Here is a 277,292-nt window from a genome sequence, read left to right on the forward strand (position 1 = left end):
TGAATTGAATTGAATTGAATTGAATTGAATTGAATTGAATTGAATTGAATATATTTTCGCTGCAACACAGCAGGATAACCCCTTACAAAAAGAAAAATAGATTTCTCTAATACAATGGGGAACCTAGAAGAAAATGAAAAATTATTACAGAACTAAAGAAAAAATGAATAAACGATTATCATATCATAATATTAATAGTGACACAAAATAATGAATATAAGAAATATTTTTACTTTTATTTTATGAAATTTCTTTGAGTAGTTTTATCTATAAAGTTCTACCTGTTACACAACCCACCCCCTCCCACCCTGGGGAAACACACAAAGTTCATGCACACACAATTACGCACACACACACACATACACACACACACACAAAGATTATTCGTCTTCAGCTTTGTATTTGTCTAAATAGAATTTTGTAGCTAAAGATTTTAGTTCATCAGTATCAAGGTTGTGAAAATCAGTGTCAGGATGATTTATTAGTAACTCATTCCATTGTTTTGACGAAAGACGAGAGAAAGAGTTAAGTCCAAAATTTGTGGTTTTGACCGTTGAAAATTTTAGTAGTTTAATAGCTTTGCTCCTGGTGCCAGTTTTGTGATCAATTTCATCAAAATTAAGTGTTGATAGGACATCAGATGGAAGATTACCCTGGAGATATTTTTGAATAAATAAGATATTCATTACTTTCACCTGATCAAAGATTTTGAGTAATTTAAGCTCAGCAAACAGGGGAGTGGCAGAAGTTCTTGGTTCACTAAAGGTCATGAGTCTTAGTGCAGTGTTTTGAAGAGTAAGAATTCTATGTGTGACAGTATTGTCACACAGTCCCCAGAGTTGACTAGCATAGCGAACATGAGAAGCAAAAATTGCATGATAAATGTTTAGAAGGATGTTAATTGGAACATAGTGACGAAGTTTGGATATTGCCCCATTTGCCCTTCTCAATGTAGCAGCAACGAAAGAAGTATGAACCTTCCAGTTTAGATGATTGTCAAGGTGAACACCCAAATACTTCACACTCTTACTTGGTGATAGAATTTTCCCGCAAAGCTTAATTCTTGGAATACAGTCCATCTGTCTCCAAGGGGAACGAAAAATAACAAACTCAGTTTTGCTAGCATTCAAAGAAATTTTGTTGGCATTAAGCCAGCTGACTAAAACTCTGAGATCAGCATTAACCCTCCCACAAAGACTCCATACAGTTTTTGAAAAATTTAGTAAATGAGTATCATCAGCAAAATGATATGTTTCAGAGGTTCTTATACAGCGGTGAAGATCGTTTATATACAACAAGAACAGCAGAGGACCCAAGACTGAACCCTGAGGAACTCCATGATTAATAGATTTTAAAAGGGAATTTGAGCCTGCAAGAGAAACATACTGGGAGCGGTTAGTGAGGTAAGATCGGAACCAGTCATTAACAATGCCTCTGACTCCGTAGTGATCAAGTTTTTCAAGTAAGATTTCGTGATCAACTGTGTCGAAAGCCTTTTGTAGATCGACAAATACACCACAGGCAAACCCACCATTATCAAGATAGTTTCGGATACGTTCGACAATATTAATTAGTGTATGCTCAGTAGAGTGAGCCTTACGAAAACCAAATTGTCGAGAGTAGATTTGATTATGGTTTTCAAGAAAATCAGAGAGACGTGAATACATCACTTTCTCAAAAAAATTTTCAATGTTAGATAAAAGTGAAATTGGCCTATAATTAGAGACTTCAAGGGGAGAACCTTTGTGTTTGAAGACAGGCACAACTTTAGATATTTCGAGAGTAGAGGGAAAAATACCACTGAGAAAGGAGTAGTTTATCAGCGCCGATATTGGCACAAAAATATCAAGTCTTAAAATTTTAAGGATTTTAATAGGAATACTATGAGGACCACTTGCTTTATTTATTGAGAAAGAGCCAATCACCTTCGCAATTTCTTGATAAGTGGTTGGTGCTAAGAAGATGGAATGCAGATTTGGATCTTTCATGAAACTGCTGAAGTGATTGTAAGAAGGCGGCATTTTTTCACAAATAGAATCAGCTATAGTAGTGAAAAAATCATTGAAGGAATTGGCTACTTTCTCAGGATCTGATGTCAAGGAGTCACCTGTGATGATTGAAATGGGTGATTCTGAGTTAGCCCTTGTTGAGATTATATCGCGAACACCAGACCAGACCTTTTCAGACTTTTCTAGAGTTTTTAGAATGGAAATCAAAATATCTGATGTAGTGGTTTTTTTTACTACGCCTAGTCAAAGTGACTATCATATTTCGATATCTACGATATAATTCATAGAGTCGATCTTTGGACTCCTTAGTTTTAGCCTTAGCGTGTTTTGTTTGGTAGTGGTCACGTTTTTTGATTGACTTCAAAATTCCTGGCGTTATCCATGGTTTTGTTTTTGATCTAACTTGACGTTTGGTAAGTTTGACTGTGGGTAGATGTCTCTCTACAAGTACTTTCATTTTGTCGTTAAAAATATTGAAACAGGAGTCTGGATTATGACCAAATCTCAAAAAAAGGGTGTCCCAATCAACTTCAAGAAAATCCAGAATAAATTCTTCTCGGTTGAAACAAGACCAGTCTTGCTGAAAAAAAGTATTATCTTCACCGGGAAACTTACCTTCAAATGATGGAAAGAGACAAAACTGGGGGAGATGATCTGATATGGAAAAGCATATGTTGCCAGATACAGTTCCATTATCAGATGGGCTAGAGTCCTCAGTTATTCTTGTTGGTAAAAGGATCTGTGGAAGTATAAGATTAGAATCGAGGATATCCATGAAGGACATTATTTCTGAATCATCCTCGCATTTTAAAAGATTAAGATTGAAGTCTCCAAGAAGGAGGAGTTGCTTTTTCTCAGAAGAAATTTTACTAATCAGAGGTTTTAGAAAATCTTGATTGAAGCCAACCATTTTTGGATGGCGATATAGTACCAACAATGATATTGGTACTGTTTGGTAGGATAATTTCAGCAAAGCATGATTCAAGAAGATGACTTCTGAAAAAATAGAGGTCTCTTACCATTAAAGTGAAAGTATTGTATTGACTTGCCAAATATCATTACAGGAGCTTGAACTGCGAGAAGACTCAGACACGCACGTGTACCCTCCAGCCTTGCATGCAACCGAAACAAAAAAATTTCCCGCCACTTGGTCTACCATCTTGGTTCGAAAGATTGCCGCCAAAAGGATCTTGCTCCACAACATAGCCTAAAAGATTTACGCGGCGGGCAATCAAACCCTTCGTGTCGAGTAAGTATAGGCTTCGGGCTCGCTGGAATCGAAGTATAAGAAAGCTGCGCGAATACCATTCTTATAAGAAAGCCTGTAATTAAGAAAAAAAGAATAATTAATACGAAAGAGATGTTTTGGTATTTGTTTCCAATAGTATAGGATTGTCATTAGAGTTATATACAAAATTGCTCCTAAAGTTAATTATAATCATAAAACATTCAAATAAATATAAACCAAATATTTTGTCTTTAGTAAATGTCTTTTGAACAGCCCTTGCCAAATTTATTAGTCCCTTTGTAAGCAGTAGACTATCACTATCACAGGGAGAGATTTGGTTGAATTTCAGTATAACGCTTTACCTTGACTGACTGATAATTTGAAATAGAAAGTTGGATTCAAAAAAGAAATTTTGAATAAGTGTAAATTTAGTCTAGAGCTGTCAACAATAAAATAAAATGTTAATGGACAAGAAAAAAGATATTATTTTCATCATTGCAATGCCATTTCTCGACGTATGCTATATGGCAGAATGTAACTTGAGAGTTCATTTCTTGAAAAATGTTTCAATGCTGACATTCGACTAATCTCTTTTAGATCAAGAACTTTCTTTCTCTGACCAATATAATGCATTGAAATATCAAGAGAATTTGAAGATCCTGTCTTTGTCCTGATAACCTCTTTTAAATTCCAGTTCAAGAATATGGTTTGTTGCTCCGGCATCACACTTTTGATAGAATTTGTCTTGTATAAACATTTATCTGTTGCCAAGTCTGTGATTGTAGATGTTATAGTTTTATCAGCTTCCTGTTTGGTATAAAGCATCACCTTATTCCCAAACGGTATCATTAGCTTGGCTTCAATTGTATCAGAACTGCATTCAATTTGGTGTAACACTTTTATGAAACCATCTTCTTTTAGTTGAAAAAACTTGACCATAATTGAAGGTTTGGTTGTTGTGTAAATGAAAATTTTATTTTGGTAATGTTGGATTTGATCCATTGTTAGATTATCTTCAAAGATTGTTCCAGTTAGTTTATATGTCTGATTTACAATTCCACTCAAAAAGTTTACATCTGTGATAACTTTGCAACCCTCACTGGAGTCACCAGAAATTAGTATCGAGTCATCGGTGAGATCAAGATAGAATTTCAAATTATCTTTCTGTGTTATTTTCATTTGGTTTGTCAAGAAAGAGGTGCCAGCCAGTGATGATGTTGGGCTTATAATTTTGGTGATTCCTGTGTTAAGCTTCATGAGTCGATGTGATATTCCTTGTTCAGAAATTTCTATCAAATCGAAATTCCACGTCTTTGACACAAGAGTAAAGATACCAAGATATGATTTGCCGTCATTATTGAACAATAGTTGATACTGTATCTTGTTAACACCTTGTTGGAAATTCAATACCAAATCTCCGGATTTATTATTATCAAAAACAATTCTTTTGGATATAGTGCAATCATCAATATTACATTTAAAGATGTTAATCTGAAAGTTCTGGTTAATGATTTTAGGCTCTGTAACAAAGATACAGGAATTGGTGTTTGGATCATAAAATGTCTTTCTACGTTTGTCGACCATTTGAGCCTCTTGGTGGAAAACAATTTCTGATGTTTTTAGCGAATGGTCTTCTTCGTTCATATACAGGAACCAGACTTTGGCATCACTCTGGCAATAATTGCAATATTCTAAGTTGCTGCAATAATGCATATAACCAAGTTTCTCGTTTTTGTTTTCAAACATATAAAAGTACTTGCCAGTAACGTCATATCCTTGTTGCTTCTGACAATTGATGTTGCCAAATTGTTGTTCTATAATATCCTTTGGACATCCTTTAGAAATGAAATCGGAAAGTGTTTTTGCCATAATTTTTTATGTTAGATTTTACAACTGAAAAAAAATATATTTAAGTTTCAAGATTAGAAAACAATGAACAAACTCTTTCGACCGTAGTCGGTCAAGTGCGTGTCACTTAATTATTTAATCATCCCCCTGGAGTAAGATGAAACAGAAACACATAGACGATTTTACGAAAAAGGTTATCTAACATTATAAACATTTACTAATCTCAAAAGTGCTTATTAAGCAAGCATTACTCAGCATTTAATATATGAAACATGTACTTGGTAGTTCAAAACGTAAGATTTCATATATTTCATTCAAATCAGCAGTGGGTGTTATCTAGTAAGAAAACATGGGAGAAATTGAACTAAGAAATGTCAATACATTTATAGGCCTACGCTTTTTCTTGTTTTTGTTTTGTTTTGTTTTTTCATTTAAAAGTTTTTGAATTAGAATTTCTGCTTTGACGCAGATATACCCCCTATTAGCCATAAATAAGAATTCTGTGGCAAGAGCAGAGACCGGTTACCTTATTACACAGCACTACGCTGCAATTAACGCAAATGGGAAAAATGTAATTAAAAACGTTTGAAACCAACCGGGAGGTCATATTGAAAATAGCAAAGTAATCTGTGTTTTTTTTTTGTGCTGTATGCATTTGTTTTAATTTCCGAAAACTCATAATGAAGGGAGTACTTTTTCCCACTAGATTGAAAATAACTGGTTTCCAGTTTGCTCAAACTTCTAACAAAAGTAGCTTGCAATATGTTTTCATTAATGTATGGACTTATGGCGTTATCGAAATCATATAAAACCAATTGGGACTGGATAAAACTGTAGTTTTTCAAATGTTTTATTACCTTCATGCCTACCCAGCTGGCACACAAAGTTTGTTCAACGTTTTTCTAACATTCGCCACGTCCATATAACGTTAGATAAACGTTGAAACAACGTTGTGTACCAGCTGGGTTACCTAAAGACTGGTGAAAGTCAAAAATTGGCGAATTTATGTGATCCATCAACCCATAGATATTAATTTTTGTCATTTCAGTGGGAATCGCTATCTAAATCAGCAAGCAACTTATAACACCCTCGATAATAAAGTCAACTTCTTCTAATTCGAGCAAATTATTAAGTTGATTCAGTTCAGTTGATTTTTTAAGTTCTGTCGAACAAAATCCCCTCAAATTTTAGTATGTTCAATCTATTCATGATATTATACCACCCTGAAAATCTTTTGCCAAAAGAAGATCGCTATCAAAAGTTAGAAGCTGAAAACCCACTTTCCCTAACCCCTCGCAGGCAAAAACACGTTCGTTTATCTCCCAAACAATCATATACACAACGGTGGAGCGCACATTTTCCCGGGCCATTTCTGAGAAGTTTGAATTACGGGAAAGGTGTATTCTTAGGTTGAGAGTCTAACCATAGAGGTAATAAAGACATATTTTTATTACGTCCATGGGTATGGTCTAACTAATAGGGACTACCTGTTACTAGAATTTACTCGATAAATAGTTTGAGCGCTTTTTCTACCTATATATATAGTAAGCGCGGTGGCAGGGGACAGAGCCTCCCCAATTTTAAACAGATGTTGAAAACCAAGGGACGCCAATATACTCGTTCTTTTGCTTCCCACAGGCAGCCGAGAAATTATAAATATTTAGCTTCTCTAATCTCGATCAATCCACCATGCTACTTATTTCCATATCTGATCTACTGAGCATTGTATACCTCTATCAAAAGATTGTTCCAACCAATGACCAATTACACCAACATCGTGTTCCTTTATATCCATCTTATGTTCCTTGGAAGACGACTAATCAACATTTTATTGACGTCAGTTGTCAGACGTTACATTCAAATCTCACTCGAAAGTTATATGACATAATCTAAAACGTCATTCCTTCTTTCTAACTGAGGTAATGTTCTTGTAAAACAAGTTACTTTCTTTCCGAAGATAAAAATTAATGCAACTTTTTTTTTTTGACGTCAGTCTTGCATTCAAATCTAGTTGAAAGGTTATATCAGTTATTATTTCTGAGCGATATGGTTTTCTTATAAAGAAAGATACTTTTACCAAACCAGAAATTTTTGATGACTAAACTTCGCGTTTTTTTATAAGAATATCAAAACTTTTTGAAGCCAATGTGGATGTTCTAAACTTTTTGAGTTTTAAGCCTGGAAGCATTCCAGTAAGTTTAGCATTATCTTATTTTACCATTTTGTGAGTATTTTTGTCCATTTCCCCTAGAAATCGGGTGTTCTAGAGTTCACTAAGCCTAAAAATGTTGGTAACTTGTTGTTAATATTTTGATCACCGAAGTCTTATGTTTTTATATAATTTGTTCTTAAAAAATTTCTGTTTAGTACATAGCTTAAAAACGTCATTTCTTTTGAGAGATACAAATTCCTTATAAAAAAAGTTACTGTGTGTCCAAACCAGAAATTGTCGATGACGAAACTGTCATACCATCGATCACGCAAAGACATACTTAAAATTAATCTTGTTTACATCCAAATTTTTTTGGTTGGAAAAAGGGTGATATCTTTAATTGTTAATCCATTAAAATACTTGGTCGCAACAGAAAGTTGTTTTCAGTTTATTGAACTATTGCGTATACGTTTTGAGTGGTTTTTTCTATCACAATTCGCTGATTTTACTTAATAAATGTTGATACAAGTTTCTTTCTCCCGGCAGGAGGAGTACTGCCCTTGCCGATCGACGAGGTTCAAATAATGGACCCTATGTGAGACTTGTTTTTTGTAAAATTTGTCAAAATCTTCAAAAAAAGTGACCCTGAATAGGACTAAATTCCCAAATACTCTGTAAATTCCCCAATTTTTTCCCAAAATTCTCCCTTAAAAAAATACCCTAAAAAATAAATAGTTTTTTTATTTTGGTGTGACACTAAGTGGTACTGGTGAAGACGAAAATGGGTACTCTGAACAGTGGCACATCGCCGTACCCGTTTTTTCCCAAGTACCCACCCGGGTCCATTCTAGAGTATGTGTATCCATAATGTCGTAATCAAAATCAAATTATCAAAATTCGTTCATAAAGCACTCTAAGGATTCATTAAAAGCAACTTTCCCAACTGGCACACAACGTTGTTTCAACGTTCATCTAACGTTATTTGGACGTTATGAACATTAGATAAACGTTGAAACAACGTTGTGTGCCAGTTGGGTTGGGTCGTGACCAAGTGCCTATCAATAATTTTAAAGGGGTGAAGCCCGAGGGAGGGGGCACTGACCTTGACGGCCGACGGGGACGTGCTGCTGTAGTTTAAAAAGTGGACTCTGTGAGATATGAACGTTTGGTAAATTTGGAACCCTGTCGGAACGAAAAATCCAAAAAAATCTTCCCATTTTAACCCTGAAAAGCGGCAAAACGACGAAAGATTGCAAAATTTTCTAATTCCAGGCCTGAAAATTGTCCAAAATAATCAAAAGTCGACCCTGTCAGATGAATACCTCGAAATATAGTAAATCTGGAATCTTGACAGATACCTTCAGAGCCGGCCTCATAAGGCCGTACCGATTTAACTAGGGGTACTAGGGTTGGCGAATAAGGGGTATGTGTGGACGGGACCTCCGAAAACCGACCCTTAGAGAGACTAATTTTCTTCCATTTTTGAAAAAAGTCCTAACCCTTAGTGAGACTTTTTTACAATTTTTTCTCTCGAAAACAAAAAATATTCCTAAAAATCGTGTTTTTTTCCGAGAGAGACTAATTCGAAACTCTCCGATTTTTCCGACCCTTAGCGAGACTTTGAAAGGTGAAAACACTGGCCCTTACCATTCGTACATACCCAGCACCCATTTTTGCCTAAATGCTCCCCCCCCCCAGGTCTGGGAGTCAATGAAAGGGTTTCTTTTCTAAGGAAACTCGTTTTACAGATATTTACAAGTCTCAGAAAAATTGTTAAAAACTAGATTCATGCAATGTACTTCAACTACGAGTATTAGCAATTTTATGTATTTACACTTTTAAGGATTGTGGAGTGATTGAAGTGAAGAAGGTAAAGTTTTATTTTTCTCCAACAGCTTTCAAAATTTTTTGTGGAAAATGTCTTAATTACTTTGCCCTGATTGGTGTCCAGGAATAACTTGGAAAAGAACAATAGAGAATTGAAAATAATTACATTCCTCTCAGAGCCCAACTTTGAGTGATTCTTACATTTTCACAGAATATAAATCATTTAAGTTTTGTTGGGTTTAAACAACTCTTCGCGGAATTAATCCGCACTCACTCATTCAGCCAGTATTGGCTCGATGGCTACTTATCGATGATGGTTATGCAATGATTGGGTTAAGCAAGTAGTAAAGGTCATTTTCGTTTACACCGTCAACTATCTTCCCACTGCGATCGATTAGGGCTGTCCTAGGGGACGCCTCACCGTTTACATTGTATTACAGGCTGAATGAACACGTATTAATCAACCCCCCAGCTGGCACGCAACGTTGTTTCAACGTTGTTCTAACGTTATATGGACGTTGTGAACGTTAAATAAACGTTGAAACAACGTTGTATGCCAGCTGGGCCTAATGGTTTTTAAACCGCTAGTTTTTGAATATTTGTCTTTTTTTACTCTTTTCTGTTACGTCCAGCTGTTATGCATTTATCAATCAAACCTTTTGCTGAAGCCATCATCAATTATTTCAATTCTAGGCTTAGACATAACCCATTGCATCACGAATCTTTTGCTCGAAATCCTTCCAAAGTAGATAAAAATTGGGAAAATAGGAAGTATAGTGATCTTTGAATCAGATTAGTTACGCGTTTTTTTAATGAGAGCATCAAAAAGTTTTGGAGACTTTAGATGTTCTTAACTTTTTAGTTTTATGTCAAAAAATGCTCATTACTTATGTTCTTAATATTTTTGCCATAGAAGCCTTATATTCTTATATACACGCTTTTTATAAGAACAAACTATATGAGAACATAAGACTTCGATGGCCAAAATATTGAGAACAAGTTAAGAACTTTTTAAGGCTTTGTCAAAATAAGAGCTTTAAACTCAAAAAACTAAGAAGATCCTAAGGCTTCAAAAATGTTGAATGTTCTTATAAAAAAAATGTGTAGTTTTTTCTGATAAAGAAATATGTAAATGGACATTATTGAGACGTTGCTCAAGATGAAAAAATGCTGCGAATCTAGATAGTCCCTTTTGTGTACGAAAGTAACTGGCATCCGTTTGACGAAAACTGATTAGATCAAGTATTTTTTCATAAGAACATCCAAAATTTTTGAAGCCTTCAGATGTTCTTAACTTTTTGAGTTGTGAGCCTAAAAATGTTCTTGACATGTTCTTATTTTCCCCATTTTTTATGTATTTTTGTCCATTCTTCTTTCAAATTGGCTGTTTTTGAGTCCGCAAAATTAAAATGTTCTTACCTTATTCTTAACATTTTGCCATCGAAGCCTTATGTTTTTATTTTGGTCTTATAAAAGAAAACTGATTAGATTAAGTATTTCTATTGCAAAGTGAATCCATTATCGTTAATTAGCAAAAACTGCGAAGTTTATTCGAAACTTGCAATCAATTCACTTTCGTTTCACGTCTGACTTTCATTAAAAAAAGAAAAGTTCATTAAAAATTTTGTTTTGACTAATTTTGATATTTGTTATGTTACTGCTGCTTATATGCTTTTGATTAGAAGAATGTTCTCATTATATTTTGATGTTTTTTTTTTACCAAATCTGTAGATGATGTACTGAGTAATTTTTGGATCCGTTTTTGATTCTATTTTATCCGGGACATAAATATAGAAACACATGCTTGTAAACCCCCTCCCCCCCTTATACAAAATTGGGGGAAGAGGTTCAGGTCACTGGCAAGCTCTTTTAGTCAACATTGTACTAGGGGGAGGGGACAGAGGAAAAATACATTTTTGAGGAGCAGTTTCACTCTTTTTGTCCTCGATTGTCTGAATCGATAAAATAAGTCAAAATAAGGGGTATAAAAAACAATCAAAAATAGGCAGTAATTTTTGTTTTTATTTATGATGCTTCATTGCCTGTTTGTCATTTAAGGGTTCTGACCATGGTGATTTTTTAAATATTTACCACGGACAAAATTGAAGAGCTTATTTTCGGCGAAGAAAAAACATTTTGAAAATTTTTTTGCAGGTAGATGGTGTATCTGTTAACGAACTAAAAATAGGTTTTCGGAAAATTTTCTAAAAGCTTATTTGTCTCAAGATCTTGAAAATAGTGCTTTTTGACCAATTTTTCATTCCAATTTTTCATAGAAAAACAGCTATTACTTTTGATGCATTAATTTAGAAAATTTTTCCGAAAAATTTAAAACAGTTCAAATCTTTGCGGACAGTTTGAAAAAACTTACCCATTAAAACTTAGCACTTTTTATAAAAGAAGGTAATGCAACATATTATTAACGTCTTTTTAAAGTTCATAGCGTCATTTTTGCAATTAAATTCTTAATTACTCTTAAGGGATTTGATTAAAAAGCAATTTATAAAGGGAATTCTTTGTTAAAAGTGTTAAAGAACCTATAAAAACATAACTTTTATGTTCAAATACTAAAATAAATTTTTCGACCATGGTCAGAGCCCTTAAAGGGGCATTAAAGTATTAAAATGTAAACATTGCGCGAACCACGTGTCATTAACAAGAACAATTAAAATCACGTGTCCAAAAAAAACTTGTAAAACAATTGAACAATCAAAATTAGTCATATTTGGTTTTATTTTTTATTTTGACATGTGACATTTGTTTTGATTTTGTATCCGCTGCATACAGTTTGTTTACAAATTTCGCAAGTACTGTTATGTCCCTTTAAGCGATTTGTATTTTAATATCAGAGAAGGAAGCACATGCCTACTTTATCAATTTAGATACTGGACAAAGCTAAAGATTTTTCGACCCTTGGCTTACAAGCATCTAGGTAGACAGCAGAACCTTGGTGGTGTAGTCATAGTTACGCAGCAAACAGACTGTTCTCTTTTATCCTGGCTTGAGTAAAGATGACGCACGTTGAATAAACGTTGATACAAGTTGCTTTCTTTGAAAATGATACCCTAAGTTAACTAGGGCTGACTAACGAGGGTGACACTGGATCTCTCAGTCCTTCTATTAGTAGTTTTTTCAACTAAACCGGCTAAGATTTGTTAGAGTTGCTATTCAATGGGTTGAATTTTTTAGATTTTTTTCTGATGAATGAAGTAAATCATAAGACCAACTAACCTTCTAATTCCTATTTTTTCATTTATTAGGTATGAAAAAATATTCAAATCATAATGAAAAATTATTTATATTAATAGCAGTATTACATTTAATTTCACTCATCTATAGCTCGAGTGATGTATCATGCCCAGTTAAATTTCAAATAAACTGCTGTTTGTTTACACGTACGAGTAAATTAGGGATCCAACATCATTTAAAAACAGATTGCCGGCACTATGAACCATTTGTGAGTGGATCAGCGACAGTCATTTCAACCGAGAATGAATATGATCTAGAATATTATAAGATTAAAACTCATAAATCTAAACATTTGATGCGACTGAGATGGGTGCGTTTTAAATTATCAGGATCAACGCCGAAATGTTTTCAAGATTCAGTTTATATACAAATTGGGTAAGTGTAGTTTATATACAATGTAGTATAAGCCCCAAGGGCTAGAATTGAATCACCTTGGTAGGATTTGAAGGCAACAAAATCCTACCAAAGTTGATTGGCCTTGAGCGGTCCACCTGGTTTTTACACGAATGACAGATTGAAACTAGAATTTAGGGCTAAATTTCAAAAAAAATATTACTCGAAAACAAAAAAATTACTAGATTCAATCCGTCGTCAAAAATACGCGGTGCATATTTCAAGGCTTCACTTTTTCTTGCCTGAGAAAAGTTAGAGATTCGCGTCTAGCCCTCCGGGCTTATACTTCATTGTTTATATAGCAAGCAACATCTTACTCAGAAGCTCTTTTAATTTATATCATCTAGAATTTGAATGAATATCATCAAAAATACCCGGAAACCTGACCGAATCGAGCCACAACCTTGAGACCAGATTTGTGTAGTCCACGAAATAACGTCAATTTTCTTGAGTTACGCTTGGAAATCGACTATATATCCACTTAAAAGTCCTTTATATCGTTTTTCCAGAGCTTTCGATTGGTATAAGTGGTTTTGGGTTTTATTGACTTTGAAATTTCGTCAAATTTTAGGGGTTAAGGGGTTTTGTGTGTGACGTCAGTTTTTGGGTCCTAAAAGATTTTTCTACAATCATGGTTAAAATCTACCTTATCGGCCAAACCTTAATTTTAGTCACCTCGTCAAAATTTAGTCACTAAGGGCCGACTAATTATTAAGACCGACTAAAATTTTTGGCCATTTTTAAATTTACAAGCAGATGGAAAATAGGAGAAAGCTTAAAATACTGAAAAATAAGGAAAACTTAATTATAAACTTTTATTTTTGGCCCAAATTTTTAGTCGGCCCAAATTTTAGTTGGCCCAAATTTTTAGTCGGCCCTAATTTTAGTCACCAAGCCAGAATTTAGTCACTTAGGGCCGACTAAGTTTTGGCCGATAGGGTATTGAGAATTTAGCTTATTTCCTCGTTTTTCGAAACTTGGAGTTCGGGCGAGAAAGTCGATTTTGGGCCATCTCTTAAATTTAATCGTATTTTTCAATTTGGCACGGGCTTATATACTTCTAGGCTATAATCGGAGCTTTATTGGACCATTTTCGAACTTTTGGATTCTCAGATCCTAAGGTCCTAATGCTTAAGTCTAGCGTTAAAACTCTACCCATCCAACCTAACTTAGAGCACTTCAAAATCATTTGTGGCTTTAAAAATTCTTTGGAATTTCCCCTTTTTTTTTAAATATTACGACCATGATTGTAAGTCTTAGCAGAAAACCCACTACTCTTTAAATACTTCATTCTTTAAAATTTAACAGAATTGATTGCGTTGCATAAAAGATGTAACGGGTCCTAAAGGTTTGCTCCCTACTAAAAGCCGTAGTGATGATACCTCAATGTCTATGTGAAATATAATGTGATCCAACAACAAACCTATCTTTGCTCTCTTACGCCAGATTAATTTTCCTTAGGCATGTGCATAGGCGGTTTTAGACCATGTCGAACATATCAGAGGAGGAGATTTGTAATTGTGATTTCATTGTTTTTTAATAACAAGCGTTGCACTCCTTCGCATGTTTCCGACGTACTTGTTCTATTGGCTTAAATCCGCCAGTGTTGATGGGGGATGGACGACAGACGAATGTTGGCAGGGCAAGCCTTTAAGGGGCCAAATGTCCTGTCACGAACATCTAGAAAGATGTTTATTTTTTTCTACCGATCCATTTTAGAAGCTATTTATATAATCTTTAAATGGCTTATTAGATAGGAGCAAATCAAGTTGTATTGATTTTATCATTATCATTGACAGGTGTTTTTGGTCGAAGATATATGGACCATTTTGTGGGAACACTTTACCTCATGATATTTACGCTCCAGATGGTTGTATCATACTTATTGTCCGCAATGGTAAAACATATAACAGCCAGATTAGATTCATTTCTGATGACATCAGCTTTTCAGATATGGGGAAAAACAAATCACCTTATTGTAGATATAGGTAAAACGGGATTTGTTTAATAATATTTTACAACCTAACTACAGTTTACTACTTTTGGGGGTGTCGCAACCCGTAACGTAAGAGTATGATCTCGGGTTCCTTAGGCAAAAGGAATATAGGGGATGCACAATAGATTTTTAAAGCCCGAGGGGCTAGAAGGCGTGATTCGGCTGAAAAGTGCGCCGTGGTTAGGTAGGAAATCCTACCTAGGTCACGTGACATTACAATAGAATTTCAGCGCTCGACCAATTAGAAGCTTCGCGGATTTTCGAAAAAAAAAGCAACAATGTCTTTTTTGATATTCAATTTGTTTTTTGCCTGTGATGGCTTAAAGCACGAAATCTAGCCCGTCGGCCTTTCCTGTGGGATGCACCACTGGACACAGTGACTTTTATGGGTCATTTACATGGTCAAAAGGAATCATGTCTAATCAGAATCACTTTTTAAGTATGATGAAATTCAGTATGTTTTCATTCATAGGTTTTACGCTGCAGATAGTGGAACAATCTCAACACCAAGATGGCCTCTTGTAATTGAGCAAAAACAATTGAATTGTATTTGGATAATCAAAACAACACCTGATAAAGTCATTCATATCAATTTCATGCATTATGACTTAGATTCCAAAGGAACACGTATCCAGATAACTGGTAAGACAAAATAATGTCTGTCAAAGGAATGAATGTCGATACTTTACTGTTATTGAGTCCTTAAAGCCTCAAAATGTTCTTAACTTGTTCTTAACATTTTGGCCGTCGAAGCCTTATGTTCTTATATAGCTTGTTATTATAAAAAAAAAGTGTAATCAAATTTCAGAAAACATTAAAACTTTTCCCACAACATATGACAACAATCAAATGACCAATGAAAACAAATCAAAATCCTAAAAAGCATAAAAAACAAAACAAATCAAATTTCACTAGAGACACATTACTAGAACAATTAAAAACAAATTTAGCGAATAGGAACCCATACTTTTTTGGGTGCAGTTAGGGAAAATGAGTGTCGGGGATGTAAATCCCATAATGGTCCTTCTTTCACACCATTGAAGGTCCCTCAAATCGGTAAGAGAACCGTAATCAAGCAATTCAGTCTCTGACAAGAGTTTGAAAATTGCGTAAATTGATTCCCTTAAAAAATCAGTCATTCTTAAAATTTTGACCTAAATTTGATAACTCTGGCTGAAGTTTAGTGATAATAGGCCAAAATTAGACACATTCTTTTAAAACTCAGTCTCTCTAAGGGTTGATTTTTTTCGAGCACTTACTCGGACCTCCCTAGCCTGTTAGACGAAAACCGCTTTTTTATCGCGTTTTAACAGATAAAAAACTTGGTTTGTGGGAAGGTACTGGCTAGGACCTCCCGTACTGGCTTTTTAAAACTCTGACGTAAATAAAGAATGTGGAAATGGATTTAAAAAATGTACAATAATTTTTAGGTAGAAGATCAAAAGTGAAATCATTGTTTTCAAAGACATTACGTGAAGGTGATATCCATTTCCAAAGTGTTCGTAGTGAATATTCGTTCAACACTGAAAACTACGAAGTTCAAATTGAATTCACTTTTACCAAATATTACGACGATCGTGGATTTATATTGGGATGGACAACATCTCCGTTATCCAAGGAGCAGCAAGCGCAAGTGGAAGCGGAAGGTAAGAAGCGTATTTCCAATTTTTGGCCTAGACGATGTTATCGTCCATTATAGTGATAGTAAAGGCGCGAAAATATGGCGGTGTGGCATTATGGCGGTATACGGAAATAAAAATCGGCGGGAGAGTTTCGAAGAAGACTGGCAAACTCTACCGACTGTAAACTCTTCTCGGCAAAAAGCCCGTTTGCGAATTTTCTTCGGCTTTGGGCTTATTTCTTAGATAGTGATTTGTCTTAGACTATAGGCCCAGCATTGGGCCTTGTCACAGATTTCTGTAAATCCCGAAGGGCTAGATGGAGTGCTTTGAGCTTTTCCAACAACAACAAAATATTGCAAAAATATTGTTTATTGTTTTCCAAAACCCGCGAAGCTTCTGATTGGTTAAGTGCTAAAATTCCATTGTAATGTCACGTGATCTAGATAAGATTTCCTTTCAAAGTGCAGCACTCTTTTTAGCAAAAGTACTCTATCTACAATCATCCACTAAATATTTGAGACAAAGGGGAGTTCCCGGTGTAATTTTGAACACCACAATTGGTTTTTAAGCGCCTTAAACTACAGTTGGAAAGTAGAGTTTTAACTCTGAGTTTTAGTATGAGACTTATAAGACTTTGCTCGAATGAGGCTTGGAATATAGCCTAGAAGCCACCAAACCCCTCTAAAATCGAAATATTCAATGGAAGAAAGTAGAAGTGCTAAAATAGCAATTCTCGCCCGAACTTTAAATTCTGAAAAACGTTAAAATACACTAAAACCTCAGTTTTGTTGGCCTCTCATTAGCATATCGCTGTCTGTGGTGATGTATATCCGTTTTCGAAGAAACAGCGCTTTGTCAATTCATTTTGGAAGAAACGGCGCTTTGAAGCTCAATCAAATAAAGCTCACTCATACCCAGCTGGCACACAACGTTGTTTCAACGTTCTTCTAACGTTAAATGGACGTTATGAACGTTAGATAAACGTTGAGACAACGTTGTGTGCCAGCTGGCACCAGATCTTTTCATTCAAATACCAGAATTTAGGCCCGGTGGAACAAGCATAAAAGTGGGGAGAAAATCTCATTTGGCTGAAGACTCAAAATGAGATAAATTCCTGGCGATTTGAGAAAAAATCTCATTTGCTCAAAAGTAGGGGAGGATGAAGTCTCCCCAGTGTCCCTGCAATTGATAAGGTTTAAGAAAAGGCACTTTAAGAGGGCGGTGCTCGTTTCAAGTTCTAGGCAATGATCACGACATAGTAATCGTTAAAGTCCCGGGGGGGGGGGGTACTTAGGCAAATGGAAGGTACGGTAGGGTTGAATGAACCATAACAAAAGGATTGTATACTTCTCAATTGGAGCAGCGCCTAGCCCCTTTACAACTTCTGTGATATTTACTTTTTTTGTAGAGTCTTTAAACAACTGCTACTAAAAAGTTTATTTTTTCTTAGAATCTTCAAGCAATAAAAACATTCGAATTACACTGCCCATCGTTGCATCAATATTACTCATTGCAGTCATATGTATCATCATAAAATACCGCCAACGCAAAAGGAATTCTGCCATCATTGTAGCAAGAAACACTCGAAATGGAGTGACCAATACTCAGTATGCCAATGATGGTACAGATGATTCTGGAAGAACAGTGATTGGGAGGCCGATGAATAATGAGGACCAAAGAATCGACTCAGGATTAGAAATGACAGCAGTGACAAATGACCCTTTCGGTAAGTCTACGATAGGGCATATGTGCATTTTCATATGTCAACATACGAGACCAATCAAAATATAATAGCCGCATTCTTTTTCACCGTTCAACACAACATACGAAACCAAAATGTTAGTGTCGCCGAGGGGTTTCCAGTTTGAATCTTATTTCCTTCCCATGTTTCACTAAGTTTCCGAGCTCGCTGGTCTTGTATCTTCCAAAAACAAGCTAAAAGTCGGTTTATTAAAAGTCCAAGCTTAATTGGAAATCTACGTAAAATATCGACTCTTTCTATCTTGAACAACTCAAGCTTCGTCTTCTAAGTATGGTAGTTCATTCCCAAAGGAATATCTTAAGTGATAAAAACCCTTCCATTGAAATTGATTGTAGTTTTCATCAAGGGTTATGATTATGTACTAAGTTATCAGTTCAAGGCGAGGTAGGGATAACGGATAGCCTATATTATAACCTGGTAACAGCTGGTCATAATTTTCTTACGGGCACGGTAAACCTCTGAAAGCACTTGAGAATTAACCATCTGAGGAAAATAGTCCTCCCGCGGAAAATTCTACAACGAGAATCTTGTTGTGCGCCGAAAAGTCAAAAAATAAATTTTCCCTGATACGGTGCCCTATTCATAAACACAATCACGCAACTTTGTTGTCATTCCCAATCCTTTTAGTTGAACGCATTCCTTACAATTTTGAGATTGCATATTCGTCTGATTGTGTGTTTTCACACATCCCTTTAGACCTTTAGAGCTTTAGCGTGGTGGGCAGAAAACGATCATAATCTGATCTCAAGCTATTATGACGTAGCTTATATTTTAGAAATAATGTATGACCTAATGCTTGAATATTCCTTAATTATAAGTTTTCTTTGAAACATTTTTATCTGTACATAGTCTGGCTGGCAAAGAGAAGAAGTAACGTGGCAAAATATAAAGGCGTCGTTAAGTAAAAAATATTAGTATTATCAAACCAAATATCCTGCTACTTGGAAAATGAGCTTGGAAAATCAGCCAGTTTTCTTAATCGACATTATTAACCGGCTATCCCGGAAAAAACAGCGAAGAACACTCGGAATAGTTAGTGAAATCTAAGTTCGGAAAACACCCGAAATTTTTGCCGAAAATAAGGTCCTCAAAGTTGAAATACTTGTCTCCGCAAATGTCTTCGTTTTGTTCTTGATCGAACTATGTTTCAATGCAATTCTTTAATTTTCAGATTCTGGAATAGTTTACCTAACAGAAAATGTATAAAATGCCATAGTTTTGTAAGTTACATCAGTCAGAAAAACACACTTTATACACGAGAATTATGAAAAAAATTACTATGGTCAGAGCCCTTAAATTCTTATTTCCAATCATTTGTTTGATTTCTCGTTAACTTTTCTTACATTCTTAAATTTTTCAGATTGCCCACCAAGTTATACTAGCGCTTTAGCACCTCCAGAACCTCCACCTTCATATGAAACTGTCCTTGCTGAATCAGCAATTCCCAAGCCAAATTGAACGGGACATGATTCAATTTATCAAGAAAGAAGACTACACGTTTTTTTATAAGAACAAACTATATAAGAACATAAGGCTTCGCTGGCCAAAATGTTAAAAACAAGTTAAGAACATTTTAAGGCTTTGTAGACTCAAAAAACACCCGTTTTCTTAGGAAAATGGATAAAAATGGCCACAAAATGGTGAAAATAAGAACATTTGAAGAACATTTTTAGGCTTGAAACCCAAAAAGTTAACAACATCCCAAGGCTTCAAAAATGTTGGATGTTCTTATAAAAAAACGTGTACACGATGATATTGTTCTTTGAAATATAAATTTCTTTTATACATTACGTTTTTTTATAAATTAGAATCTACTTTTTATCTTATCAAATATATATATAATGTTTATAAGTTGAATCAGTCAGAGTCTCCTATTTTCATGTCAGAGGGCTTCAATAAATTCACCCCTGTCTCACAGCCCCACTGGAATTCTTTTTCCTCAGTGGGGATAAAAGTTCCTATTGAAATCCCGATGGGGATAGAAATTCTATTGTTCCAAGGTTAAAAAATCCAGTCGGGATGGTTTTGGAGTACAATTTTTAAACATTGAGTTTCGAATAGGGATGAAATCAAAGTAATTTTTCTAGTGAGGCTGAAATTCAAGAGTATTTTCGTACCGGAGGTGAAATTTTCTCCAAATTTTCCAGTGGGGCTCCCAGTGGTTCTGTCCCAGAGGAATATTCCACTCATAGTCATTATTCATACAATCTTGGTCATGATATTTGAGAAAAATTTCCACGAAATCTTATAGTCACAAACAATTTGGAAGCGCTCTAAATTAGGTTGGAAGGGTAGAGTTTTAACGCTGGAATTAACACTTACAACTTTATGATCTGAGGATCCAAAAGCTCAAAAATAGTCCAATAGGACTCAGAATATAGCCTGGAAGTCTATAAACCCCTCTCGAATCAAAGTATTCGATTAAACCTAACAAATAGCCCAAAAGCGACTTTCTCGCCCGAACTTTAAATTTCTAAAAACGCCAAAATTATCAATATATTTTGACCCGAATTGTACCTCGGCAGATAGCAACAACGTTTATATAACGTTCGTATAACGTTCATAGTGTGACCAAGTAACGTTTTCAGTGTCCATATATGACGTTAGGTAAACAAACATCAAAACAACGTCTGCTGACTGATGATAACATTCTGATGAAAAATATCCCTCTTGTCTGTTTCAACCTCTTTGTCACCATTCATCGCAAGAATTATTCTCCATCAATAAGATTTGCTTCAAAACTCTAAAACTATAATATACATTCTAGAAAAGAAACTGGCTCCATTCACCGATTACGTTTGAGGGATAGTATTTTATCGATTTGTTTAGCAAGTTTTACACTCGTAGCTTGTATCTGTTTATTGATTTTCTTTGACTCTCCACGTAGACCCATTTTTAACAACATCATACATATTTTTGCACGACCAACTATCTTTGTGTTGAATTGTTGAGTACAGAGTTCTTTAATTTTATCCAGATGAACGATCGGAGATGCTTCTGTAGGAATAAAATGAGAAAGAATTTATTATGTAACCCTGCCTGAATACCTCTCTACTCTATCCAGGGCCCACGCCACTGGGCTGTACCCCGAGCCCCCAATTTTTCGCAAAGTAAAAACTTTTGGTTGCGTCTCTTTAGGCCCTTTAGACTCATTCATTGCCCCCCCCCCACTTTTAAACTTATGGCGTTGGCCATGTTATCCCGTTATGGTATTCAATCAACCTGCATCACAGCCCCGGTGAACCTTTTTCCCTACAGCGGGGACAACAATTTCTATTGAAATGTCAATGGAGATGAAAATTCTATTGTTCCATGGTTAAAACTTCAGTGGTGATGGCTTTGGAGTGCAATTTATAAACATGGAACTTTGAATGGGGATGAATTCAAAGTCAATTTTTCAGCGGCGCTGGGACCCCAGCGGGCCTGTGACACAGGGGTGTAATATTGTTTTGATATGCTGAAAGAGAGGTGGTATCCAATATTTCTTTTGATATGCTGAAACAGAGTTGGTATTTAAAATGATAGAACTCCCCCAACTTTTTTGTTGTTAACATTGAACAAAAACTTCCTTGCATTGAAAGATCGGCGATTTTTTACCTCTTTTAGTCATAAAAAGATTTGCCTCGATATCCTATCCTTCTTTTTCGAACTAATAACATGCGGTCAGAGATAAAACGTTAAAAAGGCTCTTATGTTTATGTAAAATCTGTAAGTAGTTGGCCCTAGGGATCTCACTGTTTTTACTTATATTTTGATAACGTGTTGGACTTTATTAGTTACAAATTTACTTGATTTGTAATTACGTTATCCCAACATGAAAGAAAAGGATAGGTTGCGTCATATGAAAGATGCTGCGGATCCTAAAGGTTAGCTTCCTTATGAAATGAGAAGACAGCATGGAGAAATATTGAAGAAAATACACGTGTTTAATTGAAAGGGGGAGGTCTTATTGTGTAAAGTCGGCAATGAGAATGTCTAATCGAGTTGTATCTATTTAAAGGACAAATGAATCACGAATCTTATTATCGAATGATTAATTATCTTAATTCCTACCTTTCATAAACTGATAATTATCCCATTTTGAAACCTTCCAAAAAAGGCCAATATTTTGACAAAATAGAATGTATAAGGAAATATTAAAACCCATTGATTCTAGATGCCAGCTCAATGGCATAAAAGAACTTTAAATTCTTCAGGTCGTCAAAAAAATTGAATGAATTTGACTCTTACACCCTTTACAAGAATAATTTTAGAATAATTTTGAGGCTCAAACCCTTAGAAACTAGCCTGCCTTAGAAGGGTGCAAAAAAAGGATAATGTAATTATATTTTCAGTCAGTCCAGAAATTTTTCCCAAAGATTAAGATCTGATTTTACCTTGACAACGCAATTATGAATTTACGTTTATGGTCTATTAGTAATTATCTTGTTTTGGTGGAAAAATATTTTGGAATGTCTAAAATGATTAATTTAATCGAAAATTAAGTGTAAGTGCAATTGAAGTGGAACTTTTAAATTACTTGATAAACCAACCGCCGCGTGTTTTGTTAAGTGTTTTCGACTACTTTTTGGCATATCTTTAAAAGTAAATAAGGGGAGTTTCTTTATGACCTTATCGGTAAAAAAATCGCCGCCAAAAAACTAACGAAAAAATACACGCTTTGTTTATATAAGAACTATTTTATAAGAGCACAAGGCTGAAATTTGTCCCAAATCTAAACAAGGAATTAGGAACATTGTGAGCCTCGATTTCAAAAATTACTTGACATTACTGATTTTAAGTTTTTTAAGTCGAGAAACAATGAAGTATTAAGAACATCGTAAGAACATCGTAAGAACATCATTTAATCCTGAAGATTTCAAAAAGATTAAGAATAGGTCAACCTGGAACAAAAATTTATTGGTTCCGGGGAGGGGTACTTAAGTGCCGCGTATGTGCGAGCCATAAGGGTACCTTTTTCACACCCTCGAAAGTCTCTCAAAGGTCTCTCTAAGGGTCCCAAAAACGCCTATTTTTCCTCTCTCTAAGGGTTGATTTTCGATTTTTGGCTCGGACATACCCGCCGTCACCTCGTAACCTTGTACCCCCTGGGATTGGTTCTTATAAAAAAAATTAAACGTCCATATAACGTTAGGTGAGCGTTAAAACCAATCTGTATGCAATAACTAGGTGTAGTCTTACCTGTTTCGCGCACTTCAAAGAAAGATGCGAGAATTATCACATTAACCAAAATCCAACAGATTAATTTCATTTTATCGTAGTTGTATCTTCAATGCTCTAATATGTTTTCATCGTTTCAATTCGTTATTGGTAATCTTCAGAATGTTGTTGTTCTATACGTTTTTTATTTTTCGTCTAAAAATTCAAGTACATTAAAAATGCATTAAATCGTATTTTCCGATAAAAGGTTCCTTTATTATAGCGAAGTCTCTAAACTCGAACCTCTATTCATGATATGCACCATTGCAATGTCTTCCACGAACCCAACATCTGATTGGTTGAAAGTGACGTATTGACTGATTTTACGTCACTTACGACCAATCAGCTGTTAGGTCCGTGATGTAATTTCAAAGGTCATTGCGATGGTGTATATCATGAATAAAACCTCTATACTCAAACAAAATTGATGGTCATTTTAGTTGATAAAGCCTTATAAATCTGTTTCTATAACTCGAAATTTTCATAACGCGAAACAAATTTACGCTCCTTGGGTGGGCTTTTGAGTTACGGAGAATCTGCTTTACTCCCACCATAAGTAATTACTTACACGTATAAGTAAGTCTGCGACCGCAGCCGGAGGCGACCAATGAGGAGCCTTTTTCGATAGCTATCTGCCCGAAGGTAGGGGAGGGCGCCACTCTTTCTCCCTGGATTGCTCCACTTACCCTTGATCCTTCTCTTATTGCTGACCACCTAGCGGAGAGGCATCAAGTACCATTTTAGAAATCCTTGGTGTGACACGGCTGAAGGTTGAACCCACATCCTAGCGCACTGTAGCTGGGTGCTCTACCACTGCACTACGGTCGCTCATCATTACTTGAAATTTTTATGTGCTTGTTACATAACATGTATTTCTGATTGGTTCGAATTTATCAAGTACAGTAAGTTGTAAAGCAAGTAACATAGGAATAAAATCACGAGAACTTTTTCGGGTAATTATATGCATAATCTTGCAACCCATGTATTCAAATATCATACACAGTGTAGAATGAAGTTTTGCACTATTGGTAGAAACAGCTATAGTTGCCAGAAAAAAATGAAATTCTATTAGAAAAGTTTATCAATGAACAATCCAAGTACGATATAAACAAATGTACGTCTTCTTGCTAAACCCAGGTGAAAGCCCTTACCAAACTTCTATCAACGAAGTTCAGAAATGTAAAATCCAAATAACTGCGATAACCAGGTTATCCTTTTTGAAAATTCCGAACTCCAAAATTGGATAAAGATTTACGTGGGTGGCTAAACAAGTAAACATATTGTTTAAACATCTATTATGTTGACATTTCTATACTAAACCAATAATTGTAAAAAATATCAAAATTAAGATTTGAAGTCACGAGAAAGTATTTCTTTCTGGTGTAAAACATGAAGATATCAACGACGTGGACATGTTCTGTTTAAAAGACGTTTAAAATTTACCAGTTATCAGTAATATCAATCTAAAGACGTGAGACTGTCAAAAGCCACGTCACCGAGAGCGATTAAAGGAACACTATCCTGCGAAAAATTGGTTTTAAAATCAGATTCAAGAATGTCAGTCAATGATTTTTAAATCATAAATATTCTCCTTTAAGAAATCCCTACCAAAACATGTAAGCTGTAAAATTCGTCTAAGAAGACCTGTCTAATGATCAAAAATATTACAAATTGATTCGGTAAACAAAAAAGAGCAGACAATAGGTTGTGGTTTTGTGTGCATGTCTTAAATAGTTTTTTATAAGGAATGTAAATCAGCCTGGAAAAACGCATCAGCTTAGCAAACATTTGTTCAGCAAGTTGTTTTGTGGTGTGACACTTTTTATTCGAAACCTCTGTCATCAAACTGAACATGAAAGCAACACTATGACCTTACGTACCAAGTATATTCTTTTCAATGAAACTTTAGGTAGGTCAACAATTCCCATCTCTAAAAGTTTGTTTAGCAAGAATCTGCTAAGCGAACATGGTTTTTGAGGCCAATTGGTATCCCTTAAACAAAACAAATCAAAATGATACTGGCAGACTAGAGTAGACAAAGACACAATGACTTTAAGAACCCTTCATAAGTATAGCATAGGTAACAATCAAAATTCCTTTTCAAGGGCCTAAAGCAAATATCGAGGTCTCTTGATAGCACAAACATTCACCAAAGAAGTTCTAAAGTTTTATATTTCCGTTTATTAAATGGCTATTTACTTAGTAGATTAATGAGACTACTAAACATAATGAAAAGTAGCCTAGACACCCACATCATAGTGTAAAAAAAACATTAGAATATCGTCAATAACGTTCTTGAACCAATAAACAAAACCTTCTAAACAAAATATTGGTATCGAGATGTTTTTCTCGCGATGTTTGCACCCATTTCCCATAAGGGAAGCAGTTAAACTTTTTAAGACTCATATACTGTAGTTCTTTATTATAGTGAAATATAATTTCAATGTCAGGTATGTGGTAAGGTTTTACCGAAAGATGTTTAAGTTTAAGGGCTGTGAGTGACATCGGTGAATTTTTCATATTTGTAAAAAATATTTTTTCATATTCATTTCTTTTCTTCATTTTTTAATATTCAAAAAAAATGTTTTATCTTTAAGATCTTTCAAATTGATGTCAATTATAATTAATGCGAAACTGATGCCATATAATTGAAACGAAAAATCACGTGCTTTACTATCATTCCCAGCTGCTTAGTTTACTTTCTTAACCCTTTAATTTGGAGGTTCTTGGATCTCTCGTTGACCAAAAATGGTTAAAAAACAGTCAAAATCTTTAAAAAAGCGGATTTTTATCAAATTTTTGCATTTTCTTTTTACTTTTTGCTTAAAATCTCGCTAGAAAGACCACTGACCTTTATATATCCATGGACCAAGTTACTCAATCCTACAAGTTACTCGGCCGCCTACCAAAAATCTTTGATTGGAGATTTTTTGAAATTGATACCCTAATGGCGGCACTACTCAATAGTGGTGAAAATGCATCGAGAGCGCTAGATTTACTTTTCCTCGAATACTTTTGATGATGTAGCGCCGTTAGACGTTAATTTTTAACATTGCAATAGCTTCTTCTCGGGTACCAATTCCAAAAAAACTCCGATCAAAGATGGCAGATATAGCTTGGTCCAGAGATATATAAAGGTTAGTGAGAAAGACTCACTTTTGAATTTTTCTTTTTGCTTGGCCATAAAGTACAATCCAATTCCTACGAGTTAGACAAAAAATAACGATTTCCAACTTAAACCCATGTCCAATATACTCGACATTGGCATTTAAAGAGTTAAAAGACTTTGATAACCCACGCATAGAAAACCAAAAGAAACTTAAAAAATTAAACATGCTCTGGGTAATGCTATGATACTCTTTTTTTCCCTCAAGATGCATTTTCTTCAATCCAGACACATACACATGAACATGCTTGCCAAGAATGCGCTTCCGAAACTTCTTTACATCAAAACAACTTAATCTTCATTTAATTGCAATTGTTGAAAAACTATTTTAATATTTCCTTAATTGTATGTATGACATGACCCTCCGTAAGATGGAGAACAACCTTTTCAACCTTTGAACCACATAAACAATATTTCAAGTTTTGTTGCCCCATCAAGACCCGTATTAGAAACCAGTGCTTTTTAATTATTTCTTTCCATACCGATCCAAAAGTTCCTTCAACAATCAAATCCTTTTTCTGAGCACTGATTGGTTCATTTAGGTCAATTACATCATAATTTGAGTTTCAACCAATCATATCGATTTGGCTGTTATGGGAAGTTTTAGATTGTTATGGGTAAGTACGTTCAATAGAAAAGGTTAAAAAGGGACCTATATATACATCAAACCACACAAGTGGTTTTTGAAAATTGTTTCCAATTTGTATCCAGTTCTTTTTTGACCTCTCCTCTGGTTTGATTTTTAGGTATTGTTTCTTGAGTGTTTTCGAAAGGATTATTGCAAGGAAAAATAGAGAATGAGAAAGTAAAAGTCAAGGAAATTTATGAATGCCCCTGTCTCGCAGCCCCGGACGAACTTTTCCCACAGCAGGGACAAAAATTTCTATTGAAATCCCAATTTTTAAATTGGGTTAAAAAAAGTAAATTTCTCAGTAGGGCTGAAATTTTTGGGTAATTTTTCCACTGGGAATGAAATTTTTGCCAAATCTTTCAGTGGGCATAGAGTCCTAGCGGGTCTGTGACATCATGAACATATAAACGGCTGAACATCCGTCATCTCCTTTGTATTTTTGTAGAAAACACTGCTAGCTTACTTTCCGCCTCGTTGAAAACATAAAATGAAACAATAAATTTTGATGATATACCTCTTGGGAATACTTTCACAACAACGTCAAAATTTCTACAAAAGTCTCTGTTGTTCTACTCTTCTCAAGTCTTTTATCTACATCAAAATAAAGATAACAGAGGCAAAATCATCGTCAGCTTCTCAAAACTCCGACTGTAATATGTCATGATGTTCTTATGACAAGGGCTCTCAACTCTTGCATATTATTCTTTTCAAGTCACAAAAAACATTATCGAGGTGACAAAAGTGATTCAAAAGTATACACGCAGTTGAAATTCTGCGTTTTAATTCTTGATATGCGTAAGTCATTTTTCTAGCGGAAACACCCTAAAAAAGCCGGGATTTGACCTCTCTCTGTTACTAAAAATAGAAACACAGAGGTCAAAAACCGGCTTTTTTGGGTGCTTCCGTTAAAAAATATGACGTCATCTCGACTTACGCATATCAAGAATATGTTACAAAATGTTGATAAAATATATTGCAAACATAAAAGTTTCAGAATAATTATTTTATGAATTACGAGTAATGTTCAACCTCTTTCAATCCTTTTATTTAAGTACCAACGAAGCTTTTTTTTTTTTTTTTTCCAGAGGGTGGAACATGCGAAACATTTCGACATAAAAACGATATTTGTATAAAAATATTTTCAACTCAATGCAAATTCATCAAGAAAATAAAATAAATTAGAATTAAATTTAAATCCAATTGCTCTTCCATCCATCAATAGTCAAGACAATAAAAAAATATTTAGAGATCAAAACACATTTTCGAGCGTAGCCGACAATTGCCGCGCGGGCATTTTTTTGTCCGTTTTACCACCCTTAAACCGTCACAGTCTTTTTTCACACAGATAAACAATAGAAAAAGGTGTAAAAAAAGGATTTGATCGAGTTTAGGGGATGATTAAATAATAAAGTAGCACACGCTTGACCACGCGACTACGGTCGAAAAGGTGTATTTGTCCTTGAAAAAACCGTTTTACTATCCTGTTACTAGCCAGCTGGCACACAGCGTTGTTTCAACGTTTTTCTAACGCTCACAACGTCCATATAACGTTAGAAAAACGTTGAAACAACGTTGTGTGCCAGCTTGGGATTGGGCATTTAAAATTGGGAATAAATGATCTACGTGATCGTGATTAATGTATACACACCATATTTCAAATATAGTCTAAAGTATATCTACTTCTGACTAACCTGATAACAGCTTATCATAATTTTCTTACGGGCACGGTAAACCTCTGAAGGCCCTTGAATATTAACCATCTGAGGGAAATAGTCCTCCTGCAGAAAATTCTACAACAAGAATCATGTTATGCGCCGGAAAGAGAAGACTAGATTTTTCTGATACGGCACCCTATTCATAAACACAATCACGCAACTTTTTTGTCATTCCCACTCCTTTTAGATGAACGCGATCCTTACGATTTTGAGATAGCATATTCGTCAGATTGTTATGTTTTCATTCATCCCTTTAGAGCTTCAGCGTGGTGGGCAGAAAGTAATCACAATCAATCTGATTTCAGGTTACTTCTGACAGAATCTTGTTCCTGATAAGTTCTGAGTCCAGTGAAGTAGATTAGGAGCACTTGATGGGGCTGGATGGGGTTGCCATTTCGAATGAAAAAAATACTAAAAATCTAGTAAATAAAAAACCCGAAAGCCCCCGAGTATACTTGAGTATAATGGTGTCGGGTATGTCTGAGCCATAATGGTTCCTTTTATAAATCTTCGAAAGTCTCTCAAAGGGGTACAAATAACGATAAATTAGTAATTGATTCTGTTCTATGAAAGGGACTGAAAAGTCTCTCAAAGGGTAGTAAAAACGTCAAAATTCAGTGTCGAGTCTATTTTGGAACTTAGGCTCAAAACATACCTGTCACCTCACAAACCTAGTACCCTCCCTCAGAGTAAGGTTGGTATGAGATTAAAGACTTACCCAGCTGGCACATAGCGTCGTTTCAACGTTCACCTAATGTTCACATCGTCCATATAACGTTAGATGAACGTTGTGACAACGTTGGGTAAATAAAAGGGATGATAAAATTTGGAATTCAAAGTCCAGAATTTTCTTAAAATTTTCATCAGAGCATTAATCTTTTTTGTGGTGTATCATAAAACATTAAGGAAGACAGAAGCAGATTTCAAAATTGACGTTCAAAGCAATATGACTTCCTAATCAGTTTTGTTATTCAATATACTTGAAGATTAATTTCTCATACCAAACCCCTTGAGCCACGTCTTTTTTTATAGGAATACATTTATTGCCCCCGCAGGAGCGTAGCGACGAGGAGGCACTCATAGTTTCACGCATAGATATTGGACTGGAATCTCAAAATTTTGCGAATTGTTTTGTTGTCGCGTAAGCATTTCCGTAGTTAGCCTATTCCGTAAATGTTCGGTTACTGCTCGGTTTTCCCTAGACTAGCGGGCCTGTGGTCTTTAGCCTGCAAACCTTTTGTTGTTTACATACGGCAGACGCCGCGGGCCTTTTACCGTGCTTTTAGCCGGGGATTTTATTTCTTTTTATCCGCTAATAAAGAATTTTCTCTTTTGAATGTTACAGGAATCTGGAAGTTTTAAAACTCAACTTTACTCAGTCTCAGACATTCTCCTGCAGTCAAAACGCATTAACTTTTGACTTTGGGATTAAACTGGAATACATACTTGCAAACTTAATAGTGAATTTGCTGACAGTCAAATTATACAATCTGTCTCCTGTCTTAGACATTTAGATTGATTCATTTTTCGACCCAAACAGTAGAACAATGATTGAATATGGACAAAAGTGATTATTGTTGGTGGTTGAATTGCCAACGAAATTCCACTGTAACTAAATTTATTCAACAATCGTCATTCAACATACTCTACTCCCAACAAGAATGCTTAAAAATCCTGTGTTATGGTACTTCGACAGTAAGTACAAATATTTTTTTCTTTGTGTACTTTTATAAGACTTGGTTTTATTAATCTTTTATGTTTAACCTGTGTTCTTGTTGATACTTAGGCAGTCATCGAAAAAATGCTCTGTTCGCGTCGCAACTGGTGTTAAAAATGCATGCAGGCGGACGGGCGGTCAAAAAAATTCCCGGGTTTTTTTAAATCACGTCAGTAATTCAGGGGCGGGTGGTGACGCGAGCAAAACAATTTTTCAATGGCCGTCAGAGCAATTGAGAAAAAAGCTATACTTTGAAAGAACAAATTGGTTTTCCCAGATTTTTTTCCGCATCTCCGCACCGGAAAATCAGCAGAAAATATGATGCGGGCGGGTGATGCGAATAGAACAATTTTTCGACGACCGCCTTACCAACCGCCTTACCAGGCACTATTTGGGAAATTATTATCAAAGATTGAAAGAAACTTTTGTGAACTAGTTTTGAGGAAATTTCAGTACACTCACCATATATCATCTAATTTCATGTTTCTTATTTTCCCTTTAAGCTTTTTATGAATGAGGATTCGTTTACCTTGACAACGCAATATTACCTCGTTACTGCTACTATTACCACGTTACGTCATGATTTTCCATCCTTCTACACGATATTGCTGTTACAACTGCAAGATAACTGGCATATCTTTTTAATGTAAACAATTTTGTCCATGAGATCCCTTATCATGCCGTTGGAAAAAGTCCTGAATGTACGCTATTTCCTGTTAATACCTGCTTCCTGCTCATCAATATTGCGTCATTACTGATACTTTTACCATGTTACGTCCTATCATCTTCCATCCTTTACACGACGCTGTTACAGCTTCTAGATTAATGGTAAATCCATTTAATGTAAACAATTTTGGATCACGATATCCTTTGTTAAACCGTTGGAAAAACTCCTAAGTACGTTGTTACCTGTCAATTCTTGGTTCCTGCTCGTTATGTTTCTGGCTCATAGCATTTCTTATGCTTCAGCATTTCTTATGCTGTTTTGTTCTACTATGTTTCATTTATATTTCAAATTGGTTGAAATAAATATAGTTGCGTGTCTTTTGACTGGTTTAGTATCTATGTAACTGTCTGTAATTGATTCTACCTGGACACTTTTCCTAATGAATGTTTTAAGATTCGTATTTTATTCTTTGTAAAAAGTAATTCACATTTTTAGAAAAAAAATATGTTTCATTTATGTTAGCTTATTCATTGATATCTCAAAGAAAATGCTGTTGAGAAGAATCATTCTAACTATTCCAAATCATTTCCAAACTTTTGCTATAATTATAAAGCACTAAAAAGCCTTAATTAGCATTAATTAGTTTTTACAAGCATTTGTACTAGCGGGTGGCAGTTAGTGAAAGCTATGGCTAGTAAGGAAATTGAGGCTGAAGATGGTCCAAAAAATAAGAAATTGTTAAGGAGCCGCTAAGGCTGAGAATAAGAAAACAAGTTAAGAAACAGAGAGTTAAACTTCAACTTCAGCTTGCATTTACAAAAGCTTAAATAAAAATATGACAAAATATTGACAAAAGAATATTCACTAAATGTTTTTTTGCATGTTAGTCCATTGGTATACTTATACATAAGTTAAGCAAATGCAATCTTAGCATCTAAGTAAATAAGGAACTCGATAAGTAACTTGATAAGAAAACAAGATCATTTCTGAACAAATTAGGTAGAGTAATATTTTATATCGTTGGATACTGTCTTCGTTCGGGACACACAGTAACAATGTATTTTGTTCGATATTACCATGAACATATAAACGACTGGACATCCATCTCCTTTGTATTTCTGTAGGAAGCACTGCTAGCTCCGTTGCCGCCTCGTTAAAAACATATAATGAAACAATAGATTTTGATGATATACCTCTTATGCTAACAACGTCAAAACTTCGACAAAAGTCTTTGTTGTTCTACTCTTCTCAAGTCTCTCATCTAGAGAGGCAAATCATCGTCAACTTAGCAAAACTTCGACTAATATTTTTAAATTTTGACTCAAAAGTATGAAATAATTTTAGAGAGTATAGTATCAAAATTATTCCCTTGAGAACGGACTGAGTCCGAAACATGTCGGGAAAAATCAAAATATAATAGCCGCATTCTTTTTCACCGTCCAACATAGTATCAAAATTATGATATTCTTATGACACAGGCTCTCAACTTTGGCATACTATTTTTTGCAAGTCATAACAATTATTGAAGTGACAAAATTGATTCAAAAATATACACGCAGTTGAATTTATGCATCTCAGAGTTGAAAAATATTGATAAAATATATTATGCAAAGTTATGAAAAATTTGAGAATAATTCTTTTGTAGATTACGAGTAATCTTCAAGCTTTATCCATTCTTTTACCTAAGAAATTCAAAGAAATCAAATTGTGACGGAATATTGTCGGATTTTTTATACCAGTTTTGAAAAACAGTTGGCAACGAAGCTCGCTCTAAAGATACAATCGAAGATAGACGTCCAGTCGTTTCTATGTTCATGATATTACCGATAATGTTGTTTTCTCAAAAAAGTAACGCTGCATATTTTACTTGCTCAATTAAAAGACCGAGAAAATCTCATTCCAATTCTTCCATTTTTTCAAAAGCTCAGCATCCTTTTCAGCCAGAAATAAACAAATTTTTAAAATTGTTTACATAAATGACACGCAAATCATCCTCAGTACATGTACACGTATTCCAATGTTTCAAGAAGCAGACATTCAAAGCAATTTCTTTCAAGATTTTACTCCTGTATCCTTCGTAATACTTAAGACGTAGCGATTAATACTATTTCAAAAGGGAATATCCAGACAACGACATTAGAACCCAGACCCCATACCTCTGAATACAATCCAAGAATATCTCAAATGTAAACTGGTGATTAAATGTCATGGTGATTAATTAGGTTCCCATTATCATTAGAATCAAAAGATCTCCTTCTACTTTGATCCCAGCTTTCAGGTGTTTAAAAAGAGCAATTTAAAGTTTTTAAATGTACGTGACCTTCAAGTAGAATCTTAATTCTCTGCGCATGTCACTGCAAAGGTCACAGGTTTCAGTGAGAGAATCTGTCCAGATTAGTGGACCACGTTGATCTTTGTCTTCCAGACAAAGTGTGTGTAGTTTTGATTGAGGAACAGATTCAAAATCTTGGTACACTGAAAGGATAGAGCTTTGAAAAAGCTTTCCAACGGTATCAAACATTAAGGGTTTAGCTACAGTATCCCTAAAGTTTGAGATAATTCGATTCAAAGTTAAAGCATTGAAAAATCTTTTTTAGCGTTAATATTTTGCTTAATCGTAACCCTATACATAGACTAGTATATCAAGAGTACGGTGTTAGAAAATATACGCCTGGGCTGAAGGGCGTGATTTCCCTACAGGTGAAGTTAACAGTCAAGTCGCAGAGGAACTTTACCGACTATGACCTCTACTTTTGACTCTACTAATTACATTTCACTGCCTATATTGAAAATAAAATTTGAAAGGAATGAAATGAACTTTAAGAACACCTCATAGCGAGATACCCTAAAAATTTTATGGATGAGAGCGGTTTTTACGACACTGTAATTATTGTATTTGTTTTATCAAAAGAAAATGAATATGTCATAAACGTCTGCACTCCCTCATAAATTTTGCAGGGTATCTCGCTCATTGAGTTTCAAGCCCGAAGGGCTAGAGGTCAATCTCTTTGGTAGGATTTGAAGCCAACAAATCCTATCAAAGTTGCGCGGCCTTGAGCGACCCGTCTGGTTTTTACACAAATGACAGACTGAAACTAAAATTTACCGCTTAATTTCGAAAAATATATCACTCAAAAAAAAAGGAATTGCTAGATTCAATCTGTCATCAAAAATACGGCGCATATTTTAAGGCTTCAATTTTTCTTGCCTGAGAAAGGTTAGAGATTGACCTCTAGCCCTTCGGGCTTGAAACTCAATGATCTCGCTACGCCTATATCAATCTTTTCAAAAAAAAATCGAAAAATTTATATCTAAATAATATTTATTTCTTGATATCTATGATGACATAGTATTTTAGATAATGGCACTTACTAAACTAATTAGACCTACTTATCATTCCCACATATGTTGTAATTAATATGAAGAGAAGCAGGAAAATCGATTTTGTGGCAGCGACTTAGTACCCAGACTGCTTTAAGCTAACATCTGACTTTAAATGAGTATAAGCCTTTTCGACCGTAGCCGCCAATTACTGCGCGGGCATTTTCTTGTCTGCTTCATCCCACTAAAGCCGTCCTAGTCCTTTTTTCGCACCTATAGATAAGAAAAAATGTGTCAAAAAAGGTTTGGATCGAGTTTAATGGGATAAAAGTGGCACACACCTGACCGTGTGCGACTACGATCGAAAAGGTGTATTCTTTGAAAGGATAAACACAGGCATGTTTCTTTTTATAAGAATATCCAAAAAATTTTAAGTCTAGATAATTCTTAATTTTTTGAGTCTTAAGCTTAAAAGTGTTCTTAAAATGTTCTTATCCTCACCACTCTGTGAGTATTTTGTGTGGTTTCCTAAGTTATTTGGTGTTTTAGAGTCCGTGGAGCCTTAAAATGTTCTTAACCTCTGAAATTACGAAATTTTCTCAAATTTTGGTGTTTTTGCAACGCTATCTGGGACTCGTAGGGGTTAAAAAAGGTACCATGACCAGCGGCGCATCCCTGTAACCCATTTTGCCCTAATACCCCCTCCCCCGGGGTTAACCTGTTCTTAATATTTTGGTCATCGAAGCATCATGTTATGCTCTATATAGTTTGTTCTAACGCGTGTAAAACATGAGCCCCGGGGGGGGGGGCAGTGGGTTTACCAACTGACGGTATGTGCGGCAATTTCTCTTAAATTTGCTGAAATTTCCACCCATACAGTGCATTTATCAAAAGTCTACCCTTACAGTGCATTTATCAAAAGTCCACAATTACAGTGCATTTTTGAAAAACATACCCTTAACCGCTGCACATACCTGTCGGTCAATTTACCTGACTGCCCCCCCCCCCCCCGGGACATGAGGTTACCAAAAATCAATAGTTTAGAAAAATGTCTGCGGAATGCGAAAGTGATTAATAGTCAGATTTTAAGAAACAGAGGACCGGAAAATATTTCAACGTTAATCTGATACCGTACAAATGTTGTGTTCGCAATTTGGAAATTGTTTAACGCCAATCTGACAGACAGATATCAAAATTATGGATCAAATCTGAGAAAAAGACCTCCCCAAATTCCAATCTCCATCATATGATGTTGTATTACGTACCAAAATTATTTAGGGAAATAAAAAAATTGAGAATTGAGCTCTTTTAGAGTTTTATTAGATTGTTTGGTGTTATTGCAATCTTGATTAACATCTTTTGACGACTTTCGATTTTGCTTACATCATGTTTGATGTTTGTCAAGAGAAAATTGGTTGCAATTTACCTGTCTAATTGATGGGTCATTTTTGACGGATTATAAAACCAAGAAAATCAAATTGATCGCCAGTGACGTAATTTTCTAATTTCCTCAAGTTATTTGATCAATGTTAGATCTTCCCTTTTAATGGGATGAGCTGGAGTTTTTACAAGATACTTCACTAATTGGTCATTTGAAGTGATAGAGATGACGCGTTCTTTAGAAAAAGTAACAAAATTGTTTCATTACTGGTTAACGACCAACCAAATCAAATAAGTGCTTGTAAAAACTCCATCTTGTCCCCTTTTAATACCGCCCTTTTGAATGAATTTAGGCCTATTCTGCACAATAAATAGACTGCTTGAGGTATTGGATTTCCTGTTAGGTTAGTTCGCTAGCCAAATCTGAAGGAAAATTTGAATGCTTTACCTAAAAAAATTCAACCTTTCTATTTAATAATAGTCGTACGTGTCTGAAGTCTTTTTCGCAACGTTTTTGATTTCGCCAGCGATTTTAGCTCTCACTGGAATTTTATTAGGGGGTAGGTATCATTAAAAAACAACAGTTATCTTTCTGCTTTCTTAAAAAACAATAGTTAAATCCCCCTGTTGAAAATCATTAGCACGTCACGAAATTAATAGCAAAACGGAGAAATAACAGCATCACTAAATAGGTGTGCTGATTAGGTGGAGGTATGTTTCAGTGAACTTAAAGTGCAAAGAGGCAAGTGCATTATTAAACATTTTTTATTTCTTGCTTAATCGGAGCAAAGATTTATTATACACACTGGATAAACGACTCATAAAACGGTGGAGAACGATCATTGCATTTCAATTGTTTCAGAAACTATTGATGTTCTAGCTTTGTCCGCAAAGGACAACTGTCATGGCGACTCGAAGATGTCTATGATTTTTAAAAATATTTATCAGTTTTCTTTTTAAAAAGTTCTCTAGCTCTTTTTTTTGTACATTTGCAGAAAGAAAGTTTTAAAGTAAGGCTAGCATACCAAGCTGGACACACTTGTGAAATCCGGTATGAAAAAATTATCATTAGACAAAAAATTCAGACAAAATGCTTATGTGACACGAAATTTTCAATTGGAAATATCTTTCTAAAACTATTCCCAGAAGAGCTGAAATTAACATACATTAGACTTGGGTGTCTTGGCTCTACTGTGATATGAAAATCTTTTGAAGGCACGTGGTGGCAAGTTGTTTTTTTTTAGGTTGAAGTTCGAAAACTTCCGGTGTCAACATTCAATTTCTTAAGGGCTAATTAGACCACACAATATATTTACAAACAATATTTGAAGATATCGTTTTGGACCGTAATGTACTAAGTAAATAACAGGTGATTTAATATAAAAAGGAATTTTCTTTCTTCCTGTACAAACAATCCCCCTATATTGTTGAAAAATTGAAAATCAAGCTGACAATATATTTCGGACGCCTTCTCAATATATTCCCGGCATTCAGCAATATATCATCAATATATTGCCTGACAATATATTGTGTAGTGTATGTAGTCCTTTATACACCAAAATTATTTTTACTGATCTGTATTCGCAGACGAAACTGAATTAAATCTTTTGTCGGCCAGCCGGATCAGTTACCTCACCATGCTGTCCCAAACGGGCTGCTTTCTAAGGCCTAAAGCTTTCTATACTATAGATTTTTGTGAGAAATAATCATATATCTTGAATCAGGAGGCTTCGAAGTACCTCTTCTTACCAAATAATGAAGTTTCTAGAGCTAGGATAAATAGTAACGGAAAAATCGACCAGAAATGACGTCAAAACACAACTTTTACGTCATTTTTCTCGAGTTATGTTGGGAAATCGACTATATCCACTTAAACGTCCTCTATATCGTTTTTGGAGAGTTTTCGGTTGGTATAAAGTGGTTTTAGGTTTCGTCAAATTTTTTGGGTTAGGGGTTTGCCTATGACGTCAGTTTTTGAGTTATAGCAAATTTTCCTAAGGCCTTAGGAATCTTTCGAAGAGATGCCACGGGTCTGCACCCTACTAGAAAAATTATTTTTTCTTCTGAAATATCTTTCAACGGTTTCTCGCACTAAACTTTTTTTTAAACCATTTCATAAAACCTTGTTCAATTTATGACGAATTAACAATCAACGTCTCCAGTCAAAATTTAGCGTAAATTGTAGTAATGTAATCGAAATTATCGCTGTTTTTAAATATGACGTCATTTAACTTGTCTTTTTGTCGTGTTTTTTCGACGTATTTCCTAACGTAAAAATCAGTTTTTAGCCGATATCTTGAGATTGGCTTAATTTAAATTTTCGGCCCAGCACTTTCCGAAATCCTCTCCTTAATACGCTTCTTTTGAGCTATATAAGAAAGTTAAGGAACAATGAGAAGCGGTGCGCGTCACGCAAAATATGTTTTGAACTTGCCTTAACTCACCTGAGAAGTTTTGCATTGACCGTTTTGAAAATGAAATCAGCTGGTATCTCCATACCTCCTTGTCTTTGAAGTGTCTTTGAAACAAAAACAAGAGCCGCAAAGATGCGGATAAATATTTCCTTTACAAATGATAAAACATTTATTGATGTCCTCAAAAGATTTCAAAGTGCTTTATCTCAGATAACATCAAGCAACACAAGTCCCCAAGAATTTCAAAATGTTTATGTAATTGCCAGTATTTGCAGGATTATTCCTAAGATGACAAAGGTTCAAACCTACAGATTTATTACGGAGTATATCCAAGCTGAACTCGACTGAGAATAACAATGCAGTAACCAAATTGGCTAGACAACCTTTAATTTTCGTTACTCTTGGGTAAGTAATAGCCGCCCTCCGCTAATTAATTTTTCGAAGATTTTCCACCCAGGACATTTATTCCAGCCCCCCCCCCGCTTATAATTTTGGGAAAAGTTTTGAAAGTTCCCTTTTTTTGTCCAATTCTGCTGTATTAGCCTCCTTTTAAAAAATTCCCACCCAGGACATTTTATTCCAACCCCCCCCCACCCCCGCTTATCCAATCCCCCCTGCTATTAGGTACCCGGGAGTAGGTGGACTTTAGTTGGGTTTTAGTATTATACTAGCCGTCACCCGGCGTCGCAACCCCTGAGTAGTGTTGTGTTATTCAAATGTCAAAGGCCTTGGATAGTGTAATTATGTTTTATTTTAAGTGCTTATTGCCAGAAATATTAGCCAAAAAGGGGGAAAATAAATGAAAGAATGACAAAAAGGAAAAAAGTTGTCATGCCAGGCCAGGAAATCACTTGAAAAAATTGTCAATGGACACCAAAGTTTTCTTCATTTTTTAAATGCATATATATCGCCGTGTCAATTCAAGACAGCCTTAAGTCCATTTTTTCCTTTGAGCTTAATTGCTTTAAGGTTGAGATGTTGGACTTAAGGCTCACATTTCAGTCAATGCTTCATAAAAATAAAATTGCACTAAAATTAGGACTAAGCTGTTTGTGGTTGATATATTATGGAACATTCTAAATTCTTATTTTTTTTGAATTGCAAAATACACCTCTTTCCCATTAGAATTCTGTGGACTTAAGGCTGTTTGGAAAGCGTGCATGCTGAAATAGGGGGTTATGGTCTTAAGTCAATTTTCGAAAAAATGGACTTAAGTCTGTCTTGAATTGACATGGCGATATGTGGAAAAAAATTTCAACTTTTAAACGCACATTGAAGAAAATATATATTCATAACAAATGTTTTCCATCTTTTAAATGCACGTGTAAGAAATCTCCAAATTTATAAAGTTTTCCACGTTTTCAACGCGCATTGAAGAAAATAAATTCATAACAAAAGTTTTCCATCCTTAAAATGCACATGTAAGAAATCTCCAAATTTATAACAAAAGTTTCAACCTTTTGCCTTTAAAACGCACGTGGTAAAAAATCTACAAATTCACAACCAAGTTTTCACGTTTTAAGGCACGGGGAAGAAAAACTCCAAACACCAACAGTTTCCACGTTAAACGCATGGGGAAAATCTCCACGTACACGTTCAAGACAATGAATTCCAATTGTTTAATTCCTATTCAATACAATCAAAATTTTAAGAGTTAACATTCTTCATATTGGCCAAGGTGTTCCGGTTATATTATATATCAGCTTAAAAAGTTTGAAATTACAGTTCTGTGAACCGCAACAGAACTTTCCCTAACTGCCACTAGTTAATTCATTTTTGTAGATAAAAACACCAAGGGAAATTCAATCATTAACCAGTCAATTTTGCTCCATGTTTAAATTTTTAGCTCAAAGCTAGCTATAAATCATAGTTCATCACCAACCATCGCCATCTGACCATTGCGCATTGGGTGGTGCATACCATAAAAGTGAGTTCAAACTATTTTGATGTTGCAAGTATTTTTTTTCAGGTATAACATGGTCAGATTTATCCACAATCACTTTAGGTAAATATACAGGCAAAATTGAAGTTAGCTTGTTGTGAAAGTTGACAAAATGTCCTGTTTTTCCAAGACCATCAAGATACTGTAAGAGATTGTATCTTGTATCTCAAACATCAAATCCAGACAATCGTACAAAAAAACATGATCCAATTCAACTCATGAAAGCATAAAAACCAAAGAAAAATAGCGAAAGAGCAACATTTCTCCCAACATTTGTTGTCTATTTTTTGCCTCCATCTTTGTTATGACTGTTAAATAGCAGTATGGTCCGATCAACAATACGCTTTCGGACCGGGCGACGTTTTCCGACCGGCAAGGAGAATAGACCACCGTACGCATATTTCGTACGACGTGTCTTGAAAAAATGAAGTCTTCCGCCTCGAAAAAAGAACATTCTACTGTTTTTACCGCCGGAGCTTGATTTAAAAAGAGACTCATGTACAAACTCACGAAATTGACCAAAACCGAGCGTTAGACTTGGAGAAGGAGAAGGAGAAGAAAAATTACCGTTTTAACAAATATTTCCTTCTGGAAAGGAAATATTTAAAAATTCGTTTATTTTTACTATTCGTACTATAATTAGAGGAAAATTTGACCTTTATCGTACTAAATTAGAGGAAAATCAGAAATTCGTGATCATGGACTCGTACTAATAATTAGAGTTAGATAAATTATTCATTTTGCCAAAATAATTAATTCGTACTAATTAGAGGACGGATTAAATTAGAAGAATGACGGTATTAATCAGACGAATAGTATAATGACGATGACTGACTAGTCAAAGTGCTTTGATGATGAAAAACAAATCAATTTCTTTAGTTTTATAATAAACTGTTTAAAATTCCTGAACAACAGAATGGTGTGTGGTATTAGGGAGTTTTAAGGGCGTACTGTTGAGTTCCCAGTACCAGCTCTGACTATCGAAGATATTTCAGAAAATACACGCCTCTGTCTTACAGCCCCGGTGGAGCTTCTTTTTTTTTATATTGTTTGATTTTGAAAAAAATGCCTGTTTTGCATATGAGAGAGGTCAATATGGAATAGATGGTCACATATAATACCAACAAAGTCAAGGAACGAGTCCTACGTAGAGGGGTCCGTTTTTTTCTATTTTACTATAAAGTCTTATTATTTACGGCCATTGGTGAGCATTTAATTGGGTAAAATTTGTAAGGGAAATTTTCAAAACGGAATGTGAAAAAAAGGTAATTAAACTTTCAAAACGACATAAAATATTTCCCGGCGAAGTTTCCCCTTAATGTTAATTTCATTCCTAATGCCAAAAAATTTGTATATTTGACACCTCCTTAATTTTCTAAAAATCGTTATTTTGGCAGTAAAAAGAAATAGGTATATCTCAGTCACTTCAAATGACGTGTGTAGTAAAGAATGACGCACAGAAGAGAGTGAGTGACCTTTCCCATTTCCAAGTACGTGTGACTGTGTTTATTGAGACGATTTATTATTGAAGATTTTATTCTTGTCTGTGAACAAAATCTATAACTTTAAATTTCGGAATCCTTAAGACCTTTCTAAAACATACCAGTTAGTAAAAAATAAGCGCTACGGAAATTTAAACAGTTCAGGTTCATTTTTGAAGATTTTTGAAAATCATTTATTACCAGTTATTTCACAGTTGAGCTTTCATGACTAACTGCGCTTTTATAAAGGTATCTAGACAAAATTTTGGACCAATAGGAAGAGGATATTGGACCTGATATGAAATATTGTATATGCTTCATTGCCTGATACTGTTAAATGGCTATTTCAGAAGTTGTTTGTGTGAGGGCCTGTACAGGTAGTAGAAGAAAGTTTAGAGTATGTCAGAAGTGTTGTAAAAAATGTTTTGCGTATCGGCGCGACCCCTATACCTTATAACCCATAACTACTTCTCCGAGGTTATAAATCGTTAAAGGTATGGTGATTAGCAGATGGATGGAGGGTCGTGGTTTTACTTGCGTGTTAAGTGAGTAAGATTGTTTTTATATTTTGGATGCAAAATAAGTTTTCAAGACGTGTTGATGCTTGTCGACAAATCTTTGTTTACTTTGGAAAGATTTTGTCGATGCTATGGGGATTAAAAGAATTATATTTCGATACAGTTATATTTTTAGTATCATTCAACACATAACGAAAACATCATTTGGGTTTTATTGCTTGTCTTCAAAGCAAAGTATGTAGCAGGTCTCAGATATGTTGGATGTTTCTACAAAAAAGTATCGTCTTTGAGATTCTTGTGATTTGTAGTGAGAATTTTTTTCTTAGTCATTAAAGATAATATGGAGAAACTATATATATACAATCGGTATGGAAGATTTAATTACTGGTAAAATTTTCTTTAGAGGTTTTATTTTTTACATAAGTGTTCCCGTTTCATATCAGACACATATTTCATATTAGGACAGTGTCTACCTATTGTTTTATTATGCTGATATAAGCAAAAAAAATATTTTTCTTTTCCTCTTTATGACCAAATCTTGCTCCATATCCTTGTCAATCCAATGTGAAAAAGCTTGTGAATTAAAAAAAACTTGATGAGTAAGCAAACGATATCGACTCTTATTTACAAACAAAACTTTAATGGATTGGGGATTCTGAATTCTATTGTTTTCTGATTTCTTCACGTGCAGATTGAAATTTAACGATTTGAGATGTTCTTTACAAACATCCCCTTCTCACAGACCGACCGACTGGGACCTCTTATCAATGTCGTCCCCGGTAGAAAATCATACTCCAATTATTTTTGTTCACACTGAAAATAATCAAATAAACTAATCCTCACTGCAAAATATTGTCCTATTATTCTATCCCCACTGAAATTTCTAACTTGAAAACGGTGGGATTCAAATCCCCGGTCATAGGAAACATGGGAAATTTTCGCCCCGTCGTCATTTTTCCGAGAAAAATTATCTAATAATCTGATTAGATTATCAGGTACAAAACTTCAATTTTAAGTATCAACAGCTCATGTATTTTATTTGAGTGGCTTTATTTTTGGTGCTATAATATGGGGCATTTTAGACAGATTAAAAGTTGAAAATTGAAAAACTTTCCGCCGGCGCAAACCATGGTTGCGCCTCCTTCGTTCAAAACACCTTAACATTTCAAATTACAAAAAACAAATTCCAAGTTTCTTGACTCAAAGATTCCGGGCGTTACTTTCAACCATACTGCTTTTATACAGTTTAATATTTTCACTTAATAATGGAGGGCGCAAATAAGGACAAAAAATACCAGGGGCGCCAATTTCATAGTTTGCACCCCCAGAAAATAAACCCAGGTTGCTACTGGGGAAAATAAGCCGTATTTTTTTCCAAATCTTACAGAAGCTCAGAGAAAACCACTTGATGATTCTTGTCTTAACCCTATTAGCCCCAAGCTTTTTTGACTTTTGTATCCCCAGGGGGGGGTAGAATCTACCACCCTCGATTATTTTCGATCTAGAAGAGCTATGGCCATGAAATTTGGTACAGATGTTTTCCGTCATGATACAATTTTCCAGGAAGAAAAAAAAATTTGATTACGTCATTCAAAAACTGATGACGTCATCACAAAATTTCCAACTGTCGGAAAAAAGCCAAAATAATGGTTTACAAAAATGTCTATTACAGTCGAACCAATAAAGATATTTCAGTTCTGTTTGAAGATTCTGAAAGATAAAAGACTGTTCTTTAACATAATTGCCGGTTTTGCATATTCCATGAAGAGTTTTTCTTAAAATCTATGCTGAAGATGAGTAAAATTTTGAAAATTTGATGACGTCATAAATGATGACGTCATCATTTTCAAAATTTTCTTTTGATTTTTTGAATTTGTATTATCAATGCCTATCACGTGTCAAAATTTGAAAATGATTGAATAAATAGTTTAGAAGTTATCAGCCCTTTAAAATTTTGAGTTTTAAGCGATTTAAGCTGGGTTTTATGTCATGTTTCACAATAAAGTCATAAAACCTGATCTGGACAACCTATGACCCTAAAATTTTGCACAAGTACTCTTAATAAGATTTTATTAAAAGTCAGAAAGTTTCAAGTCGTTTGAAAAGTTTTTCTCCGAGATATAAACAAAAGAACTCCAGCGTGGTAGATTCTACCCCCCCCTGGGGCTAATAGGGTTAACCCTGTTATAGTTTAACTTAACAGTAGTAGTTCTAGTAGGGGGGGGGGGGGTGCGAAAAAATATTGGGCCTTTTGAGGGGGGGTTCGAAAAATTTTTCCAGGTTAGGGTAGGGGGTGCGAATTTTTTTTTGGATTTTTCAAAATATCCTCGACCCCCCTCTAGTAGATACTTTATAACCGCTCCCAAAAAAACACGTTCATTAATGGTTTAAATTATGTTTGAATTCAAAAAGTTCACAAGTTTGCTATTCTCTGTTTCTCTTCTTTATAAGAGTATGGAAAAAGATGACTTTACTTTATATACTAAACGTAGAATTTTTTCTATTTATATATGAAACGTGGAGAGGCAAGAAACAAACTGTTCGATCCCAGTCCCTCAAATCCTCCCCTCTCCTAGACTAGAGGTGTTTGTAATCCGAATAATACAGTATAGGTTTTATATGATATACCTTATCGGTCTTTTTTACACCATCCCTTATTGGCGTTATTTTTGGGCTCGTGGCGCGCGTAATAAGGGCCAGTGTTAAAAGGATCAAAACTTTGCAATATTTACCTAAAAGAGGCGTTAATTTTTTTTTTCAATTTAAAGGATTTTAGGCATGATTAAAGGGTGAAAACTATATATTTTTTTACTCTATATCCAAAACTTCACAAAAATCAATGAACTTCAATGGAATTTTCAACACTTTAATACTGAAAGATGATTAATACTTTGAAGCCTGAATAATTTTTACAAGTTTTGGTGTTATTCACGGCCTTAATTGGCATAAGCCCAAAATTAGGATGTGGTGGAATAAGGGCTGGCGTAAAAGGGACCGGCGTTAAATGAGGGCTGGCCTAAAGAGGGCCGATAAGGTAATACGATAATAGACGATATCGGCTTTCCGAATTCTCCCCGAATGATTACCCATGATGCATTGCGCAAAAAATTCAACAATATTGACTTACTGATTTTTTTTGTGCAATGCATCATGGGTAATCATTCGGGGAGAATTTTGTTAAGCCGATATCGTCTATTATTAGTGTACAGGATAATACAGTTTGTATCAATTATTAGACTATAATAGACTATAAATAATGTTTTACAGTCTATTTTACTATAAACCCCAATCTATTCTCCACATGTTAGACTATCCCCAATCATTTGACCGACCCTTCGCTTTTACGATATTTTTTCTGTAATATGACACAAAAGTGATTGAAATGTTTTTGATAATCACACAAACTAAGCAATAAGAATCGTTATCAATGTTGATAGATATCATTTAAGGCCTTTCGAAACACCCCCTTTTTTGGTCTAGACGATCCAGCTTTTTCGTACGTGAGTAAATCTTCTATTTCTAGTAAAAAAAATCATGTGGTGTAATGTTTTCTACATTCTTGGAAAACAAACTCTCCGATTAGCTTGTTAAGACATGACGAGTCTCAAAGAATTATTTGAATCTCGATTTGAATGCATCAAAAACCAAACTCGCTGCCAATCCCTTAGTTCACCTTTTTATGAATTTATGATTCTGATTGCACTCACAAAAATGTGGTTTAAGTGACTCCGGAGTAGGAGATTAACGAGGAACCTATTTTTCATAGAGGTTTATTTATAGAGCTCTCTTAAACTGGCACACAACGTTGTTTCAGCCTTGGTTTCAGCGTTTATTCAACGTTCAATATCTATATAACCTCGCATATAACTTTTGATTAACGTTGAAATAACGTTGTGCGTCAGCTGCCTATGCTATTGGGAATCGAGACAAGAATGGTGATGTTAAAAACAAAAATATCACGTGATCTGGAACTGAAAGACAAGAATTCATGATATTCATGACGTAATGTTTTCTACGGAAAGACCCCAGTTTTTGCCAGTAGTGACAAATTTTATACGATCTTTGTCAAGCATAAATTTACTACTACTGGCTAAAACCGGAATATTTCCGTAGTTCTGTTGTGCAAGAGTATTAACCGATAAAATATTCTTATAAATAAAATAATCAGAAATAACTTTTTGATATGACTCAACTAACTAATATTAAATTCAAGAAACAGACGGATTCTCCCCATGAATAAAGAATGAAGAGGGAAAAAACAAGGGGAAAGATAAAAATTTAAGAAGAAGATGAAGAAATAATTCTATTGAAAATCTTGTGAATGAATTGTCTGAATTGTTTTTTTTTGACATAAAGTTCTTTTTACACCTCCTAGTTTATGGAGAAAGAGTATTAGACCCCACACCCTTCTTGCATTACGAAAGGTGAAAATTTTAGGAAAGAAAACGAAGAGTCCTAGCCCCACCTACTCTGGTACTTTTATGAAAATTTCCGGCAAAATGTACATGAGTGTGCCTAATAGCTTACCCAATGAAACTTGCAACACTTTTTGATAAGCGGTGTTGTTTGGTGTTTGTTATCGTTTGTTTTTTTTCAATGAGTTTTTTAATTTTAATTTTTATTGGAGTGTATCAAACATAAAATAAAGACCTATGCTATAACGCTATATTTCACTTGTGGGAAAGAATAATGTTGGAAACATTTTCCCCTATACTATGCCAGAAGCAGCCACCGACCTAAAATTTGCAAATATCTGTTCTGATTTGCCAGCTGGAAGGATTTCCACGAAATTAAGAACAGTTCCTCGTTTTCCAGACGAGAAATTTTTACTTCAGAACAGTTATATTTTTCCAGCTAGGAGGTAAAAAAACTTTCAGAACAGATACGAAATTACCAGGTGATTGGTTTTACGCGAGTTAACTGTTCTTATCTACCAGGGCTGACAAAATCTTATAAGAACAGATCGCTAAATTCCAGCTTGACATTGAAGGACTTTTAAGAACAGAAACTTAATTTCCAGCTAACAGTTCGAACAGATCCACAATTTCCAGATGTTTTGTAGAACAGATTGAGAATTTTCAGCTGCCACTCCAGGCAACCACATTCAGGATTTTTTTTAAATTCCCTCAGAACAGATAGGAAATTCTTAGACACGTTATTTATAAATATAAGATATCAGACTATTTTCTCATAAGAACAGATCATATTTTTCCAGCTGGTCCCAATCTCCAGTAGAACAGATCATATTTTTCCAGCTGGTCCCAATCTTCAGTAGAACAGACCATATTTTTCCAGCTGGTCCCAATCTTCAGTAGAACAGACCACTTTTTTCCAGCAGACTTTTTTTCTTTAGTTCGGTAAGAACAGACCGCCATATCCAGCTGGAACGTGCCTTCAGAACAGATATTTTGAAGTCCTCCTTCGGTGGATGCTTTCGCTATGCCTATGTGACAAAAAATAGCGCGCTTTTCTCCCCCCGGGGCTTTTCGCTCGATCGATTTTCTCAATACCGCCCGCCTTTTTCATCGTGTACGCCCTTCCTCAGATGGCGGCAGAAAAGAGAAATCGAAAACTAACTTGAAGTGTAAATAGGGTCTTATTTATTGTAAGCACTTTTCTATCAATGGCGCGATATGATGTCAGAGAAAGATTAGAACTCGTTGGTGGTGTGGCTTTACTATGACAATGTTTGTCAATTTTTTATTATTTCTGATGATTGAAGTACTTTTTTAACTAATGTTGTAACTGTTTTATTAAGTAATTTTTGATTTCCCTCGTAGAAATCATCGGCTCGAGTCGCATAAAACTAACACCAGAAAAAAATAGTAAACAACAAAGATGGCTGCCATCAGCACACATTTCATGAAAAGTTCCTGTCTATACCTGCTAATTTTAATGCTTATGCTTCGAATAACATACCAACAAGTTCTTCCAGATATTCTTTGGGATCCAAAGAATCCAATGTAAGTATTTCATCCTATCAAAGACACTTGTGGGTCGCTCGTCGTTTGGGCCTTGCCCACCTTTTGAGACTTTCGTGTTATTTATATATGTTATAAAAGTGGAGAAACTCATTCTCAGTTCAGTCATTTAAATTCAGTTCAGAGATGTGTCCAGGCCAGTCTGCAAATAATAAGCAGTTGATAATTTTTCATTGGCCTAACTGCTTCATTCACTATAAAACTAGCAGAAAAGAAAAGAGGAGAGTTAGAGATGTGGTGTGCGTGCACCATAATTCGATCCCTGATTTTGGATTTCAGTTTATCCAGGAAATAACAAAAGAAAAAATTGTATGCGAGAAGTGGTGGAGGGAAAGTAACTTTATGGACTATTATTATAGGCCTTTTGTACAAACCTATATATAAGTAGGGTGGTCAGAGGAAATTTCAAACTTACTTGCAGAATACCAAACCAAGTTTAATGGAAAGCCATAACCATCAGAAGAAAAATGAGGGGTCACTTACCTTCCAATTCTTTAAAGTTCCAAAAATATTCCATTTTGAAGTTCAATTTTTCAAGCATTTTCGTGCACGCATCGCCAGCCATTTTTGTACCATCATTACGGCACCAAAAGCGAAAGTGTTTTATGAAAAATTCCGCGTGGGAGGTTTAGTGCGAGTTTTATTTTCCGTAGATGTAGCTGAATCGAGTCGGAAACGGGGGTAATTACACCGTAATCTTTCCCTTAGCGCTTGCCACCGGAAACAGTTTGATCCTTACTTTTTTCACATTTGGAAAGAAAAAACATTGTTCTTTCTAAAAAATTTATGTTTGATAAAAAAATTTGATTTTTTCAATGAAAAAAACGCATATTAAGTAAATGATTTGACTTCCTGAAAAATATAAGTTGCTCCAACCAACAAACATGGTATATACGTCTCAAAAGCTGAACTATTGCGGGGGACGATGCAAAAAACTCCAGGTCAATAGCTGTTTCGGGTGGCTAGCGCTTTGGATTTTAGAACCCCCAGATAAAAAATTTTGCCGTGCCGCGAACAAGAAGTTTGAAAAAACTCACCCGTGAGTACTCATTTTCAAATTTTGAAGCAACATGAAGACATGATGTGCTGATTTTTTCTGCAAAAGAAAGCTGAATAAATTCTCTACACTTTGGAAAAATACTTATGTTAAAAGAGGTTTCCTTCCTTGAGAAATGTAAGCTTGAATATTTTTTTTGAAAATCTATGTTTTGTTACTGCCGCACGCGTAAGGCCCGACCTCCCTACTATAAGGGGTCACTCACAAATTGATTTTAGGTTAGAAAAACTTAAGTTGAAGTTTTAATACAGGCTGACCACTGACCCAAAACTGACTGAAAATGTAAAAAAAACTGAATGAATAAAGTGTTCAAGATATTCAACCCTGATATTGATATTCAATCGCTGTTTTGCCAGCCATTTTTACTGTTGCACAATTTATATTTGAAAATAACAGAGATAACTTTCTCACAGAATTCCCTGAATTAATTGTCTGCCTAGTATTATTATAGTGGCAGAAAAAAACTGGCAATCTGTAAAAATTCAAGGGCCATGCAGGCCGTCAATCAGAGTGAGAGAACCTGAGACATCAGGTTGTTTGTTTTGGTTTTCAAAAAAGCCAAAGTGATCAAAAAGAAACATGGCAAAGTAACATTTGACATAGAATGAGCCTCTTAGGTTTATTGTTAAATTAGAATCAAGTCTTTTGTCGTATCTTTAAATATATTTTTATTAAGTAGGAGGAAAGAACAGAATTTAGATTCTTGCAAAAAATTTTCTGGATCAAAAAAGAACATCAATAACCATTAACCCACCCACCGACTAAAGTCAATTGTTTTTTTTTTTTGAGACATAATGCTGAGTACATTCACATTCAAAAGCTCCAATCAAATCTCTACTGACTCCAACACCAAAACAATGATAATAAAGTATCAAAAATTAGAATTTTTATTGGTATCCTGTTGCTAAGATTTTTTATTAATGTTTCTGGAGTTATTACATAGTGTATTTGCTACAAAATATCTTTTATTACAACACTGCACAAGTCAATTTGGAAAGAGGTTCATTTCCTGATAGTAATACAATATGAAAAAATAATTATTTTGTGTAATTAAGGCTTGGCTCGACTTGGCTTGGCTGTGGATACTGTTTAATGCGAAACAAGAAGTGCATTAACCCACCCTATATTTTTTTTTATATATTAAAGTTTCAATGAAGATTTATGCACAAAGGAGTCAAGAAGAATATATGCGAAATCAGATGACCAACTCAGTATATTGTGTGGCAACCCAAGCTTATCTAATTCATTTCAAGACTCACTTCGTAGGGGAAGGAGCATGCAACATAAATACTTTTACAACATATACATAACAGACAGTCTAGATGTGCACAATGCTCGAGATGGAAACCGTGCTGACTTAATGTATGTTTGTGATGCGAAATTGACCAGCTCGAGTAACCAAGATTATGTCGTTAAAAAGTCTGTAAACCGCTTAAGCAGTATTTTACCTTTCCCCATTGGCAATTTTCAAGGATTTCAAGAGGGGAAAAAGTATTGGCTTTTCAGTAAGTGTTTTTTTGTTTTAAAGTGTATGTAAATGTTTTAATTTAAAAATATTCTTGAGTTTTTTTCAATTTTTACTAGGATATTTCCTTTCTCTGAATGCACAGTTTATTCTCTCTTGAAGAATGCACTGCTCAAGTTTCTGGAAAAGATTTCTCTTTTTGTGCATAATAACATGCTACGGTTTGCTATATGATGTGCTCTTGAAACTGTTTGGAAACATAATTTGATTTTTTCATTAAAAACGTCGAAAATTGATAAACCTTTAGATTTCACTAGACCATCACTCCTTTTCATTTTCTAGCTACTTCAAATGGAAGTGAAGCAAGTCTAAAGACAAAGATTGGTCCAAAAGACTCTATGAGCATTGAATTGCACATGCTGAAACAAAATGAATGCTCTGATAATGACATTTCTACCCAAGATTTCAAATGCAAACTGAGGAAACGTGTGAATTGTAAGTCACTTTTATTATTAGCCCCATAATTTTTTTCAGGACTTGAAATCATTCTTGTATATTTTAACGCACTGTATAATTTTTCATTTTTGGCAATAAGAGGAATTGAATCGAAAAGCTTTTTTATGAACTCTATTACAATAAACTATCAAAAGGTCAATTTCTGATTACTTATTAAAATTGTCATTTTCTATAAAATTCTTAACAAACTTTTTGAAATCTTACTTGGGCAAAGCTCATTCTGAAAGATCAAACGATTATCTCAGTCAACCCGTCAAAAACCTTTTGGTTTTAATGTTAATTAAGATGCTTTCCTAAAGATGTCATGACAAGTCTTCATTCTCAAATTCTATTATACTATTTCGATTTCTTCGGTATATAAGTTCTTTTTGACTTTTTATTTTACTTTCAGTATGTTTTCAGAAGAAGTCTGAAACTAACAAGGCCATCATAATGAGTGAAGATCCAGCCCCCAGATCTGGTAGTCCAAACAACAACAACCAGGACAACGATCCAGCTCAAGCCCAACGTGCTGCTGGAAAACCAAAGTCTGATGACATCAGCACAATGTTCCAAAAACCAGTTTTCCTTGTTGCTGTTCTGTTGGCTTTATTAGTCGGTGTACTTCTTGGTTTATTTTTTGGTTTCAAGAGAACACAATGTCAACAGCAACAGAAACAAGGTATTTTTTTTTCTTTGAGGAAATAAGCCCTCGCGTACAAGTTTCCAACCCTCAATCAGTGAGTCTAAATGACTTGAAAGATGGTCCTGTTATCCTCTGCTTTATACGATAAGAGAGTGGTATTAAGGGTAAGCGGGGTAACCCAAATCACGACCAAAGGGAAGGTACTCTACAGCACCCTCCCTCCCTTATCGAGAACCTATAGAAGGGTAAGCAACTTTAACTTACTGCTGTAAAAAGTACCTTTACAACTTTGAATATTTTGACCCTTTATTTGATGTTTTTACTAGTGCATATTGTTGCATTTCGTCACTCCCCGTCTTTTCCTGCGTGATTTTGTGAAAAATTCATACTGCCTACCACTACCATGCAAAGAAAAGTGGAACTTTTGTTTTCATGGAAAAAGTTAAATAGGTAACGATTATATTTTCATATTTGATTAGACATGGAAGAAATCGAAGATGGTGAATCACCAAGCCCAAAAACAAGTAAGTGCTGAAATGATTTTTGTGAGTGTAATGTACTAGTTGACATGATACTGGTTAAAAATTACATAAACGAGATTTCAAAAGTTCAACATTCTTTGTCTTGAAATATTTTTATTCAACGTAAATTTCAAACTGGTTGCATTCACTGACCTCTATAAACCCTTGACCGAACCACATCTGCGATTTTTGATCGAAGTTTTTTTTGTACCCGCAAAATATCCACTGTGGTACTAAAACTTTGCCTAGCGTTTAACGGCTCTATACTATATCACAAGTATTGAAGGAAAAGTAAATCTAGCGCTCTCGATGCATTACACCGCTATTTGGTAGTGCTACCATTAGGGCACTTTAATAAAAAATCGGTTCCAGAGATTTTGCTTGGCCGGGATTGAGAAAACTGTTTATTATAAAGCTCAGTGGTTACAGGACCAAGGTCATACTTGAAAATGGAAAGGCCTTTAACAGTTATGTAGCTGAAATTAGATTTTAAACAGGCGTTGATTAATTTAGAATTTTGAATCATTTAGAGGATCTCAAGTAGTTTTTCGTCTATTTGTTGAGGGGCTGGAAGATTTTGATTGTAAAGTTGTTTATCAAGGAAACCAGTTAAAAAGGAAATCAAAATTATTGTTATCTGGAAAAGGAGGAAATTTAAACGATCTAGAATGGCTTTCCTTTTTGATATGTATCTTGTTGTCATGATTTATCTTTAAAGAAAATAATATCAAAACAAGGATGAAAGTATGCATTTATTTATGAGGTCAGTTTTTTTGAGGTGTGCTTGCCTTTTTCTCCTCGCTTTTTTAAAATCTAAATACATATATAGGCGGCAATGGTTTAAAAGAGTCATTTTGTCAAGGAATTTCCTTCCCATTTGGGGCATTTTATTATTTTCTAATACGCTTCTTTTAATGAGTTGTATAGACTAGTAATAATTGAGTAATTACCATTTTTTTAAAGCCGTTTTAATCACTTAATTACCGCCTTCAATGTCGAATTATTTGTTCATTAAGACCCTGTCTACATTGCGGATGAATTCTTTGTTTTGTTTCTGATCCTAACCGCGCTTTTTTTCTAATTTCATCGCTGTCTTTTAGTTTTATAATAGCATATCAAACCGCTAATATCAATTACAAGTGGTTACAATGAATAAATACAATCTTGTTTTTTATAAGAAAACGAGGCTTAGATTTATGACCAAAACCTACAAACATATAACAAGAACAATCTTAGACAGAATCGAGTGTCTTAGTATCATAGTATCTTATCTACACGTGTTCTTTTTATAAGAACATCCAAAATTTTTGAAGCCTTCCGATGTTCTTAACTTTTTGGATTTTAAGTCTAAAAATGTTCTTATAACATGTTCTTATGCTCACTATTTTAGAGCAATTTTTGACTATTTTCCTAAGAAATCGGGTGTTTTAGAGTCCGCAAAGCCTTTAAATGTTCTTAACATGTGCTTAAGATCTTGGCCATCGAAGCCTTATGTTCTTATATAGTTTATTCTTAAAAAATGTGAATATCTCAAAGAATTTCTTCAACACGAAAAAGACGTTAAAAAAATAAGGACACCTAAGGCTCAGTAATGGTTTCTGTCAGCTAGAAATTAGAAACTGTAGGAAGATACCTAATACGCAGTTATTATTAAACTATGGGTAGTACGAGTGACATCTAGTATTCGATTAACGTTTTTCAGCCTATTTTCCGTGACCTTTTTATTTCCATTGAGAAAATTTGTCAGATCATATTGATTTTTAATGCGTATGTCACGGAATCTTTATGTCACGGAACTGCAGACTATCTTTTTGTGTATGTGACAAACAATGATAGATTAAATTTTTCTTTTACCTATATTATCAAGTCAAATTTAAAAACCAGTACTTTCTCTGTGGTGGAGTTAAAAAGCTGTAACTTTTGATAAGATTCGAGATAGATTTAGTATAACGAACCCCTAAAAACCAGGATAGTCTTAAAAAACCTAATTCGATTTGCAAAAAGACTTTGTTTTCCTTTGTCCTTTGTTTCTACGGAAATTATTTCATTGAAATAAATCTATAGACAATTTCCAAGCTGAAGCATGACAAAACTTACACAATTTTGTAACCCCGCCCTGGCCTTTTTCTTACTTTCAATACTAATAATAAACTCTTTTTTTTCAGAGAAAAATGGCTTCTTCAAAGGTCACAAAATCGGCCGCCAATGTTCAACCAATTCTCAAGCGCCAATGCTGCACAAAAATAGTATGTAGTTTAGTATACGAGTAATAATATAATATACCTTATCGAACCTTGTACGACGGCCCTTATTAAGCCAGCGACGTAAAAATAACGCTATAAAGCGCTGGCATAAAAAGGGTCCATATAGTAGGTGATAGTGTAGTGCGAGATCTGTCATGGGATAATGTTAATTTTATAAACTAACTATACTTTTCATTGTCATACTATTCTTAAAATCTTTCATCTTGCTGCATGCTAGACTCAACCTTTTTTGGCTAATTTTTTATTCGAAAATAGCCAAGCGATTTATGTGGGTGTGGTATAGTGCAAGGGAGGTAGAGCCTCACCAAAAACTACGAAAAGAAAGACTTGAAGGAAAAATTACCTTTTTACAAGGGAAGGATAACAATTTAAAGATTATCACAAATATCTACAAAAAATTGCAGTGAAAAATACTTTGTTTTCCAAAAGTCTTTTAGTTTCAAAATGACGTGAAATTATTAAAGTAATAGAGGTAGGCATGTTTGGCGATATTAGTATGAAAAAATCTATCTTTTTGAAGGCAAAAAATTGAGGAACTTTTTTCCAAGAAGAGGAATTTTGATAAGCGGAGTGGTTATTGGAAGGTGGGTATGACATTTCGAAACAATCACTGTCTTCAAGGGCATGAACAATGGTACTCTCTTGATACCAAAAGCACTTTTAACTTGAACATTTTCTGTCAAAATTCAAAGGTCTCTTAATGAAGAATTTTCAATAAAATTTAAGGACCACTTTAAAAGATTTCATTAACAGTCAAAAATTTAGTTTAGAGTAAAGTGTAATTTTTTAAGGAAATGCACGTCTTGAAAATCTGGAAAGCAATTGGAAGAAGTTTAAATAATTTCCTAATTTTTTGGCCTCGAAAAAGCCTTACTATATACACAGTGTTACAGACCCATTGGGGTCCCACTGGAAAATTTGACAAAGATTTCGTCCCCGGTGGGGAAATTCCCTGAAATTTCTTCCCACTGGGAGATTGACTTTGATTTCATCCCCACTCGAAATTAAAGGTTTAAAAATTACACTCCAAATCATTCCCATTGGGATTTTAACAGGAATTTTTTATCCCCACTGAGGAAAAAGGTTCCACCGGGGCTGTTGTGAGACGGGGTGTCATAAGGTTTAGGTCATTAGTCAACTCTGATTTTTTTTTGCCTTTGTATGCAAGTGATTTGATTTCATGTATCAAACATAAATTTCAGCCTAATAAGAAAGACGGGAGTCAAGGTCTCACAGAACTATCTGTTCAGATCCAAAATATCACTAAGATTTGATGTTTTGTTTTCTGTGTCAATTTCATTCGGATCTGTCAATTGCGAACCTATTTCCGTCAAACATAAATATTATTTTAGCGCCTGATCCAAATATGATCCTTTTCGTGCGTGTGATCTTTTAATCAAAACCAAAATTCAATATTGTTGTTTTGAAAAATAAATTGTTTGATTTTTGCGCAATATTTTCACACAACGACCCTGTTTCTGAAGTTTAGACTTTAAGTCAAAGAAATAAATATGCGTCCCCGATTGAATGTTCCAGATGTAGAGGGATAATTGCTTACTAACCCTAGGCTGTGCGAATCCCTGAAATAGTTTTTTGTTATAATGGATGCGACTCTTAAAGAATTTTGCTATAAGTAAGTTTTTTGTGGTGTGACACTTTTTGTCACCAAAAATGAGTAAATAAGCAAATTTATGACCTTATGTACCATAATATCCTTCCTTGTGGAAGTTTCATCTCAAATAGCTTGCTCGGTCATAAATTGTCAAGCGAACGTGATTTTTGAGGCCCATTGACATGCCTCTGTAACAAAAAAAATCAAAGGGATACTGGCAGCCTAGCCTTTGACAGGTCCCCCTTTCCTGTTTTGATGTTTTTTGTAGCGTTTTAGAGCTGATTCAGCTCGGGTTAAATGTAATACAGATTTTGAAATTGTCCATTAATTTTGGGCTCTTGAATGGGACATAAAAGAAAATAGGTGAAGTTTTTAGGGTAACTTCCCCTCGATGATCTCTTCGTTTTTGTTACAGTAATTGGCCACAAAGTGGGATATATGTTCTATTTATATATAAAATTTTAGAGCAAAAGCACCCCTTTAACCAAAATCTTTCAATCAAACCAAAGAATGTAAGCCTCCAGTAAATTCTACATCATATTCACAAATGAAACTTTATCTATTTGTCAGGTAACGAGGCTTCTATGGAAGTATGAGGTATACTCGATATGCAGCTAGAGACACCATAAATGGTCTGGTCTACAAACGCTGTTCGGAGGAGTCCCACAGATCACTACAGACTCTGGTGTGGTATTCCATCATCGCGTCATGATGTCAACGTTGCTTCTCTATCCAACAGACTCCCAAGACAAGGAAAAATAAATAACATTCTTTAATGGGTTCGAATGTTTGGGGAAGGAGTGAAGAATAGTACCCTGGTTGGTACTCTCGAGTTATTGCAATCTGCAAATTATTGATTTCTTCTGACATATTTGGTTGATATTTAAAATGGAACTTTTTGCTTGTATATCAAGAGTAAATATGGCAGCTAAATGAAAGAATCATAGCTGAAAAACCTTGTTTTGTCCTACATGGATTGTTGTTGTGTTATTTGGTAATCGTACCAACCCATAAGATTGTCCAGTGATCTTTTATCGATTTGATGTGCTGAGATCTTGAAATTCGTTTTATTTGAGGCATCTCTATCGATTACTTTCATATTCAATTTTTAGTTTATATTTGTTTATGATTTTGACTATGAAAGACCCATACATGGGAGGGGTTGGACGAAAATTTCCAGAGGGTAATCCGAGAAAAGTTTCTAAGGGGTAGAACACCGATTTTAGTTCGTCCACCCTCACTTTAAGGTATGAAAAGAATCTTTTCAAGGGTATTTTTGCAAATACAAACATTTTCAATAATTCTTTTTGACTTTAAAAGGTTCGTCCACCCCCATGTATATGGTTTTTTAATGGAATAACTAATAAATGGATTTGTCTCAAAAAAGATTTTTCTTTCTTTAGAAATTCGAAACAAATAAGTTTTAAGTGAACACCCATTCTTATGCATTTCACCGTACAATTGTCAATGATTATAAATATTTTAAAATAATCAATGTTTAAAATGAAAAGTATATTTTTTAAAGTAGTTAATTAGGTTATTAGAATTATTTTTTAAAAGTACCATAAGTGTTGGACACACTAGCGGTCTTTTTTCTGGTAGGTTAGCGATATAAAGTGTTAATATAGCCTTGAATTGTGAATATATAAAGGTGGGATTTCATCAGATTAACTCTGTGGGGTTGGGGGGTTAATATGGAACTCGCGTGCGTTTTTGGAAATATGAAAGATGACTTTAACTGTACTGTAAGAACTTGAAATGAATATTTAAACCATCGACTGGCGAAATTCGCCTTTTATTCGGCTTGAACAAGTGCTTGCGTTTTCTAAATATTCATGTTTTAAGAATCTTAACACTGGAGTTCAAGAGATGTTAATTGGGGATTACAAATTATTATATCTGTTATCAATTCTCTAAAATATAATTGATATTTTGTTAATATTATGGCTTGTATATATTATGCTAAGTAATTATTCAGTATTTTTCTTCTTTTTTTTGTTTAAATTACCTTCTTCTGTGTGGCCAAAGTTCTGATTTTTTCGCTAAAATATAAATTGTTTGATCATCTGTTTTGACAAGGCTCTATTTGAGAGCTAAAAGCCTTAAAGACGTATAGTACCTTGAAGTGTTTTTAAAAAATTGACAGACGATTTTCCTGTATTTCAAAAATTATCCTTACAAGTTATATAAGTTGTATTTGAAATTTGCGAATATTTTTTGTGTGTATATTATTAAAAGTTGTAAATAGATCAGGAATTGTACGACATTATGTACCTCAAAATATGGTATGAAATCGTTCAAATGTTTCAGACTTTAAATTATTTCTTGATTGGTTTGAAAATTTTGGTGACTCAGACAATGACATTTTAAGGGAACTTAATTAGCTAGGCTGATTTTTGTATTTTATGTATTTTCTATCACATTGCCATTACATAATCCATAACCAACTGATAATTTAGACCAATAAAGAATGAAAGCAAGTCCGAGAAAATTCATCATTTGCTTTGAGTATCTTGGCTTGATGAATTTTCTCGGACATTACATCTCGTAATCAAGTTGAATTTTCCTTCAAAAATACAACCGTTTTCTAAAAATATAACAAATTTTTATTAAAAAAAAGAATACAACAAATGTAAGAAATATTCTCCTTCCAAAATACAGAAAAGAGTTTTCTTTAAAAAAGTCATTCTTCCTAAAAATACATGAATCGTTTTCGCTCAAGAATACACAACTTTCCTTCGTAAATACTATCTTATCTTACCTATCTTAAAATAATAGATAAAATAACAGTAGGGGCTATTTCTTTCAAAGAGTAGAAACATTTCATTAAGAAATACATGAAGTTGTTTTTTTCAAACTAACATGAACATTTTCCTTGAAAAATACATCAAATTTTGTTTTCAAACTAACATGAATATTTTCCTTGAAAAATACATGAAATTGGTTCTTTCAAACTTACGTGAACATTTTCCTTGAAAAATACATGAAATTTTTTTTGCAAACTAACATGAACATTTTCCTTGAAAAATACATGAAATTGTTTTTTTCAAACTTTCATGAACATTTTCCTTGCAAAAATACATGAAATTTCAAACTTGCATGAACATTTTCCTTGAAAAATACATGAAATTGTTTTTTTCAAACTTACATGAACATTTTCCTTGAAAAATACATTTAAAATATTTCTTGCCCATACATGGTATGGGCATTGAAAAGTGTTTCTTCGAAGAATCAATTTTTCTTCGAAAAGTTGTTGCAAAAATTGTTTCTGTCAAAGATGCTAGACTGAGAACCAAAACCATAGGTACAAGGACACATATACAACTCAAAACAGCTCTTACTTCTTGCAAATTAAAACCAAGAAAAGCATGCATATTTTAACCAAAATATGATTTGTCCATGCTTTAAACCAACTTTATCGAGTGCTCATTCAATAAGCTCCGACACTTTAGCCGATATCTTACCACACGACGCTTCGTTCCTAGCGCATACTCCAGCATTGTCACCCTTGCGAGCCAATTATCGATTCTGAAATTTATATCCCCCGTCAACACGTCTATCAGAATCATCGATAGCCTAGAGGGATCACATAAGCCCTGTGTTAGAAGGTGACAATATTACAATGTGAATTGTCACATTTATGAATTTATTAGGCTATGGGTAATGGATATAGGACTTTGTGTTTATTAATTCTAAGTACAAATAAGTTTTCGGAAATGAAATTTAGACTCAGGATTATCTTATCCCTGTAGCTTTTTTTTTCAAATAAAAAAGTTTGTATCGACCTTTATTCAAGTATATCACTATTATGTCTGGATAGCACAACCAGTTAGAACGCTTCTTAAAGAAAAGATTGTAATTGCGATGGCACGCCAGGGTTCAATGCCACTCAGATTACTATGAACTCTAAATTTAAATATGACAGAGTCTCTTTAACTCGAACAAATTTTCTCCTTCCTTCATCAGCTAACAAGGCTTAATTAACTATACTCCATATTACTCGAAGTTTCCTTAATTCGAACAAATACTTGTTCCTTGTGCGGGTTCGAGTTATGGAGACTCCACAATCGACTTTGACTCTGGATTATACCGAGCTGAAAAGATCCCATACACTATTCGCACATCCATTGTGAAAGGCTAAGTAGCGCGGTAGGTTAGATTGACTCGTTGACTACTAACGTGGTTGAATTACCAAGAATGAAATGAAAGGTTCGAAACCTACTCAGGTTTCAGTAAATGATGAGTACGGAATATACCTGCTGCACATTATCATGGTTGGATATTTGACGTGCGAGCATATATAAAAAGTTTGTGGATATGAATGCGCATGCGTAAGAAAAAACCGCTTGCAGTTAATACCTCAAAATATAAAAGCATAATGGAATGCGGAGGGTTGGTCGGTCGGGGTGGTGGTGTCCTATAGTAACTCAATAATATATCCAAGTTACTTAAAGAATTGAAGTTTTTTAGTCTGTCTCATTGAAATAGAGTGATTTTTGTTGAAGATTCTCATTTTTATATTGAAATTTCATATTTTAAGAGTGTCATGAAAAAGAGTGTCCGGGACATAGCGCATCGATGCCTTAGAGAGTATCTAAGAAAAGCACACGATCATGCCTCGTCCTAGTCTCCCTAAGGTGGGTTTCGAGCAAGGCAATTTATGATACACCGGTCGTCAGCGGTACTGATTATGCACGTATATATAATCAAGCAGCTATACTGAGAGCTTTGGAGTATCGCAAGTGCACAAGCTACGAGCAAACAAGTTCTCAAACGAAACAAGGTGCCATAACATTCCCAGGAACCGGCTACCGCATGTTAAACCATGAAATTAACCATAGTTAGACGCTTACAGACTGATATGAACTGCAGCGCGAAAACCTCTACTTTCCTGGGAACGGGCCTTGTCGCGTTTTGCTTTGTCTTATGTTACTTGCGACAGTCTGATAATGATGTCTTCATCGGCCAATTTCTCTGCGCTATATTATTACTTGTGGTTAAACTCCTTTTTCTAAACGCTATTAATAGTTTGTTAACCTGATAACAGATGTTCATAATTTTCTTACGCGCACGGTAAACCTCTAAAGGCGCTTGAAAATTATACATCTGAGGAAAATAGTCCTCCCGCGGAAAATTCTACAACAAGAATCTTGTTGTGCGCCGGAAAAATAAAAACTGATACGGCGCCCTATTCATAAACACAATCGCGCAACTTTGTTGTCATTCCCAGTCCTTTTAGACGAACGCGGTCCTTACGATTTCGAGTTTGCATATTCGCCAGATTGTTTGTTTTCACACATCCCTTTAGAGCTTCAGCGTGGTGTGCAGAAAACATTCACAATCTGATCTCAGGTTATAGCTTGTCGGCTAAGCATAAACTACTACAGAAGTGATTTTTACACAGGTTTCCGAGTTATTAGCATTACTTATTGGTATAAGTTCAATAAGAACTATCGTGTGAAACAGCAGAATATTTACATGCATTTCTTAGCAAAATGAAAATAGTATTTTCAAAGGCTGCAAATTATTTTTCTATAGGAAATACAACGAGAACATTTAAACACTACGATTTATTTTCCTTAAAAAATACGAAAGATACATAATTAAGATATAAAGATAAGCATAAATTTTTCTTTGAGAATGCAAAAAATTATGATTTATTATTTTTCCTTGTATAGTTGCATAATAGTAATACAAAGATTTCGATTTTCCTTAAAAATTACAAACATGACATACATATATAATTTTCCTTAAAAAATACAAAGCTTAAATATTTATAATAAAGTGTCAAATCTAAAAACAAACTCCTTTGATTCTAAAATAAGATGCACTTTTCCAAAATGAAATATTCATGATATCCTTTATTTACCATGAAATGTCCAGATTCGCAAAATATCCTAAAGGGTTCTTGCGAAAAAAAGCTCTTCCCAGGTGGTAGTAAACGTTGTTTTAACGTACATTTAACGTCATATTTAAGATGTTATGAAAGTTAGATCGACGTTAGATTGACGTGTTGTTTGACTGTTTGTGTCAGCGAGCCGGGATCTCTTATATTTTATTCATGGATTTATTTTCATCTTTTCTTTCTCATAAATATTTGAAATGTTTTTGTGCATACCATACCGAGACTGTTCCCAGGGTAAAGTCCCATACATTCCCCTGGTGGACGAATCCCATTAGCCTTGCTATGGGGAAACATACTTCCACAAGCATTGTACCAAAACCCTCCTTGTCTATTTAATGCACAGAATGCACCTGCTTTATCTTTGCCCACTTCATGTGCTGAAAATTGCATACTATCTGATATTGCTAGTGTATTAGTGCCTTCTCTGAAATCACCAATACTTAATCGATAGAAATCTGCTTCGTCAGATACACTAAATTGACCATACCAACCATGATATGTGGTGGGAGTATCTCTAGCATCAGTTAAATAATAAAGTTCGTATTCTCCTGATTTGGTAAGCTGATGGAGGTTTTCGTTACCAAGATAATAGTCTTCGGGTGGTTTCCCGAAGCCTTCTTTATATTTTTCGAAAAAACGAACAAACGTTTTTACCCCGTCCATACGGTAGGTGAAAGCCATTCATCCTCCCCCTTGAAAATCCAATTACAAAAGACATTGGTTTTCGCTATTTGCGAAGTTACAGCCTCAAAGAAAATCTACCTACACATTTAATGTTCGAATTAAGTAAATAATTTGTCTAGAAAAGAACAAAAACTTTTTATGAATTAAATAACAAAAGCTTCGATTCACAAAATTAAAAATACATAACTTAAAGATAAGGATAAATAACTTTTATAATAATTTAAGAAACTGTTTTCGAATTAGGGAAGATTCGAATCATAATTGTTACATTAGCGAAAGAAGAAAATCGAGTCACATTCTGATCTTTGCTACCCCTTTTTATCATTTCATAAAAACACATCAGTAACACCTCTGAAAGCTCCAATGCTTAGCAATCTCCTTTGAATCTCCTTCGACACACAATCTAATTTTGCTGACCATACAATGCCAAGTCTATTCTTATTGGTAGAGCTATTTTGAATTTTTTTTTCACATACTGAAAATGCCGAATCTCAATCGATATCAATCTGATCCGTCAGATACAGTAAGATACAGTAAGTTGGCAATACCAATAGTGAGGTAGTTCATTGATTAAGGTATAGCTGTTGTTTTACCTGAGACACATACTTCAAGTATGCAGCTTAGTCATTTTGTTGAGATGTTCGTTCGTTAAGATGAAAGTCTGTTTTACATTTCCTCAACAATAATAACAACTCGATATACATTCGCTCGCTATCTGGATAAGGCCGTGTCTCAATAACATTCTGCCGATTGATAGTGTGACAATTTCGATCACAGACTTTCACCACAATAGACTGTGTTCAATTTAAATCCCAAGCACATCCAGGCAGGGTGTTAGGGAAATATGGTGATAGACTCTCTACCTTCACTCAAATAATAACAATGTTTAGAAATTTCTCCTCAAAAAGATTTGAAAATTTTTACAACAAACTTTTAGACCATCTTGAGCTGGTTGAAGTCCAATACATAATGCAGGTTTGTGGAGGTTGCCAAATTTACTATGAGGGTATACACGGCCACAATTAACGTACCAGAATCCACCTTTTTTCATACTAGCGCAATTCCTATCGTTGTTACCATCCTTGTCTACATCTTTGGCAGTAAACTGTTTGCCATTGCCTGTAAAAAACACATCAGTACCTTCTCTGAAATCACCAATACTTAATCGATAGAAATCTGCTTCGTCAGATACACTAAATTGACCATACCAACCATGATATGTGGTGGGAGTATCTCTAGCATCAGTTAAATAATAAAGTTCGTATTCTCCTGATTTGGTAAGCTGATGAAGGTTTTCGTTACCAAGATAATAATCTTCGGGTGCTCTTCCGAATCCGTTTTTGTATTTGTCAAATTTTGTGTCCCACCAACCGCCACCGTGAATTCGGTAAGTGAAAGCCATCCATCCTCCCCCTTGAAAATCCATATTACAGAAGACATCACGCTCACCTTTGCCAAGAAGATTGACTGAATAGAAACCAGAAGCTTTTGAACCACGATCGTAAACATCTTGGCAATCTCGAATATCTGTGAACAATTTTGAACCTGTAGAAGTTTGAAAATCACCTGTTACTTTTGTTGTTGTGGTGTTATAAAAACTACATTTGATTGGATTGATGTTTGATGTAGGTTCGATGAGAAACGATGCACATTTGATCATGTAATGACATTTCGAGATGCAATGTTGCTCGAATTTGACATGTGTTGAGCTGAAGGGGAGTTTACTTGGGGCTAAATTCTCTACAACTAGTTCGTATCGAACTGCTGCTATATGCACAAGCTGCGTTTCAAAAAGCAGAACGCAGGCAACAAACATTTCTTGAGTTTTCATCATTTTTACCAACAAGCAATCACCTTCGAATAAAACTTTTTGAATTTTGATCAGTTTCAACCTAAAACTTATGTCACTCAAAATATTGGGTAATCAGAAATTTTCAATGCACAAATTTTTTTATTAGAACAATTTTTATTAGAAAATGATGCTGAAAAACGAATGGGTGAATCTCAAGAAGAGTAACATAACTCAGCTGACACACAGCGTTGTTTCAACGTTTATCAAATGTTCATAAAGTCCATATAACGTTAGATGAACGTTGAGACAACGTTGTGTGCTAGCTGGAAAGCATAAACTACCCAAATTTTGACCTTGAATAAAAAACACCGGTCTGTTAGCGACTTAAAATGATACAAGCTGAGCCTCGACAAAGAAAAGTTTACTAAGTGCTTACGAGTGCTTACAAAAAGTGTACCTGACTTGAAATCATCACCCTATTGAAGATTTTGGATCAAAACACTTTCCATATATCCATTAAAATTTGATAAATAAATATCTCGATTTGGCATGCCTAAATCAATCGCTTTCCAAATCTAATGGCAAAAGGACATTTGAATTGAAAGTAACGTCAAAACATCTATGGGGCTTCCATATCTGTCAAATGTCATTCCTATTGTTCAAACTTATGGAGAATCTCAAACAAAAATAAATAAATTTTATTATTAGATTCTATATTTGAGCTGTTTTTTGACAATGCCAGAGCTCGCCTTGAGACTGTTCAGTATTTAATAAAATCATTGGTCATGAAAATTTATTTTATAAAAATGTACATCTTACGAACAGGGGTACTCCATTGACTCCATTTAAGATTAAAGCAGTCCTCTCATTTTCATTTGTAATGAAAAAATTCATTGGAAAGATAATTTTGAGTGAATGTATCGTTGAAATTTCGAAAATAAAGACGAAAAAAGAGAAAAATTTAAAGGCTTTCTGAAATTTTCAATGTAGTGAAAAATTTAAACTTCTCTAATTTTAAATTTTTTAAAGCTTTTAAATGGTATGATCTTTTGTTATGGGCTTTTTTCAGATCAAGAATCACATAATCACATGTTTTAAATTACAAAAGATAGGCAAAATGAAGTTTTTTTTAATACCTCAAAATATCGACTCAATACCTTAAAATTTATATTTTTTTTGAAAAATATTTTATCATTAAAAGAAACTTTTTTATAATTTATTTACAATTTTTATAAAAATAAGACAAACCCGTAAAACAAAAAATTTAACAATGCTATGTATAAAATAAAAGTACAAAATAATTTGAGAGGGATACTAAAAAAAACACTTTTAAATATACAGGCCCTTATTTTATAAGAACAATTTATACGAAAACGAGGCTGAAAATTGGCCAAAACCTAAAAACTAATTTAAAGAAATCTGACCCTCAAATTTCAAAAATTATTGATTTTATCAGACTTTAAACCTATTTTAAGTTTTCAAGTAAAGAAACTAAGCGTATTAAGAACATTGTAAGAATAATAAAATCCAGGCCTAAAGATTAAGAACAACTCAGCTCAGGCCAATATTTACTGGTACTTATAAAAAAAAAGCGTGTATTCATTTTTTTGGTATAGTTCTGGTTCAGACCTAAGCTACGTCATATCTTCCTTTGTTTCGAGTGTAAAACTCCTACTCCTACAAGAGTAAGACCTAAAAGCCTGGAGCTTGTATATTGTGTAGACTAGTTCAGACCCTCAAGCTCTGTATAATGTTCGAAAAATAATGACTTTGAAAAAACGAAGGGTAGAAAGATTTTGAACAAGTTTTCGTAGAGAAGGATGACACCAATAGAATGAAAAAGTTTTACATCTACAATGTGGCAATTTCTTGAAGAATCCCTCCCCCCTAATATCAGTGTTGATGTGAGCTTTTTCTGAGCTTGGTGGCAGTCTTTCAACCAATCGACATTGATACTAGGGGGGGGGAATTCTTGCCACAATACTTAGTCACAGGTAGCAAAATTTTAGAAAAAGAAAAAACAAATAAAACTTGTTGAAAATATAATATGAAAAAGGGGGATGTTATAAAAACAATTTTATTTTACAATACAATGGTAATATTAACAGTTATAAAGAAATAGGGAGTGTCTGTCAGTGACAAATATTCCCTGGTTATAAATAGAAGTGAATTGTGGAGCAAGATACCGGAAAATTTTCATGATGTCTCTTTTTGATTGTATTGTATTGTATTTTTCGACCAATGCGAAAGGACAATCATCAACACAGTCGAGTCTCCGTAACTCGAACACGAAGGGGTGGGGTTGGTTAGTGATCGGTTTATAGAGTGTTCAAGAGAAGATTTGAGCTATTGGAGTTCGAGCTAAGGAGAGTTGACTGTGAAAATTCAATATTTGTCGACGTCGCAGCATTCGAAAAGCAACGCCAATCATTGTCATAATGTTGAAACAACATCATGTTGCAACTGCCATTATTAATGAGTTCTGGTTTGAAATTTCCCCTCCTCGTGTATTTTGGGTAGGATTATTAATCGTGGTTTCAGTTAGAACCAACTGTTTTTATCTCTCTGTTTAATTTTGCATGTGGCATGTATTTCTTTCATAATTGCCTTTTGAAAATATGTTACCGATTGGGAATCGATTTTCTCTTCATGAATCTTACCAAAGCTATCCACAAACTACCACATGGATACATTTTGCATTTTCAGAACACAACATGATTGTTGAATTTCACAGGCTAAAATAAATGATTATTTTTAACTATGCTTTCGCCTCTTGCTAGCCCGTAAATCTTTTTCATCTGGATAACGTAAATTCACTTTCGTTACCATTCGGATCCATTTTATATGTTTATCAATTTTAGTAAACATGTCATAACTGGTCATATGTTTTTTACATGTATTCAAATCTTTATGTCCCCAACTCAAAATACCACCCAAATACCATTTCCTCTTATTAGGGTCAAAAGTTACTAGGGCACTTCCGGCAAGAATTTTACACCGGTCATTCGTACCGACGGTAGCTTCCGTACACATAAGTTCAGTAGGGACTATATGTTTTCGTCCGTTTGATGATCCCCAGACGTCGCGTTGTATATTACTGTGCGTTGCTTGAACGTATTTTTGACACGTAGCTTGATCGACGACTTTGACGCAACGGTCGGTTAAATGACGGTCACCGTTACTATACCAACCAATCGTGGCGACGTTTGTGACGTTATTAAATATATGACGATATCTGAAAAGAACAGAGATATAATTGCTATAAAACTGTAAGCTTTCTGTAAGCCTTTAACTGCCCGTCGCTTTTTTTTAGGTTCGATTTATTTGCTGAGGTAAAAAATAAAGGTTCAACCTATTTGCCGATGTCGGCAAACGCTGACATAGACAAAAAGTAGCGATTTTCACTTCATTTCTGAATAATATGGAGTATCAGCCAAGGACTATAATTTTAAGTTGAACATTGTAGAATAGTTATTTTTCAACATAGAAAAGTTTGTAACTATTCATTTTTTCATTTCAAACCACTTAATATAAAAATCTTATAAATTTCGGGCAAATAGGTCGAAATTTCACATGTCAGCAAATCCCGACAATGGCAAGGAAATCAAAAATGCTCATGTCGGCATATGCCGACATAGGCACGGAAAGGGGTAAGAAGAAAGAGCAGCTTACACTATAGCAATACATTGCCAAAGATTAAATTGTCGAGTATAATGGATATAGAGAAAAAACTCTTTGTGTCGATTAGGGTCGATCTAGATACGATGATCAAAGGTAAATCTTTCTACAAACTTTTTTAATCAAGGTATACTCACTTTTTCCCAAAAGGTAAGCATACAGGTTGAACATAAATGAAATCTGTTTTGACAGGTCGATCCATTTGCACTAACACGATATCACTATGTAAGCCGTAATCATATTTACGGCGAAAAACAATCTTTTTGATCTATGGTAAAAAAACATGAATGCTTTACTTGCTTACTGATCAATCCATACATTATTGAATCTTGTCAGTGTAGGTGCTCCATCATATGATTATAGAATAATGAGATTTAAATTTTACACAAATGACTATATTAAGTAAGAGTTTTATCTAGTTTTACTGAGCCCGGAATTTCACCGGCCAAAGACACAAAAAATTTTCCGTATCAACGGCCTGAGAACATTTTAATGATATTAACTCGGTGATTTTGCCAAAAGTTTGCACAGAAGGCTTCGAATTCGCCGGATTTAATTTGTCTGTCTGTCGACATACACCAAAAACAATAAATACAATAAACAATTAAGCTTACCCTTCTAATCGCAGTTTCTTGATGAGGTTTATCCCATTCAAAGTTACCAAGAATAATTTCCAAATATCCTTTTTGACCATGTCTCTCTTTGGTGAACGCTACGCAGTTAGCAACTAAGAAGGAAAATGGAAATAATATGTGTTCACCACAAGTATTTAACGAAGCTTTTTTGCTGCAAGAATTCGTCTCTCAAAAATTGCAAAGATTCCAGTCAACCGTGCTTAAAAGATCGAAAAACTAAACTCTTGTCAAAAATATCTGATCAATTCGCTACTAAATCATGGTTATGCGTTGCAGCAATATAAGAGATACTTTGGGAAAATATGTAGTATGATTGGACCAATCAAATCGAAAATCAAATTTCCCATTTAATCCAAATGCTAAATTCAAAACTTAGATCGCTTAAATTTATACCTGTTATAAACCACTCCTGATTAATTAAAACACCAGAGCAAATAATTTTTGGACTCGATCCAGGCTTCTTTTCAACAATAGCCACCATCCATGGTTGAGAATTCTTTCGTGTTATAGTTCGATGTTTCCCGGCAGAACATTTCTCGATTGTCGGATGTCGACGAAACGCCATACCACACGCTGTGGAATAAATAGAATGCTATTTTTTAAGTCGGATAAAAACATTACTGTAATTGTAAGAAAAAATTCTCGCTGATCTCACCCAGCTGGCACATGACGTTGTTTTAACGTTCATTTAACGTTATATGAACGTTGTGTGCCAGTTGGGTAAGAGCGATTCTCATAGTTCATATAGTTCCCTTTAGCGTATCTCTAAAAAAAATAATCGCAAAAATCAATTACCATTAGGGTACCATATTTAAAAAAACTACGATTGAAGATTTTGACTAGCCGGTATTGAAAAACTGCTTCCAGAGTCAATGATTACACCCCCTTCTCACAGACCAAATGGAACTCCTTCCCACTGGAAAAGTTGGGCAAAAAACCGTCCCTGGTGGAAAATTATTTTTGTCCCCACTGAAAATAATCAAATAAACCAATCCTCACTGCAAAATATTATGCTATTTTCCCATCCATACTGAATTATCTCACTTAAAAACAAAAGAATTGACATCCCAAGCCAAAATCCTACCGAGTCCGTGAGAAGGGGGTGTGTAAAGCTCTTTAGAAAAAGTTGATAGACGCACTTTTCAAACAATAAGTATCTGTGTTAGACCATGTTCTGTTTCTTTGGCAAACCATTGTATCTGAACCAATTCTTTCGTAGAACAAAGAACAAATGACTTTGACCGTTACATTAACGTGATGTATTATGTTACTGTTGGAGGCGATTGTCGTCTTGTAGTTTCGGTTCCGTGGGAATGGACAAATAATTTCTGGAAATATTGGAGAAATAATTGATTTATTTAGAAAATGATGTTACATACTGTGAAATAAAGAGAATAACAAAGTGCTCAAGAAAATTCGAAACAATATCGAGAGCAAATTATCAAGAAATAAAGAACTAAAGATTGCACCAGCATAAAATAATGTGTAGTAATAGTAAGCTTTGTTTAGTAATTAAAGCTTTGCCGCATTTAATTAACGTTTTATAACTTTAAACAACACATAAGGAGTATAGCCAAAAAGCCAATAATTCCCAAAAACGCGAAATTTAATCACGCTAAATATAATTCGATTTAAAGTGAACATATTGCTGCCAAAAACGAGATAGTCAAGAGCTTTCTACGAAATTAGTACTCACGGTTACAACGGCCCGTTTTCCCGGTCCATGTTCCATCAGCTTGGCACGTACGTTCTGCAGTACCATCGATGTATTCAAAGCCCGGTTCACACGTAAAACGTAACGTTTCTTTAAACGTGAAATTCTTTGAGCCCGTCATGACCCCAAATTCCGGTGGAATCAATTCTGTACATTTCTTTGCTAAAAGAAAAGAGAAATATTTATTTCACGTTTGCCAGAAGGACGAAAATATTAGACAATCGCCAGAGAACAACCAGTAAAAAGAAGAAATATGTAAAATATAATTAAGATCTAAATACTAGCTGATCATCCTATCCTCCTGTGAGATCCAGAACTTCAAACAGATTAGAGCAAAAAGCAAATCTTTAACAATGCAAAGATTCTCTGCTCTAAAACTCCTTTACAGAGTTCAACAGTGTTTTTTATAGACTTTCTCTAGCGAAAAGAGCTTAGGAAGTATACTATAGAGAACTGCGATTCAGACTATGTTTTTTTACAAAATGTTCTAAAAGCAAAAAGTAGCCTATCAGAGGTCAATCAATCGGAGTGGTTGCAAGATAGAAAGAAAAAGTATGATAGATGCGATAGTACAAAAGCAGACTATAGTCTAATAAGGGTCTACGAAATACAAGAGTAACATACGTTCTAACCAATATTTTGCTTGGAATCCTTTGGCTTGTTGTGAATTATCACTTTTGAATTCAACAATCAACCAATTAGACATTGACCGGTATGGTGCTGGTGGTTGTTTTCCGCAAAACGGTCCTTTTTTAGAATGTTCATCTTGGATTTCCAGTTTATCGAACGGGCATAAAGAATCATGATGGTCTTCTATGTGGAACTGAAACATAAAGCCGTGAATTTAATTTTAGGACTCTATGAAAGATTATGATAACATACAAATATGTAGGCTATATACAAAATAAAGTTTCCTTTATTTTTTTTTTCTGAAAAGAAAATTCTTTCTTCAATAAGCATACTACAAAAATTAATAACCCGTTTTACATGCCAGGGTGGTGATCTGCAAAGAAAAATTAAGAGGTTTCCGGAACTCTCATTTGAAAAAATATGCCCTATTTTATAATCGCTAGAAAAATGCGCGAGATATCGTCATATTCCGAGATTTTCTGTAACAGCGGATCCAAGTGGGTTCAAAATGAAAGAGATCATTTCTTCTAGCTATAATCCTTATAAAAATGAAGACTCATCTGTCATAAATTTGAACCCCTCCCCTTAGCTTCCTTACCACTCTTCACTGGCGGATTTAAAGCAATAGAGCGGATGAGCTAGAGTTTTTACAAGATGCTTAACTGATTGGTTATTTTTAAACAATAGGGATGACGCGTTCTTTAGAAAAAGTAATAAAATCGTTTGTCTCAACATTTAACGACCAACAGAGTCATCAAAGAACTTGTAAAAACTCCAGCTTGACCCCAATAGAGCAAGTACGTCGAAGGAGAGCAACGTTTGTTAAAGACAATGAAATTACAATTACAAATCTCCTCCTCTGATAAATTCGACGTGGTCTAAAACGTGCTTTTTCTTTGCAAACTATCGAGTAATGTGAAGTGAAATATCCAAGAAGTGTTGAGTTAAGACGTAGAAAAACTTACATCGATGAACTGTAAATTGATATAATATCCATTGGTGGTATGAATTGACCAATCACAATCTGCTTCTGGTGGGTAATCCAGGGGGTATTCGGGTGATTTGATGATACCACGCATTTGATCTAAGTGAATACCTGAACATTTGACTGAAAATATAAGAGAAAAATAAAAATTCAAAAGATACGATAGACGCTTCAACTTATGATTACCATCACTCAAAGATTTCATTGAAAATGATAATCGAGTTAAAATTTGTCAAAGTTATGAGGCCATTTAAGTGACGCGTATAAATAAATAAATAAATAAGAAAATCTAAGCACGGAAGACGATTCAATTTATAATTAACAACACCCCTGTCCCACAGCCCCGGTGAAAATTGTGGCCGAATCTTCCATCGGGGCGGGGTTTAATTGGATAAAAACTGTCAGTCCTAACTACTCAGGTGAGTTAAGGAAAGTCTAAAACATATTTTGCGTGACGCCGACCGCTTCCCATTGTTCCTTAACTCTCGCATATAGCTCAGCAGAAGCGTTTTAACGAGAAGGTTATTGAAAGTGCTGGGTCAAAAATTTAAATTTATCGGCAATAAACTGATTTTGACGTTATGAAATTCGTCGAAAAAATACGTCATCGGTAAGATTCAAATGACGTCATTTATGGAAAACGGCGATAACTTCAAATCTATTAATGCAATCAATACCTGAGTAAGTGATTCTAACCCGAAAGCCAAAATAATGCGGCGGCACAACAACGAGGTTTGATAGCGCTGCGAAACTATGCAAAATCCCACACACCTCCGAATGGGGCGGGTTTCACATCCCCTGAAAATCTTAAACAGAAACAGGTATACCTACCTATACACGTTTTCTTATCGGGACCCAATTGGTATCCAATCTTACACGAGCAATAATATCCACCAATGAAATTATGACAAAAATGATTACATCCGCCATTATTAAATAAACATTCGTCCATGTCTATTGCAGCGAAATGAGCCTCGAATCCATGTACTTCTACCTAGTAAGAAGATTGAGGTATTTGTACTGATCACAACACAGATTTTAATACTGCACCCAGGCTGTTTTGAAATGTACAGGACATCCCCGACTTTCAGGTAGACAGCTATTAAAATAAAGAGAGCCTTCAAAGTTGATTGCAGTTGCAAATTTACGTTTTGAAAAGTTTCCTACCTCTGGTTCGGCTTTACCTTTTGATTTTCGTCTTTTATTTCGGTAAAATGGAAAAGATATTTTTATTGCCAATAATCAGCCTAAAACATCAAAAACAAACAAAGAGCTTACCTCATTTGAAAAATCTGTGTGGAAATTCACTTGAATGTTGGAATCATAAATGAACAAAGGGTCACGTGGTGCTGCTAAAGATTTGATCTCGTTGCGTTGACCACAAAACTTCCCAAACGTTCCATTCTAAAAAAGAGAGAGGGTTATGAAAATATTGATGATTTGCTTTTTTGATACGTTCTAAACTACATAAAGGTGCCCAAAAACTAGAGGCTGCTAATTCATCGGATTATAGTACCCTTTACCCTTTCAGCATCTTGGGGAGGGCCGAGGCCCACTTAAAATCTCAAGATTAACAAGTGCTACGACCTTGAAATTTTGATCAGTTGTAGACCTATCCCATTAGTATTTGTTACATTGCAGGCTGGTCTGTAAAACGCCACCTGTCGGAACTATAGACCGGTCCGTATTTTACCCAAAATGCTCACTTTCAGCATAACCACTGGTTTGATTTCGCTGAAATTTGGTTCTCTTTGCGTCATGCATCGTTTTGACCTCAAAACCACGTTTGCACGTGACAGTTCCGTTTCGTTCCGAAACGAAATGAAGCCATTCTATTGGCTAGAAGTGACGTAAAACTTGAATGTAACCAATAGAATGGCTTCATTTTGTTTCGGAGCGGAACGGAATTGTAACATCTGAACATGATTCAAAACTATTATTGTTGTGGCCTTAAAGGGCTCCAATACGTACCTTGCTCTTTACAGTGACGTAATCATATTCACACTTTTCTCCCCATTCCAATTCAAATTGGGTGAAATTTAACATCAGATGATAGCCGAGTGGTACCGAAATGTTCCATTTGCATTGACAATTGTTCGGATATGCTTTTGGGTATTTTGGGGATGAAAATTGTCCGTGTAGTTGGGATGTGATGATCTTGTCTTTGCAATTACCTAAATTGAAGAAGAAGACTTTGATTTTACAACCTGTGTATTCGAAACGTCTTTGTCGGCTGTCTAGATGGGGACATTAATGAATAAAATTTAAATGTATCCTATCATTTTGAATAAACACACATTCGAATAAACGCACATTCGAATAAACACCCCTTTCAAATAAACACTTTCTTTTGATAAAGGTATCCCCTCTAGGTGAGGGTACCTTTAAGGGAGAATCAAAAAAAGGGAAAACTTGGATATGTGTGTTAATAATTGTGTTGTTTCAGTTCTCAAACTAATTTTGACTCGTTTCTATATCTCTAAAATTAAAATTGAAATTATTATTGCACATCCAATAAATGATATAAAATAATATTGAAATATCGAATAAATGCCCCTCTTAAAGGGACATAAAAGTACTGACGAAATTTGTAAACAAACCGTATACAGCGGGATACAAAATCAAAACAAATATGGCTGATTTTGATTGTTTCAATTGTTTTACAAGTCTTTTTGGGACACTTGATTTTAATTGTTCTCTTTAATGACACGTGGTTCGCACAATGTTTACATTTTATTAATTTTATGTCCCTTTAAATCACAAAAAAATTAAAAAACTCCCCAGGGATTATATTGGTGAATTTATGTATTTGCACTTCTGAGGAGAGCGGAATGACTGAAGCGATTTGGATAACCTGCAGTTTTGACCAACAAAATCGAAAAAGTGCTTGTTTACCGTCGACCCCGGTTGACCAGGATTCAGGCAAATCGGAAGGTGACGCATACAAAAACTCGCTATTAATACCGAGTTTATGTATGTGTATTTTTCAGCGACGGAGACGGTAAGGTTCTAATTTGACTAGATCATGACCAGCTGAGGACGACGGTAAATCAGCACTTTTACCGTCCTCAATTTTGCGGGTCAGAACTGCAGGTCATTCCAAATCGCTTCAGTCACTTTACCGTCCTCAAAAGCGCAAATACATAACCTCACCATTAATAACAATACGGTGACGGTATGTCAAAAGACAATGTCAATATTCAAAATTTAAACAAAAATTAAAAAATCAAGGAGTCTGTAACAATAATATCATTTATTAATATCATAGTGATAAGTATGAAAAGAATTGAGAAAAAAATGGATCTGATTGGTTCAAAAATTCATGAAAATTGAAGAAATTATTGATTGAATCGAAGGAGTAATCAGAGTAATCTAGAAAATAAATTTCGTAAATATCTTTATGAAAATAATATTAGTAAACAGGGAAGGAGAGAACGTGTTTTTTATGACAATGCTGTGTTTGATCATTCTTTCATATTTGTTGGACAGCCAAGTTATAATAGCAGCTCGATATGAGTTGGCTTTTATGAACTTAAAGCCAAGTAAACTCCCCTACAGCTCAACAGATGTCAAATTCGAACAACATTGTATCTCGAAATGTCATTATATGATCAAATGTGCATCGTTTCTCATCGAACTTACATCAAACATAAATCCAATCAAATGTAGTTTTTATAACACCACAACAACAAAAGTAACAGGTGATTTTCAAACTTCTACAGATTCAAAATTGTTCACAGATATTCGAGATTGTCAAGATGTTTACGATCGTGGTTCAAAAGCTTCTGGTTTCTATTCAGTCAATCTTCTTGGCAAAGGTGAGCGTGATGTCTTCTGTAATATGGATTTTCAAGGGGGAGGATGGATGGCTTTCACTTACCGAATTCGCGGTGGCGTTTGGTGGGACACAAAATTTGACAAATACAAAAACGGATTCGGAAGAGCACCCAAAGATTATTATCTTGGTAACGAAAACCTTCATCAGCTTACCAAATCAGGAGAATACGAACTTTATTATTTAACTGATGCTAGAGATACTCCCACCATATATCATGGTTGGTATGGTCAATTTATTGTATCTGACGAAGCAGATTTCTATCGATTAAGCATTGGTGATTTCAGAGAAGGTACTGATGTGTTTTTTACAGGTAATGGCAAACAGTTTACTGCCAAAGATGTAGACAAGGATGGTAACAACGATGGGAATTGCGCTATTATCAAAAAAGGTGGATTCTGGTACGCTAATTGTGGCCGTGTACAACCTCATAGTAAATTTGGCAACCTCCATGAACCTGCACTATGTATTGGACTTAAACCAGTTCAAGATGGTCCGAAAGTTTGTTGTAAAAATTTTCAAATCTTTTTGAGAAGAAATTTCTAAACATTGTTATTATTTGAGTGAAGGTAGAGAGTCTATCACCATATTTCCCTAACACCCTGCCTGGATGTGCTTGGAATTCGAACACAGTCTATTGTGATGCAAGTCTGCAATCAAAACCTTCACACTACCAATCGACAGAATATTCGTGAGATATGGCCTTATCCAGATGGCGAGTGAATGTATATCGAGTTGTTATTATTGTTGAGGAAATGTAAAACAGACTTTCATCTTAACGAACGAACATCTCAACAAAATGAATGACCAAGCTGCATACTTGAAATATGTGTCTCAGTTAAAACAATAGCTATACCTTAATCAATGAACTACCTCACTATTGGTATTCCCAACTTACTGTATCTTACTGTATCTGACGGATCAGATTGATATCGATTGAGATTCGGCAATTTCAGTATGTGAAAAATATTTTCAAAATAGCTCTACCAATAAAAATAAACTAATAAGCACAAAACCATGAAATACAACATAAGAATAGACTTGGCACTGTATGGTCAGCAAAATTAGATTGTGTGTCAAAAGAGCTTCAAAGGAGATTGCTAAGCATTGGAGCTTTCAGAGGTGTTACTGATGTGTTTTTATGAAATGGTAAAAAGGGGTAGCAAAGATCAGAATGTAACTCCATTTTCTTCTTTCGCTAATGTAACAATTATGATTCGAATCTTCCCTAATTCGAAAACAGTTTCTTAAATTATTATAAAAATTATTTGGCTTCATCTTTAAGTTATGTATTTTTAATTTTGTGAATCAAAGCTTTTGTTATTTAATTCGTAAAAAGTTTTTGTTCTTTTTCAGACAAATTATTTACTTAATTCGAACATTAAATGTGTAGGTAGATTTTCTTTGAGGCCGTAACTTCGCAAATAGCCCACGAAAACCCACGTCATAGCTTATAGACAAAGTACGTCTAATGACGTTGATTTCTGATAACAAGGATATTTCTAGGAAGACTTTATGATACCGTATCGGTTCTTTTTACACCGGCCCTTATTGGCCTTATTTTTAGGCTCTTGGCATAATAAGGGCCGGCGTTAAAAAGGCCGAAATGAAAGGGCCAAAATTTTGCAAATTTTACTTACAAGTAGCGTTAATTTTTTACTATTTTTCTCAATTTAAAGGATTTTGGATATATGATTCGAAAATAAAAAATTATCCATTGTTATACTCCATATCTAAAACTTCGCAAAAATCAGTGATTTTCAATGGAATTTTCAACAGTTTACTACTGAAAAATGATATTTTAATGTAAATTGAAGCATAAAAAGCCATTCTAACATATTTTGGCGTTATTTACAGCCCTAATTGGCGTAAGCCCAAAATCAAGCTGTGGCGTAAAAGGGGCCGGCGTTAAATTAGGAAAGGTGTAAAAAGGGCCGATAAGGTACATAAAGATCTTGAGAAAGGAAGGAACTAGACTAGACTGACTAGAGATTGGTATAAGGACTCCTTACACTACAGCAAACCCAGCTGGCACACAACGTTGTTTCAACGTTAACCTAACGTTAAATGGACGTTGTGAACGTTAGATAAACGTTGAAACAACGTTGTGTGCCAGCTGGGATATATTTTCCACGAATATAGTTCTGAGATGCATAAGTGTAAGCAAGTGCCCCATCAACCATACAGATTTTGACGGCCGACTGGGACGTGCCGCTAGAGTTTGACAAGTGGACCCTGTCAGATATGAATGTTTGGTAAATTTGGGACCCTGTCAGAACGAAAAATCGAAAAACTTTCCGATTTTCACGCTGAAAAGTTGCAAAAATGACTAAAAGTAGACGAAAAATTGAAAGATTTTCTAATTTCCACCCTGAAAATTGTCAACAAAACCAGAAGTCGACCCTGTCAGATACAAATCTTGAAAAATAGTAAGTTTTTGGAACCTGTCAGATCTCTCCAGAGCCTAAATAGGGACCCTGACCAGCGGCACGTCCCCGTACCAAATTTTGCCTAAGTTCCCCCGGGCAATCGTGAGATATTAAAAAATGTAATGTTGCTCGAAATTAATTATAGGCACGATTTACACTTACTTTATTGATGTGCAAATAAATATATCAATAAGTATTGCTGCAGGTTAAGTATGCTTTAGAAATAAATGCTATGACAGTACATAAAGAAATTATATTAAATTTCATACCTTTCGTTTGGCTAGACATGACCAAAGTGAACATTGCCAAGATTAAGAGGATCCAAACCAAAATGACATGATTTAACATCATTTTTGTAAACTTTGATAAAGGTTGAGTTGTTCTATAAAATTCTGCGATTCAGCGAAAGAGATTCAATAGAATAGCGATCGTCAAATCTTCACTTGAAAATCTCAGCTGAATTTCAATTTATGTAAAAGATCTACCACGCGCGTGCCAGTTAGATTTTATTGATCAATTTTCCACTAAACTATTGATCCATCAACATTCAATGATGTCCTCCTTGTTATTCAAATTCAAGACAAAGTATTGTAAATGTAGAAATTGTCAATTTTTTGACACGTTTTGACCTTTTCTTTATTTTGGTAATATCCAGTCAAAATCCAAATAAAGATCTTTCACTCATAAACGTGTGAGGTATTTTTATTTGGACGATTGTTGTCTGGAAGCCTCTTTCTCAATTCATAATCCAATTTCAGAGGAGACGTTTAAGGTTAAGATTCTCATATAATAACCGTCTTCTTTGGCGATTTTTGAGATGAGTTTGTGTTAATGTTTGTGTTTATCTTTGTTTTCTTTGTCTTCTATTTTTTGTTGTTGTTGTTGTGTTTGTATTGCTAAGGTAAAAAGAAAATGAAATGATTAGATGTCTTTTTTCAGCCTGATTTAAAATATCAAACTCACGCGGGAAGTAAACGTTGGAATCATTAATAATTTAATTTCACAATTTGAGGATTTGAGCTATTTCACGTTCAATTGAAACTATGTAACCAAGCATGCTAACAAAATTCCATCACCCAGTCGAGTATCCCCTACAAAACAGGTTGCTCACCCTTGCTCGCCCTTGCAAGGTCGTATTGGTTTTACACGGAAGGGTTCTTCAATTTTGGCAGCCTATTTTTGTGACTTTGACCTCTTAAAATTGTAGGTAAGTTATAATATTTCTAAAATCTTTTTTACACTGCAATAATTTCTACTTTTCTTGTGGTAGAGCAAAAAAAAAACTCCCCGACAGCATATCATGACTATCTAGTCAGACTCAAAACAGGTTGAAGCTATATATCGCAACACTATGGAACATTGACTATTACGTTTTTTTTCATCATGTCAATCCAGCATAAAGTTAACTGTACAGACACTGATTCTCTGGCTGGCATTACTTCTACCTTTCGATGGTGAAGCTAGTCAGACTCAAAGATATCGCTTCTGACAGCTATTATTCTCTCTCCTTTAATAAATCAATTAGAATTGAAATAATTCAGTGACCTAAAGTTTGTCAACAAAGCTCTCTCTCTCTCCTTGAACACAAGCAAACAAATCACTACACTCTAGAAACACACATACACGTTTTTTTTTTTTATAAGAACAAACTATATAAGAACATAAGGCTTCGAGGCCCAAAAATCTAAGAACATTCTAAGAACATACTAAGGCTTTGGAGACTTAAAAACATGCAATTTCTTAAGAAATTACATCAAAATGCTCAAAAAATGCTGAAAATAAGAACATTTTAAGAACATTTTTAGGCATCAAATCCAAAAAACTAAGAACATCCGAAGGCTTCGAAAATTTTTGATGTTCTTATAAAAAAAACGTGTAGTATCTTTTATCAAACAAAGGTGTATAGTGTTAAATTTCACAGATCAAATCTCTCTCACTCTCTCTCTTAACAGAGTATAGTAAAATGTAGTAGAGTATAAAAATAAATTGACCCTTCATTCAAGTTTTAGTTTGACAATGTCACACTTAGCCAAGTCACAGAGAGTGTACTATGAAAATATAACAACTTACACTCGAAATCTACGAGAATTTACTGTTGTGATCTGTGATCTATTACTTTTAGTTTTTTCAGGCTTGCATATCTCTGTTTATCTCCGTTCTACAGTGTGCTCCAGTAAAAAAAGTAATTTTCCACTTTTCCAAAGAGCTCTTTACATCAAATACCTAGAGATATTTTCGTCACTTTCCCCCGACCAAAATTTCAAATTCGTCGCTTTTCCCCGAAAATTTAGATTTTAATTTTGGTTGGGGTTTAGAAAATCGGGTCAAAGTTATGGTCGGGTGATAAAATATAGGGGGGGGGGGAAATTTCATCACCCCCTCAAAATTTTCGTCACTTTCCCCCGACATTTTTTCCCTGATAAGGTATATTGTTCATTAATAAATTGTTAAATATTATTCGAATAAGAAATAATTGTAAATGCTTCAAAAATGAATGTGTTTTGATGATCAAACATTTACACTGAACTGTAAATATTCCAACAATACTAAACAGACAATGATATACAGTGTGTCCCTCTAAAATCCTCATTATTCATGCCAAATTTTATGACTTGTACAGTATACGAGCCCAGTTTAGATAATGAGTTTTGAGGATTTTACTTTAAGTAAAAATTTGTCCATTTTTTGGGATACACTGTATTATGAAGCTTTAAAGTTTTTATTCTATTTTCTTCTTAAACTTATAAAAAAAAGTTAGTAGTAACAATCTTACCACTACGCAGCAAACCAACGATCTATCAACCCTCATAATCAATCAAGGATGATTCAAATTCAAATACAAATTTGATTTGAATTGAGAGGGGAGGATAAAAGAAGAGGATAGAGTATGTAATTCTAAACCCTTGTTTATTTAATTTAGCAATAAACAGAACATTAAAAAAACGTTTTTATACACACTCAACCAATCACAATAAAAAAAATCATAAAATTTTGGCACCTAGAACGTACTGTTTCGATCTCTACTCTCATAACAGTAGCGTGGTGATGTTTTCTGGGGGGGGCGCCGAAACGAAATGGGCGCCAAGATGTTATTCATATTACTAATTTTGACTCCCCTTTTCTTATTCACTCCACAAACAGCAGTTCTTTAGCCTTTAGAAAGAAGAAATACCCATTAATATTCGGCGCTCGCTTCCATCGCGTATCTTTTAGAACAAAAACTTTCCTTTCCTAAATAAGTATAAATACATAATTGAGATGAGATGAAAATAAAATCATTATAATTCTTTTAATTAACAATACAGTGTGTCTTGAAAAAAACGTGGCAGATTTTATTAAAAGAAAAATCTTTAAAACCCACTTTAAAAACCACTTCAGGCCCGGCTGACGCAGGGAGACTGGGGAGACTTCAGCCTCCACACTTTTTAATGAATGAGATTTCTTTTTCTCGAATTCCTATCGAATTTTGAACCTTCAGTCTCCCCACTTTTACGGTTGTTGCGGCGGGCCTGGTTTTTAACAAAATGAAAATAATTTCTTTGTCCAAATCAATTATTAATCAACTTCCAAAGTAGTGCTGTAGTCTAAAATAAGACTTAAGACTAGTGACTGCCAAACATCACAGCATCAATATTAATAAAAGAAACTGTCAATATCGTCACAGAAAAAGCAAATCTTTTGTCAATAATTTTGAAATGCCTCATTGCCAATTCATATGTTCTTAAGTTTAAGTTTTACATCAACTCTAATCTAAGTATATTTAATTGCCAAATACCTCTTTGTATACATCTAAAACAGCTTTGACATTCAAGCAAGGATATTGACTTTTCGAAACGAACAGAAATCATCCTATTGGTCGGAAACGAGGCAAGTTCCTAAATTAACCAATAGAATAGCTTCATTTTATTTCCAAACCCCCCTGACTGTATCTATTACTTCTCTAAATCCAAACTTAGTTTCGCACATTGACCTTTACAGTAAATAACCCTGGACCAAGTTTCTCTATCTCGGTCAAGCAAAATCTTTGATCGGAGTTTTTTTGAAAAATTCTTAATAGCGGTGTAAATACATTGAGAGCACTAGATCTACTTTTCCTTGGATACTTTTGATGATGTAGCGCCGTTTGCAGTTAATTTTTATCAACCCACCGGGTACCTTTTTCAAAAAACTCAGATCAAAGATGGCAGATATAGCTTTGCCCAGCGTTTATAAAGGTCAGTGGTTTCGTGTCTTTCCCAAAATCGACCATCTTAACGGCTTCATTTTGTTTCAAAACTATCTGATACTATTTTTTTGAAATCTAAACTTTAGTTCCACATCATTAGAATCTACTTCTTTCTTCAACGCCACATACAGTAGAAAATGAATGAATAAGCGCTTACGATTTCTTTCATCATATTAAAATAACAAGACATAGGTCTGAGAAGAGAGTTAAAAAAGGAAAGAAGAAAATTTGTATCAATCGAATGACATCACTCGGTAAGTCAGACTATCAAAATTTTAAGCCCACTCCTTTCAAATTAGTAATGTTGTGAACATATATCTCGAAGGGAGACTTTTCTATGGATAGTTTATTTCTGCCCTATAAATTAGAATCAAGTTAAGGTTCAACTTCTCACCAATTCAAGTAGAAAAAAGTTTCGAAACTTTCTACCGTTTGAAGCAGATCGTTCAGTTCCTGCTACACTCTCGCTCCACAGGCCCGGCGGAAGCGGGGAGGCTGGGGAGACTTCAGCCTCCCCACTTTTGAGCAAAATATACTTTTTTCTCCAATTCATGGCTAATTCTTTCTCATTTACATCCCACTTTTATGGTTGTTCCACCAGGCCTGCTCCATACATGGCAATCAGCATTTTCCATTAAAGCCAAGGTAAGGGCGGTATATGTTATCAATACATTCGTAAGTGTTGTTTGAATATTTAAAGTAACGTTTCAATGGTTAAATTTTTTAATTTTACACTTCAAACATCCACCAATAAAATATTGTTACATTTACGTAATTCTTTTACAATATATCGGTGATGTCCAAGTAGCCCTTAAATAAGGAGAAGGCTTATTTTTACACAGCTGACGCTCTCTAATTCGATTTTCAAGGGGAATCTTATTTTCATCGAATAAGGGAGCGTTTCAAATAGTAGAACGTCAAATTAGAGAGCGTCAATTGTATTGTTTTCACGAAAAAAAAGGTACCATCAAAATATTTGACGGAAGAGACGCACATCATTTCTTTCATCAAATTTTTTTTTAAATTGACAATCCGTCGGTCATCAAATTGACATACTGAAGGAAAACAACAATGAACAAACGCCTACTCGCGGGAAAATTCCGTTTGGATTTCAATATTTGCATTTGTATACAGAATAAATATAAGTAAATCTAGACGGTTTTATATTGTAAAGCATACAGTGTTATTTGAACCTTAAAAGTGCGATTGAGATTTACTGCGAATAACCACTCGAATAACTGAAAAAGCAACGTCAAAACAACGTTATACGCCAGCTGAATGGAATGTTGTATTCCCGGCAAATATTTTGACATAAAAGTCCCGTCTACTGGCTTTGACATCTCTCACACAATCATAAAAGTCAATTTTTCCTGTTTTCTTCCGATGACGTCATTCCTTTGATAATTTCCCCTAGCCTCTCCCTAGAATGTTGTTACGTCAAATCTAAGTTGACTACGTATCGTCCGATAAAGCTGATTAAAAGATGTCAAAATTTAGCGACCGATTTAAAAAGTATTCGTAGCCGAAAATAGTTCAAATAAAGCCTCTGCGTATCTGGCTTTTTCAAAATAAGTTCTATTTCACCATAGGAAACCAGATTTAAAATATCTCGATTAAGAATGCGGAAAAAATCATTTATGACATTATATATCCGCTATGTGACTTCCAAAGGTTTCGTACTAACAATTCTCTTTCTTTCAACCTTGAGGGCGCTTTACATACCCTTACTTTACAAACCCATTTTTCAACATCAACATAATCTAAAATCTAAATCTCTGAGTTAAAAAAAGCTTCTTTAACTCTCAGCTACGGATTTGGGGTTTGAACAATACAAATATGAGGGGGAGAAAGTACCTACTTCGCAACATCAAGAAAGAACGACAAATTTCCAAAAGAACGACAAATTTCACCATCCACAAGCCCGACCGAAAGCGACTGTACAACCCCTACGTATTCATTACTCTTTGTTTATCACGGAATTAACTACATATGGTGTAAATTACGCATGCGTACACCTTCTCTATGTGATATACAACAAATTATTAACTGTAACTGATAAAATGAATACACAAGTAACGATTACGTGGGAAATTGTTAAACTTCACAAGTGTTTAGAGCAGTACAAAAAATCCACTATATGTACTCTAAAGACCGTTAGAACATTTATCAGATAACCAATTATCCATTAATCTTTCACAAGAATCTTCTCAAATTTGACCAAATTCCTTCCCCAACTGAAGTTCATCTCACTAATAGGCCTTTTCAGAAATTACGTCAAGCACATCACTTGCCTCGTTTTCAAATAATTACCATGGTGATTATGTCCGTTGAGACATGAAATGATTTTTTTATGAATGGAAAAGTAGTTGTAATAAAATCCACTGGGAGTTAATCACCATGGCAATAATTCCAAAACGAGGCAAACGATGTTCGTAACGTAATTTATGAAAAGGTTAAGTTCAGTTTAAAGTTCATTTCACTTATAGAAAAAATTGTAAACTTTCAAAAGTTCCAGGTAGTATAAACATTACAAACTTCAAAATATCACCTCAGACTTGTTTTCAGCTTCTTGAAGTATGATAAATTGTTATAAGCTGGTGGAATCACAGAGCTTAAAAACGCGAGAAAAACTGAAACTCACGTGACTTGAGGTTCTCTCGCAGGACAGACCGCAGGAAGGTAAAAAAACAAAAAAACGCCATAAAAGTGTGTTCCAGGATTCCTTAAAATACACGTTTTTTTTTATAAGAACGTCAAAAATTTTCGAAGCCTTCGGATGTTCTTAGTTTTTTGGATTTGAAGTCTAAAAATGTTCTTAAAATGTTCTTATTTTCAGCATTTTTTGAGCATTTTGATGAAATTTCTTAAGAAATTGCATGTTTTTAAGTCTCCTGTTTTTAAGTATGTTCTTAGAATGTTCTTAAATTTTTGGGCCTCGAAGCCTTATGTTCTTATATAGTTTGTTCTTATAAAAAAAAAACGTGTACCTAAGACCAATGACCTCCCATGACCAGTGAAAGCGTTCGACTTTTGGAGAGTCAATGTCTTTTTTAAGGGACTTAAACAAAATAAAACCAAATTTTTTGGAGTAAAAAAATATATATAAACAACCCTATCAAAATACTTTTAAAAAGTTTACGCGTCACGTCATACTAGTAGTACCGTTAAGTTGTTAAAACCTTTTAAGTAGATTAGAGTAGATTAAAAAAGCTATCTTTACGAAATCTGTTGATTTTGTCAAACCTAAGGAGCGCTAATCCAAATAAAAGTGTAAAAATAACTTCGGAAGGAATTTTCGTTAATTTTGGGAAACTGGCATGGGTCGACGGTAATCGGCCATTTACACATTTTTCACACACGCAACACAAACATTTTAGAGCATTTTAAATGTTCCTCCCACAAATTCTTTAATATTAGACTCGCAAATATCTATATAACGATTATAATCCAAAACATGAGATAAAAACCGTTAACAAAATATACTAATACGCTAATCTCTTAACACCAAACTACTGGTTGGTAACCTTATTTCAGGTTTGTCTTCGAAAGAATAAGTTTCAATGGTTAGAATAGTAATAGTAAAAGTAAAAGTACAAGAACATAAGGCAAAAAATCACTAGGCTTTGCAGAAATTTTTACTAAAATGCTTTCAAAATGCTGAAAATAAGAACATGTTAAGAACATTTTTAGACTTAAAACTCAAAAAGTTAAGAACACTCGAAGGCTCCAAACAATTTTGATGCTCTTGTGTGTATCTCAAAAGAAAAGAAATTAAGAACAGTCAAGCCTCGATAAAAATTTACCGGTTTATCAAATAGAGTAGTGTACCTCCTTTCATTACAAAATATACACTTTCTCTAGTGGACCAGTCAGTCAGCTACACAATTTTTCCTCTCAATTTACACAACTGACCGAATAGTGATGTTCCAAATGAAAATATAACTTACTCCAAAAGTTGGAAAAAATGACGCAATCAAATTAACAAATTTCGTGAAAAAAAAAATCACATCAACGATAGAGTGTCTAAATAACACAAATTTGGAAGAATTTTGCTTAGAAAAAGCACTCCATTCTAGAGGTCTGGCTTTAAAAATCGTACGATTGATGATGTCATGCTAGTTAGTTTTGTCGCTTCATTTTTATTCTCCCATTGAATAGAACTTTTCATTAAATTTTGATTGATTGCAACTATTAGAGTAATCTAAAGTAATGAGTCATAAACCACGAGAAAAAACCTCCCGTCCTTTAACTGATTTCCTTTCTAATTATGTGGACGATGTATCATATTTTGAACCGTTATTAACTAACATTGAGTTTAAGGCCCAAAAGAGGGAAGAGTCATTGAGTTTCAAACCCAAAGGGCTATAGGAGAGACTCCTGGATGGGAAATGAAACCACTTATCTCCCATCCAGAACGCCCGCGCGTAGCTTTTACACAAATGCCGGATTGAAACTAAAATCTATGGCCAGATTTCAAAAAATGTAGTCCTCCAAAACAAAGGAACCGCTAGATACAATCCGTTGTATTGATTACAGCGCGTTCTACGCGCGTTTTTTTGTGGGAAATAAGCAGCTTCAATTTCTCTTGCCTAAGAAGGGTTAAAGTTTCACCTCTAGACCTTCGGGCTTAAAACGCAATGGCAATTAGCCTGGAAATCAAAATAAATTATCTTTTTATTTTATTATTTCTTCTATTTACAACTTGGTCTACCTACACGCTTGAAAGCCCACCTTTGGCATTTTTTAAACTCGCACAATATTTGAATTGACAAAGTACGTAAGCGCTGTCTTCTAATATTGTAATGCAAATAGGAAGACCAGGCGATAAACCAGAAACATGAAAAGTAAGAAAGAAATTTACAACCTGGACATCCAGACAAGACTTGAATGTTTAACCTTTCTCAAACAAGAAAAGGGAGGCTTTACGATTTGCGTCGCTTTTGAGATGACGGATTGAGTGTAGCGCTTTCTTCGTTTTCACAAGGTACATTTTTCGAAACCAGGCGATAGAGTTTATTTTCAATCCGGCGTCAATGAAAACTTCGCAGGTCATGCGCGTTAGGGTTAGGGTTAGATGGGAAATAAGTTCATTTCCTATTCAATACATGCATAGGTTGCTTACGTCAGAGATAGGGGAAAACAGAGGGCTATGGTTTAATAAGGATTAATTCAATATATTTATTGGGACTCGACTGTTCTTAATTGTCAAATTCTAAAAAGCATTAATAACCCTATTAGCCCCAGGGGGGGGGTAGAATCTACCACGCTGGAGTTCTTTTGTTTATATCTCGGAGAAAAATTTTTCAAACGACTTGAAACTTTCTGATTTTTAATAAAATCTTATTAAGAGTACTTGTACAAAATTTTAGGGTCATAGGTTGTCCAGATCAGGTTTTATGACTTTATTGTGAAACATGACATAAAACCCAGCTAAAATCCTTAAAACTCAAAATTTTAAAGTGCTGATAACTTACTATTTATTCAATCATTTTCAAATTTTGACACGTGATAGGCATTGATAATACAAATTTAGAAAATCTAAAGAAAATTTTTGAAAATGATATTTTGAAAATTTTACTCATCTTCAGCATAGATTAAAAAAAAAAAATCTTCATGATAATTGCAAAACCGGCAATTATGTTAAAGAACAGTCTTTTACCTTTCAGAATCTTCAAACAGAATCGAAATATCTTTATTGGTTCGACTGTAATAGACATTTTTGTAAACCATATATTTGGGCTTTTTTCCGACAGGTGGAAATTTTGTGATGACGTCATCAGTTTTTGAATGACGTCATCAATTTTTTTTTTTCCTGGAAAATTGTATCATGATGGAGAACATATGTACCAAATTTCATGGCCATTAGCTCTTCTAGATCGAAAATAATCGAGGGTGGTAGATTCTACCCCCCCCCCCCCCCTGGGGATACAAAAGTCAAAAAAGCTTGGGGCTAATAGGTTAAACATCTAAAGATTACCTCTGAACATAAAATGGTCGACATTCTTAGTGTCGAAAAAGCACAAAATAGTAAAAAAATATTTTAATTTTGAACCAGTATAATCGAGGGACATGGATTGACCTTTTTTATTTTCCCGAGAAAAATTCCATTACTGTATTGCTACAACTGACTCTGTAACGAAAGATTAGGTGTAGAGTTGAACAGAAATGGGGTTCTCAATTGGGTGAAATCAATTCGAGGAACTAGAGTCCATACCTCCTTAGAGGCGTAATTTAAAAAAGTCCCATCACATCACCACGCAAACCGCTTGGGGGCCTCCTAAAGCCCTTCCTTACCCAAGGTTATAGCTTCGCAATGAATGTTGCCTCTCTTGTGAACACATAAGCACACTGTCCTCCCTCTTTACGTACTAAGCTCTTGAAACTTAATCATCTTAAATTTGATTCCTTTTTTTTTGGAATCCCTATTGTTTCATAAAAACGTGCAAACTTGACCTAGAACTTATTTGAACGAAATTTTTAACACACTGTTGTTAAATATTTCATTAGATTTCCATATGTACTATCTATTTCAACTCGCGTGAGGTCGGCAAATCATGAAAAATCACAGCAAAAATTAAAAACTATTCTTACACTCACACTACACTGAATTATCTTGAATTTGAAAGAATAGCAAAAGGGCTCAAAAACAAGAACAATTTAAGAGCAACGCTACATTGAACCTTGAATTACTGAATTTTGAGAATCAAGTGTCAAATTATCATAAAATCTTTTCATAATATCTTATCTCAATTTTGTCAACAAATAAGACACATAATAAAGACAATCTTTGCCTCAAAGTGCCAAATAATAAGAACTGCCGAGCCTCGACAAAAGACTGGATATTACTACAATAAAAGTGAACTCGTGTAACGGTACGGAAATCCACAATCCAATTCTCACATATGTCTTTCCATTTAAATACATTCGACTCTCTCTAATTCGATATTCATCGGACCAAAAATTTTCTTCGAAACCACTTCCCAGCTGAGGGGACCAATATATAGTTCGAATTAAAGAGAGATCCGGATAATAGAAGTTCGAATTAGAGAGAGTTGACTGACATTTATAGTCTTAAAGAACTACGAGTCAAAACTGCCTGTTAAAGGTAATTTTGCTATAATAAAAATGAAACAATCTTTTCATAGAGATTGACCTGCGAAATATATTGCTATAAAATAAAAAATAAAAAATAAATAAATAAATAAAATCTATCCTGCATTTTAAGCTTTAGATAAAAAAATCTTATCCCGTTTAGTCACAAGACTTATGATGTCATAGTTTAGAACTCATATCCGTTGATAATAACCTGTTAAAACTAACTCCTCGTTTTAAAGGGACCGTTCTTTTTCGCAACTCGTTTCCTAAAGGGACAATCAGTAATCCTCATTGCAGACACTATCGCAATACATTTTTTTTTATAATAACATAATTTTTGAAACACACTTCGCTTTCTCTATTGCACTATTCTTATCAGTGGTGCACTTAGTCTTTAGTTGACTACAGAACACAACATTTTTAACATTTATAACATTATTGTACGTATATTTAAAATCAAAGAAAATGCTTCTTTGAAACCTATTCTGATGTACTAAAACTTTTCGAATTTCAAGCCCTTAAAATGTTCTCATGTTCTTAATTTCACCTTTTTGTAAGTATCTTTGTGTAATTTCCTAATGAAGCGGGTGCTTTAGAATCCATATAGTATAAAGGTGTTCTCATGAAGTTTGTTCTTATAAAAAAGGTGTATTGTAAATTTAACATTACTGAGCTTTGCCAAATAATGACAGATTAAGCAATAATCTAGCCTTCATCGCAATGGGCGACCGGGCTCAATTTCAAAGTCTTTCTTTTCAGATTCGATGAAAATTATAAATTGATTCTCAAAATCGTCGTTTTACATGCCAACTTTTGGAGAAATAATATGATAATATCGTGGAAGAAATCTCCCAAAACACAATACGCCATAAAACAATGTTAACTAATATCAAAAGTTATACGGTGTGTCCCAAAAGCTTGTATGTACACAGACACAGTACCTACGGCTGCTTTCAAAATTCATTAACGTAGAATGTCTACTGTCATTGTTTTTTCTCATTTGAGATTTTTCAAACCGACTGCTCCGATGGAGTTGTTGATGAGAGAGGGGAGACGACGAGAGAAGTGTTGCTATTTATAAATAATAATTCATCGAAGAGGTCTCCGTACGGGAATGTTTTTATCAAACAGACAATGCGCACAGGGTGTACTACGAAGCGATAAACGTGAGATACGCCCTGCTACAGAGTACCCCAAAGGGGACAAATTTTTATAAAAAGTAAAATCCTCATAACTCATCACTGTATCTAAACTGGGCTTAAAACAATTGAAATAAGATTACAATTCTCTGTTAAATCAATAGATACTAAATTCCCAAGATGATTGAAAAGGTTTTGGAGTTTGAAATATTAAGTATACAAGTCATAAAATTTGGCATAAATAATGAGAATTTTACTTTATATAAAAATGTATCCACTTTTTTCGGTACACACTGTATTTCAACTTCCACTTTCCCACCAGTCACAAGAAAGACCCACGGAATGCCAAAATTTGATATCACAACCCCCTTTAAATCAGAAACCATCTACTGTCAACTCTCTAATTCAAACCTCCGTAAAATTCAAATCTTTCTGTGATTCAAACTGAAACATTGGTTCTCTCAACTGGAAAGTGGTGCAAAATTTCTCCTACAATTCGAATCCTTTTCTAATTCGAAGAAATATCTCTTGAATATCGAACTAGAAAGAGCCTACTATGCTATAGTAGTTCCATGTTGATTTATACATTAGACTTTAAAACATTTCCGTAATTTTTCTACTTCTTACTACGTACGATTTGATGAGAAAAATGTCATTGACAAAAAACAACTATCTAAAACGTATGTTTAACTTGAAACGTGAAAGAATAATATTGAAATTTTATTCAAAGCAAAATGGAGGCGTTAAGAAAAATATTAACTCTAAAAATATTACATAAAAATCTACTACAACCACTGTAGATCATTCATAAAATTCTCAATGTCATTCTCTACCCTTTACTAAGTCTACAATCATGGTCGAAATATATTGAGATTTTAGTGTTTCAGAATTTAATGTTCGGGCGAGAATTGCTATCTTAGCACTTCCACTTTCTTTCATTGAGTATTTCGATTTTGGAGGGGTTCGGTGGATTAGGCAAATTTGTGGCCGATTCGCTAATTTTTTAGCTCGTGAAATAGCATCTCCCGAAATAAAAAATTAACCCGGTTAAAGTAGGGCGTCAAAAGCCGCCAATCCTGTTTTACAAGATTTGCCCGCCCTGTCAGGGCCGGCGAAACCGGGGGGGCTAGGGGGGCTGTAGCCCCCCACTTTTTTGCAAAAAAAAAAAAGAGTGAGAGAGAGAAAGAGAGGGTGAGAAAAAAGACTTGGCTACGTTCAACAATGAAGCCAAAACGGTTAAACAATCTTTCTTTGCTCCATATCCATATAAAAATCTAACGGATAAACTTGATTTAGATGAGGTTGGTAGAGATTTGTGTGGACTCGAGAGCGTCATTTTAATTGCTTAGGAAAATTTTAATTTTTATTACTGTATACTTACTGTTAAAACTCTCAATCTACTTTTACTTATGAATTTTGAACATGTAAACGTCCGCTTTATTTACTTAAAGGGGCTTAAAGGGTTTCATTTTGTTATTATATAGTAGTATATTCTTTGGTGATTATCAGTATAGTCGAACGTGCGCAACGCACTGGGCTCAACTTCAGTGCCTTCAAACTATTGATAGGCCCAATTGTAGAACCCCAGATATTCACCCAAGGAACAAGTGTGCAAAATTTCAGCCAAATCGAACAATTTTTGAAGTCTCCAGGCTGCCCTAAAGTTTTAGCCTCGTTTTGGCGAAATCTCGTCCCCGGGCCCCAAAAATCAAAACTTTTGAAAAATAAAAGAAACACGTCCTCAGATAATCACCCAAGGAACAAATGTGCCAAATTTCAGCCAAATCCGACCATTTTTGAAGTCTCCAGGCTGCCCCAAAGTTTTAGCCTCGTTTTGGAGAAAAACTCGTCCTTAGGCCCCAAAAATCAAAATTTTCAAAAAATGAAAAAAACATTCCCAGATATTCACCCAAGGAACAAGTGTGCCAAATTTCAGCCAAATCCGACCATTTTTGAAGTCTCCAGGCTGCCCCAAAGTTTTAGCCTCGTTTTGGAGAAAAACTCGTCCCCAGGTCCCAAAAATCAAAATTTTCAAATAAATGAAAAAAATATCCCCAGATATTCACCCAAGGAACAAGTGTGCCAAATTTCAGCCGAATCCGACCATTTTTGAAGTCTCCAGGCTGTCCCAAAGTTTTAGCCTCGTTTTGACGAAAAACTCGCCCTTAGGCCCCAAAAATCAAACTTTTCAAAAAATGAAAAAAATACCCCCAGATATTCACCCAAGGAACAAGTGTGCCAAATTTCAGCCAAATCCGACCATTTTTGAAGTCTCAAGGCTGCCCCAAAGTTTTAGCCTCGTTTTGACGAAAAACTCGCCCCTAGGCCCCAAAAATCAAACTTTTCAAAAAATGAAAAAAACACCCCAGATATTCACCCAAGGAACAAGTGTGCCAAATTTCAGCCAAATCCAAGCATTTTTGAAGTCTCCAGGCTGCCCTAAAGTTTTTGTGACAGACAGACACACACACAGACAGACAGACATTGTCAGATTGTAGCTCAACTGAAGTTGAGAATAAAAAAACGCCTAACTTTTTTGATTTTTTCATTCCAATAACTTCACAAAAATTAAATTTAGACCACTTCTAGGCCAAATTTCAAAAATTTTCCGGCCCGTCGGCCCCAACCATGGTGGGACCTCCTTAGTCACTATATCATTTAGCCCCCTCACTTTTAAAACCAATTCGCCGGCCCTGTGTAATGAACCAGTTTTGACCTTATCATCGGGCAGCCCTAAGTCGATCCACTACTTTGACGGTTTCAAAACCCCTCACATACCAACATCTGAAATCAAATAGGTGTTATTTTGAGCAAATCAACATTTCTGTCAAGCACATGTCAATCAAAATTTCAATCACTTTCAAACAGTACAACTTTTGACAATTGACATGCACATGTTTGAATTAACACGAAAGTTCAAGAATTTAAATGATATTTAGCTTTAGGATTAGATTCTTCAACTTTCAAAGGTAGCTATGGACGTACTATCACTTTCCCGTGCCGCACAACTGGTGGGATACTAACAAATTCTCAACTCTGCAGGTGTTTTTGCAAAATCCTAGATATACGTTTTTTTATAAGAACGAGCTATATAAGAACATAAGGCTTCGATGGCCAAAATCTTAAGAACAAGTTAAGAACATTCTGAGGCTTTGCGGACTCTAAAACACCCAATTTCTTAGGAGAATGGATCAAAATACTCACAAAATGGTGAAATTAAGAACATTTTTAGGCTTAAAATCCAAAAAATTAAGAACATCCAAAAGCTTCAAAAATTTTGGATGTTCTTATAAAAAAACGTGTAGTAGGATAGCTCTCTACTGAACAAATTTGATCAAAAGATTGTCCTTGGTTAGGACAACACCCTGTTGAGAAATTGAATTCCAATCAGAAAACTTGCTGATATTACCCTATTGGGAAAGGAACTAGAATTTTGAATATCGCCACTATATCATTGAGCTGTTGTAAGCCATGAAAATCAAAATTCTAAGAAGCTTCTCCAACGACCAATGGGTATTAAACTATATTTTATCCCTCTAATCTATATTAATTGGCAAAAAAAGTTCAACATGGTCACAAAGAGAGTGGAAATATACTAGAGTCTTCTGACTGAACTAAACTGCGCCTTCTTTTTTATGACAGTCAAGTAGACTAGAGGATATCGCCATATCTTGAATCTTTTTTACTTTCATTTGATATGTAATAGTTATCAGACAGTTGCGAGTACAATACAAGAAATATTTTACGAGTGCCGAGATTTTTTTGCATAATATTTTCCGAGCCTTCAGGCGAGGAAAATAGTTAAAAAAATTCGGAAAGAGTAAAATATTTCTGTATTGTACGAGCTTGCGTCTGATAACTAGTTTATCGGTGATCTACAAAATGCACTTTCTTGTTGGAAAAAAGCGCAGGGCACTCTTGTAGAAAAGTGACGTTAGATTGCTGCTACCGCTACAATGCAACAACATCTTTTCGTCAATTTATATTTTTACATGTAAAATACAAGATATATTGTACTCTTTTTAACCAATCAGATTGGAGATATTTTTTGGATCGCCGATAAATGAAAACAGCAAAACATTAAAATATATTTCAAAACCTCATTAAAATGTATGAAAATTTAGCAAAAAACACTCAAGTACCTCCAAATTCGGAAAATAATTAGTTAGGATTTTTTGCCCGCGAAAAAAACAACAAAAGAGACTTGATCTAGTGGTATTGCTTTGCTGCGTACTCAAGCGAAAACATAGAATGAGTCTACCATATTACACTGGGTCATTTATCTGTTAGTGTGTGCCAACAGCATATCATGATCTCGGATCTTTACCGAAACAACCGGCCAAAACGCACATTTGATGGCCCTTGACCAAAGAACTAATGATGTTAAGGAATTTCGAATTGCGCAACTTTTGCTTTTTGCGTGTCGCGAATTTGACACCCAGGAATTTTGACGAGTGTGATCATTAAAATCTTTTACAATCATTTCGCATGGCTATGTATTTATTGCATACTGCTAAAATCTCATGCTATACTTTGTCCAAATAAGAATGATTGACTGCTTTCATCGATTGATTTTTTTATTCGCGAGTAGTAGAGAACCACGCAATTCTTATTTTCGGACAAACTAACCTTCCCACCAACGTAAACCTGCATGATGGGCACAAGCAAACCTCCCCACACAGACCCACGTATGGTTTAACACATTAACAAATGATTGGCTCGTTCTTTACCTCTATCTGACTCCTACAAACTACAGTACTATATTTAATTACAAAATACAAAAATTTATTTTTCGAAAAAGTCAAATTGGATATGAAAACGTCATAAATTAATTGTGAAATGATAAAATATTAATTCCACAATTTATTTAATCGTCTATCAGGAGATTGGGGACGGCATTTTTATTGCAGTGTAAGTAGCACTTTAGGTAAACCCAAAAAAACCAAGTGATATGACTATTATAAACTGCCATCGTTAGTTTTTTAAGCGGGTTTAAAACTATGAGACTACCAAGAGGTCACGTGTCACGTGTCCTACTCCATATAAGTAAGTAGACACTTTGCTAAATTTGGAATTCAATCAAAAATTTCAAGTGCAAATTGAATCCAGCACACTTTTACTTGAAGAGATCTTTCTTCCATATACTAATTATTTAAAGGATCTCACTGTAGGAAAGATTTATAATAATCCTGCAGTTTCAACATTTGATAAATAGGTTTAGTAAAACACGCAACGCTTACTCCCCTGATTCATATTTAGTCTTAGAAAATTAGCTCAAAAAAGGCACTCAAGGTAAATGACTTACCAGACGTGCGGCAGGGTTGTTTTTCAAGGTTCAGCTAGTGCACCGTAAGGGTATGTTTTGATCAGTGCTGCACTGGAAGGGTATGTTTTTACCTGTGCTGTAAGGGTAGCAAATTACCTTGTTCTTATGAAATTTTCAAATGAAATGAATTCTTCCTTCGTAAGGAAGGAAATTAAACTAAACTATTCAATAGCGTGCTGCTCGTGCTCTTGTACATGTATATATTTCCTATCTGTATGTCTCTAAAATTACCTTTTCAAAAGGGAGGTATTGAGCCGAACGTATGGTCGTTTTCAGAACGAGTGCCCTCCCCCCTGGAAAAGGCCCTAACCTTGAAATAAATCAATATTTCTGAAATTTGACACAGAACTTGTCTTTATGAGTCAACGAAGCAACAAAACAGTTCGCAGTTGAATGGAGTTCAAGTTTGGACCCTGTTTGAGGTATTTTATTATTAATCTACTTTTCATGTTCCGAGAAGAAGAGTTTTTTTCAGAATCTTATTTGCTGAAGTTTGATCTGGAAATTAATGTCGAATAGAACACCCGTATCAGACTCGCTGGGACCGTAGCCCCACTGGAAAATTTGGCAAAGATTTCGTCCCCAGTAGGAAATACCCTGGAATTTCAGGCCCGCTAGGAAATTGACTTAGATTTTATCCCCACTCGAAATTAAATGTTTAAAAATTGCACTCCAAAACCATTCCCACTGGATTAACAATAGAATTCTATTCCCATTGGGTTTTCAATAGGAATTTTTATCCCAACTGAGGAGTTCAACCGGCGCTGTGAGACAGGGGTGTAAAAGAAAAAAAAATACTTAACTGATTCAAGATTGCTAAATTCTTTAAAAAAATGATCAGCCATTTCATACACCACGTTACACACACAGAAATCACTAGCTAGAGAGTGTGTACGTTAGCGTAAAAAAAAAACACTTCGAAAATCATTCAACTGACACTTCAACACACAAAACACTTATAAGTGCTCCTTTTGTACTCTATGAATAAGGGATAACAATACCTTCACTTCTACAAAAAGGGTATAGTTACAAGAACACCAGAAATGCATTTATTTCAGTATATTGTCGCCAGCATTTACACAATCCTTATGGCCGGCATGTTATGATTCAAACAATAAAGTCTAGAAAAGTTTATCGAAAGTTGTTAGGTATCTGTAGTATAGAATAGAAAAAAGATTTTATTTCTCTTTTCACCAGAAGTAACAAGTAAAATCTTGAATAAGATTTAACCTTGACAACCTTCCATCATTTTTTTAGAGATTTTACAATTCTTACAATAAAAGGATCCTTTTATAAAAACGCGATAAAGTAATTGTATATAAACAATAAACACACACTTGACAATAAACTTTATCATTGAAATTTAAACGCATCTCCATTGATACTCAGTGAAATTCGACACCAGTCCTCTAGGAAAACTAGACACCGATACCAAGGGTGACGGATTCACGTCTTTTGTAAGAACATTCAAGTTTTTGAAGCCTACGGATGTTCTTAACTTTTTGAGTTTCAAGCCTAAAAATGTTCTTAACATGTTCTTAATTTCACCATTTTGTGAGTATTTTTGCTAATTTTCCTAAGAAATTGGGTGTTTTAGAGTCCATAAAACCTTAAAATGTTCTTAGCTTGTTCTTAACAATTAGCCTTATGTTCTTATATAGTTTGTTCTTATAAAAAAACGTGTATCCCTTTTGTCACCAACATTTATTCCACCACAAGTGCACAAATAGCTCCTAAGATCGTCACCTGGGGGAATTAGCTACATGGACGATTTTCGTGTTTTTTTTTGGACATATACAATTTCTGGTCAGAAGGCGAGCATGCACCACTCGATTGCATCCCTCCCCGCATTTGATCAAAATATTTTTCAAAATCAACTCTCTACGCCAAAAGTGCTCGATGAAAGCTTTGAGCTGTTTAACATTGGAAAAATTATTAAGAAAAAAGCCTAGTGTATATGAGCGTCCTTATGAACGAAAATCTCCAGCCAAAGAGAACTTTTCGAGGAACTATTTGCATCAGAATACTCTCGGGTACCGGCGGGGGGTTTGGAATAAGCGGAGGGGGGGGGGGTTGGAATAAAAATGTCCTGGGTGGAAAATTTTCGAAAAGGAAGCTAATACAGCAGACTTAGGGCAAAAGAGGGAGCTTTCAAAATCATTTTCCCAAAAATCAATAATTGGGGGGGGGAGGGGGTTGGAATAAGAATGTCCTGGGTGGAAAATTTTCGAAAAATTAATTAGCGGTCCCCCGGCTATTAGGTAGCCCAGAGTACCACATTATAACAACCACATCATCCTTCTCCACTACAGCTTAGACACATGGCGAGGTAAACAAGCAACACAACATTAAGACTGTCAAAATTGATTGATTGATACCCTTCTTCGAAAGATCCGACCCCTTTCAGTTCATAAATGGAAAGTGTTAATGTGCTTTGACGTCAATGGAATGGTATACTTGATAGGAATCAGTTTACAATGGTGAATTTTTTCGAATTCGATTCCATCTTTATATAAACACTACTGCATTGTGATTTGAATGACTTTGGTTGCCAAAATTGCCAATCGAAAAGTCTACTAACGTCGTTTTTTATAGGTTTTCCATTTTCGCATTAAGATTCTTGTCACTTTTCCGCAATCTTTCCACTATTTTTCCCGGGATAACCGGCATTAGATTAGAAAGGGTTTGTTTCTAATGCTACGGAAAATCTTGTGTTTACTCACGAAACTGCCTAACTTTCCGAAGCTCATTTTTCAACTACCCGAAGTCCTGGTATTTTTCCGGGATCAGGTCGGGTTAGCGTGAGGCATGGCCACGAACTGAATTGATATTTTCACTGTTCAGTTGGTAGCCAGGAATTGAATATGATAAAAATACAGACCGACAACTGCTCCTCCTACTTTCACTGTTCAGTTCCTGGCCAAGATTCCACCCATGATCAGTTCAGCTCGTAGCCAGAACCCCACCCAAGATCAGTTCATTTCGTAGCCAGAACCCCACCTATGATCAGTTCAGTTCGTAGCCAGAACCCCACCCATGATCAGTTCAGTTCGTAGCCAGAACCCCACACAGGAGCAGTTCAGCTCGTAGCCAGAACCCCACCCCTGATCAGTTCAGTTCGTAGCCAGAACCCCACACAGGAGCAGTTCAGCTCGTAGCCAGAACCCCACCCAAGATCAGTTCAGTTCGTAGCCAGAACCCCACCCATGATCAGTTCAGTTCGTAGCCAGAACTCCACCCATGATCAGTTCAGCTCGTAGCCAGAACCTCAACTGAGATCAGTTCAGCTCGTAGCCAGAACCCCACCCATGATCAGTTCAGCTCGTAGCCAGGACGCTACCCAATATCAGTTCAGCTCGTGCCAGGACGCTACCCAAGATCAGTTCAGCTCGTGCCAGATCCCCGCCCATGATCAGTTCAGTTCGTAGCCAGAACCCCAACCAAGATCAGTTCAGTTCGTAGCCAGAACCCCACCCATGATCAGTTCAGTTCGTAGCCACAACTTCACCCATGATCAGTTCAGCTCCTAACCAGGGTGCTACCCAAGATCAGTTCAGCTCGTAGCCAGTACCTCAACTGAGATCAGTTCAGCTCGTAGCCAGAACCCCACCCATGATCAGTTAAGTTCGTAGCCACAACTCCACCCATGATCAGTTCAGTTCGTAGCCACAACTCCACCCATGTTCAGTTCAGCTCGTAGCCACAACTCCACCCAAGATCATTTCAACCCCACACAGGATCAGTTCAGCTCGTAGCCAGTACCTCAACTGAGATCAGTTCAGCTCGTAGCCAGAACCCCACCCATGATCAGTTAAGTTCGTAGCCACAACTCCACCCATGATCAGTTCAGTTCGTAGCCACAACTCCACCCATGTTCAGTTCAGCTCGTAGCCACAACTCCACCCAAGATCATTTCAACCCCACACAGGATCAGTTCAATTCGCAGCAAGAACCCCACACAGGACCAGTCCAGTTCGTAACCAGGTCCCACCCATGATCAGTTCAGCTCGTAGCCAGAACCCACCCATGATCATTTCAGCTCGTAGCGAGTGCGCTACCCAAGATCAGTTCAGCTCGTGGCCAGAACCTACCCATGATCAGTTCAGCTCGTAGCCAGAACCTCAACTTAGATCAGTTCAGCTCGTAGCAAGAACCCTACCCAAGATCAATTAATTTTGTCGTCAGTAAGCCACCCATCATCAGTTCACTTTGTAGCCAGGACCTCACCCAAGATCAGTTCATTTCATAGCCAGAACTCTGTCTATGATCATTGCAGTTTGTGACTAGGAAAGACCCCACCCATGATCAGTTCAGTGTGTGGCAGGGTTTCAAACCATGATAATTTGCATTCGTGAACCAGAACAAAATTCTTAATTTTTGACTTCGTAATAAAAGCCAGGACCCATATCCCCTTTCCTCAGGTCGGGTTGGCGTGAGGCACGGGTACAAACTGTACTTGTGAATAAAGTCACACGTATACATTGTACCCAAAACTATTTTTATTGATCGAATTCACTAGTATAGTTTATACCCGCTTCAAATATATTTTACACCCGTGATCAAATATACTTTGTACCCGTGATCTAGTATACTTTATACCCGTGATCAAATATACTTTATACCCATGATCTAGTATACTTTGTACCCTTGATCAAATATACTTTACACCCGTATTCATGTATACTTTACACCCCTGGTCAGGTATACATTGTACCCGTGACTGAAACAGATTTGTTTAATTTTGTATTAAATTTCTCTGATCTTCACATTCGCCGGACCCTTTAGAGCAAAGCGTGGTCCTTGTAGAATGGACTATCTGTTATGAAATAATTTTGGATTAAAGTTAACGCCAAATGAATAGTTTAGATTCAAGCAAAGGGAATGTAAATTGAGACAAGGAAAATTTTGAGAACCTGATTGCTTTTATTTTTAATAGTCTTTATAAAAATGAACGATAAAAAGATGTTCGATTGTATAATCATCATTAGGGCTACATACACTACACAATATATTGTCAGGCAATATATTGATGATATATTGCTGAATGTCGGCAATATATTGAAAAGGTGTCCGCAATATATTGTCAGCTCGATTTGCAATATTCCAACAATAAAGGGGGATTGTTTACAGAAAGAAAATTCCTTTTTATAATAGAGTACCTGTTGTTTACTTCGTACATTACGGTCCGCAAACCATATTGTCGAATATTGTTCGTCAATATATTGTGTAGTCTAAGTAGCCCTTAAAGTCTGTCTCGAAATAATTTGCAGCTGGAGAAAAAAATGGCTGTAACTTTTGATAGAATTCGAATCAAGTTGCGATTTTGTGCTCGTTAAAAAGATATTCGTGAGTGGAACATTATCAAGTAAAAAAATTGAGAAAAAAAAGGAAAATGAAAATGAAAAATGAAGAAGAAAAAAATCAACTTTTTGTAGAAATGTGGTATAATTACCATTTTCACAGGAGTGACTCTTCAATCTTAGATCATCATCAATGTGAAAAAATTTTTCAAAAATTTCATTCAATCAAAAGATATGAAACAAAGTTTATTGCTGGTTGATCGACAAAAGGCTGTTTTTTTGTCGTTTTTTACCAGTTTTTACTAATTTAACGAAAGTCAAATAACTATTTGGTTGAATATTACATAAAGATTAAAGCACATATGGTTCATTTTGGTCCATCATTGTGGATAATAGATATTGACTGCAGTTATGATGTTATCAAATGGTCGATCCAGTCCATACCAATCTCTTAAAAAGAAAATATACCTATGTTAGATAAAGAAAGTGTCTTTTGCTAAAAAGAAGCCTTAGATTTACGTTCTTAGATTGTAAAAAAACATGCAAGATTATCATGAAAGTGAAAAATAACGGAAACATAAGCTCGATTCGAGTTTAGCTTTTAAGTTTTGTATAGTTATGGTAGTTATAATAAGTTATATTAAGTGCTTTCATACCTCCACATGAAAATATTGTAGTTCGATTCCTTTCATTGCTTTCAATTTAAGCTTGAAGCGATTCCAATATGATTCAATATGCTAATGAAAGAAAAAGAAACATTATTGCATAAGTTATATTTTGTAGGAGGAGCCCCCCCCCCTGCGGCACCCCTTATCACGCCATCAAGCAAAATTTTTTCTCTATCACGCATCACGAAAATCGCTGGAGTTTTGTCATCACGCAAAAAATAGCGAAAAATAGCCCAAATCACGCATCACGCCAAAATCTTGATCACGCCGACAAAAATCTCTAATCACGCTATCACGTAAGAAAAAATCCCCAATCACGCCATCACGCAAACCGCTGGGGGCCTCTAGCAGAGCAAGAAAAGAACTAGGAAACCTTGTTAGTATTGGTAAGTTACAGAGAAATATGTCTTCGAAAACTAAAAGACCTTTCCTTTCGGAAGCAGATCGTAATATTGTACATTGAAATAATTTTACAAATAATGACCATTGAAAATATAATTGGGTAAGCAAGTTATAACAGGAAAACGAAAAGAAAGTAGATATATACACCCTCTTTAGAGCTATTAGACTTACCTGCGTGTGAGCACCTGTAACAGGGTCAACAAAATGATACGTATGATTCACGGTGTTGTGCTGAATGCAGTTTGGCACAAACTGTTGTAAACGATTGTAGGCGCGCCATTCATCACTATGAATAACACTGTTAGGATTTAAAACTCGATTAATGATACCAACCAAAGTCGGACGGTTTCTCCTATTGACGATTTCCATATATCCTTTTGCTGGAGTAAATCTTGTATCTACTAGCCCAAAAACCCAAACTGGTTGTGCCCGTCTTCCTCGACCTCCCTGTAAAAAAAAGCTAAAGCTACTCACTAACCATTCTCCTAAATCAAAGAGCGATTTAAAATATGCATCACATTCTATGCCTCTTTTTAGAACATTGAGGTAGTAAATTTGAATTAGCAAATAGTAAATGAGATCATCAAGAGCTTTCTAAAATCTAGGAAACGTATTTATAGTACAGTTGAATCCCGATAAGTAGTAGCTTAACTGGGCCGAGAAAAAGGTGGTACTACTTAGCTGAGTACTACTTATCCGTGGTACTACTTATCGGGATTCAACTGTATTTATAATCCAGCTAAAATCAACATACTCTTTGAGCATGTTGGAATTGACTTTCGTCAATCTGTACAACAAAGTTTATATCACCACCACCAAGAGTAATTGGGTTTCTTTGCAGCTCCCGAGTGCATATTCCTCTTAATTTCTGAAACATTTTGATCACATGCTCTTTTAGGATACCGACTATATTTGTAGTTTTGGTCATTGATATCTTACTCGCCCACAGATAAATAACAAAGAATAGATCTGGCAGCGAAACTCTTGTCCGAACCCCCCCTTAGGAAATTTATTTGAAATTTTAGACCCACCTTAAGGTGAGGACGTATGAGGTCTTGAATTTTAATAACTCCGCCAACTTTATTTATAATTACTACCATCCCATAAAACCTTCCAAGTATCGAAAGCTGAAAGAAAAATGACTCACCATCGATATCCATCACAGCATCCGTCGTTTCGTTCCAATCGCATTGGTAATTGACAACCAGGGCAAGCTTTAATAACATTGATAAGTCCTTGCCCTTGTAAGAAGTGTATCATGGACTATGAGCCCCGATAATCAGCCGGATTCTTTTCATACTGTAATATTGTCTTATTCTAAAGGCGTGATTTTTTTCGGGGATACGGTAATTTTCAGATCGGATCTTTGCTGTGATGGGTCTTCATTTTTGTCAAAGACTTTCTTCAAATCAAATAAAAGGTAAATAACGATCAACGTGCAAAAATTTGTTTAGAAGACAAGGCATTTTTCACGGTCTTTTTTTATCACTTCGCAAGAATATTCTACTTTAGAAATCTAGACATCCAAATGAGAGCCCCCTCCCAGCGGACCTAAAATTCGCGCCATAACGCCAATTTTCTTTCAGATTTCACGCCGTCACGCTTGAAAAATTCCATTTCACGATCACGCCAATTCTTTTACCATTTCGCGCCTCCATGCCTGTAAAATTTCTTTCATTCCAGTCCTGACTACGAACTGAACTTATCATGGGTGGGGTCCTGTACGGTCTGACTTGATCTAGGTTGGGGTTCTGGCTACGAACTGAACTGATCCTGTGTGGGGTTCTGGCTACGAAATGAACTGATCATGGGTGGGGTTCTGGCTACGAGCTGAACTGATCTTGTGTGCGGTTCAGGCTACGTACTGAACTGATCATGGGTGGGGTTGTGGCTACGAACTGAACTGATCTTGGGTGGGGTTCTGGCTACGAGCTGAACTGATCCTGTGTGGGGTTCTGGCTACGAACTGAACTGATCATGGGTGGGGTTCTGGCTACGAACCGAACTAATCTTGGATGGGGTTCTGGCTACGAACTGAACTGATCCTGTGTGGGGTTCTGGCTACGAACTAAACTGATCATGGGTGGGGTTCTGACTACGAACTGAACTGATCATGGGTGGGTTTCTGGCTACGAACTGAACTGATCTTGGGTGGGGTTCTGGCTACGAACTGAACTGATCATGGGTGGGGTTCTGGCTACGAACTGAACTGATCCTGTGAGGGGTTCTGGCTACGAACTGAACTGATCATGGGTGGGGTTCTGGCTACGAACTGAACTGATCCTGTGAGGGGTTCTGGCTACGAAATGAACTGATCCTGTGTGGGGTTCTGACTACGAAATGAACTGATCATGGGTGGGGTTCTGGCTACGAGCTGAACTGATCCTGTGTGGGGTTCAGGCTACGTACTGAACTGATCATGGGTGGAGCTGTGGCTACGAACTGAACTGATCTTGGGTGGGGTTCTGGCTACGAGCTGAACTGATCCTGTGTGGGGTTCTGGCTACGAACTGAACTGATCATGGGTGGGTTTCTGGCTACGAGCTGAACTGATCCTGTGAGGGGTTCTGGCCACGAAATGAACTGATCATGGGTGGGTTCTGGCTACGAGCTGAACTGATCTTGTGTGGGGTCCAGGCTACGTACTGAACTGATCATGGGTGGGGTTGTGGCTACGAACTGAACTGATCTTGGGTGGGGTTCTGGCTACGAGCTGAACTGATCCTGTGTGGGGTTCTGGCTACGAACTGAACTGATCATGGGTGGGGTTCTGGCTACGAACTGAACTGATCCTGTGTGGGGTTCTGGCTACGAACTGAACTGATCATGGGTGGGGTTCTGGCTACGAACTGAACTGATCTTAGGTGGGGTTCTGGCTACGAGCTGAACTGATCATGGGTGGAATCCTGGCCAGAAACTGAACAGTGAAAGTAGGAGGAGCAGTTCTCGGTCTGTATTTTTATCATATTCGATTCCTGGCTACCAACTGAACAGTGAAAATATCAGTTCAGTTCGTGGCCATGCCTCACGCTAACCCGACCTGATCCTTTTTCCGCTAGTAAAGTGGTAAAGGAATCTTAGTGCGGAAATGGGAAACTTATAAAAAAACTCATTTCTTTACGCTTGGGTTATTTTACTGTGAGCATCACATCCCCTCCTCACAGACCCACTGGGAGCCCTTCGCACAGGGAACATTGGCCAAAATATCGTTGGAAAATACCGGTGGAAAATTATACACTAATTTTTGTCCCTGCTGAAAATGATCAGATCAGCAAATCCTCACTGCAAAATATTGTGCTATTTTTTCCATCCCCACTGAATTTTCAGGGTAGAAAACAATGGAATTAAAATCCCCAGCCATAACAAAAAGATGGGAAGAAAAATCCTTAATAAAACTGGCTAATAAAATCCCACCGGGTCTGTGAGAAGGGGCTGTAACATCACACGTTGGCTTTCTCTAAAATGCAACATGTGAGGACGAATTTTTACAATTATCACACATATCTCAATCACTTTACCAATCATAAAGAATCAAAGATGGAGAGCACATCTATAGTTTATAAAGTATTACTATATATCCATTTTTTTCTTCATTACTACACATCCATTATTCACTTATGGCTTTTTGATAAACTGGACGGCGGGAAACCCTGCATTATATGGTAGTTCTCAAATCTTGAGCTTTGCTAAGATGGACTGTAAAACAGTAGTTTTGGACCCTTTTAGGGGCGTTTTATAAGTAAGTCTGAGACCGCAGTCGGAGGCGACCCAAAAGCTCCTCTTCGATAGCTGTCTACCCGAAGGTAGGATTAGGAGAGGGCGCCACTCTTTCTCCCTGGATTTCTCCACTTACCCTTGATCCTTTTCTTAATTACTGAGCATCAAGCAGAGAGGCATCGAGTACCATCTTGAGAATCTTTGGTATGACCCGACTGGGGGATGAAACCACAACCTTCACTACGGTAGCGTTTTATGATGGCGTCGACTTTCAGTATAAAAGCCCGTAGAGAATATTTTTAAAAATAAATTGGATTATTTATCTGAATGAACTTAAAAGAAAACAATGAAAAATAGGATCTTTTTCAAAACTTCGTCAAAACTACCTCTAAAATAATACGAATCGGCCCAAAAAATACGCTGAATTACCAAGAGACGTCAGCAGCTACCCACGTTTTCAAACCAGGCTTTAAACATGCGCATTGAAACGTATTAATTTAAAAAAGGTACGTTTTATTTTATAGGGATTTGATATTTAGATCACGAGATTTTTGTGTTTTAAGATCAAAGGTTTTGCTGAGCCAGCACATTTTACGATATTTTTGGGTCTAATTAGAAGTTTTTGAAAAATACGATATCTAGGATTATCTATATTCCATCCTATCTAAACATTTGAGCAAAGATTAATGAAGACATCATCTAATAAAAAAGTGGGATGGGTCTATTTGTGTGTTAAAAATATTTTTGACAAATTAAGTACCCCTTTGACTTAAGTAAGGTTTTATTTTGTTTGTTTTTCGCGAGCTCTATTGGACATTTTGCCAACCCCCTTTCTTGAGAATGTTGACATATTTTATGTTCGATGGGTGATGGGTGACACATTCTTGCATACTGGTAGGGGTTGTTTACACGCTATCTCGTTAGAAAGAATCAGAAGCTTCTCTTAACTTATCCAAAAAATTATTACTACATATCCATTTTTTTCTTCATTACTACACATCCATTATTCACTTATGGCTTTTTGATAAACTGGACGGCGGGAAACCCTGCATTATATGGTAGTTCTCAAATCTTGAGCTTTGCTAAGATGGACTGTAAAACAGTAGCTTTGGACCCTTTTAAGGGCGTTTTATAAGTAAGTCTTTTTGATAAACTGGACGGCGGGAAACCCTGCATTATATGGTAGTTCTCAAATCTTGAGCTTTGCTAAGATGGACTGTAAAACAGTAGTTTTGGACCCTTTTAGGGGCGTTTTATAAGTAAGTCTGAGACCGCAGTCGGAGGCGACCCAAAAGCTCCTCTTCGATAGCTGTCTACCCGAAGGTAGGAGAGGGCGCCACTCTTTCTCCCTGGATTTCTCCACATACCCTTGATCCTTCTCTTAATTACTGAGCATCAAGCAGAGAGGCATCGAGTACCATCTTGAGAATCTTTGGTATAAACCCGACTAGGGGATGAACCCACAACCTTCACTACGGTAGCGTTTTATGATGGCGTCGACTTTCAGTATAAAAGCCTGCAGAGAATATTTTTAAAAATAAATTGGATTATTTATCTGAATGAACTTAAAAGAAAACAATGAAAAATAGGATCTTTTTCAAAACTTCGTCAAAACTACCTCTAAAATAATGCGAATCGGCCCAAAAAGTACGCTGAATTACCAAGAGACGTCAGCAGTTACCTACGTTTTCAAACCCGGCTTTAAACATGGGCATTGAAACGTATTAATTTAAAAAAGGTACGTTTTATTTTATAGGGATTTGATATTTAGATCACGAGATTTTTGTGTTTTAAGATCAAAGGTTTTGCTGAGCCAGCACATTTTACGATATTTTTGGGTCTAATTAGAAGTTTTTGAAAAATACGATATCTAGGATTATCTATATTCCATCCTATCTAAGCATTTGAGCAAAGATTAATGAAGACATCATCTAACAAAAAAGTGGGATGGATCTATTTTGTGTGTTAAAAATATTTTTGACAAATTAAGTACCTCTTTAGCTTAAGTAAGGTCGTATTTTGTTTGTTTTTCGCGAGCTCTATTGGACATTTTGCCAACCCCCTTTCTTGAGAATGTTGACACATTTTATGTTCGATGGGTGATGGGTAACACACTCTTGCATAGTGGTAGGGGTTGTTTACACGCTATCTCGTTAGAAAGAATCAGAAGCTTCTAGCTCTTAACTTATCCAAAAAATATTGAGAGTCCGTAGTTTATTAAACATTGGGCGGAGAGGGGGGGGCTTAAAATTTAGAAAAAGACATAATAAACGTTTTTGGCCGAATAAAAATATCTTCAATTTTATCTCGTTCAATTTTATCTTGTTCAATTTTATCTTCTTCATTTTTTTTTTTTTTCAAATTTCCTTGTAATGATACAAAGCTTAAACCAAGCCATTTAAAATTATCTTTTCAACTCGAGGTATATTTTACAGTTATTTGAATAAGTACGAACTGTCAATTATTTTGACACCCCCTTCTCACAGACCTGGTAAGGTTTTTTTTCAGCCAGTGGGGATAAAAATACCAGACTGAAACTCGATGGGGATTGATATTCCCATATTTTTTATGGCTGGGGATTTCAATTCTTTTGTTATCAAGTCAGAAAATTCAGTGGGATGGGAAAAAAGCATCATATTTTGCATTGAGGATTAGTTTATTAGGAGATTATTTTCAGTGGGGACGAAATCGTAGGATAATTTTCCACCGGGGACGATATTTTGGACAATTTTCACAGTGGGAAGGGTCCCCAGTTGGCCTATGTGAAGGGGGTGTATTTTGGAACAGACATTATAGTATTATACAGCTCTCTTAAAACTTAGATAAAGTAAGAATGAACATATTATTTTGTTACAAAATATCCGAAAATGCTAATTGGCAACGAATTGAAATAGGTACCTTAAAAATATTGCTGATTTGTAACTTTTCAAAATAAAGAATTCAGAAGTAGCTTAGTTCTTATATAAAAAGTAAAAGATTTTATTGGAATTTTTGGTATTTTTCACTTTCGTAATACTAGATCCTCAGATTAATAGATACTTGAAAAATCCCCTAGAACATGAATCTTCATGACCAAGCCACCACATCAACGCACATGGCAGCGTCTCAATAATTTTATTCTTAATTTGGACCCGTTTAGTACTGGGAACTAAATGTATGTATTTTAAGTTTTTTATGATCGTTTAAAACTTAAGATGTTTAAAAAAATACTAAGACGACCTTTTTTACGAGTGAGCGAGAGGGACGGAAAATAAACGAGTTTAAATTCAATGCAGGGTGCATTACTTTTAAAATCCTAAAAACTTTGGATATATAGATAGATGGATATGAGCCTTCCGAATGCATTCGGGATGGGTCCTACTTCCGAAGGAGTTGGAATCACGGTGCTGACAGACACTGCGACTTGACAGACGCGAGCTGCCAAGCAATGGCGTAAAAACTTCGGAACTTTAATTTTCTTACAACAAAAAGCCTTATAAGAAAGACAATGGTTTATCAACAGGGTCCTCATTAAGGAGAGACTTAGTTGAAGTATGTTTATTTTTACAACTACAAACTGTGGTTTACCGCAAAAAGAATATTTTTGCGATGACAACGGATAGGATCGATCGTACGTACTTAAACTTCAAATATACAGTTAACGTTCCTCAATTAGACGTTCTACTATTCGATATGCTCCATTACTTATTTATTATTGGATAATATCAAAAAGTTACCGTCAACAGATACTTTCATAAACGACATTCTACGATTCAATACGCTCCCTTATTCGATGAAAATCCAATCCCATTGAAATCAAATTAGAGAGCATCAACTGTATTTAAATTTCAAATAAAAGATTTTAAAAGTGAAAATATGAACTGTTCTTACTCACCAATACACTTCAAATGTGCAAAGAGTCTCAAGCATAACATAGCCAGAGCGGCAATACATTTTGAAATTTCCAATTTCTAATTTTCTGTTTACAGACAGTTCAAAGTGGGATTCTAATTGTCAACTTGTATTCGATAGCAAAATTTTCATCAATACTGAAATACCGGCCAGAACGTTACAGTACAATCGAATAACTTGAAAAAACCCTTGCGATGAAAGTATTTCAAAAACTAAAGTTCTTTCTCTGCTACCGCTTGATTTTAGACTCATTTAATTATTAGACAATTGGACAGCTTATAATTTACAATCCCAGCCCCATTGTAGTTAATATCCAAGAGATGAAAAATTATAGTACCAAAACAGGGTGCAATCACATTAAAAAGGATAATTACCTGGATATTTTCAGTTGCTTAAATCTGTGGTTAGATCGGCTTGATTTGGATGTTTGAAACCATAGCATCTAATTGGCTATTCAAAACAAAAGAAAGAATATTCAGTGATTCTAAGTCTGTATAAAGTATGTGGATATTTTCTCATCATTTTTCAGCAAAAATTAAATGCTAGCAAAAAAAGCTATATTCACCATTAGATAACCTGAGATAAGATTGTGATTGTTTTATGCACACCACGCTGAAGCTCTAAAGGGATGTGTGAAAACAAACAATCTGACGAATATACGAGCTCAAAATCGTAAGGACCGCGTTCGTCTAAAAGGACTAGACATGACAACAAAGTTGCGTGATTGTGTTTATGAATAGGGCGCCGTATCAGTTTTTGACTTTCCGGCGCACAACAAGATTCTTGTTGTAGAATTTTCCGCAAGAGGACTATTTTCCTCAGAGGTTTACCGTGCGCATAAGAAAATTATGAACAGCTGTTATCAGGTTACCATTGGAAAGATATACACATTCGAGACAGATAGTATAGAAATCAATACACAAGTTGCAAAATTAAAAATAGTCCGAAGACAAATCACGCTTTTACTCGAAATTTTTATGCGCTTGTTACATGACCTTCATTTGTTGTTTGTAATTTATCAGCACTAATAAAGTTATTAACTGTAAGTTGTAAAACAAGTAATATGGGAATGAAATCACGTACTCTCGGGTACCTAATAGCCGGGGGGTTTGGAATAAGCGGGGGGGGGGGGGGTTGGAAAAAATCTCAAAACTTAATAAGCGGGGGGGTTGGAATAAAAATGTCCTGGGCGGAAAACTTTTGAAAAGGAGGCTAATACAGCAGAATTAGGACAAAAGAAGGAACTTTCAAAAACATTTTCCCAAAAATTAATAAGCGGGGGGGTTGGAATAAGAATGTCCTGGGTGGAAAATTTTTCGAAAAATTAATTAGCGGGGGGGGACGGCTATTAGGTACCCGACAGTAAATTCTTTCGAGTAATCACATGTTTTGACTGCATTGATATAATTTTGCAACTCGTATTTGTATGTTTCTAGTAGAGTAAATCTCAAGTAAATCTCAGCCAGCCATTTAAATATGGTGACAAACATCAAACAAATTTAACCATAGGCGTAGCGAGATACCATGCAAAATTTATGGGTGAGAGCGGTTTTTACAACACTGTAATTATTGGCTTTGTTTTATCAAAAAGATAATGAATATGTCATAAACGTCTGCACTCCCTCGTGAATTTTGCAGGGTATCTCGCTAAGCCTATGAGTATAACGTCTAATTGAGTCAACATATTTTAGGAGCGATAGTTAAGTAGTCAAGTTGTCAATACCTCAAACCAGAGATTCACCTGTTCCAAGCCGAGTCAGAGACCCCGTAAAAACAATCGAAAGACTGTCTAAAAGTCCTAGATAAGTGGACCATCCACGTAAAACATGACTTTACTATTCTAAAACCTTAGAACTTACCGAAAACAAAACTTATTATTGCGGAAAGAAAATAGCCATTAATGGCTATTATAAGCTAACACGGAATTTTTCTCGACTTTCAGAGTTTCAGTACGTCAAAAGAGTATTTCTGTACCGGGTGCCAAATATCACGAATCTGACTATTCACATGTGTGAGTAAGGAAGTGTAAGTTCTATTTTCGTTCAATATTGTCTTTTATTTATGGATACATCCAAGTTTTCCTTTATGATTCAGACCGTTATCAGAGCTATATGCCAAATATCTTTTCATCCGACAAAAAATTATTTAGCTTTTTCAGGAAATAATAGTCTTGTCACAAATCAGTCGCTGTATGATAGAGGTAGCATTTGTACCATTTATGGAAATCTTTTCGCGATGGCGCCTTTATGATGTCTCCCAGATTAATATTGCGGAATCCTGTTTGAATACTTTCATAGTATGAAAGCTTTCTGCTTACTCTAACAATTAGAATAGGCAGGGAAGAAAGTCGGCCGTCTAAACTAGAGCTATCATTTCCACTGTAGACTAAATTTTGGGCAAATTTTCCAGTGGCAGTGTGACACAAGCGTGTCTAAATAGAATCATGATCTGTCCTCACAGTGTAATATTCATTCATTGCAATATTCACGGTGAGGAAAAAATATATTACGTATGAGAAAAAGTAAAAGTAAAATTGACTGAGTAAATAATTTCTTTGGCAAACAGAGGCGCAATGTTTTCTGTTTCAAAAATAGTAAAATCAATAGAGAAGGACTACGTGACTGAAATATAATCCATCTTTTCCATATGGTATACGAAACGTTGTTTTAAAATTCATATAGAGTTATACTATAACTCGCGCAATCGCGGACTTTTCGAAATTCTAGAAATTAGATTTCTTGCATTGTATACAATGTAGGTTTGCTACTTCGGATACTCCCATTTTCAAGAAATTTTTGGTTGATTCACGAAATTTAGTAGTAGTAGTAGTAGTAGTAGTAGTAAGTAAGTATATTCATCTATGGTGGCTGTCGGCGGAGTGGGGAGTGAGGGAGTCTATCCCCTTTTCTATTTGCGATAGACCTGGAAGATCGAATGCTGAGGTGGAGCGCCACACCTACTCTCAGCTCCCAGTAACTTACCGCCTAGATTAGATTACCCTCTCTAAGCTACTCATCCGCTGAGTTGGCGGTGGCCGGGGATCGAACCCACAATCCTTGGATTGTAAGGCAAATGCTCTACCGACTGAGCTACTCGGCCTCCGAAATTTAATCCAAGCGAAATTTTTTATAACGCTGATAGGGACTCGAATATCTATTGATTGAGTAAAAAATTGAATTATATTTCAGTTATCTTAAGGCCTCCACTTGCGCGCGCTGCGATCGCACTTTGCTTGGAAAAAAAGATTACGTCATAAAAAAGTAGCGCGCGCTCGAAAAAAAAAGTTGAATACATTTCAACTTTTTTCAACCATTACTCTAGCCTATCTCTATCCCAACACGCGATTTTTTGATCACTCTGTTGGTCTATCACTTGTTACTACTTTCGCGTCTACGATGGATACGGTGTCGAGGAAAAAGCCGTGGTCGTCTGGTACAGGCTACCATTACGTCAGATCGTGTGGAAGCTTTGCTCAAAAAAGGTGCGATCGAAGCGCGAGCAAGTGGAGACCGGACTTTAAACTGAGTGATCAAGTGAGTACCAAGGATCTTGTATTGACTGCTCTAATCTAATAAAATCGCAAAAGCGACACACGACTTTTCCGAAAATTTATTCCCATGTATCAAACCATCATCAAGTTCTTTGTTAAGTGCTTAACCTATTCACGGGTAATCAAAAGTCTCTCAAATGTCCAAAAAAATGACAAGCCTTCCCACATCTGTAACGGGATGATTGAGCTAGAGGTCTTAAAACTTATGAGAGAGCATACATATCCTTAAGTATTTTTCTCATTCATAAAAGATTTGTACTATTGCAACTTTAGAGCCCCTCCAAGATCTCACGAAATATTTAATACCCCTGTGTTACAGGCCCGGTGGCTAAAATTTCGGACTCCCAGATCCCAGCTAAAAATGCTATCCCCACGAAAAATTACACTTATTCGAGGAACAAAACAAAAATTCTTACAGTATAATAATAAAAAGGAGAAAAAGTTTAGTATAGTAAAAGAATTATTTACAGAATGTGAAATTTAGAAAAAATTATAATTGAATTAGAAAAAAGAAAACACTAACATTAACTTTTAACAAAACACCAAAAATCCCACCTAAGAAATTAATCCCCACCTCAACTTGTTTCTCCCACCTAAAACCTGAAAATTTCCAGAACACCACTATTCTGGGGGGTGCACACTATGGTCCCCAATGGGAAAAACAATACAATTTCAGCCCCTCTGGCATTTGACTTTGTTTTCAAATCCATTTGAAAATTCATTGGAAAAAATTCATCTCCACTGCGGGAAGAAGTTTCACGGGGGCTGTGAGACATGGGTTTTATTTAATACCTTTTAAGTCAGAGACGACCCAAAAGCTTGTCTTTCGATGGCCATCTACTCGAAGAAAAGGCAAAGGCACCACTCTTTCTCTATGGATTGCTCAAGTTAGCCTTGATTGTTCAATTAATTACTGAGCATCGAATACTCAACCTTTATGCTATATCGAGTCCTCGCACTTAGTCACATTTATGAAAGCATGTCAACAATGCCAATCAAAAAAGAGCTAGTATTAGTAGCCATCAAAATGTTATAGAGGATGATGACCTTTTAACATACTTTTCACTACATTTTCACTAAATGAAGGCTGGTTGATTGAAACGATGACATTTTCTGTCAATCTTTTAATATTCACAAATCAAACACATACTTGTGAAGATCCATTATTTAATGAGTTGATAAAAAATGTGCTGGTTAACTTTAATTAGCTATCAATCTTAAAATGTTCTAATCTCAAAGCTTTCAAAATTATCCTACTTTTAAATATCACATTGAGACTTGGCCCTTCCAGAGGGGGTTAGCGACAGCTCGCGGGTTCCATTTTTTAACAATAGTTTTGCACAATCTGATTTTGGTGCAATTTGGCGGACTTTATTTTGGCGATTTAATAAAATTAATTTTGGCGAACGACCCAATATTTTAGCTGAAAAAAGAGGAAGCGTTTTTAGGAGAAATAGAGACTAAATTGAAAGACAATTAAAATTGGCGAGAGAATTCATTTTGGTGAATGAAATTTCTTCCCTTAACCCTATTTTTATCAGGGGGGGGGGTGTTTTCCACCAGGCTGGCACTCTTTTGCTAATAGCTCATTGAAAAATTTTTTTAACACTGTGAAAGTTTTTGACTTTTAATATAATCCTAGTAGCAGCATGTATACCAAATTTTACAAATATACACCGACCAGATCAGGTTTTATGACTTTTTTGTGCAGGCATATCATAAAATCCAGCTAAAACCCTGTAAAATCCCAAAATCTTAAATTTAGCATAACTTTTGATCTAAGCATCCAATTGACTTCAAATTTTGACAGGTTTTAGGTATCAATAATAAATTTTCAAAAATATTTTAAAAATTTTCAAAAACTGCTGACGTCATCATAAATGACGTCATTGTTTTTTGAAAAAATTTACTCATTTTCTGCATGGATTTTAAGCCTCGATTTTATTAGTATATTAAAAACCGGCAAATATGTTAAAGGTATTCTATTTGGCTTTTAGAAATTCAAAACAGAATTGAAAAATCTCCATTCATTCAACTTTAATTGCTATTTTATTGAATAGTACTTTTTAATTGGTCAGCAATAATTGTGAAACTTTGTGATGACGTCATCACCTTTATGATGACGTCATCAACCCAAATTTTTTTCTATGAACTCCTTTTATGGTAGAGAACATTTGTGACAAATTTCAAGTCCATACCTTTTCTAGATCAAAAGTTATGCAATCAACTATCTGTCAATCAAATGTCTTACACATTACCATGTGAAAATCTTTTTGATGACTTGATAAGATATTGTTTGTTAATTGTGGGAAAATAATATCCATGAAGAAATTGTATACTCGCGTGATATGGTGATGTTCTAGCCGTGACATTGACCGATTCTCATTCTCTCAACGCGTACACATTTTTTTTATAAGCAACTTTTTCGGGTCAGGGCTTAGGTTGCTTAACATTCTTGCTCATTTTCACAAACTATGGCCTCCCAGCGACCGATATTTTGGGGGCATCGAAAGGAAAGAGGCAGAAAAAGGCGTCTTTGATTACTAATTGCTTTTTTTACACCTCAAAATTAGCAGTTTTCAGCCAAAAAGACTTTATTCTAAAAGAGGCGCCAAAATCCCCTTTTTCGAATATTGCATCCGTCTCCATTGGTCGACCCACCATGCTGGTGTAAACCGCTGGATATTATGGGCATCCCACTGGGCTATATCCAACGGCCTCATAGTTAGAGTTGCAGCTGCATGCACAGCATCATGATGCAGAAGATGAGTTCTGGTCAAATAGTTAACTGACTCAGTAAAGAAAACTGTGGAAATGTTCAGATGAATTGTACACGTTTTTTATAAGAACAAATTTACGAGAGTTTTTGAAGCTTTCGGATATTCTTAACATGTTCTTATTTTCACAATTTTGTGGGCATTTTTGTTCAATCCTAAGAAATCAGGTGTTTTGAGTCTGCAAAGGGGGCCCCCCTGCAAAGCCTTAAAATGTTCTTAACTTGTTCTTACAAAAAAACGTGTACACAATAGACAGCTCCAGACATTTACTCGACGAGTAGGAGTGTTACGCCCAGAGCGTGGGAAGATATGACGTAGCCTACAACATACCATGTACTGTACTGAGAAAAAAAGACCAGAGGCCGGACAATTCAAGACGTACACTGTATTATACAGAAAAAACTTTTCCAAACCATATGGGTTCAGTCGCTAATATACAATTATGCTGAGCTCTTGAAGCTGTTTACTAAAACGTTGGGCAGAAAATCGTAGTACACAAACTTTCAAAACAAATGAAGCAAACCGAACTAGATTTTTTTGTTGAAAAATATGATGAAAATTTGAGTAAAGAAGTTCTACGAGAAAAGTTTTTTAAGAGAGCGGTTTATGAGATTTTTTTTGAGAGAGCACGCGTTTTGAAGTGAAAATATTGATTTATTGAAGAATTTATACAAAGAGGATCGAAGATTTGAAGAAAATTTTTATTACTTTGGAGAGAACTGAACGAAAATATTTTTGAAACACGTGGTTTAAAGATGAAAAGATTTAAATGAAACTCGCAAAAAGCAGCAACTTTAATTTTTAAGGTATGGTTTTATTATCTTTTCAAAATTATATTAACTCTTCAACTCCTTGAAGGTTCTCATAGCAGGCCGTTCCTGTGTCGAAAGCCAAAATTATCTAAATTTTGAAACTTTCAAAAACCAGTGTGTTTTCTGAAAGGAAAAAGTTCATTTTTATCAGAAGTAAAAGACCGCTTTTTCAAAGAATTTGTTAAAAATCGTTTAAAAATATTTCAAAATAGGAATATGTTTTTGATTTTAAATCAAATTGTTCTTCCTGAGGCAGGAACTACTGTTTTTGACACACCAGGATTAAAATCATTCACGATTTTTTTTTTCATGGACGCTTTTAAAAATTTGAAGAACTGCATCCTAGGCATACATCGTACTGTGAAAAACTACAAGGTTAAGCTGCAAGCTTGCTGTTAGCGTGAGCGATTAAAATTTTGAAAACAAATTTACGAATATTTTTAAAAACAAATTAAAGATTTCACAAATAAATTTATAAAAAATAAAAAGAATTTCGTAAATAAATTGTTTTAACGTTTGCTAAATAGTTCTTTAAGAGCTAGGTTTGATGTGGAGTTCATTCATTTACAAATGTGTCATGAAGCAGGCTGGATGGCTGGAGAAGATGATTTGTTTTAATTCGATTAGGTTTTGAGAATACAGTAGGCTGATTGCATCCCCAAAATTGATTTTGATATAGGGGATGTACATGTTTTTTTCTATAAGCATAATAACAATGGCTCTATTATTTAAGTACAATAGAATGCTAAGCATAAAACGAGCCTGATATTGGGGAAGACACTTGTTTATAAAAAAACATGTATATACATTGCCGTCCAAGAGTTTTCCCCGTCTTTGTGTTTTTGAGGTCTTTACTCGAAAAACGAAGTTGAATCGTATCAATATCATCAAATTTGTTTATAAGCAAAGAAAACTCTATAACTTGAAACAGGTTACCCCAAATTTGGGCTAACTCTCGGACGGGAATTTTCTAAACAATACGCATCCCCTATACATAGCCCCAGCGAGCCATTTTGAGTGGGGGGCCAATATTTTGGAAAAAATAACCATGGTGGGCGACGAAGAAAATTTTTCACTTTTTACACCCTCAAAACACCTTAAAACGTGTTCTAATTGGGGAGAATAATAGTTTTTATGGCTTAAAATAGTATCTTTTAAAAAATTATGGCATGGTCTGCAAAAAAAGACGGCCTCGGTTGACGAGGGCCCATGCTATATCAAAACATATTAGAGGGTATGCGTGCATCCTAAGAGTACAAGGCCACCTAGAGATTACCAGTATACTCAGCTGATTATTTTTGTTTTCCACTTTCTATCTAAAAGAAGAGCCCTGCAATAAAACTTCTTTCGAAAATTTCAATTTTTAGCATATTTTGATTGTGAAGCAAAAAACAATGGCTTGGTATTTTACCCTACAAGCCAGTCTACCAATCCTGGTTCTTCTGTTAAATGATTGGATAATCGCAGTAGATGGATTCGAATGTCGAAAATACAGTCATGGACAATTTGACCAAAGAAACCATGTTTGTAAAGGTAGGTCTAAATCAAATTTATTCCAGAAATCTTTTACACTATTTTTGTTATAACAGTAGCGTGCGGCCGCCTCCTTAGTTTAGCTTTATATATGTCTATGAGTGTGGTCTCTCCTTGTCAAATCCTGTAGGTTGTCAAGCAAAATAGAAAGCAAAATGGCGGACTAGTTAGTTCAAAAGCCTGTGTCACACTTCCTTTTATATTGGAAGCTCGATCCAGTCAAGTAGTTAGAGATCAGCGGTCTCGCATGAAACTTAATTCACATTGAAAGCTGATTCGTTCCCATGGGGATTTGGTACTTTGCAGACGGGTCTGTAAAATACACGTTGACCACATGTCGGAACTCAGGAACTACCGGAGCTTTTGAATTGAAGTTCAACACCTGGCCTCAAAGTTCATTGTTTTACTTTTGTTTTCAGATAATCCATTCTTGACCTCAATATGTCACGTGACGAAACGAAATGGAATTGCCGAATCCGGTTGCCTAATGGAAGGTAGTAAATCCGAATGCAATACGCGCTACGAAAGAAAAGGAGATACGTACGCCGTCTGCTGTTGCGAGACCGACCAATGTAATGATCGAAAGTTTATTGAAAAGTGTGCATCTACGGGGCGATCTGTTAAAAGTTGTGGTGTTATAATTGTGATATTGACATTATTTGGGGCTTTATTTTCTTTTTAATTTGGTGCTTGAGTATTAATTTTTATATTTAATGATTTTGAAATTGATGTGTAGAGATTTAGTTCCTGTTTAGTTCCCAGTTCTTGAGGCAAAAGGTTGCTGGCATCCTCTTACGAATTCTTGCTTCTAATTTCTAATAAACTTCCGGGATGGATTAAGCGTACCGCGATAATGTATGGAAAGTTTTCTGTAGTGGTATAAATCTGTATATTATAATTTTTTTTTGGACAATTAACATTTATTTCGCAACTGTACACGTTTTTTTTTTTTTAAGAAACACACTTTTAAGAAACATGAGGCTCAGAATGCTTAAAAACTAAGAAACATCTAAGAAACATGGTGAGGCTGAGATTGAGAAAGTAACATTTTTAACTCGGTTTTTTTTAGAACCTTCCATTCTTTGCATGAAAAATAGGCTGATTATGTCAAAAAGTTTAGAAACATGTAAGAAACATTTAAGGCTCAAAAGGCCGATTTCTTAAGAAACATTGAGGCTGCTTGGTAAAACTAGTTTCTTAAAAAAAAAAAAACGTGTATGCAATTCATGTATATTTTTAACCATTGTATTCAGTTTTTGTAGTAAAGTATAAATAGAAAAATAAATTTTCATGTATGTACATATCTCGAGTCGTCTAATCTCATTTACTTTGTATGAGAATAAATTTGTGCACCGACTACGGTTTGCAAGGTTGTGGGTTCAGCCCCGGTTGGGTTATAAGGTGGAGCCTCTTTAACTCGAACCTCTATGACTCGAATGCTCCCTTAACTTTAACAATGGTTCCTTCAGTAAACAATACATTATTAACCTTACTCTATAACTCGAAAGTTCCTTAACTCGAACTAATTTGCGTTCCCTGTGCGTGTTCGAGTTTTAAGGCTCCACTGTACCAAATATTCACAAAATAGATCTTGATGTCTCTCTGCTTGATGCTCAACAGATAAAGAAAAGAATTAGTGAAGTAAAAAAGGAGAGAAGTGAAGAAAAGAGGAGTATTCGGGTCATCCTCGACCACGTTCGTAGACTGTAGGACGTCCTTTTTTTCGTACTCGCAAATTGGGGAAATAAGACAGTCGAAGCGGATATAATGATAACGATCGGGGAGCCGTTAGTTGGAAAACTATGTGAAGCGAAGTTAACAGTCTAGGTGACAAACTTACATACTTATTTGCTGAGCTACGACTAGTGTCCGCTAGTGTCCGTAGCTGAGCTACGACTAGTTTTTTTTATAAGAACAAGTATATCTTTGATGAGGATCAGGTGTTGTTTTTTTGGCTCTTGAGAATTGAAGTATAAATTGTCAAAAGCTGAAGTATGTTATACTCAATAACTTTAAATCTACTAATCTAAATTTGCTCAAAATGTACCAGTTCAGTCTCTTATGTTTCGGCAATTTGAGCCAAGTTTTTTTTAAGATTCTCGAGTTCAGATTTTGCGGAACCCAAATAGGTACCAACCGTGAGTATCACAGCGTATGAGTATTACACATCACGCGCTATAAAGACAAATCCCAATTTCAGAGAAAACGAAGCTGTAGCAGTGTCAGTTTTAAAACAACCCTGGTGAGACTACCTTAATATCTTTTTTTTTTAAGTCCTAAATAATATTGGCAAGAAATACTTTATTTGGCAAATAAATAGATTCTTTCGTAAAATTAAAATTATATTTTATTTACATTAAAAATATAACAGCTGATCTGCAACAGCGAATATATACAAGTTCTTTAGGACGCAAAAATTACTGGTTTTAAGGTTTTAGTATATATATAGTATATTACCAAATACTTAAAGTCTATTCACGATAAGTGTGCACTCTTTTTTCTTTTACTTATAACTTTTGAAGGAATTCCTCAATCTTTTTAAATTTGGCATCATTGGAAAGATATTAGTGAGTGGAACAATTTGAAATAAAAAAAACTTTAAAAAGATCATAAAAATGAAGATGAAAATGAAGAAGAAAAAAATGAAGATCTTGTAGAAAAATGCTATAGCTATCATTTTCACTGAAGTGAATTCTTAATCATCGAATGTCATTACTGTGAAAAAAATTCTCAAAAATAATCATTCAGTCAAAAAATATCAAACAATGTTATAAGCTGATTGACGTCTAAAAACGCTGTTTTCTGCAGTTTTTTGCTGTTTTTAGGGGTCAATCACTTATTAACTTTGTATTATAACTTTATATTGAATAAATATTTTAATGAAATCTCTTCACAGTGATGATCTCCTAAGATCAAGGAATCTCTCCAGTGAAAATGAAAGTCATAGCACTTTTCTACAAGATCTTCATTTTTTTCTTCTTCATTTTCATCTTCATTTTTATGATCTTTTTAAGGTTTTTTTTATTTCAAATTGTTCCACTCACAAATATCTTTCCAATGATACCAAATTTAAAAAGATTGAAGAATTCCTTCAAAAGTTATAAGTAAAAGAAAAAAGAGTGCACACTTATCGTGAATAGACTTTAGTTCTGACTATTCTTACGGCTTACAGTAATATCCATATGAAGTCTTATATCAGCTTGGCTACATGTTGGTGTTTGCGTCACTGATACACTTTCAATGTTGATATCCTTAACAGTGACTGAAAGACTGGGCGACGAAGCCCCCGGCTCGCTCCGATTCCTAGTATTATTTTGACTGAATATATTGTTTGTAGATGATGAATGTTTATCACTGAGACGGGGGTGAACAAACGGTTTTGGTGAATCTAATGTTTGATTCTTCGCTCTTGACAAAGAAGACTGGTCAGTGGAGATTGCCAGAAGTGATGGTTGATGAAATTCTTTGTCAACGCAGGGTGATGCTCTGTTCATGTACGGCGAGGGCTCCGGTGTCATTCGGGTATTGTATTCGGTAGCTTCTGAACAAGTAGCTGTAACCCTACCTTCAGCTTTACTTAGCTGTTTTGCAGCACCAAGCTTGGAGACCATGGCGTCTTCGGCGATGATTTTTCGTTGCCGTAGAATCACAATAATCACGAGCTGAATGAAAGCAAATACGGTGACACCGACGGCTAGCCAAGATGTGATTCTTGATTTAATCCAAGTATTATACGGTACTGTACAGTGAACTTTATACTTCCAGTGAGGAGTATCAACACAATAACCTGCTGTTCTATTGAGCAAATCGCCATAGTTCAATCTATGATGTTTATATTCCATTTGATTGTTAATGAAATGCTCCAGAGGACGTTGAACTGTCCCGAATCGCATTCCAAGAATGACACATAGAATATTCTCAAAAAACAATACAACAGCTAACCAGAATTGATATTTGCATGTCGTTGGAGTAGCCGTGTTACTACCGGCGTAAATACCAGCGTAAAATGCATCGGTGATGATTAATTCAAATCGGTTACTGCCTCGTTTTTTACGGAATGGCTTAAAGTTGTTTTGCCAGAACCATAACGGAAACATTAAGAGAAAATGACCGAGGATCATGATGAATGGTGCTGATTTATGGATACTTGCTAACATCGTGGTCGCCGCAGCTCTGGATGCAAACCAAAACAGATTCATTTCGAACGTCAATAATTTCCATTTTATACCGTCAAATTGAGACTGTATACCCCAGGCTGCCGATAACCATGACGACACAAAACAAATTAATTGGATTGCATTAAAATCACCATTATAAAGCACGATTATATACATCTGAAGGAATAATTGTGGAAGTGCGTGTGTGAAAGTCTCGGCATAACTTGTAATATCTCGAAACGCCCATAACGCCTTACGTACGCCCAGTAAAGGGATTCTTTCGACGAGTACAGTCAACCACATCAGACATCGAGCTACGTGTCCATGTAATATTAGGCATAAACTGTATACCAAGGGTTTTGAGAAGTGAATTTTCATGAGGAATTTTCCGTTTGATTTGTTGTGTAGAATAAAAGTGTACAAACTGATGAAGAAGGAGGTCAGCTAAAAGAAAAAGAAGAAAAATGTCACTTCTTTTTTTATCATCATGCCTTATCTTTTTTCCCGACGAATATTTTTCCCCGACGAAAATTTCCCCTGACGAAGTTTTCCCCGATAAGATATTAAATGTCACTGACATAATTAGACATCACAAGACTTCTAATGGTCCAGTACGGGAAGTCTAGCCTGTGCGAAACTCATTTTGTTACTGTGCTGCACGATTTCGGGTCTGAGACATTTTTCACAACTCTTTTGTAGCAATGAGCTCAACTAAGTAACGCTACTTTACCCACTTCAATGCAATGGTATCTTTTGTTTTTCAAAAAAGCATTCCACAGACTTTTCGGTAAGATTTTTCAAAAAAACGAAAATTGGGCTACATTTTGATATCAGGATATGCGCCATTGCAATGTCTTCTGATCTTCATCACGGACCTAACAGCTGATTGGTTGTAAGTGACGTAAAAGCAGTCAATATGTCACTTGCAACCGATCAGTTGTTGGGTTTTTAGCCAATCAGAGTTTGTTTTACTTGATATTTTTAATGTAAATTACATGGAATCAACGAAAGGAATTTTCGCAGAAAAATGATAGGGAATCAAAGAAGGTTATAAATTTGAAAACCGCGTATAGAAAAAAGCGGTCAAAACTCACCAAAACAGGGGTTAAAGTCCATCCACCAAAAAAGACATCGTTGTTTTCGAAATAATAGTACGCGACAGCATAATCGGTATACATATTCAACAAATTGAGTACGATTGAGAAGACAGTGAGTGCAATTCCAGCTTTTCCTGTCGTAAAATGTTTTGGTGCATTTTCAACGTTGACTAATTTATCGGAGACGCGCTTCATCATTCGTTGGGTTGCCAGTGCACTATCATTGACAATGTCTATAAGAAAAGAAGAGTTTATTGTCGACAATGTCGGCCAAGAAAAATGGTACACGCTTTTTTCATAAGAATATACTTTATAAGAATATTCATGAAAAAATAGGTCAAAAATTAACAATGTGCTAAAAATACTACCATCATTGAATTTGGAAACTGAACCTAAAGGATGCCATTTTCAGAGAAATTTGGGTTTTGAGAGTTTGGTTTCTAACCTAAGAGCACTGTAAGAATATTTTAGGGCGATTTTCCCCCAAAATTTTACGAATATCCATGAAATGGCAAAATAGTCTAGTATTTTTATAAAAAAGAGCATGTAATAACACTCTTTGACCCTTAACTTGTTGAAATTTTAGCCATTCCAAGATCAGCTCATTGTTCTTAAATTTTTCTTTTTTTCAAGGCATTTTTGGCCCTCGTTATTCTTATAAATTTGTTTTTATAAAATAGGGTGTAAGGAGTATCGTTTAATTATTGTCTTGGTTTCTTGGTAAAGAAAATGTAACTTTTAAAGCCATCGCAATATTCCTAACCAACACGTCCTCACACTTATTTCTACTATATGTGTAGGTATTTAAACATCGGTAAATCTACTATTGGTATTTATGGTAAATACTTTATCTACCATTACAGTATGAATAAAACTTCTACGGTTTTAGTAGAATTTCCAGCCCATCCAAATAGTAGTCTGTACACAAACCCGATATCTACGGCTAATTTCAAAATTCATTGCCGTACTACGCTACGATAATCGTGAGATACACTCTGGTACAGAGTATCCAAATAGTGACTTATACGCATGCTTGATTTATCGTTCTTTTAACCGCTAGTCGTTAAATAGCGTAAAGTACAAAAAGTAATGAATATGTAGGGGTGGTAGTCACTGAGCAAAGGTCGGGGTTTGTTGATAGTCAGGGTTAGGATTTGAAATATGTCGTTTTTTGATAGTTAGGGTTAGGGCTTGTTGTTAGTTTGTTTTTTCTTGCACCAACTGAAATTGTCGATTGAGTAATTATAAGAAACCGGTTGTCGATTGAGTATCAAATCATGAAGCGTTTTTGTAACAAGAAAACATTTAAGGGTAAATGAAACTGATGAGATATCTGGATATACCTAAATACCTATAAAATCTCGTTGTGGGGCTACGTATATACACAATTTCGAATTTCAAACTTACTTTTTAAACGTAAGGATCGAGGAGATTGGGTCGAACCAATACTCTCGCTGAGCCAATGCCACTGAATTCCCATTTTATAAGTACTACTGCTTTAGAATATTCTTAACTCTCCACATCAAAACGAACTATTGGAGTCGAAAAATTGAATTATAAATAAAAACATAGATTCATCAAGCATGAATCAGTATTTAGGACCCACGTCTATTTGCCTACACGCATTATTGAAAATGTATTAAAATAATCGTCAGACATCAAATTTTTATAAAGTTATTCAATGCTGGAATTAATGTTTGAATTGTAGCGTGAATGACATCAATAGAAACGGTTGTCAAAAATCATGAGAAAACCAGGCTGTTCTTCCCTTTTTCACGATTATACCATAGAAAACAAAAATTATGCAACACTCTGTATTGTATCAACAATTTTCATAAAATGTTCTTGAAAATTTTTTTTAATTATCGTTTATATTTCCAAAATCCTTTTGGAAACAATCAAACATGTTTTCGGACATTCATCGCTTTTTGACAATATTTTCCGACCAATCTTTTTTTGTTGGAATGGGTGTGAGGGGGAGGGGTGCTTAAAGCAAATATTTTTAGAAAAGGGAGGAAACCTACCTAACAAATCTTTTGGAAGTCCTTTCGTCATCTTTAAACTATAGTATATCAGTTACGGAAAACCATCAACATACAAAACAACAATATTTAGAAAAGAATGACTGGACTAAAAAACAGAACGGAAAAAAGACAAGAAAAATTGAATTGGGCCTCCCCGTAAAAGAATTTTTGAAACAATTTTAGAGCAATTCGTTAGTTTTTTTCTGCCTAAATAGCAGGCGTTTTTTCAATAGCTTTTATAATACTGATGTTTATGAAGTCGACGAAGGTTTAAAAAGATTTTTTTACTCTATTTAAGGTCTATATATATAATACACGTTTTTTAATAAGAACATCAAAATTTTTTTAAGCTTTCGGATGTTCTTAACTTTTTGGTCCAGCGCGCAGCAGAATGGACCTTTAAAAAGCAACTGATCGAAAAGATTTTGTCTTTGTCGGGGCCTGTGCGCGCAATAAATTAACAAGTCCAGGCTAAACCAACCGCCGATCTAGAATTTTTGCCCCGCCTACCCGCGCGATGTTTGACCTATGTTTTTGAATTGATAGTAGAGTCAAATTTCCCGGCTAGATTAAAGGGTTGTTTCAGGTAGGGTTAGGGCTAGGGTTGGGGATGAGAGTTAATCCCTGGTTAGGGTTTAAGCCCCCGGATAGAGTTTGGAGTAAATACCATGTTTTTAAGTTACTTTGAGCTCCTTAATGCAGTTGTGACTCGATAGCCCAGTGGTTAATGCGCTGGCGTTCGTAACGTAGGTGCTTTGTATATAGTGGGTTCGAATCCCATCAGCGGCAAAAGTTTAGAAATTTCGGAAAATGTATCAAAAACTTTCAAATCTTAACAATACAAAGAAAGTGTCAAAGAGTAGAAGCTCAGAGTGGAGGATGGGAAGGAAATTTTTTTTGCGTCACTTAAGGAACCCGGTACGAACGACATTCGGTTATTGCCACGTCAGCTGGACCTTCACGCCGCTCCGGCTTCTTGTTTGAGTTTAAAAAACAAAATGTTCTTATTTTCACCATTTTGTGACTATTTTGGTCCTTTCCCTAATAAATTGGGTGTTTTAAAGTCCGCGAAGCCTCAAAACGTTCTCAACTTATTCTTAAAAATTTATCCATCGAATCCTTATGTTCTTATATAGTTTGTTCTTATATAAAAAAGGTGTAATGGTCGGACCATCTGATCAGAAGAAAAAAAAGAGGGGAAAGATTTGAACGTTGTCAGAATATATCTTTCTCTTCAAATACAATTCCACCGAAATTTTTTTGGGGCAAAAATCTGACAGGCAGGATCTTGACAGGCACCCATTTCATTCAAGGTAACTCAAGGGTAGATTTTCTAGACCCCGACTATCAGGTCAACTCCTTTTGGTTATTAAATTATGATAGAAAACTAAAAGTTTGTTTTGATGAACTTCCTTCGATGCTTGGCAAAATCGGCTGGCATCCAAGCAACGTCCTTCAAATGTCGAAAACGTCCATATAATAAAACAGTTGTAAAAAAATGTAAAAAAAGCTTCCTGAGCTTTTGTTTAAAGGACTCTATTCCTTATCTCCGAGATTTGGGACCAAAAATCACATTCTTATTGAAAATTTCTAAATGATAAAATTAATAACTCTCAAAGCGTAGAGGAGACTGGGTTTGAGTCTCGAGATTGGGAAGACGTGACGTCACGTGTCTAAAGTTACTACATTCAAAACTTATTTACGTCATTCCACCCTGGTAAACTTGACTCAACCCTTTTGATGCGTTTAGGGGCTTTTCAATGTCAAATGAAACATCTTTATTATTTTGACTATGGGCTGATATCATTGAGTTTAAAGCTAAGTTAACGCTGCGCAGAGGTCGGAATCACTTTGAAAAAATATGCTGAGCAAAATCATTATTTCAGTTGTCGAAACGAATCATCAAAACAAAACAGCGCACATCACAACAAAAATTATATAATGCAGATCATTACCGTAAAAAGCACAGGTCGAAATCATATGTCGACCCTGTGCCGACCAATCCAGATTCTATTCAGCGCTCAATCAACGCAGAAAAAAGTAACCATGACGACCATCCAAGATCTTGGATGAGGTTCAAAGCTGATATTTTAATTCCTGTCGTTGAAAACACGACACAAAAATATCATCAATGCTTTTTAAAAAGAGTCAGTGAGTGATTAGATTGACACATGCGCGATAAAATTTCTATTATTGGTCTTCAGAGGTTAATATATTCTTTGAAAACTTAACCTCTGATACTCAGAGTTAGTAGATCATCGATTTAGAACACGTTGACGTTGAAAAATTAAAACGAAAAAATCTTTCTCTAATTCAAATAAATTACACTCTCAATTCCAGTTCGAATTAGAGAGAGTTAACTGTATTTCTTGGGTTGTTGTTCCTGTACCCTTTTGTTGCGTAATATTTTTGATTAAAAAAATCTATACTGAATATTATACTGACAATATACTGAAATTATAGAAAATGGGCGAAATGGGTCATTTTTGAAATGAGTGATTTTTGTCTTCTATTTCAGTCCAATACATCGGAAAAAGAATACCCGCGCGGCAATTGGTGGCTACGGTCGAAAAGGTGTATTTAATCAATGCTATACAATACAAAGCAATGATTCATTTCATAGGCAATTACTAGTAGTAATTAGCAATTAGCATCTTGTAATTTCTAAGAATAAGCCTCGGGTTATTAACAAAGGACATTAAAAATACCATTTTCATTCATTTTAAAAACATTTCATCATTTTTTATCAGATTTTATTCATTTTTAAAAAAAGTTTTTTTTTGCTTACTCATCGACTTAACTAGGAAAATTTTACCGAATCTTCAAAGGCTTGCAAAAAAGAAATCTTACTAATTTTCATAAATTTACAAAGGGGGAGTGTTGAGATCATTATCGATTTGATTTTTATTTCATATTACGAGTTTTCTTTTTTATAAGAACAAACCATATAAGAGCACGAGGCTTCGATGGCATAAAATTAAGAACAAATTAAGAACATTTTAAGGCTCTGCGGACTCTAAGACACCCGATTCTTAAAGAAAATAGACCAAGATACTTACAAAATGGTGGCAATAAGAACATATTAAGATTTTAGGCCTAAAACTAAAAAAGTTAAGATAGCCCGAAGGCTTCAAATAATTTAAATATTCTTATAAAAAACGTGTACTCTTTTGCACAAAAAAATTCCTTTCGTGAGCATTTACTTAAGATCTAAGGATTTAAGGATCTAAAGATTTAAGATCTAATACACTACACAACATATTGTCAGGCGATTTATTGATGATATATTGCTGAATGCCGACAATTTATTGAAAAGGCGCCCGCAATATATTGTCAGCTTGATTTGCAATTTTCCAACAATATAGGAGATTGTTTACAAAAAGAAAATCCCTTTTCATAATTAGAGCACCTGTTATTTACTTCGTACATTACGGTCCGAAAACGATATTGTCAAATATTGTTTGTCAATATATTGTGTAGAAGCCATTAACAGTGGATTTATTGCTATAGAACAATTGAACTATTTGTCTCCCTAAACTTTTTGACATACTTGTATGATATTTGTTTTTTTCCACGAAAGATGTGTTCTGAAACTTTTTAGGGTTACTAGGAAACAAGATCACATAAATTTTATCTTGATTATACCCCTGTCTACTTAAAACACAAGAACACATTTGATGACCTTGCACAGGAAAAACAGTTAGAAGTTATACCCCTGTCTTGTCAGAACACACCATTATTTCTAGCTGATTAATTTTCGAAGATCTGATCAGAACAGATCAAAATTTCTAACTGAAACATACTCTCAGAACACATCGGAAAAAAAGGTCGCCTCGCCGGCTGATTTCAAACTGGGTGTCTCTTTTCTCGTATTCATTAGTTCTAGTATACTACTACAGTCGACTCTCCATAACTCGAATGTCTCCATCACTTGAATAGTTTTTCTCGTTCCTTTGAGAAAATCTTATAGGCTGTTTTTCTTCTCTAAAACTCGAACGCCCCATAACTCGAACGACTATACGTAGTCGTAGTATACTGGACTCTGCTTGAGCGCCACAAAGACTGGACTGTTGTACAAAAAATCATTACTTTTTCTACTTTTCACAGCTTGTACCTAGTTTGGAAGGTGGCGAAATCCTATGTTATGGAAGTAACAATCCAGTTGTCGTCTTCATCGGTTCAATTTCAGTAACGAACGTTGAACTGGTCGATCAAGCTCTCGAGGAAAATTATTTGGAATATTTGGATTTTCGCAGTGTATCAATGGACGATAGATCAAAACCGTACTGATGCCGATTAAGCTAATGACGTCCTTTGAATTTCACCATGGAGTTTTGTAAATACGTCAATTTTCATCAGTGAAGTCTTGTTTTATCTTTATTTTTTGGGATTTTTTAGTAGGGTGTGTTTGGTTTGGCTTGGTTTTAGCAGTTTCTTTTTGTATGATAAAATTTTGGATAGTCGTAATATCCCTCTTTATCGTAGAGATTCTGGTGTAATTCCAATGATCGATATTGAGTCGTTTGAACTGTGACCTTAGTCCACCTTATTCATTTGTTCTTTTGATTATGGATATTACGATTATCACTTCAAGTCAATGTGCTTATGACAATTTACGAGGAATTTTTCGAATTTTTTTCAAGGTAAACGCTTGAACGTGACGAAAAACAAGTCACGTGCGAGGTGGAGGTTGACCGTGTTTTTCCTTCACAGCAAGTCATTTAAGCAAGTTTTCAACTTCACTTCCGCTCGGTCGGTTAAGCACTCACGGTCAGTCTTCACGTAGCAGGTTGAAATCCAGCTGGGCTATGTGTTCGTCGATGGCTGTCTTTACGGTTCCCGAAGGAATACCTCCCGCCAGATCTTAACGCTGTTCATTACTTTTAAGAGTATACTCTTTAATAATGACGTAATGTTTCGGTATCAAAAATACACATTATTTCAATACAGTTTTACTGTATTTTATATATAAAAAACATACTATTTAAAAGTCTGACCCTAAACCAAAGCTGCACTTAAACCAAACCATTTCAAACATTCAGGTTGCTTGATTTTATTAATCTAACATTAAAATAATTATCTTTGCCTTACATGCTTAGAGCAAAACTAATGATGATTTTATGGATGTTTTTTGAAGGTAATCACTCTTTTTTTAAATATTTTTAGAATTTTGCACGAGTTCAAACTCTAGTAATTGCACCATTTACTAAGTTATTTCTTCATTTTTATCATTTTTTTTCAGAGCCAGAAACAGCCGGAAACAACGTTTCACAAACTTGTGATCTGCCAATTTTTTCTGTGAGTATAGCTAAAAAGAGACATAGCCGGATATTGCTTATTGAAATGTGCAACGTACGTGCTCAACAAATTTCAGCTGTTTCTGATATGGTACGAATTTTAAAGGGTTTAAGACAGGCTATAGAGCTAATCATCATCGCGTTCCGTGCCAAAATACTGATGCCGAGGTAACTCGTTATTGCGTTCCGTGCCAAAAATACTGATGGCGAGGTAACTCGTTATTGCGTTCCGTGCCAAAAATACTGATGACTAGATATCTCGTACGCGCATTATGTTCCAAGTATACCGAACAATTAAAATTCGTAAAATAAGTCCAGCTTCCAAAACAAAATTCAAAAATTGCAAAAAAAGTTATTGTTTATTTCAACCATGCTGATATGAGTGTGTACTTCTTTTTTTTAGTCAGATAAAAAAAATTAATATCATATATGGAAAAAAGAAGTACAAATAATCAGAAACTGAAAAAATATTAATTCATGATATTCATGACGTAATGTTTTCTACGGAAATACCCCGGTTTTTTCCAGTAGTGGCAAATTTAAACTACACAAAAGTTGTATAAAATTTGCCACTACTGGCCAAAACCAGGGTCTTTCCGTAGAAAACATTACGTCATGAATACCACGAATAGAAAGTTCTTTTAATGATGAATTTTCCCCAAATTCCATGTTTTTTTATTGACGAGTTATCTCGTCTCGCAGTCGCGAACCCCTAAAGTACTTTTTGCCGAGTTAATTCGTCATTCAGTCTTTTTGGCACGGGTCCTAAAAAAGTCGCGGTATTTTACCAACCACCTCCAAAGAAAAAGGATCGGTGTTTTAAGAGTTAAAAAAGCCGCAGTATTTTAGGCACGGAAAAATAAAAAGAAGCAGTCGTTAAAGGGTTAATACAGCAATTATATCAAATTAGTATATGCTGTGTCAAGACAGTAATAAAAAATAACCGCAATATTTTATTTTCAAAGAGTATGAGTAATCACAAAGGTAAATTTTGCTGAATTTTATAAGCAGTCGCGAACCCCTAAAGTACTTTTTGCCGAGTTAAGGTCATTCAGTCTTTTTGGCACGGGTCCTAAAAAAGTCGCGGTATTTTACCAACCACCTCCAAAGAAAAAGGCTCGGTGTTTTAAGAGTTAAAAAAGCCGCAGTATTTTAGGCACGGAAAAATAAAAAGAAGCAGTCGTTAAAGGGTTAATACAGCAATTATATCAAATTAGTATATGCTGTGTCAAGACAGTAATAAAAAATAACCGCAATATTTTATTTTCAAATGAGTATGAGTAATCACAAAGGTAAATTTTGTTGAATTTTATAACATGAACATTAAGCTTACGACTTTAAACTTACTTAATACTAGCAAGTAGCTGTCGCTATGAATGCCCCGCGAACGCATTCATAATCGAGAATGAACGTTTGAAGGCAGCATTCAACCAGATCGTTTTATTGGAGCGCCATCCAATAAACGCACAGCTAGAAATTTCTATTCGCTGAGCGCTTGTCTCGTTCCTTTGAAACCATTGCGAGCAGTACAATATCGAAAATATTTCTACACAAGAAAAAAATCACCAAAGTCAAATGTTTTTCTTCTCTCTGAAACGAAGTGTACAGTTTTAGCACACACAGTAAAATATCTTGATATCTCCGTTTACTTCGTAGGAACTAATTACCTTATTGGTATTATATTTTGCGTGTTACAAAATTTCGCAGGTACTTAATTTTGCGATTTTTTAGGCCAAATTTCGTGAAATTTAATACCGTTTAAATTTTTCAAAAATACAAAATCGCGAAATTAAATACATACACGCGAAAAATTAAAAAAAAGGTAAATCGAAAATACTTACTTGTTACACTTGTTTATTTGTCGCTAGTTTTGTTACTGTTTTTGGTATGTTTACACCTAATACGTTGTGTTTCAAGCAAAATCAGTCATTTTCTTTCTTTATTCCCACTTTTTGAAAATGCCCAATTTATTGAATCACGAAATTTAATACATGCAAAAATTTCCAGAAACTGGCAATTGCGAAATTTTGTAACACGCGAAATATAATACCAATAGGGTACCGAAAAGTATGGCTGTCTATCAAGAGTTATTGATCTGATTCTTATAAACTAGATGCTTATAAGAACAATAAACATGCTCATATTTTGCACTGTCCCTTGTTTACTTTGTAAGAGCTAATTACCGAAAGATATATGGCTGTTTATCAAGAGTTATTGATTTGATTATTATAAAGTAGGTGCTTATAAGAAAAATAAATATACTCATATTATGCGCCGTCCCTTGTTTACTTTGTAAAAACTAATAACCGAAGGGTATATCACCGTCTATCAAGAGTTATTGATTTGATGCTTATAAAGTAGATGCTTATAAGAAAAATAAAAATGCTCATGTTATGCGCCATCCATTGTTTACTTTGAAAGAACTAAAACGTAAGAATCAATACAAGTCGCAACAAAATAGATAAAACGATAGATGCGCGCGAGCATTCTTTAACCGCGGCGTCCCGCTCTGAATCGTAAGAAACAACATCATGAACATGAACATGAATATTTTTCTGGCGAACAAGCCCACTACGTGAAGCAACAAAAGCCCCTGCGGGGCAATTAAGCTTCAGCGATCCTCAACCACTGATTGTCCTTAGGTTGTTCTTAATCTTAAATTGTTCTCAACTTTGGGCATTTTTGAGACACAACTTAAATTTGTTTAACTTAAAAATGAAGAACATCCTTTTCCCACCGAATAAAATGAAGTACGGAATTTATACATTTTCATTAGCATTCTTATACGATTTAAAGTAAGCAATGCAACTATCAACTCTGAGCAGCCCGATCGGCTATCCCGGGAAAGAATAACAAAAATATTCCAGAGTCAGTCGAATCTCAGTCCGGGAAATGAAATCTTACCCCAATTTTTTCTTTTTAATAAGAACAATTTCATAAAAGCAATAAGGCACAAAATCGCCAAAAAAATAAGAACAATTTAAGAGCAAAGCTGAGCCTCAAATTACATATTTTCAAGCAATTTAGGGGTCAAAGTAGTGAAAATTGGATATAACGCCGAAAATACCTCAATTTCACCCTATAAATAAGAACAGGGTAGGAACAATTTGAGGGTCAAAATGCCAAAAAAAAACTATAAGCCTCATCAAAATTTTACTGGTTCTTATAAAAAAAGTGTATTTCATCATAGTTACCACTAATGACGTAATGATTATTCTCAGAAGTAAAGTAGTGTTTATATTGTTTTTAAGAAAGCATTACAAAATGTTTGAATTTTTTTGTTAATTAATTGTGTCTTTATTATCAAAGAACGACTACATGATTCATTTAAAGGGACATAACAGTACTTGCGAAATTTATAAACCAGCTGTATGCAGTGGATACAAAACCAAACCAAATATGGCTAATTTTGATTGTTCAATTGGTTTACAAGTTTGTTTTGGACACGTGGTTTTAATTGTTCTCTTTATTGACACGTGGTTCGCGCAATGTTTACATTTTACTATAAAAGGCATTTCACTCACACATATTTTTAAAGTTTTGCATGTACTTGAACAGTGAAGACCTCCTGGGTTTATCAAAACTTATCTATCAACTCTACGTAGTAACATTAGATGTTAATTTTTGTTTTGGCTTTCCTGTTATATGCATAACGGTTATGATCTTTGTGTTTTTTGTAAATTTTGGTTGTGGAACCGAGATTGAGATCTTTTGTAGTTTGGAGTAAGTTTACCGACGCTATTTTTTTTTTGGTTAAAGTTTGATTCTAATGTGAAAACTTTTTTTTCCTGAGACTTCAAAGAGGCTGATCGATGTGAAAATTGTGAGTCAGCTGGGTGATTTGAATTTCAATCACATCAAAAAAATTTAGAATATTGTCTGAGGTCATTGAGATTTTTTTAGTGACAGATAAAGAAGATGCACTTGTTTTCTATAAGAGCCAGTTAAATTTTTCTGAGCCTCGACTGTTCTTATTTTTTTGTCACTTTGCGCCTTAAATTGTTCTTACCCGTTTCTTAGTGAGTTCCATCATTTTCACTTGAAAGGTTTGACGCAAATTCGATATGTTCGCTACTGCAAGAGCTGCGAAAGTTTAAAGTGACGTCAGAAAATCAAATGTTTGGAGCCCGAAAACCTGGGCTCAAAACATTCGAAAAAGTCACAAAGTGGAATAGAGGTTATCGCGTAAAAGCCGTGACGTCTAGTATAGGCTAGTTCATATTGGTTTCGCAACGTTTCGGAACAAGAAAACGGAGCAGTTCCGTTCCGATCAAAATGTTAGTGTAACCAAGGAATTATATGAGACACTGGATAAATGACTCATAAAACGGTGGAGAGCAACCATTGTATTTCCTTAGTTTCAGAAAACAATTGATGTTCTAGCTTTGTCCGCAAAGGACAACTGTCATGGCGGCTCCAAGGTATCTGATTTTTTTCAATGTTCATTAATCTCATTTTAAAAAAGTTCCCTAGCGTTTTCTTTTCGTACCTTTGCAGGGAAGAAACTTTGAAAGTAAGGCTAGAATACCAAGCCGGATACATTTATGAGATCTAATGTGAGAAAAACATCATTAGACAAGAAAATTCAAACAAAATGCTTATAGTAACACGAGGTTTTCAATTGGGAATATCTTTCCAAAACTGTTACCACAAGAGTTAAAATTAACAAACATTAGACTTGAGTGTCTTAGTGACACTGTGGTATGAAAATCTTTTGGAGGCACGTGGTGGCAAAGCAGTTTTTTTGTGGTTGAAGTTTGAAAATTTCTGGTGTCAACATTCAATTTCTTATACACAACACATCTTTTGCATCTTTCTCACAACTTGAAACGTCATAACGACTTATAATTGGCAATTAACTACAATCAGTGACAAAATACTTGGCACAAAAGGGAAATCCACCGGGAAGTTATGAAACCACAATCAATTTGCAAGTGCTCTAAAGTAGGTTCGAAGGGTAGAGTTTTAACTCTGAGTTTTAACGCTAGACTTAACACTTAGGAACTTAGGATCTGAGGATCCGAAAGTTCAAAAATAGTCCAGTAGGGCTTGAAATATAGCCTAGAAACCAATAAATCTCTCCCAGATCGAAATAATCGATGAAATCAAGTTGAAGGCCCGAAATTGACATTTTCGCTCGAATTAACATCAATTTTCGAAAAAATGGTAAATTAGCCAAAAGTGCCAATATGTTATGGCACTGATTGTAGAAGAATTTGACTCTCACAGGAAAGTTTTAAGTCTCTTTTGGGAATTGGATTGACTGATTTTCGATAAGAAATGCAATAAAAATGCTTCGAAAAATCATTTAATGAGCGAAGGAGGGTGAACAATATTTAATATCATTACTACGGACATAGCTAGTACACGAGAAATCAGCAAAAATCAGATACTTGTATATCCAGTGTATAATAAATCATTGGTGTAACGTCTTCTTTTTTTGTCGTTTCGAATTTTGACGTTCACAACAGTTTAAATGAAGCCATTCTATTGGTTAAAAGTGACGTAAAAATTGAACTTAACCAATGAAACGGTTTCATTTCGTTTTCAAACAAAACAGAACCTCAGCGTGTGAACGTGTTGAACATACAGTCAGTCTAAACTTAAACTCCTATATCAGGATTAAGAACTAGGCTAGTCTTACCTCTTTTATCTTTTCCTTTACAACAATACAATACTGACAAGTTGACACAACACATGTGTACAGGTGTACATAAACATTGACAAGTAATCCCTGAGAGAAGTTTTTATAGAAATCTGCAACAAAAATGAAAGTGGTCTCTTCTACTGATTGTTTCCCAGTGATCCTTCGCAGCTGTTTATCAAATTTCCACCAATGAGGTTGCTGCATTTCAAACGGCCCTTCCTTTTGGTACCCGTGGCCTTTCAGTGCCTTGCACGACGGGCGGCTGTAAAATCCCACCCTTCATATATTTGTTTCAATCCGTGATCCGTGGCTTAGGTTTTTTCTCATCTTCAATTTACTGAAGAAAGCGGGAATTTGATGCGAGTGTTAGATTGTCAACAAAATGCCGTAAAAAATCATTGAATAAAAGAAGAACTTAAAATCTTAAATATACATAGAAAAGTTTAATTTTTCATTGTATTAATCGAAATGGGAGATTTGGAAAATTTTCTATGTTTAGTTTTTTACACGAACCCCAGTAACTATGGTCGAGCACCCCGTTGCTAAGATGTTGGCTTGAAATCGAAAATGAAACCACTCAAAACGAAAATAAAATTGGCCCGTACTCGAAATCCCGTAAGTTTAAGTCTATACTGACAGTCGACTATCTCTAATTCGATCGTCAAGAGAGTTTTATTCGAATTACAGAGAGTGATCTTTACGACTTCGTAACTGAGGGAACAACACTTGAGTTCGAATTATAGAAATATGCGAATAATAGAGGTTCCAATTAGAAGAGTTCAATGTATCTTTCTTGTTTTTCAGGACAAAATGTACGGTAAACCGTCTAACCATCAAACGCTCAGACAATTGAGTAACGAACATTGTGTTCAAGATGTGGAAGAAGCGCAGCCGACGGCCGAATGGACAGTTCATCCCGCCAATGTAAAGTATTAATTCATGAAATTCATTATTTACGTATACTTTAAATGGAATAAATTTTCGCGGGGATTTAATTTCACGGATGGATATCAAAGATTCCAAAATGGTACTTGATGCTTCTCTTCTTCGGGTTGTAGCTATCGAAAGAGGAGCCTTCGGGTTTCTTCCGACTGCGGTCGCAGATTTACTTACTAAATGATGTCCTTCAAGAGGGGTTTTAATTGAGTTCTAAAATTTGCAACCGTTTTCATTTAAACCCATAGGTGTAACCATGGAGGTATAAAGAAAAACAGGAGTTGAATGTGTCGGTAATTGGTCGTTAAAGTCTTTTGATTTCTTTTATAAAATGTATCAAAAGAAAATCTAAGCTCGCCTGATGAAATAAGACTTTTTAGTAGAACTCAAGTTTGCTCTGAACATTCTAATTATCAGTATTGAAGATTGTAGCCTTTTAATATACGAAAATTAAATAAATCTTCGTCCACGAAACAAGTTTGTGTTCCATTTTTCGTTATCTGTTCAATTTATTTTCTCAGGCAAGAAAATTTATAAGCACACACAATTTCAGACTCAATTTATAGACATAAAGTCGTTGGAGAATCTTGGAGGAAAGTATCAAGCAATAGAGTTCGCCTTGAAGAAAACATTGATCGAAAAATCTTATTATTTGACGAGGGATTGCCAAGTTTGCAGGCCTTTTTTTTAGTCCAAATATTTTCTTACACTGATGTCAGAAACAATGAATCTCGTCTCAACTAATTTTTAAAGCTTCAATGAGCCAATAAAATTTCACCGATGGATAAAAGAGCTTATTGAAAAATGCACGATAAATGAGATTATGAGCATGCATACATCGTAACTTTTTTAACCGTAGGGCGAGCTTGGTTACAATAGCATACTTCTCCTGTTTCTTTATACCTTCATGGTGTAACTTTGGGATTGCCTATTATTTGCTTTATATTAAAGCATACTTTTTTTGCTATTTGACAGATGAAATTCCGGACAAAGGATGAAGGTCTAAATCACGGACATTTGAAAGGAGAGGGTAATGCGCAATACCCTCAATTTGCGGTACGTATTCCATTACAGTTTACTCTCTCTAATTCGATCTTTAAATGACTTAAAATTTTCTTCGAATTAGAGAAAGAATCGAATTGCAGAGAGTGATTTATACCACTTTTCAGCTTGGGGTACTAATATTTCAGTTTGAATTAGAGAGAGAGTTGAGTGTAGTAAGATTTTGTACTAAATCCTTGTGACGAGATAGAACTTAGAATTCCTCAATCTTTAAGCTGAGTATGTTGCTATCTATAAAGTATCCTGTATGTGTGCAAGGCTCATAACATTTAATAGTACATTTTTTAGACTGTTGTAGTTTAGTTTCATCAGATTAACAACTACCCCAGCTTGCACGCAACGTTGAAACAACGCTGTGTGCCAGCTTGGATAGTGGCTAAAACGATTCAACGCTATTTTGGCCAATTGATTGCATAGCTATTCTGGTTTCTTAACACCATAATTGGCAGTGCGATATTTTACTTACTCACCGATTCTTAATAGAGAATTCTTTAATCTGTCCATTGTAGTTCCTATGTGGTTTTCACTGGCCTACTTTCTGCTACTCAGTGTACTTGATCATCTATTTTATAGACATAAGGTTCTTCAGGTAAAGGACTTTGTGGCTATTATCAAACAAGATTCACCTTATTTGATAGCTACCGTATTACTTATTTTAAACGCCCTCTTCTTTTTAAAACGCCCCCACCCCATCGTATAAACTTTTCCTGCTTTTTTCAACAGGTTACAAATCCGACACCCAACACGTTGTTTATGGCGTCCGTATGCATGCTAGTCACTGACGAAGACGGTCATTATATTCATCCACATGCTGTGGTTGACAAGAAAACTAAAACAGAAGTTGGCGCCCGATGCTTTTGTGTTCCGCCTCATTCTACCACCACCGTAGAGTAAGTTTGAAAAACTGTTTTCTCCCAAGGTACATTTGGCTGTTTCATTTAATATCAAAGCAGGGAGTAGTACGAATCTTTCCAACCTAAAAAAATCTTGAATTTATGTGGATAATCCTGGAAAATGGCAAAATTTTCGAAAAGCTCTCTGGAAAAATAAAAATTCTGTTGACCATCGAAAAATTCTACTTTATACTCTAAGGTGAGGGTGGACGATCTAAAATCAAACGTTTACCCAGTTTTCAGAATAAGTTAAACCTCCTGGAAATTTAAATTGCGTCACCGGAAATTTGTAAAAACTTTCTTCGAACTCTTTAAATATAAACGAGTTAATCATAATGCTTAGTCATTCTTTCTCACTTTTTGGACCACCTGAAAATGTTTACACACCCAATGTATGAATATAAAATGGAATTTCCTATGAAACTTGAAACGTCAACGCTACAAATAGGTGTGTGTTTGGTCGTCAATCAGTTTTTTGGCATTCTCATACGCGTAAGTCAAAATTATATAATTTTTCCTATCGGAAACACCCGAAAAATCTGGAAGCAATTTGACCTCTGTTTTTCTATTTATAGTAATACACAGGGGTCAAATTCCAGTTTTTCCAGGTGTTTCGGATAGGAAAAATGCATGACGTAATCTTGACTTATGCATATCAAAAAAATTTTGACAACTGGTGGGTCATATCAAAGGGCCCCGGCTTGAGGGCTGAGGTATATTTGAGTAAATTGACAAAGCCCACCATGGTTGAGCAACGGAGAAAATTTTTGAATTTTGAAGGGTTCAAAGTGCTATTTTAGGACCCATTTCAATTCAATTTGAAAAATAATTCAAAAATAATGGAAATCCTTTAAAAGTACAAGCAGCTTTTTTGGTAAAAACATAAGGGGCCATGCCCCCTCTGGTCCCCCGTTGACGGGTCCCATGAGCATTAATTGTGAATTAGCGTGAATAGTTTTCAAAAGGGGAATGAGGAGGCGCAGCCATGGTTTGTGCCGACGGCAGAAATTTTCAACCCTCTCATAGCATTCGAATTTATTTTGAAGACTAGCTAGCAACTAATAAAGACAATTGGAAACAAGCTACAAGCTAAATATTTCAAACTATCTGATTATCTCTTTCAGGTGATCAAAAAAGTTTAGGGTTTTGATGGCTAAGCTGTGTAGAGATTAGTAAATATTTAGTAACATTCGCTTTTCATTATGATTAGAATAGGAGACTTTGTTTTACTCTCCAGTCAAAATTCATATTTCAAAACTTCTAAAATAAGGTAAAGCATGTTGCTTTTCATGTGAACAGAAGATAACTTTTTTTCCCTTTTATTTTTCAGTATTAAAGATCTTGCAATTCGTCGAATTTTACAAAAATACTTTCGCTACTTTATCAAGAAACTCACGGACGAGAATAACAACCTTTACACTGCAGAAGATATTTATCAAGTTTATGATTTCAAACATTCGATCGAAAGTCAACTCGATTTAGACAATTTACCAAAGGAAGCTCACAAGGGATATAAACAAGGCGGGAAACAAGGCAAAGAGAACAAAAGTGAGTTTCACCGATTTGTGTAATTGAAATATCTGGGTGTTCCTAACAATTCTCTGGTATATATATGATTATCGTCCACCTCTAGGCAAAACGCACTGTCGAATATTTTTAGATATCCGATAGCAAAATATCTCCTCTGTAGCAGCGAGCATAAAGAAAATAGTTTATTGATCAAATAATTATTTAAATGTCACATATATAAAAACAGATAAACAGAAAGGTCTTTTTAACAAAAGAGAAAGGAAATTCGAACGTTTTGTAATTAATTTTGATTTTTCTTGTCGAAAATCTGCTTAATATTCCCCCAAATAGTTCACTTCATACCAGTATATGATTATTCGTCTATCTGCCCTTGTTTGGTAATGAGATGTTCCATTTAATATCCATACACAGCCAGTGATTCTTTTAAGCACTTTGAGCGGGCCGTTTTTGTAAACTTAGATTGCATCTCTAATATGCCTGAAAGGGAACTTGCTCAGCAAAGCTGTATATTTGTGAAGCTGGGGGTCTTGCGGTTGTTCAGAGGGCGAAGCTCTCGATAACTTTTGTATATGTAGATAACAATTAGTTATTGTTGCTCATAAACAACAAAATAGATTAATTTCGTTAAAAAAATCTCATTTATTTTGGATTGAGTTTCAAAACTCAATCTTAGAAAGGTGGATTCAAGCCGAAAAAAATTCTTGAATTTTTTTGGATATCCCCTGGATAGAATCTTGCAAAAGGCCCCTCGAAAAGGGATAATTGTTATTGGAAAAATTCTGTTTTACACCGTAAAGTGAGGATACAACTATAATCTTTTGCCCCTTTGAAATTTGAGAATCGACTTTTATTCAGGGGTATTCCTTAGTAAATTTAAATCAGGTCCCTTCTCAAAAACTTTTATGGAACTTAAATATAAAGGAACATATCATTTCACAGTTTTAAAAACTTTTTTCTTCCTTTATAGCTATCCGAGAATTATGCAAACTGATCAGTTTAAAGGAAGTGTATTTGAAAATCGACATCTTTATTCTTCCTTCGTCACCAGAAGAAAAGAACCTTCTATCGTTCCCAAGACAAGATCAGTTGGAAATGCTGCGCGTGAATTATAGAAAATTAGCAACGCTCGCTCCCAAGCCTATTCGTGAACTGGGAAATGGGAAACCAGCCGACGAAGAAACGCCCATAAACAGTGTGCCAAACCATATCACGCCCAATGACAGGAGCAATAACGCCCAGCCAAACTTGTTTCGACAAACTGGAGACGCAGACCAAAGCATTTCGTTAATCACTCCAGAAGTGTCCCAAATGGTCGCGGTGGAAAATTCTGAAGCACCGAGAAACCCCTTCGGAGGCAACGGCATTCAGGTGTTTGGCCAAAGTAATAACTATCCTAGCGCAAATGCTCTTTTCTCCCAAACATCTAACTCGATGGAAAAGCAAAGGAAAGATCATACTTCACAATTCATGGTCAACCCTCACTGGAATACACCAATAAACACATTTGATGGTTATGCTTTCACACCATCTCAAACACAAATCCCAAACAATCCAACATATTTTCAGACATACCAGAAAACGGAACTCAACCGACAAAGCATAGCTTTACGAGACACTGAGTTTATGACTCAGACTCCAGCTATAACTGGATATGACACAGACTGTGTCCACCCTATAACTAGTCCCATGACCGATTCGCTGCAACCAGACCACAGACAAGTCGCGCATGCTCTATTAAATCAAGGCAACGATCAACTCTCAGGTCAAGTTCTATTCCAATGTAATGATACCAGCCATTACCAAGGTAAAGCTTTCACCTTTCCATCGCTGGTAAACAACCAAAATACTGGTACTGCAAACTATAACCAATCAGCTCAACAAATGCCAGCTTTCCTCCAGGACCAAAACAATCAGAATGTAAACATTGGAAGCTTTTGTAACACTGGGAATGAGCCAGTTCAACAGAGCATTCATCTATGGAGCAGCAACAATCAACAAGCAAACCTTCAACACCAGAATACAGTCGCTGTAGATTGCCAACAAGATCAACACACTTACTGTCCATCCTCAGAGCTGAACAGCTTTCCACGCTCTGCTTTCCAAGAGTCGCCCAGCAATGGCTCCTGGATTCCACCTTGCATGGAAATCACGTCAATTGGGAACAGCGAATACATCAATGAGCCAATTAATGAACTTTCACAACAAACTGTACAAATGAACGGTGAGTGCTTTTTTTTACTGAATGAAGCGCGGATCACTCCTTTTCTTTATCAGTGACTAGGTAAACTTATTTTTCTTATTGGTTTGACTCAAAAGTTTAGAATTTTGACACTTTTTTCTTCACCCGACCGCTGTAGAACACTCTACTCGGTCGCGTTAAGTTAATTCTAGATCTTTGCTCAAGTAAGAACCAAAGCTCTGCAGATGGTTACTAAGCTTAAATATTATACACGATTGCAAATTTACCAAATTCATTTCTCCATTATTAGAACCATCAAAAGCTTGCGAAAATTCATCATATTGTAAAAGCTTTGGACAAAGGACGCACAAAAATGCCTCAATAACCGCTGAACACAAAACGGTGTTCGAAGCGTTAGAGATACCTGTTACAAACTACTCAAAACCACCCACCACACGCCAACGTCAACGCCATATTAGAAATCCTTACAGTCAAGCACTTAACCCTATTCGGCCTAGAGGGGGCTGTTTCTGTTCGGAGGTCAAATTATTGGTAATAGCTCCTGAAACAAGATTCGCACAAATGCGACTAAATATTTCCTCTTACACTTGCAGATGGACTGCCTGATCGAGAAAAAAAACGTTTCAACTTGAGGCCGTCCAGGCTTGCGCACCGCACTGGGCTCGACTTCAGTAACTTTCGAATTATTTATTATTTAAAGGTCTGATTGTAGCAGTTTAAGATTTTGAAAAAAATGAAAACTCGACCCCAGGCCCAAAAATCAAAATTTTCAAAAAAGAAATATGGTTTGTCTCTTAGCCAATCAGATTGCTTATATTTTTCAAGTTCAGGAAAGGAAAACAAAATTCGAGTTATGGAGCCAAAAAAGGGGAACATTCGATATATGGAGGTTTTTTTATAAGAGTTTATTAGGAGATTTTCATGCTGCCAACGAATTTGTTCGAGTTAAGGAGACGTTCGAGTAATAGAGGTTCGAGTTATTGAGACTCTACTGTATTTAAAAAAGTAAGCTCATCTCCAAGATAAGGAGATGCTTTGGAGTTTTTACAACATGCTTAACTGATTGGTTATTTTCAAACAATAGGGATAACGCGTTCTTTAGAAAAAGTAATAAAATCGTTTGTCTCAACATTTAACGATCAACAGAGTCATCAAAGAACTTGTAAAAACTCCAGCTAGACCCAGGATAAGATGATAAAAACTTCGGGCATTACGACACGCTTATAAAAAATTGTAGGCTAAAAAAAAAGAAAAAAGGGCTCGGTACTGAAAGGGTTAACAGCATACACTCTTTTTTATAAGAACAATCAGGCTTAGACTGAAACAATAGGTCTATTATTCTAGACAATAGAAGAAATAAGAACAAGCCTGGGCTTAACTCAAATTTCATGGTTCTTATAAAAAAGAGCGTAATGAGGGTTCATAACAAGAAAATGTCAAAGTGAGGAACGTTGCATATTGTAGTCATGTGTTTTAAAAATTACACTGAATGTAAACCTCAGATTAAGCACAAAATGTATATTAATATATATATGTATATAATGTATATTAAAAAGTGTATAACAAAAGAACAGTAAAGCTAAGTTTGTTAAAAATCAAGGAAACCAGCACAAATGGGATAGGCCAAATCACAAATCAGCAGTTTTTATTGGAATCATAAAGGCAAAGGTCAAGGAATTGCATTGGGCCATTCCAATTTTATTCGCTACCCCCCAATGGACGACATGGAATTTCCGTAGCAAATTGCTTTCAAGAAAGTCCGGAATTTTCGTAACAAATTTTCAAAATACCTATCAAATCCGTGGAATTCCGTTACTATAACCTAAAAAAATCATGGAGTTCCAATACTTTAATGCAAAATTATGTAAAATTCATGGAATTTCGATACTTTCTCTTTAAAGTTTGCCTGGAATTCCGTGCCAAAATTTATTTCAAAAATTGATGTCATCCATTAGGGGGTAATGCTTTTTTTCTGGAATGGCCCATTGTGACCGTTTTGTCATTTTTTCTGGCAATGAATTCTTTAAGGGGCCATTCAAAAAGTACGTTCGTCGCTGAGGGGGGGGGTCATCCAAAAAGCGAACGAACAGGGGGAGGGGGCCAGAAATCTAAGATTAAAAACGAACATTTCACACATTTCGTGTGCTTGGTTGAAATTACCTTGGATTACCTTCATGTTTATATTTATGTGGAAGTTTGTTGATATATGAATTTCTTGACACCAATCTAATCCACAAAAGAGGAGATGCTTTATTCTATCGACCTCTTTGTCAAGAATATATGTCAACCTGAAATATCGGACTATAGTTTTTCTATCGACTTCTTTGTCAAGAATGTAAATCAATCTGCTCAAGCAGACAAGGTTTATATTTTTGCCGTGTACGAAACATTGGAGCACTATACTAAAAGATAACACTTCAACAATCCAAACAAGACATGACGTCGCCGTTAAAACATTCAAAAATATCTCCAAGCCAAGATGCAATATGTTTATTAAATACACGCTCACAGTATCTCTAGTCAGGGAAAACAATCACACATTCAAAAGTGTCTTTAGTCAGGAAAACAACCAAAACAATCACACAAAGTTTCAAAAGTTTAGAATATCCACAAAACCTCTGACCTCATGAATGTAAGAACCAAGCATTAAAGACTTTGTTTTGGGGTCACTCGGTAAACAAATCTCATATAACTTGTTCCAGAGATATTGTCGTCCATAAAAGAGTAGTTTGTATTTCAAAGCAAAAATATTTCTCGTACTGCCCATTTTTCTCATCAATTCTTCAACTTGAACCAGTTTCACATCTAAATAGAATGTTAATACCATTTTGCCAACCATTTAATGTCCAAAGTTATGGGGATGTAGCTTTTTCTTCATGTCAAGCAAATGTCTCTGAAATCTTTAAGTTGGTTGGTTTGGCTGTTTGGTATTCGGAAGAGGTAATCCATGGATATCTTTGTAATCAATGATGAAAAACTCTTGAAATTACTGATGATTACAGTTGAAGTGTTAGCCTCACATTTCATGTAATTATTGGTCGCCAATTAGATGAAAATTGTATGTTTTTTGTTCGTCAGAAAAGAGTTATAACTTTTAAAAAGCCAAGAGTGAATTTTGGTCCATCTTGTATTTTGATCTGAATTATTCGTGTCTTGATTACTCAACAACATGCGCGTAACATCAAGGTAAATCCGTGCGATTTTGTCTGAATAACTAAGGCAAATGAAAACAAAAACAAACTTCGCAATGTGGTGGCGGATTGCCCCTTTAAGGGCGCAAAAAGGGCGTAAGTAGCCAAGGATCGGAGAAATGCCTTTTTAACTAATATTTCCCCTTATAGCGGGGAAATATTCAATAAAAGAGCTTTTGCCATGAAATTTTCTGTAAATTTCTAACTTTTATTCAGCTTCAAAAAAAAAAAAAAAATTGACACACCTTGAACATGATGGCATTTGTGACAGTAAGGTGTCACAAAAATTGACACTTTTCCAATACAAATTCATTTTTTATGTCAAATATATCGAGCATATATCGTTTAAACCGTAATTTAATGAATATTTAGGATAAAATAAGCATCTTAAACTCAGGCAACCTTTTTCTAAAGCTTTTGTTAGAATACAATAGCTATTTATAAGAACAAAGGAAATTTTTGGTTTTGCTCACTTTGGGCATGATGAGTGACCTGGAAATTTATATGCATTTTTTTTAAAGATATTTATTACCTAGAATTATTTTTGATATAAATAATTACTGAAAATCTTTGGATTTCGAAATTTATTTTTTCTTGACAATTTTTTTACTTGGTGTTTTTTAAATTTTTTATTTTTGGAACCATTTTGCTCTTTATTTATGAAATTTTGATATCGATCTGATGATATTAATAAGAAAAAAATTCGGGTATTTATTATTATCTAGAAATCGTTTTACTTGGTATTTCTAAATTATTTTCAAAATTTTTCTTGGAGGGTACCGTACTTATGACTGCGCGTACGAGAGGACAAAAAGTAGCTACGCCGCAGCACTAGTCGGAATAATTGCAATTTTTACGCCTTTGATTAGATATGAAATTTAGAGATGTAGAATTTCAGCTGGATTTATTTATTCATTCGAAATGAGGCGCAAATTTTGGAATACTTAAAAAGGTTACACTTTATTCGACTATGTTTTATTGTTAAAGTATAGTGATATTACCTTCGTAAAGGCCCTAACCTTGGAAAAAAAGAATACAAAAGTTTATAATAGGTCCAATAATTCCATAATCAATTCGGTATTATTTGGATACCCTGTTTCTGTATTATTTTATCCAAAGTGTTTAATCAAGGTTAGTTGCAGGAATGGTTGTGAATTCTAATAGTTCCGGATAGCATGAAAACCAAAAACCAACATCGAAAAAAATTAGGCATTTAAGACGTTAGGAAATTCTTACTTCTTAAAATATTTCCATGAGACTAACGAGTCTAAGTTTTCATACACGGAATTACTTTTTCTTAAAGTAATTGTTCAAATATAGCAATCCCTTTTAAATGATTTCTACATCAAAGGCAAAGGGACACAATGCGGTTTTTTAAGTACCTCTTAAGCTGCAATTTGGCAGGGAAAACATGAAAGACAAAGAAGAAACAAAGGATATAAGTATCTTTTGTAAAGGAAAAAGAAATTACAAAAATTACAAAAGATCAGTTCAAATTTAGTACAGTTTTAAAATGGGAAAAAATATAACGTTCGAATACCTTATTTACTCCGGTCCTTTTAAGTGTAACTTTTTGTCACCGGTGAGAGGGTGAGAGGGATCGGAAGTAAAAATAAGATGTCAGAATTTGGAGCTTTAGATGGTTATTTCTTGGGATGTAATCACAGCTGACAGCTTTGACTTGAATTTTTCCAATACTTTTCATGATAGCTATACATGAATGCATGGAGGGGAGTTTCAAACCTTTTTCAAGAAAGAAAAAGTCAGACGTTAAGATTTGTTCCGCATTGAACTTTCTAGGCCTCTCTTGTTTTCGCACAATACATTATTCAAAATATTGTAATGGATAGAAAGCCACGGTTACGGGTGTGAATAGTAAAGGTGTAATTAGTAAAATATAATATAAGTGGCTTCATAACTCATCCAAAACATTCCTTTCTAGCCTATCGAAATTTGAACGCAATGAATGATAGGTGAATTTATATCTTACCTTGAAAGGTGACCATTTGCGAGAGCCAAATCTTATCGATATTCATGTTGGTGTTAATGGTGTCAAAGAAATCAAAAATCAAAAAATCATTGGACAAAGAATTATCTTTTCCTTTAAGATTTGTCTGAAAAAATTGAGAATTCATTTAACATGTCTGAAAAATTACCCTTAGCACTGTAGCGAAGAGGCTCATCAATAACTATGTCAGATAGACGGTGCTGTATAGTTTCATATTTAGCTTAAAATAGTAATTAAAGACCTTTAGTTATTTCAGAGCACGGCGGGGGACGTTTTAAAACGAGGCAACCGTTGTTTGTCTCCTAATATATAAGTACAAAATTTTATTACAGCTTCCAATTGAAACAGAAGGTTTCGAAAAAATTTAACCAAAAAAAATCCAAGAAATCAAGAAAAATCTCCAAGAAAATTTTCTTGCAATTTAAAATGCTTTCGAACTCGATTATGATTATAAAGGTTACTAATTGGATAACCAATCGGGCAATTGAAGTAAATTGTAATTAAAAAGGACGTCCTAACATTGATCAGCCGGAATCATGTAAGAAAATACATCTGATTGTCCGGATTAAAACGGAACAGGATCCGTATGAAACAAAATCCCCGTAATCTCAAATTCTAGATCCTTCACAAATCGTCCCTGAATAGTAGTGTGTTAGTGAGTTGCCATCAAGAATATTCCCATTGGGTAAAGAATGCTTCACCAGGTCGATCAAGCACCTTATTATCAGCCAGTGTGAACAAAGGGAAGAAGCTGAATGCTAATGGGGGATAAAAAATGTCAGAAAAAGGTCAAAATTGGTTGGTTGTAAGTTCAGCATGGCTTACCAACGGGGATGAAATTTTCAGGGTATTTTCTAGCATGGAAAGATTTTTGGAAGATTATTGCAACGACCAGGGTCCTAACAGATCTTATTAGAAGGAACAAGGGTTTTCAGAAAATATTAGCGAGGATTTCTTTCATTCAAGGTCTGATAGAAATACAAAATTACAACAAAAAACATAAAATCAAACCAAAACCAAAAAAAGTCTTGTCGTCAGTTATAATTTTCTAGATTTTTCAAGACCAAACAAATATGTAACACCAGAACAAGGTTTAATATTCCAAGAAAAGAGAGATTCATTAGTTTTTTATTTATGATTGTATGGACTATTGTATAAATTTTGAAAATATATCATGAAAATTGTTATAATCAAATGAGGAAGTTTGATTAATTTTTTTGGACTTCATTATTTTATTTTGACGACCTTCTTTTTTCCCTTTTTGGAAACATCCTTGAAACGTTTGAGCACTATTATCAAGTTTTTTTGATAAGAACAATTTGCTTTGGCAAACTAAAATGGAATCTAGTACAGTCTCCAGACTATGATTTGCAACTTTTAAAATTGTATCATTGATGATGTACTACGCAGGTCAAGAAAATCTTTAAAATGACAAGCTAAAATTTCGAGCAGGTGCCACTTTTAAATAACAGTATAATGCAGCGTGCTGCTTTTTAAGTGCTTATAAAAAGACAAGGAAATATCTATATTAGAGTCTGAACTCTAGAATCAAAACCAAAATGTCGATTATCTAAAAAAATGATGTGAAAAACATTGAAAAGCTTCTGATTTATTTATAAACATTCGCCTTTCTGTAGTTAGGACAACATATGGTCAAATATAATTAAGTTTCTTTAGAGTTTCCCTTTTGAAATAAATTCAAAATATTAGTTTTTGAAGTCCCTTTCAGAAATCAAATCATAATTAGGACTTCAGCTAGTCACGTACCAAGATTTAGCTAGTCTTTAAAACAATTATATCCTTTATTTTTGAAAATTGTTTGAAAAATCTTGGAGGGCTTCCAGTTGTCATATTGTAAAAAGTCTTTATTCAGGCCAAAATTATCAAAAGACTCTGTACAATTATACTTTCTTTTAAAAAAGTGAAAACTTGACCTTGATCTCTCTACTGATCAGTAGTCTCAAATGCAATGAAATTATTGTCATTATTAATGATTCTGAATATCTATGATAAACTTAACTGAAACCTGACAACCAAAATTTACGCCTAATTCTGCTCTGCGGGGGGATGGAGGTTTAATTCCAGCATTAGGGCTAATTTTCTGGTTCAAAATGTCCCTTTAATCGTGGATTCAAGTCGCTAAAAAATTTATATCGATTCTAAGCGATAAGTAATCTAATCGATCAATGATCGATTTTATCAATTACGATTGACAAAAATCTTTAAGTAGATTCCCAAGCTGGCACACAACGTTGTTTCAACGTTAATATAACGTTCACAACGTCGATTTAACGTTAAACAAACGTTGAAACAACGTTGTGTGCCAGCTGGGCTTGAAAACCTCTTTAAGTTGCGAAAATACTCCTTTCATGTAAAAGAAGTAATAAGAGGGACTTACTTCTTTGGGTAGAGGGGGTTGGGGAGGATGTGACATACCGCAATACCACCGGTAATTTTCTCATGAAGTACCGCCCAAAGTACCTGAATACCAGTAATTCGACCACTCAATACCAGAATATCGATCAATACCATTCGGTATATCGAAAGCCCCACATTCTAGTGAGAAATTCAAATGAAAATAAAGGATATAGACAAAGCCCATGTTCAGACGTTACAGTTCCGTATCGTTCCGAAACGAAACGGTTCCGAAACAAGTGTGGACGCCAAAATTTGAAACGTCGAAAAAGAAGACGTTACAAAGCAAAACAGATCGCAACGGTTTCGCTCCACTATTTTCATCGGAACGGAACTGCTCCGTTTTCTTGCTTCGAACCGTTCCGAAACCAATATGAACACTCTCGATTCGTAACGGAAACCCTACCGGAACGATACGAGCCGTAACGTCTGAACATGGTCAAAGAAAAATCAAGGAGAGTGACTCACCATAACCAATAGATTGCACTTTCTTTAAGGATCCTGGTGAAAGAAATCCATTATTCTTTGGTCGTTCATTGATCGAATGTAAATGTAAATGACCAGGTCGATTCCATATTGTTGGTATGGCTTCTAATTGATTATAAACAGTGGTGCTTTGGTCTGTATTTTCGTTTGAGATAACCAGAGATGGGATTTGGTCGACTCTCAATTCTTTGTCAGCATTTCTGGATAATTTGGTGACATTTATGTCAATGGTTCGCTTTTTGGAGATCTTAGTCTTTGAATCAGAATCCGGATATTTATTGGTCATTGTGGAAGATAAATTAGATTTATTACCATTGCAGTCTTTCTTATCAATAGTTCGTGTTTTGGAGATCTTGGTCTTTGAATCTGGATATTTATTGGTGATTGTGGAAGACGAGTTGACTTTGCCGACTTTTTCTTGTGAGATTACCGTATGGAATTGATCTTTTGTTGAGCATGTTTCTTCAATATTTGTTGAGCAATTATCTGCATAGGCAACAATTGCACTGTTTGTATTTTCTTTTGTAACAATTGCCAAGAAAGGTTTGGTTGTTTGTTTATTGACATTATTCTCAATATCTCTATCCATATTATGTTCATCACAATCGATTTTACAACACTCAGTAACCATGTTGCCGTCTCCAATTTTGTTCATTGGTCCATTTTCTAGCTCCATTCGTTTCTTTATCATTATCATCTCTGAATCATGAACATCCTTGTCGTTAATATTGACTCCAATCATGGTTGCATTTCTGTTACTATTAATATCCATATCTAGACGTTAAAATACGAAGCATAGAAGCAATACCAAAACCTCACAGATCTAGTTCCTTTATGTTTCAGTCTTAAAAGCACGTCATACATATTATACACATATCATTGATGAACGTCAGTTATAAATCATCAGCAATTGATTTTAGGTGTTCATTTTTTTAAACTATATAATTTGTGCCAAGAAAGATCAGTGAATATTAATCAGTGAAAACTTCGACGTAAAAGGCGAATCAAAGAAAATTATCTGAACACTTGTAACACTCAACCCTATTGAAATATATAGAAAGCCAGAGATTCTGTCCAAACAAAAGTTACGACTAACAGATAAGAATATTTTCTCCAAGAAATAATTATGTCAATTATCCGATTTTTTTCTGCAGAGAAGATGCTTAATTGTTATTCTTCATCAAGTGAAGATTCTGTGAGAAGAAGTAACAATATAACAGATTTAATAAATTTTCTCCAAGAATGTATATATCCGATTTCGTTTTCAAGAAGATATGCATTTGATTCCTTTTCCAGAAAGTGATAAATTAGACAGAGATTAACAGAGAGTAACAATAACATGAATTGAAAAAAATTCTCCAGAAATGAATCATCCAATTTCACTCTGTATAAGAGAGAATATTGTTCGATTATTTAAAATGATTGTCCTTCCAGGAAGAGATGGAATTTTCTTGATTAGATACTTGATATATTCATTATATCATATTCTGACAACTTTTATTCCAACATAACTTGATTTGTACGAAAAAGCTTGCCTTATTCTTTCTTTAGAGACCCAATGATTCAAACCCCTCACCTATTCCTTCCGATGATTTTTTATATCTACACAAAAAGCATTTAAAAGATAGACTAAAATGATATTTTGTTGATAACCCGGGGGGTACTTCGAGGGTACAGTTATATGCCGTCCTTTACAGTACCTTTTTGGACTTCCAAAATCCCACTAAGAGTAGGAAAAATTGGAAAATTTCAACTTTTTGCCCCCGGAATGATCTAAATTTGGTCAAGTTTGTCCCAATAAGGGTCGTAAAATTTTCCTTTTTCCTTCTTTTTAGTCCCGTTAAGGGTCCGAGGGTCAAAAGTCGGGCAGCAAACCCCAGTCAGCTCGCAGGCCGGGGTTGACAACTTCCTCCAGTTCTCCAATAATGTAAAATACAAACAGTCCCACCACACATACACATCAACAAACAAACAGTTTAACTTCCCAATCAAAATCATATCAAAACAAAGTTTTTGGTCAAGTCAAAGTTTCATCAATTAATCAACAAACTATTCAAAAACTCATTAATAAAGTAATTAGTAGATAAATTAGCATGATTTTCATGACTTTCATGCACAAAAGGTAATAACATCAGTTCGTTTCTGCATCATTGACGATTTGAGAGTCTTTTTTTTGTCGTCGCAAGCGACGTTAAAAAATGGCCTAACTGGAACTAGCTAGAATCTATCAATTATTGACCTTGGAACAGAACTTAACCTATGAAACAAAAAAATAATGCCATTTTGGTGTTTTAAAAGTAGTGAGACAAAATAAGAAGGTAAAAACGAAGCGTATTTTGGTTTCTTGTTCCATACGGGAAAATTTAACTATCAAAATCTGTGAACAGTGAAAAATTGACGTAATTCAGCCAAATCGTCATAAAGTCATTTTAAATGAACATACAAATGTATAATTCTCACCAAGGGTTAAAAATTAAATTTCAAATCCTCCCTGAAAATTTCACTTGCCTATGTTGGATAGAAACTTTTACGTCGAAAATCGAAAAATAGGGGCGTTTTTTTCGACACACCCGGTACAGCTTAATCAAATACAAAAGAGAAACAAATTGTTTCAAGAAGAAGTTTCTATTTTTGGAAAAGTGGTGCAAAGCTCGTCATCTGATTATTTAAAATTGAAGCAACTCCTTTGTTTTAAGAGGAAAAAGTCAGACTTGACTCTCTCTAACTCTATCTTTAAAGGAAAAAATTTTCTTCGAATTAGATACCATTTAGATTTTACGGTGAGTATTGTATACCACTTTCCAGCTGAAGGGGACAATGTTCTAGTTCAAAGCATAGTATAAGAAAGCCGCGGCTGGAATGATAACATCTGAATTTCTACTGTTCTATCTCTGTCGTATTTGATGACTATTTGTTGATCAAGAAATGAGTAGTGTAGCATCTTTAATGGTAAACTTTATTAGTTTGTCGTTAATACTTACTTCGCAGTGCGTTTTAGACATTAATGATATGCCCTTGATAATACACTTGCATTATAAAATCATTGTGCAGGAAAGATTAACAATAAGAAATTTAAACAAGCACGAAATGGCTGGGCTGAAAGAACTCAAAAATTAATAAGGTGCCTCGAAATGCCTTCACAATATTTCAGTGAAATCTTTCTAGAAATCAATGAAATAGTACATCAAAATAATTCTGTGAAAATTTCAAGCCAGCACCTTCAAAATTTATCATTCAAACTGACAGGAAAGTTGTTATCTTAAATATAGTTCTTATAATTTTAATTTTGGCGAAAAACTATCGTTTCCACAAAATACCCCTAAAATATGTCCACAATCAGTTAAAGTGTTTCATTGGGTACAGATTCAAAAACTATCTACCAATAATAAACTAACAATCTTGATGTTCTTATAAAGCTCGGAGACAGAGATGGAACTCTGAAAAATAGAACTGAAAAGACAATGCGGTACATATTCCAGCCGCGGCTTTCCTATACTATGTTCAAAGTATAGAAGGTTCGGACCAAATCAGAGAGAATCGACAATCGAACCAATCAAACAAAATTAAACGCAATCGAAACTAAATCTAGTATTACCACGTTCGAACGACAAAATTGCCAATGAATCGAATCGAATCTTTCAGAGAATTTCACCGTATGATTGAGATTCGATTACGATAGTGATTTCATTCGGTTTATAGTCGATAGATTCATCGATTCCACTCCGAATAATTATTGCGATCATCTGGTGCGTAACCAACCATCTGACTTTACTGCACTGGAATTTGGATATCAAAGAGAAGTATTTTTTTCTTCATCTTTTAAGAAAACTTAAATTCCTTTTTGGAATGGAATTATTTTAGGTATTTTGAAGTAATATGGTGACATTTAATTCATTTGACTTGAGACAGGAAAACTAACCCAGCTGGCACCCAACGTTGTTTAAACGTTAATATGATGTTATATGAACGTTGTGAACGTTAGATAAACGTTGAAACAACGTCGTGTGCCTGCTGGGAACTGAAATACCAAGTGTTTTAATCACTTTTTTCCGCTCAGCGGTCGGTTATGCTAAAATTGATACCCATTAAATCCTTTCCAATTAATTGGTGCACACACAAAAATTGCAGTAACTCATCCAGAGGAAAAAGAAAAAAATTAGTACTTAAGGTTTTGTTTTTAAATAAGAGTGATATCGTTTGCTTACTCATCAATTTTAATTCACAAGCTTTTTCACATTAGATTGACACGTATGTGGAGCAAGATTGGTCAGAAAGAGGAAAAGAAAGACATCTTTTCGCTCATATCAGCATAATATAATATAAGGCAGACACTGTCCTTATATGAAATATGTGTCTGATATAAAACGGGAACACTTACGCAAAAATAAAACCTTTATATATTCTAATATTCTATTCTACAGAATTAAACAGAATGACTATAAAAATGGTAAATTATGTTTTTCCCCTCCAGTAGCGTAAACAGGGGTGAAGAACGCACTGTGTAGGAGAGGCAAATTTTGTTTTTCGTGAACGGACGGAAGAATCCTTCTCGGTCAGAAGAATCTCTCAAGATGGTCGGAAAAATCTTTCCATATAGTCGGAAAAATCTTTATTCTGCGCTGCTTAGCCTGGTTTATTTCATTGTCCGGAACTATGCGAGGCTGAATGAATTGGCGGGGAAATGATGTAAACAAACATGGCGGAATAAGCTGTATAATATTTTTCTGAATTTTCTTGATCTGAATTCAAGTACTATTATCTCTCAGTTTTTATTTTCAAAAATGGACAAAACAAATAGCTTTTTTAATTACTTTTGTTCCAAAATTCTGAAAAAAACAACCCTTAGAGAGACTGTTTTGAATTTTTCTTGTTTTGGGTAGCCCTTAGAGAGACTTTAGAAGATGAAAAAAACGACCCTTACCATCCGCACACACCCAGCACCCATTTTTTCCTTAAGTACCCCCCAGGATGCAATTCAGTCCTTTGAAAGCTAACAGTGCTCTCTGTCAATAATTGTTATCTCTTTTTTTTCTTCTTCTTTTTATCTATATTTTCCCAAAAACAGCCAAAGACTTAGTTAGTAGTTGTTCTTTTCTCAGCAATGCAAGTCTTAAAACGATCACGATGCTTTGAGACCGCCATAATTGTTTTTGATTCTAAAACACTAGCCCTTGCATAAATCCGCGCAATGAAATAAACCAGGCTAAAGAGGATTCTTTCGACCGAGCAAGTCCGCGAATAAAGATTTTTCCGACCATCTCGAGAGATTCTTCCGACCGAGAGGGATTCTTCCGTCCGTTCACGAAAAAAAAAATTGCGTAGGAGAGAGAGCAGATTTTTACGACAAAGTACCTTATCGGGGAAAACTTCGTTGGGGAAAAGTGACGAAATTTTGGCCAAGTGACGAATATTTTTCCCCGACGAAAATTTTCCCCAGCCTTAATGCGTTTACCAACTACCAGCAAGTGACGAATATTTTTCCCCGACGAAAATTTTCCCCGACGAAGTTTTCCCCGATAAGGTACTTACCTATTCGTGTTATAAAAACATGATTACTGTGCCGTTTAAATCTGCTCTCCTAAGCAAATGTTCCTTCATCCCTGTCTACGCTACTGCCTCCTTTCTAAAAACAATAGCGAGTTTATTAATTCAAGATAAATCGAAGGAGGTGGTATAAAGCCAAGTTGACAGGGATTACAATACCATGAAGAATCAAATAATACAAAGCCAGCTGGCACACAACGTTTTTTCAACGTTCATCTAACGTTATATGGACGTTATGAACATTAAATAAACGTTGAAACAACGCTGTGTACCAGTTGGGAAGCCAAACTTATCTTAAAATGTTAGTTGAGCATGCGTTAGAGAGAAACTTCTAGATCATTTGGTTGGTTAACTTAAAGACTTCCTTCAGGAATTTAAAAAATGGTTAACATTGCTACTAAATGCTTCTTCTTAGCATTGCACTTATTGGTAATAATGTTTCCGTTAATTAACAACACACTTAATGATAGACTGGATATCCAGGCTGTAGTAATATTTTAATGTTTCTGGTCTTCCTAAATTGTTTTTCATTTTGAAATCAACATGCGGGACATGTGTACTTTATATAATTTATCGATCGAATACATAGCTAAGAATTTGCCGATCGTGATTTCCCATCTAATAAACAGCAAAAAGGTTTACAGTTTGGGTATCCAAGCGTTTTGGGGCAAATTAAACTTTGAATTTGCAGTGATTTTTCAGACCCAATTTCACCCACTGCATAAAATATAACATCAAAAGATCAAATTTAAAATAAGAAACCAGTGTTAGTCTTAAATTTGGTTTATGATGGGAGCATAGTATAAGAAAGCCGCGGCTGGAATATGTACCGCATTGTCTTTTCAGTTAATTGCTGTTCCATCTCTGTCTCCGAGCTTTATAAGAACATCAAGATGCTCAGTTTATTATTGGTAGATAGTTTTTGAAATTTTTCTCTTATTTTCCTTTAAAAAAAGTTTTTTTATTGCTAGATATCTTTGAATCTGTACCCAATAGAACACTTGAACTAATTTTGGACATATTTTAGGGGTATTTTGTGGAAACAATAGTTTTTCGCCAAAATTGAAATTATAAGAACTATATTCAAGATGACAACTTTCCTGTCAGTTTGAATGATGAATTTTGAAGGTGCTGGCTTGAAATTTTCACAGTATTATCTTGATGTACTTTTTCATTGATTTCTAAAAAGAATTTACTGAAATATTGCGAAGGCACCCGAGGCACTTAATTAATTTTTGAGTTCTTTCAGCCCAGCCATTTTGTGCTTGTTTAAATTTCTTATTGTTGATCTTTCCTTTACAATGATTTTATAATGCAAGTGTATTATCAAGGGCATATCATTATTGTCTAAAACGCGCTAAGAAGTAAGTATTAACAACAAACCAATAAAATCTACCATTAAAGATGCTACATTACTGATTTCTTGATCAACAAATAGTCATCAAATACGACAGAGATAGAACAAGAGAAGTTCAGATGTTATCATTCCAGCCGCGGCTTTCTTATACTATGATGGGAGATTGGCTTAAAACCTGTGATAAAACATTGTAAAAATAAGAATTTAAAAACAGATAAAAATTTAAATATCTCATGAAATATCAGTCCACAATCCATAATGAATTTTTTAGCCCGTCTCAAAAGAACTCAGGGAACCCTACTGGAAGATTTTGCTAAGAAACGGTTCCCGGTAAGCAAATGTAAATTTAATCATCATCGGAAAACTACACAAAACCCACTCGAAAAGAAAGCAATATGACCGAAAGTCGACCCTTCTTCAGTCAAAAGTAACCCTGTAGACCAGCGGCCGAGGTAGTAAAATGTGTCACTTCGTAGGGCACCCCTTAGATCAGAGCAAATTTTTGATATTATGCCCCTAGTAGGGTGTGTAGAATTGACAAAAAAAATTTGCCCTTCGAATCTCCTGCAGTTTTCGAGTGAATCGATTTTTAGTTAATCGATAGAACTTATCAAGGGTCCCTTTACTAAAGGGTTTTTCGAAGTCCGAAAATCAAATACCTGAGGCTACCAACGGATTCAGCGAGAAAAGTAGATAAAGAAATTGGGGTTATTTTGGGGTTATAAGTTTCTACCGCTTGGTGCCGAGAATTGGCATTTTTAAGGCGAAAAATCGACGTTTTTGGCGTTTTCCGATGACGTCAGCATTTTCCTAGAGGGATTTTCAGAAAAAATCATACTCATGGCTGGATAGCCCCGAATTAGTAGTTTCCAAAAATGGTATGGTTTGTCAGTTTTCGATGTCTACATCTCGAGATATTTTGGTTTAAATATTGAAAATTATCGATATTTTTTGCTGAGTCAGCAGTTTTTCAGCATATTTACCCACCTTAAAAATGAAATATCTCAAGATCGAAACATCGAAAGTTAACAAACCATACCATTTTAAGCCTAAAATGTTCTTATTTTGACCCATTTGTGAATATTTTTGACCATTTCCCTAAGAAATAGGGTGTTTTTGAGTCCACAAAGCCTTAAAATGTTCTTAACTTATTCATAATATTTTGGCCAGCAAAGCCTTATGTTCTTATATAGTTTGTTCTTATAAAAAAAACGTGCAACGTATGAAAAAAGCGAAAGCCAAAACAAATACATAAAGGAACTAAATTCGTTCTTGTACCAGATAAATTTCACTAATTTCACTTGTCAATTTACACACATTAAAATCCATTTAGTCAAAACGAAATGTCTAAAAACTATATTAGTTTAATCTCAATATTTACAAATTATCAAATTACAGTATCTTATAAAAATCTGACGAAACAATATTTACATTGCGCTTTAAACTGTACAAACACTATGCTGGCACGCTGCCCGCTTAAAATTTCCCAATTTCACAAAAAGTTATATGTAAAAGGTTTGCCTAAAGGGTGTAAAGATACCAAACGGTATAGATTCCGTTAGCTCTTGGATTACCAATTTGATTTACTTGCAGTCAAAAGGTTATACGATGTCAAAATTACTACCACATAACAACAATCCCCCTTTCACAGAATCTCCCAAAAGATTTTCTGCCAAATTACCTTGGGAGCCCCTTCAAAATTTAAAGAAGCTGTCTTAAGAGAAAGTTTGAGGGTTTCATGTCTGATTATTCTGACGGCTAACAGTCACATTTTTAAACAGTGTCGATCAGTTTGACTACACAGTTCAGTACTTATTTTCTAATGTTTTCACGATCTGGCAATAAAATATTTTCAGAGAGACATTTCCTAAGCAAAGAATAACTAGACTAAGTGGATGGGATTATTTTCATCGAGACTACCACAGTTTTCTGGTAGAAATGGAATTGAACCACGTAATTTGGTGATTGGGTTTCCAGAGAGATTCCCTCCATTTCCTGGTGGTGAAGACGGAATAGAACCACGGTTTCGGGTTGATGATGAGGATACTGGTGCAGTTGTCTTGGATAAAGAATCATTGATTCGTCCATTAGCTGATGACAATCGTGTAGGAGTACCCAGTTTCGATACCATTGCTTCTGCAGAAATGTACTTATACCTTCTGAGAATCACAACAATAAGGAGTTGGATAAAAGCAAAGACGGCAACACCAATAGATAACCAGAAAGTAATTTTCGATTGAATCCACTGGTTAAAATCAACTGCGCAATGAATCTGATCATCAAATTGTGGCATATGTTGGCAATACTTTGTATCATTGAAAAATGATTGTTCCAGATTCTTACTATTTAAAGCGTCCGAATAGTAATCACAATTTCGTTTAAAATGTCCGATAGTTCTGTCAACTTTACCATAACATCTACCTGCAATGATACATATAATATTCTCGGTAAAGAGCAGTATTGATAACCAAAACTGGTTGCGACAGACAGTCGGCGTTACTGTATTACTTGCTCCATAGATGCTGGCGTAAAAAGCATCGGTGATGAATAATTGAAGTCGGCTGGTCTTTGCTTTAATACGGAATGGTTTAATGTTGTTCTGCCAAAACCAAAGAGGACAAACAAGAATGAAATGACCAAGTAGCATGATGAATGGTGCTGATTTATCAATACTGGCAAGTAATGCGATAGCAGCAGCTCTGGATGCAAACCAAAACAGATTCATTTCAAAGGTCAATAATTTCCATTTGGCACCTTTGAATTGAGATTGTATACCCCACGCTGCAGATAACCAAGAAGATGCAATACAAATAGCTTGGATGAGTTCGAATTCACCGTAATATAGAACCACGATGTATCTAGAAAAATCAAATTGCATACTTTTTAAGAATACATAATAGTAGTTGGGTAGTTGGTGAGCTTACCACAATGGTTAGACTAAAAAATTAAATATTTTCTGACAAAAGAGAAGAGAAGGTTAAAATTTGACTCCAAACTAGACTTGACTTAGTTTTTCTTGGCAATAAAAAAGACTTGAAGGTATGAGACTTGGTGTATTCAAATTCAGCAAAAAATAAATTATACCTTTTACCTGAAGGTACACATCTTAACAACGATAACAATAGAAGTGCATGCCTTGAAATAACGACCAAACTTTTGACAGCTTAAGTACTGCCGCTCTTAAGCCAAGGACCAATAGAAAACGAGAAAGATATATGGCTAAACAAGAAAGGGCATCGAGTCGCCCAAAACTGCAGTCGTAAATTACATAAACTTACGTTTGAAGAAACAGTTGTGGCAATGCATAGGTGAAAGTCTCAGCATAACTGGTAATATCTCGAAATAACCACAATCCGTCGCTTACACCGATCAAAGAAATCTTCTTATACAACACTGTCAGCCACATCAAACATCGAGCTACGTGACCATGTAATATTAAACATAAGCCATAAACCATTGGTTTGGAGACGGGTGTATCTCTTAAGAAAATTCCATTAGTTTTCTTGTGGATAGCAAATGTATATACACTGATGATTAGTGAGGGTACCTAAAGAAAATTAGAAACAAATAATTTTTAGATGGAAATCTATTCATGATATGCACCATTGCAATGTCTTCCACGGACCCAACAGCTGATTGGTTGCAAATGACGTATTGACTGATTTTACGTCACTTACAACCAATCAGCTGTTGGGTCCGTGATGTAATGTCAGAAGACATTACAATGGTGCATATCATAAATTTGTGCTCGACAATCTGGTCAATGAAGCCAGTGCGTTGGTAAATAAGGATTTAAGCGGAAAAGTGAAATGCTTGGTACTCCATAAAAACTAGATAGCAAGGACCGAACTACCACAAAAATAATAATAATGACTTTAATATCAAATAAGTTTGCAACCGCAGTCGAAGGCGACCCGAAGGCTCCTGTTTCGATAGCTGTCCATTCGAAGGTAGGGGAGAGCGCCACTCTTTCTTCCTGGGTTGCTCAACTTTTCCTTGATCCTTTCCTTAATCAAGCAGAAAGGCGTCAAGTACCATTTTGTATTAAGTAAGAAATCTTTGGCATGACCCGGCCGGGGACGGAACCCACGACGAACTTGCGCATCGTAGCTGGATGCTCTACCTTCATACTACGGCCGCTTAATAGTAAAACAGTACTTACTATGACGATAATTAAAGTCAAGCTTCCAAAATAATAATCATTTTTCTTGAAATAATAAAATGCAACAGCCACATCTGTATACATGTTTATCATGTGTAGAAGAATAGAGAGAAGAGCCAACGCAATACCAGCATTTCCCGTGGTGAAATATTTGGGTGTGTCTGGGATACCTTTTGAAACATGTTTGAACATTTCTTGTGTTGCCATTGCGCTGTCATTAACAAACTCTGTTAATAAAGAATATGAGATGTACTTACAGTATGTCCTAAAAAAAGCGGAAAAACCTTCACATGGAGTAAAATCCTCATTATTTATGCCAAATTTTATAACTTGTATCCTTAATATTTCAATCCCAAAAACTTATTAAATCATCTTGGGAATTGAATATAGTATATCTGAATACATACCTGATTGAACAGAAAATTTTAATATTTTTCAATTAAGCCCAGTTTAGATAATAAGTTTCGAGAATATAAGATTTTTACTTATATAGAAATTATTCTGCTTTTTTTGGGACACGCTGTAGATACTTCTCAATTCTATTATAGGCAACGGATCAAGTAGATTAAATCATTTTCCTTAATGAATCTAATTTTAACGGTAAGGAATTTTCACGCAAACAATATTTTCGAGGTTTTTGTGTGTCAACTGAGAGAATTAGTACCACGAAATACATTTTTTACGAAAAATAGGGAAATGAAAAAGAGTTTTGGTATGAAATTGGATTCAATCGGGAAAAAAAAGTTCGAAAATAAGAGAAAACGAAATTACTCTAGTACACGACGTTTCTTTAACGGTTCATAACGTCCCGTGACGTTAAATGAACGTTGAAACAACGTCATGTACTTACTTGTTGTTTACCTCTGGTGAAAGTTGATACACGCTTGAAATTATTTTTGAAATAACGATGCTTTGATGATTGGATACGTTGTGATTTCTTAACATTCTTGTTTTCTTTGAGATCTGATGGAATTGATGAAAGTTCTGAATCAAACTCCCTAAGAGATGACGTGGGCAATTCAATTCTTTTCTTCTCTGAGTCCACCAAATTTGGTGTTGAATTCGCATGCTGTATTTCCAGATTTTCTTGGTAACACTGGCTCATATCTGGCAAAGACTTTGGTAGCAGAGTAACCATGCTTTCAGAATTTGGGGATAAATCTATATTATGACAAGGTAAGTATTGATGAATTCCCAGATCTAAATGATGGTTGTTTTTATCGGAATATAAGGTAGACGATTGTTTAGGTTCTTCAAAGCATTTTGTATCTGGTTGATCCAAAAGATTTGAAACGTCAACGTGTTGGTCCAACTCTTTTCCATTCTGGTTAGATATTGGTAGATCTCGGTACGATTTGCTCAAATTTGACGCATCTGCAAAAAGAGTTATCATACTTTCCGAATTCGGTGATTGATCTAAAGGGAGGTGATAGAAAGGTTGGATTTCAAGATCAAGCTGGCAAGTAGTCTTCTTTAGTGGTGCAGGAAATGAGTGTTTTTCTTTGTTCTTTTTGGAATTGTCGTGGATTTCCATTCCTGGAGAACTGTCATATATCAGTAGTTGTTTCATACTCGCCGATTTCGACAAACCAATTGATATATTTGAAGACGTTGGTTGAGCTTCTTCAACGTTGGTTGAATTACCAAGATCATCCATTACTTTCTCTGTATCCAGGTTAGATAATTGATTTATAATGGTTCTGGATCCTTGGAAGTCTGTAAGAAATAACCAATAAAATATGACTGTAACTTTCAATCTAGAGCTAAGCAACAATAAAATTGACTTTGCTAATCACAATTTCTTATTGAATTAGACTATCCCGCTAAAGACCTTTTTAAGGGTTAGAAGCCTCCTTGTCAATTAAAACGTGACTCCTCGTATGTAAAACAACCAAACTCTCTTTAAAAAGAAGGTGACATTTGAGACGGACTTCAGAAACATTTATTATACACGAATAAAACACCAAAACATCGCATTACATCGAAAGAAAAGTCTACTATTTTTAAAAGATTCATCTCTTAATTGAATTTTTTTCTAAGAAAAACCCGCAGCAATGGAGAAAATATTATTGAAAGCTAAAATCAGTTTTGGGATGGAGTAGGTCAAATCATTCTAACTTGAACGACTTAAGCATCCCTGTCTCAGTGACCACCTGTGAATGAATGACCTAAATATCTGAACAGTTGACTCTTTCTAATTCGATTTTCAAGGATCCAAAAATCATCTTCGGATAAGAGAAAGATTCGCAAAGACTACGGCTTTGATATACTTTTTCAGCTGAAGGGACCAATGTTTATCCAGTTCCAGAAAGAATCGAGTAATAGTGGTTTGAAATTAGAGAGTTGCCTGTACAGTGGGGATGAGTGTAGTTTTCCAATGGGAATGAAATTAGAAGCCTCCTCGTAATAGTCACATATATTTAAGAATAATATATTTTTTAATAATATGCACCATTGCAATGTTTTATTACATTAAATCACGGACCCAGCAGATGATTGGTTGTAAGTGATGTAAAATCAACCAATACGTCACTTTCAACCAATCTGTTGGGTCTATGATGTAATGTTAAAACATTGCAATGGAATATAGCACTTACCTAATTTTGACTTGGTTGTTATGTACCAAATGCGATATCTTCTCGCCCGTTCAATGGTAATTTTGTCTCTACTCTAAACCATACAATGGTTAATAAAACCCTTTAATGGTTAAATGTTATACCAAAAGTTCAACAACAAAAAACACAACAAAACCACAGCCTAAACGGATACTGTTTCTGTTACTGACTTTATTGTAAGATGTATCTTGTCTGGATCATGAACAAGTGGTTACTGTACGAAAGCTCTGCAAACAAATCAATAAAAGTGGATAATGATTTTCCAACTAGATAACCAATTCCACTCCGGACCAAGATGTATAAAAATCTAACAACATTACAGCCCTTTTATAGCAACCAACGGCAAAAAGGGTATTTAACATTTTACGGTCCAAAATATGTAAAACACATTTTGAAAATTCCCCATATAATTATAGCACTCTCTTTATTTGGCTGTCATCAAGTGATTTTCGAAGTTGACTAGTGATATACGTACAATTGATACAGGCTACTGTATAGTAGGAAACAACAACAAAAAGAAAACAACAGACTTGTTTGGTTTAGAGTGACATCATATAAAAATATGTTTACTTTTGATTACAAGATTCATTCTATTGTTGAATTTTGATTTTGATATATATATCTTAGGATATTCCCGTACCAGCATAAAGAGTGCAAGGTCCCCACCCTTCCTCTTATTCCCACCCCCTTTCTGTGTAAAACTCCCCAGGGTAAACCACTGAGAAGAGTTAAAATTAGAATGTTTTTTTGAAGAAATTTTAATTGGTATTTTGATATTCCTTTTTTTTCTTTGCTTTTCCTTCACTACTCTACCAATACACTCTGGTATCCCACGTTTATCGTTTCGTAGTACACTCTACGGCAATGAATTTTGAAATTAGCGTAGATACTGGGTCTGTGTACAGATAATTTCTTCACCCGAGGCTGGTTCTGGCTATCGATATTATCATGTTTTTTTCGATAATCGAAAACTGCTTGGCATTTATTAAATCATATTTAATCTAGAACTAGATCACTTTCAAGAACCTGATGAACCCCGAAAAGCTTCGAGAATTTTTTTTTCATGAATTCTCAAATTGTTGTTCTAATCATAGTTAGATAGTTCAAACTTTTATAAATCGATAAGGCGCAGCGGTAGTGGTCATCGTTTTCGCCTTCCGTGCAAGGGATTTGAGTTTGATATCTGATGTGACAATGCGGAAAAACGAGTCAACTCCATGCTATCGGACTCCATAACTCAAACTCTGATATTCTTGATATCGCGGTGTGTGGTGACATTAACCCTGTTTTACACCCCCAAAAAGTTTGACTATCTGTGTCATGGTAGGTATATATGAAGCGTCCTCAGAAAAAGGAGTGTCTGGACAGCACTATGTAATTTTTTTTTTGAAAATTGTTAGAAATCTTACTTCTTAATAGGAATAGGGCTAGTTTCTCTAAGGTCTCCATTAGTAGGGTGGGGGAGAGGGGGGTGTTTCTAAAAGAATTTTAGCTACTAAAAACCCTAAAATAAGGTAATTATAACATTAAACCTGGCTTGCGTTTTTAAATCGAATGTGTCCCCGTAAAAGTTTTCAGTTCAACCGAGGGAGAAGGAGTCAAATTTATAAACTTAAAATACTAAAAAGTACTTTACATATGTCAAAACTGACGTGAGAACTAAATCAACGCTTTGCCGAAATTAACATTTCATTCGAAGAAATGATTGCACAATCTGCTTCCCAGCTGGCACACAACGTTGTTTCAACGTTCTTCTAACGTTATAAGGACGTTGTGAACGTTAGATAAACGTTGTATGCCAGCTGCTTACAACGGTTCTACAGTATCGTAAGAAACACGGAAATTTTCCCCTTTCGATCATATGACACGATGAATTGGTGTCAATTGCGATATATTTGGTAATGTGACATCTTTAGTCCTTTTAAAACCCATAATCTTTTGCAAATGTCAAGAAATCTTGTTGAGAAAACTAACCTTTTTTTATTGGAATGAAACAAGTATAAAACCGAGGGGAAGGGGTACTTAAGGTAAGCGACTCTTAAGAATGGATTTTTCAGGCTTCCCAAAGTGCACAGTAAGGGTCGGCTTTGCTCCAAAGAGAATTTTCCATCAACAGAATTCTTCTTGTCCGCATTTTGAAGCTATTAAAATGCAATCTCGTAACCAGAATCAAAAAATCAAAAATTGATCCTTTATACAATGCCAATTTATGAGTTTAGCAAACATTAAAGACATTTGACTGGATACAAGAATAATTGAACTTGGGAAATTTTCTTTAAATGAGAAAATTTGAATTTTTTTCAAAAATTGTAAAAATTCTAAATAAATCAAAAATTCTGAAAAAAAATTCATAAAATTATGAAAATTACTAATTTCAGTGTAGCAATTTACCAAAAATTATTCTCAAATTTTAGTCTGGACACCACCTTTTTGGTATTTTAGTAAACTATGGTACTAAAAGGAATTTTAAGTTTTTCTGGTATACACCACGTCACTAAACATCATGATGTCATAGATTTTAGTATCGACCCGCTACATAAGCTTTACCTAAAAATAGAGATCCTTTGTTTTATTTACGTTAAAAAATCAATTATTTGGAATATTTTCAATCAATTTTTCCGAACTTTGAGTCAGACTAATGACTAATCTCTATCGGATAAGGAAATTCTGGGTAACATTCGATTAGTTTGAATACAAATTTGGTGATCGATCTTTTTCGATAACAGAATATCGAATCAATCAAAATATTAAATGGAAGTATCGTTTGACAATCGAACTCAATCGAAGTTTATTCGATTGTGTGTTCAATTTGGTTCGAATGACATCGTCTGGACAAAATATCTCCTTCGTAGGTACGCTCATATCCAGGACTTGAAATTATGTCAAAACTTGGATGCAATACGATGATAAATCAAGGAACAAGATTGTCAAAAAGTGACTATAAAACGGTATATTTTGGCTAAGCCGACTAATGACAGATTAACTCCAGAGAATTCTGGATTCAAGAAGACCGGTGAATTCTTAGCCGAACGTTACTATGAAAATTTCCTTCTGCCGGCAACCGAAATGTTTAATCCGGTAAATTCATGATATTCATGACGTATTATTTGAATTCAAACAATAAAACTAATATGGCAACAAACTGGGAAATTTCGGGTGCTTCGGTATAGAAGATTACGTCACGAATATCACGATTTAACCGCCCTATACATTTGTACTAGTAATAACATGGTTAAGAGGGTGGTGATTTGGGAATAATAACCCCGAGGTTCATTGGAAATATTTCAAAATAGCCCGAACGTAGTATCATGACTCAAAACCTTTTTTGTGCCTTTAGCCGGCTAAATTCCCCCTGGAAAGGTAATACCAAGTAAGAAATACTCCATAAGATTAATAAAACCGTATTCACAAGAAGACAGGGTGATCAGCAGTAAAGTGGCTATTAATCTATAATCCAATCTGATTTCATGAATCAAAAATTATTCAACTCATGTGACCAATCCTATCTAGCCAGGCTATCCTATCTGTGATGAACAGCCCCTCAAAATGATGCCCTGATCAGAAATCAAGGGAACTTCAGAGAGCAAGAAAATATATATGAAACTTACAAGCAACTCCAATAGAACGTGTCCCATCTTTATGATGTATACATCAACCAATTGAAGTTCATTGCAGAGGCTAAAAAAGAGAATAAATATACCTGTTTATCTACGAGAGCAAGTAAATTCTTAACAAACCTTCTTATTTTCAAGATTTTATCCTTTAAATATGTTTAATGGTGAGGTAAAAAAGTAACAATACTTCATATGGTGATAAAAACATGAAATTTGGCACAAATTATACTTAGAGGGTTTAAAACTTAATCATAAACAGTAACACCAAATTTTGTCACCTGGCCATCTGTCAGATGACGTCATCAGGTGGCTAGGCAAAAATAAGTTTTTTGAAAATATTCCAAATTTAATGGTTCTTGGGGAATGAGCATGAAATTTTGATAAAAATTGAGGTGCATAATTTATGAAGATGGAAAGTTTTGTGATGACGTCATCATGAGCCTTTTAAGGCAAATCTTAAACACCTCTTAATTTCTGAAGAAGCTGACCAAATTTGATGTTTTATACACAAATCCCTATCAGGATTCAGTTTTGGCTTAGTCTGAGCACGCAGCAAAACCAAATCTTTTCTTTTGAGAGAGAAAAAAATTCAGAAAAATTCATTTCAAAATTTGGCGGTATTTTTGTCTTTTTCAATAAACTTTGAGGGGATGTTATAGCACAATATCATTGTTTCAGTGTTTTGTACAATTTTTGAAAATGAGAATTTAAAATTCCAAGATGGCGGAATCCTTTAGTTTACTTCACTGGACTCTGCACCATCAAAATTATCAGAAAGCAAAAGTTTAGTTAGAATCTAGTCTAGTGAAACTTTACTTTATCATAAAAAGTCATCACCCCTTTGAAAACAAGCTTAAGCTCCTCAAGTTTCAGAAAATTCAACCACTATCTACTAGGATGGCGTTATAGAGTGAAGCGTTATTCAATGCATATTTTTCAGTGGGTATTGGAATGAAATCAAAAGAAGGCATGCAAGTGGCATTTGAGAGTTTCAACACTGGCAAATAACTTTAATACGTGACATGATAAAATCAAAGCTAAAACTTACACATAAAAGCGCTATAATAAAAATACACTAAAAATGTATGCAATGCAACCTACACGAAATGCAAACAAACACTTCACTTAGAGCTCTCTTGAAATAGAAAAGTAGGCGTTTAGATTCTTCAAAGCTGGGAAAACATTATGTTTTTGTGGTATGAGTGGTAAAGAAAGTAAAATAAAAACAAAGGTAGTCGTTAAAGATTAGAGGTATGGAAACTAAATCATTGCTCTTTTTTGGGTTGAGTCAAAATAACGTCCATCTAACGTTCGTAACATTCAAAAAACGTTGGTATCCTTCTGGGAATTGTACTAAGTTTTTTCAATTGAACAGTGGAGGAGACTGGGAACTAAATCAGTGACTTCAAATTCTTATAAAGGTGGAAGACCTTATCCTGAGAAAACAAAAACAAAATGAAGATTCAACTATTTTTACTACTATGTGTTGGCCTAGTTGATCTGAGTTTAACTCAAACCTCAACGTCCAATAAAGACCAGGTTAGTTGACTACTGTTTTACTGAATTCTTTTCGATCAAAAAGTGTTTTATAGCCAAAATAGACGGTGGACATACATCTAAGAAAAAGAATGATTTTCAATTTTTGTTTTTATTTTGAAGTAGAATACAAAACTATATTTTTACTTTTCAGAACTGCATCAAAGACAAATACCACCACAATCATCAAGTATGTCATCGTCGTGATGGGCGTGACGGTAAAGATGGGAAACATGGAATTGATGGGCGTGATGGCGTGGATGGGAGAGATGGTGGGTACCATCCCTCTAAGATTTTCACATAATAGTGTAGTGTGGAAGGGATCTTATCTTAAGAATCTGATAATCCCTCGAGATTTGAATAATAGGTTTTCAAAGACTATCGAAAATTGATTGAAAGACCCTCTAGTCCTTTGCATCATTTTTTCGAATTTGAAATTTTATTATTTTTTAATTAACTATTTTTTCAAAAAGTGCTTCTTTGTTATTAATATACTTCAGGGCGAAATGGACGTGAAGGCAGACCTGGTCGCAATGGAATGAATGGAGTTGATGGAAAAGATGGAATCAATGGTACAAACGGAACAAATGGAATCAACGGAACAGACGGAACTGATGGAAAAAATGCAATGCAACGCAACTGGAAAGAATGTTCATGGAATCGACAAAATATCATTAAGAGACAGGGTGTCATCCAGGTATCGATTGTGAAAATACCTATTATAAATCCCTATATTCTTTTTTTAGCCTAAAGAATTGCATCATTTCTTTTTTGAATTTGATTTTTACATGCACTCAAATTATTGTTTTTAAAACAATGAAATTCATTGTCTACCCAATCACACCTTTATCAAAATTTGATAATCATTTTTGGTGGTTTTAAATAAACTTTTTTTCATTTTGACAAAGCTTTGATCTAGTGAACCAAATTTGATAAACAAACACCCATTCTTTTAACCCCTCCTTGAAGGAACAAATGACAATAACAAATATTGTTGACAAATATAAAATACGTACTAGTTACCGCATGACTTCGAGTGCAATACAAAAATATTTTACAAGTTCCGAGATATTTCCATATTTCCAAAATGCTCGGATTATGACTTCAAAACATTATTTAAAAAATTTTGAAGATTTTTGCTCATTTTTTGCCCTATTTTTTGACATTCCATTGTTACTTGGCCGTTTTTGTTTTGATTTCCCACCACTTACCCAGTCCCCCAAAAGTCAACACGGTCATATTTTCACATGTGAAATATAAAATATCACCATATCAAAACCGGCAGGTCCAAAATGCATAAAACATAATGCATATTGCATAATGCATAATGCATAATATTTGAAAAATGTCAATTTCAGAGGCTATAATAAGGAAAATTTGAAAGATAATACTGTCAACAAAACAAATACACCATTTTCTACCAGAAAATAAAGGGTAGCAAGCTGTAAATTTGAATTTTGGACGATGAAGAAAATCCACGATCCACTGAAAATGCTTGTCGCCATTTTGATTTTCATAGTTGTATTTTACAGAACATAGTATAATGTAGAAAAAAAACGAAAATATCTCCTCCGTATATTACTTTTCTAACTCGAAAACGTAAATTTTAAAGCAAGATCTTTCTGGGTTTTCTCAGAGATTTTTTCGAACAATTGCTAATAAATTTCAACGGGTTTACCCTCATACAAAGCATTAACCATGTGAATGCTTTTAGTTAGATAAGCCAATACAATTTAAAGAGCTTCATCCGGAAGCTAGATCTGTAGATCAAAGAAAATAGACTTCGAATCTTTTTACATTCCATTGTTTATGTTTTTTTTAGAAAGAAGAAGGGGGAAACCTTTCTGATCTGTTGCATCTTCTTATTATTTATGCTGACGGAAAACCCTTTGTTGTTATGATTCGAATATTTTCTCTTTCGCTCGGATTCGAAAAGTAAATATTATGTCTGGGGAAATCCCTCTGATTGGAAACTCTTCTAAAGAGGTTTCCGCGGTTTTAGCCTCTGCAGAGGAGAGTTTTAGAAAATATAAAATCGTTCTGTAAATTACACAATACTATTATGCATTATGTAATATGCATTATGTTTTATGCATTTTGTACCTGCCGATATCAAAACCCTGCTAGGACGACAATAATGTATATAGTTTCTTTAAATTCAATTCATGTTTATAGAAATGCAATATGAAGAAAAGCTCAGCGATCACTTATCTGAAGGTTATCATATCAGTCAACACCAAAGTTGATTATTGTAACAAGTGTTGCAAACGCTGGTTAGTAGTGTGGTACTCAAAATTTTAGAAAAATCAAAATTTACCTCAACATACAAAGTTCTAAAATTATAACGCTTGGTCTCCCTAGAGAATGAAAGTGCAAACACATGTTTCCAATAATTTCTTAGTCAACCCAGGGAAGCAAAACAGAAATTAATAAAAAGCAGCCTTACAAGATTTAAAACCATTTAAAACATCCAAAGATTACACCAGAGTCCATAAACAAGTTGCATTATTATCATGACCAACCATGTTTTCTTGGAAAATGAACTTGCCTCTGTTTTCTTCTTTTTCATGTTTTCATGTAACAGAGAGCTGTATCTCTACTAGCAAATGGAGGATTATCCTATTTTTGTTTCAGAATTGATGCTCTGCGCCATGTAGATCGGTCCTTACGGCTTTAGCAAAGTGAACGCAAGCATGCGGCCTGCACTTTCATATGTGAATGTAAAACACACTAGGGAGACCAGGCTGTAAACCAGAACATAAAGTATCAAAAACTAGACTGTGAAATAGTTATCCTGGCTATCCAGGCTAAGTGGTACTCGTTAGAACTTTGAAATTTTGGGCTAAACAGAATTAGTACCAGAAAGCTCAGACTTCCACATCTTATTCATCTAATTCCAAATAATTCTCACTCCCGGCAAAGGATTTGAATATTTCTGTACCTTAAAGTATGAAATTTTGATGGGGATTTAATTTGGCGAATGGTCAAAAAAGTTTTTTGCTGGAAATTTAAAATTGGTGGATGGAAAAAAAATGGCGGGAATTCATTTTGGTGGATGGCTTGAAAATTTTAATTTGGCAGTTGAAGGATATATTTTGGCCAAAAAAACGTTTTTGAAAATGAGAAAAAACCTGTTTCAGGGTCTGAAAAAGCATACGTTAAATGTATTTTGGGAAATGAATACAATAATTCAAATTTGGCTGGTTTTTAATTTGACATATAAAAAAAAGTAAATTGAACAAATTAATTTTATTTCCCTTGTACATTTTATAACTCATTAACGTTTTTAATTATCATTTTACTGCTGTACAGATTTTTAGAATAAAAGTAGATTTTTGAAATGTATTTAGTTTATGGTTGAAAATGATGAGATAGAAGTCATCGAAATATTCCACATTATGAACACTTTCTTGTTGTTTTTTATTTAAAAACTAAGAAGGATGCTGATCTTCGGGTTATGTTTTTTCTTGTATTTTTTGAAATTGTCTGGTACTGTTGGATTCTGAACAAATTAGACTTCCAACAAATTGTCAAGAGTTAACTGTATCCTTAAAAATCTTCTTTCTTTTAAAGGTATGTAACGTTCAATGGAGTCGAATGCAGTCCAGTTCCTATTGACATAATTGTGTTCTTGGAAAGCAATGCTAACCATGATGCACACAGACCAAGAATTATCACAGGACATTGTGAAGTATCACAAACTGGCCCGGTAGAAGTTGCATTAAATGTTGGCAATTGTGTGGGTTATGGTGACGCACATGCTGAAACTGGTTGGAATTCCTCAACAAGAATCTATGTGGAAGAAATTGGGCAACCTCAAGCATAATTAAATGATCCCTGTAATTTAAGAAGTTTACCTGTTATCTTATAATTAGGACTCATTTATATTTGTAAAGAGGAACATTGTACGGTTGCATTATTTAAAAAAATATAAATGATGTATAAGCAAATTTTTGGTCTCATCACAAATTTTTTTACTGGCCCTGTATAACTATTTACACGGGCAACTAATAGTAAAACAGTCGAAACAAAAATTTAAAAAAACTTAATTTAAAAATTTATTTCAAAAATTTCATCTATGAAGAAACACTAAAACATTTTGCTCCATAATAAAAGTAGTATAAGGCGCTGTTCATATGGAGGTAGGCTGGCTTGGTTAGTGGCCCGGTCAGCCCATCTAGTGGCCCAAACAGCCTACCTCGATATGAACATCTACAATAATGTAGACACCAGTTTATTCTTTGGAAAATACACCGTTTAACAGTGTCGACAATTTTCCATTGTTTTGATTTTGGCAACCACGGGAAACTTCACTCTCCCCCGTAAAAAATGGTAGGTAAAGAACTCCTTTTAATCATAACTTCTTTTCCTCTAGATGAATTTTTGTGAAATTTTCAGGAGAGATATATACATAAAATTGTCATTAATATCATGTTCAAATATCTAAAACATCCTCTTTAAAGGAAAGAAAAAAAATGGCAAGGTTTACATTTCTCTAACCTTCCACAGTACTAAAGTGAGCATTTTTACCTACCGCCGCTACGGTGGAGATGGCGAGACTGTTAAACGGTGTATTTAAACTGTTTCCCCTATTATTTTTGGAAAATAAATTTCCTGATCGCCTGATTTTAGTAAAAAAATGATTGTTATTTGGCAAAATATATGCTTCCCTGATCTTCCAATTTTGAAAAAGCGTTTCTCTTAGCTTTTAGTTTTGATAAGATAGGTAATTTCAAAAATCCCAATTATCACCAAAATTAGGTAATAGTGTCTCTTTTTGACAATGTCTCTTGAGGTAAATATTTCCACCTTTAGGCCTCCTTCTAAACTTTCCTAATTTTTATCCTTCAGAAAAACCGAAAACGTTAACCTAAATCGTGATTTTCAATAGATAAATTATATTACATGAATCTTAAAAATCATGTGTCTTATTGGACTGGAGAAAGCAAGAGCGAAATCTTATTTGATAGACTTAAGGTTTTCATTTAAACTTTAATCAGTAGAGGCTTACAATGATTGAGGAGGATAAGAATATAAAAGTTGGTAATTTTTGCGAAGCGAATTTATGAGCGAAGCAGTTTTGCTATATTGTGCACGTACCTTTAACTTCTATCCCAAGCGAAAATTTGCTATAAAATTTTCTATATAAATCACATCTCCAAACCGATGATTTTATCAAAATGACCTATAATGGTTTGGCTTGAAGCCACAGAAACTTTCTCGGTTTGGTAGCTAGGACTGCAAAAAATGCAGTTTTAAAATGGTGTACCCTAACAGTGAACAGCAACAAAATTACCGGAAGCCGAAACACGGACTTAGAATCTGAAGTTGATCAAATTGCCGCGCGGGCGGCACGCATCTAAGCAATCTAAGCAGTGGTTCTTCGGTTTTTAAATGTTTATTTTGCTGTTATATGAAAAAAATTAGTTTGAACGTTGACAGAAAGGATCTTCATCATCCCTTGACTTTTAACAGCAAGTATCAAGTATCAAATAAGGTCAATCAATGAGAGGTTTTTGCAAGTCGCGCGGGCGGCCGGGAGGAGTGCTCTTTTAATGAACGAAACTTACCTTGCAAAACCAAGTGGATATTCTATGATAAAGAAGTACGGAAGTAATCAAATTTGCCCAAGAACCAACAAACCATCTTTGTACATTTTTGTTTTTGTTTTATTTTTATGTTTTGATGATTTCGACAGACGATTCGTGATTCGAATAAAAATGTTCGATCGTTCGACTAATATCGTTCGATTTTATTAAGGCACCATTTACACTAGAATAACTAGAAGGAAAAAAAAGAGCGATGCGCGGCGGGCGGCGGCGGGTGTTGTGCCTCCGTAGATTATGTGGTGTGTTTGGGGCATTAAGGCTCTTAGCTTACGACCCTGTCTCTATAGCGGCTTTATTTATTAGAGGGATTTTTAGAGTGTCTCTTATTTTGCTAGCAACTTGCGAATTGAGGTGGAGTCTGGATCGCTTCGCAACCCTTATACAATACGGCTAGTTTGTTGAAAAAAGGGTTTTAAAAAGCATTTTGTTTTTCTTCTTGAATGAGGGGTTTTCGAAATCCAACTAACCCTGTGCAGTACATAGAGCCTAATGTCCCCTCCTTTATGGAGCTAAAACTTTATGTTAAAAGTGCAAACTAAATACAATCTTACCAACATTGGACTTGAAAGTTTTGGTCAGCTGGTGGTCACCTGTCACGTGTGTGAACTGGTGCAAGGTGGTGATCACTGACCTTTATATAAAGGTCAGTGGTGGTGATTCGGTGATTCCCGCGCATTCTTTCATAACTTAGGACACCATTTTTATTTGACGCTTTGATAGACAATGTTGTGGGGCAATAAAGTTTTCAGCGGCAAAATAAAAGTATAATGGTAGCCTGAGCAAGGAAAAATTATTTTTAGGGGAATACACGTGGGGTCTTCTACACGTGGGTGGTTGTGGTGGTGATCCAAAAGGTACGTACTTTTCAATTTAAACTTCTTTATATACCTGCCATTTCACTACAACATGGCCACTCAAGCATTCAATAGTAACTAAAGCTTTCAATTTAGTTACAGTTTCTTTGATATTTTTTGGTCTAAATCTATTTTCTTTTTTAATCACACCACCATACTTTACCTTTCAACAAACGGCAGGTCCAAAATGCATAAAACACAGGGGCGTATCTAGGATTTTTAGGATACCCTGCAAAAAAGATTCAGCTATATATAATGATTCAGCTATATATAGTGTCTAAGGAGGGCCCACCATGGTTGGGTCGGACGGGCCAGAAAATTTTTGAATTTCGACCCTCTAGATTGGCTAAAACAGCCACCTTTTTATGCCCAATGTACCATGAACCAGAGATAAAGAATTAAAATTCATTTCATTTAAACACAAAATGAAGCTGGTAAAACTAAGATAGTTTTTTGGGTTAAATTGTTTTAAGAATTAAAAAAAGAGTGGCCTCTAAAATATGGAATAGATGAAGGAAAGAGAAAGGAGGTGTAAAAAAAATAAATAACTATCATGAATTTTTTAAAGAACTTTTTGAACTTTATATACAGAAAAAAGTGAAAAATTATAGCAAAATAATACAATAGCACACAAAAGATTATAAATTATACAAAAATCTTTATCTGATCGTGATGATAGCAATAACAATAATATAATATTTACCAAACTGTCTAACATTTTTTATTATGATTTTGATTCTTATTGTGTCAAATTTATTTATCTTATTGCTGCCAAAAGGTGACTTAAATAATTTCAAGCAGATTAATAATAAAAGCCTTTTGCCATTTCAAATGAAAATTTAGAGAAAAAGAGCAAAACTATTTTATTCAGACTGGTCAAGACTGTATTTCATTAGAAAATTGATTAATGTGATGCATTAAAGTATCCAAAACTAGAATTTGTACTGAAGCTGAAATCTCTATAGTTGGTTCATCTTGAAATTGTAGTCTAGCCCCATTCTGGTGTCTCGTTTGGAACTGTTTGCCAAATCAAGCAGAGAATCCTGTACCAGGGTAAAAAGCCCCCAATCCGAATTGAAAAACAAACCATATGTCATCAGAAACTCATTTATTCATTATGTACATAATGCAGCATGTTTTATGTTTGGTATCAAAATTCAGTTGTTGTGTTATAAATTTTATACATTATGCATCCAAATTCATTTGCTTTGGCAATTACATATCAAAATCAAATCAAGATGTACTTTCCATATTACATGACAAATATTGATATCCAGTTTACAGGGAAAATTTTGAATCCAAAAACTTCCAAGAAACTAAATGTTAGGTACACATCATCATTTTGATTGAATTATTCCATTCTGTTGTTTCCTTTAAGTTAAATATGGTTTCACTGATCTTATTAGCAGACTTTGTCAGTGTTTACAAAGATTTCGTACCAACCACGTGAAGGTGCAAAATAATCCATTGATCTAGGGGCTACTGGCAGACTGGACAGTATGATGGCAACGGCAACTAACCTGAAAGTATATAATGAAGAGGGAATTAGGATCTTTACAAGCTACACCTACATATTTAACAAACACAAAACAACAAAATTTAAGTCAAACGACAACTGGATAACCAATGAAATTAATATTATATAATAACCGGCTGACTGTGGGTAACCGCCAACCGCAATGCTTCATGACTGAGCCAATCTACTAAACTTATTGGATGGGTTTTTTTGGTTCTGAGAATAATACTTACAATTCAGGAAAAGTTCTGCACACGTGCAAGGCATCGAAGTGTACCCATCAAAGAATTGTTGCCCACAAGATGGAGAGAAATGGAACTGTACAGGCAATTTCCATTTGGAAGAGAACTAAAACAAAATAGAGAAATCATTTTTAAGATTGTCGTGCAGTTTTTATGACCAGTACTTGACTGGCAGGTGCTGGCTCGCAAACTAAACATAGTCAAATACAATATGTTTGTGTACCAGACCTCAAATAGCGTGCGAAAAACCCACACAGATCTTTTCTCTCTCCCCAGAAAAATTTTTGTTAACCGGCCAAAACATATTAAAAACATTAGGGTGTCAAGGTCAGAATCACAAAATTTTCAATATTATTTTTTGCTCTTTATTTCAAAATAAAACCACAATAGGTTGGTTGTCCCTTTGCCTCTTAAATTGCCACATATTCATCTCCTGTCGTCAACCTTTTCTTAGCCAGAGTGATTGGCCAAACAAACAGTAAGTACGTACCCCGATTGATCAAATATCTTATAAATATTTCATGATTGGCCACTCACTCACCACTCACTCACCACACACAACAAGTGGTTTTGTTGATTACCAAAAATTATGACAAGTCATAGGTCATAGGCAGATAAGTAGAGAAAGAGGGGGAAGGGAAGCAGTTTTTCCTGCACTTATGCTTATCAGATTATAATTGATAACATGCAGGCATGAAAAATAATAGAAAAAAATACCACATACCTTACAGACTTGACTTTCCTTGTTGCAATGGATTTCAGAAGATAACCATAAGAAGAAAAACAAACATTGAGATGACCTTGATGGCACTAGCTCTCAGATGACGAATTTGGAGAAGATCGAAAATGTGCAGGCTTCAAATTCTTCAGAATTTGCGACAAAATAGATAAAATCAGGACTGTCTATTCTGTTTTTTCTTCTCCAAGCATCTAAAGCCATTTGACGAGTCTTGACTTTTAACGTTTTGACACTAACAGCCATCAAATCCCGGGCAAACCCTGCATTTTGACCTCATCCAGGTCTTTCTGCAAAATTTTGCAGGGTGCAGGCCTGCAAAACGCTTTTGTACACAAAATCTAAAATACAGACTCAAATTCACGCTTCCTGTAACGCGACTTGATAAACAGTTTTCTTATATTTACCGCGGACTTTAAGTCAGTAAAATAAATCTAATGACACTAACGAATGATCCGGAAAAACAACTCCGGGTAGGCTAAAAACAAGCTGCGACAAAAAAGACTCCGGAGCATACCCTGCGAGTGCATGTTTTGCAGGGGTGTCGCACCGCCCCTGAAACATAATGCATATTGCATAATGCATAATGCATAATATTTGAAAATGTCAATTTTAGAGGCTCTCGGGTAACTTAAATGCATGTCCCAAATTATTCAAAATCTACTTTTCGTTTTCACCCCCAACTCCAGCCCTTAAAACCATAACAAATTGTACATTTTTGGAAGCGTATTGGGATTTAGAATGTTGGATTTGGTGTTACTTAATTTTTTTCTCAGCATAATTACAGTTTTTTTAAGAAAACCTAATTATGACGTCATTATATCATGACGTCATAATTTAAAAAAGTTAAATATCTCAAGAACTAATGCTCGAAACATTATGAAATTTGGACCTATGATAGAACTCATCAAGAGGAGGAGAAATGTTTAAAAAAAAAATGAAAATTAGCTGATGTCAGCATTTTATTGCAAAAATTCGAATTTCTGCAATTACTGCCACGCATGTTCCAAAAGACAAAACAATGGAAATGCGTCAATCCGTTCAGCTGACCAAAATGACACAAAAATGACAAAATGACCTGTCAAGACATTCTAATATCTTTTTGTTTGGTAAAGCAACCAATTTCAAATAAAAAGTATCTTGACAAGGAATAAATAAGCTTTTCATATAGCCAAACAGAATTACCATAGCTTTTACCAAAAAAAATATATCAAAGATTCAATTTCAGTCATTTTTAGCCAAATCAAACTTTTGTTCTTGCTGGGGTTATGTACTTGATTACCCGTTGTCAAACCGGGATAAGACGGGGGTACTGCAATAAAAAGTTATGCAAGAAAAACCATAATTTTGACCTCAAAAGGTGACTTTCTTTGCCAATAACTTTTGATAGAATTGTTCCCCTAATTTCCCCTTTTCAGTAGGTCTTCCTCTATCTTATATGCTTCAGAAAAAACAAAAACATTGCCCTAAAAGCTTAGCCTCACGAAGCCCCAGCTAATAATACAACCCCCTGGTTATATCTTTGTATTCTTATCCTATAAATATAACGGGGAACGGCCATTCTACGGAAATTGCTGTCACGTGACTTTTTTCTACCGCGTGATACAAATCGCGCATTTTCATTGGATGTTGAAAATTTATTTGTTACGTCACAAGAAGTTCCGACTTCACATTTTTAAAAAACAAAATGGCGAAAGGACGTTTTTTTTATGTTTATGATTATTGAAAGAATTCAGTTGATTTTAAGGTTTTAATTATTTCTTTTTCTTTTGCCATATGTACTAAAAGATTCTACAATGTTTGGGGAACTCAAATATCCAAAAGTTTTTCTATTTTTCATGGAAAAATGAGCTATAAAAGGCAATTCTTTTGCTTAAGGTTTGTTTTTTCTTTGTGAATCTTTCTTTAAAGATTTAATATTTCATCAATTATCTTGGGATTTTCAGGGTTTATTCTAGAACTATTTGGGAGTAGAGAGCTTGTTACAGATCTTAAAAAGGTTTACTACTTCTTTAGATATAGTCAAAAGTTTAGACATTGGTAAAACTTATTTCTCCGATCGAACATTGACACACGCAGTTCCAAATTAGACACGCGTGCTGCTGACGTCATCAATTTAAGAAATACTTTAAACTTTTTTTGAATTATCTCAATGTGCTCTATCACTGGTCCAAATTTCATAAAGTTTTGATTTATATTTCTTGAGATATTCAACTTTTTGTATTTATGACGTCATCAATTATGACGTCATAAGCAGGTTTTCTTAAAATATCTCTAATTATACTGAGAAAAAATTTAAGTAATACCGAATCCGATATTGTACATCCAATTACGCTCCCAAAAATATATTTTGTTATGGTTTATGAACTGGAACTGGGGGCGAAAAATTAATGCAATTTTGGGGCATGCATTAAGTTACCCGAGCTATAATAAGGAGAATTTGAAAGATAATACTTTCAACAAAACAAATATACAATTTTCTACCAGAAAATAAAGGGTAGAAAGCTGTAAATTTGAATTTTGGATGATTAAGAAAATCCATGATCCACTGAAAATGCTTGTCACCATTTTGATTTTCATAGTTGTATTTTACAGAACGTAGTATAACGTAGAAAAAACACGAAAATATCTCCTCCGTATATTACTTTTCTAACTCGAAAACGTAAATTTTAAAGCAAGATCTTTCTGGGTTTTCTCAGAGATTTTTTCGAACAATTGCTAATAAATTTCAACGGGTTTACCCTCTTACAAAGCATATTAACCATGTGAATGCTTTTTGTTAGATAAGCCTATTGGCCAGCAAATATAAATCAAAGAGCTTCATCCGGAAGCTAGATCAAAGAAAATAGACTTCGAATCTTTTTACATTCGAATGTTTATGTTTTTTTTTGAGAAAGAAGAAAAGGGAAACCTTTCTGATCTGTTGCATCTTCTTCTTATTTATTCTGACGGAAAACCCTTTGTTGTTATGATTCAAATATTTTCTCTTTCGTTCGGATTTGAAAAGTAAATATTACAGTATGTCTGGGGGAAATCCCTCTGATTGGAATGTTTACAAGAAACTCTTCTAAAGAGGTTTTCGCGGTTTTAGCCTCTGCAAAGGAGAGTTTTAGAAAATATAAAATCGTTCTGTAAATTACACAATACTATTATGCATTATGCAATATGCATTATGTTTTATGTATTTTGTACCTGCCTTTTCAACAAATCCAGCAGCAGTGGCGACCTGGCAAGGGGTGCACCACCCAGAAAGATCTGAAAGGGGCGCCAAAAGAACTTTTCAAGGGGGCGCCAAAATTTTGTTGATGTTTAATTGGGCGATTAGGTGAAATGGTGGCCGAATTGATGTCCCATATGTTTTGTCAGATAGTCCCACCCAAGTTAAAGCAATTGACAGTATATCATTCATTGGTCTCCCCTAAGAAAAAATAAACTAGTGTTAACGATTGGTCTTTCAATACTTCAAATATTATTTTTAACCCAATTATAAATCTTTGAAACAATATTGTACTCAAAGAATAATAGACTAAAAATGCTCCTTTTCACTTTATTAGAGTGAACTAGATCCAAAGCTATTTCATTCAAACAGTCCCATCTCATCAGCATTATCTCATACCACTTTTCATGTATGTCACAAAAAATATTCATAAATGCTGTTCACCTTTTTTTCGATGCTCAATATATTTTTTTGAAAGACAAACAAGGTAGAAAAAAAGTCAAACTCAAAATTCACTATTTGAGCCCTTTTCGAATCTGTGTTTTGTCAATTCTTTTCATTGAATATATTTGTTAATAGAAAAAAGAGTATACCAGTTTGTTTTTAGAGGGTAAACATTTTTGATTTATTACAATACCTGAGAGATGAAATTTATTCCTTATCTACATTTACTTCCCTAAATTATACCAAAAAGTATTTATTACAAAAACTGATAAACAAAGTTATAAATATCTACATTGAACCTACATCGAGTCTGCACTAGGAATAATAATATTATTTATTAATGGTATAATAACAATGAGTTCTTCTTATGTAATTCCTGGTAATTCTAACAAGATTTGATTTTAAATTTGCCAGAACCAAACAGTTTAACATTTTGTGTTACTAGAAAGTTATTGTTACCAAAAAATAATACAAAAACTAGCTTTAACAGTGGCAAGATATTAAAATATTAAAAAAATTGAAAGAAGTGGAAATATTACTAACAGATAATTTTAATTTTTTTATCAAAATAATAAATTTGATAAATTATGATATTACACCACCTCTGCTTACAGTTAGACTATTGGCAATAATTGTCAATTGTTTGATCTCTGCAATCTCTATGTTTCAATAATGTTTATTCATTCATTCAAACCAAACTTCTTCAGGGAATGTCATCCGTCTGACATTATTAACCTGAAATACCTTTAAATAGTTGATTTTTTTCCTCCTTCTTTTGTAGCATGGTTTACTCAGGATATTAATTCTTTTTCAGAAATCTGCCGAGTATGTTAGAGGTGCTTTAGATTCAATGTAAATTTTGTTTTCAACTTTCTTGTTAGATTGTTTGCAACAGAATCGCCAAACAAAATATAATCCAACCAAAACAGAAGCTAAGATTGGGATTTGGATGTAAGGTAAGATTGATATCAATGATTTGGTTGCGTCCTCTTGCTTTGTTGAAGGTAATGATGGCTTTTTTGAAATTATCTTTGGGTCTGTAAAAAAGAAGGTTTTTATTATTTTCAAAAATTTTCAAAGTACTTTTTCAAAGATAAAATCTTGTTCCACTAGATTGGGTGGTCTATATGCTGGTCTGCCACCCAAATCTCCTGAAAGAGGACAGAAATTCTTTGAATTTCTTCACATATATATATTGATTGTAAATGCCACAAATCTTGCAGCTGCAAATTCTAATTGTTTAGAATACAATGAGATTATTTTTGTGTTATAAACAATCAACTGACCAAAATCTGATTAAAAGATAGCAAAAGTCTTTCGTTAAGAAAATTTTCTAGACTAAGAAAGATTCAAGCAAAAATGAGAGAATTCATAGATTTTAGAACTTTCTAAGGGTAATAAACTTTCACACAAAAGCGGAGAAATCAGCTTTTTAGAATTTTCGGAGAATATCTTTTGTGAATTTACTTAAAACTTGTGATTTACCTAGCTGCTAAAGTTTTTTCCCATAAAAATAATGTCTAGCCTCTTTTACCTTTGATGGAGATTTCCAATGTGGATGTCATTATTCCATCAACAGATGCAGTTTCCACAACATCAATACTTCTTCTACCCATTTTCCTCATAGGATCCTCTTTATCACATCCAAACCGACATTGATGATCAGTTGTGTTTTTGCAAACGTAAGATTCACAATGGACGAAGATTCCATTATTACCATTGGTAAACGTGAAAGCTTGGATACTGAATTGAAAGACATCTTTGGTGTATCGGTGCTGTTTGTAAGTGTCGTCTTTTGGGCAACTGTTTAAGAGAATGATAAAATTAAGAAAAAAAGTACGTTTTAAAGACAAAGAGACCTGACTGTTTGGAAGGCATCTTTGATCTGACGACGTTGTTTGTAAGTGCCAACTTTTGGACAACTGATAGAAGAAATTATTTAATTTTAAGGTTACCACGGCACTATTTGTACTATAAGATTCAAATTGTTCTGATGTTTTTATATATAAGTATTGTTCTTGAGTACCAATTCTGCAGAGTATGGTGTTTTTGGATCAATCACAACCGCAGTTGATTTGCAAAATTAAGGTTTTTTAAAGTGGCAGGGGACATTGGTCTTTAGCTCAGTATAAATTTGACATCTTTGATGTATCGTTGTTGTTTGTGTTATTGTCATCTTTTTGAGCAATTGCTTTGAAGAATGATCGAATTAAAGGTCTGAACATTCAATATACACTGATTTTTGTCCAGAAATCAGAAATGTTCAGATATTATTAGACAGACAAATCTTTCCTGGTCGACCCAATCCGGAAAGTAAGTCTTTGAAATCGGACAGTGTAGAGAAAATTTAGCCAATTTTGAGCAAATTTAGGCAAAAAATCGACGGTTACGGTGCATTTTCTTAAAAATCTTCAACCATTTTAAGGCAAGATATTGTCAGATTTTCCAAATTTTACACCCTTAGAGTGCACTTTGGGAAGCTTGGAAAAAGGACCCTAAGGCCACACGTATGGTAGGTCATTTACCCCAACGGCCCAGGGGAAGGGGGCACTCATATGGTTCGACCTACGGCATGGCGGCACATTAAGGGTAGGTACCTTAAGGGTAGGTTTTTCGAGACCCTCGAAATGCAATGTAAGGGTGTACTTTGGATAGAATCCACTACAAGGGTCTTCTTTTAGCTGGACACACTGTAAGGGTGTGTTTGGACAGTATAAATCTAATGTGTCTAACAGTAAAGATATCTTTATAGTTTTAACTCGCACTCATTTTGATTTGTTTTGAAAATTCTGTCGACATCTCAGCCTCATGTTTGGGTGGCTTCAGCAAAATAAGATATGCGATTAAACTACACTGTAAGGGTGAGAAACATTCGGTAACATGCACTGTAAGGGTACCTTTTCACTGCTTAAAAGCTTCACTGTAAGGGTCCGGTTTTAAAAGCCAATTCTTTGGCGGCACATGCCATCGTTTAGAAATTGAGTGCCCCCCTCCCTGGGCACCACGGGTCTGTGTTAGATAGAAGAAAAGTATGAAGGACGTTCCTCGAAAGTGTTTTTGAACAATGTTTTGGATATCATTTTTTGATTAACTGAATTATAGTTGTCTTTCAGTGTGAAATACCTTTGTCTTCAATTCGGGCATTTCTTACTTAATTAACAGTTTGCTTTGGTACACGATATGTTTTTTAAGACTAGTATTTCTTCAACTTTAAAACAATTTTTTAATATTAAGGAAGTCTACAACCGCAGTCGGGGGCGGTCAGAAGGCTCTTTTTTTAGATAGCTATCTACCCGAAGTTAGGCCAGGAGAGGGTGCCACTCTTTCTTCCTGGATTGCTCCACTTATCGTCCTTCTCTTTAATTGGTTAGCATCGAGAAGAGAGGCATCAAGTACCATTTTCTGAACTAAATACAAAGTCTTTTTGCATGAACCGGTCGAAGATTGAACCCACGATCTTATGCACGATATCCGGATGATCTACTTCAATTCGGGCATTTCTTACTTAATTAACAGTTTGCTTTGGTGCACGATATGTTTTTTAAGACTAGTATTTCTTCAACTGCAAAACAATTTTTTAATATTTAAAAAGTAAGTCTACAACCGCTGTCGAAGGCTACCACAATGCTCTTTTAGATAGCTATCTATCCGAAGTTAGGCCAGGGGAGGGTGTCACTCTTTCTTCCTGGATTGCTCCACTTATCATCCTTCTCTTTAGTTGGTTAGCATCAAGAAGAGAGGCATCAAGTACCATTTTTTCTGAACTAAGTACAAAGTCTTTTTGCAGGAACCGGTCGAAGATGGAACCCACGACGTTATGCACGATATCCGGATGATCTACTTTGCACTACGCTATATTTTAATAGCCTTTATGTTTAAAAATTATTGGCCTACTATTTTAAACCCGTCATAATACTCTTTAGAAATTCATTGTTGTGTTTGGTTATATAACTCACCTATCTTCTATGATGTAGTGTCTGACAGAGTCTTGAAAACTTCTGGTTCGAGTTGCATAACATTCACGAGGGATTAAGTTTAGATTCAATCCGTCATTTTGATTTAACGATACCTCGAAAAAGATACGATGGTCAACAGCAACGTTGATTGGGAATTCGTTTTTGCCGTATGATTCCAAATATTTTCCGGTTTTGAACACTTCAAAGTCAATGCTGAATGATCCATTGCCGCCTAGAATTTGAAAAGTAAAATATTTAGTCATTCTATACCTCTAGGAACATTTCCTGTTATATAGCTGTTATGCCACAGTTGAATATTTTTTTTTCATTTTCAAAACTAAAGTATCCCCTTGCAACTAATTTAATTGTATGCTAGATGCCAGGGATGTGTAAACACACCCACTGCGAAAAGAGGAAGTAGATAAAACAATAATTGATTTGGAGAACGCTACGGTCTATTGAATAACAAATTACTCCACACATTACTTTTCCTCAGCCAATAAAAACGTGATAAATTATCTTGTCTCTAGGCAACTGTTGTGGAGTAATTAGTTATTCAATATATTGCCGCGTTCTCCAAAACAACTATTGATATCAGGAATCAAACTCACGTGCGTAATCACTGATCAATACAGATTGTGGGCCAACAATCATCCCATCCTCTGGTTCTCTCTTTCCTTTGATCGTCCGAATAGCTGTCCGTTTCAATCGGCATTCCAATCCAACGTTGAAAGAAAGTGTTCGCTCAATCATTTCTTGTTCGATGGTTTTGTTCTTGTAATGAACTCTGGCGACGTTCTTGTATACGATGTGATCTTCTTCTTCAATGAGTTGTGTACCGCAGGTATTGTAGTTTGCCTGGATACTGTATTCGTGGATATCTTTATTGTGGGTGAGTTTGCAATTGTCATCTCTGAGGGTTACCTGTAAAAGTAGGTTTCATTGATTGGGGAGGGGCTCGGTACTAAACTGGTACAGTGCAGTCTCTATAACTCGAACACAAGTTTTTTTCAAGTTAAGGAAATTTTGAGTTACGGAGTATGGTTTATATTTTTAACTAAGGTACCATATAACTTGTTCGAGTTCAGAGGATTTTCGGATTTTTTGGCATACTACAACGCCACTAAGTCAAAGATTTACTGACCCTTCATGTTTTTGATTTTTCCGACAAAATAGTCAATTCTTGAAGTTTTCAGTAAACATATTCTTTTAGTGAGTTAAACCATAGTGTTTGTTTTACTCTCGAAATTATTAAAACTTATTGGTTGAAAAAGATGTCACGTGACTTTCCGTGGCAAATAATGGGTTTTACTTGTTTTCGGTTTTGATGAGAAAGAAATACTCTTAGTTTGATTTGTTAGTGTTTAAACCATTTTATCAAAATTAAAATTTTTTTATAGGAAAGCAAAAAGAAGCAATAAACAGTACTGGCTTAAGGCAGAAGATTTATATACAGATATATGATGTTTTTATTCGCAAAATATATTTTATCCGTTACTTTGAGGATTCGCCGCCTTAAACTCGGAGTTCTTGGAGTGAGTTGATTTCGTGATTTCGAGGGTGAGAATCTAAAAATAACTGCAGTATTTGGGCTAGTATAACCTACCTTCAAGATGCTAATTTCATCAGGGAATGCAGGTTGGATATCAAACATCATTCGATCGTGTTTACAAACTAAATATTTCTTATGGTTGTGCGTCATCTTCTTTGTGTTTGAAGGTGGAGATTGGATGTTTGAGATTTGTTGCGTTTCTAAAGTAGAATGAAAAGAGATTAACCTAATTCACTTAACCTTCTAGATTTAAGAAGTTTCTATATATTGGCCAAAAATGTGCATTTCAGGCAAAAATTAGCGGTTGATATAAAAAAAATTACGTAGAATGTTGTTTCGGAGGTACCTATTTTGTCTCGAGGAAGCAATTTTTTCTTGACTTTTTACAAAAAAGTCGCACAAATTAGTTCCCTTTTCACTGCAAATCGTGTGATTTAGAACCATGAGGAAGGCGATTTTATAGAAATGTCATTATAAGACTTCTTACTTTTGACAATGAATATCCATTCATTTTCCCACGTGATCATCTCCTCATCATCACAACCAATGGTGTCAACATCTCGTACTGGTTTACCTATAATATAGAAATTCTCTTTTTTTAAGAACTAAAGTCAAACCTTCGGATGTTCTCAACATGTTCTTATTTTCACCATTTTTGTGAGTATTTTTGTCCATTTTACTAAGAAAGTAGATGTTTTCGAGTCGTGTATTCCAAATATTTACCGAATCCTTATATTCTTCTATAGTTAATGAAGGCTATGTACTAACCTTCAATTACGATTCTGTATCTTCCAGCGTCTATGTTGTTATGGGGATTAAAGATGGTAACCATGTGGCTGCCAATGGTCATGTTTGATGTCATGTTCATGTGGATTGAGTAGTTCTTTTTTGTATCCAAGTTTTGTAAGAATAACTTGGAAGATTTTGGTTTGAAGATCTGTATGTGAAAATGAAAAACCATTGGTGATATTTTTGAAGAGTTTTGAGAGTTTTAGTGCTATTAAATCGGTGTACTCCACAAATATCTGTAAAGCCCGAAGGGCTAGATAGGCAACTTTAAGCTTTCTCTAGCAAAAAAAAAGTGAAGCAAAAATTTGACTTTTTCAAATTTCGTGCCGATGGATAGAATCTAGCATTTTAATTGTTTTCAGAGCGCGAGATCAAAAAAATTAGGCGGCAAACGCTATTTCGCATCTCTCAAACCAGTGAAATTGCTTGTTGTCTCGTGATTTCTTTGGTAGGAAATCTTACCAAAACTTGCTTCACTTTTCGATAAAGGCCGCAAATCTAGCCCTTCGGGTTTTACAGATCTGTGGTGTACTCTAAAGTTGGTCAGAATAAAGGGGGGAGGTAAGGGTGTTGGAAGAATCTTCAGATTTTAATAAATGTGGGGGTCTAAATAAAGTTTGGGGGGGTTGAACATTGTTCCTCTAAATAATTCCAAAATAAAGTAATTATAGACTAAATCCTGGCTTATTTAGAGCAAAATATGGGACTTGACAGCTGAAGATATTAAAAATAATTAATAAACGGGGTTAGGGGTCCTAATAAGGTCCGGGGTGTAAAAAATCGGTGGTTTAGACACGTGAGAGTACAAAATGTGTTACAAGAAATTTGTTTACAAATGATAATGCTGGATTGGCAAACAACTGTTTTTGGCATAAGTATTCAGTCTGAATAAATTATAATATGGTATGTATTCATAATATGCACCACTAGAGAGTGTTCTGAGAACTAAAATTTTCCACCCAATACGTCACTTAAACAATAGAAAAAGTGACGTATTGGGTGGAACAAAAACAGAAAAGTTGGGCTTGCATAATTTTGTGAAGTCATTGCAGTGGTGCATTATCATGAATTATAATATAGGCTCCAGTCAAATTCGTGATATGCACCACTGCAATGTCTCCTGACATTATATCACGGACCCAATAGTTGATTGGTTCTAAGTGACGAAAGATCAGTCAATACGTCACTTTCAACCAATCAAATGTTGGGTCCGTGGAAGACATTGCAATGGTGCATATCATGAATAGGGCATTTTCATATACTTACATGTTTAACGTTATTGACTTTGAATTGGATCTTTTCGAACGATTCTGAATCGATTGTACTTTCTGGCATTGGTGTGACCAAGTTGTATCTCATCTGTGGATGGTCTAATTGTCAGAATTATGAGGATAAAAATTTCCAAAATTTGCTATTTTTTGCTAGGCTCAATTTCAATTTTTCAACTTGGCTTGAAGACTTAGGTTATTTGAAATTATTGTTTATTGTGGCCGTTATTTAGGTATAGTTTTATGGCGTTGAGTGCCAGCAGTAAATGGTAGGGCTAAATACCCACTAAAGGTATCATCACAACACTTGTGGCGTGGTCATCTCCGATGAGAGTCAAGATATCCCTGAATAAGGGAGTTTAGTCCACCTATCTTAACTTGATTGCTCACAGAGATACAATGGAGAGTTCTAGTACCATTGTCGATTTCTTTAAGGGCTTGTGAGCAGCATGGGCATGGAAGGATGTTTGAGTTTGAGTTATTTGGCTTTTATATAAGAAAAACGTACCAATATAAATGCGAAGACATTTCATAATTCTTGCAAATGCCTTTTGTGGCCCAGTCCTTAAAAAGAAAATGAATGAAGTTTTCTAAAGGTTTATTAATTGGCACTTGATTTTCATTTCACACTCTCTTCGGAACATCGCCAGACTGCGTCAAGGGTTTTACGATAGAATGCCTAAACCCCAGTCCTTGTTTTCAGTGATTGCCGGGTCCGATCAAAATAGGATGGTCAAACAATAGAAAAACAGAAGGTCTGGTTTTTCGAGTGTAAAAATCCAGGATGGTCAGTAAAATGAGATTGAAAATCAAGGGTGGTCAGTAAAACGAGGTCGAAAATCCAGGGTGGTCCAAAAATGAGAAAAAACTCCAGGGGTCACCTTTCCCAAAAAAGCCCTCCTTAACAGGGGGTACAATTCTTTTCTGGAATAGCCCGTTTAATGATAGATTCTTCAAATATTTTACCATGTGAACGTCTAACAAAATTGTATATCTATTACTGTTGATATGAACGAAATTATTATTGGCCATATTATTCCAAACGATCTTCATCTATGAATCGATAAATAATCAGTATTAGTCGTACGGTATATAAGGTACCGCATAAAATCGATTATCGATTTTATCGAAAACGACCGTCTTTTCGACGCTTTTGTATGCACACTTTCTTACTTTGGGTAGGTGTAAACATTGAAACAAGCCAAATGACGCTTCTCCGTTGTCATGGCATCAAATGACAGAACGATTCTTAATCTTCCATCCTGTGAGCGATCTTCTTTGATGATAATGTCTTTCGATCCTTGATATTCCAGCTTTGAAAGACTAAGAAATAATATCAGAAACAGTGCTTAAAGTTGTTCCGTTTCAGACGGATTTCCGTTTAAGCGAAGTATTTTAAAGGCTCTATATATAATCCACTAAGAAATCAAATCAGAAATCAATATTGAAATACACTTCAATATAGACTTGCCAAATTGTAGTAATTGTAATTTCTTTTTCTCGACTCCATTTTTGCGGAAGTTGGCTTCTTTCAAATGAATCAATCTTTTAAAATTTGGGGGAAAGAATCTACAATCATGGACAAAATATTTGAGACAAAGGGGATTTCCCTGCGAAAGTTTAAACACCACAAATGATTTTTAAGCGCGTTAAACTACAGGTTTGAAAATAGAGTTTTAACTCTTGAGTTTTAACATGAGACTTAAGATTTACGACCTTAGGTTCAGGATTTAAATAAAAGCTCAAATTTGCAATATGGCCTAGAAGCTACGGAACCCCTCCAAAATCGAATTTTTCAATAAAAGAAAGTGGAAGTGTTAAAATAACAATTCTCGCCCTAACTTCAGATGGAAATGGATTTTAAACATCAAATAATTTCATTCAAATATCTTACCAGGACGGATGAATGTTCAATCATGTTTTGTAAATCGTGTGTCCCTGTATCCGAGGGACACACGATTTAACATATCTCGTAAACATTGCACGGAATAACATGACTGCAACGACTTCTCAACGGTTAGACGTTTTTTTGAAAACTAACGTCAAAAGAGTGAAAATAAATTAGTTTTTCTTAAAATTCTCACTCAAATTAAAAAGAAGTGAGCTGATTTTTGCTAAAGAAGATGAAGGAAGCTGCGCACGGAACAACATAAAAGGGGTTGCGGAACGACCGTTCCGTTTTCGCAAAGAATCTACAATATAAATATAAATATTGAAGAAATCTTCAATGACGAAAATAGCAACTAGTAATTATCATTTTGATTCTGCTTTCCAGTACAGTCTTCTCTTTTGTCTCGTAAACATTGCACGGAATAACATGAGCTGCGCTCGTCGTAATGGTGTATCTCTTTCTACATCAAATGGGAAGAAGCCACGAGAAATCGAAATTTAAAGTTCAAAACAAAGACTTTTTGACTCGACGTCAAAATCACAACAACAAACGGAGGTTTTGTGCACCGATCCATCTGTACGCAAATCATTCGGCAACATTTCGACTCCTCATCTCTGGTGACATCGAAACTAATCCGGGTCCGCTCGCTTGTCCTGTTTGTGCCAAAACTGTCAGTAAGAATTCGTACCACTTGGAATGCAAGGTTTGTCTCAACTCGACTCACGTAAAATGTATTTATAAAACTGTAAAAAACTTCTCAGACAAACACAATTTATGGACATGTCACGACTGTCTGCTTACTGAATTACCGTTCAACAATGTCGATATAGACTTTCTACTATCAGACCCCTCGACCGTGAATGATATCCCAGCGCAACAAGATACTCAAATCCAGTTGGATCTTCTAAATGCCAACCGAAACAACTACAGCATTGCGCACCTTAACATTCAATCTATCAAAAATAAGACTGCCCAACTTGAAGCCATGCTCCTAAAACACAAGTTCGATATCCTAACAATCTCTGAGACATGGCTCGTTGACAATCCTGCACTCATCCGACAACTCAACTTCTCCGGTTATCATCCTTTCAGATACAATAACAGAAATGGTAAACGTGGCGGTGGCGTGGGAGCCTACTTCAAAGACGGCATTAAACATCGCCCAAGAACTGACATTGACAAGAAAGATACAACGATCGAACACCAGTGGTTTGAAGTGAAGGGAAAGAAAAGTCCCTTTCTTATAGCCGTTTTCTATCAACCAAGTTCCGAAGACGTTGACAAACGTGCTTGGCTTCAAAAATTTGAAACATTAATATCGTACGTTCACACCATCTGGTCTGATCCAATCGTGATTACTGGTGATACAAATATCGATCTCCTGAAAGAGAACTACAACGTTGCTGGCGAATATAAAGATACCCTCGATCGTCTCGGTTTACGTCAACAAGTGAAGAAGCCAACCCGGAAGGGAAAAACCTGCATTGACCATATCGTTACCTCATTCTCAAAAGTCATCCACGATGATGTTATCCCATGCGACGAAATGAGCGATCATGATGCTGCCTTCGTCATATGTAATCTACGCAAGCCACGGTTTGAACCCAGATATAAATTTATTCGAAATGAGAAAAACTTTAATTTAGCAGCATTTAAAAACAGATATCAGACAAATACCGTTCAAATCTTGTTTACGCTTTTGATACCCGCTGAAGAAAAACTAGACATATTTAACAAACTTTTTACCGATTGTCTAGACCGACACGCACCCCTCATCAGGCAGAAATTAACGCGCCCACCAGCTCCGTGGTTAAAAGATCTCAACATCAGCGAGAAGCAAAAGGAAAGAGACTATTACGAACCAAATGTCATTCCCCGCAGTCCGAGCAAAAAGATTGGGATCTGTTTCGTAAAATCCGAAACGAATTAAAAACTCTTATTCGAGTAACAAAATCCAGTTTTTACCGACGCGCACTATCCTCCAAAAGACCGAAAGAAGTAAGGTCAACCATCCATCGCATCCTGAAACCATCACCACAAAAGATATCCGCTGACCCCGACACACTCAATGTCCACTTCAACACAACAGCCGGGAGACTTCTTAACTCAAAACCTAAATCAGAGCAAATCCTACATCAACTCATCAACGAATTACCTGCACAAGACAATCCATTCGACATAAACGAAGTTTCCTACGCTGACGTTCGTAAAGCCTTATGTAATCTTCGAAACGACTGCTCAACCGGCCATGACCAGATACCGTCGAAATACATTAAACTCGCCATCGATGAAATCTGTAGTCCCATTTGCCATATTATCAACTCTTCGATTCGACAATCCGTCTTTCCTAGCCAGTGGAAGATCTCGAAAATCAGCCCTATTCCTAAAATTGAGTCACCCGCTGATCCGAGCGACTACCGTCCAATCTCCATATTACCGATCCTTTCAAAAGTATACGAGAGACTGATTATGACACAAATGACAAACTATCTAGAAAGTGAAGAACTACTATCAATACATCAATCTGGTTTTCGAAAGGGTCACTGCACAATAACCACCTGCATCAAAATCAAAAACGACATCCTGAAAGCGATGAATCGAGGCGAAATCACTCTTGCAGTTCTCGCTGACTTTTCAAAAGCATTTGATACAGTTGATTTTGAAACTCTTATCAAAAAACTTCACACACTACGATTCTCAAAAAAGTCACTCTATGTTATCTCCAACTATCTGAGCAATCGACTTCAGTACGTACAGATCAACGACAAGAAGTCATCCATTCTCACAGTTACTAATGGCGTCCCCCAAGGAAGCATACTTGGACCCATTCTCTTCAACATTTACGTGTACGACATGGCAACAAAAACCACCGCAAAATGTGTTCAATATGCTGATGACACGACTATATATCGCCACACCAAACCAAACGAGCTTGAAAATTGTGTCACTGAAATGAACTCTGATATTAGCGTAATTGAGAAATGGTCGCTGGATTCGAACTTGATATTTAACGCCAGAAAAACTAAATCGATGCTCTTTGCCACATCTCAAATGGCAAGGAGGCATAATTTTGAATTCGAAATCAAGTCAAATAACGAAAATGTGATTGAGCGTGTTCCCCTATTCAAGCTGTTAGGAATCATCTTCACCGAAAACCTAACATGGAATGAACATGTCAAAAAAATCGTCACTAAAGCATATGGCACGCTGAAGAGTCTATCCCTCATCAAACGATATTTACCATACCGTATACGACGCCAATTGGCAGAATCTCTTGTATTGAGTAAAATAGACTATGGTAATACCGTAATTCACAACGCACCACAATATCTATTCAACCAATTACAACGAGTCCAAAATGCCACAGCTAGCTTCGTCCGGAAGAGCTACTCTCGCAAGTCTGACGTAATAGATATGAAATGGCTACCTGTCAAAGAACGGACCGAATACAGTTTGGCTAAACTTGCGTGGAAATCAGTGAATATGAATGACTGGCCCAAATTCCTCCCTATGGAGAAATATGTGCAAGCCAAGACTCGAACGGATGTAAATTGGTGGAACTAAAATTGCGTGAAAACCTGTAATGTTAGTGGTTCCTTTGAATCTGAAGCTTCTAAAATTTTTAATGAATGAACTACCTGTTAACTGTCGTGACTCAGAAACTTACAAAGCCTTTTGTCAAGAAACAAAAAAAATATTTTTTCGACAAAGCCCTAGCTAGGAGCTTGCAGTAGTACCTCTTCTACCAACTGTAGTCCCTGCGTCGCTACTCGCTATTTCCTAGCTGGTGCTTTCTATGTTATATTATTTCTTATACCTAGTTTTAGTCTAATTCTCGATTTGTTTCACGCGCCATTTTAGTTTTAATTTAATTCTGACTTCAATTCTTCTAATATCCCTACTCGTAGCCTTGGTTCCCTAGTCTCCATTCTGATTTTTAGATTTAGCCCATCTGTTCTTAGGTTTACTTAGTCTGTATTTTCTTCAGTGCATATATATGACTTTATTATATTCTAGTTCTATGAAGTTTTTTTTTTTTTTTCCATTTGATGTTTAATTATTTCAATTAATTTAATTTAGATAGTTGATAGCTCACTTATTTATGTCAAAATACTGGTCGTGTTTTGCAAGGTCCAGTACACTTTTACACAGCCTTCGGTGTTGCAATCTATGCAAGTTTTACTCATTCTATCTTACGCTCTGTCGTGATTCTATCTCACCGAGTTCTTAGATCTATTTTGTCGCTTACTTTACCTCTAGCCACCAATAGTACTTGAACCTTAGTCTAGTCTAGCTTATAACATTATGTTAGTATTTTTTTTTTAAATATATTCGTTAATTTTTTATAATAGCACACATTGCGATGGCCTCAGCTAGCATACTCAGATACTCGGATTTGTTTAGGTTTTAGTCTAGCTCTATCACTATTCTCATTTTACCCCTTATACTTCTTAATCCCAATCATTTTATTCGTCATACTAGCCCACCGCTTCGTCCCTATCTGCTTGTCCGCATACGGCCCCAATTTTTCTTCAGTATACTACCAGGTTATTTTACAATTTTTTTCTAGACATTGCACATATATTATATACAGAATTTTCAGGTGAAGAGCCAAATATAAATTTTGGAAATGCCAGAAATATATCATTATTATTATTATTAACTTTAACTTCTGAAATACATTCAAATACACTCTCATTATTATCTCGACCATGATTGATTGTAGCAAAACGCCATGGAACCAAAGTTTTTATGAAAAAAACTGGTCTGGAAGCTTATTGTTTTAACTTTTTGTTAGCTTTTCATTTGTTAATATCAAAAGATAAAAATCGATTTGCTCAGTTTTTGATTACGTTATCAAGTACTCCTCATGGGATTGGTTTTAAGATTTAATCACATGATCAAAAATTGAGCAAAACAAACTAATTTCTCAAAGCAAGTTCAACTAAGAAACAATGGAAATAAACAAAAGGCTCCCAGACCAGGGTTTTTTATACGGACTATGATGGAACATAATGTATGGCCGTACTACTTATATGCTAACGTCAGCACAGAAGGGTTCAGACTTACTTGAATTTAGTCTCATCATATTCTATATCAATTTGTCGTCTCCAGTCCCCCTGTACATCTGCATGTTGTGGATACAAGCATTTCGTTTGCTGGTCATTCGCAAATAATGTGAAATTAGGCTTGAAAGACCCCGATACTTTTTCTCTTGGATAATCACGCTGATATCCAACATAGGTCATACCAACGGGTCTATCTGATGTTATGTTGGGGAACTCACGAAATAACTGCATGGTAGAGTGGCTTGATACTCTGAGGGATGACCAGGGTGCACTGGCGCATGGTTGCTATCGTACAAAAAAAATTAGTTAAAGAAGTTTAAAGGTTTTTGTTTAGGGAATCGACCGATTTGGCAAAATGGGTTCTCCCAGAAAATGTTGGTACAAATCGTCAAAATTTGCCATGTCCGGGGCTAGATTTGCTCTCTCCGTGGGTAATTTTGGGGTGTCCTGGGATCAGCTGATGCTTGTCCAGGGGGTAAAGCCTGTTCTCCGGGGGTCAAAAGTCACTTCGTCCGGGATAATCCACTGGAAATTGTTATAACTTCCACCCCCAATAAAGATTTTTTTTCTGGAAGAGCAAAATCCATTATTGTTTTCATCATTTCTTAAAAACATTGCTGATTTTGGGTGACAATTGACGTCACGTGGAGCCGGTCTACTTTACATCCAACCAGAATGGCTTGGAAATAAAGTTGGTTTGAAATTTGTAAAAAAACTTGTAAAATAATGTTCTAAATATTTACGCTGTTCTGTAGTGATCAAGAATATTTTTCGTCAATATTTTTCTAGTCTACAAGTAAAAACATACAAATGAGAAGATGAAAAAAAAAGGCCTTTATATACCTTGTTTGAACGACATGAAATGTAATCTCCATCCTCGTCAACGACTAAAAACAAATAATGTTCAGAGTTTACTTTTCAATTGCATTAAGGAAAGAATTTTTGGCGGGTACTTATAAATTTGGTGGATTTTACCAAAATCCCCCAAATTAATTTCCTACTAAATTAAATTTTTTTCGTCATCCGCCAAATTAAATTCCCGTCAAATTTAAATTGCTCTAGCTATTCCCCTACATGTGTGCTATTTCAGGCTTGAAAACAGGTTTTACCTTTTTTAATGGCGTTTTTTAGACAAAGATGTCCTTCATCCGCCAAAATAGATTCCCTTCCCTCTGAAATTTTTTTTCGGCCATCCGCCAAATTAAATTCCCGCCAAACTTTCTTCCTTTAATGTATAAGAAGGGTGAACCCCGCCATTAAACTATAAATCACTGACTGCGAAAAACAAAGTAAACTTGTATTTTAGCAGGTGTTCAAAAAAACAACTTTAAAGTCTTTATCTGTCATGCCATTTCAGCCCCGGCATTTCAGTAATTTTTCGGGGTAAATGATTTTGCTCGGAAGTTAATTTTGATTCCCTCCAAACTTACAATAAAAGATCCCCTCTTAACCATTGTTCCTTTCTCTTTTAGCTGCTGAGTAAAAAGCAAAGAGGTATGAAATACTCCCATTTTCAAGTCCTTGGTGAGGGCAAAGATCTATAAAGCCTGAAGGGCTAGATGGGGTTAGATGTCGTGCTTTAAGCCATCGCAGGCAGAGAAAAGTGAATATCGTAAAAGAAATATAGTTTCTATTGTTTTCAAAAATCTGCGAAGCTTCTGATTGGTCAAGCGCTGAAATTCTAATGTAACATCACGCGACCTAGGTAAGATTTCCTACCTAACCACGGCACACTCTTCAGCAAAAGTACGACATCTAGCCCTTCGGGCTAAACAAATCTGTGGATGAGGGCCGACTGGGGATTGAAACTATGATCTTTGTGCATTGTAGCCGAATGCCGATCTTTTGTGCTACAGTCCCAGCTATAATCTTTCAATAATGATTGATATTAACCAAGTTTTAGTTTTCAGTGGATTGGTCTGATGAGCTTACTACTAACTTGACAAATTGCACCCACCCAACCTTGCACACTGTAGCCGAGTGTTCTTCCCTTTGTGCTATGGACCCATCTACAAACTTACAATGGTAGTTGACTCTGCTGGAGGTTTAACTCTTAGCCTTTTTCATTGTAGCTGAATGCTCTACCTTTTAATGCTACCGTCCTGTTATAAGCTTCAATGATATTTGATTTTGAGTATGACCCTCCTGGGGGTGGAACCCATGACCTTTTGCATTATATCTGAATGTTCTACCTTTGTGCTACCGTCCCAGTTACATAGTTGATATTAAGCATGACCCTGCTGGAAGTTAAACCCAAAACCCTTTGTGTATTTTAGCCAAATGCTGTACCGGATCCGAATAGACCTTATCGGAGTTTTTGATTTTTCTAAAAAAGTGATACATTGTGGGATTGTTTCGAGTGTATTACAATAGAAATCTCTTAGGAATTCCTCGAGGGGATTCTATTGTAATACACTCGAAACAATCCCACAATGCATCGCTTTTTTAGAAAAATCAAAAACTCCGATAAGGTCTATTATAAACTTACATTGATAGTCGACGCTGACCATGGTTTTCTTTTCAGTGAATCTGTCTGAAGGGCTGATAACTAATTTGACGGGCCGGTTCACCATTCCAGTGTCTGAGCGCACAGTCAAGTCAACAAATGCGGCGGCCCCATAACCACTAAAAAGAACGACATGGAAAACTTTCATCATTTGACATTTGGCAGGATCAAGGGATCTTCAACCTTTCCCAAGCAGGAAAATAGAGCCTTAAGATTTTATTTGAATTCTGACTTGATTTTAATCTAGTGATGGATTGAATCTAGGCTTTTCTATGTTTTTACGTGGCATATTTTTTAATTCTGGTGATATATTTAACTTCTATCTGGCGTGGCATCTGTGTGATTACCACGTGGATCACGCGTTTCGGATTGGAAATAAGTAGCTTCATTTCCCATTGAAGTTTCGGATCCCCAGCCCCTACGAGTCCTCAAACAAAATAGTAACAAAATATTGCAAAATAGTTCTTAGGCCCGCCGCCTTCCGCATTGAAAAGAACGCTACATGTTTTGAATTCGAATCTAGACTTTCAATTTTTCATAAGTTCCCAAAAAAGCTTACATGTTTTTTATAAGTATTACACTTATGAGCATATCTAGGCTCAGATATTGCAAAAATACCAATTTTAGCTGTTTTTGACTGGGATATTACGGATTTTCGGAATTTCCCTAAAGTTTTGCTTAGGATAAAAGCATCCTTTATTCAAGTATTTTTCAACCTTGTCAACCTGTCGATCTAAGCATCTCCAAGTCAGTTTATGGATTTTCGTATGCTTATGGAGATATATATATAGTGAAGATATGTAATATCTGTCATTTTAGAAAAAGAAAAGTTTTGATATATAAATAACTGAAACTGATAAAAACGAAAAAAGTTAAGAATATATTCATTGTAAGGATGCCACTTCATTGTAAGGATGCCACATGCCGACAGTAACATCCCATCGTGCATTTTTTATGGATCCATCTTTTCAGAAATTTTACGGATAGCACGTAGCACACTCATGTTTGAAGATCTGACTCCTAGAGTCACTGAGCTTTTCATTCGAATGCGAAACCAGGGTGCTTCAAACGCTTTCTTGAAGAAGCAAGTTGTCACATGTTTTTCCAGGTTTCCTGACTGTTTTATGAAGTATGGGATAGCCATCGAAGAATTTTTACATATTTTCAAATTGTGAAATTGTTTCCTGTGTAGTTTATGTGTGTGTGTGTGTTTTTTTTTTTTTTTTTTTTTTTTGTTGTTGTTTTTTTTCTGTCTAACGAATTAGCATGAGCATCGGAGGTATTCATTTCCTACTTTTAATTTCCCTGTGCAGTCCTCCCGTCGCAGCACGCCGAACCGGGTTCGCGTTCAACTTACAATTCTGTTCTTTTCAGTTTTTGTGTGATTTTTTCTATTTTTATGTAAGATTGTGTTTGTTACAAATGTTTGTTTCACCTGTAGTGTACGTGGGATAGTTGGTACAGTGTGTCTTTCTGTCCTTTTGTACTGTATTTTGTTGTAGTGTCTATTTGTTGTCTGTTATTTGTTTGGAAGCTGCTGGTCAGTTCCTTTTTCTATTATGTTTTCCGAAGGCGACTGAGTGTGGGCCCTTAAACACGTGGAAAGTCACTATGCCAGTCACAAGTCTGGGACTTCGGGTTTTGTTTTATTTATGTATCTTATTTATTTGATGTGTTTGCTTTTGTATTTGTCCCCATTTTGTACGTATTTTGATGAACTTACGGAAGTGTGTTTATCAAAAAAGTTTTTTGCAATTCATTGTTTCTCCACTATTACTTTTCTTCTATCTTTATTTGGATTAGGTTTTTCTTTCACATACCACTATTTAAATTCCCTTTAACTTTTTGCTAAATTACCCTCTGTTTCGGAATGATTAAAAAATAAAAAATACCAAAAAAATCGTAAATACACATAATTAACAAAAATATTCTTAACTTTTTTCGTTTTTATCAGTTTGAGTTATTTATATATCAATACTTTTCTTTTTCTAAATTGACAGATATTACATATCTTCACTATATATATGCCCTCCTAATCATTTGGGATGGTTCCTACTCCCGAAGGAGTAGAAATCACAATGCTGAAAGACACTCGCGACTTGACAGACGCGAACTACCAAAGCGAATCGTAGTGACACGGTGGGTATCGAATTCTTAATATATATATAAAGGCCCGATTTTGGTTCGCGATTTACTGAACGTTTTTTCGATCGACAAAATGGCTGTCGTGTAAAAAGCTCGTTAAATAAAAGTAAACTTAGTAAATATGAGGCAATGCCCGGTTAAATACACTTAACGAACAGTTATGTTATCCACCAATATCATTTTAAAATTCACTGTGATGAATTATAAAACTAAATTTTTGAAGCATTTACACTTAAAATACGTTATTTAGTAGACATTGGGCTTTTCCAGAAAAAAACCGTGCACCCCCTGTTGAGGAGTCCATTTCCATTCCAAGGGGGTTATGGTTTGAAATGCAGTGGAATTCCATAGAAGTAGACAAAAATCCGTCAAAAATAAGTGGAAATCCGTCAAAAAGAAGTGGAATTTCATTGGGGTAATGATTGAAAATCTGTAAAAATTCGGAATTCCAGAGGGGTATGATCCTAAAATTGCCTGGAATTCCAAGGGGTAATTCACAAAAGGTTGGAGCTCCTCAACGGTTTTTTTCTGGAAAAGCCCTTGTTGTCCTTGTTTAGTTTTAAAAAGCCCTTTTGTCATTACATACTTTAGTAATGGAATTAAAATGATAAATTTCTTCGTGGGTGATGTGAAAAATTGGTTATCTGTGCTCTGGAAAACTGCGTATTTGTTGCTTAGTGATTGAGGATAGCGGCAGTACGCTTCAACTTTGCCAACGCTGTAACTTCTCGCTTTCCAATTCCACGAACGTTTATTGTAAATTGAAGTTATTCTTCCTCTTCTGTCCCTGAACGTGGATACTTTTTTGGAAGCAATATTTTCGGGTGTACAGCTTTTAGCTTCATTGCCAGAGATGAGTAAGGTGTAATCAATTTTGATCTATAAAGAAAAATATTTAAACATGACCAGTATTTTGATTCTAGAATAAGAAAGTAGAAGATCTCAAGATCTACAATAATCCACTAAATATTTGAGACAAAGGGGAGTTCCTGGTGTAATGTTGAACACCACAATTGATTTTTAAGCGCCTTAAACTACAGTTGGAAAGTAGCGTTTTAACTCTGAGTTTTAACATGAGACTTAAGTCTTAGGACCTTAGGATCTCAGGATTTAAAAGCTCAAATTTGCCCGAATGAGGCTTGGAATATAGCCTAGAAGCCACACCAAACCCCTCTAAAATCGAAATATTCAATGGAAGAAAGTTGAAGTGCTAAAATAGCAATTCCTGCCCGAACTTTAAATTCTGAAAAACGGTAAAATACACTAAAATCACTAAAATCTCAATATATTTCGAGGGTGATTGTAGCTATTGAAACCCTATACAACCCTTCATACATGCTCAAAATATCAGTATTTTGATTCTACAATAAGAAAGTAGAAGATTCTAGCGATTGAAACCCTATACAACCCTTCATACATGCTCATCAAAAGCCTTCCCTACAGGCTCAAAGATTCTTCCTACAGATGTTGAACCCCTTTACAAAATCATAACCCACTTGATGACTTTACTCCCATGAAAATTTACCCTAGAGGGAGAGAGATAAAGCAAGCTTACCTTATTACCAGCTACATGCTGCCATGTTATGAAACCACCTGCGATTCCGGCTGATACTTGGCCAACAGCCAATGTGCTCAAAACTACCAATGCAAGAATGACTTTTGTGTCCATGTTGGGTGGAGTCTGAAAAACAGTGAAGAAACAATCTTTGTTAAGTAACTATAGACGATTATAAAGACAAAGTGAGATTTCCCAATGTTTTAGACCACGTTCACACGCTACGGTTCCGTTTCACTCCGAATTCAAATGAAACCATTCTATTGTTTACATTCAAGTTATCCGTCACTTTTAACCATTAGAATGGCTTCATTTCGTTTCGGAGCGAAACGGAACCGTTATGTGCGAGCACAGTCTTAGAAGACATAATCCGGAAATCAAATCTTGAATCATTTCCGATGAGAGCACCAACATACTCGTATTCTTGAGCATGCGCAATAAAATTTAAAAATGAAAGATGAAAAAGATCTAATTTGCCGTATTGATGAGGAAGAAAATTTATAATAATAAGGACTTTTTTCAGTACTAGTTAATATCACTACATTACAGCAGGTCTTCAATAACCAAAATACTTTGAACAAGTTGAGAACATTTTTAGGCTACAAACCCGAAAAGTAAGAACATTCGAAGAATTTTTTTTATAAAGAAAATGAATATTTGAACCTCCTCGAAACCCTAGGAAAACAGACTAATAGCGTATTTCAACTCGCCCTAACCTTCAACCCCCTGGATAAAATATTTAAAACGTAGGTTCAATTTAATAAAAGCGATTCTTTTATTCAATTGTGGAGCGCTCCAGGGAGAAAGTGTGGCGCCCTTCCCTATCGTCAACTATCGAAAGACGAGTCTCCGGGTCGCCTCCGACTGTTTTCGGAGTACCAGAAAAGTGATACGCCCAAGTTAGATTGTACTTTTTTTGAAAAGTATGTAATACAAATATTGCTTTTACCTTTTTCTTGGTCTTGGATCTTTCCACTACTCCAAAAAAAGACAACTCCAAACAACAATGTCAAAAATTGAGAATTTTTTTTCAGACTTGTGCGATTTAATGACAAATCAATCCAACAAAGTCTGTAAAAAAAAACTTTTTCTCTCTTGACGTTCGCTCCTATCAAAGACCTCAAGTCCAACAACTTGATAGGGTGTTAAGACCACTGAAATTTCCAAATTATTGTTTTGTTGGGCTGAGTTTCAAGAGAGTTAGAGAAATATTTCAATATGAACAATGCAATATTATCTATATTTTAAGATCTTTCAATGTGGTTATATGATTATTCATATTTGTTCCACTTGGATCCATTTTTAGTTTTCTGTCTTAATTTTTGATTAAATTCTTGTATTTTGATCATTTTATTTTCTTATGCAAAATAATTGCCTATTGTAGGTAAACCCGTTGGTCTAAAGTTTTGTAAGGTGTGCATCTTAGACCTACAAATTGTGTTAAAATGGCTCTATATGACGGTGTCGATTACAACCTTTTAATTAAATTAACTGAGCGTCATCTCCCTAAATCTGTTGAAATACACAATGAAATATCCCATAGTGGATTAGAAATTTACCATTACGTTGTTTTCTGACTTCCCATCACAACAGCTGATTGGTTGCAAGTGAATTGACTGTCCTTGTGTCAATTTCAACCAATAAGCTTTTGGGTCCATGAAGAAGTAATGTCAAAAGACATAATTGCAATGGTGTATATCAAAATACACAACCTCTTTTTTTGGGCGGGGAGGGACTTTTTTATTTAGGAAGCCTAAAAATCACTGAGACTTGGGCAGAATATAAATAATTACTTTTTTAAGCCTAGAACTAAAACTAAAAGAATTTAAAGCTGACCTCGTAAGAAATATATTCATTCTTATATAAAGGTGTCTTATGATATGTAATTTGATCCCTATCTTAGCCAGGGTTGCGAGTCTAGGCCAAGTCGTATTTCTTGAGCTGTGAAATTATCTATAAATGTCATTCTGGGGTTTTAAGCTTATGTATCAACTATTTTAGTGCGGAAAATATAATAAATTAAACGTTGAAAGCTTGCCGAGGAAAGTTGGACTTGTAGAGCATTCGGTTACAGTACGCAAGTTTGTGAGTTCAACTCCTGACCAAAGACCTGAAAAACGTTACTTTCCTCTCTGCTTAATGCTTTCAAAGTTACCAAGGATCAAGGCTAAGTGGAGCAATCCAGGGAGAAATAGCTGCACCTTCCCCTACCTTCGGGTGGATAGCTATCGAAAGAGGAGCCTTTGGGTCGTCTCAGACTGATCTTACTTGTTAAAATTTAGCTCTTACTCGTCCAACATGTATCTTAATAAAAAGACATTCTAAGCATAACAACTTTCAATGAAAGTTTTTGAGTTTTTTTGACGATTATAAGGGCAAAGCAAAAAAGGTTATCTTTTGGTTGTATCTCTTTATGTTAAGGGGTTGATAGTTATTTAATAGACTCTTAAAAAGTAACCCTGGCCGCAAATATTCGATGATAATTATGATAAAAAACTTTTTTTCTTTCGAGTACATCTCCCGAATTTGTTCTCTGCTGCATCCGTTCTTAATTTTACCTATTTTTTTTTGCATAATACCTCCCAAAAACAACCCCTAATACAATGTTTTGTAGAAAAAACAGTAAATTTGGTTACTTATTTAGAAATCATATCGTGTCAAACCATATCAATTATTTCAGAACTTTAGAACTTATTTTAGATAGATATTTTTTCCACACTGTACAATAGTATAAGATTTTTAAAAGATGCAAACTTTCAGCCAAAAGTAAAATCAATTTTATTGCATTTTATCTTTTTATCAATAAATGATAAATAATCAGAAGGAAATAACTGCGGGTTCCCATATTGCCTCCCAAGTTTTGTTTGAATATTTTGTCATTTTAGATAAAAATCAGCTGAACGATAAATGGATGACTCCATTCTTATTGTAAAGTTTACCCCGGTCAAGGAATTTCTTTTGTTGAAATTTGGATACTATTTTCCTTCTAAACCTCGTAATATTCAACTAAAGACCTCGCAAAGATAAAAAATTACTTCAGGAAAGTAAAGGTCATGAAAAAAGGTCAGTTTTCCTTATTTCAAACCTCTCTAATTCGAATCTCGAATATTTTTCGTAATTTGAAGATCTCTATAATTCGAAGAAAATTCTTGGCCACTTGATGATCGAATTAGAGAGAGAATCAATGCCCTCAAGAGATGTTTTAGGAGAACTAAAACAAGGTTTTAGGAGAACTAAAATTCTTGTTTATGGTAAAATAGGGCTGACATCATGTAGAAAAAAATTCACCGTGTCACCGAATATTACCTCATTTTAAGGATACTTATCGCCTTCAGCTCTGGGAAGAAAAATTTGACAAGTTACTAAGATATATATCATGCCAAGTTATTTTTATCAGACACGCCTCCTCTAACCATAAATTGATAATTTGTGTCTCGTTTATAAACTTAAAAGGTTTTCCATACTAGAAGAATCACGTGTAATATGTTTGGATCTATTGAAAGCAGATTTGCAGCAAAATTTCCTTTCCGCTTTACTTTCTCTTTAACCTGCAGTATTCCTTTAGTCAGTTGTAACTTTCCGTATGTAGAAGGACATTTTTGGACATATATTCCGTCTGGATTAACCAGAGCTACACAGATAACTTTGCACACAGATAATTTTGTCCCTCATTATGAGCGGTAATTTGTCCATTTAAGATCAAAACCCCTGGAATTTTACCAAAATTATCGACAGCCCCGCATTTTTAAAAGACAATAGTTAATTGCATAATATGTAGAATAGAAGCATTTCACCTCTGAGGACACTCCCGGCTCACAACAAGCTAAGATATAAGGAGTTTGACTTTGAGAAAAATTCGACATCATTTATAATAAAGCTGATGGAATCAACCTCCCGGTAACTTACAAAACGGCCCAAAATTGCGCTTTATATGAATTAGTCTTACTTTTTTCATGTAAGGATTTGATACAGCTATGAAATTGAAATTTTAGGGATTGTTACTCTCAGACGCCTGATACAGGGGGTGGGGTGATAATTTAAATGAACCGGGAAGCCCTGATTGCCGGGGTAGTTGGATATTGGCCAAAACCGACCCTTACAGAGGCCAAATTTTGATGAAAAAGTGACCCTTAGTTGGATCTTGAAAAAAAAGTTCTTCGTTTTTTGGAGAATTTCCTACCCTTAGAGGGACTCCTTTAAGATTTTCTGATTTTTGTAACTCTTAAAGAGAATTTGGTAAGTGAGAAAATCGATCCCTATCGTCTGCACATACTCAGCACCCATTTTTATATCTGAGTACACCCCTCCCCTCTCCCCCTCCCGTTGACACCTCTCTTGAGATTTTTCTATTACCGTATTACTCTCAGGTAACCTATAGGTAGGTACCCGGTCGTACTTCGAATAATATATATATATTTTTTTTGGGATGTTGGAGGGATTATTCGAGGGTCGTTTAAAGCAGGAGGTGTTTATTTAAAGTAATGCGGTAAATGTTTAACAGTTCTCTTTCGTTTAAGGTCTTTATTCACTTTCGATACAGGGAATGTTTCTTGAAATGACTAGGCGCCGTCATCTCCATAGCGATTAGCCAAGTTAAATTTGTTTCTTTCAACAAAAAAGTTTGAGAAAAATCTCTAAAGGTATAGATTAATTTTTTCATAATATTTCATTCAAAACAAAATATATGTTTCTAGATATTTCTAAATAAATATGGGCACTTTAATACATTTCAAAGAAACACAAAAACTATCTAATTTTAACAAACTGGTAAACTTTTGTAAAATACTATAAATTTTATTCATCTAAGTCGGTTAAATTTCTGAAAACGATTGGCTAAAATTAGACCATTATAGATGCCTTCAATTTAGCTGGACTTGGACCATCTTCAATAAGGATCGATTTTCATTAAACAAGATCCTCCTGTGTTAAAGTTTAGTTTACATCGTAAACAAATAGTTTTTTCTCTCAATTCACTTCTTTAGATGCGGCTCTATTTCGTTTGATACATCTCCATGCCATTACTACGGCACCGACAACTAGTAAAACCAATGGGATTTGGAGGTATGGCAAATAGCTCAGGATGGATTTATCTTCGGATGTCTCGGTAACTTCGATTCTGGCTGCGACTTTCTTATCTAAAAATGAAGGAATATAAAAGTTGAAAATGTGGATCATCCAATTGAAATGCTTGTAAGATGCTTCTTTTTAATTTTTGGGTTAATTTTTTGTAAGGCTCACAGAACTGGAAAATTTTCCACCCAGGACATTCTTATTCCAACTCCCCCGCTTATTAATTTTTGGAAAAATGTTTTTGAAAGTTCCCTTTTTTGTCCTAATTCAGCTGTATTAGCCTCCTTTTCAAAAATTTTCCACCCAGGACATTTTTATTCCAACCCCCCCGCTTATTAAGTTTTGAGATTTTTTCTAACCCCCCCCCCCCGCTTATTCCAACCCCCCGGCTATTAGGTACCCGAGAGTATTGAATAAGATTTTGCTCAAATCCTCCTGACAATTCGCATTTCCCATGGTCGGTGATTCAAGATAACAAAAAAGAATAAGAAATCGGTATTGCTTGGATAAAATTATTTTTTGGTAACTTTTTGGGTTAAAAGTCGTGTGCCTTCTTATCAGTGACATCATGTGCAAAGCTATTTGGTTCGTTCTGCTCTGTTATCTGATATTCCGAATGGCTTCCTGGCTAATTTCCGTTCACACACAAAACCCTAATGTTTAGTTAAAAGAATAAGATTTTTACCGGTGGTTGTGACTTTGATTTCTAATGTGGATGTCATGAAACCATGAATTTGTCCAATTGTATTTGCTTCTACGCTTCTTCTTGATCTCCTTAAAAGGAAGTTGTTAGGGTCGTTGCGGTTCATGTTGTTGTTTTGGAAACGGTCGTTGCTGTTTCTGTTGTTATTTTGGAAACGGTCGTTGCTGTTCCTGTTGTTATTTTGGAAACGGTCGTTGCTGTTCATGTTATTGTTTTGGAAACGGTCGTTGCTGTTCATGTTATTGTTTTGGAAACGGTCGTTGCGGTTCATATTATTGTTTTGGAAACGGTCGTTGCTGTTCATGTTGTTGTTTTGGAAACGGTCGTTGCTGTTCATGTTGTTGTTTTGGAAACGGTCGTTGCTGTTTCCATTTTTGTTGCATCCAAAGTTGCACAGCTCGTTGCTTGTGTTTTGGCAGACGTATGATTTACAGTGAACATAAATGCTGTCTTGTCCGTCCTTGAATGTGAAAGCTTGGATACTGAATCGGTAGGTATTCTCATCTTGCATGTGTTCGACGTACGTCTCGTCTTTTGGACATCTAAAGATTTTAAGACCAGAAAGGTCACTGTTTCGCTAATCTTAACCATAAGCAGAAAATTTAATTCTTTCGAATTCTATAAAGATGTTGGGATTAGGGAATTATCTTTACGAGTGTATTTTAAGGGGAACGAAAATGAGGTCAAATTGTATAGAATCTGCTGTGTTTATAAGTTTTTCTTACCCACCCGCCATCTAACAGAAATTATATGTATGGTCAACAGTTTCCCAGCTGCACACAACGTTATTTCAACGTTTATCTAATGTTCACAACGTCCATATAACATAAGATGAACGTTGAAACAACGGTGTGTGCAAGTTTTTGGTTGTAATTTTAACGCTGCCCCTTCTTCGATGATAAAGCCGTGATACCAATTTGAAAGTCAAAATTTCGTTATAAGTATAGGTGCAAGAAAAACAAAAGTATCATGGCTTGATCGCAATAATTCTGGTACTTCAGATGTACCTGTTGTTATTCTATGTGTCGTGCCTGTTCATAAACGTTCTTTTATATAAGAAAACCCCACATTTTCGAAGCTTTCGGATGTTCTTTACTTTTTGAGTTTTAAGCCTAAAATATTTTTATTTTCACCATTTTGGGGTTAATCTTGTCCATTTTCCTAAGAAATCGGGTGTTTCAGAGTCCACAAAGCCTTGAAATGTGCATAACATGTCCTTAATATTTTGGCCATCGAAGCTTTTATGTTCTTATATAGTTTGTTCTTATAAAAAGAGTAATTTAGCAAAATCACAATTTCTCACCTTTCTTCAATGATGTGATATCGCGGTCTGGATAGGTAACTTCGGTCAGCAGTGGCGTAACATTCATGTGGAATGAGTGTCAAGTCTGGTTGATCCATGGAGAGTTCAAAGTAGATGCGGTTACTGATACCCAAGTAGATTGGGAATTCCTCAACACCGTATGAGTGGTTGTATTGGTTTGATTTGTAAACTTGGAAATCAATTCTGAAGTTTCCAGTACTTCCTGAAAATAGAAATCGGGAATTAAAGCCTTTGATCTGCTGTAGATGACAAAATGACAAAATGATAAAAAAAATCCAAAATTTGACGTAAAGGCTTGGGGAGACACGAGAAGTTTTTTTCACGTTGGTGCAATGCGACATGCTCCATGTCACCAACCTGAAAAGCTTTCTCGTGTATCTACCCATTTTTCTTTCTACCAATAAAAGTGATATCTCACTTTTGTCTCTGGGACAAAATCTCTGTGTCTTTTGGGTATTTCCCTCACTTTTTGTCCCATGAAACAAAAAAAGAAACCATGGGACACGCATTTTCTTGTGTTAGTGGGATAGAGCATGTTGCATTGCACCAACGCGAAAAAGACTTTTCGTGTCCCCAAGCCGTAAGACTATAGTCATTTGACTACCCAGCTGACACACAACGTTGTTTCAACGTTCATCTAACGTTATATGGATGTTGTGAACGTTAGATAAACGTTGAAACAACGTTGTGTGCCAGCTGGGTAGTATTAGAAGCATTTCATTGAACCTCGTTCTTGGATTCGTTCTTTTTGGGCGTACCACCACGACACTAAACGTCATGTCTGACATTTTAACACCCCCCCTAATAGATTTTGTCGTGACATATAGAGATAGAGTCACAAATACCACTTACTAGCATAATCATTGATTTCGTAGGATTGTGGACTGACGATCATTCCTGAATCATCTTCTCTGTTTCCCTTGATCGTGTTGACTGCAGTTTTCTTCAATCGACATTCTAATCCGATATTGTAGATGTTCTTACGTTCAATCAAGGCGTTTTTAATGGTAGTGTTGCGGTAGATGACGCGTGCAACGTTCTAGAATGAAGGAATAGTCCTTTACACGCATATATAGTTCAAATACACCTACCAACCCATAGCGGCGTGGTCGGCTTTTTAGGAGACAGTTAATGAATTTACATGGAAGATTTTTTCTCATTGCACCGCATCCTGAGGCTACAATTAAATGAAACTAAGCAAATTGGCGTAGACCCTACGTCCTACACGTCCTGCAACATTCTAGAATGAAGGAATATTGCAGTCACTGAGCTGTATTTAAACCCTGGAAGCAGCTTCTCAATCTTAGCCAAGCAAAATCTTTGATCGGAGTTTTTTTGAAAGTGATACCCTAATGGTAACTGGTGCAATGCATCGAGCACTAGATCTAGTTTTTAGTGCCGTTGAAAGTTCTGCTTTGTCAACACAGAACTGCCCTTTCTTTCTATATCATAAAAAATATCTATGAAAATCAAATGTAATTTCTATAAAACTTACCATAAAAACGATGTTCTCCTCCTCCTCTTCCATTCCCGTGCCACATTCTTCATAGCTTGTCACAGTCATGTATTCATCTCTCATACGATCGTATCTCATCCTACATGAATCACTGCTCAATGTCACTCTTTCAATCTCGATATCCCGACCAAATGATGGTTTAAAGGTGAATCGCATATGATCGTGGTCACACTCTAGTTTGTTTTGATGGTTGTATTTTTTGAGATTGTTAAATCGTCTGTTGTTGAAGTTTTTGTAGTTGTAGTTGTTTCGTTGTCTATCTTTGTTAGTGGTTTCAGATCGGTCTCTTAAGCTTGCAACTTCGGTTTTAGATTCACGAGCGTTTACATTGCTATTATGCGATATTTGATCGTTGTTGTTGTTGTTGTTAGAGTGACGGTCGTTGTTGTTAGATTGACGGTCGTTGTTGTTAGATTGACGGTCGTGTGGTTGTTGTTATGTTGTTGTTAGATTGACGGTTGTTATTGTTAGATTGACGGTCGTTGTTGTTCATGTTATTGTTAGATTGACGGTCGTTGTTGTTCATGTGGTTGTTAGATTGTCGGTCGTTGTTGTTCATGTTGTTGCTAGAGTGACGGTCGTTGTTGTTCATGTTGTTGTTAGATTGACGGTTGTTATTGTTGGATTGACGGTCGTTGTTGTTCATGTTATGTTAGATGACGGTCGTTTGTTTCATTGTTGAGAGTGACGGTCGTTTGTTGTTCATGTTGTTGCTAGAGTGACGATTGTTGTTGTTCATGTTGTTGTTAGATTGACGGTCGTTATTGTTGGATTGACGGTCGTTTTTGTTCATGTTGTTGTTAGATTGACGGTTGTTATTGTTGGATTGACGGTCGTTGTTGTTCATGTTATTGTTAGATTGACGGTCGTTGTTGTTCATATTGTTGCTAGAGTGACGGTCGTTGTTGTTCATGTTGTTGCTAGAGTGACGATTGTTGTTGTTCATGTTGTTGTTAGATTGACGGTCGTTATTGTTAGATTGACGGTCGTTGTTGTTCATGTGGTTGTTAGATTGTCGGTCGTTGTTGTTCATGTTGTTGCTAGAGTGACGGTCGTTGTTGTTCATGTTGTTGTTAGATTGACGGTCGTTATTGTTAGATTGACGGTCGTTTTTGTTCATGTTGTTGCTAGAGTGACGGTCGTTGTTGTTCATGTTATTGTTAGAGTGACGGTCGTTATTGATAGATTGACGGTCGTTGTTGTTCATGTTGTTGTTAGATTGACGGTCGTTATTGTTAGATTGACGGTCGTTGTTGTTCATGTTGTTGCTAGAGTGACGGTCGTTGTTGTTCACGTTGTTGTTAGATTGACGGACTTTGTTGTTTATGTTGTTGTTAGATTGACGGTCGTTGTTGTTCATGTTGTTGTTAGATTGACGGTCGTTATTGTCAAATTGACGGTCGATGTTGTTCATGTTGTTGTTAGATTGACGGTCGTTATTGTTAGATTGACGGTCGTTGTTGTTCATGTTATTGCTAGATTGACGGTCGTTGTTGTTCATGTTATTGTTAGATTGACGGTCGTTGTTGTTCATGTTGTTGTTAGATTGACGGTCGTTGTTGTTCATGTTGTTTGTTAGATTGTTATGTTATTGTTAGATTGCGGTCGTTTGTTCATGTTATTGTCAGATTGACGGACTTTGTTGTTCATGTTGTTGTTAGAGTGACGGTCGTTATTGTTAGATTGACGGTCGTTGTTGTTCATGTTGTTGTTAGATTGACGGTCGTTGTTGTTCATGTTATTGTCAGATTGACGGACTTTGTTGTTCATGTTGTTGTTAGAGTGACGGTCGTTATTGTTAGATTGGCGGTTGTTGTTGTTCATGTTGTTGCTAGAGTGACGGTCGTTGTTGTTCATGTCGTTGTTCATGTTGTTGTTAGAGTGACGGTCGTTATTGCTCAAGTTTTTACCTTTATTTACGGCATTCAATGGACTTTGGTATTCCAAATCTTTGACTAAAGCATCCGCTGAACCATACCATGGCGAACTGAGGTAGACTCGAACGTTTTTGTATTCTTTTGAGAAAGAACCTGATCTTTCGTACACCTAGAGATAGAGAGATTGAGAGGAAAATACAAACTTATTGTCCTTAGATTAACTAGTGTGGGCATGGGTACAAATACGAACAAGAGATTTACATAGATTTCATAACAGTACTTCATCACAAACCGAATATTCTACATAGTTATCAGTGAGTCTCGGTTGTTTTATATCTTTCTTTCAACACTTAAGACTGAGAATGGACCAAGATAAAGCTTTGAGTGAACCAATATCCACAGATAGATCTCGGACGAAATCTCTGTATCGGGCACCAAAAAATCTTAGGTTTGCATGCCCCCTACTGGTTTATGTTCTCATAAAAAAGCACATTCACGTGGGGATGTACACACATCGTTATAATTGACCTCAGTTTGATGTCGAAATACCAAACATAGGAGTGGAAGGAGATTTAAACTCTGGCGATATTTCCCCAAGCTAGATATTATTACCTTCTTGTTATTAACAAAAGCTTGATAAAGATCTTCTCCATTTTCACTCTTGGATAGTTTAAGTTTGATTGAAGTATATCGATCAGTTGGAAGCTCTTCTGGAGTTGTGAAATACAAGTAATTGTACACGACCAATACTTTTCTTGAATTACGATCAAACCAAACAGCTGGGATTCTCAATCGTTCAGACCTAGAAAATATGAAGAAGTAGGAAAGATATTACAAAGTGTCACATAAAATCATTGTCCTTTTTAAATTTCTATTGAGGTTTTATTTTATCGATGATGCCCGAGAAATAACGAAATTTATCCCATTGAAGTAACTTCTTGAATAGTTATTAAAATAAAACGAGGACCTAAAGCTTCACAAAAAGCATTGACCTTCAATGATGATGTAATTGTAGTCACGACATTACATTCAAACACCACTTGACAATTTAAAAGCCAATTATTTAACAAATGTAAGGTTATAACGTTTATTCCGGCACTTATCGGCGCAATCTTGTAATTGTACAATGGCGGATTAAGTGCCGGGGTAAATTTGGGCTTACTTAGCGCCGCTGTGAAAAAGGGTCGACAAGGAAGTATTCTAGGACTTAAGTGGTTTGATTTTGATAGGACTCTCAGTCTGTTGACTCAACTTTCTCTATAAAAAAGGGTCGCAAAGAATGTTGGAGTGGTACCAGAAATTCTTGGTTATTAAGTAATCTCCGCTCCGAACAGATTCTGATCACTCCGGTTTTGCACGTATGTACTTTTAAAGACTCCGTAAGAGAATCTGCCCGTTTCGATCTTTTTCATCCAGATGTTGGATGAATATTAAATGAGCTTTGGTTGCTGTCTGGCTAAAGCAAAACTATCGTATCAAAACAAGTGTCAATCATAAATATAAACATTAGAACCCAGTCGCTTTTGATTTTGTTTTCAAGCAACGCAGTTTGGAATACTTTGGCTAAGCATCCACAATCCCCACGATAATATTTGGCACAAAAGGGGAATTCCCTCAAAATTTGAAAACTGCAAGTGATTTTTAAGTGCTTTAAAGTACGGTTGGAAAGTAGAGTTTTAATATGAGACTTAAGACTTACGACCTTAGGATCTCAGGATCTAAAAGCTCAAAAATGTTCCAATAAGGCTGAGAATATAGCCTGGAAGCCACTTATTAATCCCTCCCAAATAGAAAAATCCAATGAAACAAATTGGAAGTACTGAAACTGCAATTCTTACCCGATCTTTAAATTCTGAAAAACGTTAAAATACCCAAAATTGCTAATATATTTGGGCGCCGATTGCAGTTCAGATCGTATTCACCGTATCCTTTTAGAGCAGAGCGTGGTGTTAACAGAGTGGATGAGAGATGCTTACACCTTATAACTTACTCGGTTGTGAAGTGAATAATACTCTTCAACTTGCTGCTTCTTGTACTCGATAAAGGTTTCACATTAAAAGACAATCGCCATGTTCTTCCCCAGTTCTTGATCAATTCAATTGGTCGATTTTGTTTTGGTTTGTTAACGTTCTCTTCGAAAGAAATAGAAAATGAGTTTTAGTTTCTAAATTGCATAATATATGGAGAAGGGTTGAGTCAAGATCGATCGGAGACGTATTGTGTAAGTTTTGGCCTCAAGTATTGGCTAGCCTCTTATAAATATAAGTATATAAGTTTTGGGGTAAAATTATCCCAACCAAAGGTCCTCCAAGAAATATAAAACGAGTTTTAGTATTTTTGTTGTTGAGTTTTATAAATAAGATATCGTAGTATAGAAATCTCTTGCTTAAGCTTATGGAGTCGATCATCGCTAATATCTGTCCATAAAAAATAAATCAAAACATTATTCGATGAGCTGAGGGTCAAAATGGGCTTAACACGCTAAGTAAACATATTATAAAAAGTTTCCAAATTTTATACAAAATTGAAGTTTCCCAAATTACGTTATTAAGGGGACCCTTTTAAAGTGGAATTTTAGAAAGTCTGAATATTGAAAACTTGAGTTTTCAATCAGATTCAGCATGTAGAGTCGTTGAAAAATATGCGAATGTTAATTTTATTTTTACCATCTGTACCCATAACATTTTTGACACATGAATGCTAATTTTAACCATTTTCGTGCTAACGTCGGCCCTCCGTTCATGGACTTTCTTGAAGTAAAAAACTTCATTAAGAATCCAAAATGTACTAGTGATGCTTTTTTATCGTTTTTTGTTTTGCTGTAATGTAATGTTATTACATATATGCTATTTTCGAAAACGGATACCAAACAGAAATTAAGTTCAGGTCAGTTTATTGGTGTTTTTAAGCCTCGTGTCCTCCTTAAGACCTACCTTTAACAGCGGTACAACAATGGAATCCATTACAAGCAGACAATGCATTTTCACATCCTTTGTTGACCCATCCTTGTCGACAACAGAAACCATCTTTACCACACCATTGTGGACAAGCGCCGCCTTTGGCACCACAACCTGCCCAACAGTTTTTACCTGTAAGAGGAAATAAGATATAGATAAGCATTGTGATCATGACAGTGAAAAGTTTTTCACTCTTATATTTTTTTCACCACAAATACGATAAACTTTAACGAAATAATACAGCCAACTGAAGTCCTTTCTATTTACCACGTAAACTTCATCAGATTATTTTTTGTTAATCATTTTCTTTTCAGTGGAAACCCAACATTACCTATATTGACTTACCAGCCAGTCGAGTTGTTGCTGTTGTTGGTTGCTCAGTAGTGGTCGTTGTGCTTTCTTCTGTGATTGGTTCTGTTGAATGAAAAGGATCATCAATATGTGTGACTGGAGCTATTGGTTCTGGTCATATAACTACAGTATAAAGGCTATGCTCAAAAAATAATAATACCGGGAAATTCAAAGGCTACCGCCTATTAAACCGTGCAAAAAAAGTTTCTCAGATAAGTACCTAATAATTGGGAAGAAAAGAGCTGAAAGAAAGGACACAGGATTTTCGGTAACAAAGCTTGTTATTGATCAAGGAATACTTCTGAAAGGTTTTTTAGCTTTAAAAATAAGTAATTATGGGTAGTGTTTAAAGTGAAAATTGACTTAATGTTTTTTTAGGGGTTTGTGGTACATGCGAAACAAAGAAATGAGGGGTCCATCCATAAAGGGAGGGACACTCCCTCTCCTATCAATTTATTTCGACCGTAGCCGTCAATTGCCGCGCGGGCATCCCCCCTAGACTCGATCCAATCCTTTTTTGACACCTTTTTCTATAGTCCATAGGTGCGAAAAAAAGACTGGGACGGTTTTAGGGTGGTAAAACGGACAAAAAATACCCGCGCGGCAATTGACGGCTACGGTCGAAAGATGTATTCATCTATTAACCTGTAAAGTTTGAGGAGAATGGGTTCGGGTTTACCGGGAAGGAATGACGTCAAAATGACATTCTTGACAGACAAATAATTTCCTTTTAGTTTTTGCCTTGTAAATTCCATCACCAGACCCCTCGCTAAGGCATGATAGATACTATATAATATTGCTTTATTGCTATTTATGATATGCACCACTGTAGAGTCTTCTGAGAACTTTTAAAATTTTCCACCCAATACGTCACTTAAACAATAGAAAAAATGACGTATTGGGTGGGACAAAAACAGAACAATAATTTCGTGAAGTCATTGCAGTTGTGCATAGCATGAATGCTAAAGACCGTCTCAAATGAATACAACATTCAATCCAACATTTCAAATTTATTGTTGGACGAAATGTTGGACGAGAAGTCACGTGGAAAAATTCGAAAAGTTGTATGAAAAGTCATTTGTGCAAAAACGTCAAACATTTTCATCCAACATGATTACGCAAATGCATCCAACATTGACACCAACATAAAAGTGACGTCAATCTCATAAAAAAATGTTGGATGAAAAATTTGACGGCGATCAAACTTCATCCAACATGATTTCCAACAATTTTCTTAAAAAGTTGCAATTTTATGACTTGCACAAATGAACCCAACATTCCATGCAACAATAATGTTGGATTAAATGTTGGATTCATTTGCGCCGGCCTTAACAATATTGAATTTTTTACCTCTCAAATCATTAACATTAGGTCTATCAGTTATTGTCATCACTTGCTCAGTGGTCGTTGTGCTTTCGTCTGATGACGTCATCTGGTGTGTGATTGGTTCTTCTTGTTGCGCAGTCGCAGTCACGTGATCTTTTCGGTCTAACGTATTATTAATGATAAAATTAAAAGATGTCCAAAAAGTGTCCGGAATAAAAGCACAACAAATTATTTTGATTGGCTCTCAATACAGTGTTTTTATGATCATGAAAATCCGGTGGTAGTGAAATATCAAAGGTGGGCAGGGCACTCCGAAACGTTGAAAAATTAACCTTGGTTCCCAGTCACTATCTTGAACTAAAGATTCCCGATTTCCCGTAAATATTGTCCACCCGATTGAATTGCTAAATTTAGTTACGTGAATTTTCATTTAAAAAAAACTTATGTATTTGCACTTTTGAGGACGGCGGAGTGACTGTAGCGATTTGGAAAAACCCGCAGCTTTGACCCGCAAAATTGAGGACGGTAGAAGTGCTGATTTACCGTTGTCCTCAGTCAGTCAGGCTGTGGACAAATCAGAAGCTTACAGTCTCCGTCGATGAAAAAAAGAGATGCATAAACTCACTATTACCTTTGATAATGGATCTGTTATCGAATTCAGTTGTTGATTGCATTTCTTCTGTGCTTGTCATCGGTTGCTGAGTGGTTGTGTCTTGTCTTTCGCCTGAATTTGAATTTATAACACCTACAATCATGGTCGTAATATTTGAGAAAAAAAGGGAAATTCCTACGAAATCTTATAACCACAAACGATTTGGAAGCGCTCTAAATTAGGTTTGAGGGGTGGAATTTTAGCTCTAAGATTTAGGAACTTAGGATCTAAGGATCCAAAAGTTCAAGAATGGTCCAATAGGGCTCAGAATATAGCCTGGAAGTCTATAAACCCCTCCCGAATTGAAATACTCGAATAAATTTATCAATTAGCTCAAAAGCGACTTTCTCGCCCGAACTCCAAATTTCGAAAAACGAGGAAATAAGCTGAATTCCTGCTAATTCAATTCATTTTGACCATGATTGTAGTAGCAAGACTCGCCAGTAAGTAAGTTTGCGACTGCAGTCGAGGGCGACCCGAAGGCTCCCTTTTCTCTAGCTGTCTACCCGAAGGTTGGGGAGGGTGCCACTCCTTTCCCTGGATTTCTCCACTTTTTCTTGATCCTTCTCTTAATTGCTGAGTACCAAGCAGAGAGGCATCAAGTACCATTTTGGAAATCTTTGGTATGACCCGGCAGGTGATCGAATCCACAACCTTACTGGACCGTAGCTGGATGCTCTACCTTTATGCTAGGGTCGCCAGAGTGTCAGATAGGGTTTCTAAACCCCGTTCAACATGTTAACAATGCGCCTTTACAATTGTTTACATTCTTTGTTTTCAATTAAATTATTTACGCTCTCTAATTCGATTTTCAAGGGAAATCGGATGTTAAGGGAGTGTATCGAATAGTACAATGTGGTTTATGAGTTTCTCGTTGACGGCGACTTTCAATATTATCGAGTGTTGGAGCGTATCGAATAGTAGAAAAAATTGTATAAAAATTGTAAAACCTTGTTTATACATTGTGGAGTCTCCATAACTCGAACATCCACGGGAAACACAAATTTGTTCGAGTTGAGCAAATCTCAAGTTAGAGAGAAAGGCTTTGCTAACTGAGGCGCCAAGAAATAAGTTTGAATTAAGGAGAGATTCGAGTATAGAGGCTCGCAATCAATTCATAATGTTTGAGAGTAAAGGGAAATTCCCACGCAATCAAACGATTTGAAAGCGCTCTAACTGAGGATGATAGGGTAGAGCTGGAGTTTCAACATATTAGACTTAATACTTAAGTTCAATAATGGTCCAATAAGGCTCAGAATATAGCCTGGAAGTCTATAAACCCCTCCCAAATTGAAATATTCGATTACATTTAACAAGTAACTAAAAAGGGACTTTCTCGCCCAAAATGTTAAAACTCGTAAAACGAGGAAATAACCAAAAGACTGTACCTTGTGAAGAAAATGTTGTGGTTGAGTCTTCATGCTGTGTCATTGTTTCAGTTGTGGAGACAGCAGATCCAGTAGTTGTCGAATCTTCTCCTGGTGACATTGTAGTTGTTGATTCTTGTTGTTCTGTTGTTGTAGATTGTTGGTTGTTGAAACTGTATTCGGTGGATGTCGAAGTTGAAGTTGGCATGTCGGTTGTTGTCACTATGGATTTAGTATTTTTGTATAGTTTTTAGTTCATATTCTATCAGATTCAGCAGAGGTGCCTCCGGGGGGGGGGGGGGGTACTTTAGGCAAATGGAGGGTACGGTATGTGCCGCCCTTAAGGGTACCTTTTTTGGATTTCCTTAAGTCCCACTAAGGGTCGGAAAAATCAGAAAATCAAATTTCAGTCCACTAAGGGCTAAGGGTCGGAGTATTGGGAAAACCTCAACTTTGTCCCAATAAGGGTCGTTTTTCAAATTCACAAAATTTTCTTTGTTTTCTCCATTTTAGTCCCGGTAAGGGTCCAAGGGTCGAAAGTCAGCTTGCACCCCTAGTACCCCTCCCCCGGGAGTTGCCTAGCCATACGCATTGCGTACTGCATTTTATTATTGGCTAACAACATACATACCCAGCAAAATAAATCCTATTTTGGAACATTTTACGCGTGGGTCCCGTTTGGGGATTTTTTTCCATAGAAAGTACTGATTAGTCATCCATAACAGCATGTGTCCGAGAACAAAAGAAAGCGAGTTAATGTATCTACCCTTTTCAGGACTGTTTCTACTGCTTCCAACAGTAAATTAGAGAACGGGTAACAGCACTAATTTACCACCATACTCAACCCAGTCAAGAACTAGTGAAATCAACAAACTGACTCCACTGCAGAAAAACACGACATAAAATTCATTATTCTTATTTGAAGACAAAGAAATTCATGCTTACTTGGGCTTCCAGTTGGTTTGTAGCCACGTGGTTCGAAATCAAAATCTTTGATTTCTACATTAGCCGTCTGCCAATCAGGACTGCTTGTAAAGACTTTGACGTTTTTGTATTCACGTGCTTTACGGTTTACCATAATGGTCGCCAAGAGATTGTTAACTTGGACGCGGAAAACATATTGTCCTGGTCGGTAACCTAAGAATGAGAAAAAATATAGTTAACTTCAATCAATCGGAGGATTGCCAGCGATGCTAAATGAAGTCTGCAACCGCAGTTGGAGGCGGCCGAAGGCTCCTTTTTCGTAAACAAATTGACTGTACCTTCGACTTGTTGAATTATGACTTCAGTGAATCGATCAGATGGCAATTTAATAAATCGGTTATCGGTCACAAAGACTTGATTTCCATTATCATTAATCGAAGTTACCATGTACAAGCTCCGTGTATTCTCTTCAATCCAAACACCAGGGATTGCAAAGCCGTGGTCGCAACAAGATTCTCCAGTTGTGAACTGGAAGATGTTTGAACGTTGTTGTAAAGCTTCTTTGGAGGGTTTGATTTTGAATGAAATTCTCCATAATTTTGGCCATACTGGAATAATTTCGAATAAACGTCCACGCTCTAATGTTAGCGATCCATCTATAAATATGAATTTAGTAAATCATGCTTTTTTCAAAGGTTTGGGTGAATATTCTTTGAAATTTCATTAAAGTTGTTTGGATTTGGTTTTCAGGGTGACCTCAGAGTATCCACGTAAAATTTGAGAAAACGTGGAAGAATCTAATATCGCCAGCCTAAAAACCATCTGTAATCTTTAGGTACATGGGACTCTTCAAAGAACCATGTTTCACATATCGACTAATTCACGATGGGGCTTTCGACCCTTTTTCATAGGCCAACCACATGTACCAGAGAAGGAAAACTCTTGAAAACTAAACATATATTTATATCTAAAAACGCCAGAACTCACGCCAACCCTGATGGTTTTACTTCTGGACCATACTCGAATAGGAAGGGTGTTTTTATGCAACCAATTCTTGAGCGGAGATAGTTGCAAGCTACTTTAAGGATGAAACATGTATTTGATATATACTTGATGCTTGATATGCATTACTTACCCATGTCTTTCTGTTGTGTCATTGAAAGTCCTGGAGTTGGTCGTGGTGATTCTGACGGATCTTTGGCAATAAAGTTCCATTCGTCTCGTCCAAAAATCCCTGAAAATTACCAGAGATGTCCTCAGAATACGATGTTTCTACTATTAATAACTTGGTCTACCTAAATTCTTGTGCACCCAGGGTTGGCAAATTTTTAGCTTTGTGCAATGATTTAATCGATAAAAAGTACGCATGCGCTGACAGTAGCGTAAGTATCCATTCATGGTATTGAAAGATAATTATAATGGCATAAAAATCTGCTCTCCTACACAAATTTTATGCCCCTCTTGGCTATGCTACTGCGCTGATATTGGAACTAATCGCTCTAGGAAAACAGGACAGTACATCAAAAACATAAATGAAATAAAGTTTACAGCTTGCATATCCAGGCTAAGCTATGATGGACTTAAAAAAGCTGAATTAATTCCTGTCTGTGATAGTCGTCTCTTGAAGGACATTTGACGCCTCCCAGATGCTCTATTCACTTAAGCAGGATCAATAATTTGGGGATATAAGAACATTGAATAATAGACCTTTTGATAAATTACGTTACGAACATCAATTGCCTCGTTTCGAAATTTTTGCCATGGTGATTAACTCCCAGCGGATTTTATCAAAACTACTTTCTATTCATAAAAAAATCTTTTAATGTCTTAAGTGACATCATCATAGTAATTGTTTGAATACGAGGCAAGTGATGTTTGTGACATAATTTATGAAAAGGTCTATTGGACAAGATATTGATGTAATGCGAAAGAAGCAGTTTTTTCCAACCTCACCTTTTCCTTTAAGACAAATATCTTGAGATACAAAGAGTCTCTTGTCAGTGTTGATAAAATACTCTCCAGCTGGCATGATCTTTGGTTCTGGAATGTTAATAACCAATCGATTGTCATCCTCAATTTTGTATGTTTGTGGACGTTTTAAAGTAATTTCGTGTTGTACTTTATTTGTTTTCTTGTCGAAGATGTACAAGTTTGTCGGTACAACCGGCATTTGGTACTATAAGCAAACGAAAACAATATTTGTTTACTCTTTCTTGTAGACTGTCTTCTTTATACCATATTTTAAGCTCCACTGCGTTGCCCTTAAACATTCGGAACCATAAACAGATAACATTCCCAGATTTTAGATCAATTGAAGAACTTTTCTATTTCCATGTCAGAATATTGTTTCAGGTAAAACAAAATTTAGTTTTCTATGTGGTTAATTCTTTGAGGGCGGCAGAGTGACTGAAGCGGTTTGGAATAACTCACAGTTTTGACCTACTAAATCGAGGAGATAAAAGTGCTTTTTTACCGTCGTCCTCAGTTGATCATGATCTAGTCAAACCAGAAGTAGACCGTCTCCTTTGCAGAAAAGGACATATACATAAACTTGCTATAATATTGCTCGTGGTATCTGGTTAGTTTTTTTCCAGTAGATGCTCTGATATCATGAGTGCAGAAAGACTAATACAGGTTCTTTTGCCGTTAACTTTGCACTCCTTTGACTTTGAGTTCAATTCTGCGGTCAGGGATCGATCAACGGATCGTTTATGTTTTAGGTAGAGGTATTTAATTAGAGTTTTTAACCTCCCTCAATGGTAGCAATCCATTTAGGCTTCTCTAAACCCCCGTCTCACAGCCTTGGTGGAAGTTTTTTCCTTAGTGGGTATGAAAATTTCTATCGAAATCCCAATGGGGATGGAAAATCTATTATTCTCAGCTAAAAGATTCAAGCGGTGCGATAATTTTGTACTGCTAATTTATCTTATGATCATCATGGGGATGATCAAAGTCAATTTCCCAATTAGGCTGAAATTATGTAAGGTATTTTTCCATTGGGGACGAAATTTCAGGCATATTTCCAGCGGGTCTGTGACACAGGGATGTTTCTTTACTTACGGCTCCTTTGACTTTGAGTTCAATTTTGGTCAATGGTTGTTCAACAGATCCTCTATGTTTTGGATAAAGGTATTCAATCTCGGTGAACTGTGGTTCTTTTCCAACGTTCAGATACCAACATTTTGGTTCGGCTGCGTAAACGGTTCGTGTAACCCTACAAAAGGAAAAAGAAAGATATTGGATAATATAACAGGTCTTAGTAAATAATGTTCTTCATAAAGTTCGTTCTTAGACGAATTCCCTCTTTTCAAATCTCAATCAGATCCTCAATTAAGTACAAAGTAGTTCTCTACTCGCTGATAATTGACTTTATCTCTATTATGGCGAATTCCCTATGTGTATTTTTTAAAAAGGCGAGTCTTTATATTTTATGACTCGTTTTCAGTCATTTTGGCACGTTTATAGTTGTTTCCAGCTACTTCCAATCGACTAGAGCAAGTATTTTTGGCACTTTTAGATTATCAGTTGTCATCCATTGGTCTACTCTGTACCAGATTGTATCTCACGTTTATCGCTTCGTAGTACGCTCTGTGCGTATTGTCTGTTTGATAAAAAAATCCTGTACGGAGACCTCTGCCATGAAGTATGATTTATGAATAGCAACATTTCTCTCATCGTCTCCCCTCTCTCATCAACACATGGAGTGTTCGTAGTGTTCGGTTTGAAAAATCTCAAATAAGAAAAGATAATGACAACAGACCCTCTACGACAATCAGATGATCTGGGGTTTTTACAACGTCGGCTAATGATTTGTTCCTGTGTATTTTACCGAACCAGTTCTTACCCCCCAAAGTACCCAGAGGTACCCCGAGGTCCCGAAGGTCCCGAGGTCCCGAGATTAGAATATACCAAATACACCCCAAAATATACATATACCCCCTTGTCCCAAAGGTCCCGAGGTCCCGAGATGAGAATACACCAAATACACCCCAAAATATACATATACCCCCTTGGTCCTGAAGGTCCCGAGGTCCCGAGATGAAAATGCCCCCTTAAAATACCTTGTACCCATGGGTCCCGAAGGTCCCGAGGTCCCGAGATTAGAATATACCAAATACACCCCAAAATATACATATACCCCCTTGGTCCCGAAGGTCCCGATTTCCCGAGATGAGAATCCCTGCAAAAAATAGTTGTACGCTTAGGTCCCGAAGGTCCCGAGGTCCCGAGATGAAAATACCCCCCATAAAATACTTGTACCCTTAGGTCCCGAAAGTCCCAAGGTCCCGAGATTAGAATATACCAAATACACCCCAAAATACACATACCCCCTTGGTCCCGAAGGTCCCGAGGTCCCGAGATGAGAATACACCAAATACACCCCAAAATATACATATACCCCCTTGGTCCCGAAGGTCCCGAGGTCCCGAGATGAGAATACACCAAATACACCCCAAAATATACATATACCCCCTTGGTCCCGAAGGTCCCGTGGTCCCGAGATGAGAATGAATTTTTGCTACCTAATACTAAAGTATTTGAAATGTTACAATTGGGCTTTCGAATAACAAAATATCCGAAGTTGAGCCCAGTGTGGTGCGCACGTTTGACTATGATTATAAAAAGAACATTGTATTGTCATCTATAAACAATAACTTGTGTATAATTAATGGTAATCCCAAAACGCCCGTTATTGTTCTGTTTTGACTGATTATATAATTGCAAAGGTTTTTTAAAACATCATCAAATTTTTTGATCGATAGCCGGACTGATTGATATTAGATGACAATAAAACTCGATCGATTGCATGGAATCAGCAAAGAAAATAGAATAAAAACAACAAATTTTGTGTTAAACATTTAGCTAGACACTTCGAAATCGTTTGAAAAACAATATAAACAACCCCGACTCGAACCAGTAAGGTTCTTTCTTCAATGATTATAGACATGATGCGCTAACCTGAGCTACCGAGCTGTGCTGTTCAAACACGAAATTTCAAACATTTTAAAGGATGACAAACATATTTTGCCCCATTAAGCAAAAATAAATGTTTTTGAAAATGCTTAACCCTATTAGTTAGAATCGTTTCGTGTCTGCCAAGCGCGACGGCTTGATAACAAATTTTTCCGGCAAACCGATTCCTTTTTAAACCTGTTTGACTTTTATCTTTTATATATTCAGAAACAGTATCCGGAGAAAAAGAAGAAGAATCGGTCCACCATAGCCACTTATTTCAATAGTTTGTGGCAGCCTATCGGAGAATCAGATTTTTACCTAACTTTTGCTTATATTTTATCCTACTTTTTGCTTTTTCTTGCACAAAAACATATGCTAAATCACATGAACTATCTTTAGAAGCTGTAGAGTGAAGCCAACGAACTCAAGTTGAAACCTTTTGGTGAAGAAAACGGATATCGCAGGCGGTGTATATTTCAAAATCCGGGTTATTTCTGAGTCTTAAAGCTGTAAAAAGTATTTTTTTGCTTTTTGGCTGATTTTCCATTTTATTTTGTCAGTAGTTAACTTGTTAACCATTATGGAGAAAAGATTAAAGAAAGCAATCTTGGAGAAAAAAAATTTACGTAGCATGGAGCGGTTTACAATTTTTCATGAACAGGATTCTGCTGTCGACTAAAATTCATTTCAGATTCAAATTTTGAATTCGAAAAAGAGAAAAAGTGAATGATAATTCAAACCAGAGGAATGTAAAAAGGTGGAAAAACCAGGTCTCTTGCCCTTAGTTAGTGTCGAGTTAATAGGTTTCTTTTGTTGTTGCTTTAAAAATCTACATAATTAGCATGCTGTGACAAAATTCTTTTGTTTCATGAGCTTCGGGACTAAGGGGGTATATGTATATTTTGGGGGTGTATTTGGTGTATTCTCATCTCGGGACCTCGGGACCTTCGGGACCAATGGGGTAATGTATATTTTGGGGTGTATTTTGGGGTATCTCATCTCGGGACCTCGGGACCTTCGGGACCAAGGGGGTTTATGTATATTTGGGGGTGTATTTGGTGTATTCTCATCTCGGGACCTCGGGACCTTCGGGACCAAGGGGGTATATGTATATTTTGGGGTGTATTTGGTGTATTCTCATCTCGGGACCTCGGGACCTTCGGGACCAAGGGGGTATATGTATATTTTGGGGTGTATTTGGTGTATTCTCATCTCGGGACCTCGGGACCTTCGGGACCAAGGGGGGATATGTATATTTTGGGGTGTATTTGGTGTATTCTCATCTCGGGACCTCGGGACCTTCGGGACCAAGGGGGTATATGTATATTTTGGGGTGTATTTGGTGTATTCTCATCTCGGGACCTCGGGACCTTCGGACCAAGGGGGTATATGTATATTTGGGTGTATTTGGTGTATTCTCATCTCGGGACCTCGGGACCTTCGGGACCAAGGGGTATATGTATATTTTGGGGTGTATTTGGTGTATTCTCATCTCGGGACCTCGGGACCTTCGGGACCAATGGGGTATATGTATATTTTGGGGGTGTATTTGGTGTATTCTCATCTCGGGACCTCGGGACCTTCGGGACCAAGGGGGTTTATGTATATTTTGGGGTGTATTTGGTGTATTCTCATCTCGGGACCTCGGGACCTTCGGGACCAATGGGGTATATGTATATTTTGGGGTGTATTTGGTATATTCTCATCTTGGGACTTCGGGACCTTCGGGACCTTGAATAAATGAATATTGTAGAGGGAATAGTGTTTCTACATTTACATTACATGTCTCATTTTTAACAAATCTAAGTCTTTTGTTTAAATGAATTTTAGAGGGTGAACAAGTAAATTCTTTTCCTGCTGTTCTGTAAAATTCAAAGTATTTGTGTCTTATAAAAACCCCAGACTGACCCACGACAATGAATCTTGAAATTAGCCGTAGATATCGGATCTGTGTACAGACAACCATTGGTCTTGAGAGGTTAAATGTTCCCGCTACTTAGGCGAAATCCTTGAAAGTTCCGCAAATTATTTATTTTACTTTGCATACCTTTGAGTTGAAGTGATAAAGAAACAGAATAAATATCTTCCTTCGACAGCTTCTTGTGGTGTCCATGTAACTGCTATGCGCATGCGTCGTGGGACAATTTGTGTCTGAATTTGCATGTTGTCTGGACCGAGGAAAATTAAGTCATTGATACTGAAAAAAGATGATTGATAATAGATTGATATTTTTTCGATAAAATTCTCACTTTCTTTGACATTCGATTCAGTTCTAAGTAAGTCTGCGACCGCAGTTGGAGGGGACCCGAAGGCTCCTCTTTAGATAGCTATCTACCCGGAGGTAGGGGAGGGCGCCACTCTTTCTCCCTGGATTGCTCTACTTACCCTTGATCCTTTTCTTAATTGCTGAGCATCAAGCAGAGTACCATTTTGGGAATTTCAGAAATTTTGTATTTTCAGTTCTGAATCAGATTTAATCACTTGCATTGGAAATCTTATGTAATTGTCTCTTCAATTGAAATCCTTAGCTTTTACCGGAGTACATGTATTTTAGAAGAACAAACTATATAAGAAAATACAGGAGAGGGATGTATTATGGGGTACGTGGAGGTGGAGTGAGGAGGGTTGAGACCCACCTGCACACTAAGAATATAGTTTTGCTTGTTGAAGCTGGGTGACTTACTCATGATCTGCGCGATAGTTGACGTAAAGGGATTTACTCCACGTTCCAAAGGGAAGCGCGTATTCACATTTTCTTGGACTGTAAATATTGATGGTTGGTCTCAAGCGTGTTGGACGGGCTTCGATTTTGTTTACAGTAACATGCACGACCGCCTTTGAGAAACTTTCCCGTTCATACTTGTTACGGTAATCTTCAACTAAGATGCCAGCTGTGTAAAATTTGTTCGGAACTGAAGCTGGAACGACAAGCTCGCAATTTCTCTGTAAAAAGGAGTAACATGGTTAAAGTCAACATCGTCCCCGTATATTTGAGGCTTTATTTACGTTTCTGTTTAACGCCAGAGAATAGCCTATTACATTATTTTCTGGCGCTATTAGTAAAACCTCGTCCCCGTGTATCCGAGGCTTTATTTACGTTTCTGTTTAACGCCAGAGAATAGCCTATTACTTTATTTTCTGGCGCTATCAGTAAAACCTCGTCCCCGTGTATCTGAGGCTTTATTAATTACGTTACTGATTGACGCCAGAGAATAACCTATTACATTATTATCTTGCGCTATCAATAAGCATAGCCGATAGCCGATAATACAGAGGGAACGAGGTTGGTTTAATTTATCTTATATGATATTGATAAAAAAAGATGTTCAAGGTTATACTTACACTACAAGGTTATATCACGCCACAATTTGATAACACGAATGTATACCGAGTTAATCGTTCTACATTCTGCAATTTTGAGCTTTACTAAATAAGTCCTTCTGAGTAGATTAAGAACTCAAAATTTTACGCAATTTTCTTGTCTTTGACTGTTGATGATTAGATCAGTCTAAGAATGTTTCAGCTCATTACGGTGAAGGTTCTTGCAAAATGTAATGAAATCCACTTTTAAATATCTTTCTTACCAGTATTGATTTGGTGACGAGTGAAGTACACTTGATGTAATCATTATCGCGATCCACAGCTGTAAAGAAACGAAGAAAACGATACAATATTTACTGTTGGCAAGCTATGGTCTTGAGGTAAGCTTCTTTCTTTATAAATGATTTTTGCTGTACTTCACAGATTCTTATTCTCTAAAGTCCATTCATTATAAATGTGCTATGAATGTGTGGAAACCATGTTAGCGTTATTTGAAAAATTGTTCTTGAGAGTGGTTTCGACTTCGTAGCAAAAAAGTGTGCACACTTAAAGCAAATGGACTTTAGTTAATCGCGTCAAGTTCGAACAATTACGCCCATCTGCCTCCTTATATCCTCCTTTAATCTTTATGAAGGTAATGGAATGAGAATGTTTCAGCCGAACACACTAGCGATACTATCGACCTGACTGTTCCACAGCCAATCCTCATCAACTCGCATCAAAGGGATATCAGAAAAAATGATCTTTTTTAACAGGGGGTCCATATAATTAGGATGTAATTTTCTGCTCGACTTTGCCCACCCATGCCAAATCTAAGTTTGCATTACCGGTCGCTTTAACCATACTAAAATGAAAACTTATAGTTCTTACCGTGTACGACGATTCGTGTATCACCATCACTGTCCGCTTGGTAATACGGAAACATGGTGATTTCCGGTGATCTGTTGATAGTTCCGGTATCTTTTCGTGGTGTCAGGTCAACGTAAGTGTATAGGGGTGTCATTCGCTTGGTGTTTGTAATACTAAAACGAAACGGTGACAGATGGTAGATTATTTGAAGGCAATAAACATATCACTCCTTTGGCTTAAAGCTTAGTGAAGAGGATTGGGTCCAAGTTTGATAGGGGTTGATGACGTCAAATATCACTTTATTAACACTTTTATAGATAATGAAAATTTGAAGTCATACTACCCTGCTATACTCAAACCCTATCCCCTCGTGGCTTAAGGATGTATATGTGTATTCAGTTATTTCATAATCTGTAAAGTCCTTCTTATCGACATAGGTTTACTACCGGTAACAATATGGACTGTGATGGCTAATTAATCAGGCTTTAAGCTTGTGTTTTGAGAGCATCAAAATCTAGATTTTTCTGAAACGGTTCCTAAAGTTTGAACTGAACGAAAGAGATGTTTCTCCAAATAAAGCATCGGGGATTTTTTTAACAAGCTGTCTTTGTGTCGTTTTGCAATCTAAACTTTCATACTTACCCAATATAATACTTCTTTAAATTGTCATGTTTATATTTGAAATCATTTCGCTTGACGACCGAAGTTTCTGTGACGTCATCGCCTCTCATGATACACCGGAATTCGGCTTGTCCGATTTCCACGGGTGTTTCCGCTGATCGGTCCGGATCGCTTTTCCAAAGGAGAATTGGAATTGCTGTTTTGATAACCCGATTTTCTCGGATTGCTTGTTCGGTACATTGTCGCCCAATTTCTCCGGTTCTACTGAAGAATAGCGTGTAGTCGACAAGGACCTGAATGAACAGGAAAACAAAACTTGAAAATCTGAGTATTTCATACAGAAACCTATTATGTAAATCAACATGTTATTTAAAGACTTTAAAGCCGTTCTGTCGGTGTTTTTTACACTTTTGGCAAAAACGTGAAGTTTTTAAAATAAATACAAAATGCACCTTTTCTTAATATGATATCAGGGGATCGGCAAAGGATTGAAAATTCCATTCCATATTTCCCGAGCCTTCTAGAGAAACTAAACCAGTACTTATAACCTCTTAAAGGTAGGAGCACGTTAGGATTAAACGATTCCATAATGAAAATGGATTATGGATTCCATGAGCAATAAATAACCTTTGATCTAATGGGGCTTTAGAACTGAAATTTGGCAGCATGGAGCATTTATGTATTTTCTATTCAAAAATAAAAAATCTTCCAGCTGGGAGCAGTTTGGGATCACTTATTCCTAATTTTCCTTTCCTTCAAGCCTTTTTAAACTGAGGATTGTAGTATTTTTATTTGATATTAAGTAGTTCAAATTTAACTATTTGGAAGGTTTAGGCTCTTAAGAACACGAAAATAAGATTTTCCACTAGAATAGAGCATCTAAGGATCATCAAATCCTTCATTGAAAGTAACATACTTTGCCTTATCCGAAATGAGCGTCTTAGTCTGGAATGAAATATCCTACAAGGCTCTAAACTGATTTTTTACGTTATGCATGATACGTCGTTACGTTAATGACCTAAAATAAGCTCAGATTAAAGCTGAAGGATTAATAATTCCATTTTGCGACAAGTTTGGGTTGGGGTAGGTTTGCCACTTTAAAATTAAATTTTTAATCCCAAAACGCTCGCGAAACCGCACTTTTTGGTATCTAAGAATGTTTTAAAGTTAAGTGGAAGTGACTTTTGATTAATTTTAGATTGTGATCAGTCCATTTTAACGATGAAATGCATCTTTTATAATTGTTCAAGTTCAGAGATGTTTTTCGGATGGAATTTCGGATCCAAAAGTGCTCTTCATCATTGTTTCATAAAATATAGAGATCATGTAACAAGTTCAGACCATTAGAATCAATCCAAGAGCCACTTAACTCTCATAATTCCAAAATTCTTAAAATCTAATATTTTGGAATATTGGATCCTTCTTCGCTCCTGGGACCAAAACCAAAAGTTCTAAGCTCGTGTGTTACACCTTTTTGGAAGATTTCATCCCAAAATGCTCGTTCAAATTCATTTTATTCAAGAAAAACCGTTTTTTAGAAAATTTAATGTCACGTTTTTGCCAAAAGTGTAAAAAACACAGACTTCTCCACTTGCGCGCGCTGCGATCGCACTTTTTAGCTTCAATCATTTTTGCTTGGAAAAAAGATTATGTCATAAAAATGTAGCAAAAAAATGTAGTAATTGACCAAATAACGTGGAAGTTTTGCTCGAAAAAGTGCGATCGAAGCGCGCGCAAGTGGAGACCGGCTTTCAGTTTCTCGAAAACGTGGCTGCTCATACCCGATCCTTTTTGCCTCCCCGTGAGAATCTCTTATTGTTAAATTGCTTAATACTGTCTAGTCTAATACAAACGCACATTTGGTCAGAAAACCAAAATTGTACTTGTATTTAGAACCTTGATGTCTGATTTTACTGTAGTTAACTTCAACCACATTTTTTCTTGGTTAACCCTTATGGGTGAGTCTAGTGAAATATAAGCTTCACTTGTGAAACTCCTAGACCACGAATGATAGTTATAACATTATAACATGTAAAAGTATTTGGTGTTATATCATCTTTCGAAAAATGGAACATTTCGTAAGGACTTGATCACGTTACATGGTTGATTGCAAAATCGTTTTCAAAATTAGACACTCGGTTACTTGAACGCTTCAAATTAAGACATCTTTCCTCACCAAACTGATTGTTTAACTAAACCTTTTTTAAAGCATGGTTTTGACGAAGAAAAGAGATGCTTTGGTCTGGAGAAATTTGATTGTATCAGAATATGATGGAGCTTTAACCTGAATCGAGTGATATTTTAACCGAAATGATTCAAATAGCCATCTCTTGTAGGTTGTGAAATTAGTGCCTGGACCGTCCACGATATACCGGCATATGAACGAAGAATGCCACAAAATTAGAATTAAAGAACTATTTGAGCCCTGATTATGTGACGATGAAAAATCTTATGTCAAAAAAGTAAGCAAAAAATCGCGAAACATTTCTGCCCTTAAAGGAAACAGTTCAGTGATCTTACCTCACCATCTTGGTTCCCAGCCTTCCAATTGAAATGTCCTCCATATGCGTGTTCTCTCGTCAGGAGTTTGCCCATCAACGAGCTGATACACATTGCAAATAATGCAACTTTAAGATGTTTGAAAATTGCCATGTTCGAAGTACACTGTAAAAAAGAGACAACATTTTTGAAAGTTTAGAAAACTCACTCAATGCCCTCTCTTGGGACTGAGATAACAGCCCTACACAATGTTTTTTCTAACAGCAGATTGTTGCAAACTAAGAAGTGACCCTTTAGAATCTTCACCCCTCCAATATTCTCTAATCAGGAGTTTGTCCATTAACGAGCTAATACACGTTGCAAATAATACAATCTTTCGCCATGTATTTATGATATTGATGACGTAATGTCCTCGACGGAAATACCCTGGTTTTTGCCAGTAGTGGCAAATTTAAACTACACAAAAGTTGTATAAGATTTGCCACTATTGGCGAAAACGGGGGTCTTTCCGTCCTTCCGTCATGAATATCATGAATTTGAATTTCGCCATGTCTGCCAAAGTACACATCCTTTCTACACTAGCTCTCATTCTAGATCAAGAATAAGACAAGGACCTACAATCAGGTATTCTTCAGTTGCACTCATTTGCCCCTTTTGAAGGATCTGTCAATGTACAAAATGACAAACAAACAGAAAGAAATGTTTGCGACACTTCTTCATCAAGCTTTTGAGTAATTTTACTACAGAAGCCTTATTAGTTTCAATATTGGATGAGCTATGCAGTATTCGAAGATATGTCTAAAAAACCTTACCTACCCAAGCTACACCTTCCACTCAATCCATACTATGGTCTATGGAAAAAACTATAATCATTCAAGTCGGGGGCTTTTAGCCCTTAATCACCTATCGACTTAAGTAAAATCACTCCAAATTATAAGAACTATGAAAGAATCCCAACAATTTTCAGAATGTCCTTTCAATATTCTACGATATCAACATTGTAGAGAAAGATTTGGAATTCTCTATAGCATAATATCTGAAAAATTATTAACTTATTAACTAGGTGAAATAAACCTTGTATCTCAGATACACTTTTGGAGCAAAGCAATAAAGTCTTTATCCGAAACAAACCATTTTCAAGACTTGATCATTTCCTGAACATTTTTAAAACATTCAAAACATAATTCCAAATTGACTGTAACTAAATATCGTACGTTTTTAAAACTAAAACAACAATTTTGTGAATCCTTCATCTAACCCGTGAGCCTCGATGACTTTAATTTTTATCTTTCGAACTCTTTTCTTAAATCTTTCCTCTCATCCTCGAGAATCTCATTGAAGTTTTCTGTTTAACAAAATCAACCCTTTTTTACACAGTTACATTAAGTGACACCACTCTTTCAAATTTTTGAATATTTTTTTCATTTCAAATGCGCGTACAATACTCAACTAAGAAAGAAATGCCAATCTCGCCTTAGTTTTTATTCGGGCGGTAGCAAAAACAGGGCGGTACGAGTCTTTGTGCTTATAGGTCCATGACCGGAAAAATTTAACGTTCTCATATGATGCCAGTAGCACTTAATGGGTTAAATCGAGTTGACTTTGCTCTCCGATATTTGATGACACTGATTCCAGTGAAATAGCCGAGGAGTTTCTGCCATTTGAAATTTTTGATTTTTGTTAGCTCGAAAGTTCAAAGAAAACAATGAGATAAACACTTGTTCAACTGCGTTGATTCAAGTAGACTAGTATTTACTTAAAGAGTAATTGTAATAAAAGTAATTGTCTAATTGTAATAAAAGTAATTGTCTAAAAGCTTATTTAATGGGGGGTTGGCACAATAAGACACCCACTGTACCTCGTTCAACCACGCACTGCACCATTAATCCTTCTATAAATACAGCTCCTTGTGACTTTCAAGATACGTATGTATTTGTCAATTAATTTCTCGATGACTTCTAATTTGAGGATGTCAACCCAGTCCCACCCTTTTAATACAAATTTAGAAAGAAAAACTGGGTACCTACCTGTAGCGTCACAATATGTACTTCATGCAACCATACAGTGTCCTTTCTTCGCAATGTCCCTTTTCTTAATGTGGAACGAATTTTTCTTCAATTGCTGTAAATCAAAAACTCCTTGAAAATTATTGAATTGTTAACATAGATGAAGTTCTTTACAAGGTTCAATTTGATTGGTTGTTCTTGATTGTAAATTTGCCATAGATTCATCCTTTCGGAGTACAGAAAACAATGATCTTTGTAACGAAGACAATAGAATGTATTGTGTAGTCCCATCTCAATGATATTTGATCTTCTAAAATTCTTCATCAACACTTTGGTTAGAGTTATGTCTATTTTGTGGTCTTGATAAGTTTTGTATCCCCTCCAAGGAGAAGTGTGAATTGTCCGTTTTGTAACTTATCTTTAGTGAAGCGAAGCTCTCTTTCGTAGAGTTTCTTGAACCAGATTTTAGTTTCTTTCTGTGGGAAACCAATATTAGGTATTCAATTTCCAATAATCATTGAATATAGAAAGAAGCCCATAATTTTCGAGGGTGAAGGAAAATATTATTGTTTTCACATTTTTTTCTCCAAATTCTTTCACTTCAAGTGTTTTTTGCCACGTATGAGGTCAAAATTATTGGAGAATTTATATCAATTGACCCATTTTTCTTTGTCTTTTATATATGGGAGAGGCCTATTGTCAGAGTTTCTCCAAGGTCATGGTTCATAGGTATCTGAAATATGCACGTTTTTTATAAGGTCATCCAAAATGTCTGAAGCCTTCGAATGTTCTTAACTTTCTGAGTATTAAGTCTAAGAATGTGCTGAACATGTTCTAATGTTCACGATTTTGAGGGGTATTTTTTCCATGTTTCTTAAAACTCGGGTGTGTTTTGGAGTCTGCAAAGCCTTAAAATGTTCTTACTTGTTCTTAACATTTTGGCCATCGAATCCTTATGTTCTTAAAATAGTTTGCTCTTATCAAAAGAACTTGTAATTCAATTTAATTTTTGGACCTACCTCCGGGTGCCCCGGTGGAGGTCCTATAAATTAACCCATGTCCGTTCGTTCGTTCGTTCGTTCGTTCGTTCGTCCGTCCGTCCGTCCGTCTGTTACCAGCTTTTCTCAGGATTGGCTCATTAGTTTTTTTTGATTTTTGGCACAATGATGCAAAATGGTAATGCCCAAAATGTGACGGAGCCCGATTTTCGAAAAAAAATCATTTCCGGCCGAAAATGCCGGAAATATGCCGGAAAAACCGGTTTTTTGGCATTTTCTCAAAATTTCATCATTAGTTTTTTCTGATTTTTTGCAAAAAGATGCGTATTAGCAATGCTCAAAACTTGGACTAGTCCGATTTTTGAGAAAAAATCTTTTCCGGTCGAAAATGCCGGAAATATGCCGGAAATCGCCATTTTTGCAGATTTTCATCGGACTTTTTCCTTATATTTCGTTGTTTTTTCACACAAATACATTATTAATAGCAATGCCCACCATGAAGCATGGTTCAATCGTCAATAGAACTGAGTTTTGAAGCCGGAACTTTCTTAAAATCGCCGGAGCAGCCAATTTTAGCCGGAAAAACGGTATTTCTTGATTTTCTCGAGCTGTACTTTATATTTTTTTATGAAATTTTGCACACTGATGCAAAATGATAATACCTAAAATGTGACTGAGCCCGATTTTTGAAAAACATTTTTTTCCGGCCGAAAAAGCCGGAAATATGCCGGAAATACTGGTTTTTTGGCATTTTCTCGAGATTTTATCATTAGTTTTTTCTGATTTTTTGCACAAAGATGCGTATTAACAATGCTCAAAACTTGGCCGAGTCCGATTTTTGAGAAAAAATCTTTTCCGGTCGAAAATGCCGGAAATATGCCGGAAATCGCCATTTTTGCAGATTTTCATCGGACTTTTTCCTTATATTTCGTTGTTTTTTCACACAAAAACATTATTAATAGCAATGCTCACCATCAAGCATGTTTCAATTGTCAATAAAATTGAATTTTGAAGACGGAGCTATTTAAAAATCTCCGGAACAACCTATTTTTGCTGGAAAGACAGTATTTCTTGAATTTCTCGAGCTGTACTTTATATTTTTTTATGAAATTTTTCACACTGATGCAAAATGACAATACCTAAAATGTGACCGAGCTCGATTTTCGAAAAACATTTTTTTCCGGCCAAAAATGCCGGAAATATGCCGGAAAAACCGGTTTTTTGACATTTCCTCGAATTTTCATTTTTTGTTTTTTCTGATTTTTTGCAGAGAGATGCGTATCGCAATGCTCAAAACATGGCCAAGTTCGATTTTTGAGAAACATTTCTTCTGGTGAAAAATGCCGGAAATCGCCGTTTTTGCAGATTTTCATTGGATTTTTTCCTTACATTTCCAATTTTTTTCACACGAAAAAACATTATTGATAACAATGCTCACCATCAAGCATGATTCAATTGTCAATAAAACTGATTTTTGCGACCAGAACTTTCTATTTATTTTTTCCTTACAACCCTTTCCTCTCCCCCCATCAACAATCAATGATGAATTTATTGCATTATGCATTTTCGCTAAACGCTATGTTTTCTGACTGATTTTTTTCATTTTTCTCCTCGCATTGCTATCTCACTTTCATCATCAGGTAGGTCCATTCAGCATCTAGCTTGTTATTTTTAATTTCCATTTCAAAATAAAACGAGAAGACTCAGTAGAAAGACGTTCTTACAAGACGTTCTTGCAAGACGTTCTACCAGAAAAAAGTCCAAAAACTAGAAAAAGCAATTAGTCCAGCGTGCTAGATGATTGCAGACAGACTGATGTTATCCTGTAATAATTATTGTATTATCATATAACACCCATATTACTGTATTACATGGAATATATAAACGACTCCAGTCTACGATACATTCAATTCACGTGACTTTAATTAGCTTCGAATGGTTGGGTTATACAATCATAAAGATCTTGAGTTATTTTTCTGTCTGCCAGTTTTGTAGAGCGTGATATGAAATACAGGGTTTCAACCACTGATATCTAATATGAAACACTAGATAGAGCTACTCTATCTTTTGTTGGTCATGGACCTTAAAGTAAAAAAAGACAGGCGCTTTTTTAAGGGCTACTTTAGACTACACAATATTATTGGCAACAATATTCGGCATTATAGTTTCCGGACTGTAATGTACGGAGTAACATTAACATAATAACAAACACGTGCTCTATTATGAAAAGATTCTTTAAATAATCGCCCTAGAAGCTCTATCTAGTGTTTTCTGTAAGATATCTTTAGTTTCGACCACTTTCTTTAAAAATCACAGAAATAGATCTTTATGATTACCACTGGAATTTTGAGAGGAGGACCAACAATAAAAAAGAAACCGTTGAAATAAAATTTTGAGAGCTTAGAGGTCAAACTTGTGAATTTCACACTCTTTCCGCTGAGACCATCAAAATTTGAATACTCTCGAAAGTAGTACAATAATTTACTCTCTATAAAAACACTCATGGTGAAATGGGCTAAAAAATCAAGTCTATGCTAAGAATATCACTGTACTAAAATTAGGTAATGGACTGTTCCATTACAAAACCATACAGGGGGTGGACGAACTTTTTCAAGTCAAAATGAAATTATTGAAAATGTTTGGATACCCCCTGGAAAATGGCAATATTTGCAAATTACCCTCTGGAAAAGTACGTCCACCCCCCTGAATGGATATAAAATGGAATGGCCCAATTAAACCTAAAATTGGTGGCTTACTTCATCTGGAAGTCCTCACATCTTCCATGTATGTTTAGTATGTTAAATTTAGGTTGGGTCCAAGGTGAAATCCAAAAACACCTTTCTTATAAAAACATTATTTATAGTAGAGACACTTCACTAGTAGCCTTAAAATCTGTTTTAAAGATATTACATTAGTAATCGTGTCAGCCGTGCAAAATTACTCGAATCTGATTGGTTTAGAGGAGTGCAATTAATCGTTAATTGCACTATTACCACTTTTTGCACTCTTCGGCGGGGGGACACTTTTGTCCCCTTATTCTTTTCTCTCCCAAGTCCTGTGTCAGAGACTTTTTGGACCTACCCCGGTGGAGGTCCTATAAATTAACCCGTGTTCGTTAGTTAGTTAGTTCGTTCGTTCGTTAGTTACCAACTTTTCTCGAGATTGGCTCATTCAATTTTTCTGATTTTTTGCACAAAGGTGCATTACTATAAACCCTCGAATGTGACGGAGCCCGATTTTCGAAAAAAAAAATTTTCCGGCCGGTAGAACCGGAAATGTCCCGAAAAAAGCGGTTTTTTGAGATTTTCTCGAGATTTTATCATTAGTTTTTTGCGATTTTTTGCACATAGATGCACATTAGTACTGCCGAAAAGGTGTCGAAAACCGTTTGCCGAAAAATTTTTTTTTCCGGTCTGTAGAACCGGAAATGTGCCGGAAATCGTCGTTTTTTCACATTTCCGTCACATTTTTTCAACTTATTTAATTGTTTCTTTACAGAAAAATGTTCTTTATGATGATGCCCAAAACTTAGCATCGTTTGATTTCCAAAAAAATCATCCTTTGAATCCGGAACTCCTTAAAAATCGCCGGAACAGCCGAAAACCGGCGTAAAACGGTTTTCCTTCATTTTTTCAACTTATACTCGACAGATTTTCATGATTTTTTGCACAATGATGTAAAATGGCAATGCCCAAAATGTGACAGAGCCCAATTTTCGAAAAAGAAATTTTTCCGGCCGCTAGAACCGGAAATGTCCCGAAAAAGGCGGTTTTTTGAAATTTTCTCGAGATTTTCTCATTAGTTTTTTGCGAATTTTAGCACATAGATGCACATTAGTACTGCCGAAAAGGTGTCGAAAACCGTTTGTCGAAAAAAAATTTTTTCCGGTCTGTAGAACCGGAAATGTGCCGGAAATCGTCGTTTTTTCACATTTCCGTCACATTTTTTCAACTTATTTAATTGTTTCTTTACAGAAAAATGTTCTTTATGATGATGCCCAAAACTTAGCATCGTTTGATTTCCAAAAAAATTATCCTTTGAATCCGGAACTCCTTAAAAATCGCCGGAATAGCCGAAAACCGGCGTAAAACGGTTTTCCTTAATTTTTCAACTTATACTCGACAGATTTTCATGATTTTTTGCACAATGATGTAAAATGGCAATGCCCAAAATGTGACTCCTCAATCTGTGATGAAATAATGAAAACTGAAAACTAAATGTTTTTTTTACTTCAGTTTTAATTTTCTCTGAATGATTGATTAAAGTGTCGATATTATTTTTCTTTCACCGTTAAACATCGATGCGTTTCTTAATTGCTTTCTCCGTTCCAATAGATATATAAATCGAAATTTAAAATTATACATTACTTCCATTAAATTCTAATTATTCGTTTCATAAATAGGTAGGTCCATTAAAGTATTACTTGTTTTTACTATATAATAAAAAACAAAGACATTTTTTTTCTTCAATATAAAAAAGAACAAAGACATTTTACGTTACAATAGCTTCTTTTAATTGAAAACAAAGAAAAATTACACTGCAATGTTTTCTTTTTAAACTTTTTACTAGTTTACTAATGATTATTTACTGACGATTACCTCGGAATCGTATGTTTTGTCGTGCAATTAACGATTAATCACTCGTAACAAAGCAGAAAATACCGTAATTTGCACTCGTCCTTCGGACTCGTGCAAATTACTATTTTATCCTTTGTTACTCGTGATTAATCGTTAATTGCACTCCAAACCATACGATTACTAGTACAAATAAGCATTTGTTTAATTTCCAAATTCGTTCATCTGGTTGGTGGGTGGTAGAGTATAAACATTTTTGAATTAACTTTGGTGTTCACGTGTTTTGAAAAAAAAATTAGTCCCGTAAGTCACTGAGGCTCTTGCTTATTCGAATTTCTATTATTCGAATCTTTTTATTAATCTAACTTATTCCCAGTCCCTGTCAATGAAAAACCTTCTTAATATTCTTTCTATAATCCGAATCTCTCTGTAATTCGAACAAATAATATTCCCCGTTCGAGTTCGAACTAGCGAGAGTCAACCTTAGTAAGAACATCTCTAACCCAGCCCCCTATGTGCGGAAGGATAAGATTGATAAGTATGGTTAGAATATTTTGGATTTAAGAAAATTTATCTTCACACTAAAATACCCTTAAATTACAATCAATGTTTCGATTTGAAAACACCATAATCATGAATCACAAAATAGTTAATTAATATAGAAAATCGACAAAATTTACAAAAACTTTATAAATACATTATCCAGAGTGATAGCAAAAACAATGCTCAGCGGCTGTTTACCTGGTCTGCTGTTTCCCTTAAGATTTTCATTTAGATAGTCAAAATATATACTTGTAATTTACTTACTGAATCTAACATTCGATATTGACAAATATTGAATAACGCTAATGTCTCTTTTTTTTACTGATTCACAATTTTAACATAACTTTGTACACGGGTGATTCTTAGACCCCCAGTTCCTCTGTCAGTGGTCAATTTACCGTAGATCTTTACAAGATTACATTTCACGTTCTAAGATCAAATTTTCTTCGACGACTTCTTTCCTGGTCGATCTTCCTTGTCGGTATTTCCATAACCCGAAAATGATTCCGATAATGCATAGTGCGATCGGGATTTGCATATACATTAACATAGTTTGTGAGCCCGATTTGTGCCCAGTAATTGTTGTATCCTCTGCTGAGGGAAGCTCTGAAAATGTCAAGAAGAAATCAATAGATAATATGAATACGCCTTTTACGTTAAGAATTTATAGGGCTACTTAGACTACACAATATATTGACGAGCAATATTTGACAATATGGTTTTCGGACCGTAATGTGCGAAGTAAATAACAGTAAAATAAAAGTGCTCTAGTATAAAAAGGAAATCTTTTTTCAAACAATCCCCCTATATTGTTGGAAAATTGCATATCAAGCTGACAATATATTGCGGAACCATTTCTATATATTGCCGGCACCCAACTTCGTGCCCGTGTATCCCAGGCTTTATTTACACTACTGATGGACGCCAGATAATATTTAATTATCTAGCGCCATTTAGTTAAAGCATAACAAAGCTGACGATGCGCAGGGAACGAGGTTGGCCGGCACCTTTTCAATATATTTCCGGCACTCAGCAATATATCATCAATATATTGTCTGACATATTGTGTAGTGTATGTAGCCCTTAGAAATTATTTTACCTGATCTTCGAAGTTGTGCTGTTTTCAAACTCAATGTTTTTTTATATCCGTTTTGATTACTTTTAGTAACCCTCCGCAGAGATTGGGGACTTTATTCCAATGTGGTTTGGGATAATATTGTAGGGATCTAAACCTATGTTTTATAATTAAAAACTCCAGCATCAAAACAATGATCAGAAAAAACATTAGTGCACGTTTCTAATAATGATACATTACTGTTTTGGTCAGCAAAAGGTCTATAAATAGATCTATGCCCTTTGATAATGACAGGTATCTTCTTACTCTTAGGTTCCAAATAAACGGGGGGCAAGAGCAAGATAAGGGGCCTTCTCTTTGACAGCTGAAAATATTTTTTTTAAATTAACAAGCGGGGGGGTGGCGTTTATTTGGAACCTAAGAGTAAATGACAATAGTAGCACGCTCGACCTCTTAAGATTGCTTTCATTAAACTAAAAGAAAACTTGAAATTATGTTACCTTCAATATTGATTTCCAACGTCGACGTCATGAATGTTTCCGTATTTCCCATTCCCGTCACCGTACCACCGTTAACGTCACGGCGATTCCGGCTTAAAACACTATTCGGACATCTGAATTTGCAGTCGTTGCGGTTACGGCAGACGTAACTTTCACAGTGAACAAAGATGCTTTCTTGTTTCTTTTCTTTGAAATGGAAGGTCTCAATGGAGAATCTAAATTTTTGGTCATTTTCTTCGTTGTCGCCTTTTTGGTTGTGTTTTTGATAGGTCAAGTCTTTTGGACATCTAAAAGAAGAGTGGAGAATCAATGCGTTAACACCACAATAAGAAATATTTGTACGTTGTGTCTTGAGATGTCTCTCTTCATTGAATCTTTTCTAGGTTTGTTTGTTGTGATTTGATTGGTTCGGTCTTCATCCAAGATCCTGGATGATTGTCATGGTTACTTTAGTTGTCGCAGAATGGACAATTCAGGTGATCCCAGAGCTTATTAATTATTAGAGGTAAAAACAATCATCAGTGTTTACTGCGAAATTTATTTAAGCCATAAAATAGCCCTTTCTATTGGTTAAATTCGAGTTTTACGTTACTTATAACCAATAGAATGTCTTGACTTCGTTTCGGGGCGAAACGGAGCTCTCATGCGTGAACTTGCTCTCAAGTAACAACAGTGGAGTCTCTTTGACTTAAACCAACTTAAACCTCTTTTACTCGAATGTCATCTCATCTCGAAGTAGTTATTTCGTCTCTTTAGTTATTTCGTCTCTTTAGTTAACAATGCCTGATAAACCTTACTCCATAACTCGAATTCCCCGTTCGAGATCGAATTAGAGAGAATTAACTGTACCTTTCTTCAATGATATAATATCTTGCTTGTGAAAGATAACTTCTGTCGCTGGTGGCCCAACAAGACTGTGGGATAATCTTCATCTCATCGCTTCTTGATAATGCTAGTTCAAAGTAAAGACGTTTACTGATTGGTAGATGTATAGGAAATTCTTCGGTCCCGTACGGATGGTCATAAGCGTCTGATTTGTAAACTTGGAAATTGATTTCAAACGAAGCATTGTTACCTGGTTAAGAGAAAGAATTTGCGAAAATTTTAAAGATTTAGGAATTTGGATACTCAATCCTTTCTCTTGCTTGGGGTAGATAGAAGATTCGCTTCTAGTATTCGGCTAGACTTCATTGCTCCTGGGCTCAAGGGCCTTTATTATTGTGTAAACTCAAAGTCGAACAGTCAAACAGTGCCGTCGATACAGAAGGACCGATATGCCGAAATCTTGTGTAACTTATGGTATGAGATGAAATTTTAAGGTTTTATGACGTCATCAATTATGACGTCAAAAAGCAATTTTCCCATTTCTTGCCAAAAAACGACAAAAGATTATTTTTATTAACAGTGATTTCTGAAATCTGCATAGGGCCCAAAGTTTTTTTACGCTCTACTAATAACTTTTTGGGACATTACCCGCGAACTACTCGGTTGTACTCACGTGCATATTCGTTGATCTCCAGAGTCTGTGGACCAACAAGTATACCATCAGCTTCTTTGCGCTTTCCTTTAATTGTATTGATGTTCCTCTTTCTCATGCGACATTCCAAACCAACAAAATAGATTCTGTACAAAAAAATGTCGAAAATGTTTTTAATGGAAAAGAACTGCTATGGTCTCTCTGTTTGTGAGAACATTATCCTAAAAATTCAAAAAGAGAGGGGTTTTACTCTCTGGAAAGAAATGACAAATCTACTCTCATAATAAATTTAAGAAATTCTATTGTTTATTCTGCCTTTTCAGCGTAGAGGTGCACCTCCTTCCTATATCATAACAAAGAACATCTTTAATATTCACAACAAATCTGGATTGATAAAAACGGTCCGCCAACCTGTGAGGATTCCCTTACAGGACAAAGACCTTTAGAGTGCATAGGTGCCATGCTTGGAGACTAACTGGGAGACTTACTATATATTGGTATGTACTTAGGTGAAGTGCTTTATGCTTTTTCAAGCAAAAAAGCTAATAACACAAAAAATATTGTTGCTATTGTTTTCGAAAAGCCGCGAAGCTTCTGATTGGTCAAGCGTTGAAATACTATTGTAATGTCACGTGACCTCGGTTTGTCCTACCGAACCATGGCACACTTTTCAGCCAAAGCACGCCATCTAGCCCTTCGGACGCGAGACATACCTGCTTCTTTCGATCAAGCTGTTTTCTTTTTCCACCTTCACAAAATGTACTCTCACGATATTCTTAAACAAGATAAATTCTCTCTCTTCCTTCATGGTGGTCTTGCATTGACCGTACTGCGTGCTTATAAAGAAATTTCCTCCGCTCTTGTTATAGATAAGCCTACATGAGTCATCATTCAGTGTGACTTTCTTGATTTGAATGTTTTGGTTCTTGAAATTTGGCATAGTGAATCGCATGTGATCGTGATAACACTGTAAGAGATTTGATTTGTTTTGCGGGCTCTGTTGAAAATCTGCTGCGGAGGCTGGAAGGTCTGAAAATGAAAAAAAAAGATAAATGCATGTTTACTTTTCTTTTTAGTTAAAGGATACGAATTAAATGTCAATGTGAGAGTTACAATTAGCTTTTGATTTATTTAGACCCTGACTGACTGAGAATGATGACGATAAATCAATACTGTACTTTTCCAAATCCGTCCTCCGAAGAGAGAGAGAGAGATAAACCTTCCCTTAGCACAGGGAATAGGCCCTATCCTAAGATAGAGATCACAGCGCTAGGTAGATAAAATAAAAAGCGAAAAAAGGAATAATTATGCAAATAAGTAACTAGATAAAACTATCAAAAAATATGCTACTTGGAATTAATAATTTTACGCCAATCCTTCTACATACGATGGCAGCAATCTGTCAAATATTGTTCTACCAGGTGGCGCACATTTACCAATAGTGGATCGCTTTTGTTATCTAGGCTCTTTTCTGACGAGAGATTGTAATGATAATGTTGATGTTGATGCCCGAATCATTTCGGCAAGTCGGGCATTTGGTAAATTGAGAAATTGTTTATTTTCGTCAACCAGTATTTCATACAAAGCTAAGAAATTTGTATACGAATGCATTATCTTGGCTATTCCAAGAAGAATGTACCCATAAATGAAAGAACTAGCCGTTTTCGCCTTAGAAAAAGCAATATTTATAAAAATTCTACCGCTTAAATCGGGTGAAAAGACTTAAAATGAAAGGAAAATTCTTCAGAATCGTAAAAAAAGAAACATGGTCTGGAAGTCCGGTTGTTTCGAATTCTGAGATTGATTTTTTTATCACCATTGATATTGATCACATGATCAAAATCCGCGACAGAGGGTGGTCATGGATTTTTAATGGAACAGCTCAATACTAACCCCTATAATAACCAACTTCGAAATCCCATCCGATGGTTTTCCAATCACCACCAGGTGACTTTGTTTCGATGTTAGCACACTCAGCTTGTGAGACAAACAAATCACCATATATTTCAACATAGTACGATTTTCCTATGGTCAGATTACGCATGCTCGGGCTTTGTATGATTAGCCTGTTGTCGGATGTGATGTTGTATGTGGTACTTCCATCAGCTAGTGGGAATGTGTATATTTCATTGTCGGTGGATTTTTCTTTTAAGATGAATGTGCTTTCACCAGCTGTGGGTTTTTGGAACTGAAATAAAATGGGAATTTTATGATAAACTTTATTTTGAAAGGTTTTTTTAACGTTTTCCGATATTCGGAAAATCATTACCTTTGAAGCAACCAAATATACTTAAAGTAAGGCATATAAAAAATTAACAAAGCATTCTTTTTAAAATCTTTAAATTTAACCTGACAAATTCTTAATATGCGTAAGTCATTTTTTCTAACGGAAAACCCGAAAAATGATGAGATTTGAACTCTCTCTGTTACGAAAAATAGAAACAGTGGTCGAAATTTGGTGTTTTTGGGTGCTTTCGATAAAAAAATATATCACTTTTTTACATTAATACACACATATCAAGAATCAGCCGACAAATTTGGAACTTTTGAGTAATCAACTTATCCTTGATAAGAGATTGTAGGGAGGGTAAAAAAGCGGTAGATTCGCTATTTGTAAAGTTTGTCTTCCGTTTTTTTTTATTTGAAGTCAATAGTATTAGTCAGTAATTTTTTTATTGACGTTTTTCGAATATCGATTTTGAATCCCGAATATCAAATCCCGAATCCCTAACTCCAGCTAATCTACCTTAAAAAAGCAAACGACTCAACCACATTGGACCGCGACAAGAACCCAGCAATGATAATGACTTTGAATTCTAAAACTTCAGAATTTCATTATGATTAGCAGCTTTTTACAAAATTTAACTCACCGCTCCTAAAACTTTAATTTCAAATCGGTCGAAATTTTCTGCATTCAATAGTCTTCGATTCGGTTTTATGAAGCTCATCTTCATGTATCGATAATCTATAGAAATATATATAAAAATGTTAAAAAGGCAATGTCAATGAATTTCTTATTGGTCGCGTTAGTCAACGGTGACCCTACTAGACTAGACTAGAGTTTACTTTTGGCTGAATTTTTTGACGACTTTTGATGACATGTTTCCTACTGGAGGTATCTAGTCAAACTCTAGCGTGGCCTAACGTAGCCTTCCCTGTGTAATAGCGGTATAGACTAGATATGTATTTTTCTTGTTTTCATTGGCTTTTCGCCTTGAATTCAGAAATGAATCATTTCTAACAGTACGTACCTGTACCAACATGAAGATAATAACACTTAGTGTCTGAGATGTGAATATTCGGCTGAACTCCACTCCTAAAAAAATGCAACAAATTGGAAAATAATAAAAAACCTACGTTAATTACAACATAGTTCTTCTCGAAGTTGGTTTTTTTTTATTCTTCGTTTCCAATTTTTTTTATTCATTTATTTGATTTCCTTTTATATTCCACTCTTGAGTATCTTTTCAACAAGTATAAAACTGGTATTTAATTCAAATTATATCATTTGAAACGGACTGCTGTAACTTTTCGAATTCGAATAAAATAAGCGGTTTTTTCTTGTTGAAAAGATATTTAAGAGTGGAACATTATCAAAAAGAAAACAAAACAGTTCACGTTTGATTGATTCTATTTGACAATATAATGTCTTCTGTCTTAAAGCTACACATTTAAAAATTTCGAAAGCGCTTCGACGTTGACAATGTTGATAAAAAGAAATGGAACAAATGATCTACAATTTGATTGGTTAGGTAGATATTTCCCATTGCTTTTGCCATATGTTTTTTTTTTTTTGCAAGACCAACATACAGCTTCATATGTGTTAACTTTCGCTGATTCGAACTCGAAACGGGAAAGCTTAATTTGTTCGAACTAGAGAATAATAGAAAGTGATTTACGAGGGTTTCGCCTTGACGGGAACTGAGAATGAGCTCGAATTATAGAAAGATTCGAATAATAAAAGTTCTAGTTAGCGAGAGTCAACTGTATGTGTTGATTGGCATTAAGGGATTTTGGTTGCATAGGTAAAATAACCTTACTTATCCGTTGCTGACACATGAACACAAATGATATATTTTCCGTTTTGCATGTTGTTTTGTGAAGGATTCCACGATAGATCTACTCTCATTTTGTTGTTTTTTTGGTCAGAAGTCTTGTACGTAACACCTTTTGGTCCAATCACTTGGATTCGGTTCAATCTGTCGATTAAACAGAAATACTAAATAAATTTCATGTAAGTTATGATACACGTTTTTTATAACAATAAGGCTTCATTGGCCAAAACAAGTTAAGAACATTCTCAGGTTTTGCTGTCTCTAGAAACCCCGATTTCTTAAGAGCTACATACACTACACAAAATAATTGTCAGGCAATATATTGACCATATATTGCAAAGTGCTGACAATATATTAAAAATGTGTCTGTATTATATTGAAAAGATGTCCGCAATATATTGTCAGCTCAATTAGGAATATTATTCCAACAATATAGAGGGATTTCTTTTACAGAAAGAAAATTCCTTTCTATCATAAAGTACCTGTTATTTTTTAACGGTCCGCAAATTATATTATATTGTCAAATTTTGTTTGGCAATGTGTTGTGTAATTTAAGTAGCACAATAGGCATCCAACTTACGTAGTATTTGAGTTATACTTCACACTAAGACTTTCACTCCAACTCGTTTTCACACGTCCACTATCAGGATCGACATCTGCTAGCTGGTAATCACATCTCGAATGTTCCAAGAACGATTCAAACCGAGGCTTCAATGTTTTTGGATGCGTGTTATTCACTTTGCCAACGTCAATTGATACGATAATGAAACTGAAAACGCCTTCTTTGTTTGTGACCTGGCCTTTATTCTGCATATCTTCTATCTAAGAAATTAAAACTTTACTCTAGTTCAACTCAAAGGATGGGGAGGCTTTGCGATTGAGTACGACTGGTGTTCAATGGGATTTTTGGAGCTAAGAACACAAGATAAGAGATACTCTAGACCGTTATTTCCTTTAAAAGCAAGAAGATATTTTACTGCCCCGAGATCGTGTATAAAGGACTAACATTCTTTTTCAATGTAATATTTATGACTACTTTAGGCGTACAAACTTTCGCGATTTTTTGCGAATCTTAGCCTATTCCGCAAAAGTAAATGTCTTTGAAAATTCTGGAAAGGACCTTTCGTGAAACATAATGCTCGAGAAAAATTCTTGACAAAATATAAAATCTGTAAAACTTCTAACTTGAAATAGAACGTAAGATATGTGGCACTTTTTGGACCTACCTCCGGGTGCCCCGGTGGAGGTCCTATAAATTAACCCATGTCCGTTCGTTCGTTCGTTCGTTCGTTTGTTCGTTCGTCCGTCCGTCTGTTACCAGCTTTTCTCAGGATTGGCTCATTAGTTTTTTTTTGATTTTTGGCACAATGATGCAAAATGGTAATGCCCAAAATGTGACGGAGCCCGATTTTCGAAAAAAAATCATTTCCGGCCAAAAATGCCGGAAATATGCCGGAAAAACCGGTTTTTTGGCATTTTCTCAAGATTTCATCATTAGTTTTTTCTGATTTTTTGCAAAAAGATGCGTATTAGCAATGCTCAAAACTTGGCCGAGTCCGATTTTTGAGAAAAAATCTTTTCCGGTCGAAAATGCCGGAAATATGCCGGAAATCGCCATTTTTGCAGATTTTCAACGGACTTTTTCCTTATATTTCGTTGTTTTTTCACACAAAAACATTATTAATAGCAATGCCCACCATGAAGCATGGTTCAATCGTCAAAAGAACTGAGTTTTGAAGCCGGAACTTTCTTAAAATCGCCGGAGCAGCCCATTTTCGCCGGAAAACGGTATTTCTTGATTTTCTCGAGCTGTACTTTATATTTTTTTATGAAATTTTGCACACTGATGCAAAATGATAATACCTAAAATGTGACGGAGCCCGATTTTCGAAAAAAATTTTTTTCCGGCCGAAAAAGCCGGAAATATGCCGGAAATACTGTTTTTTTGGTATTTTCTCGAGATTTTATCATTAGTTTTTTCTGATTTTTTGCACAAAGATGCGTATTAACAATGCTCAAAACATGGCCGAGTCCGATTTTTGAGAAAAAATTTTTTCCGGCGGAAAATGCCTGAAATATGCCAGAAATCGCCGTTTTCTGGGTTTTCATTGGGCTTTTTCCTTTTAAATGGTTGTTTTTTTCATTCAAACACATTATTAATAGCAATGCCCACCATCAAGCATGTTTCAATTGTCAATAAAATTGAATTTTGAAGACAGAACTATTTAAAAATCTCCGGAACAACCTATTTTCGCTGGAAAGACAGTATTTCTTGAATTTCTCTAGCTGTACTTTATATTTTTTTATGAAATTTTTCACACTCATGCAAAAATGTGACGGAGCTCGATTTTCGAAAAACATTTTTTTCCGGCCGAAAATTCCGGAAATATGCCGGAAAAACCGGTTTTTTGACATTTCCTCGAATTTTCATCTTATGTTTTTTCTGATTTTTTGCAGAGAGATGCGTATTTGCAATGCTCAAAACATGGCCGAGTTCGATTTTTGAGAAAAATTTCTTCTGGTGGAAAATGCCGGAAATTGCCGTTTTTGCAGATTTTCATTGGATTTTTTCCTTATATTTCCAATTTTTTTCTCACAAAAACATTATTGATAACAATGCTCACCATTAAGCATGATTCAATTGTCAATAAAACTGATTGTTGCGACCAGAACTTTCCATTTATTTTTTCCTTACAACCCTTTCCTCTCCCCCCATCAACAATCAATGATGAATTTATTGCGTTATGCATTTTCGCTAAACGCTATATTTTCTGACTGATTTTTTTCATTTTTCTCCTCGCATTGCTATCTAACTTTCATCATCAGGTAGGTCCATTCAGCATCTAGCTTGTTTAGTCTGTTATTTGTCCCTCGAAGCTTTTCGTGTAAAGATTTCATTTTTATGTTTTGATTTGCAATTAAGTTAATGCCCTCGAAAGTTTGTACGCCTTAAGTTCTTCAAAAATGAAAATCGTCAACACTCTGCGGAGGGACATGGGTAGGATACATGTTGATAGAAAGTTTAGCTAACTTTTTACGGATGTTATGAACGTTAGATGGACGTTGAAGCAACGCTATTTGTGACAGATAAACACACACCTTAAGTCGGATGAAGTATTCTCCTGGAGGCACAGTTTTGAGAATTGTGAATTCACAGTTTTCTAAAACTTTGTTTGTATCAGCTAAGGTGCATTTCAAATAATCGTTATCTTCGTCCAGTTCTAAAGAAATAAGGTAAAACTTTCCTGATTATGACCTGATTATTTTAGTTAGATTTCCCTCTAGTCTTAGTGAGAGCAAAGTACAGTATCACGCGTTCAGTACTACAGCAAACATTCTGTAATTCGAACTTCTATTATTTGAATCTTTCTGTAATTCGAACTAAACATTGGTCCACTCAGCTGGAAAAGTCGCCTAAAATACTGCCCGTACTTCCGAATCGTTTTATAACTTGAAAAGAGTCCTTTGTCCCTTGAAGAGTAAATAAGAGGGGTAGAATAGATTTCTCCTGAAAGATGTGTTAGATGTACATGAAATATCAAGATAAAGATCAAGATAATGATGGTGAATTTTTTCAAATTATCTTTTATATTGTTTTACTTCAAATTGTCAGCTGGTCATGGTTTCAGGTATTAAATAAGTAAGGTGTCTTTTCCCAAACGAAAACAAATATCTAATGTGACATTTCGTATAAAGTTTGTTCCAATAAAAATTGGCAGTCCGAACTTTTTGAACGATTTCTCTTGAGGGGGGGATAATTTTGATGCCTTGTTGTAAGTTTTCTTAGAATTTTCCAAAAAATTGAGGATGAAAATGTTTCTTACTGGATCATTGGAACAGACTTTAGTTTGGGCGTCTATGCTAGACAAATGCATTGTTAATTAACTTAGCAATTGATTTTTGTTTGCAATATTGTGTCTAAGGTTTAATTTCAACCAACTAAAGTAGCAATTTAATCTAGGCTTGCCGTCTCCTTTCTTGCAAATGACCATTCTAATTGATGGTTTAAAGCATGCAATTAATAAAAAATGGTCATTAGCTTTGATTTCATAATCTGCTAATTGGTTGAAAATCAAATGAGAAATGAAAAAGTGAATCAATTTGAAATGAAGCACTTTCGAAAGGACAAATGGGCAAAGACTAGAGAGTAACGCCTTAATAACAACATCACATTTATGAAGTACTTTCGAACGGACGCTGATATGTCTTTTATTAAGTTTCTGCGCTGCCTCGGCATGAGACAAGCGCGAGACAAACTATTGGCCTAGAGATAGTATTTTCTTGTATTTTATATCTACATCTTCAAACATAACTCTCAACAAAAGGTGTGGTAGTGTCATCATAAAGGTTTACTAGCAAGGCTCACAGTGGGCCTCTAACCGATCTTATTTTACACTATTCTTGAATCGTATTTTGAGGGATGGTTTTCCCATGCATCGTTGAGGTTTTCTTTGAAGGTCTTGATAGAGACTTTGCTGTCATACTTATTAAGCTAGGATTGAAATGAGTAGCTTTCGAATTTTCGAGATACAGTCGACTTTTCTAATTCAACATTCGACTATTCGATAAGCTACATTATTGGATGAACATCCTACTGCCTTTGAAAATCGAAAAAATAGAGATCATCAACTGTAATTTCAAAAAGGTGTCGTAAGAACTTACGATGCAATTGTAGCTTGTGTTCACCCGATAAATCCACTTTATAATAAGGGAACATTGTAACTATGGGCATGGTGTTCCTTCGTCCAGTATCTGATCGTCTTTCTGTGTTGTAGTATGAGTATAAGGGTTGGATGGTGGTTCCTGGTTTGTACTTTATGCTAAAAAAATTTGTGGTAAAGTTACCATTCCATAAGTTAAATTGAAAGTCAATAAAATTTTATTTTTTCAGCAAAACCTTCTCGCTTTATCCGTAATTATAATTCGACTTTGTACCTTATTTAGATGTTTTGGATGAAGTTTGAATGATTAATTCTAGAAATGATTAGTGGGACGGCGGAGTGACTGAAGTGATTTGGAATAACCCGTAGTTCTGACTCTCAAAAGTCGAGGATGGTAAACGTGCGTGTTTACCGTTCTCCTCAGTCAGTCAGGATCTAGACGAATCAAAAGCCAACCGTTTCCGTCGCAGACACATTACAGATCTGTAAAGCCCGAAGACTAGGTTTGGAAGGATTTCCTACCAAAGTCACGTGACTAAAATATGCAATTTCACCGGTTTGAGAGATGTGAAATAGCGTTAATTAAGATGCTAGATCCTATCCATCGGCACGAAATTTAAAAAGTCAAATTTTTGCTTCACTTTTTTTTGCTGGAGAAAGCTTAAAGTTGCCTATCTAGCCCTTCGGGCTTTACAGATATCTGTGAGACACATACATAAACTAGCTATTGGCTTTGCTTACCCGATATAAATCTTCTTAGCGTTCGTCTTATATTTGAGGTTGTCCATCTTTCCAACGATTCTCTTCATGCCAACATCATCTCGTAAAATGCACACAAATTGAACCTTACCAATTTCCATCGCCTGAAAACGATGTGAATGTGAAAATCCTTACATGTGTCAGTAGACCTAATTTATTCCTATTTTTCTTCATTGTCACTACCGCTGCTAAACCAGAAAGGTATGGAATCCTGTGGTATTGGCTAATCTTGTCACCGGCAGATATCTAGATGCTTTTCGTGGATAGCCTAGTAATATAGGTGTTTTAGACAATCTCTCTCGGTTGTTTTCAAGGAGCCCACGACCAGCAGGTGGTTGTTATTTATTGAGTGAGACAATTTTGCCTGAATCTCTGCCTTTTTTTGACCCTAATTAGTAAGTATATTCATCTGGTGGCTGTCGACGGAGCCGGGAGTGAGGGAGTCTATCCCCTTTTCTATTTGCGCTAGACCTAGGAGATCGAATGCTGAGGTCGAGCGCCACACCTACTCTCAGCTCCCAGTAACTTACTGTCTAGATCAGATTACCCAATCTAAGCTACTCATTCGCTGAGTTGGCGGTGACCGGGGATCGAACCCACAACCCTTAAATTATAAGGCGAATGCTCTACCGACTGAGCTACCCGGTCACATATTTTTTTTGACCCTACTACAATAATAACTGATGCTTGTAGCAATCTTTTTTTTAGAATATAAACGAAATTGAAGTTATAGTGGCATTTAATGTGTTAGAACTTCTATCCGTGAAAACTAGAATTAGAGTGGATTATATGTATGCACTTACCCCCGAATACTCGTTTTCAATTGGATCATTTTCCCAATGGAAAATTGGAATATTGGTTTCAATAATGGTTTTACTTTGAATGTCTTGTTCTGTGCATTTCTTGGAATGTTCACCGCCAAGTTTGAAGTCAAGGGTATAATCGATCAATATCTAAAATGGAATGGAAGCCTATCACATTTGAATTCATCCGTAATTGTTGCCACTTCCAAAAAATTTATTGAGCTTTTGAGCCTTTAATGTAAAGGTTAAATCATATTTTAACTTATATTTCGGTCCGTAGGCCCCACGCCTTCGCAGCCAGCTCCATCTGAGCAAATCACGCCATGTCACTCCATGTCGCGCCGTTCGGCACTTTCCACGTTTCGGCAAATTCCTAGCTTCCATTCTCCTCAGATAAACGAGCGAGAGCGTCCAACCTTCTTTCTGTAGTTGGAGCTGTGCAAATTCTGGCCCGAAAATTTTTTTCAGGATATTTATTGTTTATAAAACCGGATAATTTTACCCAAAACATTTCCTATGTAGTTAGCTAAGAATCATGCCAAATAATGAAATACGAATTTCAATTTATTATCTCTCCGTGTCTATGAAAGTACATGTTAAACGATTCGATTTTTTGTCGACTGTCGACTTTCCGATAATGATACATACGTTACAGTCAATTTTTAATTCAAAATTATTATTCGAATCTTTCTATAATACGAACTAAAATATTGGTCTCTTTGGCTGAAAAGTGGTTTAAATTACTGTCTGTAATTCGAATTTTTCGTTAATTGGAGGAAAGTTTTTAGTCTCATGAAGATCGAATTAGAGAGAGAGTCAACTGTATATCTCTTCGTATTTTGCGAGACAAACAATCGCAAAAATTGCGAAATCATGAAAACAAATTAACCTGATCAAACCAAGAGTTGAGAAAAATTCTTCATGTTACCTCCCCTTCGTTGTGTTGTTTAATCCTGAAATGACCTCCTCTCAGGTCTTTTGGTGGAGTATATTCTGTCTGTGTAATGCTACTGGATCGCTCTGCATCTACGCCATGATGTTGTGCTAGCATAAGGCATACTGTTATAATTGCCAGGATTATTTTTAGCCGATTTGGTGACATTCCCATTGTGCTTTGACGTATACTAAATGAAATAAGTAAAACAAATGAATCTTATTGTCTATGAATATATCAGAATTCATAATTTGGAAACACTCCTTTATTCATTATCATTTATGTCTGGAAACATTCCTTTCTCAAAGACGTGCTGGGACCCTTCTCCCACTAAAAAATTGGCCAAGATATCGTCCCCAGTGGAAATTTATACTCAAATTTATGTCCCCGCTGAAATTAATTAAATAAACAACTCCTTTTTACAAAATCAAATATTTTGAGTTGAAAACAATGGTACCAGCCATAAAAAACATGGGAATATCAACGAGTTTCAGTCTGTTAATTTTACCCTCATTGGCTGAAATAAATCATACCGGATCTGTGAAAACGAGTTGTATGCAACACTGCTAGATAGGCCAACTTACTGCTAAAATGTGTCCAGTTTTGAAGTCGACTAGTCTTCCATTTCGTTTTCTAATTTACCTTAGATTTTAGAACATTTGAATTTTTAAACATTCGAATGGCGCTTTTGACGATCATAATGGAAAACAAGATGGCGGATTAGTCAGTTTTAAATCTGGACACGCTTCTTTTCATGGAAATACAAGTCATATAGTTGGAAATAGGTCAGTGCTATCCTACTACTACCAATTTACTTCATGTACACAAAGTCTTTTAAAGATTTTGTAACCATATAAGTCGTTACCTCTCTAGGAAGCTTCAGATTTTATCCAACCATCCCAACAAAGTGCTACCAACAGCACAAAAAATATTTATGAAGTGAAACTGGTGCAAACCAATATCAATCTGATAAGGTCAAAAGAATTCTGCGCCTTTTAAACGGAGCAATAAAATCAAAAGTTACAATTATAATGTAATCATAGTCATCTATTGGTGGGTATAAACCTATCATTATTGTGTGTGTGTTTTTTCTATGTCTGTAAAAATAATTGAGATGCAATACCTATAGACCGCAGACATTTTTTCACCCTAGTAGAGATTACATGTCTAAAGTACCCTTCGCTTTATTGCCACCGTGTGAAAGCCAATCTCAAGAATCTTAGTTTAATCCACATTGTAGCAAAAGAGAGTTTACATAGTTTAAGCGAATGGACTTACTGTAGTTAACTGAATTTACTGAACGAAATGCTTGTTAACCTGGTGAGAAAAAATATCTACTTGACATTTTTGTTGTATTTTTTACTGAGCTTACCAACAGCATTTTCTATAAAACCTGAAAGCTTTAATTTGCTAAGTTTGCTAAATTTTCCGACAATTGTGTACTCTTTTAAGTATTCTGCAAGAAAATCTTTGGCTGAGGCTCAGTTTGTCTTACAGGACTTCATTCACTTATTGGCTCTAAAGTGGTTTATCAAGCAGCATTTGTTCAGCCATTCCCATTCTTAAGATATTAGGTTTCTTAGGTTTTGGACAAAATGGAGTCTCCAGTTGTTTTAAAAATTGAACATTAGTATAAAATTTCAATGTTTTTTTTTCTTGTAGCTGACTCAAAACCATTTGGGTTTACCTCAAAATGTAGAAAAAAAATTTATTTTCAAAATACACGCTTTTTTTATAAGAATGGTGTTTTTTCATTTCATCATGATGGATATTCTTAACTTTTTGGCGAAAATCATTCAAAAATATTCTTACGGTATTCTTAGGTTAAGATCGAAATTGGCAATCTACAGGTTAAAATACATTAAAAATGGCATTCTTAGGTTCAGTTGCTAAATTCCATGATGGTGATATTCTTACCATATTCTTAATTTTTTGGCCATTTTCATCATGGACATTCTTATAAAGTGTATTCTTATAAAAAAAGCGTGTATTATAACATTTTTAATCATCTTCGGACACATCTAACCAACGGACACCTTGACAAACACGTTTATTATAATATGATGGCCAAAATATCGAGAACAAATGGAAGAACACTTTATGGTTTTATGGACAACTAATTTCTTACAAGAGTTCACAAAAATACTCACAAAATGGCGAGATAAAGAATATTTTAAGAGTATTTTTAAGGCTGGACTCCACTTTCGCGCAAAATGGGCGACAGTTTTTTTTTAATATTTTTTGCCTGAAGAAAAGATAACGTTTCCAGCGAACAAAAAAAACCGACCAATGAGCTTACAAAAACGTCAAAAAGTTTTCGCTCATGTCGCGCGAATGGGAGGCCGGCCTTTAGGCTTACCTTATGTGAATTAATTTCGGCTGGAATTTTAATTTGGCGGATGGGAAGATAAACTAAAGATTACGTGGTATTTTACTCAAAATTGCATACTATCAGTATGCAATTTTTTGCCAATATTCACCAAAGATTGCCAAATTCAATTCCTGTCATAATTAATTCACTTAAGGAGAAACTTAAAAACTTAACAACATCCAAAATGCTTCAAAAATCTTGGATGTTCTTATAAAAAAAACATGTAAATTATTTCGTGACATTGTCGAGAGGAGATGCTTTTGATAATTATAGTATTTTTATTCCAGGTTGGATTTTTTATTAGCTTTATCTTCTACATAGATCTCGAGAGGGAGGTTATTATAAAATATCATAGATTACATAAAGTTTAAAACGTGACATTTTCACTGAACAATTTTGGTGTTTTTTTTTCTTGTTTCCCAAACAAAATGCCAGTCCGTAAGTTACTGATTTTTCCTCGTGAGAGAAATACTAGCGACACTATTTTAATGAATAACTCCCTCTTAATGCTGACCCTCGGTGTTAAAATAAACTTAGGAAATAGTGGCTTCATTAGAGTAGAAATCTCCTAGGAAATATTAGCTCCTCGTTAAAAAGTCAAGGAAATGATAAACTAGCTTTGTAAAATTGTAAAATGGCAATGCCCAAAATGTGACAGAGCCCGATTTTCGAAAAAAAAAAATTTTCGCTGGTTTTTTGGCATTTTCTCGAGATTTTTCATTTTTTTCTGATTTCTTGTTCAAAGATGCGTATTAATAATGGCCAAAATATAGCCGAGTCCGATTTTTGAGAAAATTTATTTTCCGGCCGAAAATGCCGGAAATCGCCGTTTTCCTAGATTTTCATGGGACTTTTTCCTGATAATTGGTTGTTTTTTCATTCAAAAACATTATTAATAGTAATGCCCACCATCAAGCATGCTTCAATTTTCAATAAAATTGATTTTTGAAGCCGGAACTATTTAAAAATTGCCGGAACAACCTATTTTCGCCGGAAAGACAGTATTTCTTGAATTTCTCGAGCTGTACTTTATATTTTTTATGAGATTTTGCACACTGATGCAAAATGACAATACCTAAAATGTGACGGAGCCTGATTTTCGAAAAACTCTTTTTACGGCCGAAATATACCGGAAAAACCGGTTTTTTGACATTTTCTCGAATTTTTATCCTTAGTTTTTTCTGATCTTTTGCAGAAAGATGCGTTTCGCAATGCTCAAAACATGGTCGAGTTCGATTTTTGAGAAAAACATTTTTCAAGTTGAAAATGCCGGAAATCGCCGTTTTTGCAGATTTTCATTGGATTTTTTCCATATATTTCTATGTTTTTCACACAAAAACATTATTGATAATAATGCTCACTATCAAGCATGATTCAATTGTCAATAAAACTGATTTTTGCGACCAGAACTTTCTATTTATTTTTTCCCTACAACCCTTCCCTCTCCCCCCCCCATCAACAATCAATGATGAATATATTGCGTTATTCATTTTCGCTAAACGCTATATTTTCTGACTGATTTTTTTTCATCCAGCTTGTTCTCCTTATTGCTATCTAACTTTCATCATCAGGTAGGTCCATTCAGCATCTAGCTTGTTTATTCTGGTCTTTAAAATTAAACTAGCAAGTAGCTGTCGCTAAGAATGCCCCGCAGAGCTTCCTTTCGAAATATCCCCAAGTAAGCAAAATAACGCATGTGTAGATTTTAAATTCGTTTTATCGATAAAATTTAAGTCGGGGGAAGAAGGACTAGTTTCAACTTTACTTTTGAGATGACATGCGATAGACGGTCGCTCACATCTCAAAAAGAGAAGTTATCGCTCACATGTTATCACAGTGGAAACGCCAAAAATTCTTTTGATTGATTTGATTCTTATAAAGTAGACACTTATAATAAAAATAAATATGCTCATCTTTTTCGCCATACTTTGTTTACATTATAAGAACTAATTACAGAAAGGCATATTGCCTTAAATCAAGAGTTATTGATTTGATTCTTATAAAGTAGATGCTTATAATAAAAATAAATATGCTCATCTTTTTCGCCATCTTTTGTTTACTTTCTAATAACTAATTACCGAAAGGCATATTGCCTACAATCAAGCGTTATTGATTTGATTCTTATAAAGTAGATGCTTATAATAAAAATAAATATGCTTATCTTTTTCGCCATAATTTGTTTACTTTGTAAGAACTAATTACCGAAAGGCATATTGCGTTCAATCAAGAGATATTGATTTGATTCTTATAAAGTAGATGCTTATTTCTTATAAAGTAGATGCTTATAATAAAAATAAGTATGCTCAATTTTTTCGCCATCCTTTGTTTACTTTCTAAGAACTAATTACCGAAAGGTATATTGCCTTCAATCAAGAGTTATTGATTTGAAATAGCAAACGAAAGAGATATAATATTAGGTGCGCGCGAACATTTTTTAACCGCGGCGGCCCGCTCAGAATCGGAAGAAACAACATGAACATGAATATTTTTCTGCCGCTACGTGAAGCAAGAAAAGCCCCTGCGGGGCAAAAAAAAACACCCGTGTCACAGAACTCATCTATTGATGTACTTTCCAAAATTGTAAAACAAGTGCTTTGAGTAAAAGAATTATTAAAACGAAAAAAATTAACTACCCCTAGAACTCTGGAACTGTGAGCAATGAAAAAAGAACACTCCACGAAACTGGAACATATTGTGTTTTTAGTAGAGGATAATAAAAAAAAGTAGACAAAAGGAAAAAAAATTTAGTTATTTAGTAAAAAGGCCTAGAAAAAAAACGAAGGGAAAAATTATCCAAGTGTCTCTAACTGAAGTATTCCGAAATAAATAAGTAGAATGATTTTACAAATACTGCTCATAGTTGTTGCATTAACTTTCACCAACTCAGAAAAGATCATTGGCATCTTTTCAAAATGTGATGGAAATTTAAACAAGACAGATTTGCAAAGGAGAGCTGTTCTTTACCATGATATTGTTAACAAAACATTCAATCTTGCCAAAGAACGGTACTCGACATTTGACGACCATGAATATCTAATTTATGATGTTTGTCAAGATCGTGAACTGATGATTCGTCTAACAACCACGTTTATATTGGATCTTGAAATGAATATACAATTTAATGCTTCTTTAATCAAATTCAACGATAGAGGTGTGGTTATTAATTTGAGACATGTTATTAGAAGTAAAAACACAATCTTTTTTTTCATAGTTCATATGGATAAAGAAATGACCGAATTATTTTCGAAGTTGATCACGGCAATACGATATTCAGATGTCGTAAATTTAAATCAAAACGCGAAGAATGTTTTTTATTTTACTTTAGTTGACTTTTTAGAGCTAGAATCGAACATTTTTGCCAAGCACATGGAAATCTTCAGATGGAAGCGTTTCGGATTATTACTTTTAAAAGGTTCGAGAAGAGATTCCAGTGAATATTATTTAAAAATGCATCGAAGGTTCATTGACAAGATTAGCCAACAAGACCTTTTTGATCCTTGCTATTTTACAGATACTATTGACATTCAAAATTCTACCAACTTTACCAGAGCTGTCGACATTTTACATCAAGATTTATCGCTCAATGTTTTGGTATTGTTTGGCAATCCTCATGATCAAATGAAGTTTGTGAAATCTGTCAACATTTATTTTTATACAAATTTTATCTGGTTTACTCACGACCTTACAGAATCTATGATAAAATCAGCTTTCCAATCTGGTGATCTAGAAGAAATTATGATTTTCAACTATCAAACCAAAATGCGTCAATTGATCGCAAAAAAACGAGAAAAATTCAAAAAGCAAATATCTCTATTTGAAAAAAACTTTGAACAAAATAAAACGGTAGTCGAAACAGCATTTATCCTTTTTGATACGGTCTTTGAATCGATTGGTGAAATACGAAGTACAAAAGTAGAACGATTTATATCATTTCCCTTTTCAAGCATTGGCGTGGTTTTTTTTAGAAAGAAATCACGTTCCCTCACATATAAAATGCAGTTCCACGAAGAGAAAAGGTTGGCCTATCATTTGAAGGAAGTAAATGTGGTATTAAGTGAATCTTTCATTCAAACTACATGTGAATCATATCAGTGTCATCCAGGCTGGGAACAAAGTAGAGGAAAACGTTTGAAACAATTCACGAAATGGAATTCCGAATATGGTTTTACTTGTAAACAATGTCAACAAAACTTCATCAAATTCAACAAAGGAAATGTTGAAAAGTGTCAGAAATGTCCTCGCTATTATCTTTCCAACGTAAATCACACCGAATGTTTTGACTCGTATCGTAAGGAATTTCTGGTCAAAAGCACAATCTATTTCACGGCTTTTGGATTATGCTGTTTTCACATTGCATTCTGTGTTTTAACATTGATAATCTTTATCATATATCACAAAACACCCATTGTTAAAAGCTCAGATTTTATACTGACTGTAATTCACTTATTTACTTCAATCCTGCTCAATGCAGCTTCTGTGATATCCACTCATGCAGAACCGAGAATGGTCACTTGTTTTCTAGATGCTATTATTGCTGGGAACTTATACACGTTTTTCATTGCAATAGTTCTCATGAAATCACACAAAATATTGACTGCTTTCAATTCAATGCACAAATTGTCAACAAAAAGCAAACGAAACACGATTCTCCAGCAATGGTTTACAATTCTCATTTTGACCATCTCTTCAGTTGTTTTGACCATTGTTGCTATGGAAACGCAACCCATTACGGTCCAATCACGAAGACAAATCTTAGACAAAGTCACATTTCTATTTTGTAGGAATGTAATTCCAAAAACGATACAGCTTGGATTCGCAGGACTTTTACAGGTAGCCGCATTCATTATAGCATACAAAGGAAGAAATTTACCGGACATTTTTAATGAATCAATGTCTCTACTTTATGCCTCTTTTGCGTCAAGCATGTCCTTTGCAGTCATGTTTATATTGCTAAGATTCAAAAGTAAAGATCCACATTTCCAAGCATCAATCATGTGGCTTTCCACGTCGTTGAATTCGAGCATTTATACTTTATTATGTTATGGCAAGAAACTTTTTATTGTTCTCTTTAAGAAGGAGAAAAATACCTTGGCATACATTCGACAAAAGACGTTCCAGTCGAATATTAGGAATGTTCTGAAACCGAACGAAGAAGAAACTAGGATGTAATTTTATTCAGATTGATATGGATGTGCAATGATGAATTGATTTTAAAGTCCCGAAAAAGGTCTAGAGGGGCAACTTTTACATGGAAAATGATATCACTTATTTCCCATCAAAACACGTGAAATCACATCTGTGGGAGATTATTATAAAAAATCATAGATTACATAAGTTCTGAACAATTTTGGTGTTGTTTTTCTCCTTTCCCAAACTAAATGCCAGTCCGTGAATTACTAATTTTTCCTCACGAGAGAAATACTAGCGACACTATTGTCATGAATAACTCTCTCTTAATTCTGACCCTCGGTGTTAAAATAAACTTAAAAAATAATGGCTTCGTTAGAGTAGAAATCTCCTAGGAAATATTAGCTCCCCGTTAAAAATTCAAGGATTTGATAAACTAGCTTTTCGTGATCCCCGTGATATCCTACCAGGTGACAAGAACTGAATTCATTGCAGTGCAATTTGAATAGTTGAACATAATTTTGAAATGAAGGTTTCTTGGCAAAGTACTAATACCCAGACCGTTGCCTGTCTCTTCTATATCTCTAATTATTGATATCTACCACTGGCTGAATTTTTAAGGATTGCACTCTTGTCAATCTTGAAATTTTACGGGGTCTGAGTTAAATTTCAAGTTTGTTATTGAAAAATTGCAATTTTGTTGATTTTTGGACATTATTTATTCTGATCTGTAAAATTTATAAAATATATCCGTGTCAGAAAAATTCCTCTACTGACGTACTTTCCAAAATTATAAAACAAGTGCTCTAGTAGGGGGAAATTTGTTCGATTTTTTTAGGTCGTTCGACTTTTTTTAGTCAAAGCACTTGTTATACATTTTTGGAAAGCCAAGGGGTAGGGGAATCAAAATAACATGCGAGCCAATTTTTTTTTCAGGACTTTGGGGTGTATTTCGGACAAATATGACGGTCTCAGGCAAAAAAATGCACTGCTTTTTGGAGCTCTGAGTTTTTTCAACAGAATTTTTGAATTTTTTCTCAAAAATTTATAATTTTTGACCAATCTTTCGAAAATTCTTTCACCATCATCCAAGATGAAGAAGATTCTTCGCAGTAGCCGAGTCAGTCCACCATCACCATCACCCTCTGCATTTGGCGAGCTCAATACAAGCATAGAAGAAATTCAAACATGCCGACCATCGCATTGCATCACAGATCGTAAAAAGGACCGTTTTAACTGTACCGAATGCATGAGAAGTGTAACATACTCTTGCACTGAACTTCCAGCTTATTATATACAGCTTATCAAAGATAAAAAGAAGGGCATCAAGTTTATTTGCATAAACTGTGTCGAAATGTCAAAGAATATTGCCAACAAGTATCCTTCTACAAGTCGACAAGTCAAATCATTAAAAAGAGACGTTACGAACTGTGAAAATATCATAAAGGTGAAAGCAGAAAAGGAGAAAGAAATTCTCAAGAAATGTGAAGCTAGCAAGACTGAAGCTGATTCAAAGAAAAAAGAACTTGCAGAACTGAAGAAAAAAATGGACAAGAATCCTGCACTCCATACTTTGGAGTACGTCGAACAAAAAATGGACGCGAACATGGAGAAGTTCAAAGAGGATGTAGAAACACTGATCAAAACTGAGCTAAAATCCATTTTAAATAAGTCGTACGCTGACGCTACTAAGATCTCGGGAACATCCGAATGAACAAACGAAAAATAAACAACAATGAAGGAAGCAATTCGTGAAGCATGGCGAGAGGAGGACGCGGAAGAGAACTATAAATTCAAAAGGTCTTCCAACATCATTGTTCACGGATTAACTGAGCAAGAAACTAATGACGACCTCAAGTGGGCAAAAGATCTTGTTAGAGATACACACTCCCGGGTTGAAATCAAGCGTGTCACTCGTCTTGGAAGTCCATCACAAGAGAAGAAGCGACCTCTTTTGCTTTGTCTCTCAAACGAGAGAGGAAAGTCCACACTCTTTGGCAATCTTTGTCTTCTTAAGGGTATTGAAAAATATAGGGCAGTCAGTATCACTGAAGATCTAACACCCGATGAAAGAAACCAATTAAAAAAACTTTCGAACCAAGCTAAAGAACGTAACGCAAATAATAACTCTGAAAATGAAAAATGGAGAGTGCGGGGAAATTCAAAAAACGGATTCTTCCTCATCAAGATCAAGACGAAACCCCCAAATAGAGAATGCAACCAAGAAGTTGTGTTTCAAAAATCTCACTCAAACACAAAAAACAAAAGAACAATAAATCAAAAAAGTCTGAATCAAGTCCCTCGCAATGATCTAACAATAAATGGTATCAAGTTTTATTACTGCAACGCTGATATTCTAACATCAGGCAAAAAGAAAGAACTTATACAAAACGTAGAGAAACAACAACCACACATTGTTGCCATATGTGAAGTAAAACCAAAACATGGAACACTAAGAGAACTACACGAGTACGAATTCAAAGATTATAAAGTTGTTTGTCATATGAATATGGATACCTACATTGGCCGTGAAGTTATCATTCTTGCCCACGCATCAGTTCAGCATTTGATTGTTAATGTGACCAAATCAATAAATCAAGTCAACTTTATTGAAGCTTGTATCATAGAAGTTCGCCTAAGTGGTAATGACTTACTGGTTTTTGCATGCATGTACCGCAGCCTTACCAGCAGTAACACATGTCGAATGAAAACAACATCAAACTTAATAAGCTCATTTACGATATTTCATCCATCAAAAAATATTCCCATAAATGCTTTGTAGGGGATTTCAACTTTCCTACAATTAACTGGGAAAATTGGACGACAAAACATCAGGAAGAAAGCAAAGAAGAGAAATTCTTAGATACTCTCCGCGACTCTTTCCTTCATCAGGACGTAGACGAACCAACACGATACCGTGGAACCGATGAGCCATCTTTGGTTGATCTCATTCTAACAGGAGAAGCCAACCAAACACAAAATCTGGAATATCTCAGTCCATTGGGTAAAAGAGATCACAGTTCCCTGACCTTTAGCATAAAGTGCAATGCATATGTAAAGCCCACATCGGAAAGGTACAATTATGATAATGCTGATTTTGAAGCAATGAAGCAAGGTCTTGAAACAGGTATTTATCAAAAATCGATCCACCGTTACGCAACTGTTGTATTACTTGGATACGTGCTGTGAAAGTACATCGGAGGGAAAATTGATTGATAGTATCTATTTTGATTTCGCAAAGGCCTTTGACACTGTACCTCATCGTCGTTTATGCCAGAAACTATTAGCATACGGCATAGATGGTCCGATAATGTCTTGGGTAAAATCATTTTTAAATGGACGAACCCAATCAGTGAAAGTAAATAAATCATTTTCGACAATGGATCACGTGGTTAGTGGTATCCCACAGGGTAGTGTCCTTGGACCGTTATTGTTCGTTCTTTACATCAACGATCTTCCTGAAAGAGTGATATTATCATTTATACTCCTTTTTGCTGATGACACCAAAATCTTCCAAGAGGTCAACACTATCGAAGACTCTATTTCCATCCAACAGGATATAGACGCGTTAGTTGAGTGGTCGAAAGAATGGTTATTAAATTTCCATCCCGACAAATGTCACGTACTAACTATTGGCAAATTCTCTGACATCAAACATGCCTATCCGTATTGTTTGGATGGAAATCAGCTTGAACATGTTTTTGAAGAGAAAGATCTTGGGATTGTGATCGACTCAGAACTTACATTCGAGGAGCATATTGCAAAGCAGGTAAAGAAGGCAAATTCAATACTAGGAGTGATTAACAGGAGCTTTGAACATCTGAATCCATCCATCTTCCTAGTACTATATACTTCGTTTGTCCGTCCGCACTTGGAGTATGCTCAGTCGGTATGGTCACCTAAACTTCGAAAATATGTTAATTTGATCGAGGGTGTACAAAGACGCGCCACAAAACTCGTGCTTATCTGCAAAGATATGTCCTATGAAGAACGCTTGCGCATACTTGACCTCCCCACGCTTGAATTCAGGAGACTCTTTTGTGATATGGTCCAAGTATACAAACATCTCCACTACTACGATAAAAATACTCTTCCAAGTAAATTATCGACTCGAACACGTCCGAACAGGAGACACAAAGATGAGCTGATACCAAATTTTGGTAAAGATGGATTCCGAGGCGCACAAACCAACTCGTTCTTTTACAGGAGTATACCAAACTGGAATAGATTACCAAGATACGTTGTAGAGGCAAAGACTGTCAAAATCTTTAAAGAAAGACTCAACGAAGCTTGGAAAAAACATCCGAAAAGATTCGAGACAAGACAATTGTAATCAAGATCCGGTTCTCAGAGGCCCTCGTGTGCCTTGAACTTGTATACATTATTATTATTATTATTATTATTAAAAAAATCACAGGGTCAAAATTTAATGATAATTTTAGCTTGAGAAAAGAGAGACCTGTTGTATATTTTTGGAAAGCTCTCTTAAATTTTGACTCCATGGTTTTTGCCTGCGACCGTCATATTTGTCCGAAAAACACACCAAAGTGTTCGAAAGAAAATTGGCACCTATTGGACCATTCAAAATGTACGTACGCTCTGAGGGGGAGGGGGATGGGGAGGGTACTACCAAAAGCGTACGAAAGCGTACGAGGGGGAGGGGGACGACAAGTAGAAAGGTACGTACGCTTTGACATTTTTCAATACAACGAAATTTCAGTCAAAGTTTGGTTAGATCTTCTGATTATATCATCAACAAAGACAAACAGAAGTTGAACTTATTTTAATTTTTCTCAAAATCCCCTAATTTACCTTTGTATAGACTCTTTAATAGGATCTAAAATATTTTTGAGGGGGGGGGTCATTTCAAAAGCGTACGTACGTGAAAGGGGAGGGGTAATGCCAAAGCGTACGAGAGCGTACAAGGGGCGAGGGGTGGTCAATTTTCACCGATTTTGAGCGTATGTAATTTTTGAATGGTCCCTATGTTATTTTGATTCCCCTACCCCTTGGCTTTCCAAAAATGTATAACAAGTGCTATAAATAAAAGATTTGAGCGATTTTACACATTTCTTCCCCTACTACTTTGAGTAAAAGAGCCGAAGGACCTTAATTAAAACGAACAAATTCCCCCCTACCCCCAGAACTGTGAGCAATGAAGAAAAGAGACTTACAAAACTCGAACAGATTGAATTAAAAAAAAAATAATTAAAAATTGAATTAATTGAATTAAAAAAATAGACGGATGGAAAAAATTTATTTTTTATTAAAACGCCTCGAAAAAAAAAACGAAGAGATACAATATTCAAGTGTGGCTAACTGAAGTATTCCGAAATAAATGGGTAGAATGATTTTACAAATACTGCTCATAGTTGTTGCCTTAACTTTCACCACCTCAGAAAAGATCATTGGCATCTTTTCAAAATGTGATGGAAATTTAAACAAGACAGATTTGCAAAGGAGAGCTGTTCTTTACCATGATGTCATTAACAAAACATTCAATCTTGCCAAAGAACGGTACTCGACATTTGACGACCTTGAATATCTAAGTTTTGATGTTTGTCAAGATCGTGAACTGCTGATTCGTCTAACAAACACGTTTATATTGGATCTTGAAATGAATATACAATTTAATGCATCTTTAATCAAATTCAACGATGGAGGCATGGTTATTAATTGGAGACATCTTACTAAAAATAAAAACACAATCTTTTTTTTCATAGTTCACATGGATAAAGAAATGACCGAATTATTTTCGAAGTTGATCACGGCAAGACGATATTCAAATGTCGTAAATTTAAATCAAAACGCGAAGAATGTTTTTGATTATACTTTAGTTGACTTTTTAGAGCTAGAATCGAACATTTTTGCCAAGCACATGGAAATCTTCAGATGGAAGCGTTTCGGATTATTACTTTTAAAAGGTTCGAGAAGAGATTCCAGTGAATATTATTTAAAAATGCATCGAAGGTTCATTGAGAAGATTAGCCAACAAGACCTTTTTGATCCTTGCTATTTTACAGATACTATTGACATTCAAAATTCGACCAACTTTACCAGAGCTGTCGACATTTTACATCAAGATTTATCGCTCAATGTTTTGGTATTGTTTGGCAATCCTCATGATCAAATGAAGTTTGTGAAAACTGTCAATATTTACTTTTATACAAATTTTATCTGGTTTACTCACGACCTTACAGAATCTATGATAGAATCAGCTTTTCCATTTGATCAAGAAGAAATTATGATTTTCAACTATCGAACCAAAATGCGTCAATTGATCGCAAAAAAACGAGAAAAATTCAAAAAGCAAATATCTCTATCTGAAAAACACTTTGAACAAAATAAAACGGTAGTCGAAACAGCATTTATCCTTTTCGATACGGTCTTTGAATCGATTGGTGAAATACAAAGTATAAAAGTAGATCGATTTATATCATTTCCCTTTTCAAGCATTGGCGTGGTTTATTTTAGAAAGAAATCACGTTTCCTCACATATAAAATGCAGTTCGAGGAAGAGAAAAGGTTGGCCTATCATTTGAAGGAAATAAATGTGGTATTAAGTGAATCTTTCATTCAAACTACATGTGAATCATATCAGTGTCATCCAGGCTGGGAACAAAGTAGAGGAAAACGTTTGAAACAATTCACGAAATGGAATTCTGAGTATGGTTTTACTTGTAAACAATGTCAACAAAATTTCATCAAATTCAACAAAGGAAATGTTGAAAAGTGTCAGAAATGTCCTCGCTATTATCTTTCCAACGAAAATCATACCGAATGTTTTGACTCGTATCGTAAGGAATTATTGGTCAAAAGCACAATCTATTTCACGGCTTTTGGATTATGCTGTTTTCACATTGCATTCTGTGTTTTAACATTGATAATCTTTATCATATATCACAAAACACCCACAGTTAAAAGCTCAGATTTTATACTGACTGTAATTCACTTATTTACTTCAATCCTGCTCAATGCAGCTTCTGTGATATTCCCTCATACGGAACCGAGAATGGTCACTTGTTTTCTAGATGCTATTATTGCTGGGAACTTATACACGTTTTTCATTGCAATAGTTCTCATGAAATCACACAAAATATTGACTGCTTTCAATTCAATGCACAAATTGTCAACAAAAAGCAAACGAAACACGATTCTCCAGCAATGGTTTACAATTCTCATTTTGACCATATCTTCAGTTCTTTTGACCATTGTTGCTATGGAAACGCAACCCATTACGGTCCAATCACGAAGACATATCTTAGACAAAGTCATATTTCTATTTTGTAGGAATGTGCTTCCAAAAACGGTACAACCTGGTTTCGCAGCACTTTTACAGGTGGCCGCATTCATTATAGCATACAAAGGGAGAAATTTACCGGACATTTTCAATGAATCAATGTCTCTACTTTATGCCTCTTTTGCGTCAACCATGTCCTTTGCAGTCATGTTTATCTTGCTAAGATTCAAAAGTAAAGATCCACATTTCCAAGCATCAATCATGTGGCTTTCCACGTCGTTGAATTCGAGCATTTATACTTTATTATGTTATGGCAAGAAACTTTTTATTGTTCTCTTTAAGAAGGAGAAAAACACCTTGGCATACATTCGACAAAAGACGTTCCAGTCGAATAGTAGGAATGTTCTAAAACCAAACGAAGAAGAATCTAGGATGTAATTTTTTATCGCGATTGATATGGATGTGCAATGATGAATTGAGTTCAAAGTCACTGAAATGGTCTAGAGGGGCAATTTTTGCATGGGAAATCAGCCACTTATTTCCCATCTAAAGTGCGTGACATGTGTTGTTTTCATACAAACAACGTCAGATTGAAGATCAAATAAATCTGTCATAAATACACTATTTAAAGATTTATAACTGAACATAAAGAATACAACAATAAACTTTCCCGTACTGTTTTTTTATTTATACTTGTAATATATGAGGCTCGGAATTCCCGAGTTAGAAAATTCGAGTTAGCATAAAAACGTGTTATGACGTCATCAAACGAAAACTTTTACGTCACAATCTAAATATCTAACTCGATTTCTGATTTTTCTAACTCTATTGTTTTCGTCAAATTAAAATTTTAGATTTGATTTTTTTATCAAATTGAAATTTTAGATTTTCGAGTTAGCTAACTCGATTTTGTTTAATAGATTAAAATTTTCAAGTTAGCTAAATCGATTTTTTTTCTTAAATTAAGATTTTCGTGAGTTGCGTGAAAGTAAAGAGAAAACGTTAGACTCAATCTTGGCGCAAACCTTAAGGCTTCACTTTTGCTTACTTGAAAAAAAGATTGAAGGTCTCCCTCTTGGCTTCGACTTTAATGAACTCAAGAGTTCAATGTGTGTAATAATTATACTCGTTTTATGAGATCGATTTGATAATTTGATAACAGCCTTCACTTCGAGATAAAAAATGAAAAAAATTAAAGTCTAAGTACTACAATTATGGACAAACCATTTGAGCCAGAGATGATTTCCCGGCGAGATTTTAAACACCACAAATGATTTTTAAGCGCGTTAAAGTACAGTTGGAAAGTAGAGTTTTAACTCTGAGTTTTAAAATGAGTCTTAGGACCTTAGGATCTCAGGATTTAAAAGCTCGAACTTTCTCCAATAAGGCTTGGAATATAGCCTAGAAGCCACCGAACCCCTCCAAAATCGAACTATTTGTTATTTGATGAAAGAAAGTCGAATATTCTTGCCCGAACTTTAAATTCTAAAAAGACGTTGAAATACACTAAAATGTCAATATGTTTCGACCATAATCGTAGGTACCCTAGTATGCAGCAAAACCTGAAACTATTAATTTGTTCTCGTGACATAGAGTAGTGGAATCAGATTTTTATCATTTAACTTGTCAAGCTGTTCTAAATATTTAGGCCTTCAAATTCTTATGTTCTTACATAGTTTGTTCTAAAAGTCTAATCTGAGTGAGCTGTGGGGAAGCCATTTTGATTTTTTTTCCAAGTCTTTTTTTAAATCGAGCTCCGAGTGGGAAAAACAGTAAAGTGTTCTTTTCTGAGGCGGAGTACGTTTTTTTTGTAAGAAAACATGCGTACGGTACTCTATTCTCCTTGTCGATCGGGAAGCGTCGCCCGGTTCGGAAGTATCTCCATTTTCGAAATTCTACTTTATTGGTATAATTTTTGTAAAAATAAATACTTTAATCGTAGAAATCTTAGTGAGACTAATTTTAGCGTTTTAGCGAGTTTTCCCTATTTTCGCTAAAATAAATCTCGCTAAAACACGCCAAAATTGACATATCGCTAAAATTTATCCGCGTGAAATTTCTGGTTATATTGCCTTGATGTATTTTTATCAATAGGAAGGTTTTCAGTGCAAAGAAATGCTAGAAAACGAATTCATTCACTGGCGTAATACGAGTATTCGCTAAAATTTATCCACGCCAATTTTTTGAAATCATGATTCGCTTAAATATATCCAAAAAAAATCAAGATTTTTCTGACTCGCTAATATACGCTAAAGTTAGTCTCGCAGCGTCTCTCAATTTTTGGACCTACCGGGAGGTCCTTTAATTTGACCGTTGTCCGTTCGTCCGTTACAAGCTTTTCTCGGGATTGGCTTATTAGTTTTTTGTTTTTTTTTGCACAATGATACAAAATAGCAATGCCTAAAAAGTGACGGAGCCTGATTTTTGAAAAAAATTTTGGGGGGGCAAATTTGGGCCAAAAACTACCTAAAAATAAGGTTTTTTGGACTTTGTGCAAAATTGCTTCATTAGTTTTTTCTGATTTGGCAGAAAGATAGAGTGCAAGGTACCCTAAAATGTGGCTGAAGTAATTTTTTCTCGAATTTTTTTTTTTCGTTGTCAAATACGGATTTTCGCAAATTTGGGCCAAAAACTACCTAAAAATAAGGTTTTTTGGACTTGGTGCAAAATTGCTTCATTAGTTTTTCCTGATTTTTGGCAGAAAGATAGAGTGCAAGGTACCCTAAAATGTGGCTGAAGTAATTTTTCTCGGAAAAGTTTTTTCGTCGTAACATACGGATTTTCGTTTTTTGGGGAAATTCCCTTTTATCATTTTCCTGTTAGCAGCTTTTCTCGGGATTGGCTCATTAGTTTTTTTTTAATTTTTTGCACAATGATACAAAATAGCAATGCCTAAAAAGTGACGGAGCCCGATTTTTGAAAAAAAAAATTTTGGGGGCAAATTTGGGCCAAAAACTACCTAAAAATAAGGTTTTTTGGACTTGGTGCAAAATTGCTTCATTAGTTTTTCCTGATTTTATGCAGAAAGGTAGAGTGCAAGGCACCCTAAAATGAAGCTGAAGTAATTTTTCTCGGAAATTTTTTTTTCGTCGTAAAATACGGATTTTCGCAAGTTTGGGCCAAAAACTACCTAAAAATAAGTTTTTTTGGACTTGGTGCAAAATTGCTTCATTAGTTTTTCCTGATTTTATGCATAAAGATGTAGCAAAGTTATCTAAAAAGTGGCTGAAGCAGTTTTTTTCGGAAAATTTTTTTTGGCCGTAAAAATCGGATTTTCTTATTCGGGGAAATTCCCTTATATCATTTTTAGGGAAAAAGAGCATTTCTTGCGATTGGATTGATATTTTTTCTGAATTTTTGCACTTGTAAAAATGGTAATATTTAAACTCTGATGAAGCCTGATTTTCAAAAAATAATTTATTTGGGCAAATTTGGGCCAAAAAGTGCCTAAGAATGGGATTTTTGGACTTTGTGTGAAATTGCTTCATTAGTTTTTTCAAATTTTTTGGACAAAGATGAAGGGCAAGGTTCTCTAAACCGTGACTGAAGTAGGTTTTTTTCGGAAAATTTATTTTGGCCGTTAAAATCGGATTTTCTTATTTGGGGAAATTCCCTTTTGTCATATTTAGGGAAAATGAGCATTTCTCGAGATTGGCTTGGTATTTTTTTCTTATTTTTTGTATAGTGGTAATTTGGGTAGAAAAGTGCCTAATGTTTGTTTTTTTAGACTTTTTTGACTAATTTGAGCTCTGAGCTCTGATACTCACGGTAATCTATTCAAGCTGCTCACTACACTTTCTTATTCCCTTGCTATTTGTCCTATTTTTTCTGATTTTGATCGACAGGTAGGTCCATTCAGCATGTTGCTTGTTTGTTCTAATATAAAAACGTGTAATGTTTTCATACCAGAAAGTCCATTTTAAGGCTGTCTCATAAGAAAAGGTTTGTTTTAATTTGAAAAATCATCCTTTGTGTGGTGGGGAGGTTAGAAAATAGGCTTGATATTTTTTAACCGGGTTAAACGGGATAAAATACATATAGAGCCTCTATAAATCGAACCTGCACGGGGAACACAATTTTTTGAGTCAAGGGAATTTCGAGTAAGGTTTATAAGGCATTGTTAACTGAAAGGGCGAGAGAATCTGTTTAAATTAAAGAGACATTCGATTAATAAAGAGACTACTGTATTTTTAATTATTCTAAAATATACATACAGGAAGAAAAATTTTATCTACGATGAGCTAACAATAATTTTTTTAAATAAAATTGAAGTTGATTAATACAGTTTTCATAAAAAGTTATTTTTATCTTCAAGTTTATGACGGTTCGAAATTTAACCCTTTTAACGACCGATATTGTATGTTCCATGCCGAGAATACTGACGATGAGATATATACCCCGTTTTCGCGTTCTGTAAAAAAAAAAAAGTTTTACGCAGAAGCTCAGGTTATTCTTATTTTTCCGTGATATTTGGGCTTCAATGTCCTTAAAAAATTCTTAGTATACTTTATTCGATAAAAAATCCTTAAAATCGGCATCTGCTTATCTTATTTCTGAAATCTGGTGTCTAAGTTTTTACCAAAATTTATCTTCATTGTCTTATAAAACTCCTGGGGGTTCTAGGTTTACGGGATGTTGGGTATGTGCCGTCTGACTTTTGACGGTCGGGCCTTTATAGGGACCAAAACGGACCCTTAGAGGGAGTTAAATGGAGAAAAAAACCTGATTTTTTTATGAATTTTGTGACCCATATTGGGACTATTTTACTAAGAATCTAGACTTTTGAGGGTCAAGAAATGAGATTTTAGCTGTTTTTACAACCCTTAGGTGGACTGGACTTTTCATAAAAAAAAGCGTGTTGTGCCTTTTAATTGGTCAAATAAAAAAAAGAATATATCGCTAATCTTAATCTTTTGAAAATCTTTTGAAAATTGTTCGTGGATTTATGGTTACTCTTTTAACCAATTACATATATTGCTGACACTTCTAACTATATGATTTTGTCATCAAAATGTTCATTGTTTCGTAATATTAAGGATACTAAAGGCCAGTTGCAATCACAATAAAAATGTTCGAAAAATGCTCAACAATATATTGAATCGTCTCTAATTGAAATGTGAAGATCTGTTACATTTTACATTGATTGGTTCAACGGCACTTGGTCAAATGTTTCCGCATTTCTGGCACGTCTTCGCTGAACGTATTTAAACAACACAAATGCCAATACGATGATGAGTAGCACAATGGGAATTTGAAGATATAACAGTGTGGTATTTTTGTCGCCAGCGCTTTCAGTGGTGTCGTCGTTATTGTTGTATGATGCTTGTGTCCTGGTTGGCTTTTTGATTCTATTGTTGGTGTCGTGGTTTTGGTTGTTTGTTGGATAATTATGGAATGTTGGTTCTATTAAAATTAGATTGTCATAAGTTGGTCATAACAATACGTTATCAAACGTCATAAACATCACTAATTGTTAGAAATTTAGTGCAACCTTTTCATAAATTACGTCACGAGCATCACTTGGCTCGTTTTGAAATTATTGCCATGGTGATTAACTCCCAGTGGATTTTATTAAAACCACTTCCCATTCATAAAAGAATCATTTAATGTCTCAAGGGGTAATTGTCTGAATACGAGGCAAGTGATATTCGTGACGTAATTTATGAAAATGTCTATCCTCACCAAGCTCCTAAATATCAGAAGATCTCCAAGATTCAAAACATATCTACTTAAGAC

At 35.3% G+C, this 277,292-nt stretch overlaps 14 protein-coding genes and 2 long non-coding RNA genes across 17 annotated transcripts; 5 read left to right on the plus strand and 11 right to left on the minus strand.

The window, feature by feature from the left end:
• Positions 1-14,510: 14,510 nt before the first annotated feature.
• Positions 14,511-19,943, plus strand: LOC136810714 (uncharacterized). Its single transcript, XM_067067306.1, has 5 exons — positions 14,511-14,694; positions 15,175-15,344; positions 16,133-16,348; positions 17,775-18,050; positions 19,447-19,943. Exons 1-5 carry the CDS (start codon positions 14,660-14,662, stop codon positions 19,542-19,544), a joined length of 795 nt encoding a protein of 264 aa, XP_066923407.1. The 5' UTR covers positions 14,511-14,659; the 3' UTR covers positions 19,545-19,943.
• On the minus strand, positions 19,861-23,412 carry LOC136810715 (uncharacterized). The gene is made up of 2 exons (XR_010847142.1): positions 23,268-23,412; positions 19,861-21,083 (listed from the first exon to the last, which is right to left on the minus strand). It is a non-coding gene; the product is annotated as an uncharacterized lncRNA (long non-coding RNA).
• Positions 23,413-47,979: 24,567 nt separating this feature from the next.
• On the plus strand, positions 47,980-57,418 carry LOC136810732 (uncharacterized). Its single transcript, XM_067067334.1, has 7 exons — positions 47,980-48,200; positions 50,422-50,780; positions 51,083-51,235; positions 51,648-51,917; positions 52,361-52,405; positions 54,568-54,648; positions 56,849-57,418. Exons 1-7 carry the CDS (start codon positions 48,076-48,078, stop codon positions 56,872-56,874), a joined length of 1,059 nt encoding a protein of 352 aa, XP_066923435.1. The 5' UTR covers positions 47,980-48,075; the 3' UTR covers positions 56,875-57,418.
• A 4,535-nt stretch (positions 57,419-61,953) lies between these two features.
• Positions 61,954-64,730, minus strand: LOC136810734 (ficolin-3-like). The gene is made up of 2 exons (XM_067067336.1): positions 62,838-64,730; positions 61,954-62,503 (listed from the first exon to the last, which is right to left on the minus strand). Exon 1 carries the CDS (start codon positions 64,699-64,701, stop codon positions 63,754-63,756), a length of 948 nt encoding a protein of 315 aa, XP_066923437.1. The 5' UTR covers positions 64,702-64,730; the 3' UTR covers positions 61,954-62,503; positions 62,838-63,753.
• A 1,989-nt stretch (positions 64,731-66,719) lies between these two features.
• LOC136810729 (mannan-binding lectin serine protease 1-like) lies at positions 66,720-110,760 on the minus strand. Its single transcript, XM_067067330.1, has 13 exons — positions 110,703-110,760; positions 78,835-79,461; positions 74,273-74,475; positions 73,580-73,705; positions 73,133-73,295; positions 72,282-72,424; positions 71,311-71,509; positions 70,669-70,848; positions 70,112-70,300; positions 69,366-69,545; positions 68,952-69,064; positions 68,475-68,605; positions 66,720-67,894 (listed from the first exon to the last, which is right to left on the minus strand). The coding sequence occupies exons 2-13, from the start codon at positions 78,914-78,916 to the stop codon at positions 67,414-67,416; spliced, it is 2,190 nt and encodes a 729-aa protein (XP_066923431.1). The 5' UTR covers positions 78,917-79,461; positions 110,703-110,760; the 3' UTR covers positions 66,720-67,413.
• On the minus strand, positions 101,605-103,969 carry LOC136810716 (uncharacterized). Its single transcript, XM_067067307.1, has 4 exons — positions 103,475-103,969; positions 102,892-103,167; positions 102,307-102,387; positions 101,605-102,100 (listed from the first exon to the last, which is right to left on the minus strand). The coding sequence occupies exons 1-4, from the start codon at positions 103,646-103,648 to the stop codon at positions 102,071-102,073; spliced, it is 561 nt and encodes a 186-aa protein (XP_066923408.1). The 5' UTR covers positions 103,649-103,969; the 3' UTR covers positions 101,605-102,070.
• Positions 110,761-117,069: 6,309 nt separating the features above from the next.
• LOC136810794 (uncharacterized) lies at positions 117,070-120,008 on the plus strand. The gene is made up of 3 exons (XR_010847154.1): positions 117,070-117,461; positions 118,835-119,000; positions 119,420-120,008. It is a non-coding gene; the product is annotated as an uncharacterized lncRNA (long non-coding RNA).
• Positions 120,009-121,303: 1,295 nt separating this feature from the next.
• LOC136810726 (uncharacterized) lies at positions 121,304-152,741 on the minus strand. Its single transcript, XM_067067327.1, has 4 exons — positions 151,926-152,741; positions 124,252-124,487; positions 122,143-123,601; positions 121,304-121,463 (listed from the first exon to the last, which is right to left on the minus strand). The coding sequence occupies exons 1-3, from the start codon at positions 152,713-152,715 to the stop codon at positions 122,144-122,146; spliced, it is 2,484 nt and encodes an 827-aa protein (XP_066923428.1). The 5' UTR covers positions 152,716-152,741; the 3' UTR covers positions 121,304-121,463; position 122,143.
• Positions 137,975-149,814, plus strand: LOC136810742 (uncharacterized). Its single transcript, XM_067067344.1, has 7 exons — positions 137,975-138,146; positions 139,134-139,214; positions 139,944-140,110; positions 141,444-141,661; positions 142,611-143,864; positions 144,133-144,374; positions 149,662-149,814. Exons 1-7 carry the CDS (start codon positions 138,033-138,035, stop codon positions 149,812-149,814), a joined length of 2,229 nt encoding a protein of 742 aa, XP_066923445.1. The 5' UTR covers positions 137,975-138,032.
• Positions 152,742-160,126: 7,385 nt separating the features above from the next.
• LOC136810727 (uncharacterized) lies at positions 160,127-177,038 on the minus strand. Of its 2 annotated transcripts, XM_067067328.1 has the most exons (6): positions 176,932-177,038; positions 169,230-169,299; positions 163,868-164,722; positions 163,007-163,233; positions 162,123-162,391; positions 160,127-161,702 (listed from the first exon to the last, which is right to left on the minus strand). In XM_067067328.1, the coding sequence occupies exons 3-6, from the start codon at positions 164,661-164,663 to the stop codon at positions 160,727-160,729; spliced, it is 2,268 nt and encodes a 755-aa protein (XP_066923429.1). In that variant the 5' UTR covers positions 164,664-164,722; positions 169,230-169,299; positions 176,932-177,038; the 3' UTR covers positions 160,127-160,726. The 2 variants fall into 2 exon arrangements, with proteins under 2 accessions (XP_066923429.1, XP_066923430.1); XM_067067329.1 differs by lacking the exons at positions 169,230-169,299; positions 176,932-177,038 and adding an exon at positions 165,604-166,371.
• LOC136810743 (collagen triple helix repeat-containing protein 1-like) lies at positions 170,691-174,721 on the plus strand. Its single transcript, XM_067067345.1, has 5 exons — positions 170,691-170,774; positions 170,926-171,043; positions 171,272-171,468; positions 172,947-173,044; positions 174,345-174,721. Exons 1-5 carry the CDS (start codon positions 170,691-170,693, stop codon positions 174,595-174,597), a joined length of 750 nt encoding a protein of 249 aa, XP_066923446.1. The 3' UTR covers positions 174,598-174,721.
• A 6,503-nt stretch (positions 177,039-183,541) lies between the features above and the next one.
• Positions 183,542-205,301, minus strand: LOC136810725 (uncharacterized). The gene is made up of 16 exons (XM_067067326.1): positions 205,070-205,301; positions 204,121-204,246; positions 203,152-203,444; positions 200,403-200,539; positions 198,758-198,801; positions 197,916-198,199; positions 192,128-192,277; positions 191,463-191,518; positions 190,953-191,056; positions 189,666-189,834; positions 189,385-189,471; positions 188,952-189,097; positions 187,957-188,269; positions 187,346-187,577; positions 184,924-185,192; positions 183,542-184,426 (listed from the first exon to the last, which is right to left on the minus strand). The coding sequence occupies exons 2-16, from the start codon at positions 204,232-204,234 to the stop codon at positions 184,200-184,202; spliced, it is 2,625 nt and encodes an 874-aa protein (XP_066923427.1). The 5' UTR covers positions 204,235-204,246; positions 205,070-205,301; the 3' UTR covers positions 183,542-184,199.
• Positions 205,302-208,755: 3,454 nt separating this feature from the next.
• LOC136810736 (ZP domain-containing protein-like) lies at positions 208,756-213,152 on the minus strand. Its single transcript, XM_067067338.1, has 5 exons — positions 212,713-213,152; positions 212,070-212,256; positions 211,197-211,419; positions 209,876-210,435; positions 208,756-209,255 (listed from the first exon to the last, which is right to left on the minus strand). The coding sequence occupies exons 1-5, from the start codon at positions 212,887-212,889 to the stop codon at positions 209,086-209,088; spliced, it is 1,317 nt and encodes a 438-aa protein (XP_066923439.1). The 5' UTR covers positions 212,890-213,152; the 3' UTR covers positions 208,756-209,085.
• Positions 213,153-213,385: 233 nt separating this feature from the next.
• On the minus strand, positions 213,386-214,300 carry LOC136810780 (GATA zinc finger domain-containing protein 14-like). The gene has a single exon (XM_067067381.1). The coding sequence runs from the start codon at positions 214,298-214,300 to the stop codon at positions 213,386-213,388; it is 915 nt and encodes a 304-aa protein (XP_066923482.1).
• An 8-nt stretch (positions 214,301-214,308) lies between these two features.
• LOC136810781 (uncharacterized) lies at positions 214,309-236,526 on the minus strand. The gene is made up of 20 exons (XM_067067382.1): positions 236,461-236,526; positions 234,455-234,598; positions 231,956-232,227; positions 231,335-231,486; positions 230,728-230,786; positions 229,827-230,086; positions 229,191-229,340; positions 225,248-225,401; positions 224,141-224,363; positions 223,323-223,421; positions 222,526-222,843; positions 222,209-222,400; positions 221,285-221,485; positions 219,876-219,968; positions 219,269-219,406; positions 217,913-217,981; positions 217,544-217,699; positions 216,601-216,742; positions 215,223-215,412; positions 214,309-214,779 (listed from the first exon to the last, which is right to left on the minus strand). Exons 2-20 carry the CDS (start codon positions 234,584-234,586, stop codon positions 214,309-214,311), a joined length of 3,471 nt encoding a protein of 1,156 aa, XP_066923483.1. The 5' UTR covers positions 234,587-234,598; positions 236,461-236,526.
• A 6,054-nt stretch (positions 236,527-242,580) lies between these two features.
• LOC136810737 (uncharacterized) lies at positions 242,581-257,786 on the minus strand. The gene is made up of 16 exons (XM_067067339.1): positions 257,684-257,786; positions 256,813-257,008; positions 255,885-256,034; positions 255,064-255,185; positions 254,324-254,481; positions 252,761-252,882; positions 250,242-250,483; positions 249,647-249,805; positions 248,858-248,922; positions 248,477-248,571; positions 247,500-247,794; positions 246,320-246,635; positions 245,628-245,752; positions 244,979-245,204; positions 244,130-244,416; positions 242,581-243,160 (listed from the first exon to the last, which is right to left on the minus strand). The coding sequence occupies exons 2-16, from the start codon at positions 256,990-256,992 to the stop codon at positions 242,970-242,972; spliced, it is 2,733 nt and encodes a 910-aa protein (XP_066923440.1). The 5' UTR covers positions 256,993-257,008; positions 257,684-257,786; the 3' UTR covers positions 242,581-242,969.
• Between the last annotated feature and the right edge of the window lie 19,506 nt (positions 257,787-277,292).

Source organism: Clytia hemisphaerica, unplaced genomic scaffold, assembly GCF_902728285.1.
Source record: "Clytia hemisphaerica strain Z4C2 unplaced genomic scaffold, Clytia hemisphaerica genome assembly, whole genome shotgun sequence".
In the NCBI taxonomy this organism is placed as follows: Eukaryota; Metazoa; Cnidaria; class Hydrozoa; order Leptothecata; family Clytiidae; genus Clytia; species Clytia hemisphaerica.

What these genes read in the sequence shown, in the direction of transcription:
- LOC136810732 (XM_067067334.1), top strand. Translation starts at nt 48,076, where the DNA reads ATGGCTGCCATCAGCACACATTTCATGAAAAGTTCCTGTCTATACCTG. An exon ending in TGGGATCCAAAGAATCCAAT is followed by an intron (nt 48,201 to 50,421) that starts GTAAGTATTTCA and finishes TATATATTAAAG; the next exon opens with TTTCAATGAAGATTTATGCA. An exon ending in ATCACCAAGCCCAAAAACAA is followed by an intron (nt 52,406 to 54,567) that starts GTAAGTGCTGAA and finishes CTTTTTTTTCAG; the next exon opens with AGAAAAATGGCTTCTTCAAA.
- LOC136810729 (XM_067067330.1), bottom strand. Translation starts at nt 78,916, where the DNA reads ATGATGTTAAATCATGTCATTTTGGTTTGGATCCTCTTAATCTTGGCA. An exon ending in AGCAAAATATTGGTTAGAAC is followed by an intron (nt 70,849 to 71,310) that starts GTATGTTACTCT and finishes CTTTTCTTTTAG; the next exon opens with CAAAGAAATGTACAGAATTG. An exon ending in TCAGGAGTGGTTTATAACAG is followed by an intron (nt 69,065 to 69,365) that starts GTATAAATTTAA and finishes TTTCCTTCTTAG; the next exon opens with TTGCTAACTGCGTAGCGTTC.
- LOC136810727 (XM_067067328.1), bottom strand. Translation starts at nt 164,663, where the DNA reads ATGGATGATCTTGGTAATTCAACCAACGTTGAAGAAGCTCAACCAACG. An exon ending in TGTATCAACTTTCACCAGAG is followed by an intron (nt 163,234 to 163,867) that starts GTAAACAACAAG and finishes CTTTATTAACAG; the next exon opens with AGTTTGTTAATGACAGCGCA. An exon ending in CCACAACTGTTTCTTCAAAC is followed by an intron (nt 161,703 to 162,122) that starts GTAAGTTTATGT and finishes TGATTTTTCTAG; the next exon opens with ATACATCGTGGTTCTATATT.
- LOC136810716 (XM_067067307.1), bottom strand. Translation starts at nt 103,648, where the DNA reads ATGACCAAAACTACAAATATAGTCGGTATCCTAAAAGAGCATGTGATC. An exon ending in AATTCCAACATGCTCAAAGA is followed by an intron (nt 103,168 to 103,474) that starts GTATGTTGATTT and finishes TTTTTTTTACAG; the next exon opens with GGAGGTCGAGGAAGACGGGC. An exon ending in TTACAGGTGCTCACACGCAG is followed by an intron (nt 102,388 to 102,891) that starts GTAAGTCTAATA and finishes TTCTTTCATTAG; the next exon opens with CATATTGAATCATATTGGAA.
- LOC136810737 (XM_067067339.1), bottom strand. Translation starts at nt 256,992, where the DNA reads ATGGGAATGTCACCAAATCGGCTAAAAATAATCCTGGCAATTATAACA. An exon ending in TTATCTTCATGTTGGTACAG is followed by an intron (nt 248,572 to 248,857) that starts GTACGTACTGTT and finishes ATATTTCTATAG; the next exon opens with ATTATCGATACATGAAGATG. An exon ending in CGAAGTTGGTTATTATAGGG is followed by an intron (nt 246,636 to 247,499) that starts GTTAGTATTGAG and finishes TTTCATTTTCAG; the next exon opens with ACCTTCCAGCCTCCGCAGCA.
- LOC136810726 (XM_067067327.1), bottom strand. Translation starts at nt 152,715, where the DNA reads ATGGATATTAATAGTAACAGAAATGCAACCATGATTGGAGTCAATATT. An exon ending in AGTGCAATCTATTGGTTATG is followed by an intron (nt 124,488 to 151,925) that starts GTGAGTCACTCT and finishes CTTTTCTTATAG; the next exon opens with ACATTGTCAATGATAGTGCA. An exon ending in GGACTTTAACCCCTGTTTTG is followed by an intron (nt 123,602 to 124,251) that starts GTGAGTTTTGAC and finishes TTTTTCTTTTAG; the next exon opens with CTGACCTCCTTCTTCATCAG.
- LOC136810743 (XM_067067345.1), top strand. Translation starts at nt 170,691, where the DNA reads ATGAAGATTCAACTATTTTTACTACTATGTGTTGGCCTAGTTGATCTG. An exon ending in TGGCGTGGATGGGAGAGATG is followed by an intron (nt 171,044 to 171,271) that starts GTGGGTACCATC and finishes AATATACTTCAG; the next exon opens with GGCGAAATGGACGTGAAGGC. An exon ending in AACAAGTGTTGCAAACGCTG is followed by an intron (nt 173,045 to 174,344) that starts GTTAGTAGTGTG and finishes TTTCTTTTAAAG; the next exon opens with GTATGTAACGTTCAATGGAG.
- LOC136810734 (XM_067067336.1), bottom strand. Translation starts at nt 64,701, where the DNA reads ATGATGAAAACTCAAGAAATGTTTGTTGCCTGCGTTCTGCTTTTTGAA.
- LOC136810742 (XM_067067344.1), top strand. Translation starts at nt 138,033, where the DNA reads ATGTACGGTAAACCGTCTAACCATCAAACGCTCAGACAATTGAGTAAC. An exon ending in GGACAGTTCATCCCGCCAAT is followed by an intron (nt 138,147 to 139,133) that starts GTAAAGTATTAA and finishes GCTATTTGACAG; the next exon opens with ATGAAATTCCGGACAAAGGA. An exon ending in GTTCGGAGGTCAAATTATTG is followed by an intron (nt 144,375 to 149,661) that starts GTAATAGCTCCT and finishes CTCAAATTCTAG; the next exon opens with ATCCTTCACAAATCGTCCCT.
- LOC136810780 (XM_067067381.1), bottom strand. Translation starts at nt 214,300, where the DNA reads ATGAACAACAACGACCGTCAATCTAACAACAACATGAACAACAACGAC.
- LOC136810725 (XM_067067326.1), bottom strand. Translation starts at nt 204,234, where the DNA reads ATGGACACAAAAGTCATTCTTGCATTGGTAGTTTTGAGCACATTGGCT. An exon ending in AATGTTTACACCTACCCAAA is followed by an intron (nt 191,519 to 192,127) that starts GTAAGAAAGTGT and finishes TTTCTTTTTAAG; the next exon opens with GACTGGGCCACAAAAGGCAT. An exon ending in ATGGATATTCATTGTCAAAA is followed by an intron (nt 189,098 to 189,384) that starts GTAAGAAGTCTT and finishes ATTCTACTTTAG; the next exon opens with AAACGCAACAAATCTCAAAC.
- LOC136810781 (XM_067067382.1), bottom strand. Translation starts at nt 234,586, where the DNA reads ATGGCAATTTTCAAACATCTTAAAGTTGCATTATTTGCAATGTGTATC. An exon ending in CAAACCAACTGGAAGCCCAA is followed by an intron (nt 221,486 to 222,208) that starts GTAAGCATGAAT and finishes CTAAATCCATAG; the next exon opens with TGACAACAACCGACATGCCA. An exon ending in TTGTTGTACCGCTGTTAAAG is followed by an intron (nt 216,743 to 217,543) that starts GTAGGTCTTAAG and finishes TTTCTTTCGAAG; the next exon opens with AGAACGTTAACAAACCAAAA.
- LOC136810714 (XM_067067306.1), top strand. Translation starts at nt 14,660, where the DNA reads ATGGGGAAAAACAAATCACCTTATTGTAGATATAG. An exon ending in AACACGTATCCAGATAACTG is followed by an intron (nt 15,345 to 16,132) that starts GTAAGACAAAAT and finishes AATAATTTTTAG; the next exon opens with GTAGAAGATCAAAAGTGAAA. An exon ending in AGCGCAAGTGGAAGCGGAAG is followed by an intron (nt 16,349 to 17,774) that starts GTAAGAAGCGTA and finishes ATTTTTTCTTAG; the next exon opens with AATCTTCAAGCAATAAAAAC.
- LOC136810736 (XM_067067338.1), bottom strand. Translation starts at nt 212,889, where the DNA reads ATGCGATTCACCTTTAAACCATCATTTGGTCGGGATATCGAGATTGAA. An exon ending in AGGAGAACATCGTTTTTATG is followed by an intron (nt 212,257 to 212,712) that starts GTAAGTTTTATA and finishes CCTTCATTCTAG; the next exon opens with AACGTTGCACGCGTCATCTA. An exon ending in TATCACATCATTGAAGAAAG is followed by an intron (nt 210,436 to 211,196) that starts GTGAGAAATTGT and finishes TAAAATCTTTAG; the next exon opens with ATGTCCAAAAGACGAGACGT.